The sequence below is a fragment of the Poecile atricapillus genome, chromosome 5, assembly GCF_030490865.1.
Source record: "Poecile atricapillus isolate bPoeAtr1 chromosome 5, bPoeAtr1.hap1, whole genome shotgun sequence".
Classification (NCBI taxonomy): Eukaryota; Metazoa; Chordata; class Aves; order Passeriformes; family Paridae; genus Poecile; species Poecile atricapillus.
In genome coordinates, this window is record NC_081253.1 from 30,818,636 (window position 1) to 31,106,993 (window position 288,358).

At 38.3% G+C, this 288,358-nt stretch overlaps 2 protein-coding genes across 2 annotated transcripts; one reads left to right on the forward strand and one right to left on the reverse strand.

The window, feature by feature from the left end:
• Positions 1-48,780: 48,780 nt before the first annotated feature.
• COL5A2 (collagen type V alpha 2 chain) lies at positions 48,781-144,004 on the forward strand. The gene is made up of 54 exons (XM_058840024.1): positions 48,781-49,363; positions 97,297-97,521; positions 98,971-98,984; positions 100,276-100,308; positions 100,928-100,960; positions 101,622-101,675; positions 105,147-105,257; positions 106,609-106,686; positions 108,617-108,661; positions 109,170-109,223; positions 109,830-109,883; positions 111,325-111,378; positions 112,145-112,198; positions 112,920-112,973; positions 113,970-114,014; positions 114,959-115,012; positions 115,892-115,936; positions 118,229-118,282; positions 120,012-120,110; positions 120,580-120,624; positions 120,728-120,826; positions 121,232-121,285; positions 121,808-121,915; positions 122,400-122,453; positions 123,167-123,265; positions 123,912-123,965; positions 124,455-124,553; positions 124,647-124,700; positions 124,799-124,852; positions 125,344-125,397; positions 125,951-126,004; positions 126,335-126,379; positions 126,809-126,907; positions 127,664-127,771; positions 127,896-127,949; positions 129,422-129,475; positions 129,597-129,650; positions 130,678-130,731; positions 131,489-131,596; positions 131,704-131,757; positions 131,958-132,011; positions 132,852-133,013; positions 133,114-133,221; positions 134,130-134,237; positions 134,380-134,433; positions 134,745-134,852; positions 134,959-135,012; positions 136,257-136,364; positions 137,199-137,252; positions 137,974-138,081; positions 139,973-140,264; positions 140,432-140,619; positions 141,350-141,574; positions 142,394-144,004. The coding sequence occupies exons 1-54, from the start codon at positions 49,261-49,263 to the stop codon at positions 142,538-142,540; spliced, it is 4,491 nt and encodes a 1,496-aa protein (XP_058696007.1). The 5' UTR covers positions 48,781-49,260; the 3' UTR covers positions 142,541-144,004.
• Positions 144,005-152,138: 8,134 nt separating this feature from the next.
• Positions 152,139-201,135, reverse strand: COL3A1 (collagen type III alpha 1 chain). Its single transcript, XM_058839831.1, has 51 exons — positions 200,920-201,135; positions 183,154-183,359; positions 181,516-181,554; positions 180,847-180,963; positions 179,184-179,255; positions 175,952-176,017; positions 175,320-175,373; positions 175,054-175,107; positions 174,263-174,316; positions 174,051-174,104; positions 173,655-173,708; positions 173,144-173,188; positions 172,909-172,962; positions 172,272-172,316; positions 171,506-171,559; positions 171,110-171,208; positions 170,955-170,999; positions 170,736-170,834; positions 169,921-169,974; positions 169,679-169,786; positions 168,466-168,519; positions 168,244-168,342; positions 167,055-167,108; positions 166,605-166,703; positions 166,398-166,451; positions 166,231-166,284; positions 165,641-165,694; positions 165,226-165,279; positions 164,983-165,027; positions 164,796-164,894; positions 164,601-164,708; positions 164,028-164,081; positions 163,015-163,068; positions 162,862-162,915; positions 162,216-162,269; positions 161,893-162,000; positions 161,671-161,724; positions 161,109-161,162; positions 160,328-160,489; positions 160,095-160,202; positions 159,172-159,279; positions 158,740-158,793; positions 158,458-158,565; positions 157,762-157,815; positions 157,544-157,651; positions 156,335-156,388; positions 155,974-156,081; positions 155,071-155,353; positions 154,393-154,580; positions 153,996-154,238; positions 152,139-153,323 (listed from the first exon to the last, which is right to left on the reverse strand). The coding sequence occupies exons 1-51, from the start codon at positions 200,996-200,998 to the stop codon at positions 153,177-153,179; spliced, it is 4,383 nt and encodes a 1,460-aa protein (XP_058695814.1). The 5' UTR covers positions 200,999-201,135; the 3' UTR covers positions 152,139-153,176.
• Positions 201,136-288,358: the final 87,223 nt, after the last annotated feature.

Here is a 288,358-nt window from a genome sequence, read left to right on the forward strand (position 1 = left end):
AAAGATAGCTTTTCACATCTATCAAGATTTTCCTTCAAATGCATTTAATCTTTTATGCTGGATTCCTAAGGGGGGAATTAATAATAGGAACAGGGGAATGACAAAGGACCTCCTCAAGGAGAGAGGAAAATTTTAAAAATTAGTTTTTTGTCTTTGTGTGACTTTGAAAGCTAGAGGACAGCTGAGCTTTCCAGCAGAAAAAGAAGCAGGAGGCATGTTTAAAAAATACAGGAGGCAGCACAGGAGAGTCAAGACAAAGATGCAAGGTAGTGTGAAAATAGAAATATAAAGTATTTCTTTTAACAATATTGAAAAGGCTGTAAGTGAACAGAACATATATTAAGTGAGGGGACAAATCTCAGTGTGATGTTACAGCTTTCTGACTTGTTAAGCACATCAGGAATTCTTAGAAAAGAAGGAAAGACAATGTTCAAAGCTGAATGTTGTGAACTATAATTTTTCTGAAAAGGCAAGTCCCCATGTTGAAACTTTTAGACTTAGCAAAGAGGAGTGTCTTTCCCTTTGTGCCCCATATGAAAGGATCTGAGAAGACTTAGATCAAGAGGCAGAAGAGATATTTATGGAATGTCAACAGCACACCAAGAAGCAGTTTGTACTTGCGGTGGAGGACCAGCAGAAGTAGAAAGAACTTAGAAGGGCATGAAACTGAATTACTTTAATTTGACCTTTTTCTGTGGGTGTTCACTAGCCCAGAGTTTTGGAAATGTGGGGAGCCAGTTGAAGAGATGCTATATTACTGACTGCGTGGGTGAAGTCAGGGATTCTGGTTTTCACCATTCTCTCCTACTTCATTAGCCATAAAGCTACATATAGTCTCAAAGTAGAGAACTTTTAAACAGTGAAAACTTCCAGCCTGATCTTCCACAAAATAACAACATGAACCTATCTGTGGCAGCAAAAGGAGAGGCCTTATTTTTTATCAGGGGCTTTGTATACCTCCCAAAGGTTTTTCACTAGCAATCTTAGTACAGTACCAAGTACGAACATCTAACTTTTCAGTTTGCACTGAATAATTACAGAATTGTGTGCAATCACATGGACAAATTACTTAAGTACTTAAGGTCTGTTTACCTTGAGTAGGAGAACAGAAGGACATTTATAGAGGTTTATTTCTGAGTAGGAGAACAGAAGGACATTTATAGAGGTTTATTTCTATATTCCTTTTGGATGATGCAATGTGCATAGAGTGAAGTGAGCTTACCTGAGGGGGGCTTGGTGAAAATCTTTTTTTAGGACTTGCAACATCATGCAGTCTGGAGGAAACCAGCTCTTTTGGTTTGAGGATAATTTGAAAAGCATCTGTTTTCAAATGTTTCATTAGGTCATTCCATTAGAAATGGAAGTGCTGGAAATATTTTTGATAGGAATTAGGCAATGGAAAAAGAATGCAGTTGTATTTTATCTCTAAAATGTCTTTCTATTTCAAAGAAGTTTACAAATGTCTTGGTTTGAAAGACAGGTGTCTGCTGAGGAAGGCAGGAGCCTCCTTTGAAATGGAAAATGTAAACCCCTCCCTCCAAATTATTATAATTTTGAAATTAAGGGGCTCTCAAGCAAAGATATGGGAAAAGGAATAACAGTTATTTATGAGCGAAATTAAATAAAAATGCAATTAAAAAAAAAAAACACTGACAGAGTCAGAATACATCGTGACACCCTGTTGGTCAGAGTATTGATAGCACTCCAATTAAATGGTGGCTGCAGTGCTCCTGGAGTGACAGATGTGGTTCTGTTGAAGCAATGATCCTGTAGCAGGGTGGAGTTTTCCTCTGAAGGTCCAGTGGTGTAGATGGGTCCAGCCTTCCTCTGGGAATCCAGTGGAGAAAGGCCCCTGTGATGTTCCAAATCTCAGATTCTATCCAGGTGGGAATGCATATGGAGTGCTAGAGCAGAGAATCTGAGCGGGTTAGATTCCGGTTTAATTGCTCTGTTACTGTCAAGAGTGTGCGACCCCTTGGCAGCTGCCCTGTGTTCTGGCAGCAGGCAGAGGGACAAGGAGGCAGAGGAACAATCTGATCAGTTTTTCCACTGAGCTAACTCCTGAGCACCTAATGTTACACACTGGTGTTTAATAAATCAGCTCTCAGAACATGAATGGGGAGAAGTTATCATTTATCTACAGCAACAGGATGTATGTTTAAATGTACACTGTGTAGATAGCTGCTCAATAAATAGTCACCTTAGCAGGTGCTAAAGGACATTCCTGTTTTTGAGCTTTGGGGAGAGTACATCTGTGACATACATTAGGGAGTCTGTACCAGCATACTGCTCCATGGTGTTTATTAGTTCATCTTCATCTACTTACACTTTCAAAATCCCTTTCTCTGCTTTCTTTGTGCCAGCTCCTGCTTTTGGATTTAGGGATCAGCCCTGATTGAATGAGTTTGCATGAAGTCAGCTCCTAAGTCATCCTACCCACACTGTGAGAGGTGCTTTGGAATAGAAAACAGGAGTGGCTGGAGCCTAATGATTCATACCCAGCTGTTAAGTAAGATTCATATTGATCATAATTAAAAGTTAATTGAAAACAATTTACTTACAATTAACAAAATAGTGTCATTTTTGTTCTGAATGCACTGCACTCAAAAGTGACTCAAAGTCCTCTACTTCCCTTTCGTAAGTGTCCTTCAACTATTTCCTGGCTGTGTTTTTTAGTCCCAGGAGACCTCACCATAAGTAAAGAGAAGGTTGGAAATATCTTGTCCTTTGCTTGAAAGCTTCATTTTGCTTTTTAGTCTATTCCCTGTCAGAGGATCTTTCCAGAATGTGACTCATAATTTTTAAAGAAAATAAACTATTAATTACCAGCTGCAAATGCAAATTGCTGAAATATTCGGGAGAGTCTTCTATAAAATTTAAGTGAATTCCTTTTAGTTCTCTCTACATTAAGAGCAGCCTGAATCATGTGTTTCCATTTGGCCTTTGGGAGTACAGCTGAGACTTGAAAAGATACACTTTAAGAAAAATGTTTTGTCTTGGAGAAGTAATCACTTGTTCTGAACGGAGACCTGAGTTGCAAAATGTGTATGGTGCATAGTCAGAAGGGCAAAGCTTGAATGTCACCTTAAACAAACCAGCTCCTTCTAGGTGTGTGTAGGAAAAAGATTAATTTGTTCTAGGGTGAAAGGTACAGCACTGTTAAAAGGAAAGGCATTCAGCAGTAAGGAGTTCTCTAGCAGTGAATTAGTTGTGGTCCTTTTGTTGGTTTGTGAATGATAATGAGCTATTTGTGGATTGAAAAGAAGCACCATTTTGCTACATCTACTTTGCAGGTAAAATTTTGACATGAACAAAACACTGTGAATCTTGAGCTACACTTATACAGGTTAATGTATATAGTTATCAACATGTATTCTGTCAAGGAGTTTCTTACCTACATCTGTCATTATATATCCCACATTCTCCTCCTGGTGAAACCTCTCACTTACCAGTACTCTACACATAGATTACTTGAGCTTATAAATTGTTCTTTAATATTTTCAGTTTAGTTGTTTTTGGGCATCAAAACAGACAGATTTTCTTTCCAGTGTTTACTTAGCACTGACCCTCCCAGAGAGTAAAAGAAGTATCAAGCCCATGTTATTTTTAAGGTGTTGCCTAAACCCATTCCAAAGCCAGTTCTTCAGAGGAAAGCAGAGACATAATTCATTTGCTGAAAAGGAATAACTTTTTTCTAGTTATAGCGGAAAAAGCATTCCCTCATTTTGTTAGACAGCCAAGCAAATCCCTGACAAGTAATTAATCAAAATAATATATCAACTTTTAGTAAGAAAATGAGAAGACATATTCCTGCTCAAGGAGGTGTCCTAATGTTTTAGCTATACTACAAAATATGTATTTGTATTAGTGACTATAGCAGTAGGGAGAGAATTTGATTATTGTATGTTTATTTCTGTGGGCCTATTTGAAAATCAGGGTAAAATTTTTCCTTTGGAATAATTCAGACACCTACAGAATACCTTCCTACACTGAACAGGTCAGAGCCAGCATCTTCCAAGGACTTAATGTAATGCCATATCAAGTGATATGTAAGATATCTTAATGTAAGATAAATTAGGTTGGCATGTTTCAAAACACTTGAGAAAACTTCTGTTAGGAAGTAGACTTACAGATAGGTTGATTTGTTTATACAATACACATCAGCCATAAATATTTTGAATTTTTGTTAACAAAACCAAAGATGAGTTGTTTTTTCCAAGATCTCGATCTCTATTTCTTTTGATTGTTCATTAGAATGCCTTGTTCAATACACTTAGCAGTCTGCCTTGAAGTTGTGTCCATGGTCTGCTTGACCTGTTAGCTGTCTGTGTCCAGGTGACTGCTGCATTTTTCTTTAACCTGTCACTTGCTTTCACTCGACCTGATGTACTTTACATTTTGAGAAAAACTAGACAGTTGAACTGTGGAGGCCCAAAGGCCTATGGCCAGAATCCCTATAACCCAATCATGGAAAGGAGGCAGCAAGTAGTGTCTCCCTAGGCTGGGGTGAGGGAAGGCCTCTTCCCCATAGGTCTTTGCAGGTTTATGTTAATGTTTGTTCCCCTATTGATCTATCTAGTTGATGTCACCCGGTTTAGCCCCCCATTCACCTTATTGTACATACCCTAGACTGTTCTCCCTTCCCTGTTTTCCCATTTGCCCCAGTTTGGTGCAGTGCTCTGCCCCTGTTCTCCTAGTGGTTCTCCTGTTTTATTTCCCCTCCTCTGCACCACTTTTCCCTGTTCCCATTGGCCCTTGACCCTCAGATCCTCCCCTATTTCCCAGTATATAATCCCAGACTCTCCCTTGCCACTTCTTTTTGTCCCTGGACCACTTTGGTGCATGGATGCAATAAACCCATTGGAATCTCATACAAAGACCCTTCCTACTTCCATTTGTCTGACAAAGCCATCCGGTGTGTGTGTAGACTGAGTGACTGTTGTGTGCCTGCCCAAACTCCTTCTTGTGGAAACGCTTTTGGAAGGTAACAGCATTCACCACCACCCAGCTCTGCTGATTTTACTGCTATTTACAGCTACATTGATTAGCTACCATCCCCTGAATCCAAAGCACAGTTGTCTAGGCTTTTGTATGTCTGGGCAAGATATTGACAGAAATAATGCTAATGAATGTTTATTCTAGAATTCCTAGCAACTGCTTTTGATGACAGTTTTATTACCACGTATATAATCTCCTTTTCTGGAAATTCTGATGGCTCTGTGATTGATAAATCTAAAGTAAAGCTCTTCTGCATTTAACTGTTCTCTGGCCTTGCTGGGGCAAAGTGCAAGCCCTCATGTATATGGCATGGTTTTAAGTTAAGGGGGAGGGAAGCATATTCATTAAGCATTTGTCAAAACATGCCTTTGAATAATTTCGGTTCAGCTCTTCTCAAATATGTATGTGCTATAAAATGTGTGTTTTGTGCATGAAAATGGTCAATTGGCAACTTGTCTTCTGATCAGTATTGTCAAAGACACTTTTTAAAAGCTTTCATCCCCTTGGTGCAGCATTCCACAAGAGATTCCATTTTGAAGGAACAGAATTTTCTCCTGTATTTCAGTTCCAGTTTGTCTTAATTCAGCTTTCTTTTTTTTCAAGCAATGGCCTTCTCACTTTTTAATCCAGTGTTACAGTGAATTCAAACTGAGCAGACATTTTTTCTCATGCAGTTCTATTTTTTTCTGCAGTTTAAATGCTCTTAAACAGTGCATGCTTTAGAATCTACAACATTTCTCAGTAAAACAGATGCCATACACCAAAATCCATTTATAAGGCAGTGTAGCTTGCCTCTGCAATGACAGGTTTCTGGTTTGGGTAGCAGCTTAAGTTCTAGATGTGTATGTTTTTTATTTTTAATGGGTCTGCTGGAGTGGCAGCCATGACATCAGTCCAAAACAGAATTACACAGTCACTGGAAAATGCGCACTTTCATTAGCCAGCAGTGAAAGAAAGAGTGTTTTAGACTGTCAGAGTTTATACTGTGGAACAGATAAAAGGCCAAGTGTAGCAACTGCCAGTTAAATAATTTCTAAAATAAGCCAGTGGATTTTTTTTCAATTGAAAGATCAGTTTTTCCATAACTCCTCTAATCTTCTAGTTACAGGTACTGCTTTAGAAACACTACTGCAAAGCAGAGGCAGAAATACACAATCCCAGTCTTTTCTTGTAAATGTAGATTTTATTTATGTATTTATACAAATTATATATATATATATAATTTATTTTTTAATATCACTCTCAATGCAGGATGATGCACTGTTTATTGTCAGTCTGCCTGAGTCTTTGAAATAAGTCCTGGTGAATTTCTTTTTTTAAAATTTTTAAAAGAGATTTGGGAAATCTGTGGCATCTCAGGTGATGCTATCAGGTAATGAATATGGGAGTGAGGGTCTTGGAGCTGGTAACAACTTCCAAACATTGAAGACTTGGCTTCCAGCATATTTGAAAGTACTGATGTAGGACAACTTGCAACCTCTCCCCCTCTTTCTCAGTCTGGAGCTATCTAAACCCTTTTTCAGGAATTCTTGAATTTTTTTTCTTCAGTTCTGAAATTTAAATTATTTTACAGGAAAATTATCAAACAGCATCTTAGTTCTGTGTGTGATCTGTCCTACTGTGATCTGTTCTTGTTGCTTTACCTTCAAAGACTTGAGACTAAAAGTGACCAAGGCATTCAACAGAACCCCTTTGCATTTCAGTTTGGAGTTGAAGTTTACTTATATCTGAATCAGCTGTGACTTGCTCACATTTTTGTCTGTGCTTACAAAGCTTAGTCCAAGCAGGATAAAAAACCAAAACCAACATTTTTCATCTCACCAGCCTTTGGAACATTCTGTGCTATTTATTACAGCTCTTTCCATCCACAGTGTATTCAGTGGCAAAAGATGCATTACAGCTAAAAACCTACTTCTGGTTTTGTTATCCCACTTCTGGTTCCAACAAAACTCTCAATACAAATGTGAATCCAAACTTTTTCACAGGTTTGTAAAAGACCAGGCACATGAAAATTAGGTTAATTTAGTAATTGAGATATTTGTTCATTTAGAAACAGCCTTCAAAGATCTCTTTCAAGTCAGACTTGGGAGCAATGTTTTAAGTCATAGCCTGCTTTCTTGGGAAGTGTAGGATTATAGGGTCCAGGATACATTTTGTGTTTTGTCTTCCTTAGTGTGTTTTTGCTAGTTAAAGAATGAGCCTATGTACAAGTGTTTCTGGCTTTCATTCTTTTCTTACTACTTTTTTTCCTCTCCCAAAATACAACTAATTGTGCTCATGTGAAAAAGATGTTTAGAGCCTGATGGACTCTGGAGTTTCCAAGCTTTCAACAGTTTAAGTATTCATACACTGTAGATTTAACTTTATCAGCTTTGCATACATACAGGCAAAACTTGATTGGATATGTACCAGCAACTTTCCAAGACAGTAAAATGAAACAAACTTCTGAACCTCTTTAATGGGCTGTTATAGAGTAATTTTTCTTTCTATTCTATTACCCAGTTTCTGGCTCTGTAAAGGATTAATTTTCAAACTAGAGTTGCTTTACTGTACTGATAAGACAGTTTCTCTCTGTTTCAGGGTTGCTTCACAAATCATTTGGGTAGATTTAAGGTACAGCCAGACAAAATTTGGAAAAGCTTTGTTGCAAGGGAATAAAAAATGAGAGTTTTTTCCCATTTAATAGAAGGTATAAAACTGCAGAAGAAGGATAGACCTGGACAAACTGTAGTAGATATTCCAGAGATTCTGCCCAACTGGTTTTGATGCCACAAATAGAAATTCAGGAGCCATCTTAAATTCTTGCCAGTCAAACAAAAATATCCTGAAACTAACCTTTGAGCTTCATTGATATTCCTTGGAACTGTATTGACCAAGTATATGGCACAGCAGCTGCCACTGCTTTATAAATCAGCAAGAACTTTGTTTACCCATTGATCTCAAGCATATAAGAAATTTCCTTTTTGGATCAGTGGAAAGCATGTTCACGGGCTTATGTCTGTCCTCCTATAAATCTATCTTTAATATGCCAGCACTAGCCTATGCTTTGCAGACATGCTTGTTTTTCTTTACATATCACCTTCTCTGGTGTCTCCCGTTGCTGTGTTATGACTCGAATTCAGAGACTGAGGATTTACTAAGCAGCTTTATTGCATGCTTGATGTTAACTATTCTACCCTTGCTTATGATGAATCTGCAACTGAGCTCAGAGCTGCTGGCACATTACACAAGTGTATCAGAGGACCATTTCCTCACAAAAATAGATTTACCACCAGAATTGCTGGGGAACTGAATGCTAAATTGCCACCACAAAAAAAGCTTTAAGAGAAAGGAAAATAATAAGAGACACTTAGTACATCTTTCCATCTGGCTATGCTTATGGCCCTTTCTGACTATGAAATAACACGTAGCGCTGTCATGATAGAATTTTCCATGACAAAACCTACTGGCAAAGCCTTTGTTCCTGCTTTTGGAAATTATTTCTAATAAGTGGGCCTTTTCAGACAGTTAAATTATTCATGTTATTGAAATGTTAATTGTACTAAGAAATCATCTCTGGAGAAGTTGTGAAGCTTTGAAATGTAGTAGGAGTTCAGTTTTGTGAAGTCTAGTCCATGGAGATCAGTAATTACTAGGACTTAGGCCTGTGACAGGGCCAAATAGAAAAATGAACACATGTGAATCCTATCAAGAAGTATTTTCTGAACAACGAATAATATTTTTTTAACTGCATATATGCATTGTTGATTTCTCTATCCAGCTAATTCCCTGGAAATTATGGAGAGAAGATCAAGTCCTGTTGTATGAAACAGCAGAAATTCCCTGGCTATAAAAGGTTATCAAAATGTGTGTGTACCTGTGTTGCACATTGGATTTGAGAGTCCTTACAGAAAGACACAATACCGTACAGATTCCCTCAAAACGCACATTTGTGGTTACTGCTGTTGTAATAGGCAGAGCTTTCTAATATCTGATGGTCACAAAAATGTAATCCAATTCTCAAACATCTTTCCTTTTATATTTGTAAATCAAAGCCATTTTTAACAACAATAGCTTCTAAGGAGAACCTCTGAATTATTTCTCCACTCTTAACTATTTTATCCTACATCAGAGGAACCACATAGATCTGCTAATACCCAGCTGACCAATTTTTAGTCTGAAGTCTCTTTCAAACTCTGCAGGATTTGAATAAAGAACCTCAAATATGAATCTAATAAAAAATTCTATCATGGCCAAAGGAAATGTCTTTTATCTGTGTTCAAATATTCTGTTCTGACCCACTTTCGTAGACATCCATTAATTGCAGTATTTTTACAGGTGTTAAAGGGTATGACTTTATTTCAGTTTTTTGCAAGCTCTAAATTGCAAACAAAGAAATAATCAACAGGCTGGTAATTAATGTGGAAATAGAAGTGGAACAGAACACTTAGGAATGTTTAATGTGCTCAAAAAAATCATCAGCTGAACTTGTCTGGCCTTCTCTTGAAATAGTCCATTTTCTGTTGTCCTTTGTGGCCCCTCTGTGTGCACATCAATGCCAGGTAGCTTTGTGCTTCCATATAATTTATAAAATACCCTTCAAGTTGGTTTTAAAGATGTTTCCTTGAATTCATGATATTATATTATTCTCTCATAAAACACACACATATAACTCCTTAAAAGTAGAGGATGCTACATCTATGTAAGTAGAAAAATACCATCTGTGGTAGATCACAGAATAGAACACACATGGTTCAAATAAGGAAAAAATCCATTGTTTACTAGAATTTTATAATCTGCAACAAATACCACATGAAACTTGGGCAGTTTTTTTCAGGCTGCTGTATAAAATGTCAGGGAGTAAAGTAGGAAGAATGCATGAATTGTGGCAGAAAATCTAGTGTTACATGTCTTATTTCTTGAAGTATGCCAGAAATTTGTTTGTTTTCAGAAAGGGCAGCTGTAAAGCAGGAAGGAAGGACAGAAATGCTTTCTCTAACTGTCTAGGAAGTCAAGCTTAGGACAGCCCTAGGTATTCTGTGCATGTCACTATGTTCACATGGATGTAATAAAGCTTCTCAGGCATGGATATGCCCCAGACTTTCATCCTCACTATGGAGCTTACTGCTCAGTGCACCTCCTGTGCAGCAGATGAGTTTTCCATTGCTATCAGCAATGTGGTGATGTGCACATGGCCACCATCACCACACCTATTTAATGGAAAGTAGCAAGAAAAGACTTCATGCTCTTACATTTCCCAAACTACTTGAAGCAGCTGTGAGGATTTTTTTTTTATTCGATTTTAAGTAGGAAAACCTTTTATTGTAAACATAGAGCTGCTGTTAAAAAAAAATAAAAATTTACATTGTCAGTCATGCTGTGTGTTTGACTTCAGGGTGAGAAGCTTCCAAGGGCAGCAGATTTGATTTTTGCCTTGCTAATTCTGTAGATTTACATGCACTTGTAACAAATTACCCTTGAGCATGTGTGTGTTAGGGAATGCGTGGTCTATTGAGAGAAGGTTTTAGAGGTAGATATGTGAGTTTTTAGGATTTGTTTTGGGTAAGTAGCAAAAAATTGCTGCTATTACATGGTGGCTAAAGAATCAGCAGAAATCTAGAAAAAACTGTTGAGAATGTAATTTACAAGTAGTGCTGAGCAAGGTGGTGGTACAGGTAGGTAGTGGAAGTGCAAGAACGATTTCTCTGCATACAGGCAGCTTCTGAAGGCAGTGTGGCTGGGTTGGAGTTTGGCTGTTCTTTATGATCCTCACATAGGGTTATTTGAGGGTCATATTCCACAATTGGCTGAGGCTCCTGGGTGCCCAGAGCACAAACTCCAGGCAGAGTCGTAATCCAGCTTGAGGCTCCTGTGAACACATACCAGGTTGGTTTGAAAGCAGACTCCAATCACTCCTTGATGTCTAAGAGCTGGCTTTCTGTATGTACAGTTGGAGCTATCTTGCTGTAAAACCTATCCAGAATTCTGAGAAATTAATGTGTGTGTGTGTGTTTTTACACACATGAATGTGTGGAACAGTTCATACCGAGTGCTACATCTCAGCACCAACTTAAAATCATTCCCAGTGAAAGCAATAGACTAATGATTTAATTGTTTATATATCTATATATCTATATATCTGCATATCTATATATCTATACATATATATCTCTATATCTATATATATCTATATCTATATATCTCAGGCTTGACTGAAATTGGTAAAACTGCTAAAAAATAAGCACAGCAGACTGAAGTTGGTCTCGGTAAGATTATTATTTTTCCTAGAAACCTTTTTAGATACTACATGTGTGTCATGTTTAATAACTTCTTAGTAAGAAGTCAGCTGTCCCACTGTAGAGACTGCAGAGGGAGCAGCAATCCCTGTCTTGCTTTCACAGTGCCTGTTGAAAGGGTTCTGGTTGGCAGTAGTGGAAACTCAAACCTTTCCTTGGCGAGGCCTTCATGCCAGTGGCTGCTGGGAAGGGCAAACTTTGCACTTTGGCGTTGTGCCTTTTCATAGGAGCAAACCCGTCCTGGGGCAGACTGCAGCTCCTGGGGCCATCCCATGGCTGTCACCTTTCCTGGAGCTGCTGGGGAGGTGTTTGCTGCACCCGGGAGTGCAGCCAATGCAGGGGGATCAGAGACTGCCAGCTTGGTGTTCCAAGCTATGCTGGATAGGAAAGGTCACACAAAAGCAAAAATTTCGTGCAAATTTCTGTTGGTAAGAGGGAAAGCTCTTGTTTTGTTGCAGACTAAGGAGGAGATACAAGACAAGTGAAGAAATGTTTATTCTGGTAGTTGAATATGTGTTACAGTTACTGTGATCAGAAGGGCTGGGAGGAGAAATAAGCTTGGACTGCTTCTGTGAATGGCAATTCTTCAGAGAGAGACACTTGCTGATATTGTACACAGGAATCAATTTAGTATTCATTAAATTCGTAGCTCTTGTTGTAGAAACCATTCTTTTTTTCCAGTGGGTTTATTTGAAATCTGAAAGCTGTGTAGTATTAGGCCCCAACTGAGGATGTTTTGGAAGTGTCTGTGGGAGAATGCCAACCCCTCTCTAGTCCTTACAGTTGTTTTCTAGAGACTGCCTTTCTAAGGGCATGTCAGAAAATTCTTTGTTCTAACTATGGAAAGGGTGGGAAAAGGAGAAAGAGGAGCATGACTGAGGGCTTAAAGAAGTCAGAAATAACTACATTGAAGTTTTACAGTCAGACAGGGAACTGTTTACTACAGAGAGATTGCTGAAATTGAAAATTCTATAATGATAGGTCCTGAATTTTCACACGTACTGGCAGAAGAAAAATATAAATGTTATATTGCAAGAATATGAAAAAAAATGTGAATTTGTAGTTCAATGCATTATTACTGTCATGCAATAATGTCGAGTTTTGAAATTGTAGGGAGGCTTGGTTTCACTATGTTTGTAGGTTGTGTCACAGGGAACCTGGTTTCACCTTGGCCATATTTAGTGGGAGATGTAAAGATACAGAGGTTAATTAGCAGTTAGTAAGGGCATAATTCAAAAAGATGATTTTTCTTTTGGCACTGAGCGTGCAGCTGCAATATTCTGTAGTTAGCCAACTAGTAAAGCAGCCGCACCAAACTGCTGTTGGTACTGCAGGCCAGTAAATAGGAAAACAATCCATTCTGGTTGAATAAGCTGTTAGTCTGATGATGAAAATCTGAAAGTGAGACAGAAAATAAACCAAAAAGGACAGTCTTTACTGCAAATTGTAAACTGTATGGTGAGCTTTTGCAGTAGCTGTGGGAACTTTATTTACCATTGTTTCTTGCCCAACTGTCTGCTACTGTGCTTGAATTGCTTTAATTCCCCTCCCACAGTGAATTCCTTCTGTCTTATCTAGAGGAGAGTTTCACCTTGTTTTTCACATTCTTTGGTTTATAGTTATTTTTCAAAAGTAATACACACTCCTAATGTAGGGCTTAGAGACCATCCATAATTTAAGTGAAATTCTTGTGGTGGCAAAAGCAGTCAGTAAAATAAGGTGCTATAAACCATGTGCATTCTATACTTGCTCATATTTCCGTATAGCAGAAGCTGCTGCTTGTTGGGGATTAGAGAACTGAAATGTCCTGGCATCTCCTGCAAGCAGGAAAATCACAAACCTTGGCCACGCACCTGCTGAAATAGCTGTGGTACTTAAATAAAGCTCTTGAAACCTTAATTAAGATGGTGAAATTAAGAGCTGAAAACCAATCAACAGCGCTTGGCACTTATCAGGAAAACCATACTTCATTTTGTCATGCTATTGCACCTCCTTGCCTGCACATGCACTCAAAATCCTCAATATTGTTTTTCCCTATGAAATATAGTTCCCTATATGGTTCTGGGATTTTAGTATTTCTGGCTGTCTCAATTATAAAATTAAAAAAAACCAAAAACAAAATAAAAAATAAAACCAAAGGAAAAACATGAGCACAACTCTATGTTCCAAAACCTCAAAACTTTACTAACTAGTGCTTTTCCATTCATGCAACTTGCAGAGCTTATTGCTGTTTCCATGTTTTTTAGAGATGTGGGGTTACAAAAGTTATTCAAAGTGTTCTCTTTGGATGGAGGCTTGGTGTGTTTCTCTCAATCAGGCTTTACTTGTGTAATCATGAATTTTTGAGGGAGCGTTAAACTGGATTTCTTAAGGTAACAGAAACCTCTTTGTCTAAAATCTTCAATTCTAGAAATACCAAAGTGCAGTTTAGAAAAAAAGAAATAAGAAACATCTGTTAAGTCAGGATGCCGTCTGCACTGGCACAAAGATGAAGTAATAAAAAGACATTTTTTTCCAAGTCTGTACTTGCAAATAACATTATTACAAGAGTTTGCTGGCTGCAGAGTGCCTTATGGGAACAAGGACATGTTGCAAAGTATTTTGCTGTATGGAACAACTACATTTTGGAAATAATTCTCTGCTGGCTACTTGCATGAGAGAATAGTGAGGTTGGCTTATATTTGGGGCAGGTTTTTGCATCTCTCTCAGATGTATTCAAACTAGCAGCTGGTAGCAGAACTAAGGGCAGTGTAGAAGTTTACTTTCTTAGAAGGTAAGACAGTCATACTCTGTTGTAATTGGCTCTTCACAGTCTTGAAAAAAGTCTTAAATATCTTTTGGATCATCTTCTCTGGTGTCTCAGCCTGTCTTTGATATTCATGGTAGTGAAAGGCTGTGGCCTACAAGGAAGTGGACATTACGTGTGCATATAAAGATTGCACCCCACACCCTATCTGTGCTAGGCTCATTGATACAGATTGGGCTCAATGCTCCATTGCCTAGGGACAGTTTTTTCTGGGCAAGTAGCCAAAAAGTGCTGGCACAGAGGAATTCTCCTACCCACAAAATAGGGCACATAGTGACTGTAGCCATTCAAGCAAGGTAAACTCATGGCAGCCACAGTCTAAGCCCTTGACTTCAGAATGAAACAATACTTGTGCTTTTTCTAGTGTGCAAGTTCTGCTCATCCTGGCACAGATTATCTTGATACTGTTCTCACTAAAATGGGAATCTGTATTTAAGCAGCAGCTGGAATTGTCTTGTGACATGACAGCCAATAGCACCAATTTGGAAAAAGTGCATTACAGAAAAAATAATATTAATGTTCTCTTGCTTTCTTCTGTTTTAAGTATGTCCCTGGAATTTTTCCTGTTTCATTTCCTTTCTCTATAGTCAGACTCTGCTGTGCTTTGGTGCTGAATAGGAGATGCTGATTTATCTTAGTGTCAAACTTGCAACTCTTCAGTGAGGAGTCGAGACCTTTGTGCCCGTGTAAAATGGCTCTGCTGGCACCAGATGTCAGTGTTGGTCTGTACTAACCAGCCATGGGGCCGGACATGTCTGTGTGTCCCCTCTGCCCCAGGGGCTGCAAGTGCCTCAACAGGCTGGATGGTGAGAGCCTGCTTCTGAGGAGTCATTGTCTGCAACTGAATTAGAGATGAGAGCTGCTTTTTATTAAGGGATTTTTTAAAAATTAAAATAATTGCTTAAAAATGATTTGATAAATTGTATCAACAAAACAACAGCCATTTTGCTCAGTTAATATGAACTGTTATATAGCCAGTTCTATTGTATTTTACCTCCAGCTGCTGTAACTATACTGAAAGTGCAACCTGTGGAAATCTTCACAGATTTTGCATTTATGTTGTGCTAATTGTTTACAGGCAAATTATTTTTACTAGACATTGATTACAAAGATGAATGTATTATTGATTACAACATAAATGTATTAGCTTTACCAAGGTGCTTCATAACTTAAAGAAATAAATGGTCATTATTTTAAGTGAATAATAGTCCGTGATGTAATGAATGACACAAATGATGCCAACTCAACCCATTGAAGTGTGTGTATGTGAGAAAAGGAGTATGGATAAACTAGCAAGGCAGATATTTTGAGGCCAGTGATTGAATCTGATTTCTGGGTCAGGTTCTGTGTTTCACCTTTGGGAGGATTGTAGAGAATTTTTTTTTTTGTTTGTTGTGATCTATGGGCTGAAAGAACTTTTGAAATAACTTTGCCAGGGAAAAGTTACTCTATGTAATGGAAGCAGATGCTGGCTTTGTTTTTCATGGCCACATTGATGTGATATATATTATATATATATATATATATATATATAATTTAAGTGCTTAAGATCTAATGTGATTGATATCTTGTTGCTTAAGCCATCTTGATAATTTTTTCTACTATTGCCATTATAAAATTGATATTTTCTACTATCAACTAATACAATTGCATTTTGCCTTAGGTCCTCAGAGGAGGGAGAAGGTGAAGAAAAGCAAACCAGTAACTTCAGCTTAGTAATACTGAAAAAAAGAAATCTCTTTGGTAAGAGAGAATACCGACTGTGAGAGAATTGGAACGTTGCTGTAATTGAAAGGAATGCTGAACTAATGTTTGTATTAGAATAAATTACTGGAAAAAAACAAGAGAAAGTATGAAAACATATCTAGACCACAGAGTTGAAATAGATTAAATTTGAAGAGAACATAGGAATGAACTGGAAATTTCCTGTTATTCTCCTAAGTTAGATTTGTAATAGAAATAAGAAAGGGGTCTTAGCTAGAAATGTATTTCATTCTTATCTCTCTTTTTTCATATTACCTTGAAAAAACAGGATAATGACAATCAAAAATAAGAACTCTATATGCCCTAGCATACATGCTTTGCTGATTTATACTTTTCTTGGAAAAATTCTAATTCATATTTCTGATATAAATTAGGGTATGAATGATATGAAAAAAAACCCTTTTTCCCTAATTGAGAATATAGGGTACTCCCCACCCTGCCATACCCCAGGATCTGAATGCAGAGCAAAAGCACATGAAGGAATGGGAACACTGGAACTTTAGAAAATATTGAAGTATTAGCAGGTGCTCTTTGATACTGACATCCTCTAAAAGGAGATAGTGACTAACAGTCGACTTTGACCTTTTATGTGAATTTATGTGAATATTTGTATCAGATCTTTTATCTTTGATTTTTAGAAGTGACAATTCCTACAAGCTTGGGTTTTTTGGCAAATATCAAGATTTCTGTCCTTTTTTGTGTGTGTTGGGAAGACCAAGGGAAGACCAAGCTCAACAAACAAACATGCAAAGAAGAATAAGTCTATATCATGTTATGGGTGTTGTTACATACCTTTTGCAAACTCACCTCAATGACAGCTCCATTTGTATTGCATTCAAAAGCCTGGTTTTTTGCAAGGAAAGTACAAAGTGTTTTATCAGTTATAGAGGCTGCTTCTAGGATGTTTGCCTCCAAATTAATCCTACTTGTACTCCATTTCATAGTACTAATTTAATTCAGTTCTAATCAGTAAAGATATTTTCTCCGACACTCCCTTTTTCAAATGAGTTTCTAGGTTGGAATAAGCAGCTATGAGTAAGAGAGGATCTGGATGTTAGTATTGTCCATTTAAAAGGGGTATTTCATACACTGTTTCCTAAACTATCCTGACAAGAAGAAACCCCTCACCCCTGCCCCAAACCCCAACCCCTACCTGGGGCCATCTTTATAATTCCTGTCAACCTGGAGGTACCTCAAATACTCAATAATATTTAGCCAGGAGATTATTTCTAGTTTTATATTGCTTAATTATCCTATCTTCTTATTACTTTGTAGTTCTGTCTGTGATTTGAAATCCCACCTGTTACACTCACTTCTCTGTTGCTCTTTCCTGTTCTCACCATAATGCTGTTATGACATAAACTTTGCCTGGTATTTCTAAGGCCTTCCACAAAATAAAATGAAGTCATCAGTTGTTTGATTATACTCTGACAGGAGAAATTTAAAATATAATAAGCTGTAATAACTTGGTTAATAAATGGAAATACTGGTCTATTTTAGAAATATGTAGAAGCCAAAAAGTAGCCACAGCATACACTATAGCTTATAATTCTTGAAGAATTACAGCCTGTCAGTGTATTTCTAGCTGTATAGTAAGACTGCAAATTAAATACTCTATTTACTTGAATTTTCCTGCTTGGTGGTAGTAAGACCAACTGATGTTACAGAAATGGTATGTTAATAATGCTTTGAGAAATGAAGTAATATCTTCAGTACTAAAAAGGATTGTCTTTCTTTAAGGACTTTTGTCTTGATCTACTGAAGAACTGAAGAGATTTCATTTGTGTGTATTTTATGTGTTTTATCCAGGGGAAAAAAGTTGTCATCTTCTATTTCAGTGACACATCCAAATCCTATCGAAGTTTAAGAACTTTTTACTGTTTCTGTAGGTTTTTGCATCAAGTTAGAAAAGAATATCCTTTTGACTTTCATGCAAAGTGATCTACTTGTGTCTCAGATCATAAATCTAACGAGCAGTGGAAGTCAGACAGAAGAATGCCTCTTTGTAGGCACTGAGCCATTGTCTAGGATTTTTACACGCACTCTTTCTCTTCTTGTGTGCAAGTAATGACTGAGCAGGACTCAGCTTTCCAGAGGTGAGGGCAGATGAATCTCTTCTTCCCCATTTTTTCCTCAGGGGGCAAACCGATCCTCTCCTTCCCCAGGCTTGCCCAGCATGGTGTCCTCCTAAGAAGGCAAGAATAAGAAGAATGTTTTCTCACATTTCTTCATTTAATAAGTTCCGTGCTTTATTTTTCTTGTACTGGATTTACTCCAAATTTTTCATCATGAGCTCAGAGTTTTACTTAAATCATACATCTGTTAAATTAATCTATTTGTGTGTGGCAGACTGCTACAATGATTAATATTTCCCATCTTGGTGTAGACAGTTGATGCAAAGCACAGGATAATATTTTTTAAACTGCACATTTCTAACTAGAATCCTATTAGTCATCTTTTCTAGACAAAAATGAAGGGTCATGTCTATACTTAAAGTGAGGTTAGTTTAAAAAGCAGACAGAAAATATTGTGTAAAAGCTCACAGCATTTTCAGACCATGCATTGATATATGTAGCTTTAAAAAATTCCATGGTGTGAGTTTTTTCATTTCTGGAAGAAAATACAGATGTTCAAACTCCAGCATTACCCACAGCACTAGTCAAGTTTTCCAGGTTGGCTTCCTAGATGGACTGTGGCTTCCAGTCTTATATCTCTGGGATTCCTCTTCAACTACATCAATATCTGGCACAGTGATTATAAAATCAGTTTTGTTATTACTTTCCCTATTTAAAATACATACACCATGAAAAATATTATAGGATGGTGACATATGTTATCATACAATGGGAAAAGGTTGTGCCTGCAAAACATCACCTCCACCTCTGTTTTAATGGTTAAACATGAAGATTGAAGTCATGGCAGGATAGAGACCCTGGTCATAACTTTGATTTATTTTTCTTACCTCTGAATAAGAACCCTCATCAAACAATAATCAGTGATAACCTAGGCATCTGAGTCAAGCAGAGAGAGCAGTCTGTGGAGCAATGGAGACACCAAGGAAGTTCTCAATCACGGCTTGATGACCTTTAGTGTGGCTGCTGTGGTCCAGCCCTCCCTTTAGCAACACTGGAAAAATGCTACTGAGAACAGAAGGTTTCAAAGAAGGGAAAATCAATCATGGTTCCTGTTCGTTCTACTTAAAGATGATAAAGCAGGTAAATAACTCATGTATTGATGCACAAAATTGAGTTTTGAGAGTGAAAATAATGCCCAAGGTGAATATGGGCCAGACAGGAGTGTGACAAAATCAACTGATAAAAGGTGACTTCATAGAATTACAGACTTGATCACTTTGGATCTCTTCTATAAGTCTTCAGTTTGTAGTACCCAAATTGCAGGGTTCTGTCTTCAGCCTTAAATCGCTCATAAATCAAAAAACTGACATGCCGTATTTCCATCTCAATTCCTCATTTAAAACTTTATACATTTAATTTTATATGGGGCCTGTGCTTTATGATGTCATGTAAGGTAATTTCTACTATTTCTGCCCAGTTTCTGTCAGTGTTTCTTTAACGTGTAGTTCCATCTGCTGCAGATACAATTAGAGCTGCCAGAGCTGTGTCTCCCTGTTAGTAATGTGGCTGAGCTGCACATAAAGTCATCTTGCTGGGGCTCAAAGACCAGGGGGTTTGCATGACTTACTCAGAGTCAGCTTGAATTTGGTGGCTTCTCGGGATACAAGTAAATAAAATGTCTCTGCCAGGCAGTTTAAGTGTTTCAATTTTAGATTATGGAAGAGGAAAGTAGTAGCTAGCCAAAGTACTGTGTTTTATTTAATTGCAATGTAATTAAATGAAATCATCTAATGCCTTAGAGGTAGATTTCAGAAATTGATTTAAAATAAATAATAAAGAGAATTATTAATTCTTACATTTAACCTAGTTCAAACTGTTCCATAACCCCATGCAGAAAGGATGGCTTATATCAAATTTCATCTTCTAAATTTTTCATTTCATCAAGTAGTCCTACGTGTCTGTCTTCTTCTCTAGTCTGAAAGCGGTAATTGGAATTCACCACTTCTGTGGAATGAAGGTAGGGAGCTGAATTCTGAGTACAGTAGTAAATGTAACTACCTATATTCCTTCTTAACAAGGAATACCCACTGGCCTGTAATTCAGAGAGGGATGTCCAAACACTTAGTCATAAAATAGGAGTCCCAAATACCAAACCTTGATCTTTCCTAAGAATACATGTTAATAAATACTTTCAAGCTCTCCTAGCACTTAGGCCATTGAATTGTTTTCCTGCTCTGTGCTTGGATTCTCAGAACTTTCAGAGTCCAGCTTTGACTTCCTACTGTAGCCTCTCAAGTTTGGCAGAATTTCTCTGTAGCTGCAATCATGGCAAAGTTTCTTGTCTTGTGCTCCCCTGAGAGTGCCTCTTATTGGGACTCTTGGAAAATAAATCAGTGACTGTTTCAGCCCACATTCTAGAAAGTAGCCGACCTCTGTATCCCTTTGGATAGCTCTGTAGTGACTCACAAGTCTTGTCCAATCCTGGCTTTCTTAGCATTTTTCCATTCACTTCAGTTGCAGAACAGTGTTTTTTCTTCACTTCAGCTCTAAGAACAAAAGGGAATTCTATTTAGCATACATTAAAGTAGCTGACTAAATCTGTGCCTCCTTCTAGGTTCTTCATGTGGCAGATCATTTCTTTTCTCTGCCATGAGCTTCTGAGGTTGGGTGCTGAGCAAGCCAGGCGGGCATCTCCTGGCTGGCCCTTGGCTCTCTGTGCCAGCAATGTGACCTTCCTCTGGCACTCCACAGATTGCTGCCATGCTCAGCTTGATTTAATTTACCCATTTGCACAGATTTACTTTTGGAAAAGAAATCTGGCCATGCTGATATGTGGAACAATGCGTTGACAAAATCTCTGTGTTACACGGTGGGAAGTTATTGATCTGTGTGCAAAAATGGACAACCCAATTAAAGTATGCAGCCAGGACATAAGATTTTTAAAGGTACAAAAACATACCAGGAATATGGCAGACATTAGACTGAGACTTAGCTCTCATAGAACATTTCTAGTAATAACCCTTAATTGAAATCCAGTTACAGAAAATAATGTCCCATTACATGTACTCCCTCAGCACAGACAATGAGACCTTGGGGACTGTGGGTTCACTACAGCCAGGTTTCTGTAACTAGGAAACCATGGCATCAGTATTGGCTCCCCATATTTTGGGGTTGTAATGGATTTCAGCAATCTGCTTCTATAAGACAGCTTTGTCCAGTCCATCAGTAGAATTTTTTTCAGAGCTTCCATAAACTCTGTCTCAGTTTACAATATCTTGTGATTTACTCTATCAAAGAGCATGATTTTTATAAGAAGTAAAACTGAATGCTGTGATATTTCATAAACTATGGAAATATATAATTTTCTTTGTATTTTTCTAGATTTGGAAATTCTGTCTGTTTATTAAGGGTTTTGTTTTCACAGTGGGTTAAAGTGTGAACAGACTATTTCCCTGAACTTCCTTGGAAAAGTGAAATTTAATATATATTTCAGAGTGTATTTTTGTGGTGAAAAAGTTTTATAAATACTCCATGCCTGTAGAACAAGAATACTGCAAAATTAGAAAGGTGGAGAGGGGAATGCAGTGGGGAGCACAATGCCAAATCTCAAAGAAGCAGTGCTTCCCCTGCGCCCCTTCTTGGCAGAACTGTTGTCACCTTGAGGTGCTTATCACTTCCTGGGTGACACTTGCTGTCAACTAACTTTACAGTCATCAGAAGAAAAATTTTTAAAAGGCGCTGGTAAATTACTCTAGTTCCCTTCTTATATAAAATATATTAGTAATCTAACTCTCAGAGTTAAATTGGGAATTAAGTGTCTTTGATGTAATGCACTGAAAACCTATATGGGCAGTGGTCTCAGGGTTTTCTGATGCCTGGCACTTTGCCCTGGCTCATGTTTCCACAGATACTCTAGAGATGAGTAAAAGGACACTTTTCCTTCAGTCTGTAAAAGCTGATGGAGCATTGCTTTGGTATGAAAGACAAAGACCTGACTATGAATTATGCAGTGGAAACTACATGGGAGAAATTAATACTGTAGGTATGGCTCTCCTTCTGCTGGGTCTTGGCAGTAGTTCCAGGTTATTCCTGTGCAGAAGTGCTGCGTGTTACTGACGGAGGGGAAACTTCAAGGCCCCATGCAGGTCTGGAATATTGCTTTAGGAAAATTCAGTCATGTCAGACCAAGTAAAACAGTAATGCAGGAACTGTAACAGGAACAGCAAAAATATTTGCACTATCTGCCTGCCTGGTCCTCTCTTGCTGCTCTTCCCTTTTGCTCATGAGCACCTGATAGCAGTCAGTATTTCTTGGTTTTGTTTGTGCAACTGTTGCTCACGTTCTGATTAACTTACCGAGGAAAAAAAGGAAAAACAAAAACCTCCAGAAATTAAGATGAACAATTCCCACAGACAGCAGGAGTGGAATTTAAAAGTGAGGACTGGAAAGGACTTTGACAATTCCCATCCTGACCTCCTTAATGCTTTATCTGAACTTCTATCTGAGTTTTTGTTCAGCAGTTTGGGTGAAGATTGATTTATGACACATGTAATTTTCATCTAAATCTGTACTCAAGTCATGAATGGGTAGGATAGGATTTGCTTTTGTGGTGGCATTATAAAAATAGCACTGTCTGGAAGCAATTTGAAGAGTCCCTGCAACAAGAACAGCACACTAGAAAGGCTTTCTGATTTATAAAATATTTTCTACGCCATCAGACTTAACTCTTCAGTGACTGTAGATGTGTAGCAGTTGACAAAATATATACAGTGATGTGATCTAGTGGGAGACAAGACACAAAGGACATAAAGATATAAAGTCAGAGATATGGGTATTCCAAGGATGTGAGGATAAATTATTCATCTAAGTAGCATACTGCAGAGAAAATGTCCTAAATATTTTTGGGGTTTTACTAAATATTATATAAATGTCATATTTACGTATATGCATAAATAGAAATACATGTGTATTTCGTGCTGTAGATACATTCTTCATTAATATTAACTGGGTTTGCAGTCCAGAAAATATTTGGACTTAAACTGTTAACAAACACTGTTCCAAGGGCACTTTCTTTAGAGAGAGCTTTTATGTAAGTTGGAAATGCCTTGCTGTTTATATATAAGTACATACACAATATGGACATTACAGGTAGGTGTTTAAAACATTATCTGCAAGCAGCTTGTGGCCTGCTCAAGCTGCAAACTTCTATCTGTGCCCAGGGATGTCACTTCTCGAAACAACACTGAAAGGACTTTGCTCTAAAACTTTGGTTTCTCAATTACATTTTTAATATAAGATGTGTCTTTCCTGGAAGTAGCTGATAAGATTATTATTCTTAGCTTCGTGTTGTCTGAGCTGCTCCTGAATTGAAGATCACTGCAATTTCCCTCGTAGCTCTTGAAGAAAAGTGAACTGTTGGTTTATGTTTCCTTAAAATTCTGTGTGAACTGTGCCAGCTGAGGAGATGATTGCTGAATATTCCAGTTGCCCCAGGCAGCTGAGGCCACTGCCTCAGCAGTTATCCCAAGCCAAGACATTTGTCTTTGTGATCAGTGAGCTATGGCTTATTTCTCTTTTCTAGTGTATTTTGGACTTTTATGTACAGCTTTTTCTATTCCTTTTTCCTTAAAGAATCATGAATTGCAGTGTTACTGTGTTAAGAAAAAAAATGGCTGGTATCCCAGTAAAGGCCAAGCGGCTGAGGCAGGCAGGGCCAGTGTGACGGAGGGGAGCTGCCACAATCCAAGTGCTGCAGGCAGCATAGCGCAGAGAGGGCTTGGATGAAGAGAAGTTTACTGCATGTCTTCATAATGCACATTGAGGAGGACATCTTTCTCCATTGAGATGTTGTTTTCCTAGGTGATTGTATGGGTTGTCTTCTCTGGCTGAAAAGCAGAAGGCAGAAAAATGCAGTGTATTAGAGCAAGCCAGAGGTTTTGGGTTCTCCGAGCAGTGAAACACATTTCTGGAGGAGCATATCTTACTGCTTAACTTCTGCTTAGCAGCTAAAGGAGAAAGCAAGCACTTTCTCCAGGCTAACACCCACTCACGACATGCCTTTTTCTCCAATCTGAGAAACTCACGAAATAACCATTTACTTTGTACAAGTTTTCCATGTGAGCTGAAAGAATAGCTCAGCTTTATGATTGCAGCTATTACTTTCATCCAGTGTCAAAGCTGAGTTCCAAAAAGGTCTGTGTTTAGTCTCCAACGAATGAAAAAAAAGTTCCCTGCTCCTACTAAAAACTCTCTCATCTTTTCCAAATAGTTTCTGTGTGAAACAGAAGATGTGTCTGAACAGTAGAGGTGGCAGCAGTTATGCTATGCTTTGGCTACAACGGGAGTTTGCAGAGAAGTTCTCTCTGTCTGGAATCCAGGCTGAACATCCCTTCACTTGAGTAACATGCCCATGAAAAGGCAGGATAACAGAAGGAAACCATGTCCCCTGTGTCTGTGCTCCCTGCTTAGGGATGCACACGAACAAAGCCCTAAAGGAACAAAGCCTGAGTGAACTTCAAAGTGCTTTCCTTTTGTGAAATGTTTCCTGCTTTATGTACTAGCTACTCCTCTTTATTTATATACCACTTGGAGGATGTTTAATTAAATAAAAAAAATATTGCACCTTCAATTTTGATTTTTATTTTAAATTAGTTTCTAAGATTAGAAGTGCAGGCGTTTTAGAATTATGATTCTTTGGAGTTTAAAAGAAATATTAATTCAGTGGGATTTTTGTTATCTGAAAGTATGGTTATGACAAGATACTTAGGTTATTCCAATCTAAAAACCGGAATCAAGACTGCGTTGTGTCCTTACTGTTCTTCATACTTGTACAGAAGCAGTTTATGATGCTGCTGTCTTAGAGAAGTGGGAGTTTTACATAGACCTCCATCAGGTGCAAATAGGTCTGCAAAGAACAAAGCAGGGGAAATCAGTCTCTGGTTGCTCAGTGCTCTTTAACAGCTTTAGCGTATGACATTCAAGTTGTCCGTCTGCGTTTCAGAAGAGAGGAGTTGCAGCAGTGCCCTGGCCAGATTCCAGCAGGGAACTCCAGAGCTCCATCTGCCAACTCCCTCCCGCAGTTACAGACTGGTAACTTGCCTAAATAAAGCATCCACCCACTGCAGAGTCTCTCCTGTGCACAAGTATATGCAGTATGCACAGTTTAAGTGTCTTCATGCCTATGTCGAAATAATCTTCTTGTTGTGATAACACAGCAGCTTCTCCTTGTGTGTTACATGGCATGGATGTTTGACCCCCCCCCCAAATTTTCTAAAATGCTTAATTATTTTCTTTCTTTTCCTCATCTTTAAGCATATTTGGGCTTTATAGAATTTTTTTACTCTCTATCAAGTTCAATACTGAAGAGGAAATTGGCAGAAATTTCTTTTGTAACAATGTCTAGAATTATCAAGTGCAAAATATAGCAATATTATATAGGAGCTGGCAATCTCTGTGAAGGAAAGTGGAGGAGGCCTGGCATCTCTTAGCCTGAGGATACTGGAAGGAGGAAAATGTCTCTCTCCATCCAAGAGTAGGATTTAGGTTTTTCAGCAGACTTGAACTTTTGAAGACACGCCTCAAATAAGCCGTCATTGTAGTTTTACCTACAGGAACTCTATATTGCTTCTCATGCACAAACCAAGATGTGTGTCTTTAGCAGGATGTGACTGAGCATCTTTTCCAGCCCTGGATCTTGTCTTTGCTTATTCTCAACTGGCTCTTTTGAACAAGAGAGTAAGAAAGAAACTGTGCAACACCCTCCCAAGTTTAGTGAGAAGAGAAAAAGAGATGCAGTTCAACAGCGGCTCCTGATTTGAGACTTTTGCAGACAGTGGCACAAGGCAGTGTTAGTCTGACATGATGAATATCCTGGCCAACAGTTGCATTGCCTTTTCATTTTGCTGTCTACAAACCAGAGAATTTAAGCCAATTTACCCTGACCATTAGTGTTATATATATGGTATATCATACTGATTTCTGACTCCAAAATAAGTAGCAAACATCTTTATTTGATGCTGAAAGTATATTTAAGATTATATTTAAGATTTATTTCTAGTGTTACAGAAAAATAACAGTTATAGAACCATTGCCATGCTGCTGCTTCTACAGTCTTTGTAGTTGAATATAAGTGAGGGAAAATGAAGTTCCTTATCTCTGGTTTTCAATAGATTTTGTTTTCCCATTTCCCCAAGGTTTAAGAAAGCAATTGCTCTTTGGCAGTCAAATTTGCAAACAGATTTCTTTGGCATATGTGCTTCTGGCATAGCTGTATGTTGATAACCAATTTTGCAACAGAATGAAAATAAGAACTAGGTGATAGTAATTTAATATTTCCTTGATAATAAAAGGGTTATTCTAGTATGCATTTTTTTCTCTACCCCCATATTTATGTTAATAGTTGGTAGACTCCTGCAGAATTCAATTATTTATCAACTCTTGTCAGTGTCAGAAAAATGGACAGTAGTTAAAAATCTGGGCATATCAGATGCAAGTAGGACTTTCACAGTGATAGGATTTCACCCTTGGATTATGCTGAGAGTTCTCACTCAAGAGTTGCCTGAAAGCTTAAGCAGTTTTGTTTTTTTTTTTTTCCTACTGGGAAATAAGGAGTTGTTTCAGGCTTATGTCAGAATCTATCCAAGTGGGTATAGAAGCAGGCAAGTTCCAAAATCACTTTAAATTAAAAATCAGGCCAATGATAGTTTGCGTTCCCTGCAAGCAAAAATTTCTCAGTATCCAAATATAGCTTTAAAATACATGGCCCCAAGGAAGGATTAGTACCATCTTATGATAAATATGATTAAATAGAAGAGTCTATTTGAAGTTCCTCTGGAATTTGCCACTCCTATATTTGTACACCTTTAGCTACTCCTGGAGGAAAGTGAGTGAAAGGAATTTTCCTGGGATTTGTATTTGCAAACTTCTTCTCTAAGAGCCAAGGAGTCTTAAATTACTCTAAAATTTATGTGGAATATGAGAATGTGAGTCTATGCTCTTTTTTGTATTTTATCATATTGCTGATAAAATATTATGACATTTCAACAACAAACCCAGAGAAGCTGTCAGTCATGTAATGCAGTAGGTTTGGTGAACTATTGAGTGAATGGTTTCTATTCTGAATGCTTAGTAAAATGAGTGTGAAGAATACACAGATGGAATTTACATTCTGAAATGGAATTTTGTGGTGAAGAGAAGGAAAAAACATACAAGGGCTATCCTCTAAGCAGCAACAAGAGTAAAAGTATGAAAAAAACTACAATTCTAAAATGTATCAGTTTAATCTTCAGTTTTTTTGAGATGTAGCAGGCTGTGGATCAGGGTCTTGGCAGAAAATCAATGCATTCCAAACTTAATGTGAAAATACGGGAGGACATGACACAGGCCGTGAATGTTCAGGGAATTGTGCATTGTGGTGTTTTGGTAGATGATGGCACTGTGTGGCTCAATAGATCTTCTCCCTCCTTCATTTGGGTGATTCCTTATATCCCCAGGACTTTTGTCTGAACAATTATTGTTCAGACAAAAAATCACCAGATAAAGAATTCTGTGAATGATTGGTACCACAGTGTTGGTCTTTGGTACAGAGGTGGAATTTTTGTGACTGCTAAAGCTGTTGTAGCCATAGGCACACTTAGGGGATCAGGAGGTTCCAAGCGTTTCCTTGTTAGATGCTGCCCTCATACTTCACTCTGTTTGTATGGATTCTATATGTGTGTATAAATATGTGTTAGTAGAGTGTATATATTTGTGTAGAGTGAGTAAATTTTCTGAATGGAAAATTCTAATTTGGCAGCATATTAGGTAAATTGATTTGGAATTAAGGAGATTCTGTCAGAGCAGTAAGGCTTCAAATTTTTTTTTTTTTTTAAATTTACCCAGACATAATACTTGTGAGATATGTCACATTGATAATACTAAACCCCAAAATTTATCTTTTATGAGAGCAGACTCAGTTTGAACAGGTATAGATCAAGCTGTTAAATTACTTACCCTAATTCAGAGAGACAACTTTAAAGCATGTTTCAGCCTCCAGGGTATCTTTTGATGGATAGTTTTGACAGTTTATGTACTAATAACATTTGTTCACTAGAAAATAATTTTGAAACCACAGATCGCCTATGTAGTCATCCCACAATTTAACTTGCAGTCATTGCTGCAGTCAACTACATTTTAGTCACAAGCCTACCAGTAAAAATATTTTTTGATATAAAATATAAATATATTTATAAAATATAAATCTAAATATATTTTTTATATGTTTCTTTACAGACCCTCTGCATCCCCTTGTCTCCCCAGAATTACTTTATTTAGGCACCTAAATAAGCTGATGTTTAACACAGTTAGGGTAAATGATATTGGTAACTTAGAAAGTCAAAGTAATCTTGGGCAGGGTTATGGGAGGTGAAAGGTCAAGCTGGTGTGTACAAGGTGGGTGGCTTTTACAAAATAGAGCAAATTCACTTAATAGCATACCTTGAAAAATTAATGACCTTAAAAATTCATTCAGGTTGCTGGTGTCTCCTTTGCAGTGTAGGTAAATAGGCTGCCTTTGACAGCTGCAGACACCATGATAGCATATAGGCCTCATGTTTACTATGAAAAGATTGAATAAAATTTGCAATTCTTTGTCACTTCTCCTACTGTTAACACTATCATAAGTGCTTCTCCCCTCTTGACTGGCTACAGTGTTTATTTTTCACAGTAAAAAACCTTGGCTGATGGTGAATCATCAGACCAGCAGCTACTGGCCTTGTCTGTAATGATGTAACTTGTAGTCAGCTGCATGTGAAAGGCAGCCATTATCTGAAGCAATGCTAAAATTACAATATTCTTGACAAAAAATATCAGATGCCACAGTAAAAAGGTTGCATTGTGAGCAGGATTCTTAGGTTACTCAGGATACGCTGAAGATGGGTAATTTCCTGTTTGAAGCAGACAGGGTTGTTCATATGTAAGTCTCCTGAGGAACTTCTGAGGAACTGTAGACATGATGTGTCATATTTGCCCTATAATTTTACTATAATGTGCTATATTGCTGTGTACTTGACTTTTAAGTTGCAGTTTTTGATGTGTTCCTGATGTGTTAAGTTTAGAGTGATCTATATTTAGCAAGTTCAATGGTCTTCAGAATAGCATTGATCAAATGTTTTTTGGCATACTACTCTGTCAAAATACAGGGCTTGAAACAGGTTTGTGCAGAATTCAGAGTTTTGTTAATGGAAGTTCATTCTTAGCACTCTAAAAAGGCAGCAGGTCCCTAAGCACTGAAGATTTACAGCCTATATATTTTTAAACAATGGAGAACACTTTAAATGGACCACATTTAAACATCTTACTGTCAGGGAGGTACTATTAATACCTTAATTAAGATCTGTTCTTAGTCTGATCCTTAAATGCTTTTTAGGCTCAACTAGAAACACAAAGTGCTTCCATGCACTGTTAAATGACTTATGCTTTATGTTGAGTCACATCCTGCCCCTTTCTTAAAGGAAATGAACATTGGACACATTAGATTTTATGCCAGCAATGTTTAATGTGAAACACTTGGCCCTAGCAGACCTCATTTTCTTGCTCATGCTGATTTTGCAGATTGGTAACTGCACTTATTTCAGTGGTGCTAGTGAGATTTCATCTTGGAGAGCAAAGCTGTGTTCACAAAGGGTAAAATGCAATCTTCAAAATGCACTAACAATCGCTTTGGGTAAAGCAAGAATTTTTCATTTTCTACTCTACATGAAGATATCCATAATTTCTATACTAAGCTCCTTATGCTAGCTGGGAAATGCAGTATGAATTCATTAATGCCAGAATGGAGGAGGTTGTTCTCAAAAGAGAGCTTGAAACAAATAATTGTAGTGTAATTTTATTTTATTTGCATTGGTAATTAGGCACAACAGTTGCTGTGAAGTTCTGTAGGTGTTTCAGAGACAAAAATCATAAAAATTATAAAAATATATAAAATTATATTTTATTCAGAAAATTAAATTATATATTTTCTGCATCTCTGCAAATTATTCTACAGAGATCTGTTTTTTTAATGAGACAGAACTAACAATTTTTCTATCATTAACCAGACCACAATGTCACTTTGCAAGATGACTTGTAGTTAAACTCCTGAATGGTTTCATGTCTGCCTTGAGATTTCAATTAACTTTTTTATTACATGTGGTACAATATTATTAATAGCCAAGAGAACAATGAGCTAACATTGTAACACAAATGTCTTGCTCAAATGAAGAATTAAAAATGGGAAATGTTAATCCTGCAGTGGTCTGTGAAGCGAGTTGTTTATGGTTGATCTGTGCTGATAAAAGTAGTCATCCAAAAAAAAATAAGTTGGGAGAGGGAGGTGCAGTTTTAGGGAATTTGATGATAGATGCCTTGAAGGTGGAGAGATGCTCCCTTTTCTTGGAGGAATTGTTGTAAGCACCCAGAAAAGTCTGCTCCAGAAGCAGCATAGGAGAAGCATCAGAGTGTGTCCAGTTGGTGGCAGCTGATAGGCAGGCGGTGACTCTGCTTTGCTTCCTTCTTGCAGCAGGACAAGGCTCTCCAGCTCCTCCAGAGAAAGGGGCTGTGCCCAGAAGTTTGTTCCAAACTTTTCATTCTGGTCATAGTGCAGTATTTCCCTTCAGGTTCAGGTATCAAACTCTTGAATTATTTTTTTAACAGTGTTGAGACTTTGGACACAGAATTTAGATTATCCCAATTTGCTTTTTAAAGATGTGTATGAGGTTGAGCTCTTGCCCATGTTTGCTCAGCAAAGGTGTTTGATTACTTGGTATATGAAATATGACTGCCACACATAGTTTAAAATTTTGTAGGTACTTTTAAAGTCAAAAGGCATGCAAAAAAGAACCTATTCCAAATTCTTCTTTTCACAGAATCATAGAATGATTTGGGTTGGATGGGACCTTAGATGTCATCTTGTTCCAACTCCTCTGCCATGGGCAGGGACACCTTCCAGGTTGTTCCAAGCTCCATCCAATCTGGCCTTGAACACTTTCAGGGATGGAGCATCCACAACTTCTTTGGCACAACCTGTGCCAGGGCCTCACCACCCTCAAGTAAATTTCTTCCCAATATCTATGCTAAACCTGCCCTCTTTCAGTTTGAATCCATCTCCCATTGTCCTGTAACTAAATGCCTTGGTTTTCCTATATTAAGGTGTAAACATATTTATAAATCTTAGAAATTTACATTTCTAAACCAGCAGATTTGAGAAAGTACCATCTGCAGTGTTTCTTGAAAACATATTAAAAAAGTTAAAAAAAGTGAACTTTTCTTTAAAGAATAAAGGATATTTTAGAATGTTTGGGGCTGCATATATTCAAAATAAAGTTGTTCCTTCCTCATATTTTTCTTCTTCATTTCCTTCATTTGAACATAGTTGTGGAGAAGCTTAACCACTCTGGAATACCAGACTACTTTGGTAGGAACATAAATGATGACAGATGCAGCTATTTTGGGAACTGAAAACTGCTAATCCATGTAATTGTAAAAACATGTGAAACTTCATAATGGCTTTTTTGTACACTGAAATGAAGATGTCCACTTGCAGTTGTCTTTGAGCTTAATCTTAGGAACTCAGGGCAATCAGACTTGCCAAGAAACTGCGGTACCTCAAAAATAGAGCACTTAAATCTGAATTGTGGAGTTAATTTCATCATGTCTTTCTTAAGTAGGGTTACGATTAGAAAAAAATGTTTACTGAGGTGGAAAAAGGAACCTTTAAGACCCAAATGAACTAGCTTGTTCTGTTTTTCTGAAATGCAAACAAATCAGCATCTTTACATGATTTGCAGCTATTCAACAATGTTTGATTGTACACCAGAGGAAGTACCTTGGTTAAATGGAAAACCTGGGCATATAAAGTGGTTGTTCTGGTTACTGTTTCCCTGTTGCTATGCAGAACTACTGTTTTGTTAAAAAATGAATATTGAGATGTTTGTGGATTAATGTGAATTTCCATAGGACTTGTCTCAGATTCTGCTCTTGGCACAAGGTAGTTTCTAGCTGCCTTTTCTTTTTTCCTCTCAGCTTCCAATCCTCATTTGATATTACTTCAGGACTGGTTGAAACAGAGAATGTTTGTTATTAGACTACAGGTGTATAGTGGAATTTTCAAAATCCCTTTTTGATTTTTTTTAATGAGTTAAAAGGCACACTTGTAAAATTACTTGAAAGTTAAATAAAGGGAAAACCAGTTTCATCATCTCCATTCATATTTGCTTTTCAGAACTTAGAGGGACAGTAAGAGTGTAAGGTCTAATACCTAAATAGGACTATTGCTTGCAAATCTGGTTTTGCACATGTATGACAGTGGCATCTTGGATATTGGGAGATATTTAAGCAGTAGGGGAGAAATGTCATTGAACTGGCCTTGGATTGGTTATTTATACTTAAGACCAGCAAAACCCACTAAAACCCCATACCCTTCCAAATAGCCTTTTCATGTAGAAAGCTCAGTGGTTAAATTCATCATTCTCGTGTTTTCCTTGGATGATTTTTGCATGTCTTTAAACACAGTTAATAGCTTTGGGTAACATCATAGGATGGTTTGCAGTCAGCTCTGTGAGTTTTTCATGCTCAGAACTTCCCAGCTCCTTTGCAATCTGTATACATTTGATTGTTTGCTGTTTGGTGGCAGCCCCACACACCCACTGTTAGTTTCAAACCCTTGCAGCTGGATTGTAAATATTTATTAACATTAGCAATGGCTAGTGCTCTCAATTTAGATGCAATTAAAATGTATTTTTTATATGCATTTCCTCACTCTATCTGTAAGGATGAGGATTTCTTTGAACTATTCTATCATAGAACCACCTATAATTTATGCTGCTGCTGTCTGAGGTCTCTGGACATGGGCAGCCTGAGCGTCCCTGGCAGAGGCTATCAGTGACTCAGGTAACTTCAGCAATTACAGAAACGTGTACAGAGATTTAATTTGTATCATTGATCTTCTGTAAAATGAAAGGGGTTTGTTTTGTATAGAATCTGGAAAAATCAAATTTTTACTTTTCTTGAGTAGAAGTAATTTCAATTTCTGCCTAGAAATTTACAGCAGTGAAGGACATTTTCTCTTAGATTTATTGTTGCAGCCTATGCTGAAACTATATGGTCTTTTTCAAGTAGTTTTATGCCTGAGCTGGAAACATAGTTAACTACTATGGCAGAGCAGCTATCTCCAGGTTAAAAGAAGCACTTAAATACGACAGGGTGAGATTGATCAATTCAGATTTGTGGCTTGGAAGCAACTGAGTTCATGAAGAAGAGTAAAAATTAACTGGAAAACTCTTTTGTCTGCAGGGTGTTAGCATGAAAGGTGTGGCTCTGAGCATTTTATTTCAGACAGAAATCAATGCTTGATTCTCATTCTTATTGTGGAATTTGAACTCCACCCTTCTCAGTGTCCCAATGTGATGTGAGATACTCATATTTAATTAAGCTAGTATGGCCATTCCTAGGTCTGTGGGAACAGTCATACAGTTGTACCACCGTCCCTCTCTGTCCCCTAGTAAAATGAAGTAAATCCTAATATCTGCACTGCTGAAAGTCAAAGAATTTTTAAAACACTTCACAAGAAGCAAGAAAGATGAGTTAGTCATGATTCATTTAATTGTTTGGTCCTCCTTAGTCATGTAGTATTTCACATCTCACTAATTCTACAGTCAAAATTTTGGCAACTCATCTAGCAGTAAATGGAATAGGCAGTTTGTGCTTTCCCTGAAGTGAAAATCCAGCTGTGATCCCTGAGGATGTCAGTAGGCAGGTTTGCATTGGCCCCAAGCTAGCTCTTAAATGACATCGTTTAAGATCCACTGCTGCTTCTTGAGTGCATCACTGCAGTCAGAGGCTCAACCTACTACTGTCTGCTCTGAAATGCCAAAATTTGATCATTTAGAATCTCCTGTTAGATGGCACACAGCTGTTCCCTTTTATTATGTGTGACTGCACATGTGAAAAGGCATCTCTTCTATAAGCATAGGCTGGAAAAAATCCCATCAGAGAATCAAACTTGTCCAACCTGTGTAACTTGGACAAAGTTTTCCTTGGAAGCACAGATTCTTGACAAAATCAGTCAATGATGGATACAAATAAAATTCATTTGAAGGTCAGGTCTGTAGAAAAGCCAATTGGCTTCCAGGTTCAAAATAAGGTTGATTGAAATGACAGTTTAACAACAGTTAATAATAACTGGGGAACAAGATGATCCACTGAAAAACATATGTAAAAATACAAATAATATAAAAGTAAATATAAGTACTATGTGTTATTCACATTACACAGATTTTCAAGAAAGAGAAATTACCTCTTTTTTACAGAATTATTGCATGTAGCAAACAAGAGGACAGTGAAATGTTGGTGTAGAAAACAGCATTGCACAATTGCTACATTTTTTTAGAAATTTTTAGAAATTGCATTTCTCTGCATGGAAATACCTTTTATAATTACTGTTCCTGTTTGTGCCACTCAGGTGACACATGTAGAAAAGGGACAAATATAAAAAGGAAGTGTCCATATGGAAATTCTGCACAGAAGTTGGGCATGCTGACTGAAGAGCAGCCCACATTACACCCTGTTATATGATGGTGGCAGGGCTGGATTGTTCATCACTGGTTTTAAAAGGAAAGAGTATCATTAAATTGCATTTCTCCTTACACACTAGGATACCATGAGGTAAAACTGAGAGTTGCCTGAAAGAGTTTTGTTTACTATCAGTTAGACTTGCAATGATTGAAAATTATTAAAATAGCAGGTAACTGAATGGAGAGACTTCCAAACTAAAAACCCTTGTTTTATACAGTTTCTCTACCTGTGTGTTCCCTGCTCACTCAAGAGCATCCACAGATGCTTGGCAATGCAGGAAATGATGCATAAATCATTACTACAAGGTCAGCAAATTCACTACTGGAAGTTAAAAGTTATTTGTGTTCAGAGAGAAGCAGTAAAACCTTTTAAGTAGAGGTTGTAGAATTCAAATAAAATGTGAACAAATAGACAAATATTCTAATCTGATATATGTATCTCTGCTTTAATAATGGCTAATTTAAACTTTTGCATTTAAGCAAAACTGTATCTTTGGCTCTTTGGTCGTTTCTGGAAATGAGAAGTATCACCATTAATGTGGAAACCACTTTTTTATGTTTTATGGTAAGCTTTTACTCTCTGAATTTCTACAGGGTGATACTTCAGGTAAAGCTGTGACATTCTGTGTCTGAAACTTGACTGCTCTCCTACTCTTCTGCCAGCAGCCCACACGCTCCTGGCATTGTAGCTGCTCTCTGACTCTTAACCCCTTCTTTTCTGGCTGGATCTGGTATGTAGGCTCTTGGAGTGGGAAAGGAGCAATAGCAGCACAGAGGGCTCAGTGTCTCTGTACCCCCTGCTTACATCCCTGTAGGACACCTATGGTTGCCCATTCCTGTGGGAGTTGCCAGCAGTTCCTGTCAGGCTGGACAGGTGTTTCACCATCAGGTATTCCCAGTGCATTGGTTAAATGCATTGAGGCCAAATAAGTTTGTTCAAGGAGATGATGGCATCCTTTCATAAGACTTATTATTTCTGCAAATTACAAAGGTTACCATTATTTCCTCAGAGCTTTCTTAGAGTCAGGAATACTTTAGCCATTGAGTCAGAACCTCTTCACATTACGCCTTTTAATAATTATCCAGTTGCAATGGTTGTCTATCTAAACCCTACATATGCAAAAAAAAATTTTCTAATTAAGTCAAAACAGACTGAAATATGACTCTTCTTGCTTGTCAGGGATTGATTTTCAGATGTAATTTTACTTTCTATAGCCAAAACCTGAGAATATTTATAACTAGTCCAACATGATAATATATTTCTGTTCAACTAAATTAAATCTCAATACGCTTAAAAAAAGTCTCAATAAGAATTATTTTCTTTCAGCCCTCCTATTATTAAGTAAATTTGAGCCCTCTCCAAATCAGTCCTGCACTTCTGCATGTCTCACTGGAATTTAACAATCCAGCTGAGAATTTTTTGAATAAAATAGCAGCTTTTATAGTCCAGTAAGAGGGATTCCTGGTGGATGACTGCACAGCTGTAGTAACCTCATTATTCAGGGGAAAGTGAGGTATTCCTTAGCCTAATGCTGAATTTCTAATCTCCCTGTGTATTTTCTGGGGAACTTTGTTCAGAGACCAAAAAAACCCCAATTTTTAACATTGCTACAGAAATACACGGGAAGTTATTTTTTGATACTTTATAAATTCTGTGGTTCCAAAATGCTTTAGCTCACAATCTCTTTGCTTGTTTTATTATTTTATTATCCTGGCTGAGAAGAAAGACTTCTAAGTTCTTGTGTGGGAGGAGGAGGGAGGAGCAGATAGATTAACATCTGAGAGAGAATTACAAAGCTGGGAAATAAAATAGCTTTTGGAATGGCACTGCAAAGTGAGTCAGACTTTTGGTCAGGGTCTCAGATGAAGCCGGGCTATGTAAAGGAGAGATCCAGCTGCTGAGGATGGCCTGATGGGAGGATGCTTGGCCATCTGATGGAAAGGGGAAATCTCAGGCACATCTGATGCTTGAAGAAATTGATTTTAAAGTCAGATGATTTATTTCATGTTTCTCAGCTGTCTTAATCTGGCCAGAATTGTGTTTCTTGGAATTTTCAGATCTTTGAATCTCCTCAGCTGGACACTTGCATGAAGCTTGCAGAGAACTGTCTTTGAAGCAGATTTTGGTTCTGGGCTTTTAAGCTGGTTTGAAACAGTTTTGGTCCTCTCCTTGGCTCTGCCCTAGTCCTGACCTGCTTTTAAAGCCCTAGTAGCTTTCATAGCAATGTAAAGGGATGTATTTGAAACCCTAGTGAGAGGTGGAAATGGGTCCTGAGGAAACAGGACCCTGCCAAACAAGGGATCAGTTGTGTCCAATCCCCAGAGATGCTGCGTGAGCCCTTCGGGAATTTCATCACTATGTGCAGACACCGGCAGCTCTCCTCATGCCCAGGTCTCTTTGTGAGGAGTGGGAAAGCTCGGAGAGCAGGAGGCTGAGTCACATGGATGTGCCCTCCTTTGAACTGGCATGTGTTGGGCTGCCAGGCTGAGTCCCTCGCTCTTCCCTGGTGGGGACAATGGGAGGAGCTGAGCCCTTGGGAGCCACAGGCCGCTCCAGGTCCAGTACCCAGAGTTAAGACTAAACCTAACACAAATCCAAAGGCAAAAGAGTCGATTACTCTGTTGAAATATACTATGCTTTTTGCAATTTTAAATTATAATCTGGCCTACAGTCATAAAAAGCCATGAAAATGAGCAGACATTCAAGAAGATCTGCAGGTGTAGGAGAGTGTTTTGCCCTCAACAAATGTATAAAATGTCAGTTAAGTTTAATGAGAGTTACACAGGTGCAGTGATAACCTTGGAATTTCAAAGTATTTCATTTTTTGTTTAAGTACTAGGGACTGAATTTTCCTGCCTGGCATGCAGCTGGCTTTCTTACAAAAATATTTATCTCCAATGAGCCATTTAAACCCTTCCTCATTTCCACAATAGGAAAAGAGGATTGCACAGATGAAGGACTGGGCTGGTTTCACCTGATTTCTCCAAACAAGTTCTCTATTTACTCAATAAGTTTGAGTATACACATAATTATAAAACTGAATGTGACATTACACCCTTAGGGAGGTCATTTCACAGAAAATCTGCATTCATCAGTTCAAATGTGAAAAAGTAATATTTACATGCATAGTTTACTAACTCTTTACTTTAGAAGTACCTTTGCTTTTAAAGGGATACTGTGTCACTCTTAAAGGAATGGAAAAAGTATTGACTGGGAACATTTTCCTAGATTGTTAAATGACATTCTACTGAAGTGACTTAGACATAAATTTTCTTTCAGAGGTGGAGGAAATAGATGAATTTGTAGAATTCCTGGACCAAGAGAGAGAACTTGGAGAAGGTTCATAGGCCTGGTGTAGATCAAGCATGTTTGCTAACGAAGCAGATCAAACTTCAGTTTTGTCTATCCTCAATAATATGGATAGATTCATTTTCGAATAAAAACAGGAAAAACAGAACACACTTGTCAAGTATTGTAGACAAGCCAAGCTATAGGATTAAAGCCTTCCAATAGCTGCTGTGTAAATGTGAGTGAACAAAAGACAGAACTACTTTTGGTATGTCCTTCTTATTGATAGTGGAGAATGATTTCCATGAAGGCTGGTAAATATCAGAGACTTAAGTTTCAATAGCACTTATAATAATTGTTTCTGCAGTTTCTTTGAGTAGTTTTTCACTGTCATTAGAAAAATAGCATTTGATTTTGAGTTTTCTGACTTTGGCTGTGACCTCTGTTCAGAGCACTTAGAGCTGACTTGAGTCTGACTGTGTAAATGTGACACTAAATAAAGCTTGAAAATAAACAACTGAAAACAGCCTTTAGATGAATTGAAGGATTTTCTGAAGCATCCACTTAGTTGTAGAAACTAATGGTTCTTTTGGTACAACATACAGACCTTCAAAACCTTACAATAGCACTGAAGCAGTACACTGTTGGAAAGGATCCATATTCATGAAAATAAGGAATCATTCTATGATTATTTAGCTGTTCTTTTCTTTCCTATATAACTTTAGGTAGTGACTTTTTTTTTGGAGTTTGAATACTTTAGTTCCTGTAAAAAGTACATGATTTGACTGTGTTTCTGTTTATAGAGACTCATTCTCTGCCAAAGAAAATATTTGTCTGTGTGCCACTCTAACTAAGTACTTCCTCTAGTCTATGTGTGTGTTAGGTTCAGCTTGGCCTTCTGATGGTCTGTTGGAGCCTATATAGAAGATAGTGGGCTTTTAAAATTCCTTGTTATAGGTCTAGCAGCAAACATTCAAATAGCCACTGCAAGACTGTCATAACAACATTGGATTGTGGTCTGATATCCTCAATCAGTCTGGGGTTATGGAGAATGTAAAAGGCTCCATCTGCCTTGTTGGTTTTTCTACCAGAATCTGTATTTTGTTATTTTGCTGGTGACAGGCAGGTCACTCTCCTTTGCAGTAGTGGAAATCCTATTCCAGGCCACCCTTTAGCTGGTTAGTGGGCTGAGTTTCTTCTCATACTGATCATGAAGCTGTAGTGCAATGAACTCTTAATGGTCTGTTGGTCCCCCCTTCATTGTAAATGGCTTTATTCTGCAATTTGACTGATTTTTCAGGAGCCCAAAAATTCTTCTTCATGTGGATAAATAGTATTTTTAAACATCTGTGGCACTGAGGATAGGTAAGGAGTAACTTTTCCCCACTCCCTACTCCTTTTATTTTCTACACATTAGAAACCTCACAAGATTATTCAGAAGGGCTGGTGTACAAGCCTCAATTTAAGATTTAGAAAAAACCAAAAAAAAGAACATATATTAAATAAACTTGGTCCTGGAGAATGTCTAAGCCCCTAGGGATATTTGATTATATGTTGGTGACTTCTTAAAAGTTTGTTATATCCTTGAGTTAACATCTGCATGGAACACTGTGACTTCAGTGAGGCTTGTGAAGCTTTTGACAATTCCTAAGGGAATCTTAAAGGTAAGGCTGGGATCAATGTCAAGTTCCTGACAGGACTTTACCTCCGATAAGTGTTTGCTTTCTTTATGCAAATAAATTAGGTCAAAATTTTATATCAAAACCTTTCCTGTATTCTCAGAAGAGTAGGGCTAGAATTTCACACCAGTCTCTTATTTTTAGGTGTAATTCTACAAATAGTTCCAAGAAACAGATAAAAATACCTGAAAATTCTTCCAGCTTCATTAAAATTGTATATGAATTGACATTTTCTGTTGCAACCTTTTAAGTAACAATAAAAAATAGTATATGAAATTAATAATAGCAGATGGTTAGAACTTGCATTCTAGTTGCAAAGGATAAGTTTTTTAACACTAAGCAAAAGCACATTTTGTCCTGCTTGAAATCATCCTTCATGCAATTTAAACTTTGCTCTCCATAGGTGAATTAGTGCATTGTTGAATGTTGGAAGTATACAGAAGAAATTGAATGAGCATTTTCATCTATGTTTTCCATCCAGTGCATGAGATATTTAAATATAGGGTTAAAAATCGCCAATTATAATCAAATTTTTAATTCCCAGTGTCCTAAAATCTGTGGAATATCAAGTATTTACTATTCAGGTCTCTTTCCTTCATAAAGATATGATTGTGAGTGTATTTACGAGAAAATATAATGGTAATATTAAATAAACAAAGCTGAGAAATCCTTCTGAAAGTACCCAGAATGATTGGGAGGAATATTATGATCAAAATAATAACACAATATGAGATATCAATAACCAATTGCAAGCCTGATTACAAGATATACAAGTTGCAATTAACTCATACCTATACTTGTTTTTTGTGGATGTGTTTGTGATTGGATTAAGTGAAAAAAGGCTTAGTCCAATAAAGTTTGAATATGTGTGACAATTAGAAATATAAAATAGTGGACATGGAACGAGGTGGACAGCGAATATTAAAAATCTGTCTTCCTACTGCCCATGTGCAGAGTGTCCTGTAGTGCCAGGGCTGTCTCTGAGCAGTGGGAGGCTCAGTGGGTGGGGGCTGCACTGCATGGGTACTTTTCTGCATGGGTAACTTTCCACAAGACTGGATTTGGTTAGAGGATTCACATGGAAAGCACCTTAACTGATGGAAATAAGCATGGTGAGAGAGATCTCTGGGGTTTGCCCACATTTTGTGTAGGGTTTTTTTCCCTCATGGCTCAGCTTGTGTGGGCTTTGCTCTGTGGCAGTGGTCAGACTTGATTTGCCTGCTGAGGTAATGTGGGTGTAATTTAATGTCCCAGCAGGTTTGAGGGAGAGTATATGTGACATGGTCTGGTACTTTTAAAGTACCTGAATATAAATCATCTATGCAAACCTTGTTTTCTAACAAGAACTCTCAATCTTTCCCAGACAGCAAGCAGCCATTAACTGAGGGGGAAAGGGGCAGTCCAGTTACCTGCTGTGGATGTTACTGATCTCTAGGTACATTTCACACCACCCCATCACTGGATCCAGGGTTACAAGGTGAGGTTGTGCTCATGTGCTGCAGTGCCACCAGGTTTAAGCTATTTCAGCTGCTGTCAGAAATGACATAACAAGAAATATAAGAAATTTTTGCCTGCCATGGGGATCTTGGGGTAGGGGGATTTTTGAGAAGCAAATGTTATGCTATTGTGGAAATGTACAACCATCTTTAAGCTTTCATAACTATTTTATAAAATGACAGAGGCTTATCTAAGCTATCAATCTTTAAAAAGATTAAGAGGCTGATTTCCTGAACTACATCATCAAAGCAATCAGTTCAGGCAAAATAAATCATATCAGTGAGTATGGAGTATGAGTATCTCTTTCACAACCTGCTTCAACCCATTAACCAGATGAAAATCCACTTGGTGATGGGTCATAACTTTGAAAATAAGCCTGCCTCATAAGGAGTTCTGCATTGAAATAAAAATTTCAAAAAGTTTTTTAAAATGGCTCAGTTTGCATATTTTTTCAAAATTAAATGATGATGAATTCTTTCTGAGCAAACCTATGTTTTCAATTAGCACTTAATGTTTAAAGACAGACTAAAATGTGCTCCACACATGCATTCACAGAATCTTAGTGCAATAAGGCTCATAAAAGCCATAAAATATTGAAAAGAAGACAGCATGAAAAGGAAATGGAAAAGTAAAGCAGGCAGAATAAACCTCCTTTGCATTCTCTATTTGAACTTAGACACAACTGTACTGGCATTTATTTAATGTACTGGGTTTTAGTTCTAGTAGTGACACCAAGACCCCCCGTGCTAGAATTATAGCTAGAATTATAACTGTACCAGAAATTTTTCTTCATTTCAGCTTTGTGTGAATGTGATGCATAAAGACAAGTTTTATATCCCTGACTTACACAAATTCTGATTCCTTTTTTCCTCCTTTTTCTCTGTTATTTCTTTCTACTATTGTTGCTATTCCTCCCTTTTTTTATTGATTATCCACAATTTTGTCCATGTTGGCAGTTTTTCCCTGGCTGCTTGAAAGAAAGGAATAGGGAATGTCCATGTCAACACAGAAAATACTAAAAAAAAAATGACAAGTTTTCTTCTTTCACTATTTTAAAAATTGTTTTTAAATTGGGTTTTATGAATACCCTGGTTTTCTATTTATCAGATCTTACCACCTGATAGAGGTAGATCCTATTTTCTAGAAGAGGACTCACTTTTAAGAGAGAACATAGCCCTTATATAAATCACATTTTCTAGATAGAAGAAAAGTACTGCTGAAGAGAATCTAAAAGGATCATTTCGACTCTTCCAATCCTTTAAAGCAGATTAAAGTTTATGTATTAATAGAGTGATGAAAAGATGGGTAAAAAGGGGATGGAACCTTCAATCGTAATACATTAATTCAGCAGCTGAAATATTGCTGCTAACTTCAACAGGGGCAATCCTTCACCCTGTGTCTACTGCTTTGAGTTGGTGTCAAAAATGCCTGCCTTGAAATTATTAAATCGGTTTCTTCTTATTAATTAAAGATACTGAATAATGTAATTTAAGAAGGTTACCTTATAGAAAGCTGAGCAATTCCAGTAAGATGCTGAGCAAGCCAAGTTCTTTTTGTCAGTGGAGCTGAGGCCTTTCCCAATTTTAAATGGTAAGTAAGTGGAATCAAAGGCACCTCAACTATCCAGGACAAAACCCACTATGTTTAAAAATGGGCTTTTTCTGGAGAATATAAATTTAATATAAGGCTTTATGTCATAGAATATGCTGAGTTGGAAGGGACCCATCAATATCATTGAGTCCAACTCATAGCCAAGAACAGGACACCCCAAGAATCCCATAACATGCCTGAGAATGTTGTCCAAATGTGTCTATAGATACTGAACATTCACTAAACATCTGCTAAGGTTTTTGTTTTTTTTTTTTACATGGGAAGCAATATCCTATGTAAATGGATCCCTTCAGTCCTACTTTATAGTGTGTGTAAAGTCACAGGCACTTTGTTTCATATGGATGTAATAATAAATATGGGGGTTTAGGGGGAAAAATATATTCCTTATTTTAGTGGCCCTTTCCCTGTGAGGGAAGACACTCCTTGGACATGTCTCCACTTTTGGCTTGCACAGTGCCCCATCTGCTCAAGACACTCCCTTCTGCAGGCCACCCAGTGTGGTTCCCCCATAGCTCCCTGCAGGCAGCAGGCTCAGGCCCAGAGCAACAGCTGACAAAGTCTCATTTTGAGCTCAGACACATTCCAGTACATTTGCTTACTTTGGGGTTTTACTTGGAAACTTAGTCTGTAGAACTTGATCAGTAGCTAACTTTCCTGGGAGCATTATGTATATACTTTTCTCTAAGATTAATTTTAACATATGTATTCTGTGATTCTGAAGTCCCTCCTGGAGCTGCTTTAGCCATTCTCCAGTCACATCTGTAGGCCAGCTCTCTTAATTGGCATGTACCATGTACAGGCTTTTAAGCATTTTTATTTTGCTAGGAAATCAGATGTAACTTGGGAGCAATGTGGTTTGTAGGACTGCATTCTGAACTTCTTGCTCATGTTATGGTTGGTAAGAATGTTGCTACAAACTTAAATGTTTTATTCCCCAGGTTTCAAGTAGATGACTCCATCAGCTTTGGATGTGATACAAATTCAGTTATAAGGCTGAAAATCAATGCTTTAAAAATAACAGTGTAATGATAGGGAAAACAATTTGCTGGGGTATTTACTGTACTTTGGTCACAGCCTGATAGTGGCCAATGGGATGTTAGTACATGAGACCAAAATGGAAACCATGAGCTCTTTTCTTACCCAAAGTGAAACGATTTTCCAGACAGGAGCGCTGGACACAGGCCCAGGCAGCATGCTGTGCTAATATTCTGGTAGTTGAGCACACACGCTCTTAGGTCCATACCTTGCACATAAATACTGGTGACTGTAGGGTTCCATCTGCATGGGGCTTTAGATAAGAGCATAGGCAATAAGAGTTTAATTGGGCTCCACTTCATCTTCCTGTCCTTTCAGTGGGGTCATTGATGCTTCTTACATTTCTGAGAATAAATCCTGTAATAGTTCTGAATATATGAAACCTGCACCAATTACATCATTATACATTACATAAATAAACAGCAATGGCAACAAAACTTCCAACAACCATGAATGAAATCAATACATAAGTTTTTAATCATGTCCTTAGTTTACACAATATAAACTCTAGAAGACAGATACAGCATTTTGTTTCTTGAAGACATGGTATGTTATGCTAGGACATGATGACAAGTTACCAAAGTGTTCATATTGTGCTTGGGGCTGCACTGAGCATATTAAAGCACAGTTCAGTGGTCTGAAATGTGTTAAGACAAAATAGTTCTACATAGTCTTGGACATGAATTTTAAAATAAGGGAATGACAATAAAATAATACTATTTTAAAACTGTGGATAAAATTCAGTGGTGGTGATTAAGTAATCCTGAGCCTCAACACATCTTATAACAAGCCTATTTCCACAAGAGAATAGGGTTAAAAATAAACTTTCAGCCAAATTCTTTCTTTACAGTCCCATTGGTTTAAGTGATTCCCTAGGTCAGAAAAATTATTGGAGTTATGAATATGCTTATTGGATAGAACTTTAACTCCTTTTGCAGAGACTTTCAGTCAATGAAAAAGAACAAAGTAAGCTATCTTGGGGTCCTAAGGTAAATTAATTAAATATTAGGAAAAAAAAATCCTGTGAAGGCCATCAGTTGGGACCTATTTGAATTACAGATTAGCATTTGCCCTTGCCACTTAAGTGGGTAGCTTGCTGTGATCCTTTTATGTTCTCACTTAATCAGTTTAAATTCTTAGGCAAACAAAAGCCAGCTTGACAATGAATTTGTAATAAAGAATAAAATAATGATGCTGGCTTTCCTGTTCTAAGTAAAGAATAAGTATGATTTTCAGGAGACTTCATGCAAGACTTTCCTTAATTATGTCCCTAATTAATTCCTTGACTTTTTTTACGTAGACTAATGTTGAGTTTAATTTAATTGAGACATTCTAAATGAAAGGCTGCCAGTGCCAATAACTTATAGAATTTACTGGGTTTGGAGTTCCTCATAGTAAAAGCCCATTTATGGTGACTGACATAATCCAAGACTCCTTACTTGCAGTTTTAAAGCAAAGTATCATCTTATGTCCTGAAATTAAAAATAAACTGAAACAACATTGCAAAGGTTGAATGCAACCAAGAAAGATAACTTTGCTCTATTAGGATTTAAATTCATTTATTAAACCTTCCTACACAAAGGTTGATGGGAATATTTTCCTGTATCTGGGCAGCTGTGTTACTGATGTAGCATTGTTTAAATCTCTAGCTGATACTAGTTTTATAGGTGGATTTCTCTGCAGGAAGATTATGATTTTGAGTCTGTGTGGTTTGGAATCTAGTCCATTTAAAATATGATTGAAAAGTAGTATAATATTCCTCTGTTTCATTCTTGCCTTTTTCTGTAGTTTCCTATTTTTCCTACCTTTTTCTGTAGTTTCCTATTACATTTTCTCATTTTAAATAGCAGAATTTTTCTTTTGCTAGAAGGACCTGTATAAAATGGGAAAACCGATTCCTTATGCAGTAATGGTCTTAAAAGTGCAACATGAACACACTTCAAAGGTAGAACTATTTTCCTCTCATATATTATTTCAGTCATGTTCATTTTAATGGTTAATTCCAAGAAAGGGCAAGCATTTTCTGTGGACTATATTTTTGAGAGTTAAATATATGGTCTGGCAATTTGCTGCTTTTTTTTTTAAGCTAAGTGTGTGATCGAAGAAGTTATACAAGGTGGAAATTTCAAACAGCACTTACCATGGATTTAACTGCCTACATAAAACTTGATGGCAACTCTCACATTGGTGTGAGCTCCCTTTGGTGAAACCGCACGGCTTTTGAAAAATCTTGCTTGTCTTTGAACAGTTACCTTTTGAATTCAGCTAGAGTTTATTTCCAGTTTCCATGAATCCACTGATTTCATATTGATCTAAAACACTGGCACAGGTTCTCATATGTAGCAGATAGCTTGCTCATTTGTATGAAGATACTTTTTATCAGCTTGGTACAGATTAGTTTAGAACAGGAGCACTGTCACACTGTATGTAACACTGTGAAAGGTGTGAGAGGCCCTTAAACTCCAGTGGAGAGACCCTCATGGAGACTGGATTTTAATTGTTCATATGTATGCATGCTCACATGCATTTGAAGTTGCTAATTGGGTTTTTCTGGCTTGACTTTGAGATTTTGAAAGGTTTAAGTGTGGGAATTATATTTTAATATATTTCTGAGTCCTCAAAATTACCTAAGAGTATTCCCTAGCCTCATCTATCACTCATAATATGCTTTGACTTTTGAGTAATTTTGAATTTTACATGTGACTTTTAGGTCAGATAACTTACAGTACTGACTTACTGGCTAAAAGTAGCATTGTCATAATATCAGCAAACAGGATCTTCAGGAATATTTAGTTATATATTTATTTCAGAGTATTCTATCTTGACATTTCTAGGAGTGTCCTAGCTTTGGAGAGAATTCTCATTTCACCAAGACTTTTTAGAGCTTGTCATTGAGCACACACTGCTTTTGTGTAAAGATTTTGCTATTGTGTTGTCGTTTCATTTCATATTGTATATTCCTAAAACGTGAAGGTTGCTCTAATGTGAAGCACAAAACACCTCTCCTGTGAAAACAGGCTGGAGAAATTTGGATTGTTCAAACTGGAGAAAGCTCAAGGGATATCTTATAGTATCCTGCCAGTACCTGAAAGGGGTCTGCCAGAAAGATGGGGACACACATTTTGGCAGGGCCTGTTGTAATTAGACAAGGGGTAAAATTCTTTAAACTAAAAGAATGTAGATTCAGTCTAGCTATAAAGAAGAATTTTATGATGTGAGTGATGAAACACTGAAAAAGGACTCCCAGAGAGGTGGTGGATGCCCCATGCCTAGAAACCCTCAAGGTCAGGCTGGACAGAGCTCTGAGAAGCCTGATCTATTTGAAGATGTCCCTCCTAGTTGCAGGGGACTTGAACTAGATGACCTATAAAGGTCCCTTACAACCTTAAGTATTCTGTGATTCTATTAGAAAGTGATTATTTAATCATGTCATATCACTTTTTCATCTTCTGTGTGTAATCAACCACAAATTGGTAGTTGAGGCAATCCTGAATTCAAAGTGTCTCCTGCTGGTGGAAAGAGCCTGGGTTTGTTTCCTGCTTTTCCACATTTATTGCTCTACTGAGATGAACTAGATAAAGAGGATTCACTCCTACCACTATTGCAGTGTCTCTGTCTACTAAATTTGGTGTGGTTACATACTGTAAGATGGATGTATAACAATGAAGGTGGATTGGAGAATCTGTTCCATGAGTTGAGGCCCAGGATTCTCCTCCCAAGGAATTTTCTTCTTGTGTAAGTTTTCCTTGGCACAGAAGAAAAATGAGCTCAAAAAAAGGCTTTACTAGTGAATCCATGATCTTGTGCTAATTTGCAAAATTCCACACTCCTCTGTTCTTACAGAATCCTACAATCTATGGAAAAAAAGTGAAAAAAAAAATGGAGAGAAAGTTGTTGCATAAATATACAATATTATTCTATGCAATGATGGCTTCTCCCCTACTGAAACCATCTTTAAGTGCAGGACCATGATAAAGGCAAGTATTTATAAGAGGGCATAAAGGGATGAATTCAGTTAATAACCTTTTCAATTCTATTGTTCATCTGTTTTAGTTATGAGCTGTAATTTGTTGGTGAGACCAAAACAGAATTAGATATGAAGGGCAGCTTTTAGATATCACTGTAGGAATCTCTCCTAGGAGTGAAATTGCAGAAGATACCTTTGAATACCTCAGAAATAAAATACTGTGAAGACAGCTTGGTGCAAGAGACTAGGGAACTTTGATGTTGCTCCCCTTCAGAGTATTTTTGCATTAATCTCTGGTTTTGCTGTTAGAGTAGGCTTGTATGTACCATTTTCTGGGTTACCTTTCTTCTTCTGGGCATTCTCGTCCTTTGAAGAAACAGAGGAAAACTTCACAGGCTTTAGGATTCTGCATCACTGAGAAGTGCTAAATCATGCTGTGATTACCCAGGGAGTTTCCAATGTGTATGAATCCGGGTGAAGATGTTTACTTCAAATGGGATTGTTCTCCAGCTGAAATAGCTGAACACAGAAAACCTTACAGCAGATGAATCTCCATTTCCCTGCAGCAGGTATAGATGACCCCATTCTTAGCTAATGAGGGGATTAGTGACTGAGCTTTCTTTCAGCAGACCATAAACACTGTGGGAAGAAAGAAATTTAACATTGTTCTCCCAGTTGCAAGTGATCCACAAAAGAGAGATTTGCTTAGTACTCACGCTAGAATGCTAATTAAGGCACATTGTTAAGGGCCAAATACTAGGCTGGGGCTTAGGTAGGTTTGTCAGGGAACAGGGGCAGAGAACCTTGAAGGAAAGCAGGTAATTAGATGGTTTGAACGGGCATTCTGGTGTTAAAAGTGTAGAGCATCTTCCGGCGATTTCCTACAGTCTTCCCAACTGGTAGGACAGTAAGTGTAGAGCACGTAGGCATTTGAGGCAAGATTATTCAGCGAAAGAATTAACTGGAGAATGTTTATTTCCCTTTGGGCGAAGGGGGCTTATTTACAAGTTCCTGAAGCAAGCTGCCTTATTTTAGCTGTGTGAGCCCCTCTCAAGGGACTGGAGTCCCGTTTGATAACACGGCGAGGCAGGGGGCTCTTAGCAGGGGAGAAGAGGAAAGCCTCCTCCGGCTTGGCAGGGACCGAGCTCCTAATAAGGGAATGGGCTCCAAATGGGGCTATACCCTCCATTTCCAGGAAGCGTGCGCTGGCTGTGGTAAAACAGAGCTTTCTCTTCCTGACAGCTGCTTAAAACTCTGCTTTTACTTGCTTATTAAACGGTCCTGAAGAAGCACCCGCACTGCACGGCAGCAGGAAAATATCCTGCAAGTGTGCTCGTAAAGAGAAAAGTTCAAGGAAGAATGAAGCCAGCTCTGATTCGGTTATTTACCATCAATCAGACTGTTGCTTGGCAGGGAGTGGATGATTAGGAGCCTGAACGAGCTGAAAAGGGGCAGGAAGAAAGTGGAGGCAGCATTCTTCCTATTTAAAGCTGCATCCCCTGAAAGGAGTGTTTGCAGACTGCGCTGGAGCTGGTGCTGAAAAGAGGGCTGGCAGACTTTGTCCTGGAACTGATGCGGAAAGGCAGAACGACTCCTCAGCTGGCTTCATGGTGCTAAAATAACCTTACGATTCTGCACTTCTTGCTGCCCGGGGGGGATACATGTCTGATATCTAGGCATGATGGCAGTCTTGGTACAAACGAGAACTTTTTTCATCCTCGCTGCTTTATTAGGCCGATTTGTAACCATAAAAGCGCAAGAAGTGGAAGAATATGAAGGTGGTGAGTTTCTCTCTACTTCTAAAACAATTACCGTAACTCCCCCTCTGCATGCAGTGTGTGTATTGTGTGATTTAGCTAATAAGCGGAGTGGAAAACCTCTGGGGTACGAGAGTAAAACTTTTCCTTTCACATATTGAGAAGGGGGCAGAGAGGGGTTCGCGCTTTGGGTTTTTGAGCGGAAGAGCGAGGTTTGCGGCGCTCGCTGCGGGCGCAGAGCGGGAGGGGCGGTCAAAGGCCAAGTTCTGCCGCGGGGCGCTCGGGCTGAGCCCCCCGTCCCGTCCCGGCGGGGCTGCGGCTGCTGCAAGTTCCCAACAAAAGAAAGAGCTTGGGACGCGGCTGGAGGACAGCTGGGCAAGGGAGCCGGGAGAGTAAACACCGAAGCCTCGCAGGGTGGAGTCGTTTGCGCTGAACTACATCTGCTTTCTCACATTCTTTGTTTTAGAGAAATGCAGAAACGTGGATTCTCCCTTTTTTTCACCCCTCCCCCCCCTCCTCCTTTTAATTTTCCTTTCTTTCCTCCTCCGGCTCGTTTTCCCCCAGGCTCCTACGGAGGGGCTGCCGAGGATGGCACAGAGCCTCCCCTCCGGCCGGGGGTGGCGGAGCGGGGCAAGCTCCGTGCGGGCAGGAGCGCTGGCCAACTGCGAGCCTCACCCGCCCAGCCTGCGCTGTCTGCGGCTGCTTGGTGGCCCTTCGAGTTTAGTATCATTTCAGTGCCTGCGAGAGAGACACTGACGGTCAGGAGTAGTGACTGTGCTCTTTCATCGGTCGGGATGGATGTCGTGATCTGTGTTGATTTCCTGAAATGTGAGCAGGCTGATATGGGACAGTCTGGAGCTATTGTACTCCTGAACGTACTTCCTGGGCTTCTTATATGCAACACTGGCTTCTTTTCCAAATTATGCCCTACAAAAGGACTTTGTAGGGCATTCCAGCACATTGTAGGATGTAGCCTACGCTGCAGCTTACACTTAATTTATCGTGTGTTTTTAAGCGTGTAATGTTCTTGTAACTGAATTTCTCTAGTAATATGCTGGATTGCATAAGTGAGGAGGAGTCAAAGCCTGATGAATAAACCAGTGCAATATTTCTGAAACCTTAGTTCTACGAAGCAAAATGAGACTGTCCTGCCCGTGCACAGCTGTGTAAGAAGTCCCATAGAGGGGGCACTTTATATAAACGTATGAATGTAATTCATATACTTGCCATAAAGGGAGGCATATATTATGCATTTTTCAGTTACATGTAATACCAAACAAAACACTTGTGAAAATACTGACCTCATTTTTGGTATCCATTTAATAAAAATTTTAGCTTTTTGCCTGTTTAAAAAAAATGCAAAACTTATATATGAGTTCTGTGTGGGGTTATTACATCTCATTTACTAGACTGTTGGAATTATGGAAATTTTGGGATAAGCAGTAATGTAGCAACACCTTTTGGGATGCATTTCCCATGTGTTGATGGTTGAGGCAACTGAGAGGTACGTGGTAAGTCAGAGAGCAAAATGTTGTAGTAAATTAGTAACATCTGTTTACACTTACATCACTTACTCATCTTCCTGTTAGAGAATTAATAGCTTTTGTCTACTATCCATACTTTCTCCAATGTTCATTATAGTAAAAGGAAACCAAACTCAAACCTATTTTAATGTGATGTGAGGGTTGGTGCAGTAAAGATAGAGGTCCATTCTATACATTGGTCTGGTTTAATTGCATAAGAAAGGGATTTCACCTTTCATTTAGTTCCTGATTGAAGCCTACAAATGCTGATGAGTGAACAGGTTTTATCCTTAGTTTGTCTTGGGTTTGGTATTTGTGCAGAAGTCGAACATCAGTCAACATTGTATTTTGCTGCAGGTGACTTTGTAGAGCTGCTTCATTTCTCATTCATTTATGTACTACTTGAATATAGGTACTACCAAATAAACAAATATTAGAGGTATATGGGAATGCAAGGAAGGCACTTCAGGAAGTGTAGATTACAGAAAGCTATCTAACTTTCAGAAAGGATATAAACCAGTGTTGTACCAGTCATTTTTCATGACAATCCTAGAAAAAATAAGGGTTGAATACTGCTTGTCAACCTCAGACACAGTGGCAGAAAGAAATAGCTTTTGTGGTAGTGTGTTGCGGAATTTATCATCAAGGGGGATTGATACTGATAGATAAGTTGAATATAATAAAACAGGTAATATGGTTAAAAATCTTTAATGAAAGAACTGTAATACATCTTCAAACCAAACATCCTGCTTAATTTTTTTGGCACTTACCATTGCTGTGCTTTTAAGTAATGCCAGTTTCTTTATTATTTTTTTTTTTCTCTTGATACCATTGCAGATTGGTCTATTCTGCTCAAGAGCACTTGGCTTATAGTGCTACATGATTCACATGCTTAAAATGCATGTAAAAATGTGAAAACCAGACACTTCCAAACCTAGTACAGAAAAACTGGTCATTTTGAGACTGACTGTTTAAATGTGCCCATTGAAAAGTTATTTATCAATAAGGTCAGTGCTGCAAAATCCTAGAAGGACTGAAAGATCATGGTTTTAATTTCTTTGTAGAGACCTGATCTAGTTCAGAAATGCAGTGGGATCAAAAAGTGCCCAGGAGGTGACTGAAATTTTGTGCTGTTTAAATGCTGAATACCTGAAAGCTCTGAACTTTTGGTACAGGGTTTTCCACATAACTCTACAATCCTTCCTCTTTCCCTAGGGCTTGGGAAACTACTAGCAGAAACAGGGCATGCTTCTGGGATCCTTTCCCATCCCCTTGGGAGTGTAAAAGTGTTTTTCAAAATAAATCAGAAACACAGCTTTAGTGGAACATCAGTACACTTCAGTCAGATTTGAAATTGTGGGAATCAACTTGTTCAATAAGATTTGTGTGCAAATTGCATGTAGGCATGGCAGTGGTGGTTTATTGCCACCATGTCCCATATTTCCCTTCAATCCTATACTTGCCTTTGGTTTTCACCAGTTTTTGTAACGTACCTCTGTCTGAATTATGTTTTCCTGTCCACCTCTTGTGGTGTCAACCGTCCTATAGCTGAGATCAGTGTGCGCCCTGGTCTTGATTTAAAAGTTTGACAGTGTGAACAAGGAAGAAAAAGAAATGGTCATTGTTCTGTTTAGATCAATGATCCTCTTTGCCTTTTTTTGAATTCTCAAGGTCTTTCATTTTGTCTGGAAACCATGTAAGGGAGACAGGAGAGTGGACTGACTTCGGAGACACAAACAGCTCAGCTGGTGGAATGGGAGCTATTAACTGTGTCCATTATCTTCTCACTGATACTATCTTTAGGGAGATAAGATGCTGTTACATTGCACAGTCCTCATAGCAGAGCAAGTGTTGGGAATAAGATGACAAGTGAAAGTCCTGTGTAGCTATGAGAAAGTAAGAGAATTATTATTTGTGCCAAATGCTTCTTTAGATTTGATGGGTCCTTCATCTATGTAAAGAGTCCTCACAGTTCCTAAGGAGAATGATATTGTATGATTCTATATGAAAGCATGTAAGCACCCCTGTTTTTACAATTGTTATAATTTTAGTGAGGATCTGATAATGCTTAGAATTTCAGAATTATTGTTTAGGTTGGAAAAGACCCTTAAAATCATTTAATCCAACTGTTTGCACAGCACTGCTTCAGCAGATTGATGCTGCAGCTCAGCTTGGTGTTGGCTGTGAACTTGCTGTTATCCCCTCATGCAGATCATTGGCAAAGATACTGAACGGAACTGGGCCCAGTACTGAGCCCTGGGGAACGCCACTGGTGACCAGATGCAAACTGGATTTAGCTCCATTCAACACCAGTCTTAGGGCTTGGCCATCCAGACAGTTTTTTATCCAGTGGACAGTGCACCCACCCAAGCCATGAGCAGCCAATTTCTCCAGGAAAATGCCATGGGAAATGGTGACCAAAGCTTTGCTAAGTTCCAGGTAGACAACATCCCAGCTGTTTCCTCATCCCATGGTAGGTCACCTTGTCATAAAAGAAGATCAGGTTGGTCAAGCAAGACCTGCTTTTCGTAAAGCCATTCTGTCTAGGTCTGATCCCCTGGTTATGCTGTCCTGATTAATTTTTTCCCCCCAAAGTTCCAGATCCCCAGATTGTTCTTTTATGTCTGTACCTCTGTTTTCTTCATGAGAAAATCCACATATGTGTGTGTGTGCACATAGGTGTAGATGTTTGGGGGTTTAAGCATGGCAAATAACTAAAAAACAGAAATTAATATAGCTCTAAACAAGCAGCAAATGGGAATCTAGTATCTATTAGACAAAGTCATAATTCTGTGGGGACTAATTCATTGACTTAGAATGTTTGAGGTTGACTTTCCTGACCATAAGAGTCTGGGAAGGATACTCTACAAAGAAATTTCTACAAGATTCCTTGAGAGGATTCCTTCTCTTCAGCCTGAGCAAAACTTTGCTCAAAATTATGGAATACAGAAAATTGAGGGTCATATTAAGCTATCCACATGTCATGTTAAGCTTGTAGATTTTTTGGAAAATACTTTGTGATTGAGGAGTAATTGCATGCTGTGTTTGTTAGTGAAGGCGTTTTTTCCCCATGATGTTTACAAATATGGATTATTGCCATAGAAACCAAATGGTCATTTCATGACTCATGTTTTGACATGCTCAGTCTTAATTTCTTGGTGAGATCTTTTCATCCTTGCAATTTGTTTTATTGTAATAACATTCTATCAGCTTGGATTTTTCATGCAAGACATGCAGGATTGGTCCTGTTTAACAATAGTTTAAATGTAAGGTAGTTAAAAAGAAGTATTTTTAAACTTGCTAATGCTTTAGAAGTTTTCAGAAAAAAAGAATTACCTACCAAATCCCTTGACTGATGATAAATGCTTCTAGGAAACACTGCTTAGGAACAACTCTTGGTGTTGAAGTTGTGTTTACTATCTGGGTAAACTGTAAGTTATGATTTTTCTGTGGTAAGAATTAAAAGTGGTCAACTTGCCACATAAGTTGCTTTTTGGTGTTTTTTGAGAAAAGAAACACAGATTCTTGTGTGTATGTGTAGGGAAGCAGAAACTGCAAAGGCAGATCTTCATGCAACAATATAATCCTTTAAAAAAACTGAGCAGATGTTCATGGCCTGTATACAACTATTTTTCCATATACAGAGGAAGGCAACAAACTCAGTGCCAAGAAATAACAAAGTAATAAAAAATAGTCGAAATTCCAGCTGGAGGCATGTGACCTATCCTTATATGTGCACTGTTTCACTTATGTTTGTCATTCTGACCCCACGCATTTTTGCGTGTAAACTCCTGATGATACGATTTTCTCAGAAATTATCTTTAGAAAGAATAAATCAAAGTGCTAATCCAGTGGATTCTCAGTTGGGTCAGGGAAGAGGGACTGGACTTGCACTTCAGTTTATTGTGTACAAAAACCCCTGTTCTTAACATAACCAACAAGGCAAACCCTAGTATCCTTTAATGTCAAATGAATAAATTAATCAGATTAACTTGGAATTTCAGTTTTTGACAAAGGCTTCTTGGAGTTTGAACTTTCAGAGCACGAGGAAGGATTGTTGCGCCGCCTGAAATCTCAAACTGTAACAGACCCACCTTGTTCGACCGTCTTTGAATGCCCTGGTGAGACTGTCATGTGCAGAGGGTCAGGTATGATTTGAACTGGGATGTAGGATGCATTAATTCCAAGTTTAATAAAGAAAAGGTATTTCTTTCTGTGGTATAAAATGAGAAACCAGTTACTTTGAAGCTGGAGAAAAATGGCTCATAAGTCATGTAACACTTACAGGAACAGAGGTACCCCAGGGGGTGGCATCATGTATTGTTTATGTCTTTTATATAATCAGTGCACTGTGTGTGTACAAATAATACTGTTTCTCTAGATACTTTTTTTTTGGTCATGGATTGTTCTGTGACTCTGTGCTTTTCCTAACTTAAATTGAGAGAAATTTGAAGAGTTAGTGCTGTTCCTGAACTACCAGAAAGGATAAACCAGTGGTACTGACTATAGGAAGTAATACAATTATTTTCATATAAATGGGTATTTTATAATTTGATCTATAATTATGGAAACAGTAATGTGCTGGAAGCTTTGGATGATGATAAAGCCATGATGCTGTGGTAATTAAAATATCCAAACCGTTGCTTATAATTATCTCTCCTTAGTAAGCAACATACATTTTTCATAGCCTGCTGTGCTGTCTTTCATTCTTGCAGTGAGAAACAATTCCATTATTCCACTATCCCACCCGCATTTGCTGCAGAAAGGTCATGTGTTATATAAGCATGAAGACTAAGAATGGTTGTCAGAGGGCCAGTGGTGGGATGCTCTCTGTTCAGGGAGCTCCTATTCATGCAGACCCTCAGGATTCTGTTTGTATCTGCTGCTGAAGATAGGTCTTGTCTTTGGAGAGCTGTCCTAAGGTTGTTCCTCGGCCATGCTCCTGCCAGCAGAAACTTGATTGGAGCTTTGGAGGATTTGCATTTTTCTGCTGCTTTGTGTGAGCAGTATAGTTGGGAGAGTGATATAATGAAGTTGCTTATATACTGAAAAGCTTTCATGGTGTTTTGTGTCTTCACTACTTTTCATTTATAGCCTTTGGACTATGCAGCAGTAGCATGGGAGGACTAAAGAATTAATTTGAATCTTTGTACCCTTGTTCTTTGGATAATGTGGCTGAATAGAAACACAAACAGTGACTCTGATACTGCTGGCAGGAATTCAGAGCTTTGGACATGAACTCATTTAGGGTAAGAACAGAAGAGTAAGCTGTCTCCCTGAGGCCTGCTCCCTGCTGAGCAGTAGATGTCTGGCAGAGAAGGTCCATACAGTATCTTCTCCAAGTATTCTTTGGTGATTAAGTGCTTGCCAGCATCCTTTAGCAAGCTGGCCATGTGAAGTGCAGGATTATGGGCATGATGGCAGCATAGTGTAGGAAGAGATTGAGGGAGATAGAAGAGTCCTCACAGAATCACAGATCTATTCGGTTTGGAAGGGGCCTTAAAAGCCATCCTGTTTCACCCCCTGCCATGGGCAGGGACACAATCCACTAGACCAGCTTGCTTTTAGCCCTGTCCAACCTGGCCTCGAACACTTCGATGGATGGGGCAGCCACGGCTTCTCTGGGCATCCTGTGCCAGTGCTTCATCCAACTAACAGGAGAGAATTTCTTTCTAATCTGTAGTCTAAACCTGCCTTCTGCCAATTTGTGAGTTTGTCCTGGCCCAGTTGCTCCAAGATTATTGCTTCACATTAAAATGATAGTGAAAATACAGTTAAAAGCCAGAAGGAAACTGTTCCTTGTTTGAGAACTGTCTTGGGCCAGCTGTATTATCATAGGTAACCTCAATGTTATTAGCAAAATGCTGAGGGAGCATTTTGTTTAAACAGTTCACTCTCTCTCAGAAAATCACAGACAAGCTTGATTGATATTAAATCATTTTCTAGTCTGAAATCTCATGTCTCCTGTCAGGATAAACATCCCAGTAGATAAAGAAAAAATATTTAAGGAAAATACTAAAGCAGAAACAGCAAATATAAACTGTTTTACACTCAGCTTTTCACAAATTCTTCTTTTACAGGGTTCTATCAAATCTGATCTAATAAAAATGTGCTGAATTACCATAGTGATTTCTATCCTATGACAGTTATTTATGACTTGTTTTCTGGCTACTTTAAAGTAGGAGGTTTTTTCCCCCTCAACTGGAGTGCCTCATTTTCCAAATAATGAGGATCATTTGGTCATCTTTAAGCCATCTATGCTTTTTCAGAACAATGAAGTTACCCTGAATTTAGTTGATCCAAATTATGAATTGTAATTATAGTTAGCAAGGAGTATAATCAATAAACTAATCAACTTTTTTTTTTTTTTTAAAACCAAATAGGATCTATTTTTGGCTTTCTTGCTTACTTCAGTGATGAACCTCTTGGTGGGAAAGATACCATTGAGTAGCTGGGTTATCTCACTTCTTAAAGGCTCCTGGAGGCTTCCTGAAATTCTTCTGAATAATCCTCAATGTGTCCAAAGCTCTGAGAATAGAAGAGAAAAGGAAGCAAGAGGCAGGAACTTCCAGAGAGGGATTGGGAGTGTGATGGGACTTGGACTTCTCGAGGAGCTCTTAGCTCCTTACAACCAAGAGGTCATTGTCCTGTTGTGACTTTAGGCTCTGGAAAAGGGGTGGAAATAGTCTACATTTTCCACTCCTTCAGAGGCACAGGCAAAAAGTGTTCTTTTCTTCTGTATTAATTTTCCATTGGAGTGACTTCTTTTGTCCTTAAAATTCCCAAACTGGCACACATAACATATGCATTGAAAACCTGTTGGTTCCTAATATTAAAAAGATTACACCTGCAAGGAAAAGAGCACAGTTCTAAGAGTAAATATCTGTACTTGAGAACTCTCTCAAGTCAGGAGTGTTCTGGTCTGTAAAGCTCCCCAGAATATATGCTTATATCTTTAAAGAAAGTAACATGTGTTTGTAACTTACTGCATGCTAAAGATGAAAGTGGTTTAATGTATAGTGTGTTAAATATATGTAGTGCATTTTACATATATATATATATGAGTGTGATGTCTTCCCACTGTATGGGAACTACAGTGCAAGGCAGATGCACCTCACTGGTGAAAGTAATGGAGGATGGTTTCCAGATGTTTAATGCTTGCTTTGGCAAGAGGCAGAAAGTACTGGAACACACATTGGCGGCAACAAAGGAAGGGAAGAACCTGATGTCAGAGGCATTGAGCCTGGTGACAAGCAGAGCAGAACATGAAAAATGAAGCCATGTGGGGAAGGAAGAGCCAATATGACAGTATGGCTGCTGTCACAGCATTGAATCTTGGAATTATAACTGACTGGCAGTGCTGAGAGCCTACTTCAAAAATTAGAACTGAGGTTAGACAAGTTGTCCTTTTAAAATTTTTTCTATTGAAGTATTATTATCATTATTAATATTATGATTTTATTTTAAATTTTTTTTCCTTCCATGATAGAAAATTTCATCTAAACCTGGACACTGAACTTGAGTAACTTTGGCGTGCTTTGATTTTATATTTTCACTGTAAAATGCAGGGTCTTCCTATGAATTTGTGAAGTGCAAAGCACAAAGCATCCTTGATATCAAATGAAGCCTTAGGGTACTACTGTAATATACATACTGAGTCATTGTGCTAATAATACATTTCTGGAATGGCATAGATTTTCATGTTGAATAGCTGGCTGGTTTCAGAAGTGGAATCTGGCTCCTCAGCAAAGAAATCTCTGGCTAGTGAATCACCTGCTTGCTTTAAGGTTTCAGTAGGCACCTCTCAGGGGCTGGCCATCCTGTTTGGTGTGCATGCCAACACTCAGCAGCTTTATCATGTTTTAGCAAAACACTCACATTTTGTGGTTTGGTTTGTTGCTGTTTTATGGAGAGCAAGGTGAGATGATGGGGAGAGAAGAGCTAAATCTTGATCTCTTTAGGCTGTGCATGTTTGCCCTTATGAAGAGTGCCAGGGCCAGCCAGCGTGAAAGGCACTGCTTTAATGTTTGTGAGGGATATAATTCTAGTGGGTTTTAAAATGAGGTATGGAGCACTTAGTTTTTGGAGTCGGCTTCGTTTTTTTTGCTCCAGCTGTTCTCTGTTTCTTTGAGCCTTTCCTGGTTTCCTAGGAAACCCCTGCAGTATGGAATTTATCTATTTTACAGGCAGCTTATTTTGTTTGTGCTTGAATGTAATGAACATGGAAAGTAAATATTTGGTAATTTAAATCTCGCATTCAGGAGGGTACTTTAGAACCTAACTTGAGGCAGATGAATAGTCTTATTTATTGTAATGAGACAAATGATACCTTTATTTTCTTCTTAATGAATGAGAAATTTAATTACTTCAGTTTTTGTTTTAAAAGAGGACAACAAACTTCAGGATCTTTTAATCTGAAGTAAGATTTGATTAGGTGAAATGATGCAGCAGTGAGTTATATTAAATAGAATAGTTATCTTAAATAACTCTTATCAGTTCTACTGGCATTTTTGCACAAATGCACGTGATTTGGCTTCCTGTCATCAGTAAACATCAGTACAGAAACACAGCCCAGTTTCTGGTTTCACAGGAAACCAAAGGAGTCTCGGTGGTTTTGGTTTGAGTTTGCTTTATGCTGAAATCTGACAGAGTAAAGGTTCTTGCATCATCTCACATCTGCATGTACAGAAGAACGTGCAAGTAAAGGCTCTTGGGGATCTCAAGATGATCTATGTGCCTAGTAATGCTTAATATAATAGATGAACTTCTGGTAAATTTTACATGAAGCTACAAGAGATTCAGTAAAGGCATAAGTTTGAGACAGACTTCAGCATGCCTTAGTCTGGAGAGTGACTTGGCATTTGGTGCTTCTAAAATCCTAATCTGTAGCTCTGTCTGGAAAAATGCTTTGGGACCCCTAGGCTGGAGTGATGATAGCAGAAGGGAATGTGACTGCCTGCAAAGGGGATGCTCCTATGGCTCTGTTTTCTAACAGGATACAGCTGTGGCTTAGTCTGAGTCCTGTGAATGTCAGTAAGTGGTGACTCAATGCCATGAGAAGAAACTTTCTGGTGTGACAGTACCCTGCCTTTCTTTTACTGGGACTGGAATTACACCTGAGCAATTCCTGTCATGCATGCAATTTCAAGTTGCCATGGAAGAGAGCGTGACCCTGCTGCTCTTCATGACTGCATCCATATCCCTGCATTCAAAGCCCAAATTACATCGTTGGTACTACCTGCCAAGTAGAGTTCTCCTGAGAAAAGGAGTAAGACATTCTGCTTGTGCTGCTTTTTTTTTCTTGTAAGTCTACTTACCCCATTGCTTAAATGTTTAAACTTCTGAAAAGAAGTCTGCAAATATAACTGAAATACAGCACTGCTTTTGAGCTAAAGCTGGTCTGTAGGCTGTAATACGAGTTGGAGTGAAAGTATGTACTCTTAAATAATATTGTTATCCAGACTTATTATGCACCAACACTCTAATTAGCTGGGAGGGTCTTAGGATGCAGGAGTATAGCTCCTGGAAATGTACAGCTTCATCAAATAATGGGAGACACTGTGCAACACTTACTGTAGGGTATTACAGTAGAGGTATAGGCTGTGCTGAGCCCCTGTTTAAAGATCTGTACCCAGTTTGTCCTTTTGTTTCCACCCTCACACAAGAAAAAAAAGACTTAATGGATGCCTGTTCTTTCCCAGTGTAATCAAATAAATCTGAGTCTGGTTAGAATTAATGGAGTGGTTCATCTTCTGACTTCCAGTTGTTTACTATGAAAGCATAGATCTGGGCCTGCTTTAGCAAAAGGATATGCTTCTAGTAAAGTTAGTTTTTAGTTTGTCAGAACTGCCACCTTATACTTCTGGTTGCCAAAACCAAAAAATCAGAATTATTTTTTTTTACCCCAATGTGGATTTTACTGCTTCATGAGATGGCTAAATAAGTCTTATTCTTGTGTGCATGTACTTTCTCTCTCTCTCTTTATATATTTTTTTTTTTCCCTTTAAATCTCCTCCCTTCCAGAGGCTGAAAGACTGAAATTCCTCCTTGAATTTTGTAAGACTTAGAAAATTCTAAGTAACTTGTTTATACAATGGAATGCAGCTCACAATGAGATGTAAATACCAGCACTCTGATCCTCTGGCTTTTGCTTTTGTCTTGAATTATAACAATTTATTGAAGTGGCAGAGTGAGCTTTAGGACATTTTATCACAATCAGGCAAGACAAATAGCTAATTATTATGACCCCTTTTGATATTTAATAAACTGTGACATTTGAGGCTAGATCTTGCTTATTCCTGGTTCTTTTAGTATTTGTCTCAGGAGGCAAGATTTATTCACAGGGATGGGGGTGGTATAAGTTTGCTAGATTTTTGAGGGGGATGGGCCCAGGGTTCTTTCTTTTCTCCTTCTTCCTGGAGTTATTTAGCACAAGGAAGAAAAAGATTTGACAAGGGATTTTAGAGGCAATGCAGAAGCAGCTTCTCTTGCCCTTTGTGTGTCCTGTTAAAACAATGCTTCTTGTACTGCTTGCCTTGCTCTGAGAAGACATCAAAAAATGGTATGGACAAGCCTGGTTAAGACAAGTTTAATAAAAGAAATTGCAGGTAGCTCTGGCTGACAGTAGCATTTGTCACACTGAAAAACTTATCTTCAGTTTGATTAGGAATAGAATGACAATGTTTCAGGAACACAGATATGAAAAAGAAAAAACATCTGCTGTGGAACTTGTAGGTTATTACAGAGGCAGTTACAGCAATTATATTTTTGTACAATGCGGCACAATATCTTCAGGCATCTAAAATGTTTCTTTCAAGTCTTAATGAACTAAACATAGCTCCTGTCCCTGAGGGTGATGTAGGCTTGTGCCATTCTCTGCTATAAATTTTTGTAGCCCAGCAGGAGATTTAAGGCTGTGAGAAATTGCAGGTCTAACTATTATCCCTAATGACAGATGTACTACTAAAGAACACAAAGTATTTCCTCAAAATACCTTTTTTTTTTTTTCTGTTCTAGCTTACACTACTGTTCTTGTTGTTGGTTGTTTTGTTTTGTTTTTTTTTAATTCCCATCCTGTGGGAAACTTGTAGGAGCCTGCAACCAGACAGTTCTGGTTTTGGAAATGAGATTGCCTTCATGCAAAGTGCCCGAAGGGTAATGTTCTCCTTTTAGTCCAACTAAATGCATAATGAGTTTTCCAGAACCTGTGTTAGCACACTCACAGCCCTATGAGGAAGAGTCTGACATGCTTGCAAAATTCAGGTTTTTGTAGCCTGTGAAATTTCTGGCATGTCATATGTGACTAAAGCCTATGGCATGTGTTGCACCAGAGCTTTAGACCATGTTTACTCAGAGAAACTTTCTGCAGAGAGAAATGAGAGTAGTATGGACCCTAATGTGGACTTTTTGGTCAGGGCATGAATATTCCTTTTCTAGTAAAAAGGAAAAATTTGGTGATGCCTTGAACAGTTTGGTCTATATGTCATGCAGTCTGCATAAGAGTACAAAAACAGAACAGAGAGCAGGAAAAACAAAACATATTGCAGCTCTTTTTGATCCAAACCAACTTTGCCTTTCTGATTAAGGAATATTCTCTGAGTCACTGGGTGTTTGATTTCTCTGTTTTCCTAACATGTGAATAGTTCAGCCATTACCTGAAATTAATCAGTTGTTATGTAGGAAAGTTTCCCACTTGGTTCAAGGTATTACCTATGTCCATAAGAAGTTAATATTAGAGAAGATGGTACCAGGACATCAGGTGCTTGAGGCCTGATTGAAAGGGAGTGCGTTTGTAAAGCCAGTTCTGGAGCCTGTGTGAAGCATAGCCTGGCTCCTGTGTAGTGCACTTCTGAGGCAGGATTGTCTCTCCGTCCTGACTCTAAAATGGCAGGAATATTCAGTTGTGTAGCTCAGTTGCAGGAGGATGTTTTGCAAAGGACTGTTAGACATTTTTGTATGCTGTCCTGTTTGAAAGAAAATTCTTTTATAACTAGTTGGATGATTGACATCAATGCTATTCTCTGTATTGAGTGTTTATTACCAGGTGTGCATCTGGGATTTGATTTATTGCCCTTGAGAGATTCTCAAGGGTAATTATGTTCTGAATAAAGCAGTCACAGCTTTTGTACCTTACCAGTTGGCTCTTCTGTTTCTATGCCTTTATCACTGGGCTCCTCAGAGTGTATTCTTTTTGGAGACAGCTTGCCAGTGGTGAATGAGGCCCTTTTCCATATTGACCTCAAACTGTTCATAGATCCAGCCAGCCACAGCAATGAGGTGTGCACAGAAAATTTACTTCATGGAGGGACTTTATAGAGCTTACAGTGCAGTTAAGTTGAAATTACATGGCAGTTATAGGAAATGCATGGTTAGTTATGCCCTATGCTGGGCTTTCCCTCAATTCTGTGCCATGAAAGAACTACATCATCTGTATCATTCACTCCAAATTTATTTTTGTTGTAGATGAATTAATTTGAGGGTAAAAAGGGAGAACTAGTTTCTTTTATATGTACTGATTCCCATTAGTGAAACAAACAGAAAACCAGTGCTTGATTGCTGATCCTAATTATGATTCTGAGCTGATTCCTACACTGGAAAAACAGAATCAACATGTACACTTTTATTGTTTGCCTTTATAGATCAGCATGAAAGTAAGAAAAGTGTAATTCAAGTTAATGTTCTGAACAGTGAAATTTTATTTTCACAACCAAGGTGATTGTGAAGTGGAAATTTGATTCTGATATGCTTGGCACTGAGCTACCAACCTTAGACATTTTACATGTAATGGAAGTACTATTTACTGAAATAGTTCGAAGGAGAGCTGCCTGTATTTACAGGGGTTTTTTTTGTTGTTGTTTTTTTTTGGTTTTTTTACCATGCAGCTCCTAGGACCTTCATATGTTTTATTTGTTTTTCCTCTGGTCTGCAGTATATAGTGTAAATTCAGTGCTCGGTAACCAGTGCTCTTTGGAAAATTGCTTGGAAATTTCTCCCTGTCACCAGAAGAGGTTGGGCCTGATGTCAATGCTGAGACCCAGGAGCAGTTACTGATCCTGAGGTGACACCCAGGCTGCCACTGTGTGTAACGAGCCTGCTCCCTTCTTTCAGGCTGGTACCTTTAAATGCCAAGCCAATCTGTGTAATTCCTGAATTTGACACAGAACCAGTGAAATAAGGGCAAGCCACCATATATTTACTTCAGCTTTCATGAAGGAGGTCTGTCCCAGGCTCTAGGCAACCTGCCATCAATTATCCATACAATTCATGGCAAAAAAGGCAAAAAACCACTAGCTGCCAACTGCCTTAGCTTGGGGGTAGTGAAATCATCCAGCTCCTTGCATTCCCTTAGCCCTGAAACTGCCCCTATCAAACATTTGTTCCAGGGACAAGCTAGGTCTCTGTTGGGGTTAAAAATGTACATGTTAATATATTCCAACAGATCATGAAATTTCCTAGTTTAGAAGGCTGGCTGTGCCAAGCTCCTCTTCTATAGACTATAATTTCCTTTCTGAAGAGAGAAGGAGCATCTGGACCTACTCAGTCCCCAGCACAGAGCTCGTCCACGTCAGCAAACTGGAGCTTCAATGTGGCTGCCCAGGGTCAGCTGTGGACTGCCTGGAATCTCCTTATTAAACAAGCCCAGAGTTTTGGATCTGGACCAAACCCCTAGAACTGAACATGCTGGGACATTTGAAAAGTCCTGTTTCTATACCAGAACTCGCTTGCAAAAGGTCATTGATGCATGCTGCAGACATTTCCCTGTATGCTCCAAATCTCAGATTTCGAGTGTAAAATCTTATCCGAGCATAACTATGATTAAAATCCAATTAATGGAGGGGTCTGCTTTTATTCATTTCTCCAGGGGACAAGGGAATAGACTGTGTTTAGCTTTCATGATCTTAAACTGTCAGTTTCAGATTGTCTTGGTTTCTTTAGAAAAAATTGTTTACAACTTATATTCTTAGCCACTGTCGCTTGATAGACATTTTCCAGCAATTAAACTTCTGTCAAAGGCCATACTTGAATTATGGTAATATAAAGTTATAATTTGGCATGAGTGGTAGATTATTAATTTTGGGGAGAGGCTGGTGTGATATCTAATTTCAGTCCTGGTTCTGTCTCCATGGTTCTTTCTAGATGACTGTTCTGACTTTGCTAAGAGACAGTACAGTTACATTATTCTTGGCACCGAAACCAAGGATTGTTGGCTGCTGCCATGCTTGGGTAGAGGGAGACATACGAATGGGATCCTCAGTACACATTAATCAGGGAGATTGGAACGAGATGCTTCCACTGGACAGCAGTTGTCTCCTGACCTGATAGCCTCAAAAACTCCCAATCCCAAACTCCACACTAAAAACCCAACCCCCTTATCCCCCAAGGAAAACTCAGCTCCAGTCTGGGTTTTCTGGTTTTCAAGGTGCTGTGTTGGCAGCCAAGTTCCCCCCAGGATGTTTCTGGAAAGCTTGGTGGAGCAGGGCTGAACCAAGGTCCCATCTGCAGGGGATTCTCAGGGGTTGGTTTTCAACACCAAATAATTTTGCAGTATATTTTTCATTTAATTGCAGTTTCATACTTATGTTACTAATGCATGAAAAAATGTACTGTCAAGTCAGATCATTTGGCTTTCCTGACATTTCTGTTTGGAAGAGGCAGATCTTGGAATAGGTCTTCATCTGGTGTAAATTACAGTGCTACCATTACTTCAGTGGAATAATTTATGCAAGCTAAACATCTCAAGATTATTCAGAGACCAGGTGTGTTACATGTTCTGTGTTTTACCCCATTGTCTATAAAATTTTAATGCATTAATGACTGATGAGTTCCTATTGTGGTGTGTATATCTAATGCTAATCATAGTTAGCAGTAACACAATGAAATTCTTATCTTTACGAAGCTTACCTTGCATGTAAAGGACATGCATGAATTTGGAAATATTTCCTAACCTCCAGGCTCTAATGTGGGATTAGGAGACTTCCACAACGCACACACACTTCTAAACTGGAAAAACAACTGAAATGCAACAAACTGTTTGCTATTTTTGGGTTCTTATCCAACACAGCCCTGAAAAGCCTCAATTAAGGCTTAGATTAAGGTCTCATTCAGTTGTGATGTTGTTACTGAGATTTGCAGTTCTTTGTCTGAATTGGAGAGCATGAAAAATAACTTTGCTTCCCTCCTGGGTGAGAAGCTGGGCACCGTTATATCCTCATATTGAGTGGTCAGTGCATGCATTTCAGGTATCGTGTGAGGTTGCACAGGAAGACAGCTGAATTTAGAGCCCTGTGAAGTTTGCATCAGCAATGAAGACTGAGGAATGAAACAGATGGGTTTCAGTGTGTTAATTCCCATTCAGAAGCAGATAACTTAGTATTTTCACTGATACCACTGTGAATGTCTTGAGAGGGGAGCAGATCTTTCTGCCTGGTCCCTCAGGAGTTGGGTAAATCCTCCTTATGACTGCAAGTGTTGCCTTAGATTTTGTGGTATTAGTACAACTGCTAATAGTACTACCTAAACAAACCCGTAGGAGGCTTGTTTGTCTCCTCCTGACTGAAATGTTTTGTTTAAATAAAGCTTCGGGATATCATCAAGCTTGTGGTCCACTGAAATGAATAAAATTAGGAAAATTATGTCCATGTTGTTCTTTTCTGTATGTTAAGACAGCAAGAAAAACAATTTCTGATACGATTAATATCCAGATAAGTGAACATTTCTTGAGATCATGTAATCTCCTGGAAGCATAGAAATTTCTTGATTGCTACACAGCTCTTCTTAATAGACTGTGGCAAATACTGAAGTGTGTGTAAACAAATCTCTGTATGCATTTATGGGGCAAAAGTTGGAAAAACATTTACTATGTTGATGAATGAATATTAGAGTTATTAATCACAAGACATTGTGAATATTGGCACAGTGAGATGCTATTTCTTCCCTCCCCCCTCAATTTTTATGGAAATGTTTAGGAATAACTTATGCTTTAAAATTTCTTTCTCTTCTGGTCAAATTGTATTTCCACAAAAGAGGCAGAAAATCATATAAAACTAATTTAACTTGTTTTGAAAAACTAAGTTTTTTATGTCAGCAAATTGAATTGCTAGACAAAAATGTACTTATAAGTCAGGCTTTTTACCATAGGAGAATTTCTTAGCTGATGTCCCTGTATAAGTAATCCTCAATACAATGAGATAAGCACCCCCCAGCCCTCCCACAGCATCTCTAACTTCTGTCCCTGGAGCAAGGAAGATCTTTGTCCTTGCTAAAGCAGTACCATGGATGGTTCCAGTATTGCTGACTTGATTCAAAAAATATGTAAACAAGAAAAATGGACATTGAGAAAGAATTCACAAGCTGTGAAACTCAAGTGGGGGAAGAGTTGAGTCCCATGTTGAGAGGAGACGTTGTTTCATTGATTCCTTTCTTTGCAGCATCATACATCAGCACTGGATTGTTGGGGAGAACTGGGGGAAAAAGAGGGGAAAAGGAAAGTATTTCTTTCAGCCTTGTGCTAAATCAGCACAGATTTCAATTAAAACTTAGTGATTTTCTTTTTTTAACAATATTCTAATTTCTGTGCTGCTTAGTATTCTCTGGCATTGTCCCAGAAATTAGTAAGCAAAATGGTTGAATGTACGTTATTGTTTAACATTGTGTATTGGTTAATAATATGCCTTGTGATCCAGAACAAAAATAATCAAGAAAACATGCATTAAAAAAAAGAATTTATGGCATGACTTGCTTTTGTATTTAATGAATAATTATAATGGGATGAGATCTGTTTCTTTGTTTCTCTAAATAATTCTCTTCCCTCTTTTCCCCCCCCTAGTTGATAAGCATAGTTTGGGAAAATGGAAATATGAAATATGATACTGACATCAGCTTTCTAAAATTCCATTCTGACAAGCATTTTCTGTATTTCCATTAGATCCTGACAGAAGTATAATCAAAATATTTTGTAGCCAGTGCAGAAAGGCAGGAAGCACTGTTAATCTTTGTGGGCTGGGGTGTTTATTTTTATAGCTATGGATTAAAGTGCTCTCCTATAGTTGGCAGGAGAAGACCCTTATTTGATAATGCTCAGTAACTTGGCATCGCATTGGTTTCCATAATTGCCTTTCCATGTATTACACTGCAGCTGTTTCTTTTCCAGTGATCCAGGTATCGTACTCTGAGTTACCTGAGATGAAACCCTTGTACTGTGGGTGTAATGGTGGTGACGCCCCTTAAAGAAGAATGATTTTCTGTATGTTTATAAATGAATTAAAAGTGTAGCTCTTCATTTGGAAACATTTCTCACTGTAAGTATGCTTGTCACACCAGTGTAGTGAAAAAACACTGCAGGTTCTGGCGTGTAATTCTGGAGAGTAAACATACATGCTTAATTAAAACAACAACAAGAAGTTGTATTATCCTAGTGTGAGGGCTCTTTGGTTATGAAGAAAATAATGTAAGTAACTGTGTAGCAGCTGATCCTCTTTCCATGTGACAAAGGTTTAATGTGGAGAAAACATTTCTCCTAGCTATGGAGGGGACTAATGATAAAGTTTATAGAGTAGAAGAAATAAGCAAAAGTTACTGTGTAGTGTTCGAGAGTAAAATCTGTTCCAAAAGTGCACCTAGAAAGTTTGGAACTCCCCACCTGGGGAGTGTGTGTGCATGAAAATGGGGGTTTCCACCTGGAGTCAACTTCAGCACCTTTGAGGCAGCCAGAACCAATTTTGTCCATTGCAACAACCATGCCAGAGGATGGAATGTCCTTGCAAAAGAATTCCTGTGAGGAAAGCTACCAAAACCTTTGTGTTTAATAATTGCTTGTGAGATGAAATCAGACTGAAGTAGTACCTTTGCTTGGCTGTTGTCTTCTGTCAGGATCAAGCTGTAGTTTGTTCAGGGTGACAAAAGTAGGACATGCAGTGTATTGTTCTGGCTGTGAAGAGTTGATCACTTTCTATTAAAACTAGAAAAAAAAACCAAACCCACATACTTGTGGAGCATCTCAGAAAAAAACCAGTTTTTTCTTTATTTTCCAGTGGATGAAAGGTAGGTGGTTGAATGTGTCCTTTCAATACCAGTGTTATTAATGTTGCATGTGATGTAGCTGTATTTCTAAGTAAGAGATACTTCATTTAAAGAAAATCTCTAAAATACCTTAAAAAAAATAGCAAAATATACTCAGCAAATTTAACTTCTTGTCCTTCAAAATCAGGTGAAATTAAGTGCAGTCCTCTTGAATACTTTCAAGACATGACCAGAGAGGCAGATAAAACAGTATCGTTTCTGTAAAGTTCTGGGAACAGATTTCTTTCCAGGAAACAGAAGTGCATGTCTTCTCACAGTGTATGGTTAGGCAAGCAATGGTGAAATGATTACAGACTCATAGAATATCTTGTGTTAGATGGGACCTGCCAGAAGTGTGGAGTCCTACTTCCATCATAACATTAACACCAAAATAATCATTATTGTTACTATGGAGAAGCAAGTAAACTGAGCAAAGTAATAGTTCTCAGTTTGATATTGAAAATGCTTTCAAATTTTATAAAAGCTATTAATTTACACAAATCAGGTGTCAAATAGAATCTAGCTAAAAAGAAAGTTGAATTTATCTTTCCAACTTAGTGCAGACTAAGGTCAAATTTCTGCAAAGTGACCTCTAGTTGGCCTGCCAAAAAAAAAAAGGAGCAAGGAATGTACTTGATGAGTAGCTGTCCTCACAGTATCTCAGGGTGAATGGGCCTACTATTTTGGAGAGGTAAAGATTTCAGTGTTCTAAATTGGGAGACATGTAGGCCTGAATTTTTGAAAGAAGCAATTTATTTGCCCTTTTTACTTCAGGTCGAGTGGTGGTTGTACATCATTTCATTAGAAAACAACAATAAAAGAAGTCTTTCCAGCTGAACAGCCACAAACAAGGGACAAATACTTTCAAATACTACACATTCCTCAACTGTAATATAGGAACAAAGTAATATTATATAACCTAGGGTTGTGGGTTTTTTTTAAACTTAAAAGCATTTAATATCCTTTGATGAATTTAATTACATTTCAAAATTTTTTATGTAAATTAAATGTAATTTTCAAATTGCTGTTTCATGGTACAATGGAAAAATATCCTTATATTATAAATTTATTAAATAATTATCTTGAATATTAATCATAACTAAAAAGATAGCATGCTCAAATTGTATCTGTACATTTGAAGTACTTTAGAATGTATACATATATGCATAGTACAGAATTTATTCAATACAAGTTAAGGATCCTGATCTTAAGAGGAGATGGTGCAGGAAACATCACAAAGTCTGTCTTTTCTGAATTAATTCAATGAACAGAAAAAGAAATCATCAGGAAAAAATAAACGTCAAAAGAGTTATCTGAGAGTAATTAGCATTAGTAGTTTTTAGGCAGGATGTGTAGAAATTGTGTCCCTGATTCCATTATCTGTCATGCTGCATCAAATGTTTTAATGACTTCAGAATTAGTCAACATACTGTCTTTTCTCTGGAAGGCACTACATGCCAGCAAAGTATTTCCAACTTCATTAAAATTTATAGCAAATAGTTCATGTTAATTACTCAAAATAAGCATCTGGTAAATGATTTTCATGTTCGTAATACAAGAAAAAACAAATTATGGTTTAAGGCTCTAAATAATTTTGCAACTGGAAGATTATCTAATGATTGTGTTTGAATTCAAGCATCAGGTTTTTGCAAAGCCAGACATGTGCAAGCTGAAACTGGAGTTGAGTCAAACCAAAACACAGGTTATGCTGCAAATATTAAAAACCTCCCAGCCCTGTGTGTAGGTTATTCAAAAGTAGCATGAAGCTTGCAAACCAGTGCCAGTTACAATCCTGAGCACAGCAGCATGACCCAACCTGCTGGTGAAGCCATGTGACTGCTGGATGCACACATACTTTTGCACACCTTAGCAAGGTAGTATTTTTTATCTACTAGGCCTACACAGAGGTTGTCCACACCTTGGTATCCAAAATACCACCAGAAGACTTACATTTAAGCAACTGAATCAAGTCAAATATATTGATGAATGTCTGCCTGTGGAATTTTCTTTTGCACTGTTTAAATAGGTCTTTGTGGCTATTTTGCACTTGAAATAATATTCAGACATTATTTTTGTCAAGTGCAAACCTGCAGTCATTTTTTGGAGGATAGTTGACAGCCACATTTAAATCACTAATTCATGTGATGTAATATTTTGAATCTTATAAAATGCCAATAATTTTTTTGACTGAAAACTTATTTTACCTGTTCTTTTGATTTGAGTGTAAAATTGGATAACTAATAATGATGATGTGATTACAGAGTAAAACCAGCAAGCATGTTAACGGTCACTAAGTCTGTATTGGGATGGTAATGATGAACCAATTGAAAGTTGCATTGTGTCATGAGAAACGCATCCCAGAGCAAGGTTCTCACTGACAAACAGACAGACATTGAGGGAAGTCAAGGATTTATCAGGAGAACTTAGTAAGGGAATCCAGAGCAGGAGCAGGAATGAGGGCTCAGCAGTCCTGAGCTCATCTGTGTGAAGATGTATGTCAAGCAGAAAGTAAACCCAAGAGCTTTCCCTTATATAAACAGCATAAATAGATACGTGATATGTCAGGATTTCAGTTTGAGGAGGATTGATTGTGAGTAGTGCGGACCTGCCAGAACCTGACACTAAACACGCAAACGGCAGCAGGCCAGGACTCATCATTAAGCATTTTATGTTCTTATGACCTGGGAAGGATTTTACAGCAAAATACCTGAGCTCCATTTTATTTATAATTGAGTTGTTTTATAGAAGTTGGGAAGGTAAACTGAGTTCAAATGCTTGATAATACAGAAAACCAGAGCTCCCTTCAGTGTTTTTGGATCAATGTATATGATGAATGCCTGATGCTCTGATAGTGAATGGGAATTTATTAGCTGTGGGTTGCTTTACATTGTTTTGTGTGACTCTGCAGATGGTTTGTGGGAGGAAGATGTAGGAGCAAAGGTACGAGCTGGAGAATTATTAGATGCATCTGATACATATGTTGCAGATGTTAGGCTTTTCTTGAAAACTGGGGAAATGCATGCACAATTAATTAAAACTTGGTTACTAATAAAGCATTTTGAAATGGAAAATTGGAATTAGACAAAAAGAAGGAACATTCTGATGCTGATAATAGTAGATGAGGTTAATGTCATGAAACTGAAATACAGATAATGCTGTGTTGCTCGTTAAGATCTTTAATTCTATGAAAAGTTAGCTGCTAGAAGTCTAAACCATGACTGAACAGTACATTTGTTGCCAGATATGACTTTATTGAGCCTGTATTTTTTGTGTAACAGAAACAATAGATTAAATGCAGCCAAAATGGGAGATTGTTTTCTGTTTATGTGCAGGGGAGATGAGCAGACAGATGTGTGCAGTTCTTGCACTGACTGCTCTGTATGAAATCTGTGTTTGAGTGTGACAGCAGCAGAGCAGGTCAGTGTGTCTGGTGTTCCATGGGGCTTGTTCACACGTGCAGTCAGGTAACTGCAGTGTTCTGTGTAAGGGCTGGGGACTGTGTGGCTCTAACCACCATGAGCAGGTATGGAAGGGATTGTTTACACTTTGCTTCATGCATTTTTTTCTTGCACAAAATGTGTCAGTGGGTAGGTCTGCAGCTGTGGGAACATAACAAAGATCTCTTTTTTAGAAGGTCGTGACAAATAAACCGAAGAAGAGCCTTCCTGAGTGTTAGGAATTACAGAGTTAAGGGTACAGATTTGACAAGGGACATCTTATAATTCAGAAATTTTTTAATGTCACCTTAGCAGAACCTGTCTATAATTTTGCTTGCTGTTTGTAAAATTGAAATGACCTTTTTCTGGAATTCAGCTTTGGGTGGGACCCCACTGGATTTAAGGTAAAAGGTGAAAACATATGCGTATCTGGGAAGAATTCACCTTCTATTTTTACTTAATTTATTAATTTGTAAATTGATATTTTTTCTCTGATTCTGTGTGTCTAAAACAGAAAAATCAGGAGTAAACCTGTGTGGTAGTGAGGCTGATTTTATAGATGTCTTCTGTCCATTTAGCTTCAGGTGCTTAACACTGCAGTGCTTTAAAGGTTATCGGGTACATTGATAATTAAATAATTAAACATCATGTGTATTTATAGCAAACACCAAAAGTGCTTCATATCAGCCACCAAAATGAGAGTTTGTGCATTCTAAATGAATCTGTGAACTGTTTCAATACTATCAGATGGAATACATTTGAAAACTGATTTTGTGCCAAAGTGAATAAAAAGATAGCTTTGTCCTCAGTGCCAAGAAGATGTGTTTTCACCACTAGATAATTAATGTGCATTTACTCATGCCAGTGTGGAAAACCAGCCTGGATTTTGCTGTAAAGTAACTGTGTGAGATAGAGTTACTCCAGTGATGGTTGACCTTGTCTCCATTGGGATTTTACGGTGCACTTTCTAATGCTAGTTCTTCCACTGTGGAAAAAAAAAAAGTCCAACAAAGGAAAAACTAAAACAGCTATTTTGCTCTCATTCTAGGAAACCAAATTTGTATTTATAAAGACTTTTTTCATAGTAATAATTATCTTAGTCTATATTTATTCTTTTCCAACCAACTGCAATCATACCAGGTAAAGAAAACAAATTGGGCAGGATGGGTTTGTTAAACCGGAAGCCCAGATAGAGAGGGAGAGAGTGCCAGGACTTGGGGTAGTTCTTTCCTTTCTGAAAGGACAATAGAGAATTTTAGGGGATGGTGAAGGAATATTTTAGGGAATGAATGGAACTGAAATTCAAGGGACAGAACATGCTGTCATCTGGTAAGAAAGGGATATGCAGTCCTGACTAAAGGAATTGCTGGAACAAAAATGTGTCTGTATTTCTAAAGCATAATATTATGAAATCACGAGTCATATTAAAAAAAAAAAATTAAAATAGGTTTAGCTTTTTAGTTGTCTTCTCCACTTGTTTAGGTTTTTAGGTGTCCCTCCATGCTTTTTTCTTTTTTTTAAGTTTGTGTTTTAAATATTTCCTTTGCACACCTGGGGCTAAAATTCTCTTTCTTTTTGCGAACAAGTAAATCCTCCTATATAATATGACCCAGAACCTAGAGCTTTAAGAAAAACACCATGCATCTTCAATCTCATCGTCAAATCATGAGAGGAGACAATGTATCCACTATATCTTTCTCCTTGGTACTGACAGATGTGATTATGTTTGGATGATATGTAGGTTGGAAATGGGTAGAATTCACATTAAAATGCCTTTTAATAATGGAATAATAACTATGTTTATAATAATTTTTGTTATTGCTATTATGATAAATATGTTCTACTCATAACGGGCAGAGAAATAGATACCTTCTAATGTTATGGTGACTAGTTATGACTGTTATGGTAGACTAGTCAGTGTATATAATTTATTGTCTCTCTGTAAATCAAACTTTATTTAAAATAAATTTTTTAAAACTTTTGCCTTTTGTTTTAAATGTACACACCTTATTTGTTGTTTTGAATTATGCAGATATATATATATATATTTACTCAAAATAGGATGAAATTAGAACATATAATGCAAATATTTGATATACCTGGAAATATCTAACCAAGCTAAAACTTGCTGTTACACCATAGAACGTGGTGTAAAGTTTCTAAATGTTTTTTTGTACTATTGTGCTTAGAAATTTCCAAAGCTGTTTTCTTACTATCTCTAAGATGATACTGACCTGATTTCAGAGTTAAATGAAAGCTAAGAAATAGGGTTCAAGAGTTTAAAAATAACCAGGCTGAAACACTCTCTGAAAAAAAGCTAGTTTGGACTGCAGCATACCTTAATTTTTGTGTATATGAGAAAGAAAGAGATGCTCCAAAGGATTTTTGTCTAACTAAATTCTAGGAAGTCATTCTCAGGTGTGAGGCTCCTGTGAGTAAGCATTGGAACAATGATTTCTGAGGGTTATTAATAAAACCTGTCATCATTTATGTAACAATTAAAGCCACAGATCTGTAGGGGTTTGATACTGATTTGTCTCAAAGGGCTTGGAAGTTTTCAACTCAAGGGCTGAATTCTGTGGTTGGTGATGTTTGGCTTTTTGAATGCTCTTCTGATTAATTAATGTGAGATAATATTTCATCAGAGGAGAAACTGTGCAGTGCTCTCAAAACCAGTATAAAGAGACACAATTATTTGAACTGTGTGCATCCATCCCCTTTTGTTATCATTGCTGCCAATATATTGATTTGTGCCTTAGTGCAAGCTATGGATAAATTCTACATTGGTTTTATATATATATGAAATACATTTTGTTGTTGTAAGCTGAAAAAATGGGAGGGAACTGATGTGATTTTCAGCTGTGCTATTTCATCATCTCTAGTGGGAAGAATTGTGTAGAGAAATGCTCTTCATAAACACCTAGTGTGTTTGCAAGAGACCTTTTGTGGGAATTTTTCCACCACGGACCCAATGTTGTAAGTAGGCTCTGTGGATAATAACGTGTATGATTCTGCCATTGAGTGTCAAAAATGCAGGCATTTTACATATGAAGAACATATTTAAAAATGGAAAACCTGAAGCAGTAGAAATTAAGCAGGCAGGAAACTGGAGGAGCTCTGCTTTACTGAAAGGAAAATGCTCCGTGAGTGCCTGCTTTGCATTTCCCAATCATGCTGTGTGGTGGAAATGCAGTCACTGCACTGAGCAAACACTGTATGTACTCCATTAAAGGCTTGCTGCAGCTGCTGGGGTGTTCATACTCTAGCATGGGTTCCTACAGCTCTTTGGAATTTCTGTGCATTTACTATGGTGTTTTATTTGCTTTATAAAGTAGATGTTGGCTAATACCATGCTATGAAAATGGTGTCCTCCCACCGCCCACTTGGTAGTGCCTGTTGGCCACGAACTACATTGCCCATAAACTCCCCTTTGGTGATGTGTTTGAGAGTAAAACAAAAAATCAGTGCCAAGCAAGCAGCTGACTTAGGGCTTAGTTTAGTGGTTCATTTCTGCTGGATTATACTTTTCTCTTGCCATGACTGTCACCATTTCAGGTGCCATTGCCTAAACCAGACTTTTTTCTTTATTTTGAGTAAGTCTGCGTGATAACGTGAAGCAGAGAGGAAAAAATGCAGAAGCAGTGATTTGTTGAGTATAAATGGGAAGAGAAATAAACTCTGGCCAAGGGCTGAAAATGAATCTCATCAGACTAACCTGGGCCTTCAGACTGATTTGTATTCCACATTTTCTGGATTTAATCTGCCATGGGATTTGGGAGATATTTTTAAAGAAATGGAATAGTTTTCTGAACTCTGGAAGACTGAAGCTATTTCCGTTTGAAATGGCCTTCCTGGCTATATCTCAGTTTCCCATATGTACTAAAATACTGGAAAATGTACTTTAGTTCTTTTGTAGTATGGTGGGATGGGATCAGTCATAAAGATGAAATGTACATTTTTTTCCCCCCCCATGCTTGGATAGTAATTAGCACTGTCTGGAATTTTCCTTTATCACTCTTTCATATTTATCTAGTTCTCTGAGTACAAAATTTATGGGAACTGCAGGGGGCAGGGGTGCAGTGACTCAGGAAAGGAAGCCCACAGATATTTGCTAAGAGCAGCCAATTCCTGGGATAATGGCTTTTCAGCAGTTTTTAATATGTGGGCCCTGGAAAATGTTGAGAGTGCAGTGTACTGCAGAGTATTTTAAATCTGCAAACAACACACTGCCTTTTCCTCTGGTTTTCTGTAAAGCAAGGGGCTGAGGTGCATCTCCTGAGTACATCTCAGTTCTGTGTTGGAAAAAGAGGACACTTCCACAATCCTGGCTGGTTTGTTTGCTTTTATGCCCTGGGTTTTCTTGGGAAGAAGTGTCAGGGGATGACTTGGAAGTGGGCTCTGATATCATCTGGTCAGGGCCCAGGTTTGGAGTGACAGGACACTTGGATTCAGCCAGGACACACAGCTGCATTTGCATTTTATGCACTTCATACACAGCTGTAGCTCTCTTAGGGGACCTCTGTACATTAGTATTGGATACATGAAATGCATTTGGAAATATATTTAAATAATTTGGGTTTAAATATTTTTTTACTTTTTTATATATAATATATTGTGTATATTGAATATGCTGTGAGTTTAATAAGCAAACATTTATATTCACTTGTAGCTTATGGAGCTATGTGGATGATTTCGTGACTTTAAGTTTGGTAGGCCCATTTATAAGACTGTAAAAGTTAAAATGGAAAAGTGAATGGAAAGATATTTGCTTGATTATATTAAGAAATGTATTTGGATTGAGTGTTGCTAGAAATTGGTGGCCATGAGAGCAACACCATCCAAACACAGGAAAAAAGAAGTCTTTTCCACGAATCCCCCCAAATCCACTTTGTCTTTCCTGTAGGGAAGTTTGCTGTCTTTGGTGCCTTTTTGTATTGCTACACTCAGATAAATAAAAAAATAGATAGGATAAAATAATTATTTACAATAATGATATGTTCCTAATACAAATATATTGATGCCTTCTCTCAAATTAGTTTTAATTTTTTTAAAATACAGACCAGCCATCCTGACCTACTATGTTATTATAGTGTCCCTTTTTCTAACTGGTCAGAACATGCACTAAATGTCTGTTAAATACGTAAGTTGAACCTGGTACATTTCCAGCCTGGCTTTTTGAAAGACAGAAGGAAATTTCATGCATATAAATCCATAAAAAATTCTGAATGAATTAAATCCCAGAGTGATCATGTCTGTTTTCCATTTATTATATATGCTATCCTGCACATAGCAGGATATTATAAAATAATGTAATGCATAAGTCATGAACAAAAATTTTGTGAGGGATCTTAATTCATGGAAAGAAAAACGAAAACTCTGGCTCACAGTTCTTGAAGTCTCAATGTCCTGAACCTCCTTTAGGTGGGGACACAAATGTACATTGTAACCTTGTTGTAAGGTGCTACTTCGAGTGAAGAAGTTTGTAGAAGAGATTCTGGACCCTTTTTATACCCTGCCATGTGTGTATCTTTTGGTAAACAGTTAAATAATTACATGTCAGTAATTTAGATTTGTCTTTCCAACAGAAGCTATGACTTTGGATTTTTAAAAAATTCTGGTTTAGGCTCAAATCCATATTTTAAGAATTTCTTTATAAATGTGAGATAATGCTTGGTTTAGTTTAAAATAGGAAGAGAAGAGGAAATCTTGTGTTACTTAATGCTGTTTACCACTATTGACAGATGTCTGAAAGTGCTTTTTAAAAGCCGTTGAGGCCATTTCCTAACAGATAAAATAGATCCTGAACAATGTGCTTGTTAAGTGCAGGGGTGTGTCTGATTCAGCTGTTTCAGGTTTCCAGACCATCCAGCAATGGAAAGGGCTGCAATAGGGTCAGGTCTCCTCTTCCCTGAAGTAGGATTGACTGGGGTCCTAGGGATGAGATACCAGAATCACAGCCTGGCTGTGATTAGCAGCCAGTGCCAGAAGATAAGTAAATAGCAGCAGGATGTATTTCTCCTCACCATATGAGACAGAACACTTAAAAGACAGATCTGCTAGTATGCTCTAAATAGAAGAGTCTGGAAAATAAATTCCTGCAGCATCGTTTTGATTTTCACTACATGTCTCAGAGCTTTGAAGTTGTTCTGGCAAGTGATGATTGGTTTGTTGTTGTTGGACATCTCAGCATGTATTCATTATGCTTACAACAGACATGAAGATTGCAAATAAATTGAGTAAACCATTTAAAATATGCTATATGCTGTAGACAGAGGAAATTTGAGGAATGTGTTTAAATTTTAAGCCCTCACCACCTGTTTGCAGCACAAAAAAAAAAAGCTGATAGGTGCTGACTCCTTTTTGACCCTAAGTTATGGGTAACTTCTGTGGAGGGATTCCTGTAACATAAAAGTTGCTTATGTCTTGAGGTAAGTGTTTTTCAAAGTGGTATTTCAAGCTCTTTTACACGCACACACACACACACACACACACACACACAGTAGTTGTTGTTTGCTGTAGTCAACTTCTTAAATTTTGCTCTAAATAGTTTGTTAATGGTGGTAGAATTTTTCTAGATATATTTCATACACTTTATGGAGAGGCAACTGAAGCAATCTAAACTTACAGAGAGAGCAAGGAAAAATGAATAAAAATGGTGTTAATAGTTCAGTTTCCTATCTGTCCTCTCCTGGCAATATGCCACTAAAAGGAATTATCTTTTTTTTTACAGAGAAAATCAAAGACTGAGCATCAGTAATGGCCTGCAGAGGGCAACTTTCATGTGTGTTAAGGTGAACAGCCCATGCAGAAGATGGATTATGTACTAGAACTTTAGGTTACAAAGCTTTGATCAATGGATTTTTTAGGTAAAGTTCTTTGATCAGTGTTAAACCAGAGTTCCTCCTCTGGGTATTTTGAAGTGTTCACTATGAGAAGCTACAGTATGAGTGGGTGGATCTGGCAGGAAGCTACCACTTTCAGCCTAGAAACCTTATCTCCTGTGGCATAAAAATAGATATAAAATGTGGCACAGAAGCTCTTTTGTCTCGAGTCTGGCAAGCTTTCTGTGAGAATAGAAATTCATGTGAAAGTCCTTACTGAAGGTATTGATCAGAGGTTTATCAGTCATCCAGTGAAGGAAAATGAAAGAATCCCTGTAGAGATGGCTTTTGGACCGCTTGGGATTTGAGAGCCAGGAAATACATCTGCAATAATTGACTAGAAGTCCAAAGGTGTTAATTGAGTTAATCTTACCTTAAACATAATTATGTTAATTTACACTGGTTTAAGTCTAGTTACTTTTCAGAAAGGCTTTGTTAGAAGATTCGGTTTTAAAGCTTCTAGAAGAGATCTTCATGAAGAATGAGAGAATCATTGAAGGATAATTAAGGCAGATTTTAGGGTTTGTTTTGGAAATGGACTTGTCTGTTATTGCAGCATGGGCAACAGCGCATCCATTTCAGAGGACAATATGCTTTGCTTGGTATTGAAGAAGTCATTAGTTACCTCTCATTCTTGTCAAGTTGCTTTTGGACTGTTTTATGAGATCTGACTTTCCCAATGGGTCTTTGTAGCCACAGGTCAATATTTTGGTTCCTGCATTTTATGAAAGTAGGTGTCAGTGTTTGTTTTATTGACTCATGCTGTTGAGATGAAGGCATCCTGCAGAGCATATGCTAACAATCTAAAAAATGTCAGTTTTGTTGAAAATAACCAGTTTACACGTATGAAGGCTTTTACATACCAAAGTGGCAATAAGCATTTCCAGTAAGGAAAAAAGTAATCAGTCTGATTTAGTAATTAAAGACTAGTTATTTCAAAAGACTTAGTATGCTGACTCTCCAAACTGTTGCATTGGTGTGGGCATCCAGGAAGTTCCCAGAGGAGCTGCTGGCTTGCTGCAGTCTGGGGCTCAGCATCCTGCTGGCTCTGTGCCATTCCAGCCTTGTTCTGGGATCTGTGCTGGAACTGCCCCAGGCTCGAGCTCACCTTACGAGCAGAGTGCAGGTGTGTTTGGAGATGGTCATGGAGAAACAGCATCTGCCTAGGCAGGCAGAATCTCCTTCACAGTTCTTAAATACCCTCCTGCTGCTCTCTAATTGACTCAGCAGGAGATGGAATTTATCACTTAGAGCTGCTGTGCTAGGCACTGGAAATAAGGCTCAGGTTGGGTATCTCATGCTGCCCGATGTGCTAAGAAATTTGTAGAAATCACTAGTTACGAAAATGCTCAGGAGTGGCCTTTTTTAACATCCCCATTATCCATTACCTGGATTTCAGATCCCAGACCATGTATTCTCACAGGCCATTGTGATTTAGTGAGGAAGATTTGCTTCCCTCTTTTAATGTCTGAGGTGGCATCTTTGGCATTGAACTAAAATATTTTCCTATTTGTGGAGATGGGAAAGTTCCCACCAGTTGAAAGGAAGCCTTGGAGTCTCAGAGATGCAGACTGAAGGTTATTGTCTGGTATCCACAATTATTTCCTAAAAGGACAGAATCTTTATTATTCTTTAGGGCCTCAACATTAAAGCTCAGCAGTGATTTTTGTTACTTAGTTTGAAATTTTTACATTATATCAATATTCATATTGACTAGAATTCTTGTCCTAGGATTGTTTGGGGGTTTTTTGAAGGCTGACTACAATGTTGTTATTCCCTAACAGTGGCCAGGGATCATGGATCCAATTAAAACAATAGAGATTGCACTGCCTCTTACACTGAGATTTAGCGGATGGGTTTCAGTGATATTTACCTGGGTCTGTGGAAAGGCCTCAGAGATCAGCTGTAGTGCAAATAACTTCTTTTGCAGTTGTAAGAGTCCTGGAACTGCTGCTAAACCAAGTGCAATGAGGCACAAGTCTCAAATAAATTACACTATGGATAATAAAAAAAAATGCTAAGAAATGATACAGAATTGAAATTATTTTTGAGAGAAATAATTTAATATGTTTAGAATCCAATCAGTATGCTGAGCTGTAATTGAATGTCTAATATTATTTCTTTAAAAATGAACAGTGACTGTCCTACTAACATAATAGTTAAGAAAAGAATAGATTAGCAGTATAAATTGAAATATTGTTTGAATCAGACCTTGAAATGTAATTACCAAGTGCTGTATAGTCTTTATGGAGAATGAGGTTTCTGCAGATGTACCTGATAGTGTACAGACGTGATCTATACCAAACCAAAGCTTTCAATTTATTTGACAGGTTAAATAATAGACTCAGTAAATGCTGGTGCCTAACAATTATTTTTATGGTGTAATAATTTCAGTTTGATCATTTGCAACCATTACTATCAAATGATATCTTGTTTTATATTTAGAGATTGTATATCTGCTGATAAATACATAAAATTTTGCTGGTTGAATAGAAACTATCAAGTACAGGTATTTCTGGGTTTTGTATTCAAACCTAAGGAATACTATGACTTCTAGCCTGTTTAAATGGCCAAATACTCAGCAGCTATGCAAGGTTATTTTTTACAATAGACTTATTTATGATTAGTCCTTTATTAATGCCACAGCTGTATCTCACTCAGCAGTCACCTCTCTGATTTGTTGGCAAGATTCTATGAAGTACAACAAGCAGCCTGTGAGCTATGTGCTTTTGCAAGTTGTATTTGATTTATAGACTGTATGGAGTGTAAACTGCGCTGCTCTGCTTCATATCAAGAGTATAAGGGGCCCTGAAACAACAAGGCTGTTTATATTCTTCAAGTGTTGATATCCAAGGAATGCCTCAGAGTGAGGATTGCTTTCAAACACAATATATTTATAACTTTCTGTTTGTTAAAATGGCACGGCCAAACGTGGGACTTGGGACTATGTAACTCATATTGTTCTTCTAGTACACTGAAAGGATATTTTGCATCCCTTGTTGATGCAGCTCTCTTGAGTAAGTATCTTCTAAAATATGATGGAATAATTTACAAAATTGAAAAGAACAGTCTGTTTTGGCATAAAAAATTTCAAGAACTAAGTCAGACTGACTTCTGGTATTTGTCCCTGGTAGGAAAAGAAAAAAAAAAAAAATCAGAAACCAAACAAATTACTCTATTATGATTTTAAATTACTTTATTTCTAATTGGTAAGTATTATATTAAAACCAAATCAGAGTGATTTCAGTGTAATATAGCAGTTTATCACGTGTGCACAGTGTGGGGTGCTTATCTTGAAAGTAAGCTTCTCCCTGTCTGTCCTACAGTACATCAACAGGGAAGATTCTCCATGCACCTAAACAGAAATTTATATCAATTTCTTGTGTTTGTACTTAGAGGTTCAGAATTGCAGAGGAGGCTACACCCCTGCTGAAATGTCACAGAGCTCAATATTCAGATAAATTGGTCATTCACTCAAAATTCTTTCCAAAAAACCCCCCGCCAAACTCAAAAAACAACAGTCTTCAGTCTTCAATGCCTCTTGGGGGAATTTCTCCAGTAAAAACCCTATGTATGTAATCTACATAATATATATTATCTAGCTTTAGGTGGGTGCAACCTTTGTTGCACTTTGTACATTTTTATTGTATATATATGACAGTAACTGCAATAGCTCATGGCATCTGATACAAATTTAATCTGTCATGTTGACAGTGCTTATGATTAATTTTCACTGTCTTCTACAGCAGTAAGAAAACCAAAACAGCTCACCAACTGCAAAAGTTCTCCTGTCAAGCAGTGAGAAAATGACTTGTTAAGAAAGGATTTGTGATCCAAATATAGGAGGAAATTCAAATACCCCAAAGTTTCTAGCAGAATAGAGAGTCAATGTGAATTGTAAATGTAAAAGGGGAGCCTGATCCAAATTCAATGAGGTTAAAAACATTTTTATAATTGTTAAATTAAGGGCATCTTAACTAGAATATGAAATTCTGGGCTGGATCTAGAACGCAGTAAGAGGAACATCGTTATATTTATTTTTCACATAGGTCTTCAAAATCATTGATTTTCAATAGATTAAGTTAGTGAAAATACATTAAATTATCCCAGGTAATCACCAGTTCTAGATGAAAGAAGTCAATGCTTTTGGGAAGGACAAAGCTGAATTAATGTTTCCCAAAATGTATCTGAGTGTAATTTTTTAACTTGGGGTTTGTTTCAGCAATAATGAAATCTGTGCTGGCTCATCCATTAGACAGAGATTTTTACTGGGATTTTTTTAGGACTAACCAAAATAGCTGTCTTATCTGTATTATTTTTGGTTTCTAACAGGTCTTATCCTTGGTTGAGGACTGTTCTTAAAAATGTATATTGTATCTGGATCTCTGTGCATGGATGGCACAGTGTTTGTGCATCTTGGACAGGACAGGGATGCCAGGGTTGGGGCGCTGTGTCCGTGAGGTCACTGCAGCAGTGCCTGAGCAGCCGTGGGAGCCAGCTGAGGTACAACCGCACACAGCCCCTCCTTTCTGTCAGGAATCTGCTGGGATACCATCACCACCCAGGCTGCCCCCCAAAACACCTCCCCTCTTTCTTTTCCAATGCTAGCTCAAGAATTACTGTCCCCCCAGTTTTTCCAGGTTACTCCTGTGATTTTATCTTGCTAGTTGGGGTAGAAATGTTGCCTGCCAGCTGGAAACTGCTGGAAACAGGGAGGCCTTTTATGGAAATGCTGACACAACTTTATCTATAGCATAGCAGTGTGAACCATCTGTTTCCAATAAGGTGGTTATTATCTTTTCTTGTCAAACTTATCACTACAAAAATATTTTGCTCTCTTCAATACAAAGGGGTACAGTTATGGACATGATAAGAATGAACTTTATGAAGGATGGTTTTCCCTTTTGACACTGATTTATGCATGTTTATTTCATTGCCAGAGGCAAAAAGCCATATTCCTTTTATGTTCTCCCAGTTCATCTGTTTTGGTAGCTCTTTAGGGCTATAACACAGAGGACCACACTTAAACATATATCTTAGTCTGTGGCTTTTAAAATTGCTACAATTTATTGTTTAAAAACTGATGCACAGGTGACTGTGCTGAAGGGCAGTGGTAAGCAGTGGGAGAGTCTGGCAGCGAGGATGCTGGTCCATTAACCTCATTAACTTAGTGCAACTCTAACTCTTCACACAAATTCTATTTAGTCTTTGAGAATTTGTCTGGTTTTCTCTTTTACTCACTTGATGCAGTTCTGTCCATTGTTTTATCATGTGTAAAAGGAGGATTCATGACAACAGGTAGAGGTTAGGAGAGCACAGGTTAGGCCTTGAAGGATTTTACTTTGAACGTTGAATAAGGCCCTGTGAATAGAAGTAGAGAAGAATTAATTCACATGGTGTTATCAATTCAGTGCTGAAGGCCTGCTTCTTGTGGGTGGTCTAGGAGTATCAATTTGTTTTATTACATGCATCTAGTAACTGTTGCAACATTACTGAAAGCCTGAACTCACATGAAGTTTTGAAAGAAGCCAGACAGAAAGTCCCCCTCCCTAGGAGATGTTCGCTGGTGTGTCAGCAGTTGACTTTTGGATCACTGCTCTCTTTAAGTCAGGAGTTACTTTGTACTTCCAGGCTGGTGAAAAGCTGTTTTGGAGTGCTGGCTGTTGATGGAGTGTTTGGGAGGTCTGGGTGCAGCACAGGGGTGAGGCAGTTCTGCCTGGGATGAGATAGAGAGCTCAGGCTCACTGCATGTATGATACAATCTGGCTCGTCACTCGGATCTTGCCTCAGTGTTCGTGCAGATCAGTTGTGTCTCTCTCATATCTTGTAGTTCCACTGTGGGACTCTCCTCCCTCAGAGTCCTCTGTCCTGAGCGCTGGTGTGCATCTTCAGTGGGCTGAAATTGTCACTTCTTCCATGCTGCAGTGTATTTTATTTGAGAAAATTTGTTTGATTATAACAACCCTTTAATGAATTTGGTTCCAAGTTTACCAATCTGGTCGGATTAGTGATAATATAAAATAATATAGTGATGACATATTTAGCCTTGCTTACAGAAAAGATTGTTGGCAGTAACTGCATGGGGCCATTAGCCCAGACCACCAGGGGAGAAGAAGTTAGTGAGGTGGGGCATTGGCAATATTGCACTTCTTCACTAGTGTGAATAAATCTACCAATAGGACACAGCATTCTGGAAATTGTCACAAACCTCTGGTGTGCTTTTTTGATAGATGCCAGCTATTTCTAATCCTTTGGGAATTGTCCAGTAGGTAGATATCTGTGTGAAAAACAGTTCCTGATCAAGGGAGTGAAAGTCAAAATCTTTGGCTGGCATTAACTGGAGAAGGCTCAATCTTGTGACAACTACAAATTTCTCAGAGCTGACTCTTCAAATCAGCTATGAATGCAACATCATATTTCCAGCCTTTTTCGTCAAGAAAAATTAGTAGCTTTGGTGGTACCCGTGGTGACTGTAAAGTTCTGAAGGAGCTAAAAGATCAGATTTGGTTCAAAAGCTCTGTTAAGTGTGAATTATAACATCTTTAACTGATTAATTGAATTGCAGTACCAAGTAGAAGAAAACACATTAATTTGCAGAGATGTTCCAGTCTTGCTTGACACAAAAATGCAAGTAGTGACCCAGGCAATAAAGTCACTTCTTAAAGGACTTGAACAAAAATATCTTACAGGCTTTGAAGAACCAAGATAATGATCTCACTTCTGTCCTTTGATGATAACAAGCATTGGTCTTTACTGTTACCTAGAGTGTATTCCAACATGTTCTATATTTTGCTGAGCTGGATTAATATTTCTGAATTCACAGTAAAATACAGTCAAACAATTGTGTATTTAAGGTTTTGTGAAATACTTCTTGCTACAGAATTACCAATACTTAAAAAGTCTTGTCGAGCAGTTCTTGAGTGGGGAATTGTAATGTTAAGGTGTCTTCTTGGTGTAACTCTCAGATGTGTGAGGTGGTGAAGTAAAGCAAATATTTGGTTTTTCCTTAGGGAAAAGGTTTCAAACAAAGAATTTGGGGCTTGAATGGAAAAGTTGAAGTGGAAGGGTTTTGTGGTTCAGAAAATGAAAGTATGTAGGAACCTAAAAAGATAGGAAATGAGGGTACTTTTTGAGGAAAAATAAGACCTTTGAAGACTCTGGTCATGTGATAAGCTGGAGTTTATTGGAACCAAACAAAACATTGAGCTTCCCTCTTGAGTGATTAAAAAAATACTGCAGAGATTTGGTCAATGGACTTGCATTATGTTTTTATGCCAAACTGCTGTTTCAGACACATTGCATTGTTTTAATGCAAAGCCAGCATTCCCTGTTGAACATTCCCTGTTCAAATAGAGCCCACAGGGCCCTAAAGTGGACCTCTATCTCATTTATGAAAGTCCTGAACTGTAAGGTTGAAACAAGTGATTGGACTGTTTCTTGTTTGTATTGCAGTCTTACATGTGTGTGAAAGATGCAATTTGAGATGCATTTCTTGTACCACAGCTAATTACTTCTAATGATCCACTGCATTAGAGAGAAAAAAAACCCAAACTATGGTGAAAAGTGTTTGTAAGGAGTTGACGTGATGCATCAAGAAATTTCAGTGCCTCTAAATGTAATACAGAAATGCTTTATATGGGATTAAAGCCCACTGACATTAATAAGTGTCATTTTAATGCCACTGACTCTGTCCCCAAAGGTTTATCATTTAATGGCACTGAAGACTAAAGTAAAAAAAAGAAAAAGTTGTTTTTCAGTTGGGTTTGTGCCAGTTTCTCTTTGAAACCTTTTCTCTAAGGAAAAAAAAAACTTATTTGTTTTATTTATTATCATGTAAGTCTGGAGATAGCTAAACTAAGACACTTTCACTGTTAAACTGAGTCAAAGGTATTGTGCAGGATTCCTGGCTTCCAGCTGGTGATTTCCACTTCAGAGCCCAAAGTTTGGTGATGTTAGAGACCAGTTTTATGTCAGGGTTCCCTGTATTGTTCATGCTGGTTACTGAGTGAAGTGAATGCCAAGTTTTGATACCAGCAATGGGGTATAGTCATGCTGAAGTGCCCACATACCCTGGATTTTTCCCTAGAATTGATCTTGAGCCTAATGTTTGAGTTACATCCCTTAGACAAGGATGCTTCTCTCAGCCACACATAGGTTTCCATTCTTTTTTAGAAATGCTTTATTTTATCTTTTGTGTTTTATGCATTTACACAAACCTAATTTCAGCTCCTAGCTCTGCTTTCGGAGTTAAGTGGTGCAACAAGATGTCAGTGTTCAGAGTCTTTGATTTGGAAAAAAATGTTATTATAACTTGGATGCTACCTCCTTGGGCTTTTAAAGGCTCATATCAAAGAAACAATAGTAGGGTAAAATTAAAAAGATCTGAAAAATAATGAAGTAGTTTTGAAAGGAGGAAGTAAGGGAAATACTAAGTAGATTATGTTCAAAGCAAACAGTAGCTGGAGGTGATGAGGGCTGGTTTGTTTTAAACTAGGCATCCCTACTTGAATTTTAATTAATTCCAAACTTTTTAGTATGGATTATTTGCCTGACAAAGTTCATAATGCTTCCTCCCTGAAGTATGGAATGATATCCAATGATTAGGAGCAGAATAGCCTGCAGAAAAGCCTTTCATTTCCTCTGTCCCAGAAACCATAATCCTGCAGCAGAGCAAAGTAATGGCTGGTATGTATCCATTTATCACTGCTATGCATCTAAATGACAGGGTGAATAGTATGTCTTCTTTGCTGACGTTTTTCTTTTCTTTTTTCTTTTTTTATTTTCTTTTTTCTATTTTTAAACATTTGCATGGACCAAGAATTGGGACAATGCCAAAGACAAGTTAAAAATTAAATGGAAATAAAAATACGTAACTTTATTCCAGTGTATCATACAGTACTCAGAGTCTTCAGGTGGCAAAGATACCTGCAGTTCTTCTTTCATGGCTTTTTTCTTATGAAGTTAATGTTGCCATTTTCCACTGTTGCATCAAGGCAAAATAAGAAAGTGGGTTTTGCTTAAAATTCCTTCCTAAATATAATGAAGTTATGCAGCATTCTGAAAATGGAGTGAGGAGTTTCTTCACCTGACCTATCTCTGTTCTTCTTCCAGTGGGATTTAAAGTACGTTGGTCTGCAAATATGAGTCGACTCAAAGTCATCCTTGTTGCATTCTATAATCACCAGCCTGTGCTAGAGGGGAAGCTGCTCTTAAATAACTGAGTTTTCCCTTGCCAGCCTGGATGAGTTGGGGCAACCTTGAAAAGGTCTCATGACTCAGAAATGATGAAAAAGATGGAATTGGGTCAGGTTAATGAAAACATTTTTATGCAGCTTGACTTGGATTTTTTTACAAGATTTTTATTGGTGTGAGGTTCCCACTAGCAAATCCCAGTGGGTTTTTTTTGACTGAAATAGGTGATTTGAAACATCCTGAGAATGAAAGAAAAGGTTTTCAAGTTATGTAGGTAATAAAATGACTGTCCTTGGTATTTCAGTAATGAAATGCATTCCAACAAAAAAACCAAAAAAAAAGCCCACTCAAAAACCCCACAATCCACATTGTATAAGAATTCCTGAGCAATGCTAATTGTCTTGCTTTTATATTCAGTCTTAAGGATTTTTTTCATCCTAAACCTTTATTGAAATAAGCTGAGCCCTACTCACTTGTTACTTACTAATGTTGTTCCTTTCATGTGGTGAAAGGAGAAAACTGCTTATTGCTCCTCTGTCTGAATATCCCTATATCTTGGGCATGAGACATATCTAAATCCCTGTGTCTTCCTCATGTACATCTGTGTGATTATCTTCAGGATTACACTTGAAAACTAGGCTGCTCCTTTAGAACCTTCCTCCCTGATGCTGTGCAGAAAGCAGCCAGGGTGCCCTGAGGGCTGCCAAAGTCTGTTCCATGTCAGCTTGGAACCAGAAGTTGCTGACTGGGCTGTCTGAACTGTGGTAAAGGTAATGGTGGCAAAAAAGAAACAAGAGGCTTTGTTCCTGAAATTTTTGCAGTTTTTTTGCTTACCATTCTTCTTTTTTAATTTCTTAGAGGCCCAGAATTTCAGCAAATGAATGGCTTTGCTGTACAGCAAAACCAGCATATTATGAGTACAGCTTTCCAGCAATACCTTCCTACTCCACCCAAACACTGGGTAGTTTTCACTTCAATTTGAAATGCTGAGCCTCTTGGAATGCAAGGATTTTTGATTGTGGAATTGAATTTTCTTGCTAATTACAAATCTTTATTTTTAGTTGAAAAACAGGGTGATACTAGCTAGCAAGGATGCATTTAGGGGATTACAGGAGTCCACTTTGTAAACCACAATGCAGAATAGCTTTGTGGAAAAGGCAATGCGTAATGATAGGTTTCTACAGAACTTTGATGTGTATGGCTTCAAAGAATGAGGGTGTTTGGGCAGCAGCAAGTGTGTCTCTTAGATATAATAAGAAAAGACATCCATATGCATTTTTTGTGACTTCAAAAGAGCTAAATTCAGCAAAACAAGGAAGACAAACCAGTTATTTTGCAGTGCGTTGCTCTTTCACCACTTAGACGCTGAGTATTAGATCATATGTTAAACTGGAGCAGTTGAAGTTTTAAGATTTGGAATAGATGGGTACAGAGAAGAGCAGACAGAGCTGGGGGCTGTGTATTTAATGTGTTTTCCCTTTCCCATTGAATTGGTTAAATCTCATTGCCTTCTGTGAGATGACTGGCTTGGTGTGCAAGTGAAGCCACTGTTTACTTTTGGCTCAGCAATGCTTTTGACACCATCTCCCGTAGCATCCATAGACAAATTTGGGAAGTATTCAGTATGGGACTGAACAGGTGGATAACAAAGTGAATGAAGACCTTGTGGGACTATTGAGTTCACAGAGTAATGGTTGGCAATTCTGAGTCCAGCTGGTGGCTAGATCGTGGTGATGTTCCTCAGGGATCAGTGCTGGGAACATCAAGAGATGGTTATTTTGGAACCTGGCTGACACAGTGTGGCCTTACCCTGCATGGTTTGTTCCTTGGGCCATAGGTTTCTGACTGACTGGACAGCCAGCATGGTTTCTTGTGAATTGTCCCTAGATTTACTACAGGATTCCAAATTGGCTGTGAGTGAAAATTGTGTCTCACTTATAATGACACAGGAAGTAACTGAGAGAATTTTCTTCACAGCCAAAATGCATTATTTTTACTAATTCACAGCAGTCCAAATCTGGCTTTTGGAAAGACCAAAATCAAACATTTATGGATTCCATAAAGGGAGCCAAAATAGACCATAGAATAATATTACATTTTTACTGTAATCTTGCGATTTTAGACTTAAGTTTAGAAATATGTGCAGTTCATTATGACTTGATCACATTTGCTTTAATTTCCAGGAGCAGCAAGTTGGGCAGAATTTCCACTGTTGGGTTATGTTTGCTTTCAGAAGGTTTCAACTTCTTATATTTTAGGAAATGTGCTAATTACAGGTTTAGTTTTGTTTTAATTTTAAAGACAATGCCTGCATTGCTGAACTTGTGTGTGTTCAGCAGTACCAAGCCCAAGTCCTGCCTCCACTGCCTGAAACGTGTTTGCTGTGTGTTCTCTTTGTGAGTTTCCCACCAAAAGAATCTGATCTTTCTCTGGGACCAGCTTGTCTTCATGCAAATGAAGTGATTCCTCTGAAAAATGTCATCCCTTAGTCAAGAATGTGCTCCAACATTTTGCTTATAAAACTGAATGATCTCTGTTGTCCCAAGCCGCTTTTGACATAATAAAACATAATAATTGCCCATGATAAGCACTTTGTTTAGGCTTTTTCTGCACTGAGTCAGCAGTAGCTGAACTGGCTTGAACTACCTTGCATGACAAAGTCCAAGCAGAGCATTTGTGGCCATGTGGGCTCCAGCACAGACCAGGGCCCCTGCTACTGACTTCAGCCTTTGACTGATTTGCTCCAACTGCTGAAATCTGCAATAGTGTTTTCTCAGGCATGCCCTGAATGCCTCCCCACAACAGTCTCTGTGCAGCCTTGGAAATTTGGAAGTAATTTTATTTACTGATACATGCTGGAGGCTTGAATGAAGTAATCTGAGAGTATTTGTATAAGCACTGCTGGCATATTCAACTCTCTCCTTCACCCTATCCTCCTGCAGGCACCCAGCAATGTGTCCACAGCCCACTTGTGAACTGAAGTAAAAACAGAGAAAAGGAAAGTTAAACATGTTTACATCTAACCTTGTTCTTGGGATAACTCTAATGAGTTAGTTTAACTGAGTGCTTTTGAAATGGACATGTCCAAGACTGGGATAATCAAAAGGAAAGGATGAGTGTGACTAAAATTTGAGCAAGGTTGCTTCTGCAGAATTTCCTGCCTTGTCTGGGATGTATACAAGGGTTGAGTCTTGTTCAGCACTCAGGACCAGTGAGGCTAAGATGCAGCTACAACACCATGATTTGTTTTTAGGGAATTGAATAGTATGATAAACATTGAATAGTGCTGTGGGACCAGTGAGAGAAAGCCTTTTTACTGGAAGGGATCCCAGTATATTCTGCCTTTGTATTCAGCATATGTTGGATCTTGGAATAAAAACATTGTTCTTGATTGTTCTGTGCTGGAAATGAAACTTATCCATAAAAAGGCAAGCAAAACTTCTGTTTGCCCTGATGTAGATAGAAATTCATGATCCTGTGGGAAAAAGAGGAAATAGGGGCCACCAAGCCAATTGTAGGGTAGCATTGATTCCATCCAAGTAAATGTAGAAGCAGTTGCATACTTCAGATATTGATTTACAATTAATTTGGAGGTTTTTAGCTGTATCCTAAGCATAGTTTTTCTTATGCTTTTCCCCCCATTCAGTCAAAAGTGAAATCACAATGCTGAGTGGAAAACAGATTTGTTTATTTATTTATTTATTCATAATTTTCTGGAAGAAACAAACCCCAGGTACCAGGTCACACTAAGAGAGTCCTTTACCTGAGAGATTATTTCTTCTCTCCAGTCAGGATATATTGTTCTGCTGTTGCTTTCTGCTTCTGGATTGTTGTTTGGAGCTTGGAGGCTGGGTTTTCTTGGTTGGTGAATCTCAGAGGGTGATCTCCTTCCCTGTAGTGCCAGCCAGAAGCAGCTGGCCAGATGCAGTGTATGGCTTTAAGGATGGTCACAGTAATTTCAACAAATAATTCTCTTCTTGGGAGCTGACTTGCACCTCGATGCTTCATGGTATTTATTCATACTTAATGGCATTTGTGGCCTCCACAGGAAAAGCAGTTGAGCCTGTAATTTTCCAGCTGAAAATACATGTTTTGAAATTATCTACTTTATTTAAGAGAATACCCTGAAACTTTTCTACTTCTGAAGGCTTGTAGCTCCTTGTCTTGTCCTTGTTGACCTCCTCAATTGAAACTCACTTACTTTAAAGCATTCAACATATTTTATTCTGTAGAATGCTGTTAAAAAGGCTTTTTAATTGTCAACTTTGCAAATTATCCCCTAGGATTTTTTTTAAGCAGGAACTCTGGAGGATGGCTTAACCCTCCCCTGCCTCTTTTCCTAAGAAAAAGTTCTGATGAAATCTGGTTTCCTACAGGTTTGTGTTTTAAGCTTTGTGCCTGTGTACATTCCCATAAGTATAATGCAAGGGATTTGCTCTTACCCACTTTTTTACAAGGAAGATTGGACAGTAACTTGGAACTCCATTCTTGGCAGTCTGTACGCATGCACAAGAGTACATCTGCAGAATGGTTGTTAGCACATATCATCTTTCACTTTGATTTGCTTCTGCACCTCTGCTTTGTGAGTCAGCAGGATTAACTTTTGTAGTTCATATCTCAAAACTCAGCTTTTCATTTTCTAGCTTTTTAAACTTTAGAACCTCTGTATCTGTGTAATCTTATATTTCCCTATGCTTTTCACAAACTAGCATGACGATGACAAAGAGAGGATAAGAAGACCCCTGTGCAAGCTGTTTTATTTCCAACCCTTTTTTATTAAATAACTATTCCCCTTCTGTTCCAGTCTTTTTATGTTAAGCAATGCAAAAGAATTGAGATTTGGTTACACTATGCATCAAGAAGCCCCTCCTGGCAGAAGAAAGCCTAAAACTGACTGCTTTCACTACCACTCATCATCTTTTTTGATTTTGTTAGACTGTGTTCTCTACCACTGTTGGTCTGTCAGCTTCTAGACTTTTTTAATTAGCACATTTGGTAGGACTAGTAAAAATGTGATGAAAGGGAGCTGCTTTGATGCCAAATCCTTTTCTTTCCCTTGTCATGTCTGCAGAAAACACTCATATATGCAGGCTGTGCTTGTGCCATTTATTTTCTTCAAGTAGGTCATTGAAAGATGTATTCCTGTCCTTCATATACCTGCTATCACCTCATCTGAGGCAGTGGTGGTTCACTGCTTCTACTTTTTATGGTGCACATTTTTGTGGTGTCATTTTCCCTTTCTTTCTATTTGGTCTGCCTTACTTTGTCCAGCCTTACTTTTCTTTTTCCATGTGCAAGATGCGAACCAGGAATCAGTGAAAGCAATATGAGCACAATAATGTGAAGCAAGTAACTTTAAACGGCAACTGAAGCAGCAGTAAATTTCCAGGTGTTGCTTTCAAAATCACGTGGTGAAAAATTGAAATTATTTAATATGCTGTCTTTTAAAACACCTGTCCTGCTGTTGGCTTGAGAATTAACCTTGAGATGTACTTGAAATGAAAGCAAGCTCAGCACAAGCACCCCAAAGCAGAGGAGGCCTTACACACCTGGTCTGTGCATGAACTTTGACACTTGCTCGTGATGCCTGATGGACATTGACAGCCATCTAGTGGCTGGGATGACATGTGGGATCCCCTGTCCCCTTCCTCCCTTCCCAGTAATAAGTACAGCTTCAGTGGTGACATCAGACTGGGCCTGGGCATGTCAGTGCCATTACTTCCAAGCTGCTGATGTGTAATCTCTGTGTCTGAGGATCCAGTAAATTAGCTGTAACTGATGGTTTGACTGCTGATAAATTAGTTCTTTAAAGTAAAATTTTAACTCCAACACATCAATATATAGCAGAAATAAATTGCATTTTACTTACTGTACTTCGCACAGTACGTAATCCTCTTTCTGAAGGTTGGTTGTTGTGTGAGCTCATGGATGAATGAGTCCTTAAATGATTCATTGGGTATTTCTCCTACCTTGCCTTTTATATTTGCAGACTGCTTTGAAACTCGGTGGGTTTGAATCCTGTCAGTTCTTTAGTCAGGCCCAATACCAACTAGAGTTGTACTTTTTTGTTGGTAAAAAAGTTGGTTAATGGCCTAGCAGATCCTTTTGCCTCATTAAAAATTTCCAAAGCTGCTTCTCAAGCCACTCAACACCTTATGTTACAAATGTAGATGTAGAAAGAACATGTGATATATAAAGAGTTTGTAACTTGGTCTCTGTGATTAAAACAAGCCTGCAAACTTCCAAGCCAGAGGGGAAATGGTAGAATGATTTGCTTTGCTGCCTTTGCCTCTCTGGGTGTAGCTGGATAACATGACTGCAGTTCAGGTCTGGGAATAGAATGTCAAAATGTTCTTGTGAAATGAGCTGGCTTTGAAACAGCTGCCCTTTCCAGGTTACTCTTTCAGTGTAATGCAGTCACAAGAGAAAGAAAAACTAGGAGCACCAAATGTAATCAAGAGATGTACCTTTGTGTTCTCTGACGATATTAAGAGGTGGTATGTTTTTGGTTTTGGTTATTTTAATTACCATTAAATCTGCAATCTGATAGGGAAGCAGACTTCTTAGTAGCTTTCAGAAGCTGGTATGTGCTTTCTCCCCTGCCTCTTTCCCAGCTGCTGAGCAGGACCCAGGCAGAAGCTAGTCACCATCTGGCTCAGCTCTGATTTGCCAAAGCAGTTGCTATGTGGTTTATTTGAAGTTATGACAGAATGCTGACTTTGGGCTCAATAACTTAGAAATTTCATTTATGCAAGCTGATGCTCTTTTGAACAGCACAAAGAGTTCTGTGGGTGATACGTTAAAGAAGACATAGACCATATGCCAGACATCTGGGGGGAAAAGGCTAAATATGTCAGACAGTGCATTATGTCATGCTCACAAGGGAGAAGTGAGAAGAGTGGTTTCCAAAATACGATCTGCAGTTTGGAAAATGATTCTCACAGTGTCATAAATGGACTGTACAGCACACTTGGTTGATGTCTTTACTTCACACTGAAAACATTTCCTCCCAAGCTCCTGCAGCACCTCTTCGAGTCATTTTGTCTGTTGCTGTGAGTAAGTGATTGAAGAGGAGCTGACCTGGTGAAAATTTCAATTTGAGTTTGTGTTAGAAAGCTGTTAGTGATGGCAGGCAACAGTTAATGGCACATCTGCTCCCTTTCTTCAGGCTTTGACATTCATGGAGTAACTGGGCTTGAGATGAGGCACGAAGCTGAAATTCCAAATCTGCTCATACTTATTACTTAGTAATTTTCTGTTTACATCTGGTTTAAATTAGGACAGAAATGTATAGAACAGTGAAATTGTCTTTGTGCTTAGAGCTGTTAATTTTTACACTAGTCACAGGTTTGCTTAGACAAACAATGGTTATGATCTTTGATTAGGAGGATGTGTCCTGTATATATAATTGACCATACTCCCAGTCTTGTATCAATTAGAAATTAGACCTGTTTGGGAATTTTCAGTAGTGGTTTTAACTGGATTGTCCAGTTTCAAAGATATTTTTGATAGCAGGGATTTCTGTAGTCAGATGGAGCTCCCACCCACGTAAGATGAGTCTTCTCTGCAACATCTCAGGGGTCAGGAGAATAATTTTTGGACTGTGAGTGACAGCTTTGCCGTGTGTGACTCAGACACTCTCTTGGCACTGGGATTCTTGGTTTGCAAGTTGTGACACATGGTCTAGGGACAGCCTGGGGACGATTCCTTGGTTTTACAGCTGCTTGTTCCTTTAGAGGATGAAATATTCATTAGGACAAAATGAAAAAAATATTTTCTTGCTGCTAGGGCATTCTGTGAAATGTTGGATACACAAGCAAAACTTCTACTTTACTTGTTTTTTGTGCTCTTTCTCAGACACATTTTAACTTTAGAGGAAGATACTGAGTTTTACTCACCTCATGACTAAAAAAAAAAAATCCAAACATATCCAGGATGTTTGGCTACAAAGTAGGAAGAAAACAAGGGGGAAAGACTTACATATGGGTAAAATAAGACAAATGTAAGTGCAATTGTGTGAATAACATAGAAAGGATGCATGCATAAAAGTCAGCCCATACAGGTCCTCTATAAATACTGACTAAAGATGGTCTTTCATATGTGCTTAAAATATCTAAGGGGTATTTTGTATGTAGTCAAGATATATCCATGACAGTATCATGTGTGTGCTGGGTTGATTATGTTGGGCCACGACCAGCTGGATTATAAAAACTGAACATAAATGATGTGAGGAGCCTCTTGTTACTCAGCTGGTGACACTGCTGCAAATACCACTGCAGTGGGTGCTGCTGTTGCCACTGGACAGCAGGCTGGCTCTCCTGTTCAGATTTGATTCTCTGTGTTGGTATTTCCATACACCAATAAATAAACCTCACCCAGTAAATGTGACGGTCTTTTTTCTTTCTCCTAGCTGCTGCCCTATCTGTTGAACCCTGTCCCATCTGGCTGTGTAAGCCAGCAGGGAGCAGGCAGCATGTGCTGTTCCAGAGAGAAGTGTCCCTGGTCTGACCTCTCCAATGCCCTGTGCTCAGCTCTTACACAGAGCAGGGAGTTGGCAGGAGTTCCTCAGGGTGGAGGTGACACCCCACTGAGCAGAATGACATCCAGAGACTCAGGAGACAAAGTTCCTTTGATACTGTGGGGGAATTGGTGACTATTTTACTTCTCTCTGATCAAGAAATAAGGTGGTAATATAAAAAAGACACATATCTTAAAAGTCCTTACCATCAGCTTCAGCTTTGCTGGTGCAATTTTCTCTGTGTATGTGATGCTAGTTCTCATCTCCAGATGTGCTCTTTTCTTGTCCAGTCCCATTCCTTCAATTTCATAGTTGGACAATGTCTTGTGTGTTCTCTCCTCTGTTCCAGGAGAAGATGGTGAAGAAATAGCCTGCACTCAGAATGGACAGATGTACCTGAACAGGGATATTTGGAAGCCCTCACCATGCCAAATCTGTGTCTGTGACAATGGAGCTATTCTTTGCGATGAAATCCAGTGTCAAGATATGCTGGAGTGTGAGAACCCCCAGGTGCCCCCGGGAGAGTGCTGTCCTGTGTGTCCCCATACGTCACGGGATTTTGACCCCACCATTGGTAAGAACCTTTTCTAGTTTGAAAGGAGAGACAGCCCAAAGAACTAGGAAGCTGGTGATATTGGAGTTGCTAATGCTATTTTTATGGTGAAAGTTTAAGTCTGAAAATAGTAGATACTTGGCAGTTATCATCCCTCCTGGGCTGCCCCACAGCTGACTCAAAACAGTTTGCTTTAGGCTATGAGGCTGATATAAGCCCAAATGCCTTTACAGCTAAAAGATTCTTCTGAAATCTGTCTTGATATTTTGAGGGGATTGAATTCTGGCTTCTTTTTGTGGTTCATCTGATACTGAAAGATAAGTATATATATATAATAAACATATAAAGATAAGTATATATTGAATACATTACTGTATATAATAAGTGCATTCTTTCAGATGCCCAATTCAGTGATCCTCTAATAAATGTAAACTGAGTAAATCTAAAATGTTTCCCCAAAGTGAAAACATGGATCTTTTTGTGAGATATAAAAGAAGAGTGAAGTATTATGAACTCCCTATTAGCATCTTTTCTGTTATATACCTTATATATTATGTCTTTTCCAGTCCAGTTCTTCTTCCTGGAGAGACTTGGGTAAAGGAATACCCCCTCAATTTTCCTAAAAGAAATTTTTTTACCTTGCAATTAAAGCTAAATAATAGTGTATATTGAATTATTAGAGTTACATTCAATGTATAATAATTAATTTCTTCAGGAGATATAATTGCTGTTGATCAGCTTAATATTGAACAAAGTAGTGATAAGGACCAAAGTAGGGACTTGTGTAATTGAGCAGTGCAGCAAGATGTGGTGAGCACTAATAGATAGATGGTGCATCCTGCTCTGTTATGGGAGGCATTGGGCCAACACCAGCAGGGTACACCCAGCAAATTTAAAAGCAGTATGGATACATCCCCAAATTCCTTGCTGTTATTTGAAGTATTAATAAAATATTTTTCTGCAGGTTTTTTGTGGGCATGAGTATGGCTATATGGCCCTAAATGCATCCCCATGCATACAGGTACTACCTAAAGAAAAGGTCTAAAATCCCTCTATGAGCTCTGTCTAATGAAAAATACTCTGTAATATGTTGTGGATCCATCAATAGTTATTGTTGGAGTCAGTAACAAAGCTTCCCTTGACTACCTGTCAGTCATTAGGCCAGTGTCTGACAATTCCTCACAAGATACTCTGCTTTCCCAAAGTTTGTTTTGTTATTCTGTACAATGAGGAAAAAGGCTGAGAATCAAAGTATGTTTTTGCACAGTGTTGTGATTCCTCAGACCTGAACCAGAGAGTATGTGTGTCCCTGGAAACTCCCCCAGCTCCCTGTAGGCAATGCACCATCCCCTCTGCATCCAGGATCAGGGATGGCTCTAGCTGTAGCACCTGCACTCAACTCTTACTGTATTCTGTCTCTGAGTACAATCACTAATTTCTACTCTTTTCTTCTTTTGTCCTTTCTCATAGGTAGAGGAAGAAAGGTAAGATTTCCTTTACTTTTTGTAATGTATTACTATTGTTAAAAGGGAGTTAAAAGGCTCCCGTGCATCTCCTTGAAGTGTATCACAAAAGATATACATAATCTCTGTTAAAAATATGTAGTTCTTTCTCTTGGCCTTTCTTGGTGGCTAGGGAGATTGCAGTCCACATGAAAAAAACGCTGGGATGCGGGCGGAAATCCTGATCTAAATATAGAAAATCCCCTGGCTGAAAATCCTTGCTGTCTACATCAAAGAAATTCCAGTTGGAGTAGTTTGGTTGTATCACCTGTAGCAGTGCCACAGGCTGAGGGAAGGGACCATTCTGTCAGTAGATGCTGAACTGTTAAAGCTTGCAGCTGGTTTTTGTGCTGAGGCTGAGCTGCCCAGGGGGCAGGAGGTAGCAGTGGAATCATGTGTCCTTGCCCAGAGCCATGGTTCTGTGGGCAGCTTCTCTCATTGTGTGCAATTAAACAAAGGGAAGACCTGTTCTTACAGAAGAAATTAAAAGGCATTCCCATAAATAGGTTTCCAAGATAGTAAGCAACTGCAAGAAATAATTGAAATAACTTTTAGATGATCAAGTACATGCACTCACCAAAACTGAGTGCCCTGTATGCAGAGGTAGTTTATGGAAATAAATGGACTGTACCCACCTTGTTATTAATTACTTGATAAGCAAGGCAGAAAATTAATCTTTGCCAAGTCCTCTTTTTTTCCTTAAAAAAACACAGATAGGTCTCAGCCCAGTTATTTGATGTAACATGTAATCATTGTTAACACATTCAGCTCAAAGAAAAGAAGTCAATTGTCAGTTGCTGTTGTCCTTCACTCTGAAGCTATGCAATATCATTGTCTTCTGTCCCTAGGCTGCAGATGGATTTCTATATCCATTTGATGATACATATTTTAACTCAGTATCTTGAAGAAATGGAATCTAAATACTGCTCTAGGCCCTGTATTTCACATGAATCAAATAATCCAACAACAGAACTCCAAAGTATTTTCTAGCACTTTCTAGCAGTTCTAACAGAAAAATTTGTATTTTTTTAGTTTAATTCTTCTTTCAGACAGTATGTTATACAGCTAGAGGATAATGTTAATTTATGGCCTTCATTTAATCAGTGTCCACAGTCATCAAAATAATATGGATTATTTGTCACAGTTACTTTAATTTAGTCTTGTATTTTTAAAGAAGCATTACTCACAGGGATAGTATTGGTGAAACTGGTACTGTGAAGTGTACTTTCACTTCTTTTCTGGCATCTGATGTTTTGGTATCTTTTTCCTACAGGGACAAAAAGGAGAACCTGGAATAGTGCCACCTGTAAGTTAATATTTTCTTCATCCATCAGCACATCCTAGAAGTGCAGATATTAATGCTTTAAAGTAGAATTGCAGCAATGAAGTAAATATAACAAAACCATACAGCCTAGGAATGAAAGGAGTGGAATTAAGTATGCTGCTTCCTATTTGTTACATTGGAAATTCCTGTTAGTTCTTCCGTCATAATCTTTATTTTTATGGTTAGATTTTTGTAGATGTACAAGTGTACAATGGTAAATTAGTATCTAGAAAGGGGTGAAATAAAATTTCATTATCTATTTATTCCTTTCTAATGTGAAGAGAAACAGATTTAAGTAATGAATAAGTTGAGCCTAAATTATTGTAATTCACTTATTTATTAAATCGTTTTTAGAGGAGCAGTGGTACTTCTAAGATTTTGCTCACATTGCTAATAAAAAGACTCCAAACTGGAAAAACATAACCAGTGGAAATTATATTTACTACTTCTTTTTCCCCTTCCCCCAAAGTCTTTTTACTTGCTTGATACTTCATTGTCCTGCCTTGCTATTTATTTGTTTCTCAGTAACTGATTTTCTGTAAGGCAGTGATGACAAATGCACCCATGACACGTGGTGACTAATTTATATTCCCTGCTCTAGGTTTCAGGCATACGAGGCCGCCCGGGACCAGCCGTGAGTACTTTTTGACCTCTCTTGAGGCATCTGCCACTTTGTGCCATGTCTGGTTTGTGTTGTGAGGGTGATGTGAAGGAGGATTCTTCCGTGTCTCAGTGGGTATTATCTGCAGAGCCATAATGCTTTTGAGGGGGTGAGAAGACGATGGGATGTTTCTACCAGTGCCAGGTCAGCCCATGCCCAGAGTGAGTGGATGTGTGCTTGTAGCACATGGACATCTGAGGCTATTAGTGCCAGGTGGATGCTGGGGAATGCCTCTCCAGCAGGGCCCAAGCAGGAGCAGGAGGAGCTGCAGGATGCTCCATGCTGTGGCTGAGCACAGGGCAGTCCTCGACTAGCAGGGAGGGTGTCTCAAACCTGTTCATCTCCACATGAAGAGTGTCCAGCATTCAGGAAACCTTTGCTGAGTTAACCTGTGGAGCACATGAGAGATGAGACCATTTTGTAGATCTCTGCATCATGGTTCTACTCCCTTCAGGCAATGTACAGTTGAGAAGAAATATTGAATACTCGTTGATTATAGCTATTTTCTTCATGGTGATGTAGAAAAAAACCCACAAATTATTTTTCAAACAAGCTATTGGATTTTGTATTTTCAGAGCTTTATTAATCATTAGTCACTTTACAAGAGACTTAATATTTTTGGTCTTTCTTTTAGGGACCTCCAGGCTCACAAGGTCCACGAGGAGAACGAGGACCAAAGGGAAGACCTGTAAGTTATTTAATATCTCAGAAATAAAGTACCTGAAGCAACCTCAAAAGATTAAATGGCTTTAAACTGTTGCTATGTCTTCTAGAATTACCAAAACTGTCCTCGTATTTTCCAGGAATCAGGTAACAAACAGGAAAACATTTCTATTTCATCGTTGTTTGGGTAGATTGAAACCTGAATATTTTGAGAATATTCAGAGGTTTAGTAGTGATTCCACCAAAGCCATACTTTCTCAACATTCTCAGACAGAACTGGAACATTACATTCCCTTGATAAAACTTGATTGCTGTTTGCTGGTGACTGCTGTGCAGCAGAAGCAGTGTGAGCTGTGTGGCTCAGAGCACTGCAGGAAAGACAAACCTCAGAAGTTAGCAGGAGTTAACATTTGACTACATTTATTGGTATGCTGGTGAATAATGTAACCAGGATTGCTCAGTGGAAATAAAGACTTCATAGGAGAATTTCGGTGTCTGCATGCGGAGAACCACAGAAAGGCCAAAAAAGAGTGCTTGAAAATACCCCAGATGACATGTTCCTGTTGAAAAAGCTAGGTCAAAGAGCAGAAGCTTCTAAAAGCACATTTGGGAGTCGAATCTTTGTAATTTCAGTGTGGATATTTTCCCTTCCCTCAGGCGAGAGCAAGCCAATACTGAGGTTAGGCATAAGCCTAAAGCAGTCCCCCTTGCCCTGTTGCCAGTGTGTGCCTGTTGCCTGTAGATGGTAATGACGTTGTTAAAGCAGTGCTGGAAGTTTGTAGTCTCTTTGAGATGCTTGCCAAGCCACTGCTGCTCTTCAGATCTCCTGAAGACATCTGTGAGAAGAACGAGTATCAAAATGCTTAACAGAACTTTGGGAGTAGTTGTGCAGTTTTGGGATGCACACAGAAAACTTGACTTATGTTTTCTGAATGAGGCTGTCTGAAGTGCTTTCCTAATCTGCAGTATTGTCATTGAGATGCTAAATAAATCCTCATTTTCTGCCATACATCCCTTGTGTCTCTACAGAGTGGTGGCCACAAGCACCTCAAATCCCAAAAGGCTGTAAATAGCTTTGAGTCCTTTTGACACAGGTTATTATTCTGCTTTCAAGGGATAACGAAAGATTGAGAAGCAGTCGGTTCCTTTGCAAATGTTCCATCAGAGGTTCTGAGGAGCTGTGTGTATGCCAGAGTGTGGGTCTGAGACCAAGAGCACTGCTCTCAGAGACACGGTGACTGCCAGTGCAGGGGGGGTTATTTTCACTTGAGGAAAAGAGATGTGCAGTTTATGTTATGGAAAAAAAAACCCTCATGGAGCAGATAACCATGTACAGACTGCCTTTGTAAAATTAATCTGGTTAAATACGTTACTGACTGGGGATGTTACTAATGCACTAAGCACATTTCCAAGCTGTTTGTTTATTTCTTCAGACTGTTTTTTGTTGTTCTTTAAAGTCAGGCTCCTCCTGACTAGTGAGCAGAAAGAACCCAACCTTGCTGTGGATGGCCACCTTTTACAAAAGCAGGACCCTTGGATGTAGAATGAATTCAGGAATATTAGTGTATTTTTTACACCAGATTCTTTGTTAGTGTAACAGTGAGAGACAGCTAGGGGGTAGCATGGCTGCATGTTCAGAATGCAGCTAGGGAGGGGGAGTTTTGGAGCATGATGACATTTTAGTTGTTAACAAATGGTCTTTTGAAGACAGAAAATAAACTTGGACATCCTCAGAACCATTCATATGTTTTTCTTTCCATGTGGATTTACACTCAATTTTACTTGCAGTAGCAGTTTAAGTAGGTAGAAGTTTGGGAGTATCCTACCATGAGCTGCTTTTTCCTTTGATTTTATTACAGCAAAACCTTTAATTGTTTCCTGACCATCAGCAGCGGTGGACCAGAATGAGAAAATTGTGCGTTTAAATGGTGCCACCTCGTGGCATTTGTGAGAAAGTTTTTCCTTTTTCCTCTTAGTTTTTCTTTTTCTTTTTTTTTTTTTTTTTTTTTTTAACCTTACTGACCTTGCACCGGTGAGAGAAAATGGAAGGGCTTTTTTTCTCTACGTATAAACGTATAGATACTGTAAAATAAATAAAATGATAATCAATATTTTATTAAAAACCCACCAAACTGGATATATACCACTTGTTACCTACAAACATGCATTTTGATGACTTTTTTGGTTTTGAGATATGCAGTTCTGTTTTTGCTCTTGAAGCAACTTGAGTTTTGGTGACTAAAAAGTATGTCCTTTTCTAAAAATAAATTAAAAAAGGCTTTTTCTCTATTAGATTTTGTTAAGGTATCTCATGTGGGTATTGAAAATTGGCAATCCTACAGAGACCTGCTAAATTCTTTATAGGCAGCTGTGGTTTTGTGTTTTGTTTTTTTTTTTTCTCTAATGCTTCACTTGTTTTCTTTTTGTGTTGTGAGCAAACAAATAAGATATCTCATTCTTTTCCTCCTTGGGACAGTCATCCAACATGCACAGACCTTCTCATTTGTTCAGAATGCCTTCTATTCATAGCACTTTCTGTGAACCATACTGGTTCAAACCATACCACTTCAGACATAAATTCCACTGAAATGTGTTGCAGACACAGTCTTCACCTCACAGAAACCCTGGCAGTCTGTCTGATTGTTAATTGCATTTGAAAAGATGACTCAGTGAGCCAGGCTTCTAAAATTTTATGTTTAAGGATCCTTAAAACAGAAAATCTCATTACACAGTCTAAAACTTTTCCTTGCCTTGGTCAAGCATTTTATTCTAATGAAAAAAAGTAGTAACAAGCACTTTAAAGTCTGTATTTATGATTGAAGCATGTCTGTATTGGCCCCATTACTACTAATGTTTTATTAGCTGCCTCCATATTTAATTTTAGTTCTTATATGAGTTGAGTGCAGTTTAGGAATTAAAAGTGGGAGCCACATTAAAATGAGAGCCACAGGATGGATTCTAACCTTTTCTGTAAATACTAGCTAGAGGTGACTTCAACACCAGGTAACTTTGCCCACATTTCTGGCATTATAACTGTGTTGAGAATTCAGCAGTGGTATGAACTGGCTAAACCATTCATGATGTCAAGTAGGCTGTAAAAATCCAGCATTACTCTGGAGTTTCCTAAACCTCTGTGTATGTTTACACTTATCTGAACTGTAAATGTTTTAGAAGTGAATTAACTTCGTTCTATATGGTGTGCAAAGCCAAAGAGATTTTGAGGAATAGTATACTCTAGTATGGAATGATAGGAAGCCTGATTTTCTGAAAGAAACCTGTGATAGAAATTGCTGCAGTTTACTTAGGTGTTGGATTCATGATTAATTTCAGTCAGTGCTTCTGATCTGAAGGTAGAAACAGAGCTTTAGGGATGTTGTTTGTTTGAAGGTCTTTCTGTGGAAATACAGATTTATCCCAAAGAGGCAGGTGGTTGCCAGTTACAATGATTTCAGTGAATACCTTTGCACATTGCTGGCATTCCTGATTTTCTTTTTAGGGTCCTCGTGGTCCTCAAGGGATTGATGGGGAACCTGGTATTCCTGGCCAGCCTGGTGACCCTGGTCCTCCAGGGCATCCCACTCACCCAGGACCAGATGGAATAAGCAGGGTAAGTTTTACATTTGCTCTAGCTGGAAGTGGAGTGTTGGACCAGATCCACGTGATATAAAAGGGACTTTGCCTTTGGTTCCATGACCATGGAATGCTGTGCCCACACATCCTGTCTTCCAGTCATGAGGGGCAGCAGCTAGAGGCACTGCAAATTCTGCTAAAAATAGGGACAAGTTCAATATGAGAAATCTGGGAAAGGATGTGCCTTTCACAGCAGATTTTACCATCTAGGAAAGCCAAGCTGCTCTAATCTAGAACAACCACAAGGGTTCTTTTACTTCCACCACCCAAGGGGTCTGAGCAATAGTACAGAGGAAATGAGTGCACCAAATTAGGAATACAGAAAAGTGAGAATTAAGATAGATGCATTATAAATAACTAATGAGAGCAACTAAAATGTGGTTGGTTATACTTCTTGCTGTAATTATTCAGACCAACACTGAGAAGATTAAGTAAGAAATTTTGTGAAATCAAAGCTAACCAACCATAGATACAGATAAGGTATTCTGCAAAACTTCTTTTTTCTCCTTCGCCTTCTATTGGACACTAATTGTGGTTGATAATTAAATACATATTTGAATTTGTCAGGTGTATTCAGTTACACATTTACTGCTGTTTTGACACCTGTTTTGATTTCTCATTCCATTGTTCCTGAGATGTTACTGAAAACAATAGTTATAGTGACAAAAATCTGCAATATCCATGTTAGGCCAATAGCCTGCAACTTCAGGCAGCATTTCTTGACTTAACCACATTTCCCAACACTTCTGGATCCAGCAGCCTCAGCCCAAGTAAATATCTTCAACACACAGGAATCTCTTAGAATCACCGAGGCACCATAATGGAGGCACCCTTATCTTACATAGAATTCCACAGAAAATATGGAAGGAAGGCGTGGCTGGAAATTGAAAACACTTTTTGTTTGTATTCCTGTCTCTGACCTCAGGGAATCTCCAGCCTTTAGAAAATGTGTTTGGGTACCAATCTACGGAGGAACTACCTGTAAATGTTGGGAGATTTGAATCAATGTTTGAGTTTTTGCTTGTTTTCAGCTCCTGTAAGCTCTGGCCTGCCAATGAGGCTCTGGCTCTGAATGAAGCAAAATAAAACTGTTGATTTCAACTATTTGCTTGCATAAGGAGGAGGGCACTGGAGTTTCTTCCTTCTCTAGCTTATTGGTCTCTGTGAATTGATAGGAACAGCAGTGGCTTTCACTGCTGAATTTCAGCTTTGCTGAATAAGGGCAAGATGCTTAAAAATTTTAATTTGTCATCATAAAATTAACTATGTTTCCATTTGTAATAGCTCACAATGACTCACAGCTAAAATCACCCATCTTATTTTTCCAGCCCTTTTCAGCTCAGATGGCAGGGCTGGATGAGAAGTCTGGACTTGGTAGTCAGATGGGACTGATGCCTGGTGCAGTGGTAAGATCACATTAGCCCTGTACTGTAAGAGATGATTTGCATGGCCAAAAACCCAAAAGGGAATTCATTCTCTACAACTTCCTGTGCCTCTAGAACTTGGATGTACAGGATATTCTAGTAGAGTTTTGCACACTACCTGGGGAAAAAAGTGTTTTTCTGTTGAATGACAGCTACTTCTCCCACCTCTGTCTCTCCTTCTGAAATATAGCAGCTATTAACAGTAAGGTACAGGAGGAAAAACCGGCTCCTCTTTTGTCACTGTACAGTGACTGGAAGTTGTCAGGTACAACACAAAGCAAAATAAACAAATATTTAACTTCCTTTCACATGTAACATCAAGTCAGGGATTTTTTGGTAGTAATTTGAAAAAATTACTTCCAAAACCAACTCTTAACTCAAATCTATACTTTGTTATTTCAAGGCAGACTTCCTGTTTCTCCAGGGGGTCCAGTTTTTTACTGGCATCCCTCACTGTTTAGATATGCCCTTTACTTTGAGTGCACTGAGGACATAATGGTAACATTGAAATTTTCAAGTGTCTCTGACAGCTGTTTCACCAACATAAGTTTTCTCTTTTGGAACTCCTGGGGTTGTTTCTTAATAATACCTCTCTTCACATTTGATATCTTGAAAATACTGTTACTATCTTTGCTGATATTTTTAACATCCATTCTGAAGAAAATCATCCTTTAGTGATTGTACTGTCCATGAGTTTGCCGACCTGAATCTTATCCATGTCCCCACCAGTAGCCTTCAAAATCAGTTCAAATACCATATGAAAGGTTCTAAAGGTAATTTGATACTTTTCCTTAGGACTAACTTTTGCAGTGATTTCTTCAGAGAACTTTTTGATGAATGTCTCTCTTCAGTGAGTTTGCTTTCTGAACATAAAATGATTTCTTCCACAAGTCTGTCCTACTTTGTTCCTTTCATTGTTTCGCTTAATCCTTTCACTCAGGTTTTTTTTCAAGGTGTTGCATCTTTTGTACCCCCTCTTCTCTTATTATTCTCAAATATGATTACATTTAATGTTACTATATCTATGGCCTTACACAATGTCTGCTAAAGTCAGTTGGCACTCTCTGTCTTTGGATTGATTCATCATGTCATGTGACATTCTTTTTCCCTTGTCTTGTAAGCTGGGTAACTGACAGCTGAAAAACTGTTTTGTTTCTAAAGTTCATTACCTTTTTTTTTTTTTCGCTAACTCTTCCACATTTGCTTTGTAAAAATTAGTAAAAAAATATTGTCTTGAAATTCTGTCAAAGTGAATGGTTGTGTTGTAGATATTTTTGTATTCCCAGAACCAAGATAATTACTTTCAAACAATATAATGTTTATTTCGTGTTACAAGTTACAATTAGGTTTGAGATTGTTCCTAAAATTTCCACGACACTTTCTAAAGGACCATCTGAGTTTTGTGTAACTAACCAAAATGATTTGCAAAGCTCTTTTGGTGGTTTGTATGATACATTTAAACATGTCCTTTCATTACTGCTTTTCAGCTCATGACTGAGAACAAGAAGATTAATTTATTTTGTCATTGATTCCATTATGAAATTCATCTGAGTAATGACATTCCTTTCAAGCGAGGACTATTCCCCCCAACTCTTACTTCATTACTACATTTTTTCATGGAGCTAGGCTGAAAGTTTGGTTATTGTGATTCTGGAGACTGTGAGGTTGCATGAAGCAGCCAAGTCCATATTTTCAGCTGCTAATGAAATTACACTCCTGTGGCTTTTGGGCTTTGAAGATTTCATTCAACATGTGTTTGTGTTTCATAATGCCAGTTTTCTGAGTAAAAACCTTTCAGATTGTAGAAATGCTCTGTAGAAATGGTCACTATCAGGCCATTTTGCCCTTTGTAGGGTGAATCTTAGTTGGGAAAGGTTGTTTTCCAGTGTGTAACAAGTTGTGTGTTCAACAGGGTCCAGTGGGTCCAAGAGGTCCTCAGGGTCTCCAAGGAAAACAAGTGAGTGCTTCACCTCAGGGGATTTAATTGGCCAGAGCTGAAGGAAGAGCTCATCATGAGCGGGGTTTGTGATCTCTGGGGCAGTGTCCATCCTCAGTGACTTGTGGCTGAATGCACCTTCATCCAGAAGGGATTTTAAGCAAGGGCTCTGCTCCAGATGGACTCTATACACAGCAACTGGCTCCAAAAGAACTGTTTATTAGATCTTTAACAGGGTTTTAACCCAACATGTTTTTTAATGAGTGAGCAGTAATGAAAATGGAGACTGTTCTGGTTTTGGTATTGGCATGGTGTAAAGTTTCCAGTGGGGTTTATGTATGGTACAGGATTTATCTACAGCCTGAGGGGTTTCAGTATCCAACTTTCACTCATATGGAAATGTGAACTGGTTCTGAATTAGTATCCAGACTCTCCCATAGGCTGTGATTTTCCTAGTCATGGATTTTAAATTAAATTCTTATAGTTGCTTTTGCATTTTGTAACTGTACTAATTTTTGGTTAATTTTAGGGTGGTGCTGGCCCCACAGGCCCACCTGGCGAACCTGGGGATCCAGGCCCTATGGTAAGAACAATAAATAAAAACATTTCTACAACAGAATTGCAAATTTGCTGTACTTTTTCATTTCAGAACAGATTTTTTTGGTGTTGTTTCAGCTGAAACTATTAAGTAACTTCAGTGAAGAGTTGTAGTGTTCAAAGCAGGTTGTTCTGGACCAGTGAATTTGAGTTGTTTTGAATATGAATAGCAATGATTATATTAGAAACGTTCTCACTTTTCCAGCACAGGCCTGAGGATGGCTAGGCACTGGTATAACCATACCTGATGGTGTAATTTACACAAAGGATGATGAGAATATTTTTTTTTGAGGCAGCAAAATGGTTCAAAAGTACAAGCAAGAGCCAGAGATTTGAAGCAACAGCAACTGTGATTTTTAATGTTTTGGGGTTTTTTCCCTAAAGAATCCATCCTGTATTTTCATATAATATAATGCAGGTTTTCTATTGTCAGGATGGTTAGAAAGAGTACCACAAAACTGAGCAAATGTGCTTAGGCATAAAATCTTCCTTTTTCTACATTAGCTTTTGTAAAACCAGACTTAGAAATGGAGTAAATAGATATTTAAGTGATGGCTAAACTGACTTCTCAACAAATAAATTTGTTTCGTAGGGGCCAGTTGGTTCTCGTGGACCAGAGGGACCTCCAGGCAAACCTGGTGAAGATGTAAGTTTGTTATTCTTTGTATCTTGTTTTATTTTTAATAAAACAAACATTGGCATCTGTGGGACAGTGACTAACCAGCAGATGTGCCTGTTCTAACTACTATTGTCTGCTTTCCTTTGTAATTGTGCTCATTAAATCCAGCATCACAACTGTGAATCTTGGCAACCATCTTCCAACCCCTCCTTTCTTTCCTTACGTGTCATCATCATACCTAATGTCTAAGCACCATCTCGATTTCTTGGTCAGTAAGTTTTTAGCTGAGGTAATTGTTCATGAAATCAAACATAATAATAAATCACAGGGGGTCAATTGGAGGCATGTCCTCTCTTTTGTGATTGCATATTGGGTTAGAAGAGCTCTAATGGCAGCATATACTTGGTTCTGGACAAGATTTTAGTATTTAATTTCTTAAAAAAATTGATTATGTTCCTAATGGATTTTTTCTTTATCCATATATGCACAAATATTTATGTGAAATGTATGTTTTATATCCATATGAGTGTATATGTATACTGCTCAACAGTAGCCTTAGACCTTACTGGTAGGTGTATATTATTTGTTTGCAAATCACACTAAATCCATCTGAACTGTAATTTATAACTTGGAAATTAGTTAGAAAATTTCAGATGCCATTTTAGTATAGAAATTAATTGTGTAACAGCTACCTTCCCATTAAACTGTACAAGGGTTTTTAAGAATCCTTGGCAACAGTTAACTCTCAGTGCAGGGAGGTCAAATCTTGGCCCTGCTCTAAGAATTCCCCCCATTTCCATTGTTTGGGTGTCTTTAATTGCATTTGTGAAGCACTTTGCCTTCTCTCTGACCTGAAACTATTTTCCTGAAGCCTCTCATATTCCTGCATCCTGGTGTCCTGGGTGTATTTGAACTGATTGATGCACATAAAGGAATATTTGGCTGTGACTATGGAGGGCTTTGATTAATCTTCAAAATATACTTGTTTGGTTTCACCACATTGTTTTTCCTATTGCAATACACAGAAATAATCACTGTCCCAGGATGAAATTATACACATATTAAAACATTTAAACAGAAGGAGAGTCACAAGCTACAATGCAGGTAGTTTTAAATTGCTGTTCCAGTGGGAAGGAACAGCAATTTGATGCTTTGTGTGAAGATGATAGAAGGTTGCCTCATTAATTCCCAGGAAAACCATCTCCTGATGACTGGGATACATTGTGGGCTCAGCCTTCAGTTTTCCCCCTTCTTGGTTAAAAACCCTTTGTGAGTTAATGTGTCTAATGCTCATTTGCTAGGCACATATACAGTTGATTTATGTCACTGACATTGTTACAGAAAAGAGAGGTTGCATAATACTGATGTGAGTGTCCTTATTTGTTTGAATTAGAAGAATGATACAAAAAGTCAGTTTTTCAAATCTCCTGTTTTAATGTGTTCCTTTTTATTTTTTTTCTCTCCTTAGGGTGAACCTGGTAGACCAGGGCAATCCGGTGAGCCTGGATTCCCAGGATCTCCAGTAAGAGCACAATTTTGTAAATTTTAGCAAAATAATCATATGTCATCATATGATGGTTCCTTATTGCTTCATCCTGATGTGACTCATCAGTATTGCTTTTAATTATGAATGCAGAGTTCTGCCATTCAGTATCTGAAGGCCTTGTCTTACCTTACTGCTGGGCTCCAGATTAGTGTTTGCTTTGTTGCTGAAAGGACAAATGTTGTTATCTGAGATTTCTGTTCTAGGTTCATATCACCAATATTCTGACAGAAGGCACTTATCTCCCTTCTGTTAGCCCTTCCAGAGAAACTTGGTAGGAAGCTAAGTGCGAGAGAGTTTTGGTTGAATTGCTAAATGTGTTTTGGTAGCAGTTGTTTATCATGTTTCTGGACTGACATATTCTGAAAGAACGAGGCAGTTTGCAGGTCTGAGTTTCATTTTAAGTGATTGCTCTGAATTTTGATCTCAGCTTAATTAATGTTTGTCCATATTAACTGTCAAAACTTGGCCTGCCACTTCATTACTTTTGTTGAAATTTGAAGCTTGATCACACAACAATGTAAATGATAAAGCTGTTAATGTCAATGAAAATATGTATAATGCTGAGAATAACTTCAAGGCTGTATCATCTGTGAGCTGCTCAAATGCTGTTCCTCACTATGATGAAGGTGAAGGAGTGTTAAAAATATTAGTATTGCTGCTGCCCTCATTCCTGTTAGTACCATTATTGCTGGCTTTATCTGCAGAATCAGGATTGTATTTGTTTTTTTCTCTTCCTTCCTAGGGCCCTCGAGGCTTTCCCGGTGCTCCTGGTCTGCCAGGTCTCAAGGGTCACCGGGTAAGAGACACGGTTTTCCCTCTGATAGAGATGATATTTCCTGGCAGTTTCAGAATGAAGATTTTTTTTTTGTATCCGCAGAATTTGCCTACATTACAGACAAGGCAGCTGTAGCAGAATTACTGGCATTGAGAGAAAGAGGGCCTTGCAGAAAATCAGTGCTATTCCCCTTTAAGCTGACCTCTGTATTACATGCTCCAGTATTTTCTTCACTCTATTTTCAAATGTTCTGGGAATCTGGAAGGAGCTTGCATGAGCCCTGCCAAGCTTCAGGAGGCGCAAACCTGACAGTTCTCTCACTTTGTTGGCAAGTCTTGCATTAGGGTGGGGAACTTGAGAGGTGGATATGTTTGCAACATGGAGTGATTACAAATTACCAAGTTTTCTGGCCAGAATTTTACTTCAGGGAGGAATAAATTGGTTTCCTATGGCTCAGTGCCTCCTCCTTGTTGTTTCAGGATTTTTTTAAAAAACTTTCTTGTTTGAAAAAGGAAACCAAATCCAAGGAAATGTACCTTGTACAAATGGTTTCCATTTAGGAAATGTTTAAAACTTCATTCCATCTGTTTTTTTTTGGTTTTTTTTCTTTTTCTTTTCTTACTCTTACCACCTTAGATCCATTCTTAGTACTTTAATATCAAGTTACTTTACAATAATAGTAGGAGTGCTCTCTGTGTGTACATATATGAATACAATTCCTTTGTATTTTCATAACTTACAGGGATTGAAAGGACTTGACGGTCCAAAAGGTGAAATTGGAGCAGCTGGAGCAAAGGTATTTTTATGGCCCAAGCAGCTAAATGATTAAGCATGTTTTGTGTAATACCAAAATCCTGTAGGGCAGGAGATCTTTTGAACACAGCTTTGTACCCTCTCTGACCTTTATATGGGGGATAGAATTCCGTAGTAAGGGGTCACTGGGTGAGCTGAGTGCTCCATTTGTGACACACGTACTGAAGACAGCAGAGTCTGTTAACAAAGGGCCCATGCACATTTTGCACTTGGACATTCATGGTTCTTGTTAGCTCTATGTGACCAAGTTGAACATTTTTTAATATAATCAAATAAAGCAGTGCATAACTAAAACCTGACTCTTCTCTTTCAAATTATGATAGATTGGCTTAAAAGAAACAGGCATTGGAGAGGAGAGGGGGATATATTTTAAGCAAACTGGCTATTTTATTAGTTTAGGCTCTTAGAATTTTTGATCCCCATTGGCATTGCACCACTCTTACCACTTCAGATCAAAGCAGTGGTAACACAGGATAGTCATCTGGAGTGAGTTCTTTCAAGATAGGTGTTAAAAGATGTTTTAAAAGAGCATAGTACGCTTATTTCAGGATTTTCCACTTTCGTAACTGCTGATGCTGAAATATTTTTGGCCTGGCATAAGTGATAATTGAATGTGGGAGAGAACTATTCCTTTAGATTAAAAACATAGTAAATGAAGTGAATTTTCCAAAATCTAAATTTAAATGTGAGATTAGTACTTAAAAGACAGTTTGTGTAAGAAAAGATTTCTTTCTCAAGGTTGCCTACCACTTTCTGTGGAGGCAACAACAGCAGCAGTCTTGGCAGAGAACACAAACACTGAGAACCCATAAACGTGATGTTTCTATCAGTGTGGGGAACAGTGCCATGTGTGATGCACACAAGTACCTGTGCAAATCTGCCCCTGAGGTCCAACATAAGCACAGAGGATGGGGTAAAATGGGACTCAATTTTCTTTTCACCCATTTCTCTAATTCTGTCATTTCATTTCCTTTTCTAGGGAGAGTCTGGACCAACTGGAGCCATGGGTCCAACAGGTCCTCTAGTGAGTGTCACATGCATTGGGTATTGCAGAACTGATTGTAAATACTATTGCTAGTGGGAATTTCAGGAGTTTGATATCTGTATTTGAGCTCATGGAGCTGAACTTTCCCTTCATGATGGCTTCGTTTTTTATTACTCTGACAGTGAATTTGGTCCACTGTAAGCTGTTCTTCCCCTGCATTCACACACATAGGTAATAATGTTAAATCAGAAGGCTCAGCAGAGATTTGGCTGTAGGTGTGGTGATGGTTTCCCAACTCATGTAAGTGTGGGGGGATAGCTTTTTCTTTTTTACATGTTGATGCCTCATATGGAGTGAATTCAACATGAGAAAAACTGGCTCTGAGGTAGAACTGGAGTAATTTAGATCAGAGATAAACTAGCTAAGAAAACCATAGACAGAGGATTTTGGAGGTTACAGTGAGGATAAGTATGCATGACCTGGAAGTGAAATGGAGAAATTTTTTTAGAATAATTTTCATTCATGTGTAGTTTTGGACAACTGAATATGCCTGAGTAGTGTTACATGACAAAAATTGACTCTCAGCAGTGCTTCTGGAAGTAAAGCCTCTTTCTAATATCAGATAATGGCATCTCTCTGTGAAGCACTATGTTGTGTGTACAATGTAGTATCCCTGAAGCGGAATCTAATTTGGAATGAGATTTAGTGAAAGAAGTTGCATTATTGTCACTGGTGAGTAAATACAGAATTTATTCTAATGTGTTTAACACTGGAAATACTGTTGGAATGGAAAAACAGAAATCACAGTGTATTAAATTTCTACTGGGCAAGCCTATGAGGCTGTAGGGATTTTTATGAGTTGCTACTTCTTTTCTGCTATAGGACAAGATTAGTTATTCCTGCAGGAGTGAAAAAAACCAACCCTTTTTAGTACTCTAATGTGATGACCTCCTAAATAATGCACTTTTTGTTCTTTCTTCAAGGGACCTAGGGGGATGCCAGGAGAAAGAGGACGAATTGGACCACAAGGTGCCCCTGTAAGCAGAATATTCCTTCTCTCTTGTACTACTGCTCTTGTTCACTTAAATTTAAATCCCTGAGCCTGAAAGTGTTTGTTCATGTGACTCGCTTGTCACTTGTGTTGTGAGTTCTGCTATGCCTTAGAAAAGGTTGGGGCTGAGCAGTTTTGTTGCGTGAGATCTTTACTATAAATTTGAGAATTTAAAAACAGTTTTAAAATGAGAGTGGTAACTATATGGTAGATTCTCATAGCAGAGCTGCTCATGAGTCCAAATACCATCACTGCATGATTTTCTGGGATATAAAAATGTCTTCTCTGTTTCTGTGAGATTTCTTGTGAGAGGTTCTTTTCAGCAAAAATTACTGAACAGGAAATAATACGTTTCAATTTTTTCTGGAAAAAGGTTTAAAATAAATGTTTAGATGAAGTCTTTCAATTTGGATTTCAATTTAGATGAAATCTAAACATTTAATTCCAGATGATAAGGCTATCTTCTTAAAAATATTTTGATATTCAGCAAAAAGGGGGATTATCCTTGATGTGAGGTTATATTTGAGTTAGAACTTTTATCCTGCTGCTTTTACATCCAGTGTCAAATATTGTTTTTCTGGCATTTCTCCCCTTGAGTTTTATATGATCCATTTGTGTCATGTGCCCCCTACAATGACATTCTCAAAATATTGTCCTTTCTGAAAATACAGAAATCCATTAACTCAAATGGGAGCATAATTTCTTCCAGAAGTTTTCTATGACAATGTTTGGAGGAATGTGCAATCCAGCATTTCTTCAATCACTTCAGTAAATATAGTTTTATCACAAATGCGGACAACAAATAATTAAAAAAAAAAAGGTAGAATTCTCACAAATACTCTGTATTTTCTATTTTTGTGTCTAGGGTGGACGTGGCCAGCATGGTATGCCTGGGAAGCCAGGCCCAATGGTAAGTGATTGGTTTTCAATCACCCACTTTCCCACTCTATATTTCCACTTGCCTTTTCTCACTCCCAGAAAAAAAAAAAAAAAGCTGGCAGTTGCTGATATAATTTAAATGCATCTGGAATTAATTATCTGGGAATGATTCCTATTTCTATCAATTTTAGTTTTAGTGCTGTCCTCTGCAAAATTGTCCTCTGTAGTTTACTTCATCTAAAGGTTTTAATTTGCAGGAGTCAGCCATAGCATCTCCTGGGGAGGTGATGCTCTGCTGCTCTTATGGAGTTCATATGGCAGGGAAGGAAGTGTCTCAAGTGCATGCACTGCAATCTAAAGCAGTTCATTGCATGCTAGCCTCCTTCACATGCAAAGATGGCAAATGAGGCTTGTTGTCAGCAAGAAAAAAGGCACTCACTAATAGCACAACTTGGTCCCTGCAATTATTCCATTACCAAATGTGTAAAAGGGCCTTTTAATTAAGAACAGTGACTTTTTGAACTGAAGGACAGATGTCTGTGTCTGAATGTCTGCCAAGCTGAGAGAGCCTGGCTTGCACAGCTGCTGAAGTTCTCCCACCATGGCAGCAGGGCTGCAGAGGAAGACATGGCTGTTTACACTCAGAGTGTCAGAGTAGCACAGGATGTTGGTTATGATCTTACAGTCCCATCTCACACTGCGTTTGCAAAATGCATTTGTGTGAATTCACATGAGTCACGGATTATTCCCACACATACAGTTAATTTTTTGTTGCTTTTGCATGTGGAAACTGGTGATGGTTTTGTACTATTCGTGCAAGGCCAATTTCCACTTCAAAAATGTGGTATTTAGGTTTGCTTTTTTTGAAAGTGTCACTTGTAGGATATGGGTAACAGCTCCTACCCACTAATGTAGTCAGCCTTTATAATTTTGTGATGGTCAGCTTAGAAGAAAACAAAAACAAAGCACAAAACCCAACAACCAAAAGCACTGCACCAAAAAACCCCTCAAAAGCCTCAACCATGCCTGCCTGCAGTTAGAATTTAATTCTGTGCATACTGTTTATTTACTTGAGACAAGGTTCTGAGAAAAATTAATTTACCTGTATCATCTTAATAAACAGACTGTTTTATTAAACACTTCATTAAGAAATAATTAACAGTAATAGAAGCTCAAAAAATGAATGTAAGTGCCTAAAAGCTACAAAACTAAATTATTTAGAATAACATGAATGAAAGGTAAGTTGTTAGAAGAAACTTTCAAACAAAAAATATCTTTTTTCAGTATTTAAAACAAATTATAAAGTTAAAAGAAGCTGGGTGGCAAGCTATGAGGTTTTACATTAAACTTGTAATTTTTCTTGGGCATAAAATGCAAGGTCAGCTTCACTGGACATGATAAGTTGTTTGGAAAATCCCATGAAGTATCACAAGGGAGATACTCGTCCTTAATTCACATGTTTCCCACTGGAAAAAGCGTTAATGAAATGTGTTGGTAATTGGGTCAGTGCAGTGGTACAACCTAATCCTGGAAGTCTTCCTGCAACAAGAGAGAGATTTGGCAGACGTTATCTGTGATCCAGTAAACTGGGACATAGGTTTTCAAAAATGTGTTTGGTGAGCTGTTGCATCAGTTCTGTAGAAATCCAGTGTAAGGTCACAGCAGAAAAGTTGTCTGTAATTAATGCTTGGTGGGACAGATTGTTTTGATTAAGTTTGTCAGGAGAGTTTATTACATCAAACATTTTTTCTCAGCATGAATCATATTTTACAAAAAGACAGAAAATGAGGAAAAGATAAAGAGGAATTATCTGGGAACAGTGTTGCAGTGAGTATTAATAACCACTGCGTGCCGCAATCCCAAGACTTTAGAGTACAGTGGAAAATTCTCTTGAATGTCTTGCTCAGGACAAGAGACATTATGGAAATGGAAATATCTTTGTCTCTCTAGCCCTAAAATTTTGATACAAGATCTATGTTTTACAAATTGAAAATTAATTCCCCTCTGAATTTAGGAATCTTAATTCCCATAATTGTTCATTGCGAATTGTGTACATTGCAATTCAGGCACTGGTAGCTGAATCAAGAGCTGTAGCTTTGCTGAAGCCAGAAAACACATTAGTGAAGACCTACACCACAATTCCATAAAGTGTATATGTACTGCTTAAAAAACTGATATTTATAGTTATTTTAGTTTTGTTATAAAAAATGTTTTATGGCTAAAAAATACATGTAATTCTAGACCCACATTTACTGAGTGATGAGATACTAATTTGTGTGATCTAAACAGCTGAATTACAGCTTTGTGTGTCTGTCTTTTATAGGGCCCACTTGGCATAACTGGATCTCCAGGTTTTCCTGGTATTCCTGGTATGAAGGTAAGAAATAAAATGAAAGTGTCTTTTAAAAATGTCTAACAACACACAACTAAAAATGTGTACTAAACTACACAGAGCTCACACTGACGTGAGTACAGATCTCCAGGAGCGGCTGTGAAATCAGTCAAGACCTTCAGGCAGAAGATAAAACCCAAAGCCAATTGAAGCAATTGCAATTCACCACTGTTAAGATACTTTGCTTTCCCCTTTGCTCATGTCAAAGGGTGATTATAAGCTGACTGCCATGCTGTGCTTCAGGAATCTTGTCAAGAATATTGAAAGAATAGCAAGATACATTGCTACAAGTGAGCTTGTGAGGTCAAGTCGAAGACAGTATGGAGGCAGGACCTTCTAGTTTTGGCCAAGAACACTTTTTGAAATGATCCAATCTGGTAAGGGACATAAACCTGTACAGAGATGTGTGGTTCATCACAGTAGAGGAAATTACAGTTACTACATTTTACTGCTTTGAGTGACTGGGCTGTGAAATGAAAAACTTTCATTTGCTGCAGCACTGTCTTTGTGGCACTTCCCTCTCTTGCTTTTTCAAGAAAGTGCTCTTTTTTTATTTTATTTTATTTTTATTTTATTTTTAATTTTTGCTTCTTAGCCTTGAGCCAGTGTCTTCAGAGATAGGACAATATATAGCTTCCTTATAGTTATTTTTCATGCACTGCTTCCTGCTGCTCCTCTTTGTCCCTTTACACTCCTAAAATATGATAAGAAAATGTTATACAAGAAGAAACTCTCAATTGGTCAGGTCGCCAAGATCAGCAGATGTTTTGTGTTGTTGTGAAGCTGGCAACATTCATGACACTGTTTGGAAACAAGTCTTAATAACAGTATCAACTTAATCACAGAGTTATAGAATAGCAGGCTGGAAGGGGACCTCTAGGATCATCTGCTCCAACCTTTCTTGGAAAAAGCACAGTCTAGACTGTGAGAGTGTAGAGGAGTGTACAGTAAAATGGTAGCCCTGGAAGTGCATGTAAAATGTTTTAGTATGGCTCAGCATGGTTTTTCCTAAGCTAATGTTTAAAAAAGCTGTCACATGATGAATCATTTAGAGCTTTTGAAAAGGAGATGCTACTTTCAAGTTTGATTATCAGATCATGTAAAATTGGAATAGTTGCTTTGAACTCATAAAAGCTCAGCAGATTATACAATGAAGATGTGATATTAACAGCCATCTGTTCCAAAAGGCGTATTTCCTATATAAAATTAAAATTCAAAGAAGATGCTGTGAGGAATTTATCGTCCAGTCTAATCTTACAGGGATTTGATATTTAATATAGCTCTGTAACAGTGAGCTCATCTGTGCTGTGCAAAAAAAACCCCAAATCAACCAAGCCCAGATGTTTTACCATCTAAATCTTAAGCCTTGCTGTTAATGAAGGTTAGGAAAAAAACCTTGTAAAATTACAGGCACATAGTAGGATTTTAGAGAGACAGGTCTGTTCTTGATCTTATTTGGACTCCTGGATAGTTCAGTTTTTCTGCAGAGTTTCCTTGTGTTGAGGAAAAAATCTAACTATACTTTTAATATTCTCATTCACCTAGAAGTAACAGAAGCAAAATTAAGTAAGCAAAATTGTATTTTAAGGATAATAAACTGTTTCAAACATGAATTGTTTTTCTGTTATAAGCTCAGTATTCATCCTGAGTTACTTTATAGCATTTCTTTTTAGACCAAACTAATCTCCAGTTGTTTTCTCATGTGGAATCCTAGGGTGAAGCAGGTCCAACAGGTCCTCGAGGTCCTGAAGGTCCTCAAGGACAAAGAGGTGAAACAGGTCCTCAAGGCCCAGCTGGGTCACAAGGTCTTCCTGTAAGTACATTGAATTGAGTTCCTCAGTGCTCAGCTTGTGCATGCTCACCTGTTTATGGGGGTTTTTAGTGCCCGAACTGGAACTGTGTTTTATTCAAATTACCTTTTCTCCCAAGGAAAAGAGGTCTCATTCCTTGGTTTTTTTTTTTTTTTTTTTTGTTGCTAATTGTATTGATTATAACTATTTGTTATTTTATTTCAAGTTGCAAAACTGAAAGTTACACAGCTTGATACAGTCTCAATCATAAAAGTACTTTAAAACTTAAGTTTATACATAAGAGCTTCAATATTAAAATCTCATTAATTTGCCTGCTTTATTGCCCATTTTACCATTTGCATATGTTGCTGCATTTATTTAATAGCCTTAATTTTCTGTTTTTTTAAAGTGGATAAAATAACTATCTTCTGCTTTTGTGATTGATGCCCATCTCATTAAAATGATTTTTAATGATTGATACCTTATCTTTAGGGTGCTGAAGGGACAGATGGCTCCCCTGGTGCAAAGGGCCCTACTGTAAGTAATCATATTTCTTCTTGAAGAAACTGTGTAAGTGAATTTCTTTTATATCCTTGTTTTGACTGTGTTTGCTTACTGTGCTTGCTGTTTGTATTTGTAGGGCTCTCCAGGCACTGGAGGCCCCCCTGGATTAACAGGCCCCCCTGGCTCCCCAGGACCACAGGGCAGCACCGGCCCCCCCGGGATTCGAGGCCAGCCGGTAACGGGGTCTTTGTCCCTTTGGGAAATGTAGGGTCTGGCACATGTGTCACTCCATGGGACTGAGGCAGGGATTAGCAATGGGCTTCCTTTAAATACACCAGTAGCATGCCAAGGAGAGTGCTAAGACTAGATCCTGTGAATCAGCATACCAAAATGCCACTACTTCTTTGAAATAGAAGTTTGTAATGTAAACCTGGGAAAAGAGATTTCTTTAAGTTTTTGTATTGATAGCATAATAATAAGCATAATAAGGGTAAACACAAACCATTATAAGCATCATATTATACTGCCTACAATTAGTGGCTAAAGTAGGAAATGTTTGTTTCATGGCATAGTACAAAAAGATGAAATGGTTTATGCAGACTTTTAACTTTACTGGTGATATTCATGTGTTTTTTTTCAGGGAGACCCTGGTGTCCCAGGTTTCAAGGGAGAAGCAGGACCCAAAGGTGAACCTGTAAGTCTCTATATGCTTTTTAAGATGAAGAGGAAACACAGAGGCTTATAGCCATGTAACTTTTGGGGCAAAACTGACTCTGCAGGTTTTGAGTTGGTTTATCAACCAATCTTCAGCTTTTCTTTCTCACCAATTAAATAATCATGTAGTAACTGTAATAACAAAAATGTAGAAGTGAAGTAATGTTTTCTTTACCACTGTCTTGTCCTTTGAAAATTTCTATTAGAGTCTCACTGAATTTTGACTCCTTTTCAGCTTAACCAAATACAAACTATTGTGAGTGATTATAAGAAGCAGTGTATAGCCCAACTGCAGAATTACAGTTCATTAGCTTATGAACATTGTAAAAGAGAAAAGCAGATGCTGAAAAGCTGTGATTTTTAACTGATCCAAAACCTAACTATTTTTTTCTCCTTTATTTGGAAAAAATGTTTATAGTGTCCAGAAGACAGTCTGTTTCAATAAGCCTGAAAAATTGTGAGCTTAACAATGCTTATTAAAATACCATTTTATTCTCACTAGGGCCCACAAGGTCCCCAGGGTCCCATTGGCCCCATAGGTGAAGAAGGGAAAAGAGGTCCTCGAGGTGATCCAGGGTCAGTAGGTCCACCAGGTCCTGTTGGAGAGAGGGTAAGAAATCTAGAGGAAAAGTATGACTTAAGAGATGCACTGCTAAGCTGAAAAACCTTTTGACCTACCCTTGGATGTTCTTACAGCTTGACTGGATGTAGTTAAACCTTGCTTTCCTAGCAGTAGTTACTACTGTGTGTTATTTTTTTACACTGGATACTTTTATGTGGAGTTTCAGTGCCCAGGATAGTATGGCGGGAGAAAGGATGGAGATAGCACAAGCCCCTCTGCAGACTTTTTCTTACACCTGTACAACTGGTCATATTTGCTTTCAATGAGGCTGTTCACACAGAGAGAGCTGTCCAGCACACATGAATGAGACACTGATATATTTGCCACTCTAAGCCATAACCCTCCCCAAGCTTAAGTACCTAAGTATGAAAATTGTAAGGAAATGAACTGAATCTTCAATCCATAATTCTGGTCCTTTATTTGTAGTAAGCTATTTAGAAATTAAGATAATTATATCTACTGCTTTTCCTAGGGTGCTCCTGGTAACCGTGGTTTTCCAGGTTCTGATGGCTTGCCTGGACCAAAGGTAAATTAAATTAGTGTTCATCTTTATTGTGTAGCTTGTTAAATCTTCATATATCCAGATACAAAGAAAAAGAAAGTCTTCCATTAAAAATGTCTGCTTCTGGGCTAAAAGGCAGATCCAATTTGCAAATGCCAAAAGAGGGGGTCTGAATGTTTTGAGACAAAAATTTTTGGGAAAAGTCACATTAAGTTCCCACGGTGTTCAGCTTTGCTTGCTTGGCCCTGGCTTAATGCTCCCTCATTTTGAAATGTGCACAGATAAGGGATTGACCTGTTCTACTGCTATATTGCTTTATCTATTGCTGTGTAGGAGGGGGCTCTGCGAAAAATTGCCCATTCTTTGTGTCTTGTGTGATTTTCTGGACTTGTCCCTTAAAAAAAGATGAATTTATCTGGCTTTCCTAACTGCTCTAACACTTCCAGGGAAGTGACTCACACAGGCATTTGTCTAGTACTTCTGTAAGTTCCTAACTTGGTAAAAATACAGGGATTCTAAAATGCTTATATAAACTTGCTTTAAGGAAGAGACAACTTTTAAGTAATAATTTTGGGGAGAAAAGATAATAATTAGGAAACCAATAACAGTAAATGCATTAATGATTTATAAACTTATCTGCAGAAATAGGTCCTTAATAGAAGATACAGTTTTTATTGAACCTTCTCCTTCTGTCACTGTTCTAGCTATTGACTAGTAGCTCACTGGTGTCTTTCTAGGGAGCCCAAGGAGAGCGTGGTCCAGCGGGATCTTCTGGACCTAAAGGAGGTCAGGGAGATCCTGGACGTCCTGGTGAGCCTGGCCTTCCAGGTGCAAGGGTAAGGGACTGACAGCAGTACCCTATAAACTGTGTACCTTTCCTTTTTGAAAGGCAGCAGTGAATGTTTGGGGATTCAGATGTTATACATGGGCAGACTGGTTTCAGTGGGGCTAAAGGCCAAAAGACCTGTCTTTGTTTCCTGTGATGTTGGGAAGCACAGGTTTTGTCTTCGAAAAAGGAGAAATAGCCCTGATTGAGAACAGCTGATGCAAATGAAAGTGTGTTTGTAAAGCGCAGTTGCCACAGGTAACATGGATTGAAGGCCAACCCTGATTAAATTGGTGACTGAGAACATAGACAGTTGAGTGGTACATACCACCTAGAGATTTTTTTTCAGGAAAATGATTTGAGGACAATTCGAAATATCAGAGAAAGGAATAAAGGGAGCAGTAAAATGTGATATAGAGTATGGCAGAAGTGAGGCTTGTGAGAAACTCAAAAGGTGTAAAGCAAGAAAAGAGAGAATAAGAAGGAAGATCAAAGATAGTGAGGGATGAAGCCTTAAAGTAACGTATGAAGACCTTTGATGTAGAGAAATCTGTGCTGTGGTAGTAACTGAGCATTTCTTTGGGATTTATTTATGTTTCTTTCTTGTTACAGAATTATTGACCTAACCCTAACACCAATACTATTCCTGTTTTTAGGGTTTGACGGGAAATCCAGGTGTTCAGGGCCCTGAAGGAAAACTTGGCCCCTTGGTAAGTGACAAAAATTAGTCTTTTCAGTTAATGTCACAGTAATTCAAAGGTCCCACCTCATTGAAATTGCTTTTATTAACATGAGTTTTCTTTATTTGTTAAGGCTCATCTTCTCTTTTGAAAGTTCATTTTGCATTCCTAACTTCAAAATTAGTACCAATAACATTTGTTTAGTTTTGTCTCTGTAGCAGTGTCTCCTGCTTAAGAGCTGCTCATCACTGTTAAATGTTTGAACTAAATATTTTTCTAGTTGTCACTTGAGCGACACAATAAATGATTCATGATTCACTTCTAATTGCATAACATTTGGTTAAATCCAGAAGTATGGCTATTGCTATATCTGCTCAAAAGGCATTTTGACTGATAAGTGAAGCCCCAAACCAGGTTAATGTCATTTTCTCTACGTATACAAACATTGTCTTCATATTAATAAGTTCATATGAGTAAATAGATTTAGAATTTAATGTGGAAAATGCTTTATCTCTGCAGGGTGGTCCTGGGGAAGATGGACGCCCAGGTCCAGCAGGTTCCATAGGAATCAGAGGTCAGCCAGGCAGCATGGGCCTTCCTGGGCCAAAGGGTAGTAGTGTGAGTATATCCCTGTTTGACTTGAACCATTCCTGTATATTTTAATGGATGAAAAAATATCTAAACCTGATCATTTTTATTTCTGCAATTTAGGGTGATCCTGGAAAACCTGGAGAAGCAGGCAATGCAGGAGTCCCAGGACAGAGAGTGAGTGTGGCTGTTATTTGCAGTGATTATGGAAAATGGTGCTTTTCTGTTATGTGTGTTCACTATGCAAGATTTCTTCCCCTGTCATTTCAATGTAGGGAGCCCCTGGTAAAGATGGTGAAGTTGGCCCTTCTGGTCCTGTTGGCCCACCAGTAAGTCATCTTTTACCTCTCCCTGCCTGGCACTCCATCTACTCACTCCTCTTTTGGCTTCTCTTCTTATCAACCTTCATTCCAGTTATTGATCCCAAGCAAAAAATTCCAAGAACATTTAAAGAAAAAATTGTCCTAGAAAAATCGCTAGCTTTGTATTAAAATATATATGTATTAGCAGTCTAATACCTTTTACTAAGCATTATAAAAAATAGTGCAGGGAGCAAAAATTATCTTAGTTAATTTTCCCGTCTTTCTTGGTTTCAATGGAACTGAGTGTTTCCCTGCTGCCAGAGAATCCTTAGGGGAAGAATTTTAAAGAAATTATACACATCTTATTACATCTTTTAGCTAGGCCATCTTGTCCTGGGATAAGGAAAAATGTATAATAAATAAATACCGAATAGAAAGTATGCATATTCAGAGAAAAGAAAAATTGTAGACCCTGCCTATATTCCTCTTCTGTTTACTTACTACTTCCTTTTGTGTAGGGTCTGGCAGGAGAAAGAGGAGAACAAGGCCCTCCAGGTCCTACAGGGTTTCAGGTATGTGTATACATTTTTATTTTTTTTAAATTGAAAAATAAGCAGCCATGTCTTTATCAACTTAAACTGGAGAAATTCAATCAAGTGATGTATAATATAACACAGTTTCAGAACTAAAGCAGGGATGTTCAAAATAATGACTTTCATATCAGCTGTGCACTAAACCAAACTGGCAAAGGCTTAATTACCAGCTCTGTATCCCTTGGGAAAACCTTTGATGTTAATCAGTTTTAATTTGAAGATTTTCCAAAAAAGTTCCAAATATGTAGCAAAATAATTGTCTTGATAATGAAGTAATAATTAAATCGATATCTCTTTATAGAGAACTTTACTTTCAGGGCTGAGATGTCTTGCAAATGTTAAGGAAGGGTTGCCATCTATTTCAGAGAGAGGGAAACACTTTGGTGCAATATTCATATAACTCTCCCTTGGGGATCTCTGAGGGTGTGCTCTTGTATTGAGTGTACTGCAACATTTATGATCTTGGTGTCCTAGTTAAGTCTGGATTTACATAACTTTCATGTTAGTGACCATTTTATTTACTTTTTTTCAGGGCTTGCCTGGGCCACCAGGTCCTCCAGGTGAGGGAGGAAAGCCAGGTGACCAGGTAATGTATATGTAACATAACATTAAAAAGAATGCAATTTATAAAGTAGTTTTATATTTTCTTCTCTTTCTAATTGAATTTCCCACTCTGTTTCAAAATACTTAATTGATGTATTCTGCAAGCTGTCCAATAACTGCTCTGGCATAAAATAATTATGAGAATCTGTGTTCTTGGACTGAACTGGGCTATCACCTCTTGTTATTGACAGATAGGATTTAGAGCTGGCCATCTACATTCACAGTACTCTGTAAATAAAAATGTTTGTCTCTAATTTCCATAACTATAAAGTTATGAATAATGATTTCATTCTAATGTGAATTTTGTCCTTAGGGTGTGCCTGGAGATCCTGGAGCTGTTGGTCCATTGGGCCCCAGGGTAAGTGTTTTCTTTCAGAGTTTGAATACTCATGACCGTTCTCTGACATTGAAAGTAGATACGTAATATGGACTTTAAGAGTTTAAAGTCAGTATTTGACCTTTTTCCCCATCAACAAAATGGTTGTAAATATGGACATGTTTTAAGATAGTTTCCGTAAAATCTACCACCTTTAATGATTTTGTAGCTCCTGAAGTGATGTTAAATACTAGCTGCTAAATGATTTGGTTTATGCTGTGAAATGAGAGTTTTTAGTTTGCTGAGTAACATATTTCCCCCACCTCTAACAAGGAAAACCATAAAGTTTTAATTTAATCAGTTCTTGTAGAATTTGTTCACAGGCTCTACTGTACTTATGGTGTATTTAGGATTTTGACTACCAGAATTCTACCCTGCCTTGTAAATAAATGATTATCTTCCATTTTGTAGGGAGAACGTGGCAATCCAGGGGAAAGGGGAGAACCAGGTGCCTCAGGACTCCCGGGTGAGAAGGGTATGGCTGGAGGCCATGGTCCCGATGGCCCGAAGGTAAACTGAGTAGAGATTTGCATTGCTACAGTGATGTGATCTATAATTCTGCTCATTTATATGATAGTAAGAAAGAGATTTGTTTTATTATAAACATGAAAGGCATCTCTGTTGTTAAGGAAGGACACACAATGCCAATTGTAACAAAATTAGTAACTTGAAACATATTTAAATGCTGAGAATTCACAGTAGAAGTGGGCAACACAATTTCTGAAGTGCAGAAAGTCTTCTAGCAATGTTGTAAGAGCCATACCAGTTTACACAAAGACACTTGGCAAGGCTAAGCAATTAAAAGAAAATGCTGAAAGCTTGATGCCTGCATGAATGTACCTGCTATGGATGTGATTAGACCAGCAAAGTCAGGTCAAGCATGGAGTGCCTCTATTTATGTGAGACCTGTAATAGATATGAGCATCTCTGCTCCTGGCAACTTCTACCTGTACCTAGTTTCTATACTAAACCTATGTGACATCAAGGAAGAAAGATTCCCAAGCTTCTTTTTTTGTCTGTTGTCATCTCGAGTATGCACTGATTAAATACTAATAGTTTTGGAAGAACTATGGTATTACAGTTCAACTTCCTGAGTAACACAGTGGGAAAAGAAAAGTATTTGGTTGTGAATAAAGTCCAAATTTCAGATAAAATTATTATTTAAAACTGTACCCCAGAGACTTCAACACAGGCACAACATGTTCTGCAGCCTAGAGACAAAGATGTTTCTCAGATGAATAGGCAACCACTTGTTTTTTGTTCCAGGGAAGCCCAGGCCCTAGTGGGACACCTGGTGATCCAGGCCCACCGGGCCTTCAGGGCATGCCTGGAGAGAGAGGGATTGCTGGAACACCTGGCCCTAAGGGTGACAGAGTAAGTCTGTTTATTGCTGTCCTCCTGAGTAGAATGACCTGTCTCTTAACGCTGCAGTTATTCCAGGGTGTGACCTAGTCAGCATTCAGTGCCATAACTGGGACTTTCTGGGTGTTTTCCATAGGGCGGCGTAGGTGAGAAAGGTGCTGAAGGTACAGCTGGCAACGATGGGGCAAGAGTAAGTAAATCTGTCTCTCTCTTTAGACCCACTCTTCACACAGGGGTTTGTTTACTGTGCTAGGGGACTAAGCTTGTAGAGATAAACACTGTGCAGTGTACTATCATGGTATGTCATGGGTTTACTCATTACCTCACCCTCCAAATTTTCACATTTTTCAAGACTGCTGTGCACAACGTTTTGGGGTGCCTGTGTGCCCTATTTGGTATCATCAATAATGCCAGTGAAGAGCTCAGTTGGAAGGATTCACAGTTGATTTGGGATTTGTCTAAGTTGGCTATAGTAAAAAATGTGAAAAAATGAACAGGCAGAGATGAATATGCAAAAAGCAAACCTTCCAGCTCTCAGTCTTGGACTAAGGCAGATGCCTCCTTATTGTCTGCATTGAGTTGCCCACAATCTGTCCTGAATTTCACAGGTTTAAATTCATGTAAATGTACTAAGCTCCACATATGCAGTAAGTTGTTGGTACTTCTGGAAAGTTTTGAGTCTCCGTTGCATTAATAAGGTTTCTAGTTTGCTCAAGATGTGTTCAAGACACATTGCGCACACTCTGTTGCACAGACCAACTGTCCAATTATCCCAGTTGCACTGGGTTTTCTTTGTATGCACTGACCATTTTTCCTTCCCAGATGTTATTTTAGTTACTTTTTACATGAATTGAGAATATATCTGAGATTCTTGGGTTGTGCAAACCAGTTGGAGTACTAGCTGCTAAGCATTTGGAAATCTGAGGTACAGTCAAAATACAAGGATCCTGTCTGAACTAAATTTATTGTTAAAGAGCAAGAAATTTTTTGAGAAACCCTACTATACAGAAGCTCTAATAGGATTATTATCTGTGAGCTGGAATTGCTTATCTAAATCATCCAAATTATCCAAAGATACAGAGCAGTTCTTAGTTATTGTAAGAGATGTTTAGGGTTTACAGTAGTTAATGAAAATGTGAAATAATTATGTGGAGTTGGTGAGTTTGGGTGGAGAGTTTGCAACTTATTTGCCTGCCTTATGAAGAGATAAAGGACATTTTTGAGTAGTTTGTAAGATATAAATGAATCTTCAGAAAAAATGATGGATACTTTAAAATTAATAAAAATAGTTGAATACTAACAGTAAAGAAAGAGAGCTCTTTGCAAGTAGGAAAAAAAGACTTGGTTTCTTTTTGAGAGAGCAAAGTAAAGCTGGGGCTTTTTTTTTACATCATTTGCCTTATTTATGAATATTGCATAAAGCAGATGATGGACTTAGAGAAGAGAGAGAGAATGAAGGAAAGCAGATATTTTGTGGGGAGTTTGGTCATTGGAAGAAGAAATGCAAGTCAATTTTAGATATAGAATACAAAAGAAGTTTCCAGAGATGAAGTAGAAGAATTCAAAGGAATGAAAAAGGGAATGATAATATATGAGAAGTTTTAAACTGTCTTTTTTGAGCATTACTTTTCTAACTTCTTTTCATCTTAATTTGTTCAAAAGGGTCTCCCTGGTCCAATAGGCCCAATGGGTCCAGCAGGTCCCACTGGTGAAAAGGTAAACAGATTTTTATTCCATTCCCTACTGAAGTTTCTTAATATTATCAGACTTCATTAGTGTTTCAATGACAAAACAAGTAAGTTACTTGGGAAATAAAATCCTTTCATTTTATTTTAAGGGTGAACCAGGTCCTCGAGGTCTAGTTGGTCCTCCTGGTTCTCGTGGAAACCCTGTGAGTAAATATGCTTTGTTTTTTTCTGGAATAAGTTAACAATATGTAACGCTGATCCAAACTCCAGGCATTTTTCTTATTTGCTGATGTATTTTCCCTTTTTCTTTCTCCTTTTCTTTCCCTTTTTCTGTAGCCAAATGTGAAGTTCTGACTTGTTGCTGTGCACTTGCAAAAGTATTACCAGATTTTCTTCCTGTGACCTATACTTGTTTTAGGGCAAACTTTACAGAGTTGCCCTCACTTACCTCACTCCTGAAACTATGTTTCCACTTGTAATTGTGTCAGTGTTTTAAAAAGCGTGGCCCTAGCAGATACCACTGTACATAAACAAATATTTAATGGGCAAAGCGTAGAGGTAATCCTTAGTTCACCCAGTTATGTAACTTGTCATTTTCCATCTATTAGTGACTTGGAGTATTTTAAGGGTTGACTTCAATTAGGGAATTAGAGGCTCAGCCCTTCTAGATCCTTCATACTGTTTGAAATTGATTATGTCCCTGTCATAAATCAGAACACTCTTATTTCCAGTATAACTTGGAGCAGCTTCCACTCTTTTAGAGAGTGCTGGAGTTGGCAGCCTTCAGCTCCTTCTTTTCCAAGCAAATGTTGTATGGAAAGCTCAGTCGAAGCCTGTTGTGACCTTATAGAAGGGTACATCTTTGAACTACTGGTTTTTTCCCCAGAGTGATTGGAGTGGTAGGTTGAATAAAGTGTGTGCTCTTTTGCCATCCCTGGAAGGGGTAGGTTGTGACCAGATTTTCTCCTAGTGCTGTTTTAATGCTTGCCTGTGTCTTCCATCTCTGAATTCTGAAAGCTCAATACAGTCTTGAACACATAGCAGCTTTTAACATCATAGATTACATCCTTTATTTTAGGGTTAAAAGATCATTTGATTCTGCTTAATAGAGCAAAAGTATAATGGCATGAGAGTGAATAGTTAACATCTCTTCTGATATATTGAACTGTAACTGATACTGTCTGTAGAAAGATGGTTGTTAAACAAAGTTATTTCAATTTGTCTGACCAGGGTTCCCGAGGAGAAAATGGCCCAACTGGTGCTGTTGGTTTTGCTGGACCCCCGGTATGTGTTTTGGAACACTAATGAGTTTCCTGTACTCATGCTTTGACACACTTAATTTCCTTCATTATGAATAATTGCTATGTTCTGGATCTGGAGTCACATTTTTGCTGCAAAAATAGCTGTTTCTTTCTCCCATCAGTATATCAAGTGAAGGAAAGGGCCAATAAACACCCTAGACAGTTGAAAAGTGGTTTTCTTGTTAAGATTATGTAATTGCTCACAAGATTTCATATTTTCATTAGTATGTTATGTTGTTCCTTTGAGATTAAAATGAGGGAAGTTAAAAAGTATCTACTGAAGGTAGCAAAGATTTGCACCGTGAATAGTGAAGTCTGGAATGAGGTGATGGACCAGATGCACTGGAATAAGCTTTCCCACAGACTAAATATCCTGTTTCAGGATCCCTTTCACAGTCTTGCACCTGCTTCCCTTGGTGGGAAAAAAAGCCTAGAAAAGACAATGTTTGTTTTGTCGCTGCTGAGGAAAATAGAAAATCTATAGAGAAGAAAAATGTTAGCTCGATAAGTAAAATATTTAAAATGGAAATACTGGTTTCACAGAATGTTTAGAAATTGTTATGTGTGATCTTCTAAAGACCATACTGAATTGTTAAACAAATGCAGTGTTTCCTGGACTGATTTGTACCCCTGGTATATATTTTTTTTACCCTTTAGAATAATTCTATAGAGAATTATTTTGTTAAGAAATATTTGGTGTTGCCTGCCCTGATGTTTCTTCTAAGTATTATTTCTTATAGGGACCTGATGGTCAGCCTGGTGTGAAAGGTGAACCTGGAGAACCTGGACAGAAAGGAGATGCTGGATCTCCAGGACCACAGGGTCTTGCTGGGTCTCATGGTCCCCCAGTAAGTATGAATAAAATAATCACAGAACCAGTGACATAGGCTGATCTTGTTCATTAAAAAAGTTCTGGGTGTTCACTATCATCCCTCTCTTTCTCCTTTCCTTGTAGGGCCCTCCAGGTGTTCCTGGTCTGAAAGGTGGTAGAGGAACTCAGGGTCCACCTGTAAGTACATATTATGTGTTGAGACCTGGCTGCTGAAATCTCTTACCGAAATTTTATGTGATGTGTGTACTATTCCTTATCTCAGCTTGATTTTTCAGTATGTAAATATAATTTGCTCACTAATTCAGCCAAGAACATTTGAGGTAATTAGTGCTGTGTTTCATTTGATAAAGATGGCATTAAAAAGGGGCTTTTTTTAGGGTGCTACTGGATTCCCAGGATCTGCTGGAAGAGTTGGGCCTCCAGGACCTACTGTAAGTTAATTATCATTTTCCTAGTAGCTATGTTTTATAAAATGGTTACCAAGAATCTGAAGGTTGAATAAAGCAATAAAGGTGAAGCAGTGTTTATGGCCTGATTCTATTGAAGAAAACAGTTTGTCAGCACTGACTTCTGAGACTGTTTGCATCATTAAGTAAAGCTCATTAGTCTTCAGCTTGGTCTAATGCCTGATATTGGTGCAAGGCTTTCCACTGGGTTAAGTAGGCCTTCAAATTGCTCCAATGACTTATTTGCTTAGAGGAATAAAAACCCCAACTTATATTTTCCTCTGTATTTTACTTTTTTATCCTTTTAGTGGTGACTGAAATTAGGACAGTTTTTGAAAAGAAAGAGGCTCTACTGGGCTCTCTCATTGGTGGAGTTACTCATAAGTCCCATTAAAATAAAAACAAACCAACAAACACAAAATCTCTTCTGCTCAAACATTCTCAGAAACACTATAAAAAAATACTAGCAGTGGATCAAGTTGAGGGCTGAACTCCACACAGAGAACTGTGTTATGCTTCATATGCCTTTTAATGTTATGATGAAAAAAACAACTCACAGTCATTGTAAGGTTAGCAGATGTGAAGTTTATAAAAAACTTAATAGACACATGAAGTCTTTTAAAAGTATTTGAGAAATGAACAAAGGTCTATTGAAATACTAATTTGTTCCATGGAAATGAAAAGTTTGGATAGGGACTTTAGCTTGATGATATTAGAAAGAATCGGCAAAGTTGAGTTTTCTAGCAGTGGTTATATACTTGTTAGAATTTTCTTGTCCTGGTCAGAAAAGGGTCCAATGTAATGACGTGTTTTCATTTATTTTAGGGAGCCCCAGGACCTGCTGGGCCTATTGGTGAACCAGGAAAAGAAGGTCCCCCAGGTCTTCGTGGTGATCCTGGTTCTCATGGCCGCGTGGGAGACCGAGGGCCAACCGGGCCTCCTGGTGGCCCTGGAGACAAGGGTGACCCAGGGGATGACGGGCAGCCGGTACGTCCCTTGATTGTCCCTCCTCCAGCTCCAGGCTTGCTCTCATTGTTCATTGCTGCTGACATGACAGTGACATTGCTTTCTCCTCTGTGGATTTCAGGGCCCAGATGGCCCCCCTGGTCCAGCAGGAACTACTGGTCAAAGAGGAATTGTTGGAATGCCAGGACAGCGAGGGGAGAGAGGCATGCCTGGGCTGCCAGGGCCTGCAGTAAGTAGTGACCAGGCCATGTGCCACCGGACTGGGAATTTCTGTGTGGGGTTTGAAGTGTGCTCCTTAGCATGAGAAGAAAGCTGGAAAACTCCAGTTGCAGGGGTGGAGAGAGAGAGAATAGTAAAGAACTTAATCCCATGGAAATGCATGAGGTAGAAGGTTTACTTCCTTTCTGTTTCTGCCATAATGGAAAGTCTGAACATGAATTAAGAGTTAGTGAGTAATAGCATTAAGGCTTCTGTCTAAAATGTTCCTATTTAACTTAAAACTTGATCCCTGAAAAAAAACAACCCCACACTCTCATTTAGGTACCCAAAGGACGCTTGAGTGACCTGTTAATGTGGGTACATACTCTGTCAAAACTCTTTCATAAATTGTGAACTACAGCCTTCTAAATTGCCACTACTGCTCTCTTTGCTTTCATGTAGGATTTATTGATATTTGTTGGATAGCGTAATTATCCAGTAGATCAAGCAATTAAATAGACCATTAGTAAAAGGGTTGGTATGGAGGATCTGTCATTACCACTGGATCCATTAAGCCATTTATAGCTGAAGTTGGCCAGAAGTTTTTCCAGGCTAACAAAGTTTGTTGGTGTTGAGACAGAAAGATCATGTTGATTATTTCAAGCTGAATTATATTTTTCTGAAATCTAAAACACCATACCTATTGCAGATAATTATATCAGACTGATTTATCAGTAACTTCTTAAAAATGCAAAGTATATTAAATACATATTAAAATTCCGTAAGAACCATTTCTTTTAATATCAGGGATTTTTTTCATTTACAAATGCAGATGGTATTTCAGTCTGGATTCATGAGTAGTTTGGCAGGCAGCAGGTTTTTAGCACTTTCTTTGTTTTGTGATTAAAATTTTAATATGATATTTGTCATCTTTTTTAGGGTACTCCAGGAAAGCAAGGTCCCACGGGGCCACCTGGTGACAAAGGTCCCCCAGGACCTATTGGCCAGTCAGGTGCCACTGGGCCTGTAGGTGAAGCTGGTCCAGAAGTGAGTATTACAGCATCATAGCATGCAAGAAAGGGCAAGGTTGTTCTCCTTGACTTAGAGTTGGAGAACAACTTTCTAGTTCTTCCAGAAATGCAGAATTTTGGAGCTAATCAATAGTTCTATTTTTGTTCTGTAACTCCAGGGACCTGCTGGTAATGATGGTACTCCTGGACGAGATGGAGCTGTTGGAGAACGTGTAAGAATATATTCTTAATTTTCTTCAAATCCCCATTTTGTTATTGACTTACTTTAGATTTTCTTTTCATTCAGTTAACCTGGATGATGAGCTTGTTCTGAAAGTGTATCCCAGCTTTGAATATAGTACCTCTCAAAGCTGAGGATGCCTGGCTAAGAACACCTGCCTCCACAAACTCAGATTTGAGTTCTTGCAGCAGGAATATCTTTGTAGGCTGCAATTGCTCAAAAATAGACTGGCAGTGCTACAGTTTTGTTGCTTTGGTCTAGACCAGTCCTCTTTAGATAAACAGTTGAAATTCTGCTTTACAGGGTGATCGTGGTGAACCTGGCCCTGCAGGATTACCAGGTTCTCCAGGAGGTCCAGGAACTCCAGGTCCTGTTGGCCCTCCAGGAGATGCAGGTCAAAGAGGTGAAACTGTAAGTGAGGCTTTTTGAGAAAACACTTTGTTTATTGAAAACTATTGTGTATATGCACATTTTTTCGTGCATTGCCTCACATTTTTTCTGTGTGCAATCTTTGTAGGGCTCTCGAGGTCCGATGGGTCCCCCAGGTCGTGCAGGAAAAAGAGGTTTGCCTGTAAGTTGCCCATGGTCACTGTGCTTTTGTCTGAGATGCCACTGAGGAACATGTGTGAGGAATCCAGCCCAAATGAGAATGCCAAGCAGGGCTTCACCTTGTGTTCTGACTGCAAGTGGGTGCAGGTAGTTCTGAGCTGCAAAGCTGCACAGAATTGGATATTTGTATTTGGATAATCCAGTAATGCTTTGGAAGCATCTTTATTTGGAGCATGTTGCTGTCTGGATAACGGTAGGACCTGAGTTAGCAAATGGCTGGAGTCTGGTCTAAATAAGGGGTAAAGAACTTAATGCTGAACAAAAAGAGATGTTTTCAGATAAAAATGGCAGAAATTAAAAAAGTCACCTGTTCCCATTAAAAGGCCTTAATTCAACTCATGAACTTCCGACTTCAGGATGAAAAGGAAAATAAACAAAACTCTTCTTTTTTATGTTACATAAGTTTTTTACAATCCAAGCCTGGACCGGAAAATTAATTGCAAACTTGGGAAATTCAAAACAACACTGTCCTGTCCCTAAGCAAATGTCATTTGAGAGGCAGTAAAGTTTATTGAGTAGTTGGTGATAATGATGCCATTGATAAACTATTTGGAATCTGGAATTGAGAAATTTTGCATGCGACTTGGGCTGAGAAATACAGAATTGAGAACAGCAGCCACATTTTCCAATGATTCTTGAATTAGTGTAAGAAGTTTGCAATTATCAAAACTAACAACAATGAAATTGTGACAGTAATAGGAGCAAGGTATTTGTGCTGCCTGGATATTGTTGTATTTAGGGAATGTAACTTCAGTTGTACTTTAATCATAATAAAAGTGAAATAAGCTGTGAGAAGTAAAGTTGCAGCCTGGATGATTTCATACTGAAAATACGCTTTATCATAATGAGTCTGTGAGAGAGCCTTAATATTTCAATCTCATCAACAAAAGTAATTTGCCAAATACAGTAAGGTGAAGAAATATATGAATATTAAAAAAATAATTTTGTATATTATTTATTATCATTAGTACAGGTTCATGGATTTTTTACTGTATTATGTAGCTAAGTAGAACAAATTTGCTACAACTGTATTTAAGCACAGCTCAGTTTTTTGTAAAGATTCTTGTAACTGCCTCAATGTCATCATCCTTCTGGCTTTAAAAGGGAGGGACATCTGAGCGCAGTATCAAAAAGCAAATGAGGGGGTTTTGAGGTTGGAGGCTTTTCCCAGCTCAGAATTTTACATTTCATCATTGATCTTTACAGGGTCCCCAAGGACCTCGTGGTGACAAAGGTGACAATGGAGATAGGGGTGATAGGGGCCAGAAAGGACACAGGGGTTTCACTGGACTTCAAGGCCTTCCTGGCCCTCCTGTAAGTTGTTCTGCTTTTACTATAATTTTATTTGCTTGGTGCTTAAATAGTGTATCAGGAACATAGTTATTTCAAGTGGAAAAAGCCCCCAAATGTTATTTTTCTCCACAAGGTATTTGAGTGGCCTGGTGTCTGTACTTGCTAATATTTTTAATGCAATTTAAAAATACTGTTGCATGATGAGGTAAACCTGTTGCTGTTGTTGTGTGTTCTCCTATTCTTGTTCCCTTTGCAAGGCCAATCCCTGACAGTCAATGACCTGTCAGCACCAGGTGGTTACAAAAGCTGCCAGTTTCAGATAAGCAATTTAGAGTGTGAAATGCTTTTTGGCAGTGTTTGAATTCATTAGAGTCAAGGAATTCAGTGTAAAATCCCAAAAGGACTGTGAGAGCGTCTCTAGCTAATATTTTCAAGAACTTTGTGATTTAATTGTCAATTGAATGGAAATATCATGGAAAACATACTATTTTTTTAACATTTATTCACTGGTGCTGTGCAAACTCTGGAAGTTTCCACTTGCAGGGACAGCAGCAACGAAAAGACCCTGACAGCCAAATTACCTTTTCACTTGGTGATAGTGCTGTTGTTTACTCTCTTGTAAGCCACTCTGATTATAAACACCTCAAAACCAGGGCTTTTCTAGAGAAACAGCTTTACAGGCAAGCACCAGTAAATTTTATTAAGTTACTAAGGGATTAAGGTAGAGGTACCACCCATTGTTTATGTACATTTTAATCCTATTCATACCAAATTGTGTATATCACACACTAATGCCTTAAAACTAAAGTACTATGCTCCAAATGGCACAATGATATGATAATTTCTTCTCTTTAGGGTCCAATTGGTGAACAGGGCAGTCCTGGCATTCCAGGTCCGTTTGGTCCTCGGGTGAGTAAAACCTATAAGGTTTTTCTTGCATGGGGTTTGTTTTTTATTCTCACTTAGATTCTATTCCTGCATCACTTTTATTTCAATGACTTTTATTGACTTTGGTATTGTATGGTGATTTCCCTAGTATCTTTTGCTGAGGCATCACCTTAGTTGATACAGTAAAGCTTTTTCATGAGTATAGTTTCCAGGTAAATAAAAATGTTGGCTGGGGATGACTACAGGGCTGCAGTCTCCTTTTATAGACACTTTTGCTGCAGCTGATCCAAAGCCATTTATGTGGCAGCTCTGCTAATTCCTACTCTGCCTCTCATCCTCCATGTATGGCATTTGCTCAAAAATCAAGGAGAAATACTGTCCCTTGGGAACATCCAAGGGAGGCATCTACATCTACCTCTGAGCCTGTATCTGAGGGTGTACAGAAGCTACTCCAGTCTGCACAGCATCTGGAAACTGGAACTGATCCCACTTAAATGGTTAAGGAAGGAGATATACAGCTGAGCCAAGTTATATTATCTGAGGTGATTCACTTGAGAAGAACAGCTTTTAAACTACCTTCTTTACCTTTAAAGAAGAAGAAAAAAGGTGATTTTTAAAAATATGGTAATAGGCACAAGTAATCAGATTGCTTCCTGACCAGACATTGCTTATAACAGGCTGTTTTTTAAGACTTTGTTATCAAATGCTAAAATACATTCCATCTGTCTCCTATATTTTCTAGGGTCCTCCAGGTCCAGTTGGTCCTTCTGGAAAAGATGGAAGTCCTGGTCCACTTGGGCCAATTGGGCCACCTGGTGTTAGAGGGACTGTGGGAGAAGCTGGACCTGAGGTAAATTAATGGGAATATGAGGGGAAAGGTTATCTTCAAATAATGAGGTTCTTTTCTACAGTCCATCACATTATTTTCTTGAACATCTCTGACCTCAAGACAAATTATAAAATGTGATAGTTTCTCCAACAAACATCCAGGGTAACTGTTATTGAAAGGATTCATTTCTTACTCCTTTTCATCTTCTGAACCTGGGACGATCCCAGCCTCATCTACCTGTGCTCTCCTGAGGCTGAGCTGGATCTACTCGGCAGCTGGCTGGGTCCTGCTGGATATGTGTTCAACATGCCTGGCAAGTTGGGTCCTAAATCCTCAGGCCCAAACACAGGCCAGCAGTACCTCAAAGCTGGCAGTCCCACAGAGGTGGCACTGAGTGAGCACAGCCACCTTCCTGACTGCCAGCACCTTCCTCCACTGTGCCATGTGTTAGAGAGATCCTTCACTCCAAATAAACAGCCCAAATTCTAACACTGAGCCCAGCTGACCTGAGGTTTACAGACACCAACCACGAGCTGATTCACTACTGATGAAAACTGGTTTGACCAGTTTGGACAGAGTCTTAAACCTTGCTGGATGCCCCAGGCATATTCCACATGTACCAATTCAAAATACTCAAAAAAGGGTAGTTAAACTATTTGAAAGAAGATACATTAGAGGAATTTGAGAAAAGAATGATCTGTGTGGTGATGTGGAAAATTAAAAAATTGATATTGCTTATTTTGTGGAAGAGGTAGAACAAAATAATGGGCAAGAAAAGGAAGGCAGTTTTTGCTGACCTTTTGCCTAGTAAGACACAGTGTTTCCTGTATTTATCATGTGCTAATATTCTGCTTATTTTATTTGAAATTCTGCTAATTCTCAGTATCTCCACTTCTGCCCAGACACCAAGACCTGTATGAAAAGTCTCTGGCAGAGCATAAGAATATCATATGTATCTATCATCTGTGTAATGAAACCACACAAGAAATATCACATTCCAATATTTATAGTTTTGCTTTCCATGGGGGCTTGCAAGCAGGTTTAAGTTGGAACCAAAAAGCAAGAAATAAAACTTGAGGTTTCACTTTTTGGAGACCGTGTGTGTTAGTTTGGATGTGTGCTCTGTATGTGCATTTGGAGCCCTAGTTGTGAGTTCTGAATTAATGAGTCTCAAAGACAAGGCCAGTTCTCATCCACCACCCAGTGCACCAGAGCATCAAAATTCACCTGGAGGTACATTACAGATTTTGTGCTGCCAGAGAAGGGCTGGCAGGGTGAGATATGTTTATTAGCAGATATCTTCTCATGTGTCCTGGTTCATGGTAACAGAAGGACCTCACAACCCACCATTTGGGAAAATTTACCAAACCAAATTTTACCAGGAAAACACCTGCTCTTCTAAGGATGATGTAGATTCTGTTCCACAGAAAGACCAGAGGCCTGTGGCCAGAGAGCTCAGTGCTGTGCTGAATAAAGATGTTTCTAGTGCCAAATTTTCCATCCAGGAAAATGATCCCGAGGCAACTTAGGGGAAGCAGGAATTTTAAGAAATAAAGTTGTTAGACAGGAATCTGAACAAAGAGAGACAGATGGTTTAACAAAGGGAATGAGGGCATTCCTTGGTGACTTTTTCCAGCTGTTAAATTTAAAATCAGGAGTAAGAAAAAGTTCATCATTAAGGCAATCAGAGAGGAGATGAAGCAGAGTGAATACATATCTCACATGCAGTTCTAATCTCTTATCCCTGTTCTTTGAATGGGGAATTTTTTATATTGGAATTATTCTCTGTGCTTTAGAGTAACTGGCCCCAAAGTTTTGCGTGGGGGGGGTGGGTTTGGTGGCAGTCATTGCTGTCATTTGGCATAGTATTTACTCTACTGGACCTCTGTTGCCTTGTTGTTTTGAATCTTAGGGCCCACCAGGTGAGCCTGGTCCTCCTGGCCCTCCAGGGCCTCCAGGCCACCTCACTGCTGCCATTGGTGACATCATGGGACACTATGACGATGCCATGGCGGATCCACTACCGGAGTTCACTGAAGATGAAGCAGCCCCTGATGACCATAACAAAACAGACCCAGGAGTCCACGCCACGCTGAAGTCCCTGAGCAGCCAGATCGAGACCATGCGCAGCCCCGATGGCTCCAAGAAACACCCAGCACGGACCTGTGATGACCTGAAGCTGTGCCACCCCTCCAAGAGGAGCGGTGCGTGTTCTCACCTCTGCTGTGTGCTCTGTGAGGCTGCCTCGTGTCCAGCAGGGGCTTGCTCACTGGTCTGCTTTGCACTGCTGCCATGTATTTCTGCTTATGTCTTCCCAGTCATTTCAAAAATCTTTGTAATATGACAGAGTCACATTTTATATTCTTTGTAGGTGAATATTGGATTGATCCTAACCAAGGATGTGTTGAAGACGCTATAAAGGTTTACTGCAACATGGAAACTGGGGAGACCTGCATTTCTGCCAACCCATCTACTGTGCCCCGCAAAACGTGGTGGGCCAGCAAGTCCTCTGACTTAAAGCCTGTTTGGTATGGCCTTGATATGAACAGGGGATCACAGGTAAATAAATGTCCGTTTATTATGCATTTATTAGTTCACTCTTAAGAACTGGTTTCTGAGAAGTTTGTTGCCTTGTGATTTGGAACTTCCTCTGCTGCTCTGAGCAGATTCTGCTATGGTAAGAACATTATACTTGTTGACTGACTGGCTTATAGTCAGTTTGATTGTTAGTACCATAAAATGAAGATAGGAAATAGCTGGGAAAAAACAATGCAAGTGCTTCTAATGCAGGATTGGCTAAAGCAAACCACTGCTGGACAAAAACAACAGCTTCTCCCTGAGTCTTTTACTAAGTCTCTACCTTGTCCTTAAACAACTGTACTTTCTACCCTGGTATATAGTCCAGATCCCTGCTATTTTAATTGAATGTTAATATTCCTTTCAGAAAACTCCATAGTGCTAAAAATTATGAAACTTACTTTAGAAATTTGTTTTTGAATTAAAGTATGATTGTTATCACATGTGTCAGGTTAATCCATGATGAATCCATCAGTCTCTAGGCAGAAAAAATTTCACTCACCTTCTGGGTTTTTCCTCTATGGTAACTTCTAAAACTGATGATCCTAACAAATAACAGGCAGCAAATTACAAAAGAATCCACCTTTAGATTTTATGTAATAGGGCTCCTACTAGTTATGTCTTAAAGATGACAATGATGGCACATGTTTCTAAATTCACTGACTCTTAATTTCAGTGTCCTGTAAGCTGACCTATTTCTTTCTCTCCAAAGTTCGTGTACGGTGACACAGCTGTCACTCAGATGACATTCCTGCGCCTCCTGTCCAAGGAAGCTTCCCAGAACATCACCTACCTTTGTAAAAACAGTGTTGGGTACATGGATGACCAGATGAAGAACCTGAAAAAAGCTGTGATTCTGAAAGGGGCCAATGACCTGGAGATCAAGGCAGAGGGAAACAGCCGCTTCAGATACACTGTTCTGCACGACAGCTGTTCTGTAAGTTTGGGGCATTTGCTGGAAAGGAAAAAGACTTTTGTATCTTTTCAATTCTTTCTTGAATCAGAAAAAAAACAAACAACCCACACAAGGAAGTAATTAAAATGCTGCAGGATTTTATATCAAATCGTAGAAGTAACTGATCAAACAGGGATTTTGCTATAATTCTAGCTTCATGTAATAGAAGCCTGCACTATTTAGAGGCTATTTGCAAATTCCTTCTTATTGACCATACTGAGATACATATCTTGGCATTTTGCATTTCCCAGTACTTGTTTAACTCTGAGTGGAATCACACAAACTGGTAAGATAACCGCAAACTTTTTTCTGCCAGATGGGCAAGATTATTGCAGCAGTGGAGGAAACTCACTACTATGACTGAGCAGGAAAGGAAAACTCTCCCTAAAATTTCTTGGTGGGCACAGAAACCAGCAAGTAGTAGATTTTTCATGTTCAAAAGCAGTTTCAGTCAAGATCAACATACTGGCAAATATTCCTAAATCTAGTCTTGCACCTGAAATAAGTTCTCTCTGTGCTTTCAAGTAAGCCCACAACTATGGGTGAAGGCACATGCTATTAACACATAGAGAAGAATTTCATAGCATAAGAGAAGAATCAGCTCTGATGTGTCTGTCTGGCAGATCTTCTCATTAGAGACATGTCAAAATAACCCAGGTGCAGTGCAGACAGTGTTACTCAGCAAAGGTGCAGTGACACCCTCCTGAACAAGCAGACAACTGACTCACTGGTTACACTTCTGGCTGGTTTGTCATGAGCTCTGGCCTAATTTAATTTATTTTTTTCTTCTTTTCCCTCTAGAAACGTAATGGGAATGTGGGCAAGACTGTTTTTGAGTACAGAACGCAGAATGTGGCACGCTTACCGATCATCGATATTGCACCGGTGGACATTGGCAGTACCGACCAGGAATTTGGAATTGAAATTGGGCCAGTTTGCTTTGTGTAAGAGCAAGGGGGGAATATAACACACTACCCAGCAACAGCAGCAATTAAACATGAACTTAGACTGATTGAAGTTAATCCTGAGACTCTTGAAGTAATGGCTGATATTGGATCAGCACTGTATATACATCTCTTTCTAAATGCCCGGCCTCCTTTTGAATATTTATTTTACTTACAAACCTTCCGTTTTCAATGATTGAAACCAACATTTTAGCTCAATTTTAAGAAGATTGATGACCACCTTCTAAAAATAATATGAATCCTTTTCCTTGGTTTTGTTTCAAATTATCTTGACATTTCCAGGTATTCAAAATAGATAGATTTAATGTGGAACTATGTAAAGCTCTAATGATTATTTCTTTTGCTTTAATGTGTACTGAATAACAGAAAAGTAGAGCACTTTTGTGAACCGTTGGCTATATGTCAACATACCTACTCCCCCTACCCCAGTTTGTGTTCCTGTGGTTGCCATTCACAGAAGTCTGTGTCTTTTGTAGAAGAAAATCTCTTCAGACAAGACCATCTTAATTTGGCATTGTTTTCCTTGCACTTTTCTATGTAAGTCTGCTCAGAAGAGTGATCCATAGCCATGGTTAATTTATGAAGTAAAAACATTACTGGGGTAAATACGAGTCTTCAGTAGGGGTGTCCTATATCTTAACTTTTAAGTCTAGATCTCACTTCTCACAATGTATATGTGTAATTCCATTAAATTATCCTTAATCTCCAAAATATGTCTTAAATCCAATACTTGTTGATTTTCCAATATTTGCCCATCTAAGAAGCCATTACGTATCAAATTATACAGATGTCTTATATATGGTACCAATTTCTGTATGTTGCAGACCATTCACATGTATACCAGACCAATTGCTAATAAAGAAAGTTTAGAAATTCCTTGGTTTTAGCTGACATCCAGACATGCATCACCAGTAATTTGACTTAGTGGCCTTGAGTTGTCAAGGCAGGAAAGTTCCATCATTTCTTAGCATGAGCTACCTCATCTCTGGAAGTTGGGATGCGATTAATATTCCTGGTTTTATTTTAGATACTAAAAGGTGCTATGCTTCTGTTGTTATTTCAAGATAGGAGATAGGCAGGGCAAAAAATAAAGCAACAAAGTGATGGTGCTAAATGACTCTCTAGAAGGCTGATGAAATAAAGATGCCTACTGTCAATGTCATGTTCAGAGCTTAGCTGTTTGAGAGAACAATGTTACAGTGCATTTATTTGTTGGTCATTCAGTATATAGAATGTTTTGTACCTCCAACATGCTTTATTTTGTAAAGTATGTGGGTACAAACTTACTTAGGTTTTTTGTTTCTTTACTGCATCTGTGCTCTCCACGTTTTTTTGTTTGTTCCTTAAAAAAAATAAACAGCTGGGGCTCTCCCTAAAGAAAGTCATGCACATAGCTTTCTTTCATGTATCTTTGCAAAGCATTTAATTAAATACATGCTTCTCGCTATGTAAGTGGTTTCCTTTTTGTAAAACTCCTTCCAGTGTGTTCATTCCATAACCGTTCATTCCCAGGAAATTAAAAATAGAGGTATTTAATTGTTGTTTGGTTGCTGTTTACATAAACCATTTGTAAGGCATTGTGAAATATTTTTATAACAGGAGTATAGGAGTATTTGTAAAGTACCTTCTGTGTCAGTTTTTACAGGTAGGTATCACTTACACGAAGGAAATCAGCAGGCCTAGGAAAGCTGACTCAATAATATTGTTTGAGACTCCAGAGAGAATTTCTGTTCAAGAATGTAATGTGATTTGGCCAATTCCTATTGGCAATGGGAGGTAACACTGATAGGAGACAGTTTTCTTTCTTACTGGCATGAAATAACTTCTATAAATATGTGACTTGGGGCTTAATTTACCAAACTGGCTCCTGGAGAAGTTTTAGATAACATTAATTTCAAGCTGCAGTGTAAAGGCTTGCTGCAGTATGTCCAAGCTAAGGTGGTTGTGGTCATACCTCTACAGCACTTTTATACAGATGCACAAAATAAATAACATTTGGAAGATAGGGTTATGTTTGGAATTTAGTTTTAATCTCTAATTTTAATCAACAGAGTATTATAATCCATGTTTGGTATAAATGGTTTGTAAGGTTGTTGAAGAAGAAGAGTATTTGATGATGAAAAATAGCTTTTCTTTTCAAGTCTCTCTTTGCATCCCTGTCTCCATATGAAGTGTGCAGTATTTCCTCAGCCAGGCACCTTGAGCACTGAAAAAGAGCTGTAACTAGAGAGCCACCTAAGGTAATACTCTGTAAAAACCAGGGCTGGAGAAGCACTAAAGGAAAGTCTGCTTTGAAGTGCAAGCTCTCACGTAGTTAACTGAGGAGTCTGTAAGGCAAATGGTTGGACAAGCTTTTCTCTTCTTTTGACTGTGTTTAGAGCATGCAGAGATATTGCACCTCTTTTCCTGTTTATGTATTCCTCTAAGTATTGTAGAATCATATTAGGAAGGAAAAAATAAAAAAGTGTGTGTGGGAACATTTTCTTATCCAGACAACATGTCATAGCCTAATGTAAAGCCTCAGCTTTAATTTAGTGAACCTAGAATCAATAAGCTAATGATTTGTAATTTATGATATAGCATTGAGTAAATGTCAGCTATAACATTTAGTGAAGTTCTGTCTTAGTGACAAATACCTTCAAAAATGGTAGAAAAAAGGCACTTCATAGTGATTAAAATAATACAGTGTGATTACAATAATACAGTATCAAACAATGCATTTAAATTAGAGTTACAAGAGTTGGTTCTGTTTTCTAAAACTGACCTACCTGTCCTCAGGGAGAAGCAAAGCCCAGGACTGCCAGCATGAACAGAAACCTTCTCCTGGTTTCTCAAAGCAGTAGTGCAATATTTGTTTGCCAACCATTCATTAAAAGCTCATCTAGAAATTAAATTCCCAAACTCCTTCCTTGCCTTCTGCTAGCTTCCTTGTAGCTATGATAAATAACCAGCTCTAAATTTTCAGCACTAAAAAGGTTCTGTAGAGCACCAGCAGTACCACATGCAGTAGAAGAATGTACCAAGCACACAGAAATCTAACAAAGAAAATGCCAAGGTGTTACAGCTAAAGACAACACAGCCAAAGCCCAGAAAACAGCAAGAAAATGGAAGATTTTTCTTCTCTGTAAAGGCAAGTAGAGTCTAAAAACAGTTTAAGAGAAAAAAACACTATTTTTCTTATTGTTGTAGGATAAGAGCCCCTATGGCTTTTTTTTTATCTCCTATAACTGCCTGAGATTGAGCATAGTAATTGAGCTGGTAAACACTCACATAATCTATGGATACTTTAATTACTTTTTCAGGAAATGCAGGCTATACTGAAGGTTTAATACTCACTGGGCAGGTTTTTTCTCACTGAGAGAGGATTCCAGAAAGAGTAAAACAATTGCAAAAGGAAAAGCAAACCTAAATGGAAATGTAGAAATGCTAATCAAGGAAAAAAGGATTCCCTGAAAATATAATAAAGAAAACAAGGTAAAAATTAGAGCATTAGATGATTTCAAAAATCATGACAAAACGTAAAACTAAATCAGCAGTTCAATAGCTGAAATAGAAGTGCCTTAGAAGCTGTGAACCCATAGACAAATTATGTTGTGAATTTTCTGCTCGTTCCTGTGAGGCAATTATTGGACAATATCTTCAGTAGCAGTAAAAGAGAAAAAACAGTTTATGCTTTTTCTAAAAGCCAGAGGAGAAAGGGCACAATATGAGAGCCAATGGCCTGTGCAGAGCTCAGGAGAACCTGGGCAGAGTGGTGCAAATATTAAAACTGAAAAGTTTTATGGTATTGCAGTACACCAGAGAGCTTGACTGCTGATCTGTCTACTGTACTCTTGACATTACATGTTTTATCCTTTGCTGGGAGAAGGTCTGGAAAAGTGCAAAGGTATCAGGCAACACTAGTTTCAGCAGGATGCTAAAGAGTCCATTTTTTAATTCCCTTCCCCATGTTTATTTTGTGCATATTCTCATTTCCTTGCTGGTAGAGTTAGAAGCCATCTTTCTATAAGATCTGGCTTAAATTTTGTTATGCTCTCAATATCAGAGGGTGGTGTACTATCAAATGTTTCTGTTGCAAAGGTAGTAATTAGTTCCTTGATTGAGATATTTTCCTTCAGAAAAGGCTGCAGCCTTATTTAGGGATGTTTGTGCAGAGAAAAAGGAAAAAAAGAACAAAACAGCCAAGCAAGTTCACATCTGCCAAAGCATCACAGAACTGCTTTTTGGCCTCAGTCAACTGAGTGAAAAAAAATCTTATACAAACTCAACAAAAACCCAACAAAAGAACATAACTACCATTCTAGAAAATCAGTGAAATATTTTTGCTTGTTTGGTATGGTACGATCTTCCCTGCCACAAAGAAACATGACAATGACAGAAGATGGTGATGGCTGCAGAAGCCACCTCTGCCCTCTGAGGAACAACACCAAAATCAGAGAAAGTTTGAGCATTTCCTTCTGCCACTTTGCTGGGGTTTAACCCAGCCCCTAAATGGCAGATAGACACTTGCCTACTCCTCATCACCCTCAGTGGGGCAGGGAGGAGAATTGAGGGGTTAAAAAATAGAAGATTAATTGGATGACAGAAAAGAAAGACAAAATAATAACGAAAGAATTCAAATATACAAAACAGTTGTGTAGAGTGCAGTAGCTCAGCACCCACTGACCTGTACCCAGCCAGTTCCTGAGCAGTGGCCCCTGGCCAGCTTCCACCATAGATTTATGTGCTGAGGATGACTCCATATGGTCTGGAATGTCCCTTGGATCAGCTGAGATCAGCTGTCCTGGCTGTGTCACCTCCTTGTGCTCCCCCAACTTCCTCGCTGTCAGGACAACATAAAAAGCTGACAAGGCCTTAATGTAAGCACTGCTCAGCAACAGCATCAGTCTGTTAGCAGGAAGATTTTAATCCCAAATCCAAAGACAGTACTAGGAAGAAAATTAACTTTGTGGCAGCTGACACATATCAGGTCAGCCATTTCCTGCTAGAAATTTTGATCCCTGCTTTATAGATGCACCCAAGCTGAAAAGAGGAGTGAGCAGACTTTTCCAGGTACCTTGGAGATGTTATAGCACATAGAGTGAAGCTGAAATGCAAGTTACAATAGGAATATTCCCAAAAGCCCACAGAAAGCACATCTCCAGTGCCTCCAGGAGTGACCTTCCAAAGACTGCCTTTGCAATGGATGTGGATTCAACAACACAACTTTAAACTTTAATCCAGAGATGTCCATGGCTAAGGAGTAAGCTAAAGGAGAGAAAGTTTGGCTAAGCATAGCTTTGCCAGATACAACTTCAGGATTAAAAATAAAAAAAGATGATCAGTGGCTTTCTCAGAAGGAGTCATCACAAGCAAGAGGGGCTGATGTGATGGGAAAGCAGCAGTGTGGGTTTCAGTCAGTCTTTCAAGACAACACTCCAAGGTGAAGCTATTGCAGGATGAAGAGCAGCTGGAGAGACGAGACCCACCAGGAATTGGTTCTGGTGGACTTCATCCATCCTGGAAGAATTCCTAGCAGCTGCTTAAATCCAGAAATCATCATGAGCCCACTGGCTAATTACTGCTGGGAGAGGGGACTTGGGGGAGGGGAGGGGGGGTGTTTAAAGCAGCATCCAGCCATGCTGGCCATGGAGAAGCCTTGCCTGGCTCCCAGGGGAAGCTGAGGGTGTAACCCACTCACTTACAGGTGTTTGCAATTTGTTTGTAACAAGGGCCTAATCAGGTAGCAAAGTTCTACTCTTAGACAAAGGCTGGCTGGGTTGTTGTCATGCTCTAGGGTTTTATACACATAATTTTTGTAAAGAACAAAGAAGTGGTATGTTACAGTAGTCCCTGTGCTACAGACAGTAGGATGTCCACATTCACTGGAAGAAAGGCTCTGGTGTCCTGCAAAAGAGCTCCACCCCCAGATGACAACTTGCAGACAACTGGAAAGGCAAAGTTCCAAGGTAATATTAAAGCTTAAATTAGTGATATTTTAAAGTCATTGATATGCCCTGAAAAACTCCTTGAGGAAGGGCTTTTTCTTGTTTCTTTTCTTGTCTCAGAAGTCCATGAGACTATGGTGCTGTGAAGCAAATGAGATCAGCTGGTGTAACAAGATGAGAAGCTGTAGATCAGAGTTAGAGATTTCTTCTCTCAGTCTCATTACTGTGTGGGCAACTTCTTTCCTTGTTTTTTCCTGCTTCTCATTCAGCTTCATGCCTCTCTTTCAACTATGTGGACTACAATATCTATATACAAGACAGCTTGACATTTAAATGCTTGAAAGCAGGTGTTGGTGTTTTTATCTACACCAATTTATACTGAGCACTTCTGGAGGCTTAAAATGTAAGGAAGGCAAACAGGGAATTCATGGTTCAGCCCTCTCTGGGTTAGAGGCTTTGTTCAACCCACAGTTCTGGATTTATGTGCCTCAGTTTTAGACTGACTGTGAAGAGAAGTTTACATTTTTATGTGTTTTTCCCTCTATGGAGGCAAATAAAAAGTCTAAAGATGGATTAAGAGAATAAAAAAATATGATTTTTTTTTTCTCCTGCTGTAGGGTGAGGGCCCCTAGGTTTCTTTGCTCCCCTGTAGCACCTGAGACTGAGCATAGTGGCTATTACTCATAATCTATGGATATTTAAATTAATTTTTCAGGAAACTGAGGCTATACTGGAGGATTAATACTCATAAGGCAGATAGTCTTGCTGAGAGAGGGTTCCCAGAAGACAGAGAGTAAAACAGGTGCAAAAGGAAAAGTTAAACTGTAGAAAAAAGTTAAAATGTAGAAATGCTAATGAAGGAAAAAAGATTCCCTGCAAGTATGCAAATATCATAGAAAAAAAAAGGTAAAAATGATAGTTAGACAATGTTGGTATTATAGTGTAAAAAAATCACAACAAAAGGTAACAATCAGAGGTTCAATGGCTGAAATAGAAAATGCCAGAGAAACTGGGAATCCATAGGTGGTGTTGTCCAGTGTGTTTATGCTAGAAAGAAACACATAACCTTGGAGTATTGTGTCCAGTGCATCACTGTTGCTTGTTGGGAGTTTAAAGATTTTTGTTGAAGGGTGTGATTTCAGTCAGATCCTGCAGAGTTCTGAATATCCACAAGGAGCCTGTTTGGGCAGAATTTCTACCTGATTCCCAGAAAATTTAGACTGTTTTTAGCCTGCCTGTTTTACCTGCTGTCATGCTATTTAGAAGTTCAGCCTGTGTTAAAATCATAGGTAATGTTTCTTAATGTATGAAATAAATATGAAAGAAACATGAATACTGTAATGAATTACAGCTGATAATCACCTGTGTTAAACCCTGCCCAAGGGAGAATTTGTGTGCACAACGGGAACACCTCGAACAGCAGACCAGCTTTCTTGTGAAACTGTTGTCATTCCTGTGAAGAATTGGACAATACCTCTGAGAACAGTAAAAGAAATCTGCTTTTCCCATAAGCCAAACAAGAGGACACTGGGTGAGGAATGAGTCACAGGTGTTTAGAATTTGTTTACAAGTAGGGTCTAATTAAATAGCAAAGCCCTTCTGTTGGAGAAGGGTTTGCTGGATTTCTATTGTGTTTTGGAGTGTTTTAAACGTAATCTCAATTAAAAAAGGTGTAGAAAGGAGATGTTGAAATAGTCCCCATGCCAAGGACTCCAACAAAAGAAAAAGCTCTGGTGTTCTGCAAATGAGTGGCGCCTTAAGGTGATGGCCTGTAAGTAATTGGAAAAGTGAAGTTTCAAGGCAATACTGAAACCTAAATCAGTGACACTTTGCACTCTTGGTATGATTCAGACAACATTTTGTGGCAGGGTTTAGTTTGTTTACATGTTTGGGGGGTTTTTTGGTAGGCTGTTTTTTTTTTGTTGGGTTTTTTGGGGTTTTTTTTTTTGAGAGGCATTTTTTTTTGGTTCTGTTGGGAGTTTTGGTTTTGCATTTTGTGGCTGTTATTGTTGTTTTTTTTTCTTATTTTGCCCAAACAGTAACGTGGTGATATAAAAGTACAGATATATGACAGCCATGATAGCCTAATTAGTAGCTCTCTGAAAAGGTGAAGGATTTATATCAAGTAATTATTTCATGGTGATCTTGTTTATTTTTTTATGTTTTCTACAAATGTTCCAGAAAATCAGCTTTCATTAGTAGACATTATTAATGGAGGACTTGATGAGTGTGTGTGCTTTAGAAAGCAGCCCCCAAAGCTTGAGTTTTAAGGTTGAGTCATTGTTCCCAGCCATCCATGCAGCCCCAGTAGCACTGGAGATTGCAAAGGCTATTTTCTTCTGCCATGGGCATTAAGAACAAGTCTTTCCAATGCATTTTTCCACCAGCCAGCATTTTTACCAGCTGCTTTTATAAAACTCCCATCAAAGGCTTCCTGCCATGTAATTTATGTCAGATGAATAATATTATGCACATGTAACCTGCATTTTCCATATGAGAAGTTTATTTTCATCATCAAGTGAGATTTCCTGCAAGAGACAGTTTTTCTTGTGCAGTGTTGGCACTGTTCTTGAATGTTGCATTAAGTACACAGTATTATATATTAAGTATACAGTCATGCCTGTGGTTTTACTGCATTTGTGCTATTAGGGTCTCCCCAGAGCCTCACTGTTTTCTGAGTGAGCATGTCCAAACTTGCAATGCCAAAGCAGTGCAGTATCTTGGCTCAGTCACAAATCTGGTGAGCTTTCTTTAAAATAGCATTTCTTTGCTCATTTTTCCTGCTTGGGCTAATCAGAAAATATTCTCTGAGGATCAATAATCCATATTGTCAATGAGAATTTTTAAGAATCTTTTTTTTTAATCCCTAATTTTTATTGTCTGATGTTGTAGAGTGCCTTTAATGATCCTGGTCTGTGGAGCAATGTGTGGCTGTGCCATAACGATGGCACAGGCTCTCTGCACCTTGCTCCATGGGAAAGGCTGAGTGGCATCTTTCAGCATTTAACTGTGGGAGAGATTTCCTGGCCCGGGGCTCCTTGGTGCTGTTTAGTCCTTTCTCCTTAGGCACTGCCAAGCTACTGTTGCTCCTTAAATGTTACTGTGGTCACTGTTGCTTCTTAAATATTTGCTAAGATCTGGAGATGACTGAGTTATACAGCTCCATTGGCCATAAAAAATTCCAAGGTTTTCAAACTAGTCAGCTTTGTCAAACTGCTGGTGCTTCTGGCCTGCCCTGTGGGAGCCTTAAACCCTTTATTTAAGCTGCTCCCTGAAAGGCTGGTAGCCTGTGTCTGCCTGATTGTTCAAGCTGAGGCAGGTTCCTCAGGAGAGGGAAGGTTAGATCTGTTTCCTCCAAGCTGACCTGTCTTGGTGTGTGGGCTCTGCTTTGGATGTTGCCGTCACATCTGAACCCCTGCAGACACAGAAGCTCACAATGCTTTCAAATGTGAGCCACTGGATGGAGGGGAGTAGAAAAAGCAAGAAAGAAAATTTCATACTAGTACACCATAAACTGCATCCCTTAGGATTACCAGGGCTTCCTTCAAACAGAGGAAGCGATCTTTGAAAAATCATAGTGGCACCAGAGTTGTGTCCTGCCTTGTTCATTTGTTTGAATGAAGGCACAAATAGTAAAATTAAAATAGAAGTCAGTTTTATGAAACAACAAGAAATTTTATTAAGATATTTTATTATGTGTCTCTGTAAGGAGTAGACCAACAACCATATAAAAGCTTACAAAGATGGTTAACCTTCAACACTATAAATGTGTTAACGTGACAGAAGAAATTCACAATTTTGCATCTTTATTGACTTTTACAGAGTGAAGGGAGAAATTTCTCAACTATGACATGCCAATGATGATCTTTGACAGGAGACATTTACAATTGCTTTAAATCCTTTACCTTTTTGGTTTTTTTAGCAAGTCAATAACCCTGACTTGCAGAGTTAGGAGTGAAAAATACATTAGCACCATCATATTAGTCTTTTACACTTCCCTAATTTTAGTGGTCTTGACCAGCAATGACAGGAAAGTAGAGAAGCACCTTTGACAACAGAATACAATCCAACAATAAAATTATGGTGACTACTGACAGTAAGGTGTTAAACTCTTAAGATAAACTGTACCTTTCACAGCTAATCAGTACAGAAATAGACAATTTTGTACCAAATGAATCCACGGAATTGACCACTGGGTCCAATGCATTTTGGATTGATCTGATTGATTTTTGGTTTGACTCATCAGACACATCCCAGTTTCTGTCCATGTTGAGGTAGTTGAAACAGGGAGGTCGTTCTAGCGTTGTGGACTGCATCTTGGAAAGAAGGGTAAACTTTGGTACTGGGAGCAATCAGTGCTTTGTAAATTGGCTAACATTCATCTGATAGAACACAGTGTTGTTTTATTAAGTGTTGAAGTTTTATCATAGCACCACGGAGACTTGTTTTGAAGATGGAATTTGGTAAAAAATTAGAGCAAAACAAAAGCATTTTTACTGTATTTTGTGTAATAGCAAAAAAAAAAAAAAAAAATAACCCTTGATATCAAATTGATAATTCCCCCAGAAATTTTGTTAATAAATAACTGGGATACAGATGGGCACCTGTACTAGCTGACAAGGCTGAAAAAAAGGAGCACAGTTGGAGTGTGAATCTGTTTGCTGGGGTTTCAGAAAAAGCAGAATCTTTGATTTATAAGAAGCAGACTGGGCCAATGTCCACACCAAATTCCTGATCAGGACCACCAATATCTAATGGTGCAATATCAACCACCGGCAACCTCATTGTCTTGCGCGTCCTGTATTCGAAAACTGTTTTACCCCACTCACCAGTGTGTTTCTGTGAAATAAAACAGAAAAGAAAAAAATGTTAGAGACATGAGTGCTGGCCTACATGGCAGTCATCCCACAGGTTATCAGATTGCAGATTTCCTACTTCTGTGATAACAAACCCTCTCAAGCTGTTGAAAACTGGTTGTAGTCTCTGTGGAAATGACCCTAGGAGGGAGAACTTGTGGAAAGTGTTAGTGTTGTGCATTTGTTACTGAAAAGGCTGCAGGTGCTGTCAGACCAGCACACTCAGGGGTGTTCCTGCTCCCCTCCAGTACTTTCTGCGGCACTGACAGGGTGCAGGGAAGAAATGCTGGATCTGCCAAATGACTGTGTTTGCCCCTTCCCATAACAACTGCCCATGGCTTCAACCAGCTAGCCTTGGTTTGCTATGGCTAGTTTGAGAGTTGATGGATCAAAACTTGGTGACTGTGACTTCCCTGACATTGACACTAAAGCGAGGAGATATCTGTAAAGCACAGATTTAAATGGAAGTGCACCTCATGGCCTACAGTTGCCATAGGAATGGCACTTCTGATGTACAGAATCTAGGTTTCCCCCACCACTACCTGTGGCTGTACCTTTACCCAGTCCATGCAAAGCTCTCTCTTCCTTTATTATGAGTCTAGTCCTCTAGAGGGAATTATTTATTAACTACAGTGCTGAATTCCTGTTTACTTACAGTGCAGCCATCTTCCAGAACAGCATATGTGAATTTGCTGTTTCCTTCAGCCTTGATCTCACTTTCTGTAGAGCTCATCAGTTTCAGAGCTTTTTTAACATTCCCACTGTCGTGGTCCATGTAGGCAATGCTGTTCTTGCAGTGGTAGGTGATGTTCTGGGAGGCACGGCTGGAGAGGATGCGCAGGAAGGCCAGCTGAACTTCGGAGACATCCTCTGGAAGCTCAGGATCTCCATAGCTGAACTGCAGAGTACAAACATAGGAAAGAGTGTTTGTTCAATCATGTCTAGAGTCAGTCCACATCATGATTTTTTTCACATACTAATTGTCTGATTCAGTTTAATTTCAGAATTATTTTTTAGTATGTTGTGATGCACAATCTGTGCTCATTTCTCACCTGGAAGCCTCCATTCATGGACTCTCCAAACCAAATGTGTTTCTTTCCACTGTTTGCACTGGTCCACCAGTTTTTCCTTGGGACAGTCCTGGGGTTAGCATTGAGGCAGGTCTCACCAGTTTCCATATTGCAGTAGACTTTAATAGCATCCATCTTGCAGCCTTGGTTAGGATCAATCCAGTACTCTCCTAGAGGTAAAGGGAAATGGTAAGGGGCGTAATATATTTGGAGAAGACTCTAACTGCATGATGGTAAAGCTTATTTCTATGCCAGTTTTCTGAGCCAAACCAGGAAACATATTAATTTTGACAGAAGAGATGTCACAGAAAATAAGATTATATAAAAAGATACTGAGTTCATGTGAATACTGTAAGGGGACTGCAATTTGGAATGAATATAGAACTTGTAATGTTTGGTTTTGTTCCCCTAAAATTATTTAAACAAATTTTCACTTCTGAGGATGCAATAAGTAGAGTTTAAGTCGAATGTATATTCTGTGTGATGGCATGGTTAATGAATGTTTAATATTATTTTCACGTTTATCTTCTTTTTCATGACAGTTGTTTGAAAAAAAGTCAAATTCTTATGGGAGATATCTGCATTTAAATACTCAAGTTAGAAAAACCAAAACAATCCCCAAGACCTATTGACATTGGTGAAAATAAAATCTAAACATACCACTCTTGAGCTCAGGATGGCAGAATTTCAGGTCTCGGCAGTTACGAGCTGGGTTCTTCCGGGACCCATCGGGACTAATGATGTTTTCAATCTGGTTGTTAATTGATTTCATTGAAGACATGATGTCACTCAGATTGATGTCGTTTTCCTTGGGCTCATCTCGGTATTCATACCCGTAGGAAACTGGGCCTTTCTCACCAGCACCCAGGGCAGCTACACCACCACCACAACATGGACCAGGAGGACCAGAAGGACCAGGAAGACCAGGCTGCCCTGGTGGACCCTAAAAAAATAGTACAGGTTAAAACTAAAAGTCTATGTGGTCCCTAGCCTTTAAAAAATGAGAATTCTTAGACAAATATTTAGTTTAGTTATTCATTAATTAAACAGATGTATAAACATCTGTTAGATTTTCCAGGCCTTTATTTTCTTAAAACTATTTTTTCCCCCTAATTTTGTCAAGTTTGACTGTCTTTATGCCTGGGCTTTGAGAAGGAACCCTTTCCACTAAAACCCAGAGAACGACCAGTTCTTGGCTTTAGGGGGTGACTGTGATAGTGACACCTTTGCAGCTCTGGCCTCTCTAGAGCAGTCTAGGAGCCCCATTCCATGGCTTCCCAGACCCAAAGGGAGCCTGTGCTCCTGAGAGGAGGAGATCCTGCTGTATGCAGAAAGTCCATGATCAGCTGAGACCAGCACAGCATCCAATTGTGTCAGTAGTTACACTAAACTACAAATGAGCTGCGTGCTTTAGGATTTAGCCTTGGTAGCCTGATACCTCCTCCCACAAATCTTGTCCATGAAATAGAGAGGTTCTGAGGGAGCTGTTTAAAGAGTTGGACATCGTAAGTTTCATGAATATTCCCAAAGATTTTCTGGTGTGAGTTTGCACCATTTACTTACGGCAGGGCCGCTTTCACCTCTGCTACCGCGGGGACCGGGGGGACCAATTGGACCTGGGTAGCCACTGGTACCATCTTTTCCAGGTGGCCCAGCTGGTCCTGGGGGGCCCTAGAACAATGAAGAACACAAACAATATGGTCAAAATAGTTTATCAGATAATTCAGAAATACTTTGTACTTCAAATACTTTGTATTTCAAATATTTCTGTATGATGTATCAGGTGTTTTTTCTTTCTTCAGCTGCTGTCTTAAGTTGGCCAAATTAAGATGGGAAATTAAAATTTATGTCTGTATCTATGTATATATTAACTAAGCAGACTAAATTTTCCTTGCAGTTAGGCTGAGTCAGGAGTTTTTCTTACCCTTGCACCTGAAGCTCCTGGACCTCCAATTGCACCTTGTGGACCCAGAGGACCCTATGAAAAAAAGGAAAAGTCAGTCATACACCTCCTGGTAGTATCTTGCAACTAGCTGGATGTGCCTTAAATAAAGACACTGAAAACATATTTAAGATTATATAAAACACATCCTTATAAAAAGGCTATGTCAGATATGAGAGAATGGTGGCCATTCTTTAATCAGAAAAAAATATTGAATGTTCTCTAATATGTTTTCATATAGAGACATGTTATCCAAAATGCAGGAAAGCCAAATGACACTGATGAGCTTTGGATGAACTCTTATATTCGTAAAGATAGGTAGCTATAGCCAAAATGCTTCAGTTTTAGTAATATTACCAGTAATGTTATTTAAATATTTGACAAACATCCATGATTTCAAATACGTTTACAATTTTCCTCTGTATGTGCACTGCAAAGAATGAAACCATTTGTTTAAAAGTTATCGATCATCAAATGAGAATTTATCAATTTTTTTTCCTTCTGTTATGTTAGACACCAGGTTCTATTGTGTTGTTGAATAGGTTGGTATTGGTGCCATCTTTGGTATGCTGATAGAGTGAGCTTTGGTTTCTTGATTCTCACTTGTATTATGAGGGGTATTTGTAGGTTTTTTCAGAATAAATCGCTTCTTAAACCTTTACTGGTCTTAAATATCCATGGCATGCCTGTCTATTCTTGCCCTTAAATTCTTTTAGCTATGTCCAAATGCTAATGAGTGTTTATAATTCAGTAATTTACAATTTCCTGCCTGTTTTGTCCCAGTATTACTTTCTATAAAAGATACATGGCAGAAGAGAGGTATTTGGATTCTAAGTAGCTTTAGTTGTCTGTCTAGGATAGATTTCTAGCAGACATAAACATTTCAGCCCCTACTCCTCTCTTTCCTAATTAGATCAGGAATAGCCTGGTTATATTATAAATGAATATATAAGAGGTTTTTATTGAAAGGGTTATAGTAAACTCATCTTTACTTCCTAACAGTATCTTCCAGTTCTTTAACTGGATGTTAAATGCTTATGTCATGCTGATTCAGGGAATCTGGATTTTGAAACATCTGAGAATCAAGTTTACATAGATTCCCATCAAATTAGCTAAGGTTAATTAGGTACCTGGGGCCTAAACACAGAAACAAAGATCAGCTATAATTCCAATCCAATGCAAAATACTCACAGGAGGACCAGGAAGACCGGGGGTACCAGGAAACCCTCTGTGACCCTTTATGCCAGTGCTGCCTCGTTCACCAGGTTCACCTTTATCACCACGAGGGCCTTGAGGACCCTGTAAGTGTAGGTTTGCAATAAAAGAAAGACAGGAGGAGATAAGAGGATTTCCCATAAAACAGGAAATAGTGACTGGATGACATCACAAATACATTAGCTGTGACTTACGGCAGGACCACGAGCACCAGCAGGACCAGTAGAGCCAGGAGGGCCAGGTGGACCCTGTGACATGGGAAGAATGAGAAGGTATGGATCACTTAGAACTGCCTAGCCCACTTCTTTATTTCCAGGTGAGCAGTATGTGTCCAGATAAGCAGGGATTGGGAAACATGGGGAAGCTCCTCACACACCAGAATCAGCAAGAATCCTGGCCAGGCCATTTTTGTACCAATGCCAGCCTTTCCCAGCTGCCTGCAGGCACTGATCTGTACACAGGCACCAAAGCCCTTCTTCCCTCTCTCAGTCAGGTGCTCAGTGCTCACTGAGCTGGTGTCAGCACCCCTGAGAAATAACTTGAGGGCTTCCAAAGTTACTCCCTCAGTTTAAATAAATAACACATTACTTGTGCTGCATGAGCACCAGATGGGATGGAAATTAGGACAGGGCCTGGTGGGATGATGTGCTTTTTGGCATCCTACAGAGTACGTGAATTTTGAGCTTAGTTTATATAAGTTGTCTTTTCTAAGACAACATAAACTCTGAGATGTCTTTCCTCTGAGTATTCTTCTAGAACAGGTCCTTGATGTCAAGAAAATCTGACAGCAACAAATGTATGACTCTTGAAAAGTTCCTCTCTATTCCCACATGGAATGGACTTTAGGAAGGGTATGTAAGTAAGAGGTAACCTATTTACTTTGGTCTTACCTGAAATCCTCTTTCACCAGATTTTCCAGGTGCACCAGCATTACCTGCAGGTCCAGGGTGGCCAGGGGGTCCTGGAGGGCCAGGAGAGCCACTTTCACCACGGTCACCCTGCAGATAGTAAGGGATAATAAATACCATGTTTTATAGAACTCTGTATATGGAGTACATTGAGTAGAGCACAGGAAGTTCAAGGAACAAATTGCATAGAGTATACATGAATATATTGCCATGTAATTCACGTCTCATTTATTGGGCAGTCTAAGGATATAGGTAATTTCTTACTTTGCCTCCTGGGGATCCATCACGTCCAGGCAAGCCGTCAGAGCCAGGGTTACCCTGCAAAACAGAGTGGCACACTTTGTTCATAGGCTGCATGACCAGTAGACAGCTTGTTTCCAGTAAGTTTGAACAATGCTCATCAAAGCAAGAGTTTTCAAGAAGGAAGAGTTCCTGGAGGTGGAGTGGCTCCTAAAAGACCTGTAAGACCTGCATAATTTTGCAGGCAGCGCAGTCTCCTGTTCCAAGAGAGGGAGATGATGTCCTCAGGCAGTGAAGGGGATGGCAGGGACAGGAGGCTACACCTGTCAGGAGGGCAGAATGTGCCCAGGCCCCAGTGCATCAGGCTTTTGAGGGCTTGTGAACCTTAAAGCATATTTGCTCCCGGAGTTGCCCACCTGTAACTCACAAGCTAGCAGGGAAATCCCATCCACTCACATCTCTGCCGGGCTCTCCAGGTAAACCTCTTTGTCCAATAGGGCCTTGGGGACCAGGAGCACCGCGTTCTCCTGGGATACCGTTGGTGCCTGGCTTTCCATCTTCACCCTGAACAAAAAGAGAAAGGATCCCATTGCAGATAATGATCTTAGGAGATACATAAGACAGTAAGAATGTATTTTACATCTTTTTAACTATGCAGGGATTTTGAAGGAGACCTAATGAAGCGAGGGGCCAATGTGGCTTTGCTGGTTGTGAATATGAAAAACAAGAGATAAAATCTTGATCAAACTGGTTTCTTTTCATTACTGGTAACATTCATGCAAGCCCATCAAATGTTTCTCATCAACTGACAACTAAGAAATAATAAATATGTCTCTTCTTATGTGCCCAAAACAGTGGCCAAAGCAGTTGCTGGTCTATCACTGTATTAGTGATAAAATACAAACCAAGCCTCACCCCACCTTTTCTGAGGGGAAGGTGAGGATACTTTTCTGTTTGGGTCATAATACTTAAGCAAGAAACATACTGAGAATTAAGCAAGGGTAAACAGCCAGTAGTAGGTGATACTGTGACTTGATCTTGTACCCAGGAGAGGTTACAGTCTCTTCCTCATGACCCTCCAAAGTGTGTGAAGTGGGTACTATACTCCTAGATATATAATATATATATATAATATAATCTGAAAGACAACCTTGCATCCCACAGCAGTTGGATACCAGACATTTTAAGCCTGATCTTATGCATGTAAACACAAATAACTGCAAATTCTCCCATCTCTGGACTAAAATACATTAAACCTCCCAACATTACAAATACATTCATTACTTTTGTGTCTCTATTTTTAGCACTTTTTGCATCTCTAGGCTATTTTTAGCAGCTGGGTTAAGGTTGGGGCTGTAGTTGCAGTGAAGGGCTCTCACCTTGGCTCCTGCCATCCCGGGTGGGCCGCTGGGGCCACGCAGGCCTGGCAGACCCGTGTTTCCCCGGCCGCCAACGATGCCTTGAGGACCTGGCTCACCTGGTGCCCCCTGTTTGAGAAAAGGTCACTTCAGTCACTGGGAGCATCTTTACCATTCCATAGGTGGCTGCTTGTTCTGGACACGCACAATCCACATCTCCTGGTGGAACAGTCCCTGGCTGAAGGGACACTTACCCTTTCTCCTCGTGCTCCTGGGGGCCCTTTTTCTCCTGGTGTGCCGGGCTCACCTCTGATTCCAGCAGGTCCTGGACCTCCAGGAGCACCAGAACTACCAGGGGGTCCAGGAGGCCCATCCTTGCCTGCAGGCCCTGCGTTACCAGGAGGACCTGGGCTACCCTAAAAAAAGTTTCAAGAAGGAAAGTGTGAGCTGCACACATGTACTGGCATTGGTCTCATGAAAGCTAGCCAGACCTGAGTCATTGCCTGAGGGCAGATTTAGGGTCCAGCCCCATCCACCCAAATCTGTTCTGGTGTTGTAAGAGAATCCTTTCATGGATCACTTTCACAACTGGTGTTTTTTTATCCCTGCTGTCAGGACATACACCTGCACATTTTGGATGCCCAGTGCCTGTAATGCATCCAACACAGGGCACACATTCCTTACTCATGGCTGTACCACAGAAATTGGAAATAGGAGCAGGCCCTTCTGCTTTCTTGACTCTCTCCTGCCATATGCCTTTAATATGGTGTCTCAGGCATGTGCAGGGTGAAATGTCTTTCATTACAATCTTAGCTGAGCCAATGAATGGAAAGAATTGCACTGACTTTAATGGTACCTTAATTAAAATCCTTCTTTCTATTCCATACCAGAAGGAGGGTAAATGCATTTTTGCAGATTTTTTTCCTGAAATACAACCATCATATTGTTTTTGCATAATATATTTTAATATATTAATATGTGTCTAAATCTATCCACAAAGTGAGACTGAAAGAAAAGGGGGATAAACCAACTTACATTGTTACCAGGGGGACCAGGTAGACCACGGGCACCAGGGAAACCAGCAGCACCCTAGAGGAGATCAATACTTTAAGTTTTCATTTTCTGAAGACTGGAAAAACAGGATCAAATTGATTTTTACACACCTGATGAGTTTAAATTATAGTCATATTTTGTTTGAAACCTGAATTAAATGTCGTGAGGCACAACAAAAAGTTGCTATTTTTTTTTTTTTTTTTTTGCAAGGGGAGGTCACATATTCTCCTCAAACTTGAGCTAATGGGTTTTGAGAAGTTAGCAAAGATGGCAAGTAAATATAGTAACTGTTGAAATAAGCCATTGTAGAGTTTTGAGTCATTGTGTCAAAAGCTATTTTGTCACCTTACTTATATTAAAGTCAATAATTGTAATCCAGATCACTGAGTTAAACTTTAATTACTCCTTCTAGTGCACTTTAAATATTCTTGAACTGCCAATACTAAAGTCATTGAAGTTCTCATTTTTCATTTACATCACATTACAACATATTGTTGTAATAAATAGAAGCATTTAGCAGTGACTAAATTGAAGAGATACTCACAGGCCCACCAGGAGATCCACGGTCTCCTTTTATTCCTTGGGGACCAGGTGGACCCTACATGGAAGGAAGTAGATAAAGCAAATTATTTGATAAAGATGAAAGTGACAGGAAGTGTCAATAAGTTTCAGGCAGTTCATCTCTTTGCACTTGGGCCCAGCACCCTGAGGCTGAGGGAGGGCTGAAGAAACCTCTCTGTAGCAACAAGGAACAGCAAACACTTACTGGGGCACCAGGGCCGCCCTGTGGACCGGCTGCTCCAGGGGGTCCAGCCTCTCCTCTTAGACCAGGGGGGCCTCTTTCTCCTTTCCCACCAGGTTCCCCATTTTGGCCCTGTAGAAAAATTATATTGTTTTATTACCATTCAAAAAAGCAAATGATACTGTGGCAAGAAATACTATCCAGGTATTCTTCTGAAGGGAATTTAAATATTAAATTAAGTGTGAATGCAGTTGAACTCTAATGCCCTACCCAGTGCAGGAGTGGAAGGAAAAAAGCACGGCACCCTAGGTGTGCCTGAGTACAGGAAGGGTAGTGTAGACACTTACTGGGGCTCCAGGGAAGCCAGCAGGCCCAGGAAGACCTTGTTCTCCTCGTTCACCCTGTGGAAAACCACATCTCAGCAATGGAAGATATCAGAAAGATAAACTTCACTTTAAAAGTTAGAGAATACTACAAGTAAGGCTGCTGAAGTTTCTTTGTCTTACCAGCCTTTGGAGGAAAAACCCCAAACATCTGATCCAAAACAACTGTTGCTCCAAAGTGCTAAACAAAACTGTTCAGGAATTATATGATAATTATTTAAATGTGGTAAACTTAACTCAGCTACACCAGTATAAACCCTGAACACAATCCATGGTGTTCAACTGAGAGCCCAAAATGTTAAATATAAAAAAAAAAAAATAAATAAGAGTATTTCTAAAAGTTTACTTAACTTTAAGTCAAGATGGACATTACTGTTGCTCACACTCTTGCCTTGCCCTGCCTTCTGACCCCTTTGCAGTGTCAAAAGCCCTGATTTTCTGAAGCCTTTAGTCCTTATAAATCCCAAGCTCCCACAGGAGCTAAATGTGCTGAGTTTATTTACAACCCAAGCCCCATGCATTGCTGATAGGTTTGGTGCAGCACTGATGTCTACACCAGGCAAGAGGAACCACGGTGAAGTTATCCAGGAAGAAAAGTTCTGTCACTTACAGGACCTCCACGGGAGCCCATTGGGCCAGGGGCACCTGCTGGGCCAGTCTCTCCCTGCAAGGAACAAGGATGGTCACGGGGTGTTTGTTTTCCCCTGAGACAGCCCCCCCTGGGACTCTTTACACTTCAAACCCCATTATCAGGATGCTTTACCTTATCTCCAGGTGGGCCGGCAGGACCAGGAGGACCAATGGGACCTACATTGCCCTAAACAATTGGAAAATTATGTATTTTTTAGCAAAATATAATATTGTTAACTCCTCTGTTTTGATCAGTAGTGTCTATGTTTCAGTGTAAACAGACTGCCAAAGATACTTAAATGAAGCAAGCGTACAGTGCCAAACGCACTTGCACACCATGTTTTGGAGTGATGCTCTTAAATCACACCATTTTGCAGTGTGAGAGATCTTCAGCTGAATGATTCTTTTTTTTCCCCATCTTCCAAACTAATCCAAATCCACCTGAAATTAATAGGCCTACAATAAAATAGGTATACAATAAAAGTGACCTGTTGCCCTAATTTTCAGATAGATAATTGATCCACGTTTCTTCATCTCAAATTCAGCATCTCCTTACTAGCTCCCTGACTTATTTCTTCCTTGAAAATTTAATGTATACCTTATGGTCTGAAATAAATTTTTTATATTTCTTCCAACTCAACCAAGCTGCAATTGCATATTTGTCATCCCTCATTACTTTCACATATACACTGCCTGCCGTAGTGATTTGATAGATGTATCTATTTCAAGTGTCTGTTTTATGTGTATTTGCTATATAGGTGTATAAATATATCATATTTAGTAACCCATAAGAGTATTCTGTATGAGAATATTTACTATTGATGTCTTCTTGTGATTCATTATAACATCTGTCGGGTAGCTTTTCTCTCTCATATGATTTCTTTCTCTCTAAAACATTGTCCCAGTCAACTACAACCTTTCTCCAAAAAATTCCATTACATTTACCCAAAGAGTGGCAATCACAAAAACTAGTATTAATTAGGGTTAATTTAGTTTACAAACCCAGTTTTGCACTGCTGGAATGAAACACAATGAGATTACAGCTTTAGCTGTCCTAGATAGTATTATTCACTGTGAGTTTACTGATGTCCTAAGAGCTGGCTGTGTAAAGCTGATGGATAAACTGTGGAATGTTTAAATACTCACTCTCTCTCCTCTTGCACCAGGAAGGCCGTCAGCACCTTTACCACCAGGTTCTCCCTAGGAAGTTTAAGACATAAAAACCATGAGCAAAAAGAAATCATGAGATGAGCTGAAATGGGGGGGAAGGATCTCATACTGAGGGTCTGTCAATAGCCAGATTTCCTTAATGAAACTGGGGATATTTTGCCTAGTATTCAGCATCAGTTATTACATTCTTTAATGTGAAAGAAACCCCAAATTGATTCAAAATCAAGTCCAGGCTGAATTGTCTTCCCATGGTATGAACTATTCTCATCATTAATTAGATTCATTAGAACTGGTTTGATGTTCCCAAAACATCAAAGACAACATCCCCCAAGAGATCCAGTGCAGCAAAATCTCTAGCACGTATTGAACTGAGGGAAAACCTCCATATTTTTCAACATCTAGGATCCACATCCCATTGCTAAATCAAGAGTATTACTGCACAATCTGCACCTCTGAAATCAGGCCGAAGTGAGGGGGGGGACAAACCCAGCGCCTTGTGGGATGCTAACATTAAATTAGCATAAAATCAAAAGTGTGTGTGTGTATTACCCTCTCCCCTTTTGGTCCAGGGCTTCCAGAAGCTCCTCTTTCTCCTGGCATTCCCTGTAAGCCAGGCAGTCCTGTGCCTCCAGGGGGGCCAGGTGGGCCAGGAGGACCCTAAGGAGTAACAAAAAGTAATTAGAAAAAACAAACTTAACACAAATGGTAGCAGAATAACAGAAAAGGAAGAAATTCTGTGGGTACCTTGGCACCTTCTGTGCCAGCAGGACCCGGTCCACCTCTTGTTCCAGGAGGTCCTGGAGGACCTTGTGCTCCACGTTCTCCTGGGATACCATTTTCACCCTGTGATAAAAAATGTATTATTCTTTGTTTCCAGGCTCATATTTTGTTAATTCATTAATGTCATTACAAAATATGCTTTATTATTTACCTTTGGGCCTGGGAATCCAGGTCCTCCAATATCACCTTTCGGCCCCTGGTTACGAGAAAATAAATCTAAGTTATCCATGAACTTTACTTAGTACATCTGCATTGTGGTTGCCATCCCATTTCTCCCCAAATCAAACTTTGCTGCTCTGAGGAGAGCTGAGAGTTGTCTGAATTTGGAAATATAATTTAGGAAGAACTCCTCATTAATTTTTTGTTACTTAAAAAAAAAGAAATTACTACTTACTGGCTCTCCAGGCTTTCCATTCTCTCCAGCTGGTCCTGGTCCACCAGGCAATCCCTATATGAAGAAACAATATTACTCATGTTACACAGATAAGTTATGCATTTTCCATCTTCAGATTTTTGGTTTTGACATGAAGATGTGTGGCCAGCTCATTCCAGTCCTTCAGAAAGAAGATGGCAATTTGACAGCTACGGGGTTTAGGTGACACAATCTCAGCTAACCACCTGGTTTGCAATGATCTATGATGCAGTAATTTTTTCAAGTGGTTGATCTGTTATATTCCATGATATTCGAAATATGATGGTATCTGGCACTCCAATGTAAATGTTCAGATGCCTATATTTATTTTTTTTTTAATTTTGTGTATTTGTGTTAGTCTATTAGGAAGAATCAGAAAACAATAAACACACAGCACCTGGAGGCCAGGTGGGCCTGCTGCTCCTGGTTCTCCTCTCTCCCCAGAAGCACCCTAGAATCAAACAAATGAGGAAGAAAGTCCATGAACTTGCCTGAGAACACTCCCCACCATATAAACACTTCCACTTCACTTCTGATCTATGCCTCCTAATTGTGACCTGATGATGACATTAGGCAAGCTCAAAAACTAATGTATGTTGGTGTTGTGGTATTTTCTCTTTTCACTCCAACTCTTAGCTATGATCCAGCAGACACATTTTAACTTGATAGGAGCTTGAAATGCCACAAACATTAAAGGGAGCAACAATGCACTTCTGCTTGAAAAGACCAAGAGCTCTAAACTGACTATTCATTTCAATCTATACCAGGTATATCTGACTCAAGTTTCTCCCACCAAAGTCTTGAACATTTGTTCAACATTAAAATAATACTTTAAAAAAACAAAGAAGAGGTCTTTTTTTGTCTTCATAAAAGGAGGTTTCTTTATATCATTACAAATATTTCCCTTCCACTAAATATTCCCCTTCCAGGGCCTATCTGTAGCTACCAACCCCTAATCATTGCCTTGGATGGGCCCACCACACTTACAGTAGGTCCTGGAGGACCTGGAAGGCCAACATCACCATTCTTCCCAGCAAGACCCTATTCAAAGACAAAATTAGGGTATGGTTAGACAGTGATACCATTTTTGTTAAGACTCATCAAGTTATTTTTAATATTGTGCCATTATAAAACAAAGTATCAGCAAAACTTACAGGTGGTCCAGGTGGTCCACCAGGGCCTCTTTCTCCGTTCTTGCCTGGTGCCCCCTTACAAAAAAGAAAGAGTACATTTGAAATATTTGTTTCTGGTCAGTGGACAATTGTCTAAAGCAGCAGCATGAGATAGCCCCACTATGGAGCAATTTAGTTTAACATTTGACTTGTCAAGCATCAGCACAGAAGAGGAGAAATCCCACTCACCTCATTGCCCTTAGGACCAGGGAAACCCATCACACCTGGCTGGCCACGTGGGCCTGGAGGGCCAGGTGGGCCAGAGCGTCCAGATTCACCCTGGTTGCCCTGGGATAAGCGAAAAAGAAAGGAAGCATCTGTGGCATCTGTGAGATGAAATAAAGCAATCCCCAGGACTCATCAAACATTGAGTGGGGGGGAGACACTTCAAAACTCATTGTGGGTTTTGTATTGCAGCTTGTGCCCCATCTACTCTGTATCTCACACAGTACAGAATGACAGAGTTTGCAGGCTGCTGTTACAATGGTACAGCATAAAAAGGGCTCTGGTAGTTAAAGCAAACAGAGAGGAGACAATTAATCTGGCTGTGATAACAACCTGTCATGTGGATACTGTGGGATGAGGGTAGGGCTGGGTCAGCAGGAGGACTAGGATAAGGTATTTGCACAATGTACATACGGGAGGGCCAGGTTTCCCATCACTTCCAGGACTTCCTGGAATCCCGGGCAAGCCCTGCAAATTGAAGGAAATAAAAGAGTGTTATACTTCAGTTTAAGACATACATTATCAAGTTTCAATTCATAAATATAAATGTATAAAAACTACTTGCTTGTTATCATCCTCTTTATTAAAGATCAAAAGTCTTCCCATTTCCCTCATGCCATGAACGGGGAAAATTGGAGAAAGCAAACAAATCCTGTCATTATGGCTTTATTGTTTTTTCTGAGACTTGTATATAAACAGGACACCAGACATTAATCAACTAGCACAAAAATTTTCTTTCATTATGTGGGAAGAAAACTATATTAAAAAAAATAAATATAAAATTATATAAAAATATATATTAAAAAATAAAAGGAGCTAAACAATTATGACTACACACCTCTACCTGAAAGCAACACAATGTGCAACACTCTTTCATTAACTTGCTTAAAGTTCTAAGTATTATTTTTGTTGTATTTTAAATGGTTCATTTTCATTGCCAATAAAATCTTGTTTAGCTCCCAGAGGCCTGCAGTTGGGCTTTTGAATGTCAACAAATTTGTTGTTAGGAGTTGTTAATTCTTAGTACAGCTCCCAGAATGTTGTTCCATGTACACTTAGATGTTGTCACATTCTGTCAGTATTACACAATGAGCCATCTCTGAAATCTTACTGATATGTACTCTAAAAAACCTGACCAGCAGCTCATTTGCTTTAATTACAAATAAGCCAAAAATATAATACTTATGTATATAGAATTACTTAAATTAATGTCTAAATTAATTATTTAAACATTTAATTCTATTTACATAATAATTAAAATATAAACAAATTTAAATAAAACCCCTAAATACCTAATGTTAGAATTTGCTGAAATGTAAAAAGCTAATGCAGAAGCTCATCCAATGCTAACTCATATTAAGGACATTTCTCTTGGCAGGGCCTGGCATGCTCTGGGAGCCTCCCCAAAGCCTCCTGACTCCATTGTGGCAGTGTCCTGGGAGTGCTCTGTGCCTCTCCATGGTTGTCCCACCATGAATGGATGCTACTGCTGCCTAAAGGAGCTCACAGGAAGGATTTCTCGTAGGACTCCTCTATTGTATCAGCTCAGATGAGTAATCTCTAACAGAGTTTATCCCATTTTCTTGGGGATGTCCTGTCTTACTCTCATTCCAGGAAGACCTGGGCCTCCGTCTTGTCCACGCTCTCCTGCCGGTCCGCTGGGGCCAGGGGGACCTGGGCTGCCACGCTCTCCTGCAGGACCCTGGAGAGAGATGTGGAGATTCACAGCAAGGGAATCAGCATCACCTCGAATCTGAAATTGTCCATCCATATTCACATGGATTCTCCAAAAGTTTGGAGGACTTTTCTGGAGGAAGATTTATACCTTTTCACCTGGAAGTCCATTGCTACCGGGTAAGCCACGGAAGCCAGGGGAGCCCTGCCAGATAAAAGAACAAACTATGCATCATAGGCAGTATGACACAGGGAATAGCAACTGGGTTTCCTTCAAAACTATTCACCATTAGACTTATCATTATGAAAATAAATCGCAAAAAAAATAAATATTAGAGGCATTTCACTACTGTAGTAAGGACTGCAGAGCATTTTGTCTTTGATTGCAGTGATCCTGTTGAAATTATAGTGTCCTCCTTTATTTATGAGTTTTCTAAAATACTATAAAAAAACAAAAATCACATTCAATATTGAGAAATTATTTTCCTCTAATTCAATACTGAGAAGAGCTCTGCTGTATTGTTTTAATACTTATATTTACTACTGTCTTTATAAAAGAAATTTGAATTATAAATTTCATTTTGCAGCCCCCTTTATATGTTTAGTATGATTAATTAGTTCATTATGCATCTTTGGTTTCCTCATAGCTTCAGCAAATATTGCAATCAATTATTAAGTTAGGACTTACAAATAGATCAGCACAATTTCCTTCATTTCTGATGGGAACAGAAATCCAAAATTTGTAATGATGTTGCTATTTATTTTGTTCAATAAAAGAATTAATGGATTCCACTCTGAGAATTATTAAATTTTTTGAAAATTATTTAATATGCTAGCCAAAAAACCCATTTGCAGCTGAAATATTATAACATAGAAGACATCTTGACAATTTTGCTGTTACTGATATTGAAGATGTATTAACAAGAGATGTTGACATAAAGACATATCTTGAATACAGAAGAATTTGCATTAATTTCACTTCCCAGAGCAGAAATTCTTTTGTTTATTTTTGTTAACTGAGAAGTAATTTTGAAATTTTGATTATTTGTTCCCCTTGTAGCTCTCATAGTTTACACAGTTTTGCTTCTCAGCAAAAATCTTTTGGTAAAACTTCCAGATATATAAGACCACTGCTGCTCCTATATCAAAAACGGAAATAAATGAATTTATTTCCAACTCAGGTAGATCCAAGAGCTGCAATTCAGAGGAGAAGCTAGATAAGAATTCTCCCCAGTTTTGTAACCCAGTTCCTTATCTGGAATTTGCTGAGAAGATATATGGAGCCAAATTTCTCCTGGAAGTGTTTTGAACTGCGGAATTTTCTGTCTCTGTGTTAGCTCAAAAGGTTGTGTACCACAGCTCACCCTTTCTCCAGGGGTACCAGGTACTCCATTCTGCCCGGGTTCACCATTTGCACCTCTTTTCCCTTCCTCACCAGGAGGCCCAGGAGCACCTGGGGTACCATTTTCACCCTGGCAACAACAGAAACCAAGCCCATCAGTGGATTAGAAGTCTCCAAAAGAACCAAACAGATTTCATATGGGGAATGATTCAGGGTTCAGACTTCCTTGAAAGAAGTCTCTGGACACATTCTGAAATCACTTACACGTTCACCTTTTGGTCCTGGCTCTCCTTTTGCTCCATCCTTACCAGGGTCTCCCTAAAAGATAGAAAATCCCATTTAAATTATGGGCTGCTACTGGGTATCATTCTAGAGCTACTCTACATACTGAAATACTAGGAAGCAGACCTGATATTTCAAATTATTGACTCCTTTTTTTTAATTTAACATTCTTCAAAGGAATCAGCATGCACTGGCTGAACCTGTAAGTGGAAGTCACGGGACTCCTTAAAAATTCAGTAAAGGAAAGAAGTGATACAATCTTAAACACCATTGAGTAAAATTTTATGTCTGCTCCTGAGCTATTTCAGACATCATTGAGTCATTTACTTAAAGTTTCTGAATATTTTCTCTGACAAAGAGCTACATGTGATGCAAGGCTGTAAGAAAAGGGCTTGCTGGGGTAAGTGACAGTGTAAAACCATAAAACCTATGGGGTTTACTGGGCTGTGTACTCAGCCCTTGGGAATTAAAATAGGTGAAAATAGGATTGTAAAACAACAGATTTTGTCTGATGTAGCCAATTTAAACAAGCGGTATCTGAATGGGTAGATAATTTAGGAAAGCAATTAGGTGTTATTAACATATTGATGTATAATCTTTACATATAACAACACCTATATGTATGAAACAAAATATGTTATATCTTTATAAAAATAATTGCCTATTTTCATTATAAAATAATTTATTAGACCATTTCAAGTGAATAGGAGAAGATCAATGGGTTTTTTTAAATGGTTTTAGGCTTACTTCCACCACAGTTGTTTGTACAAGCAGTGTAAATACCATTAGTAACTCACCGGACTGCCTTTCGCCCCAGGATTTCCACTTGCACCTGGAGGACCTGGAAGACCACGGCCTCCTGGCAGCCCAGGAGCACCAGGAATACCAGATGGTCCCTGGAGAGAGAGAAAACAGACAGAGATAAAGAGAGAATGGCATTGATGGACTCCACTCAGTCCAAACCGTGACCCTCACCAACACAGCGCAGCAACGGCAGTGATGTGAAAAGTACTCACCATTTCACCCTTGTTGCCAGGGCTTCCAGCTCTTCCAGGAGGGCCCTGCAAAAATAAATATCTGAATAACCAACACTGCTACCCCAGGACCAGAACAAAGGACTCTTAGGGATCTGTGAAGAGGATCTCTCAGGCATCAAGTCTTGTTGATGTACCTGAGGCCCAGGTGGCCCAGCATGACCCTGAGGACCAGGTTCTCCTCTCTCTCCAGGACTACCACTAACACCAGCAGGACCAGGAGGACCAGCTTCACCCTATGGAAAAAAACAGTAAAAGGAGAAACTGAAGGCATTTTAGTCATCTCCAGGGCAATCAGCATTAAACTAATGGTTTCTACCACTTAGTGGTATTTTGTTGTGGGCATTCATGAAGATGATGAGGATCAGGTTTGTCTCATGCTGCATATGGCAGCACGTCTGTTCTAGGCTTGCAAACAGTGTAATAGCGGCCAGGAAAAGGAGAGCTCATAAAATAATGATGTAGAGTGACATAATGTGTGTAACTAGAGAAAGGACCAAATCCCATGCAGTTATGTGTCTTTAGCTGAGTACCTTAAAACCTGGAGAACCTGGAAATCCTGCGGTTCCAGGGGGACCTGGGGGACCCTGAAAAGTGGAAGAAGTACTATTAATGCAAAAAGTAAAAGCCATATGGAATTAATCTTAAGTTTAAAAAGAGAGTCTGATTATGGGATTTTTTTCTGAGTAAGGAAACACCTGGAAAATAGCAAATATAAATCATGCTGTAAAAGATGAAATTTGGCTAGTCCTAAAATATCACACCTACATCTTAGTTACCCTGACTTTTACATGTTTAGCTGAATTTCTGAGCTTTAAATTTAAAACCATGAAATCTATCATTAAGGAGATTAAGTTATAAAAAAACTTCTAAATTTTGTTCTAATTATAAAAAAAGAAGGAGAAAAGAAAGCCAATATAGCTGTTACACGCAAGTGGATGTGCTCAGGTTTCTAGGCAGATGGGAAAGAAAAGGGGTTGCCAGCTCCAGACAGCTAAACAATTTATTTCATAAGATCATTCAAAATTTGATCTTCATGAGGTGTAGCAATTCTATCCATCTATATGTTCTCTGAGAATAATTTGGGTTTGAATTTTTGCATTTCCTGATTTACAGTGTTAAAGCTCTCCTGTTGCACTGTGTCCTTTAAGTATATTAACCAACACAGTTATGAAATGAAATAAAATGCTCATTCTTGAACAAGTGCATCCCAATTTCAGGTTTGCTGGCACTGCAGAACATCAGCTAGAAGTAATCAGACTAAAGCAATACAAATACTGAAAGTCACAGTTGTCTTACAGGTGGGCCTGCTGCTCCTGGAGATCCGTCTTTGCCGTGGGCACCCTAGAGAAAGAAGAGAAGTGTTGGGTAAAGAGCACAACCCTGTACACAGAACCCACTTCCTTTCATGCCCATGACTCAGAGACCATATTTTTGTGTCTGTACTTTCCTACTTAGTTGACTAAGACCCAAGGATTCCTTAAAGAGGAAATTCCAAAGTAATAATTAATTAAATATTTTGTGAAGGAATATCCAACACTTTATGTGACTTGTGCTGAGATAGGAAGATATAAAAACACATTTTTATTAAATTTCTTAAGGAAACAACAGCTACAAAGCATTGTCTGTGTGAATAAGTAAGATCTTCCTCTCTGCTTCTCTTTGCCAAACCTGAGCTTATGCTGAAACACTGAACTCTTCCTCAATGTGTAATCATTTTAAAAAGTGAAAAAGGAAATAAGATGGTGAACATGTTGTGGGTTAGAAGTGTTGCATTTTTAGTTGGGGACTGAAAAGTTTTCATGTGAGATTTTTACTGATGTTATAGTTTTTTCTCCTTTGCATTACAACTGCTTTAAGGAAGTAGGGAATTCTCAATTTATTGAATCCAACTATGGGCTGCCTCTGGATGAGAACAACGTCTGCAATTACTTACAGGGCCACCAGGATTCCCAGGTCTTCCTCTTTCTCCAGCTGGACCTCTTGGTCCCTAGAAATCATGTCAAAAGGGATCTGTTAAATGGCTTCTAAAATAAAATGGCTGAGCAAAGAGACATTGCTCTTATTTGTGTAACTCACTATTGTCCACTGCATGTGGTGAAGTAATTACAGTTAAAGGAATGAGGAACAACTCAGCTAACATTCAAACACTCCAGGATGCACATATTTACCGGTTGGCCTGGTGCTCCATTTACTCCAGGAAGACCAGTTTCACCCTGTTACAGAGAGAAAACAAAATGAACTTTGGTGAGAACATTTTTTGGTTTAAAGTGGAAGACACACAGAGAAAGCCCAATTTGTTATCACTTCCTATGGGGTGCTGGGTGTCCTCAGCATGAACTGAGTTCTCAGAAGTTTAAACAAGTGTCAAATTAAAAATTAAACAGGAAATAAAAATAAGAAAGATGCTGTTTTTAAAATGCTATGCAAGGAAGTCAGATGACTGAGACATGTCCTTTCATTTTGGGGTCTCATATTTGTTATGGCTGGAAAATTGGGACATGATGTGGCTCAGAATGTCTAACTCCTTTGGAATGCTTCATATTCTTTTCATGGAGATATTAAATGGGTTTCTTTAATGCTTACTGTATTTTAATAATTGTTTAAGATGCAAAGCACAGCTATAGAACAAATAATCAGGGTCATTACTCTACCTAGAAAGATGACACTCTAAATTTTTACCTTTGGACCAGGAGCACCACTGTCACCTTTGGCACCATCTTTTCCATCAAAACCCTGTGGTAAAGTAAAACCATATCTGTGAATTGTATTCCTCCTGCATTCTGAAAAACTTGGTTCCTTTTGGCAAAATATTAACCCCCCCAAAGGGGCTTATTTTCAATATTGAGTGCTGTCAGCTGTTGGAAACTTTTTTGGCATTAAGGATGGAGCTCTACAACTGATGTAACCAGAATAAACTTGAATCTTTGTAATGGAAGTTCAGATTACATTGTGCAGAAATTAACTTTACTTCTATGATTCAGCCTTGGAAACGATGACTGAAAGATCACAACTGTGCAACACCATAATTCAAGGAGAGTAACAGACCCAGCTATGATCAATATACTCAATACTTACTCGCTGGCCTTTCATCCCAGGCATCCCAGGCATTCCAGGGTGTCCCTTGTGACCCTAAACACATAAATATAGAAAGATTAGTAAACCATGTACTTATTATATTAAGGGCACAAGCCAATGTTCACTGTGTGTCTTGTTCACTTGACTAACTTGATATGGGAAAACAAAACCTATGATTAGAAGACCATTATTATTGGGAGATTTTTCCATACCGGTAATCCAGGGATTCCACGGTCTCCATTCCTGCCTGGTCTTCCTGGTTCTCCCTGTTGAAAGAAAATAATTTTATTTTTAGTGTTTTGTTATTACTTGGCTTACTGGCAAAGCACCAGTTGTGGTAGAACAAGGTGAGCTGGAATAAGCAGGTGAAATTTCCACCAAAGATAGTGGTGCTTTTGCAAATCCTCTCAGGGTGACAGTTCACTCTGCCACTGCCTTCTGGAAAACAACTGCCAGAATTTATAAACTCAGCTTCTAACAAGGTTCTAGGTAATTTCTAAGTTACTTCAAGACAACCTTTAGCAAGAGATGATCCCAGAAAACTTATTTTTCTAAGTAAAACACTCAGAATGGAGAGAAGCTGTAGATGTTTGTGCCTTGCCTTGTACCCCACCTGTCCAGGACTCACAGCTGTGACACAGACAATGGTGTCAATGGCTGTAAGTCCCATAATCAGATCTAAAGGGAGCAGAAAGCTAACACTACTGTCTGATTTTCTTTATAACTGATTTATGTTGCACCAAATAAATAGTAGGATTCATGCTTATGTTGGTTGGGTTTTTTTAAATATCAAATTGCCTGCTAAAATTGGACTTTTTATGGAATAGACAGTTAGACCTAATGTAAGCCAAATTTACTTTGCTAAAGTCATGTCAAATGAAGAAATCAGGAGATGTTAAAAATTCTCAAATGCAATAGTATCAATGTGGTCTGTTGTCTTACAACTTAATGAACTTTTTTTCTTCCTATTTATTAATAACTGGATGAATAATAGTGAACTTACATCTTTTCCTGGTGGACCAACTGGGCCTATCATTCCAACAGGGCCTGGAGGTCCCTGTAGAAAAGTAATTAATATTAACTACAATAATAACAAATATTAAGTCTTTTTCAAACTAAGAATGCATCATAAATACTTGTACATTTGACATGCATCATAATAAACAACTAGGATAAACTGCAAATTTTCCATCCACTGCATCAGTGACAGAGATTCATGCTTTTAAGATCATGTCTTTAACATACTCAGTGATATTGAATGATACATACGGGAGGGCCAGGTTGTCCTGGTTCTCCAGGGGAGCCCTGGTATCCAGCAGAGCCCTGGAATGCAGCAAAAAACTCAGTTAAGATGTGAACAAGTACATGCACCATTTCATAGTGGTGCTATATTTTATAATCTCATAATTGTAAGGAAAATTGTAGTCAGATCAGTTAACAAATGACCAAAGGTGAAATTACCAGAACCAGGTAGAAAATGTCTCTATGAAAACAGAATTAAACTGCTCCTCTAAAAGGAGATGGATGCTGAAAAACTCAGACCCTTGGTATGTTCACTGAATGTGCATCCCACTTTCCTTTACCTCCTGTTAAAATTTTGTATGGATAGACATTTGGGAATGTCATTGATGTCAGGCAATGGTATGTCTTCAAATAATGTTAGCTGACACCCCATGGGCTTGCAGAGATCTCAAGGAGTACACAATGTTTTAAGCCAGCACAGTGTATTGATCTCAGCTCTTGAGTTTTGGTGATGCTACAGCTCAAGATGACATTTATGCATAAAATTCTTCATAGTATCCAGATTTATCTGTTGAAAAGGTACTTAATATTTATGACAGAGAAAAGGAGGAGCTCATAAAAGAATACAAGATGATTACAAGAAGATTACTGTTACTTACAGGGGGACCTGCATGACCAGGTGGGCCAGGGGGGCCACTGGGGCCAGGGGGTCCTGGAAAGCCACTCTATAGAGTAGATTAAAAAAAAAAAAAAGTAGTTACATTAATGTAATACAGCTATAAAGCTTAATAGAGTTGCAATAGTCATCAATAACTGTGAAATAAATTTTACATAATTAGTTCAGAGAAAAATCCTTGGTGACCTGCACTTGGTGCAGTAAAAAGGAAGCAGCAGTACATTGACACAGTGCTGAAGAAATACATTGTCTATTTGTCCCTTCAGAAAAAGCTTCACTGGGTTTCTCTTTGCAGGCTTGGCTAACCTAGTCCCAAGGTATTTTCAGAGCTGCAGCTTTTCATTTTTCTGTCACTATTGCCCTTCTCTAGATCCCAGAGGGATGCTCAGAACTCTGATTTTTAGCTGCCTGAAGGGGAAGAATAGAAAGCAGAACTGAATTTGTTAGACAGAATAAACAAGTGTCAGTTTCTCTGCCATGTAACTGAGCTTAATTAGCCCAACACTAGAGATTCCCAATGACCTAGAGATACACTGAATTAAGGCCATACTTTTGTTGTCAGTAAGACAAACATTTTCACCTGTGAAATCTTTTCTGAACTTTAACAGTGCTAAGCCATAAGAAAGAAATGGGGTCTAGACTAACCAAAACCTCAACATTTCTACTTGTTGTAGCAACAACCACACAAGCATTTGGTACTGCAAGACTGAAAACAATTGAAAGTTAGCACAGTGGTTTGCTGCAGCTGTAGGGGCTTCTTTAAAAAAAAGCTTTTGTTAAATTAAACTCTTCAGATGTTTCCTATAGCCAAAAGAATCACATATATGGATGGTATGAGGATCACTGTGTGCTGCAGTAGTGGCAGAATATTCCATAGTTGATGTTGCACATAATGTGTTTCATGGGAAATTGTCATATTGTGGCAGAAAAGGTCATGTATTACAATTTTATGAACCTAATTTTTATAATAGAGGATTATCAGTATTGCTGTAATATAGTGGCATATGTAGGACAGTACACCACTATACTACAAAAATAAGTAATATTAATTCACAGTTGCCTTTTGTCTAAAAAAGTGAGCCATTTTAATATTTGCTGTTTTCTAGGACGAGAAGTGCAGCAAGAGGCAGAGCTGTGAGTTTGGAAAATGGGGTTGCCTCTGATATGTGAATACAATGAGCAGTCCCTGTTAATTTTTAGAACTGATTTGGTATAAGGTACCTATAGATCCAACCAGAATTAAAGCCATCAACTCATCAGTAGCAATCAATCAATTAGACATATGGCTATAAACAAATGAGATATCATTTTTTTCAAGTTACATAAGTTTTTTTCAAGTTGAGGAGATAAACTGACAGTTAGGGGTGTGCTTGCTGCTAGAATCTCCAGACTTTGAACAGATGAACATCCTCCAGTTAGAGAATGTGCACTGGTGGAAAGAGACAAAGACAATATGTGGAGGTTACAAGGGCAAGTGAAGAGAAACTGTGATGTAAAGCACAAAATCAGTCTATAAGTGCTGTAAAGCCATGGGAATGCAGCAATGGAGAGAAGTGTGACTGAGGAAATAGCAGGCATGGTAACCACACATGGCCAATGTTGGTACCATATTTTATTGTTTTGTTAATACTGCAAATTATTTTGGATATTTATTCATTAGGAGTATTTATATTGAAAATTGATAAATTTATAAAATAATAAAGAAATTAGTCTATGTAATGCAAATTATAAATGTTATTTAGCTCTAGTGATTTCAGCCACATCTGCCTGTAACTGCTGGTACTTACTTTGAGGTCACATATGCTATGATGCAATATAAAAGCCCTTATGACCTGAAAATATACAGACAACCCTGAAGATGTTTTAGGGTGCTCAATAATGTATTTTGGTGGGGTTTTTTAACCTCAGTCCAGGAGTCAGAGCAGAAGAAATCATTAACCACTTCCAGGGAAAAAGCCAAAATAGAGGGTAGTTAACCATAGTTGTTAACTGAAGGTGTCTCAGTTTCTGCCTGGTTCAGCACATCCCATATTAAGACATCATGTAGCAGAATGGAGATGGTATGACAGCTGTAGGAGAAAACTGTGAGGAGTGAATACAGATAAATGAATAAAGAAGGAGAAAAATGGATAATTGAAGAAGACAAATGCATGTATGATCGTATCAGCAAATGAAGGAGGCAGAAATAAACAGATTAAAATAAAGGTGAGAAAATGATGACTATATTTCAGGAAAAAGAGCTGTTGTAATTAGCAAACCTTATTTCACAAGATGATCCTTCCTTCCTTCCTCCCTCCCAACTGCCTTGATAAGCTACAACATGTGATACCCAAACCATAGTATGCAGAATTGGGTTGAAAAGAATGATTATGCTTAATGAAGCACAGCCAATTTCCAGTAGCAGCAATTCACCACACCCTCTCTGTAGCAGATTGTCTGAATCAACAACACTTCGTGTTGAATGTCTCTAAATCCCAGGGCCTAAAAGGAGAATCATGAGGTGCAACATTCAGATTTATATTACACATGAAGCACAGCTCAAGTATAACTCTTTGAGGCAGTCCATGCTTTTTCTCACATAAAAATCTGAAAATCTTGGACCAGGTCTAGCAGGCAGATACAGCATCCTTAGCACACAGTCTGAGTAGCTGTGGGTAAAAAAATGGTAATGGTAATTATAAAAAGAAAAAGTGAAAACATTTTGAGTTTTGGCATGAATAAAGTTTATAAGAAGGGTTTATTCACTTATTATCAGGCAAGTTTGAATTGTGAAAAAATTAGCAAGTATGGAATATCATAGTAAAGGCAAATGATACTGAGTGGGTGAAGGACAAAGGCAGTGGGAGAGGTAAACATTATTGAAAGGAAGGGAAGAAATTAGTGGAAAAATATCAAGCACATGAGGAATGCACAAGAGACTGGGAAAAATGTTTAAGTAGTGTAAGAAAGTGAATCACAGACAGAGATCAGGAAAAGGAAGGTAAAAAACTGAAGAAAGGAAGTGAAAAATAAAAAATCTAGATGATCTATAGCTACTTTCTAGAATAGTATTGCTGAACAAACTGGTGCCTTACATCACATTCAACTTGCAGGCAATAATTAAATGAAAATTTAGATTAAAATCAGGATACATACACATCCAAGGTATAATCTACGAGTGGAAAATTTGTTCTTTAAAAAGAAGAAAGGACAGAAAAAAAGCTTTATCATCTTACAATGGCTTGTGGGTACCCGAGACCAGCTCCACCTGCCTTCACATCATAGGAGTCATACTGTGGGGAAAAACTCTGCAAAAGGAATAGAGAAAAAAAGAAAAAGAAAAAAAAAAAAAAAGGAAAAGAAAAGAAAAAAATGTGATTGCTACAAACCAAGTAATTATTTTCTTACAATGGTATGGCAAATGCATAGAACTAACTAACTCATTTGTATCTGCTGAGTAGTACTAGCTTGACATGTAGCTGCCATTTACATAAGAGAAGCTCAGCCAATGTCTTCTTTCTGAGCTCATGGTGACATTAGCTTCCAAGGCTGGGCACATCCATTTTTCTTCTTGACAGCTGGGCCTCAGCTGAACCATAATATTATCTTTCTCTCTCCTTTTACTTTGGTTTGACTCATTCTTAGCTTCTTTCCCCATTTTCTTTGTCTCTTTTCTGTTGGACTTAATTGTCACACAAGAAAGTTGATGAAATCTTTTCTGTTGCATTAAAGAACACAATTGTTTATTATTCTTATAATTTTCCCAATTTTTTGAGCCTAATGGATGACTCATTTCACATGAGCAGACAGTCAAATGATGTGGCATTATTGCAGTGATGCATTATTGGCCCACAGGTGGTTGAGCAGGAAGGGTTGAACACATGCAGTGCTCTGCCTGCTCTCCCAAACCATTGTGGATCCAGCTCCTGCACTGACCAGGTGCAAGACTCCTGTGCTCCTGATACCAGCCCTCCTGTCAGGATCCAATAGCACATCTTTGATACAGTGTTGGAATGGAGACTAATTCAGCCTGTTTTCTGTGTTTGCCTCTCCAAACCTCACTGGTCCTCACTGGGACTGGTTAACTGATCCAGAGCTCAGTCCTGCAGAGGCAATCCCTCTCAGAATTAAATAGAAACAAGACATCTTTACTCAGTTTCTGGCTTACCTAGGAGTGGGAAGCATATATGGAAGTTATAATCAGTGGCCTGTATTCAAAAGTAGCAATTGTTTTAACATAAAATTCTTATCAGCTTTGTGCTAAAGAAGTCCCATCTAGTAAATCTGTGCTTGGTGGCCTGCAGGGATGACAATGTCATCTCGTAACAAACCACTGCCTGGGGCTCAGTGCTAATAAAATTTAGCTACAATCAGCTCTCTTCCTGTCTGTGCCCAGCACTTCTGAAATGACTTCAGCATCCAGTGAGCCAGAAATGAAGAGGCACCTTGACAAATAGATACTTGCATGGCCCTTCCCTGCGAGCAGAGGAACAGTGCTTCAGTCTAGCCTCATTGGAATGTTCTGTTATTAAACATGAACTGATGGAATATAGGAAAGTAGGAGATTTCCCTAATCATTAAACTTAGGAGGAAATCCTCTATCACACTCTTTCTGATCAGATTATTTCTGAGTTACCTAAATCCTTCAGCAGATCTGGCCCCAAAAGTTTTAAAATTAAGGTAAGGCAGAGATTTAATTGCACTCCAGACATTTTATGGACAAACCCCCAAAACAACAGCAAAACCCCACCTACCATCCAGCTCTGTTTTCCAAAGGCACAAATGGGATGGATGCCACTGAAAGCAAAGCACTGGGAAGGTGCAAGGGACAGCTGCCTGCAGCATTGCTTTGCATGGCTCTGAGCAGCAAGGTAGAAGCTGAACATAACAATGACTTACACCTCCACTTATACTGGGACACGACTGGCAGATTCCAGGGGGCCCAGGAGCTCCAGGGCTCCCTGGCTGTCCTGGTGGGCCAGGGGGACCATTTCTGCCTGGAATTCCAGGAGAACCCTGCAAAGACACAAACAGAGCAGATATAGATGCTGTCACTTGCCTCCAGCTGCGAGGACATTTAGGGACAAAGCTCTCCATTCTTAACAGTCTGTGTGACTGTGGTGGAAAACGTCTCCTAAACAAAGTCATAACCAAACATTCAGGGAAGACAGACAAAATTCACATGTGGAAACACTTGGTTGCTGAAAACTTTTACATCTGATATCTAATCAAACACATCAGAAATATTTAGCAGTTCAGTTCCTGAATCTGAAATTATTACTGTTAGTGGAGTCTTAAAGATATTTTTCCTCCTTCTGTAAAGAAATAAAACATAACAAGTGTGATACAGTTGGACTAAACTGTGTTCTTGCAGTTTAAATTTTTGAGAGTGTTGTTGAAGCTAAAAGTTCTACTTCAAAATAACTATATGGTACAGTCCTGCTGCAGACAATTCAGACATCAATGAAAGCAGGATATCTTGGCAGCTTGAATGGGATATATAGCACTAGAGGAAGGGGGTCTTGATTTTGTTAGTTTCCTTGGGGGGGAAAAAAAAGCTGCACTTACAGGGTCTCCTTTGGGGCCTCGGCTGACTACTCCAGGAGTCTACAAAAAAAAAAAAAAAAAGAAAGGTAATTAAATTTAAAAAAGAGAATCAAAATAAAACACAAAAAATGCACACATAAACAAGAATTAAATGCTTAAACATTTGAATATAGTTTTTTCACATGTTCCATTAATGCTTATTCAGTATACTTAAAAGCAGTAGGATTTTTGGTCAGTCAATCTACCCTTGCTTGGATCATCCATAGAATTACACCTTCCCTGGAGGAAAAAACATGGCACTAATACAGTCAGTACAGCTTTGCTATTGAGTGCAATGGGGACAGAAGTCCAGTGTGGAACGCTATGACACTTTTCTTGTATCCTTCTCACTCCAGCATGTGAAGTCTGATGAGGTAATTTTAAATTCTCAGATCTACTGCTCCAATTTATATATTTTTCAATTAGTAATTCAGTTACATGTTGCTACCTGGATGCTCAATTTTTGTGTTCAGCTGCTACCAGTAGCCAAGAATATTCAGCTGAAATGATCTTGGATCTTTCAACATGGCATTTCCTTACACACCACCCAAGGTCATCAGAACAGCTTCCAATGGCCTGAGCAAACTCCTACATCAAAGAGAGAAGCTGGGGGAATATGTCACATGTTCTTCATTAACAGGAGCTCCAGAACTGAGGAGTCTCTAAACCCAAGAGGAGGTGCACTTAAATCTCTGGCATGCCTGTCTATACCACTCATTTCCACCTCTCAACATATTCAGTGAAATAGCTCAGGGGATCCTGGAAGCAGTGGAGTACTGCTAGTGAGGTGCAAATAAGGTGACATATCTGTGTGTGGCATTCCATGTGTAAACAGATGTGTTGTAGGGCTGCAGAAACACATCTTCTATCTCTTCCTCACATCTCTTTTGCTCTCTTATTTTCTAGGTAAGGATCTTCAATGTCTCTGTGGCAACCTAGGTGTTTTAACAGAAGCTCATGGATCTTTAACACTGGTGAAATGTTCAGATAGGCTGAAAGCTCAGTACAACGGGCTCACTCACTGAAACACTTAGGCAGGGGCCTTGGCATGTACTAACATTCTTGATTTTCCTGAGGCTAAGTTGCTGCAACTGGTTTATATAATGTTGGTGTCTATAAAAAGATGGAGATTAATTATGTATATACAGTATAATCACCTTTACTTTACAGGGCATTAAGTCAGCAATAAGCCTGCAAAAGGAAATTCACTCTGTGATGATGTAGAATTGAGTTAATAAGAAATACAGACTCAGAGATGCTAGGAAACTCCTCTAATTTTCTTTGAATCTGTGTTGGCATTATTTTCATGGATATAGACTGAGTGTGAAGTAAAAAGTAAGGTGTTTACATTATTCCTATGCTTTTCCATACAATGAAAAATGTAACAGCTAGTTGCTTCCCTCTCTCCATTTCTACTATTTTGATGCCTGTTCTCTACATAAAACTGAGCTGGAAGACTTAATATTGTCAGCTGCATTGTCCATCCTAAGTATTTGCCTAAATTCAGAAAGTGGCACTGAAAAGAAAAGCATTTAAGAACATCTAAGCCAAAGTGAACTGAGGTTGTCATGCATCCAGAAGGCAGCAACACTGAAGAAAGAGCAGTGAGAATAAACTTACTCTTGGAGGTGGCGTTGTTGTTTGTGGACAAACTGGACAGCACTCTCCAAAAGGAATCTCTGGGTTGGGGCAGTCCAGCTCCTGATCATCACAGATGATGTCATCGCAGAGAACAGATCCCGAGTCGCACACGCAGATTTGGCATGGCTCTGGTTTCCAAACATCCCTGTCAGCATAAACCTGCCCAAGATGGGTACATCCTGCGACTGGAAAGAGACAAAATTGTGTTGGATGTTATTTCAAATGTGTTTTCCAAATTACAAATGAGTAACGTGAAAACTGTTGGATAGTTTGTGTAGTTTTCTGGTTCATGTGTGCGAAGTAAAAGGCTAAATGCTGCTCTTCAGGCACTGGGGGGATCTGTTATATTAATTGCAGAGTCTGCTCTGGATCTATAAACAGACATCAGTGGAAACCTCCTGGAGCTGAGCCAAAGCTAATTAAATCTCTGATAATCTTCCATCCTGAGTAATTTTAGTGTCAGACTGAGTTACTGTCTAATTAGCAATCAAATTCTCTGCTGCAGCTAAAGAGTAAAGGTGACAAAGCTCTCCAGCAAGAGTGCCACTGGCCCCATGTGCCAGCACGAGCACTTGCACATGGATGTGGAATAAGCCATCTGTCCAGCATCAGCTCCTGTCTCCATCATCTTGCAGCATAGCTGCCACCAAGGGGCTTCAAAGAGTTTTTTGAAAGCCAGTGTATGTGACAGATCTGAAAGAACATTCACGTTAATTGCCCAAGTGGTTTGCAATTATTGTATCAGCTGGCCTGCTTAAATGTTACAAGTGTCTTTTTTTCAGAAAAAACATTGCTCATCTGTAATATTCATGTAATGTTCTTAAATGCCCTGGCTTTGTGAATTCCTTCCAACAGATGTTTTGCTGATCAAACTTGTTATAGACTATGAATATGAAAAGGCTGACAAAAACTGCCTTGACACATTAAATTTGGGGTTGGTATTTTCTTAGAAAAACATGATCAAAAAAGCCAGGGCATTTAAGAACGCAATATAAAATAACACTTAAGAGCATCTAATTTGAGTTTTACAAGCTCAATTTAAGTTCTGTTGATGTTATTAGAAGTCTTAGATTGCAAACATAAGTATCAGTGAATGTCATGAATAATATAATTAGATTTTCTTTCATAGATAATTAAAAATAATTCAGTTTATAAAAACAACATTCTGGAGAAAGAGCTATTTTTGTGCCTATGTCATTATTAAACTTAAATACAGGGGTAATTTACCTACTATACACCACCCTTCAAAAAGAAAAACAAAATGACAAAAGACGTAATCCAAATCTCTGACATTAAAATTGCCACTGGCTCCAGGCAGAAATTTCTGAATATCATCAAATTGTAATGGCCACAATTATCTAGTATGAGACTCAACCCAAATTTATTGCAGTTCCTTCTATGGATTATGCAGTCTCCTTGTTTTTGTCCCTGCATTTTTAATCTCTCTTTTTAATCTTTCCACCACTGCATCAGCACCCTGGTCTCTTTAGTTCCTTTTTCTTCCTGTCTGTATTTGTGGGTGGGTGTTCCCATTCCACACCAGAGCTCTTTGGCAATGTGCACACTTAGATGTGTTTCCTCTCTTCTCATGCTTCCTCTGCATTTCACCTTTCCCATAACATGTAACTTCCCTTTCCATCTTCAGCAAATCCTCTTTTATTTTGTACCTGAGCAGTTCCCCTCTATTGCCATGTGCTCAGCTGAGCTTAGTTTGCCTCTGCTCCCTTCCCACTTTCTCATTCAGCTGGTTTTTCTTGGTTGTATTAACCTGACGTTTTCCTCTATTTCACCCATGAAATTCATTACCTCCCATGAGCTCTGGAAGGGCAATGGGGAATTCAGTCATGGTTCCCTGAGGGGAGAGCTGGAGTGCACATCTTGGGGCACAGCACTCCATGGGACAGGAGGGTTTCTTTTCCCAGTTTCAATCCTGCTACATGCTGTCCATATCCATGCACACCATCTTAAGTTATTTTTGTACTTTAATTTTAAAAGAAGCAAACAAGAAAATGTTGATTTGTTAAGGCTGGCACTCCTTATGGCTAAGAGTTTTGACCACTATCTTGATTAGAGCAACAAAGCTTCAAAAACACTTTCCAGACATTTTCAAGCCAATATCTTTTTCTTTGTCTGATATCAAGCTGGAATCTAGTATTTTACCTTTCTTTGACAACAAAAAAATCTTAAAATTGAAAACCTTCCAATGGCATATGAAAACTCACTCTCCTCAGACGTTCTCTATCACTTAGAAGCTCAGATTTTCCTTTTCTGGCCCTTTTGGGCCTCTCTAGAACCTTCATATTCTGCACAAGAGAGATGGATAAGAACTGCTCATTTCCAGGACAGCCTCTTCCCCATACCCACATGTCACAGGGTTATGGCATCAGAGGATGCTGCTTCAAAGGACACTACCTAACAATGTGTGCCTTTGCAGAGGGTCTAGACATCCTTCCTTAATCTGCCAAGCTAGAACTAGTTTCTAAAACCGTTGCTTGGCTTCCCAGTTCTCACCCCACAGAACCATACCTATGGATCCCAGGTAAACAAGCTGATTCTCTGCTCATTTAGGTGCTGACTGTCTCTGCAAGGGAGAATTTTCCTCCTTTTCACAAACCAGGATCTCTCTCTGTGGGCACTCAGGGAAAAAACAGGCTGCCCAGTTTTGACAAGGCTAGTGACAAATGTTTCCTGACAAACAAGAAGGCTGAAACGTAGAAGTGAGGGATTATGAATGAAATCTTTATAGCCTCTGTAGTGACTCAGGAGAAATACCAAACCTTAGAGTGGCTCATTTCACATGTGAAGCCCTCGAAAGCTGTGTGCTGTGGGAGGCAGAACCTCAGCAGAGCTGCTGGGGAGGTTAGAGCTTGTAATCCATCCTGAAGGAATGGTTGGATGCACCCTGGAGAGCATGGATGGGCACAGATCCACATCACCCAGAGCAGTGAACTGCTCAGCTGTCACTCTGCTTGAGCACCTACCAGCTCCACAGGTTAAAATGCTCTTTTCATTTGTAAACATAATAAGGAAGGGGAGAAATTGCTTCTTTCTAGGGCAAGTCGTAATTGTTAAATAAAAATACCATTGTATGGACCTAAAAGAATTTAATATTGTTACTATTTGCACTTGGAATATGAATTGCATACACATATAAAGAGATGCATAGCATACCCACTTTTCTGTACCCAAAAGATGTGTTTGATTAGTTGTAATATTCTGACTTTCAGCTTCCAGTATCACTTTTTTAGCCTTTCAAAACCACATATTTTTTTAACTGTGTGTTTAACACAACAAGGTCCTTATTTACTAGGAAATTCATATCCAAGGATTTGAACCTTCATATGCCAATTTTTTCATCGTTCCTCTTTTTCACTGATTTGTTTTGTTGTCTGGTTATTTTCAGAGATGTGATCTCACTGCCTTACAGCAAAGAGGACAGCTCCAACGAGGACAGAAAAAGGCCATCTTTCCCCTGTTTTTGCACTGCTAGTTAGAAAATATTCTGTTTTCAAGACAGAAGCAGAGTCTTTCCTCAGTGCCCATTTTTTCATGCTGCGAATACTCAACTGCCATATAATATTCAACAATATCAATAAAAAATGTGGAAATTCAAAATATGTCAGACTGATAATTTTACATTAATAAGGAATTAAAGGAGATTTCTCTGCATTTTTCCAAGCTTGTCATTCAGTTATGCTACAGTAGATGGCATCATTTAACAGGAAGACAACAAAAATTTGAAGACACATGGATATATTGACTTTCATATTTGCTTCTAACTTTCTGGACATTGTTAAATGAATTAAGAAATAAGCTAGGAGAGCAGCAATGAAAACTGCTGTGGCCTTTGGCAGAAAGAAAGTACTAAATAGATTTCCAAAGGAAACTTACATCTGGGAAGACTTAGGGTGTTAAAGACACCCCGTCTGTGCTCAGATGTAGATCTGTATGTCAGCATGTTATGACATAATGTATTTTGCATTGCTCATAAAGATTAACTATTAGCTCCAAAATCCTTTGGAAAGCTGATTTGCGCTAAAGCACTGGCAAGTAACATATAGGAATAATGAGGTTATAAAAAAGCTGACTTGTCTGCTTCTAGACTTGTGCTATAACATACTTGCCTTAGCCAGCTTTTCTTATTGATTCCTAAACATACCCATTAGCCTGAGATTTAAGAAATATTAGAACCAAACAGTATTTGTCTATAGCAATGCACAATCTTATTCTTCCTCCCAAAGCCCTATATGATGGCTATATAGCACTTCACTTCTGTGAAGTGGCCCTTACTGCAATGCTTTGTTGGAAGCCACGTCAATCTCTTCCACTGCACTGTTAAAAAAGTTTAATACTCGAAAGCCTGAATTAATTTGAAATTATACTGTTTACTGAGCACCCATATTGTTATAGGTTTTGCTGTGTGTAGTGCTTCCCTTGGTCAGCCTAAATAGTGAATAAAAAAAGGCAAGACAATAATTGTTTTATGCTGGTTTTGAATTATTTCCCATTCTAGGAAGACTGGAAGCTGTCCATAAGCAGACCACTAGTGAAAGCTGAAAGGAAAATCACAATTTAGTTCCAAAGGACCTGGAAGTGGGGCACATAGAAGAGCCCAAATGTGTGCAAGGGAAAACAGAGGTGGCCAGGGTCATATGGCCTGAAAGATGACAGATGTCATATGAGACATAATCCCAATCCCAGTGAAGTGAAGAGGATCTGTTATCACATGAGAATCTGACCTGCTCTGTAGTTGATTTTGGCTTTGCATTTGTGCAAGCACCATGATTGTGACTTAACCACAATTTTATGGCAAAAGGAAAAAATTTCCTAATAGTATCCTCAAAAACCACAGGCTTTTCCACTTTGGACAAAGCCAATGTCCAGCTATTGCATTAGTAGCAGACTCACATATCCCATTTACAGAGATGTGACTAAAGGGTTAGAAATGAAAAAAACATCTTGAACTTGTCTGGTTCTGCTTCAGAGAGGGCAATAGTCCACACAGGGGTGACTCACGATCCTCCAGCAGCTGCCTGATGATGGCCTGGGAAGCAGAACGGAGGAGCTTTGGTCTGTGAGAATCTGATCACAAACACGATGAGTCAAACAAACAACTTCTGTTGTATCTAAAGTGGATCTGGTAAAGGCTAAAGCACTGAGATGAAGAAGGCCTTGCCTCTGACAGAATCCAAAGCCTGATGAAGTTAAGAATTTGTTTTACTTTTTTAAATGTAAAAAATCTGTGTATCCTCACCCTGACCTGGTTTTGGTCATTTGCTTTACAGGATGAGTACTTCAAAAATTGTTTTACATTTCTTATGTAGTAAATACATCTGTTGACTGCATATCCCAGCGCTGTCAGATACATTGTTTAAGCAAAGGATGAAGTAGAAGGGAGCTGTGCTATTTTCAATAGGAACGCTATCATTCTCCCCTACCAGAGTAGGTGGAGGAATCCACCCCAGCATGTGCAGCAATGCTGCTTTCCATTTCCTGAGCAGAAAAGAATGCCACAGAGTCTACCTCGAGGCAAATGGTTTGGCCTCCCTGTCTGGTATTATGATGATGTTTATAAGAAACCCAAACACACTCGTTCCATCCCATCATTAGTAATGGAAACAAGTGGACTCTCATAATGAATGAATTGGCTGGAGGAGCAGGGATGGCCTGGTTTGTTGGCATGTTGGGTCAGTGCTGAGTACACAGAAGGGCTCAAATCCTGTCTGGGTCACAGGAGTCAGGAAAAGAAGTGGGGAAAAAGGAAAAGAAATGGTTTAACACGTTGGGTTTTTTCCAACTGCAAGGCCTTCAAACATCCACTCAGCTGGAATTGTCTTAAACAGCTAATTAATTGAATCCATTTCACACAGTGCAGAAGGGCCAGTTTAGGTATCCATACCTATTAGGATATTTTCAGGTTTAATGGTACTGATGTAATATTTTGTAAAGCTTGTCCACATGTTATTGGAGACTGTGAAGAACCAGAGTGGGTCTACCTTAAAAATCCTTTTGTGCTCTGTGAACTGTAGAAGGAAGAACTGCTATCAGGTGGAATGGAAAAGGAGCATGAATGAATAGTTCACAGATTTCCAAAGTTTCACACCAGAAAGGACAGCTGTCCTGTGCTTTCAGAATGAAACTGAAGCTTTCTTACTTCTAGGGATGCTTGTCTGCCAAGAAAGTTGGAGTTTGAACAGCACTGTGCCAGTCCCAGTTTTCCCCTTTTCTCAGATGTAGAGTAAGAAACAGAAAGCTGCTTAAAAGAATTCTGGTTAAGCATAATACTGTACTTCTCTGCCAGAGGTGTTGCAGGATGGAGTCACGTGCTGTTTCATTGGCAATGCACAGAAGAGTCTGGATCCTCAGGTAAAGGACCCTTGTGTCACATAGCCAAACTGTCCTTGCTCCAAGACCCACCCAGTCTGTACTCCAGATTACAAAATAAATAAGAAAATAGCCTGCCTGCACTGGTACAAACAAGTGCTTGCATTTTAAACAACTCATTCCTTGTTCCCTTCATTCATCTTTATAAGCTACAAATGCCACAACCTTTCTGCAGCCTTTAAAAAGTTTTAGAAATATCAGGATTAGAACATATCCTAAGCATATTTGTTACCAAGTAAAACACAAAAGGCCTCTACTTCCCCTGCACATTCTTGGATTTTTTTATAATCTTTCAAAGTGTGATTTAAAACCTCTAGTTTTTCTGCTTTATCTTCAGAGGCCAGTTCTTCTCAAAAGGTGATGTGGTCTAAAGCAGCTGATTCTGTCATTCTGTGACTCAACACATGCTGACACCCTGGAATGGTGTTCTTCATACAGCTTCCAAAGCTCACCCTGCCACAGCAGTACAAGGAAATAGTGACCAGAGATATCTCATCAGAGATGTTGTTACACAACAGCCTCACTGCTTCAGCTGGTGTCTGGCATGAGAAACTGTGGCAAAAGAACTCGCTTGTTTCCAAACTGCTAATAAAGTAAACAAAGTGCAAGGAGATTTCTTTGCTGTTTTAGTTGGGGAGGGCTGGTTTTTGGCAGAACTGTCATTTCAAGCTGAGTCATACAAGAGGCAGGATAGAGCAGACTGCTCTGTATCTATCACCTTGCTTCTTTCTTGGGGCTGTCCAGAGAAATGTTGATTTTCTGTTCCTGAACTCATAAAAGTCATTTTGAGGAAAACTTCTGCTGGATTCAAGAGATAGTTATACCCCTTTTGTTTTTAACTATTCCTTGACAATATCATGGGCCAAATTGCTTTTTGCATGGGAGGAAGATATTGCTGAATGACCATCTGTATGGAGATGTTGCTCTGGGATTTCCTCTCCAGTGTCCCTCTCTCAACGTGCTGATTCTGTGACTCAATTATATTTATGCTTCTGTCTTTTTAGTAGAGATCAACTTCTTTTTGCCATAAGCTGCAGAATTCAGATAATTCCTCCCCGATTAAGAGTAATCACTGTCTGATCAGAACCTCCCTTTATTTTACTGGACTTCTAGTCAGACCTAAAAAATATTAGCTTCCAATCATTTTGGTGGTAATTGAAGCTCTTCAGTGCCTGACAGATCAAATCTTTTACTGAGGGTAACATTAGCATTAGAGCAGGATACAAAGTAAGAAGATGTTTCATCATAATCCAGTGCACACAATGCCATTTGGAGGGACCATTGCATCATACTTCAGCTAGTCTGCATTATTGGTAAAATGCCTATGAGATTTTTCCGTCCCCTCTGTTCTTACATTACAATATTTTTTGGCACACCACCTTTTGTGCCATGTGGTGTCATGCTAAAAATAAGCAACAGGCTGCAGGAACTTCATTTGTGGCTATTTAGTTGTAGTGCTGGCATAAATTCTAACACTACTCTGCAGTAATATGATTTTGATGTGCTTCTTATCTTTAGAGTGAGTGATACCAAATTCTTGCATAAAGACTTGTATCTTAAACTAATTAACAATGGACATAAATTCAAGTTCTACTATGATTTAATTGATTCATTAGTTTCTTTAAACATTCATCCTGCTCATTCCTTGGGCAGTCAATGAAGACTTCTAGAGTCAGAATCCAAGTGTCAAGGTAAAGTTTGCAACACTTGACCACTTCCAATTGTATTCCATAAGAAGCTGGCCTAACATATTTCTAAAGAACAGAAATAGTTCAAGCTTAACATTACTAGGATCAGTTAAGTAAAAATACTAAAATACCACACAGGAATTTGCCAAATGTTTAAAAAAAATATATAAAAAAATATCATCCCCAAGGTGTAGCTCAAGACATACTTCTGCATTCCTGATTTTAGCTACAACCAGGAAGAGTTTATAACACTTGAGGGTTCTTTGAGACATTTTTTGCAGTAGCTCTGTCCTGGGAAGAATAAATAAAAAACTGGAAAAGTAATTGTGCAGAGATTTCCCAGATTTTACAACGAGTCTGACGGATCCAAAACATCGTGAAAGAGAGGTTCAGCTTTTGATCTGATAAGAGAAAGGGAACAAATGGAAATTGATAATTGTTAAAGCTTGGTCCACGTAGAACCTCATTTAAAACATTGAGCTATAACTACTTAATTAATGATGCTTTGAGCTTCTGGCATGATAAAACCTAAACACTGTGTGGGGAAAAATGTATGACTTTTGTTTTGCATTGTCTAAATTTGTAATTAAAACAATTTTTGGCAGGTAATTAAAATTTCAAGTGGGACATGATCCTTTCTTTCCCTTCAGCTCTGTGAGAGGGCTAACAGATTTATGCAATGCTGTTTCTGCGGTTTGCCTTGGAAGAGATCAGCCTGATTCAATGCTTCTCTCCTGAGGCTGAAGCAGATGGGAAATGTTACAATGGCAGTATAATACTTGTGGTAATATCATTTATATTTTCAGATACCTTGGACAAAGTCACCCCAATATAACTCCACAGCCATAATGAATTTACATCTGAGATGAGTAAAGCAGCAGGGGGGCAAATTCTACACTGGCCTAAGTCCCTGCACAATTTTATTGGTTTCCCTGTAATTTCAGAAGTTGGAAGTAAATGAAGGATTTGGTTCTTGCATTTCATATTCCAGCGAAGGATTAAAGTGCTCTGGCATACTGTCTAAAGAAAAGAATCATATCTTTGACTGCCAATAAATTAAGGGTATTTGTAATTCAGAAGGTTGTGGTGGGGTTCTGAATGCATGGAGCATCATTAACCTAGTTTCATCTGCAAAACAGTTCGTATTCATTCATTCCTTATTCCAGTTTGTACTAATTCACCCCACATCCATTTTGGACAGTTTGTTGGATATGGATGGCAGTATTTGAAATTCTTCTTAATCTGCCTCATAGAGGATATTAAATGGCTATTTGTACACTGGATACAACACTCTTATTGTCAAACTCCTAGGGCTACTAAAGTAAGTATTGTGAGGGTTTTCTCAGGGTACCAAAGACAACTTAATTTTGGAGACACTTTTAAATATCAAGTTCTATGTCTGGCCATTTTTCAAGCACAAAAACCTATGGATCTTCCTAACTAATTCCCTTGTGAGGTGAAAATTCACACTTTTGGTGCAATGAAGAGCCTGGAAGCAGAGAGGTGGCTTTACACTAACATCAGAGGTCAGCAGCCTTGCTACTGAAGTGGCTGCCTGAGTCCTGGCACACATTTAGTTCTCCCTGCTCTGTGCAGCAACAACCCCAGCTGGCACAGGGTGAGAATAAACAGCACCACATAGCCCAGGAGGGCTGGAACATCTGCAGCAGACACAACCCCATCCAGCACAGTTTATCTGCTTCAGCCCTTAAAAGGTATGAGTGGAAGAGCTGGAGCCAGAGAACACCTGAAAAATGAAAAGGCCCTGTACAATTCACTTATTCACTTTTTTTTTTGTTCTTCACTGAAAGACATTTACAGAAATCTTTCTCTCTTCAGCTGCTCTGAAATAATCAGTAGGACTTGAAAACCTCTCTTCTTTCTCCCCCCCCCTCCATTTTTTGTTCATACAAAAAAAGAGGGAGCTACAAAGAGGACCACCCTGCCAACAGCTAAGCCACCAACAGCCTTAGAATATTGTGCAAAGAATCTTCAAAATGTCTGAGCAGATTTCAATTACTCTTTTCAAAGATTTTCAATTCCCACTACACAGCCCATTGTTTGCTTTCACTAGGACATTCTTCTCTTAAACAGCTGGCACGAAATGACTACTGCTCTGCAGGGAAACAAGCAAGCACCATACAGTAGATTTAAAGACAAAAAGAGAGAAGATGTAGGTGGTTGTTTTTTTTTTTTTAAAGAGGCTCTCATGAACATAAAAGTGTTTTCCAAGAAAATATGAATCGTATTTTTGCTGCTTATAGCTGAAGGAAAGCATGGGGGATGTAGTTTTTTCTCCTTTGATGCTCAGCATGGCTATTACAGTGAACATCAAAGGAACAATGAGCAATGCTTCCCATATTTCCCATTAACTGTTCAGAAGAGCAATTAGTTCTGTCTCGACTGTTTGAAAAGAAAGATGCAATTTTTTTCTTGCTTATTTTCCTGTAAGGAAATGGAAATAAGGAAAAGAGAAGCAGCAGCACAAAGGGAAAGAAGAGAGAGAAAAAGATGTTTGCTGCAGACAGTCTTCTAATGCACTGACTGGTGACTGGGTGTGAACTGCAGGGAGCTTCAGTGGGAACTGAATTTGTCCGGGAGTTTTCCAAGAACTGCCAGAGCTGAATTGCTGTGAGAAGTATTTTCCAGACACAGATCATCCTTTCATATCTACAGCTGCAAACTGTGCCTGGGATGCTCCTGTGATTCTGCTGCCCTTTGCAGAGCTGGAGTTGGGAATGAAGAGGTGCCTGAAGCTGCCCTGGCAGCCCACGAAAGGTTTGCACTCAGGAGGAAAGGTTTCACCTGATGAGAGAGCAGAGGTGCCTGTGCCTCCCTCCAGGGTGGGATGCACAGTGACTTGAAAGAAATCCAGCAGCAGACAGGGATGTGTCTCCAGTGGCTGTGGACAGCTTTGCATTTTGCTGAAGGCCAAACTCTGCTAAAATCTTAAAACTATAAGTCACATCCCTCATTTCTTGACTGTAATTAGTGTGCTCCTTTAGCTGTGGGAGAAGGCCTAGGCTTTCAAAACAAAAAAACACATTCAGCCTTGAAATATATACATTTTCATTACCCTCACATTCTTTCTGTTCAAAGTCCTGGGCATGCTTTCTCCTCCCTGGCAGACATATCTTCATGGAGTACTTGTGTGAATCAAAGCAAGACAAAAAGGTGCAGATATTGTTTAAGGAGGAACCATTTTCATTCTCATTCTGATAGTTCATGTTTAAATGAAGGGTTTGATGTAAATGGGGGGAAATGGAAGTAGTCTCTGAGCTAATCTGAAAGGAATCTCCTCTGCTAAACTAAACAAAGCCAGAAGTCCCAGAGCTGAAGTTTATCCAAACTAAAGCCAACAAACGGTTGTTGTTGGAGGGGGTTATATCATGTTTTCCATTGTCATGTTGACATGAAACAGGCAGAGGCTTCCACTTTGCAAATTCAGAGACAAGATTGCCCCTGAAGTGAAAATAAATAAAGAGAAGCAGTGGCTGGAAGTAGGTTAAGTTTCCTCAAATCAAAATTCAAAGAACCCTTCCTATGAAAGAGAAGATGAAAAAAAGTAATGACTACTCGAAACTATAAATGAAAAATATAATGTACTATATTGCTGTGTGAAAGATGAGCTACTCTGCAGCCAATAGTGGATCTCATTGCTCCTTGCACACTTCCAGCATTAAGACAGAGTCAGCAGACCTCTCCAGCTCTCTCTTGTACTTACAGAAGAGACTTTCTGATTCCTGTAATTCATAATTTTTTACTGCCTGTGGAGATTCCTTCTTGATTAACCATAGAAGCAATGCAAGGGTTAATATTTGAACTTTTTTTATACAGTCTCAAAGTCATGTGAGAAATATTAATAGCATGGTCACCATATATAAATACATAAATCTTATTTACCTGAAACAAAATCTGACAGTGCTGGATGGAGAAAATTCAGGAAATTCTGTGGAATTCCTTAGAGATTTTTCCAGTGACTAAACACCTCTTGTCAGGGAAGCCAAAGAGAGGACAGAAAGGAAAGCTTCTCAAACCCTGTGCATCAAAAGATTCAATGGAAGAAAAAAAAACCCCTAGAGAAGCAGCTGTCCTGCAGCAGTCACCAAGGCTGTGGGAAGCCACCAGCAGCAAGCCACTGCACAGGACCTCTGCCACAGGGACCCCACTGCCGTGACAAGCATGGCCCCAGAGAGCCAGCCCTCCAGGAGGAACCCACGGCATCCCCTGGGCTGCAGACAGGCAGCACACTGAGGTCAGGGGCTGCAGCATTCTCTGCACCCAGCCACGCTGCCCTCAGCAGCCTGACCTGAAGATACACAAGTAAAATAACACTTCTTGTACCCCTCCTGGAGCAGGAATCACATCTGTGCCCAGTTCCTCTTCTGTACAAGGTGTATTACTGTGGATATGTAGAAGGAGGGATAGGCTGGTAAATTATTGCAGCAGGTAAATGATGACACTAAAAGTTTTGTTCTGTTTAGGGTTGAAGGTTATTTATCATCTGCCAAAAACCCAAAATCAGAATTTCTCAAAATGAGAGACAATTGGCGGTAGATACTGAGCTCTAAACCATGTTAAAGTCATGTAATCTACAATTTTCCAGGCTACAACATGGAAAATGAGTTAACAGTAGTAATGTTGAATCAGAACAGATTTTATTATACCTTTCTATAGTCTGTTTTATTTTTTTGGGTGCTGACAAGAATAAATTGAACTATGCTCCATCATATCAAACTGCAATGATGTAGGACTCTAATCCAGTTACTTTAAGACCATAAGAACCCCTATTTGTTAACAACATATTAACATTTGTTAATATGTCTTTGCTATTGCCAACAATTTCCCTTTTCTTAACTGAGATCTTTTGCCCAATTTCTTAAACAAGCATGACTAAAGGACGGCATAATCTGGAGTATTAATGGTATGACCATTGCACTAATATCTAATTCTGTGAGCTTTGAGAAGTTATTACTCCAAACCAACAAATTAAATCTTGCAAGTCTTACAGCAGCTGTGGCTTGTGCTCTTCAGCAGACTAGGAAACTACCACAGAAACATCAAGAGCGATACGGTGCTCCAGGTGCCCGCTAGCCTGGGAAAGTGCACTTTGTCACTGTTTGCCCTTCATGGTAGGCTGAACCTTTCAACTCTGAAGAGGTTGCTTTTAACCCCAAATGCTAAATGCTGCTCTGCATTATTCCTGTTACCAGGCCTTTGCATGCTGTCCCTATTAGGGGTCAGGTATGTCCCATTTTCTGCAGATTTCTGTTTAAAACAAGGTGTGAACAACTTAGCACATAACTTGGACAATGACTAATGGAACAGTGTCAGTTTGGTTTCTCAGCAGCCTGTGGAACAAAAAAGGGATAGTAATTCCCTCCTTTCTTTTTCCTGAGTTGTATTAATTACAAGTCTCCCCCACCTGTTATGTAAGGCTGGCATCAGCAGAGTTTTCAAGTGACACCTGGCTGCCTATTTCAAACCTCAACACTTTGGCAGAAGCTGGAAGAGGAAATAGGATCCGCTTGTAATCTGCAGCACTAAGAGGAGAGCAAACGTAATGACTCTGACTGAGGCATCAACAGTGAGGTTTGTGCCAGCAACAACACCCTTCTACCTCTGCCTCTTTCCCCTGCAATAAGGCAGTGAATGTTTCCAACTCCAACTCTTCTTTCAGAAAAATCAGTCTATGTAGATTTGGTGATTTGGTCTCTAGTCAAAAACAAATCTGGAAAATAATGAAAATGTTATATAATAGTCTAATTTTCCTAAGGCTAATCTGTTCCAAGGATGTGTGATATAAAATGTGTTTATGAAATTTGTCATATTTCCAAGAACATATATATAATGCTTAGAGTGGGTGGATTCCCCAGGCTTTCATTTAGCATGATATTTCCAGACCAGAAAGGAATGTTTCAATTTTCCTAAGTATAACCATGTCTCCCGTGTGCTTGGTAAAAAATAGTTAGGAAAAATGGAAGGAGAGGAGTAGACCCCTGATATTTCATTACTTCACATAGTCCAGGTTACTCATGATAGTTAATTATCTCTTGGCACACAGACGTGCATCATCTGGTTTTACTGTCAGAACTCTGGAGGGGAACTTTTCTGTGTTACCAAAACCTTTAAGCAGAGATAGTTCTGACTGTTGTTAGCATTAGCCTTAAACTGGAAATTTATCAACAAAGAGCACATGTGTGCAGTGTTCCATACAGCTAACTGCTAAACATGACAGTCTGGCAGTCTCACAAATAAACTATATCTGTGCAGTATCTATCCACTTCACATGCTATCTAATCCTTCCCAGTTAATAAAAAAAGAAAGTAAAATGGCTAAATCAGCTGTTTACAAGTTTTCCTAAAATATCACTCTTTTCTCAGGGATCAGAAGTTGTTTCTTAGCAGGAAAAGTCATTTGTATGCTGCCTCTTGAAGCCTACATGTAATGGTTGTAGATAATTTTAAAACTGCAATTTGCAACTGAAAGTAATATGAAAGGTCAATAAGTCTTGTCAGAGAGACTTTAGCATTCAGCCATTACCTCAGAAATGAGTTTCCTGACCAAACATCCAAGATAATACTTGCATTACAAGGAAAATACTAAATTACCCTAGAGCAAAAAATTATTTGGAATAATAATGAAGGGTTTCTGGCATTGTTGTCACACTGCTTTCAGAGCAGTAGTTTTCCTAACGACTTCAGCAAAGTTCCTCAAGGACTGGGGTGTACCTACGAGTCCCGCTCTGGCTGACTGAGGTGTCCTTTAAACATCACAAATACAGCTGAGACAAGCACAAATCCACCTGACTTCCCTTTTGGCACTGATGTGAGGGTGCTATGGAAACTGCCAAACACCTCCAGTCTGTCTAGCTAACACTTATGCTGTCTTCTGGAAGTAGCTGTCATGACTGCCTCTACAAACTCAAGATAAAAGGGATGAATGCAGGCTGCAATGCTTAGCAAATGCTTTCACAGGTTGTGCTTGCTGGGTGGAGAATGGATTTCTTTCCTAAAGAAGCATTCTAGTATCTTACACTTCTGAGTAGTTTAATATGCAGGATGTAAAGGTGCCTCCGAAGGGGGGAACCGAAGATACATTGCTGGAATCTGAATCATTTGTCATGTCCAAAGTGCTGGCTTCGTGTCCTGTCAGCCATCAGGGGGCACCTTATCTTGGACATAGATAGGGCTTGAAAGCCCTGACACACATCAGAAAACCTGGATTGTGTCAAGGTGGTTTCGCCTCCAGGCTGAAAACTCCCTGGTGGGTTACAAGGACATACAGCTTTTGGTCATGGAACTCAGAATATTCCTTGTTGCACGGTATACAGATGCCAAACTCTAGAAGAGGTTTAGCCTGAGGCTGCAATGAAATCTCCATTCCAAGATATTACAGCAAGACAAAGAAACACATAGCCCAAGGGTACATCTGACTACCCTAAACTCCGTGTATACTGAGCAGTTTCCTTAATATCTTGCCAAGTCTTGTCTCCTGGCAGGCTTTCCCAAGGAAAATTTTATATTGACTTACATTTGATACTAACCATATAAACATTTTTCTTGACAAGAGAGAGCATTTCAGCATGTCTGGAAATTCTCTTTTCAGTTGTGGAAAATTTGGTTTCGCAGTCCATTCCCTGCCCTGCACATGAATTAGTGATACAAATAATCAACTCCTTCTATTACTGTTTTCTGTGAGAAAACCATATTCAAATATGTGGAAAGAAACATTCCAAGGCAAGGAGAGAATCCAATTTTTTAAGGGATAACTAGTGATTTATCAGTCTCTCTGTGTAACCTTATCCCTGTAAATAGTATGGAAGTTAGCCCAGTAAGGAAATGTTACAACACCATGAAACAGGAATGTGGCAAAGAAATGAGAATACTCACTCACACTTCATTTGTGTATTGTTCTTCTACCCAAAATTTACCATTTATTGAGTCAAATATATGTTGCACCTCAGAAATGTCCAAGGATATGACTAGAGTGAGGGAAGGAGACCTGGCACTCAGGAGGGGTTTGTTTATGGAGAGAAATAAAATTGATGTTCCTTCTCTTTATATTGGATGGTCTCTTAGTGCTTATACCTCTGATGGCAGACACAGGTATATAAAAGAACACTTACTGCATGTTAAATTTAAACAATATATATATTGTCTGCTGCTGTAAGCAGAGAAAACTCACAGCTCTCATTTGCTCAAATTTTATAATCACTGTGTTTTATAATATCTACTGAAGATTATTGGAGAGAGAGTTTGTATAGGGCAAAGCAGAAACAGAAAAGGATCAGTTCACAGTAAATTCTGTTTGCTCTCTACAGAATATCTTTGTATGCATTGGTTGGGGTTTTTTTTTGATAGACACTTAGGCTTAGGCTGGGTCTGTGCTAGGTGAGGGAAGCTGGTGCTGCAGAGCCTGTTGCCTGATTTGCTCATGCACAGATATTTCTGAGCTCCAAGTGCTCCAGTTCCAACAGGCTGCTCCTGGTGGACTCTCACTCACCCCTCGGCAGATGTGTCCAGGTATGGAGAGACAGATGGGTTTACCAGGGACTGGCTCAAGGAATCATTTTCATGATGTGTCATACAGAGTAGTGTAGGGTGTGATTTTTAAGGCATTTGGCTTTCCTTTACAGCACTACAGTTTCTTTGGCTGCTGCTTATCTAGTTAATTGTAAGGTTATTCCTTGCCTCTGTGTAGGAATAAAGAAATAATTTACTGATCTTTCACATTTACAGGAGAGAAAAGTGTTTTATCTTAAGGAAGGTCTGGTTTACAATGTCTGGCAAGCAGGAACTGAGCACATCCAAAAAAGGTCAGCTGTACTTGTGGAATGACATCTGTTTAACTTAAATACTCATACCACACTTATCTTCACTGTAGGCTGAATTTTTGTATACAAAGTACTTCTCTCCCGTTGAATTCCATGTTCACTTGGTTTTTGGTGTTCTTGCTCTCTGTAAACACGGACCCACACACTCGCATGGACTCCACATACCATCAACTGCTAATCAGTCTCGTGAGGGGCTGAAACAGCCTGCAGATTCCTGATTCAAACTATCACAGCTAAGGGAATTCATTTACCCTCCTGTTCTATGCCAAAGTAAAAATTCTGTAAGCTGACATATTTTCATATATCACTCTTAAAAACTCCTTCAACAAAACCGTTCAGAATTGTAAGGCTTTTTTTTTCTGCACACAAACTTCTGAAAGAAACCCCTACACTGCCAGTGTAAGACAAACAAATACAAAGGAGAATTCCAAATAAAACAGCTGGAAGCAAAGACTTATTCCTTATGACAAAGAGCTTCCAGGCAGCACGGAGCTAACAGTTAAAATGTTATTCCAAGAGTTAAAAGAAATAGCTTAGAACTTCTCCAGTGTCTGTAGCAGGAAAACAAGTAAGAACAAGAACAAATGCAGCCAAGGCAGACAGCACTGTACAGTCCTTCTAACTTTAAAGAAAGCAAAGCAAAGAGAAACCTTTGGGATGATACTGCAAATCCCTGCAGCTTTCAGCTTCACCATTAAATATCTAACTGCTGAATTAGTGAAGGAAAAGTGTTCTGGTGAGATTCGTGCATACACATTTCTTACAAGCTACTAAAATTATTGGTAAAAATAAAAATAAAATAAAAACATGAAATCATAAGAAGCTTGAATTACTCACCGACTTGTTGTGCCAAAATAACTGAGGGTTGAAACACGGCAAGAATGAGCAAAGTTACTTTTTGCACAAAGCTCATCATGTCTAAATATTAGACATGAGACTCTCTGTGCAAAAATAAAAATGGGGGGGGGAAGAAAAAAATCTATTCAAAATAGCAACATCGGTTGTTCCCTGCCCTTCCAGCACCGGGCCATGTACAGAACTCAGCCACAAGCATTCCCCAGCTTTGGCCTTAAATAGGAAAAAAATTGGCTTACTTTTCTTTTCCACCCCCTTTACTGAAACATGAGAAGAAGACCCATCCCCTAACAGTAAATGAATGATTAATATTTCTCTTGGCTTTACAGAAGACTAAAGTCAACTAAACAAGATACACAGCACATCTGGAACTTTTGTGTGCATACGAAATGCATGCTGACACTGTATATGAACAGTTAGTGCGAACTTCGTGTGACATAAATACATGTGGAAAAAAAAGCCCCATGCCAAAGCCCCTGGGGTAAAGCATTTTTTCATGTTAATTAGGAGTCAATGGGGAAAACCCAAAGAGGACTTTTAATTTGTAGTGCTCTCTAACAAAGATAAAAGGTAAGCAGTGATGTAGCTGCACAGACTGAAAGAATCCCAGAAGTGGAGGATCAAACCTGGGTATTTCTGCTGATGAGCAGAATTAATGAAAGGAAGGACTGATCACACTTCTGTTCCAGTGCTTTTCTCACCATTTCCACCTCAAAACATGATTTTCTGTTACCTGGGGAGAAAGCAAATATTAAAAAAAAATATGAAGAGAACAAGATTTCAAATCACAAGCATCAATCTCTTAAACTAAATCTTTTCATGTAATTCAGTTTGATGCTGTCATTACATTTGAAAGGAATGCAGAACATTTTTCATCTGTTTGCTCCTCAAACAAGAGGGTAGAGAGGACAAAAAAAATAAAAAGTAAAGAAGTCTTGAGACTACTAATGCCTTTTAAACCTAGTTATTTCTTTATTCCACACAAAACTTTACTGAGAATAAGATCAGAACACACAAACTTGTTTTCCAAATCAGATGATTTGAGCAGGTTTTGTTATGAATCTAGTTTTGCTGGGAATGTAGCCTCAAGAAACCCCAAAGTGAATGCAGAAAGCTGTCACAGTGGACATCTCTGCTAAAACAATGATCAAACCAATTGCTGCTCTCAGTCAATCAACCTGATCCAGGTCATGTCCTGCAGAAGTGCTCATTCATTTGTTCTCAAGCGTTGCTGAGATTACAGAGACCCAGGGAATCATCCCTCCTCTCAATAATTTGTGGGTGCTATGAACTGTCATCCAAAAAAGAGCCCAGTATCTTTGTATGCATCACAAAATAAGAACAACCTGAAGTTTAATCTAGTAGGTATTGGCTCTCATTTCAAAATCTATTTGACTGAAATAAATTCACACTTAAACTGAAACACTCTCTTCCTCTGGGGTCACCTGAGGTGGAGTAGGTTGAAGCAAGTATGAAGGGGACTTAAATAATTTGATGTCCGTTTAACATATCCTGAGCGCCTCTTCTGTGTCTTAAATATTTATAAGGTATGAATACCTTGATACATTCCAAAGAAATCACACACCACATTTTTCCCTGAATCTCTCAATATTCCATGCTATATCTATTTCATTGGCAGAGCTATTTCCTGCAGATCTGGGTTTTCATATCCAGGATCATATCACTTAACAGGTTAGGTTATTTGATTTATAGTGTTCAAATAGCTACAATCAACTGATAACCAGTTCCTGTTGAGCCATCCTAGAACATAAATCAACAAGCTTCAAAGTTTTATGCCAGGGCCTATAAGGTTTTCTCCTCTTCTGTAGTCATGCTCAAAACATAAGATAGAACAAGAAATAAATCCAAGAACCTGGATTTGTTTGTCTCTCTTCAATAGAAATGTACCAACAGAACAAACCCTGGACAAAATCCATTCTCAGCTATAGAAAGAGAATGATACTGCATTATCAAGATTGCATGCAGGTCGATTTTCTGTAATAATGCCTACATATTTATCAGAATAATGTTTTAATTTTTATGAAGCCTAATGACTTACTTGGTAAGTGCTCATATTTGAGGAAAAAAGAATAATTCTTTCAAGGTCTTTGAGTTAAAGACAATTTCACATTGAGTTCTACAAATTTTTAGCTTGTTTGACCACAATAAACATTTCTCTAAATTTCTTAAATCTAACCTTTAAAAAAATATAACACCCTTGCTGACTCTCTTATTTTCACTAATGTTCACTTTCAATTTTTACACTAAAACATTTGTCTGAGTAAAATTTATATTCTAACTCTTCTAGATTGCCCACCTTAGATATTATGCTATTCTACAGATAGATTATGAACCCAAATTTATCTATAACACCTACTATTTGCCATAGGCATGGGAGTATCAACATGTGTGCTTGAATTTGTACAGAAATGAATCCTATGCTTCTGTATAGAAGCATAAACCATATCTCTTGATGATTACATCCCATAACAACAATAACCCTTCCTTGGGTTCTGCAGTGAATTTGCTGTGGGTCAAGGAAAAACGCACAGCAATGCTCAGCTAAATTAAAATTCCTCATCACTGCTACCTTTGAATAATAGTGATTGTAGAATTGATTTTATAATTCTAGTGTAAAACTCTCTGGCAATTGCCACTTACTGTCACATGTCCATTCCTTTTGAGCAGCATTCACCATTTTACTTGCATGGTCTGAAGAGGCTGTGCAACATTCCTTGAAAATCCTCTGCACATTTTATATTCAAGGTCTGCCTTTTCACATCTTTGCCCCCCAAAAAATAGATTCTTGAGTCTTGCAGGCAATTTTGGATTATTTAGTAAATAGCTCTTGCTTAATATTCATCTTCCTAGGGATGCAATGTCTTGGCATCTGGACTAAACTGGAAAAGGTACTCATATCAAAATTGGTGCACCTTTGATGGAGGAACCTGAAACAATTGCATGTAAAATTATTGAATGAATTTGTGGTCTACAGTAGATACCATAAAAGACGTGTAGATCAAAACTGTTGACTACCTCTCCATCAGATGCTGGAATTTTAATTCAATCTGGGATTCCCTGTGCCTGTTTGATATTGTGGTTAGTGACATTCTGCCTAAGACAAATGACAGACTTGCTTTTACACACCTATCAGGGGACCTCTGGTCCACCCCACCAAAAACCCAGTCTTTAAGTAAGTACATTATATAAGTGTTGCCTTAAAAGTTCCCAAAGTTCTGGCCTGTAGAATCAGCTGGCAAATATTCCTTGTTTCTGAGAGCTTAATCTGAACTAAGAATCTTCAAATTTTGCTATTGCAATTACTTCTATGCCAGTAACAAGATAGTTCTTTTGTTCTGTGTGGATTTTAATGATAGTAAAAAATCCCCAAATTTTAAAAGGAGGGTACAGTTTCACAGAAATAAAGCACTGTGAATAGTGCAAATAGTGACAGAAAACACAGTGGGGGAAAGAACCTACAAGAAAAACTGAATCTGGAGCCACTAAACAAAGAAGACCCAAAACACAACCACGTACTTCTCAACCATTCCTGTTTGTGAGCTAGAAGCAATGCAAACTGTGACTGATGCCCCAACAGACAATTACAGGAATAAAGGCAGCCAAAGCAATGAAATGGTTTCATTCTTCTCCCATCTTTCAATTTTCACTGAAATTTTATCCTAAGACAATGGGAAATCAGGTTTTGAGACCCAGCCTCTTGTTCACATGTGCTCTTTTTTAAGCTTTGTACATTCTCAAGGTTTCCACAAACTAAAATTCTCTTTTTTTCCAAAGTCCTGTGCAGATTAAATAAAATCCTTCATCTGAGTCATGTTGTGAACTAACTGTGTTACAGCACAGCTGTGGAGGCTCTTAAGGCAGAGCCAACATTATGACTGCATACGAGTGAACCAGAGACAGCACCCACAGCATTTTCTCTTCCCAGCAGGAGGGACAGAAGCCAAACCAGTTTAATGACCTCTGGGTGTACTGAATGCTGGGGAATTTGACATCTATGACCAGGGTGGGGTTTCTCTGCACTGAACACGCACCTTCCCCTGTCGCCAGGGACAGAATCTGGTAATTCAGGACATTGGCTCCACGCCTTTGTGAGGATGCTCCTCCTTTTCACCGAGGTGTCAAAATTATTTTGAAAGGAATCCTTTTTTCTTGTCTTTAATCCAGATTTCCACTGGACAGCTGAAAAAAGCCCCAGATCTTCACTTCTTAAAGAAATAGCACAGTCCCATGCCCCTAAGGAAGTATTTAATGAAACAGCTATGAGATTTTCTGTCAGAAGAGTGTCTCGTAAAGGCTTTTGTGCTCTGCAACTTGTGGTTGTTGGACATCAAAATAATATAAGATGGCAGAAAATGTTTATAAATTTAAGAATAAGCTTAAGAATAAATTCAAAATCTGAATTTGTGTGTGTGCTTCATTTTATACAATCACAGAAGAAACAGTATTTTGATATATCTCCAAGTAATAAAAAATGTGTTAAATTCATCAGAAAAACACATTTTGTCCAAGAATAATTATCATAAAAAGCAGGATACCCTTTCCTACTTTGGGCTTGGTGTAGAAAGTGGGGGTACATCATGCAAATCACTCCCTCTTGTTGGCTCTGCTCAAGTCACCATTGCTCCAGAGAGCACATATGGGTCCCAGAAGTTCCCAGGTTTCTTGTGCTTCAGCTATTCTTTCCTATGGGACCCCACCATCAAAATGTTCCAGGCTTTAGGCTTCAGTAGTAGCAATCCAGCAGATTTTAGGAGCACTTTTTTTTTTTTGACATCTCTTTTAAATTAAAAAAAAAAAAAGAGAAAAATAACTGTAAGATATGGCCAATATATTTAAAAAATCATTTCACATTTTTCTGTTTGCTGATTTATTGTTTTTCTAATGAGAGAATAAATATTCTTGTTTGAATTTACTAAAGAATAACAAAAGGCCATCCGTACTATGACTCATCCATTAGAAAAAACAGAAACATTAGGAAACAGAAGAACACAGGATTAAATATTTTAAGTCTTGATCTGTTCAATATTAATGGGCTGGGAAGCAAAAGGAATTACCAAGGCATAAAAAGAAAAAAAAATTGAAATTTTGAAAAAACCCAATGTTTTCTAAGGCCACTGGAGATGTGCAAGAAGGTCAGAGACCATTGCAATATAAGAGTCTTCCATTAAAAATGAAATCCCAGTTTGAAAAAAAGAAAAGAAAAAGCAGTCTTTAAGAACAGAGACAGGCCAGTTTTGATGGTATGAGGCAGGTATGACGTTCTCTTCTGGACTGTAAGTGTTCCATGTGTCCCAAAGTGTGCACTGATTTCCTAGAAAGGAGAAACAGCATCCAGCTGCTTTTTAGGATAAAGGGGAAGTGTACCACGCTGGGACCAGCCCTGCTGCTGCTTGTACTGGTGGGTGGACAGCCTGGAGGGATGACTGCAAGGATTCTCTCAGCATGTATTTTATGGGATTTTTTCTGATCTGTTACTTCATCACATTATTTTCTCTGCTCTTAACTCCAGTATCCTTTCATAGAGCCTGCTATACCTCTGCTGTTGGAAAGTGGGGCCACTTGTGAATTCATGTCATGCATGGAGCAACAACTTGGGACCCTAATTTAGATATATGGGTTGATCTGTTCTGCTCTTCAAAGGCAGCTTTTAAAACAATTTTCCTTTCAAGATGAATCCTGTCCTCAGAACATTATATCACCACCTGGTATTTGAGAGCCTCAAAATCTATACCAACAACATCAAGTATAATGGCACATAAAGAAGATAATAAAGAGATATTAATAGGTATGTAGCTATGCTACTGAATTTAATTGATTTTATGGTTAAGCTCTATATGGTCTTGCAGGTTTTATCTTAATATTACAGAACACCAAACTCTACTTCAAACAGATTAACTGTATGTCAGTAGAACTGTCTGGGCTATGATAAGAAAGGGTGAGAAAATTTTCTTAGATACAGTGAGCAAAAGAAATACCACGACCCCACATCCACCCTTGTCCCCAAAGTAGAAACAATCAAGTTGTGGTAGGTTCTGGTGATGAAGTTCAATAGTTCGGAGAAACATCTGGAAACCAAATGAAAATACCACATATTCATCTATTTTCATCCCTGCAGACTCTGTGGCATGAACAGTGGTAATATAATTATTTTTAAATTTTTGCTTGAAACCCTTATGCAAATTTGATTCAAACTTTTCTGTGAATCAGAAAATTGTTATGCCTCATTCAAGATCCACTTGCTTTTTTTTTGACAAGGGATGCTTTCTATCTCCCTTCCTAAAAATTGTGTTTCATGGAAAATAGAAATAAATATAATAGGAGAAACATGATTTTAAATCGGAACAATATAACTTTTTTCCTAATAAACAGCTCTGAGGTGTGAAATCTTACTCCTTAATATAAAAATGCATTCCTCTCAGCACATCATTTTCTACACACATGGAAAATTCAGAAAAGTGCCTCCCCCAATTAATGAAATCCTTATTTGAATGGTATTAAACATCCTTTTCTTCACATAGCAGAACAGTGCATAGGCTGATCGGATTACAATGAAACACAACACTATTAGGGCAGCATTGTGATTACAGAAGAATATTGTAATCATGATTTTGAGAGCAAAGAGTTGAGAGTATGCCTTAAATAAAAACACATCCTATCCCACCTTCCCAGCCTAGCTGGACCCCTGTCCTCAAAGGGATGCTCCACCAAACTCTTGCTAGAGATCAGTCAAGCTCTGGGACCCACACCACTGAAGAAATCTTGAATGCAGAAAATTAAAAGAAACAGCAGTAGAAAGAATCTCTTGGTGAATGCCACTATGCCCAATTAGTATTTATTCCAAGGTTAGAGATCTGGTGTGGGTGATTATGTCCTGGTGTTTACAGCAGTGGCAGTGTTCAGCCAGTTCAGCTGGCATTAGAGAGAAAAACAGAGTCTTGATTGCAAAGAGGTCCCCTGATGGGAAGAGAGGACTACACAAATCCCCCCTCTCCAGGGCAACTCTGCACCCCACTGGCATGAAAAGAGTGCCCGTCCCCTGCCACCCACCTTGGATCTCCCACTGGCTTCTGCTGGTTCCCAGGGCCAGCAGGATACCCAGCTCTTGGAATGCATGAAACAATTGGACATGTACACAGGACTGAAATTCTGACCTGCTGTTACAGAAATCTTGGGTTCTTTGCACTACAGAGAATTAAGCCTGTTTCCATTCCCAGAACTTCTGGTGCTGGTTTTCATTTAGGAATTGCACTTCTTAATTTCTATAGGCCAGGAGGTCAGGGTTGCTACTGTACTATGTTTCCCATAAGCTGCCTTCCTGTGCATCTCCATGTTTTGCCATTTTGGACTAAAGCATTGCATACCATGAATTTTCCAGCTCCCAAGGTACCACCCATTTATTTAATTTATTTTAACTACTCAGAAAGGAAAGATTTTCCTTTGGAAAAACAATGAAATTGCAAAATAACTAACTACTTCACACATTTACCATCTACAGAGGTTTGAGAACTTTATCAAGTGCCACTCTTATGTTAATCAAACAGGAAAGTACAACATACGGATAAGAGAATATTTTCTAAAAATACAAAATAAATATGTGAGCAGAATAAGTATGAACAGTAGTCCTGATCCAGCACCACATTTAGTGAATTTCAGATTATGGAGATTGTCAGGTACTTCAGACTTGATCCTCACCAGCCAGATGACACTTACCATTATTCCTCAGAAATATAACTGGCATTCCCATCAAATTCTTGGTACATTTGGAAACAGAATTGTGCCATGAGGGAACGAAACAGTAAAACATTCTGGAGTATTACACTGCAAATTGATTAGTCTTCTGCCACTGCTCAGATAGTGCAGATCCCCAGATTCAGATCTTCTATACTTCTTGCTGAATTTCTGAAGGAAAAAAAGAAAAGCATTTCTTAAATACAGGTGCAGGGTAGAACAAATTTCTGAGAATGTATTTAATCAATATTATAATGGCTAACATTTCTAAGATCTTGAATGTACACAAGTGACAGAGAGCTACACTGCTGTTGAGGTTCATGTTCCAAGTTAAATTGGGAATTTCAGTACAAAATATAACACTGAATTTATCCATTTTACTAACTGATACAAAAAATATCAATACAAATGATAAATGACTTTCCACCCTTTGGCTTCTCAGTAAGTGCAATTCCTTCTGTTTTCGTGATTTGTAATGACTGCTCTAGGGAAACAACCAAAAAAAAACGACAAAACTTGCAGGATGCTTTCCATCAGTGTCCTAATGCTTTTTAGCCTGGAGCAATCTCAGGATAAAGTTTTACAGTAGCCTTCTCCAGGTGTGTGCATGCACGTGAGCCTGAACGTGATACAAACCAGGAGCTCTGTAGGTTATTGAGTATGAAAAACATACTGACAAGAGTATTTACTTGGTTCCACATTGCAAAAGAGAATAAAAGATCCTTGCCTTTAGAATAGCCCTGCAGCTTCCTCTTACAGACCTTTTGCATGCAGAGCCAAGCAGTGCCTGGCTCTGGGGGCTGCTGTGTCAGAGCAGGAATGCACAGCATTGAAACTTAATTGGGAAAAGGAGAAGCCAATTTGCCACACGTTGCAACAGGTTGTCACATGATATAGTTTGTAATATTTAATAGTCACCTCATGTTGTAAAATGGTGAAAAGCCTGTGTTTGATACGCCACTGTTAAAATTAAGGGCAAGGGCAGATCATGGGAAGGTTTATGAACTTCTAGTGTGACAGATCCTCACTATCCTCGAAGGCAGAGCTGCTTTCTGTGTTAGCAGCTGCTGTTGAAGCAGATACCCCTTCCTGCCACATCTGACTGCCACAGGTACTGTACTCTTCAACAAAGGCAACGGCACATATCCTCAAGAAACATCAAGAGAATGAAAACAGCACAATATACTTGAGAATTTGTAACACGGTGTATGAACTAAAAACTGCACTGTGTGAAGTTATCATCACAAAAGTTTTGAGTATCAGGAACTCCATTTGAAATAAAGCCTCACAAATTATGTCTTAGGAAAGCCTGAGTTTCCCTACAGCTCAGTGCAGATGATATTGTGATGCAAAGAAAACACTAGTAGAAGGTGTGTGCATGTTTAGGGCAAATTTATGGCACCACCATTTTAGTGTATTTGTGAATTTTACCTTCTAATAAAGATGGATGAACATAGGGCCTGTGAAATTTCAGCAAGGGATTTTGGCCATATTACGTTTTCATTAACTTGAGAATAAAATGTCATGTAGGTGAAAAAACAACATACATTTAGATCAAATATTTCCTATATGCAAACATGGGAGGAGGGGGACAATGGGTCATTTTTATTAATTATTTTATGAACCTTTTCAAAGTTGCAACTTTGAAAAGTGTCTTTTCAGAGATGGTCTTTAAACCCCTATTGAAACACTTTCTTTAAACAAATGACCGTCAGAAAAATTCACCTCATCATTATCTTTTAAAAGCTACAAAGCTGTCATCAGCAATACTTCAATATTCATAAGATGCTTTTGTAGCATGGTACTTGTGAAAGTACACAAGTAGGGTGGACTGCAATTTCTGCTAAGCCAAGAGTAAAAAATAATTCAAACCATAAGAATTCAGAGAATTTGACCCTGAATAACTTATAACAGTATCAAGCTAATGATGTGCACTACTTTTTCTTTGGACCCAGTGCTTTGCTATTTTGGAATACAATGAGCAAGGAATCTTTACTCTATTCATGCAGAGCTAATGACCCCTCCAAAGACAAAAAAACTATTAATCCTTCCCAGAAATTTCTGCATCTGGCCTCTTTCTGGAACTGATATTGAAGTATGTCATTCTGATATGCCTCAAGCAGAAAGGAAATTCTGAACATTTTGTTTAAAATAAATCAGAACTCCAAAACACACAGATGCTCACCATGAAAGTGTTAAAATAGATAGGAAACATTTATAGACAAACCAAGGTCTTTTTAATGAACTGAGTAGTGGAAAGAAAACATAAACAAGGAAGAATTTTTCTCTATTTTCTGTTTCTGTGAAAATGTCAGGCAAAGATGGTGCATGAAAGAACTTTATTAAGTTCTTTCTAAAGAACTTAAACTGTAAAGTTATTTCTATTACTTTAGCAATGGGTGTGGGAAACAATGTTAGTTATTAACATGTAAGTCAGACACTTGAATATGTTAAACACCATATGTACATCAGAATTTTATCATGGCAATACAAAGAACCTTCCCACACTCTTTATCATTGAAGTACTTTTGATTTCCCAAGAGTTACACTAACCACATCTGGGCTGGATTGATCTCCTTGGGAATCCAGGCTCAAATGCATCTGAATTGTGCCTTGATGAGCACAAAAAAAAAAAAAAAAATTAAAAAAAAATTACTCTCAATTTGTCTGGAGAGAGAAGCTACTATAAGGTAGAACCTCAGTACATATTGTCTTATTTACAAGAAGAGGGATCTGTGAGCACCTGTAGATCTCAAGGCTCCTGGATGGTGTATATACCTGCCATTTTTACTTTAAGCATTCTCTTTTTTAGAACTTCTGATCTAGTTCTCATTCCACCTACACATCATTTGGTTAACTAAGAGCACTGGGAATATCTGGAGACCAGTTGGACAAAAGGAAAAACCCCAGCAATAAGATTGAAGAGGAGCTATTCAGCCCTGTGGCAGCTGAAGAGCCTGCTCTCCAAAGCCCTCACCCCTGTCCCCAGAGAGCCATAAGGCAGCCCCAGAGCCAGCCAGCAAGGCACAAGCAGGACACTCTGCTTCCACAAGTCACTACTTGGCTGACCCTGCAGGCTCTCAGATATCTTCAGGGAATCAATAGCTAGAAGCTGCTTGAACTTTTAACATTTCCGTCATCACGCTAATGGTTTTTTTTTTGTAAACTCCTCAACACAATAAAAAATTAAGGACAGCTAAATCTTCTTTATGTGCTGCTATTTCACTGCAAGTAAGTTTGACTACTCAAGTAGCATGAACAGAAAACTTTGTCCCAAAGTGTTTACAGTATTTCTTTGTGTTTTGCTTTGACAATTAGGTCAAATTCGAATTAACTACTCAAGGTTCATGATTTTAGCATTAATTTCAGATGTAGGAAATGTTTGTGTTTTTACAGACTCCTCAATTTTTAAGCCAGATGTACTGTAAAATGGTCTTCACACATCTGAGATTGTAAAATAAGTGTTATAAATTGTTCCTTTGCACATTATTACAAATATTTGGAATGTTTTCACCAGTGATCTTTAGCCAGCTCTGTTTCTATGAAAGCTTGTTTTTCTGCCATGGGTTACCATCTAACCTCTGTTGAGTTTACTGGGCAGTTCTGGGTTCTGGTCTCCCTTCAAACAGAACTAATGTTAAACCACCAAAACAATCACCTGTCTAGACAGGTAACTAAAATCTTCTAGAGTGTCAGCTGTTCAAGGAGGGAACTCCCAAGGTGTGTAGAATGGGCATTACTGGAGTGACCAGGAAAAGGGATGCTAGGACTCTGAGAGACCTGGGTTTTGGGAGGAACCAGATCAAACAGTTTTGGAGGCAAGAAGTTGACATTTGAGGCACGGTCTCTGAATGGAGGAAACTGGAACATCAGATCACATGAGGACAGAGCAGGAATGCAGAAAGGCTGACACCTCAGCCCTGCCAGCCCTCCTGGAGCTTTCTGCTCCATCAGTGCCTCTGTGGGAGCGTTCTGGAGGAGCTCTGCTCCTGTCTGCTGCCTCCAAACTCATGAGGCAAAGCCAGCAACAACAGAACAGCATATTTTCTTTACACATGACAACCTCCACCCATCGAACTGGAGTCAAGACATTTTGGCACGTTAATAAACAAAATGTATTCTGTCTGAAATAAGTTAATATAAGGACTGATCCATCTGTGCTCTAGGAATGCATCCTGGAACGAGATAACCCTACAACAAAAACACTTCATGCACTTCACCTTTACCCTTTGCCACTTAGTGCATTCAGATGCTTAGGGATTTGTGAATTTTGAGCTTAAAAAAATACCTTAATCAAAGGACCTTGCAAATGATGAGTAGCTTTTAATTACATTGATTTTCAGAAGGACAAAATAACATATTTGGTTTTCAGACAAATCTTATTTTCTTTGTTCACCGGGAAATAACAGTTATACTTTTCTGCAGATCATGTGAGCCTTTTAACATAATTTTATGGTTTTGGCATATTCTCTTGTGCCAGAGGTTTTTGTTTTTTTAAGGTTTAATCTGCATCTACCTGAACCTATAATTCCTTATCTTAAAACAAAATCTCACTCTGTTTATTCTGATGACACAAATCATCCTCTTTTTAAAAGTACAACTTCTCTAAGGTGTAACTTACCTTTCTGCCTTTAAGAGTATTTTTATACTTAATACACTTGAAAGAAATATGGTTTTATGTAATTTCTTTTATTATAAACTGTCCTTGCTTTCTCAAGATTTGGCCCATTACATGAGATGACTACCTTGGAAAGCTTATTTGGATGTCCAAGTTATTTTCACAGTTGCTAGTTATCCTTTCCCCAATCTCTGTGTACTTTGGGAAGGACAGGGCCTGGACAGAGTCACAGTTATCTGGCTGAGAATTTGAAAAGCAAAAGAACCACCACAAAATGAGCAGCCACTTTAGAAGTTGCTGCAGCAGCAGCAGAGAGGTGTTGATCTGTCTGCCAACCTTTCACCAATCCAGCCTTGTAGCCAAATTTCTGGCATGTCTGCCATGTGATCTTCTTGAAGGACACATGTTTATTTAAAAGATGCTTTGATTTTTAAAAAAGAATTTATGGCAAATAAATTTGCTACATACAACCCAGGGATTCCTTTTCTAGGGTGAGAAGTTTTTTTCAGTATTTATTAATAAATTTATCAGGAACAGAAATAATGTGTACAAATTCAGGGATTATTCTAACTCACCTGGATAAAGTGGTATTTTTGGTGCTGCAGACATAGCCATATGCAGTGACATGGAGAAACCTTTATGTTCTACAATAAATGGGCACCTGTTTCCTTGAAAACCTAAAATTAATACATTGATTGATTAATCACTGAGCACTAAAATCAGGGTGAAAGCAGGTTAGGAATTTGCAATAGGTGGAAACATTTTTGACTCCTCAACTTTGAAAATCCCTCTGATTGGAGCACACAAAACTAAAGACTAATTATGTTGGGGAGTGTTTGCAAAAGATGTTACTCATTTCTCTGGAATGTTTGGATTGCAGATCCTTGGTCCTGGCCACATCTGTCTTTTCCGTTTTGGACTGAGTTTTACACCTCTACCCTATTCATCATCTTGCACTTTTATCATCTTTATTTCCACCTTCAGCAGTCCTGTTTTGCATTTTTTGTTCATATAACTCAAGGAGAAATGTAACAGATTTAAATATATATATATATATATATTATTATTAACACATCATTTGCTGCAGCCTTTTCAATAAAAATATTCCTTGTATATTCTAATTAGAAAATTTCAGACTATCACTGGCTGAACTTTCTGAGTGAATTAAAAAATCCAGATGACTAAATCCCTAGACTGCACCTGCAAAATTAGTTTATGTCTATGCTGGCAAATAGGAAATTCTTCTTTTTGTTTACTATGCTTAAAAAAAATATTTCTTTCCCTAAAACACCCATAGTAGTATCTGGACATAAAGTTACTCATAACTCCTCAGTTTTTGGTTTCACACTTCATCACTTTGGTCTTTGGTAATACTATAATCCTCAACTGGTCTAATATCTCTTTTCTTACAAAACATTCCACTGTCTTCCTCTTCAATGTAATTTATCAAATGCTCTTTTAGTACCTGCACCTAGCTCATTTAAAACCACTTTTCTGGCTTTTTTGTCCCCTAGCTTTTGTAAAATGAAAGAAAAGAGCAATGTTGAGACACAACTTTTTCCTGCATGTCTACAAAAATTCCCACTAACACTCCTCTGTTTTGTGGAAGTCTTAATGGCAGAGAAGTACAAAAATTTTACAAATATCATACAAAAATTAAGGCATTGGTCTTAAAGCATTTTTATTCTTTTTCTGGGAAAAGTGAAAAATATTTTCTTCCTGATCTCTCCACTAAATAATATTTTGTAATTGTACACAGCACCTCTCATTTTCTTTCCAAATTCCCATCTACAGAAAGTATGATCAAAGCCTCTGCATGGTAAGGAAAACTGTAGACTTCCTCAAAGAAAACAATGTAAAGTTTATAAAGTCCCATGAAAATTGATACATATGGAAAGTTTGCTGTAAATTAAGTTGGGAAGACTTATGTAGAGAAAAATTTGAATCTTCAGTGTTCTGTTTATCTGATACTGAGGCTTCAGTGTTTACTTTCCATCAGTCTGTGTTTACAGTGGGTTTGTGGACATTAGATTAGATAGCAATGAGATGTGTAAAAGCCTGGGAAAGAATGAACAGTTGACTTCTTAGTTCCAGAAAACATATAAACTGTCAGTAAATTTTGATATCATAATGACCAATAAGTACATGTTATTAAGTAAGCTTCTTATTTTTCAGCTTCAGAGTGAACCACTTTGGGTTTTTTGTGGTTGGGTTTTGGGTTTTTTTCAGTTATAGGGTATTCTTTTTAAGGCAATAATATCCAGAAGACCTCCTGGCCCTTTCCCCAGAACCAATAAAAAAATGACTAGAATTTTCAATTTGATGTTCTAAGATTATGTCCTTTCTCAAATATAAAAATAAGACATTTTTTATCATTGTAACAAATATTTAGCAGAGCAAAATTCAAAATTACTTCATTGATTCAGTGGAATGATTTGAACTAAGTCTCCTGATTTCTGGGTACATCTTTCAAGGTAAACAAGGTATTTTGAAAAAAAATACCTCTTGGTTCCTGTTGTCAAATCCATTTCATGCTTGCTCTCATGAAGACCTAAAAACCAAGGCAAGCTGGAACTTAATGTTAGGAGAGGTTGTAAGCAACTAAATTGACAATGTAACTTTTTGTGGAAATTCTGTGTTTATGTATGCTATAAACAATTGCTTCCTTGTACAAGGTATAATTCAGCATAAATATCTTAAGACATTAAATGTGTTTTCTAACCATGTGTAGAAACTATGTTCACTTCAGTAACTTCACACAATATTTCATTTATGCTGCTCTTTTTAATTTTTTTTTTTTTTAAGGCTTTTTCAGTAGTTAAAGAGACCTGAAACGAAATACTAAATTTTATTAGGACACAATATGTAGCCACGTGTTAGCAAATAGATTTGATGGATAAACAGCAAAACTTAGAGAAGTGTAAAGTGCAGTTTCTAAGGTCTTATACCCTCAGTCTTGAAACAAAAAGAAATTGTTCAGAATCTCTGAAGAGAACTGAACAATTAATTAGAGAACTATCAGCATTTTCTACATTTTGGAGCAGAACAGTTGCAGTTTCTTTGCAAGTGCCTTAAAGGAAGGAAAGATGAAAGAACAGGCCCTGCAAATCCAAAATATAAATAATAAACCAAACCATTTGTGTTTCCTCTACATTTTGTGAGCACAGCAGCAGAAACTTTGGGCCTACAATGTACATTGACCCATGAAGAGACATTTATCTTTGGTTATCCATAGACCTTATACCCAAAAAGGATTTTAAGTCACTTTTATGGTAACTCTGATCTTCTGAGGATGCTTAACTACCTTGTACCTTGCTACATTGATGAAAGGTGTTTTGGAACCTTCTTTTGAGGACTGAATCTCATGAAGATTCCAATGACAGGAACAAAGTAATTGTAAATCAGTTAAAATCCGAGAAGCATCAGGCCTTGTGCAGGGAAAGGGCTGAATCAGGAGTGAGATAGCATGGGAAATGGCTTATAGAGCCTCATCATAATAATGTTTGACTTCTGGAAGACAAGAAAAGATTTAGTTGGGGATGCTGTCAATAAAGACAGAGCTCTGCATAAAAAAAAAGAAAAAAACAAGAGAGACAATTTTGTGCTTCTGAACAATTCAAATTGTCAATTTTACCCTGTACTCTGTTCTCACACCTAGAACTATGCAAGTTCTTATGCAAACGAACCTGATAGACAATTGAAGAATGAGCTTCAAAAGTGGGTTTTTTTTCAGTTCCTATGTAATTTTAAGCCAAAATTGCTGGTTGTGGTCTCAGTCTAAAAGGAGAATATGCAAAATCTCCAAGTGTTTATGGTAGCTAAGGTGAACAAGACATGCAGAATCTGCAAATGAGAGCCTTTCTCCACTGGATTTTTTGACTGAATTGAGAAATCCTGCTTCCTTTTGTACATGGCACAAAAAGGCAGTAGACAGAGAATTAAAAACTGTGCTGCAGTGTACAATCACACACAGGCAGATGTGTAAACTGGATGACCTAAAAAATCCTTTCCACTTCTAGTGTCCAAGACTTTGTGAGCATCCTCAAGAGAGTATTTTTTTTATTAAAATGCCAACTGAAGATGAGTTTGTTTGGAAAATGAACAATTTTTGTAAAAGAGAGGAATAATTTTCCATGCAGGCTTGTGAGCTGTTGACACAGGGGCAGTAGGCAGCTTCTCTACAGGCAGGCCAGATCAGAGGGCTGTTGTGGCAACAGCTTTTAGAAAACTTAGTTAAGTATTTCCCCCTATATGCTAAAATGGGATTCTTAAAATCGGCTTCCACTATCTGCTGCTTATGTAGCTCTTGAAAAAAGAACTGAAAATAATGGTACTCCAAGGTAAAACACTCACAAGTCTGATTAGCCCTCAAAGACTGGGCAAGAAAAGACCTACAACTACTATGCTAGAGTTCATTCTGTACATAATTTCACTAAAAAAAGGGAGTGAATAAATTACTAGGCATTAACATTTACAGTTCCTTGTTGATAACTTTTTTCCTCAATATCGTAAAGCAAAAGTCTTCATGCTGCTGGAAAGAACAGCAGTCTTCACCAGAGACAATGAATGGTTTCCTTTTCCTTTTCTTTTTTTGTTTTGGAAGGTGCCTGTGTAAAGGCAGTGTTGTCAGATGGGGCTGCTGTGCAGCTGTGAGCAGCTACAGAGGATGTCAAGGCACAGTGTGCAGGTGCTCTCTATACAGACTGAGGGTGGGGCTTCCACACCCAATACCATGAAGGAAGCAGCTGAACAAAATAACTCAAAAGATTTCTAAAATATTTCAATCGAGAAATCAAGATTCAGAGTTGCAAAGTAATAGGATTACATTACAAACTCATGTATCCTACAAATACAAACAGTTGAATTAAGGCTGCTCTTGATGAATTTAAGGCAACATGATGTGGTCTTAAAGGATTGCAGGTCCTAGACCACATGTTTTCTTAGGGGATGTGGGATGCTGCCTAAGGGAAAACTTATTTCCTGACAGCGTGGGTAGCATTAGATTTTATACTGAACCTTTTGTAAAGTTCTGTGTTGTAGAAGCCAGGAAAAAAAATGACAACTCTACTTTGCTAGATAACTCCTTGAATTGTGTTAGTTTCTTTGAATAGTTCTTCATAAGGATTGTCAAGGAATTCTAGTAGGACTTTAGAAATTTAGATTTTACTAAATGTATGTTTTACACAAGAAGCAATCTCAGTGTTCATTTATGATCACTTAGCATGTAAGAGCTGTTCATAAAACCACACAGATACACTTTGTAGTCCAGGAATCAGGAATTAAAAGTAAATACACATTGCTACAAATCATTGCACGAGAACTTGTTTTCCAAGTCTCCATAATGGGATAAAAAGACATGAACTAATCCAATGGGTGATACTGTAAAGCATTAAACAGAGTATCAGAAGTAACAGAAAATGAAAGAAGATAACTTGTCTCACTTCTGAGCTTGACTGCATGCAGGATTACACTACATGTGGATATTAAGCAACACCAGTCCGGAGGTGAAGTTAAAAAGAAAACTTGACAATGGGAGAAAAGAATATATAACCCAAAGGAAGCATCAGACTTTGCAAAACCCATTGCCTTAAAAAACAGGTGTTGTCCCAACTTGGTACTAAATAGCCATAAGGTTTATCTAAAGATCAAAAAAAATGGACCTAATATTAAATGATATTAAAATGCAGACATGACTTACAAACAAACAAACAAATAAACAAATCCAATACAGCGCTTTTTCCAAAGGCAGATTAGAGAAAAGTTTTAAAACAACATGCAGTTAATTAAAAAATCAGTTAATTAGTAAAAAATAGTATAGGATTCTCAACTAACTCAGAAAACAAAGTGCAAAAGACCTATAAGCAGCTGACTACCAGCTCAACTACTTTTTGGGGCACAGTTATTCTACTGTGAAAATTGCAGCTTTCCGTATTCACAATGGCACACCATTTAACCAGAGAGTTTGTTAGAAACAAAGAAAGCAAATAAGGCAAAGCATCATTAGCTTTTTAGCCTTGTACAGAAAGAAAAGGGGTATGAAATGGGTCTATTCAGTAAATTGAAAGAACAGGATGAAAATCCTTTCTGAATTACAGACTTTGGAATGAATAAAAATAACATACTGCACATATTTATGTGGTCTGTGTCCCACTCTCTCTCTGTTTCCATTACAGATTTCATCTGCTGTTGGCTCCTCTGCAGGAAAACTACTTCTTGATCTGCACTGAAGACAAATTCATCATTAAAAATCACTCTTCTCTTCTCTCTGAAGAGAAAGCACTTCAATTTTATTCTGTTTTTCTACATATTTTGATTTCTGCAAATTCCTATAATTGTGAAAGACTATACTGTATGCTATTCCTATCTAAGGGCACAGGTGACAGCAACATTTTAAATACTCTGGCCTTGCCCTTGTCACCATTAACATGATGGACTCAAAGCCCTAGAAAACCTATGAACTCAGTGCATATTTTATTCTTGCAATCATAGATACATGCTGACTACATTGTATACTTACTTACATGTGCTATACAGCATATAAATAATTTCCTTTATTCCCTCCTTATTTCCCTCCCAGAATTCCCTGAAATAATCTACTGCCATGAGACTTTGATTTGAACTGCAAGAACTCGATAATGAGAGGGACTGTTTGACTGTGCTTCAGACAGATGTCCAAAATATTGACTGTTTTATGTTATAATAACTTTTCATTATTTATTTGAATTTTCATGTAGTTCTAGAGTTGGCCAGTGAGATTTTTAACACTTGTAAATTTAAATGAGCCATCAACAGTGGATGCCTGGATATTTATAAGGGAAAACACTTGATTCATAAATATTAATAGTTTTTTAGGAATAACACACAGATCAGCATTCTGAGTGTGGCCTTATTTCATGAAGAAACAAAGGAATCTAAGTCATAGATAGGAAAATTATCCCTCTTCTATGCAAAATATCTTTGTAAATATGGGTGTGCTATGTCCAGCTCATAGGAACACAATTGCATTATGTTAAGAGAAGGTTCCACAGAAGTATCAGGCAGTTGCTATTTAGCACAGTATTAATTAGTCTGGCTGCTGGGTCACTGCTCCTTACCCCATGTTTTTTCCTTCATTGAAGGTGTTATATGGTCAGAAACATAATTTACTTCACTTAACACTGTCCTTTTACTGATGAACCTCTATACATCAGGGAGTTTGCTGCAAAATGTGGTATGCATCACTTACTTAGAAGATTTTTTCCCCTATACTTGATCAGACTAAAGGCCCTTCTAGACTGAAATTCCAGTTTGACCAGTGACCAATGATTCCTCAGGAGGAGTGTTAGAGCAGGACAATTACAAACCGATACTCTCCCAGAGTAAAATTGCTTCTAGCAATTTACAGCTAAGGGATTTCCTAAGCAACAAGCAGTGCTCTGTTTTAATGTCTTCCAAATGTGATTTTGCATTTTTTTTTGGTTTATTTTCCTTGCAAGTTCTCTGGGAAAATTCTGAACCTATATAAACAGCATTCAGAGCATCCCATGGCAAGGCCCATGGCCTTGGCAGTTTGAATTTCATTGTATCGTGTGAAGAAATAATCCTTTTGTGTAGTTTGATATTGGCACTTGCTAGTTTCATTCAATGCCCTCTAGCTCAAGGCAGCACAGAACCATTCCTTATTTATCTCTTTTATTGTTCTTGTTACTTCATAAAACATTCAAAGTCTTTCTCCAGGATTTGCCTTTGAGGCTGGGGAGCATTGGTCAAATTGTTGTTCTCTAAGCAAATTGTGATCTCAAAACCTCCTCTGCCAGCTGAGACACAAGCATGGAATTGCTCTGAGCTCAGACACATGGACCTGGAGAGAAACAGAATGTGTCCCTTGCCATCTCTCCTCCAAAAGAGTTCAGCTTGTCACATGTATGGTCACTGTTTTGTGGACAGAAGATTGATCATTGAGCTAGGAACATTACCCTCTGACTTTTAAGATAAACTTAGAACTTACTGGAAGTAACAGTGAGTGATAGGCAAGAAATAAGCAGAGAAGTACCAGAATATTTCATTCAAAGTAAACCTGAACTTGTTAATTTCAGAATTGTGGAATTTTTTTCTGTTGTTCTTTGTGGGTTGTTTTAGTAAGGATAGGTTTTTTATTAATTGTGGGATATGGGGTTATAATTGTCAAGGTTTTTAAATCTTCTGTTTACCAGAAAGCCCTGTAAGAAGTTGGGGGGTGAGAGATAGTTATGACTTGTGGACAACAGCACTGCAGCTGAGCCAGCCAATGGGTGCTCTTATTCTGTTAAATTTGGATTTTCTCTGGTTGAGATTAAAGGTATAACTTTTATTAAAGGGGATTAAAGGGGGTAACTTCTACAATAATGTGATTTCCTTCACATGCACAAGAGAGTCCATGTCTTTGTTCTCTACTGCTACAATTAATCTTTAAAATTTATAATACGAGACTGTATGACTTTAAAAATCACATGACTGCTCGAATACGTTGCATAAACAGAATGAATTTGGAAAATATCACTAGAATATCCAGAATATTTTATTTTGCAAAGTTTACTGTTTTGGTTTTGGTTGTTGGGAACAACTGGGCTGAAAAGGAATCAGCTGATACATTCAGCAGACTATACCAAAACACAAACAAAAATTTTCTGAGAAGAAAACCTAACAAAAAACAAAACTGTTGCAGGCTATATATTTCAACATTATATAACCAATTCTTTCACTCTGTTCATTCAAAATACTTCCTCACTTTTCATTTCTTGCTCAACATTTACATTTAAGTGTAATCATCAGTTAAGCTTCAGAAAATTTCATTCATACTGGACAAAGCTGGCATATCATCCCTCCTGTCTGTGCACTGCCTCAGCTGTAGTACAACCTTTAAAAAATGTTCATAAATGGATATGGACATTTCAAATCCAAACCTTATCTCTTTTAATTCAGTTCTCCCTTTCAGACTCTGCTGCATAAGGTGGCTGTTTTCTGAGAGGTTTCAACACCAAAATGATACTTAATGCCAAAAAATTGGACAGTTTGAATTGAGTAGAGTATCCGAGGCTCTAAAAGATGCTTTATCACAAACAAGTCAGGCATCACCACCTTACCTCCATTTTTTCTACATTTGGCCAATTACAAATTAGTATACAGAGAAAGAAAAAGAATTTCAAAATGCTGAATGAATGAATGAAGCTTAGATATCTGTCAGCACATGGATTTGCTTAATTGCAACTTAAACACTGAGAGGTGTGTAGCTGTAGAATTGCTTGTTCTCCCAAGGTTGTCAAAAGTGCTAATGTGTTTACATAAACCAATGCTCCTGCATTTTTTTTTAAGTGAGATTGCCTACAGTAAATGCTTATTTTCCTCAAAATTGGAAAATGAGATAAGAATTTTTGAATGGCTGAAATAAGGAAAAGATGTTATGAGAGTCTAATGGATTACAGAAGATGTGATCCTTGCTATCTGAAATTGTAAATAAAAGATTGTGTTACTACAAAAATATTGCAAGAAAGAAAATATACAGAAGTTCCATGCAGGAAAGGAGTCATAACAGCAACCTTATAGTTTCAAGTGTCTTAAACAGGAATTTTGTTCGCAAAAGGAAAGCTTCAAAATTATCATCTATTATATGAAAATTAAGAGCCCATTTCAACAGGATGGCTGCCTTAATTGCAATGTCAAAATCATTAAAATAATAAACTCTATCTTTATTCTATATGAGCTACAGGAGTATAATGTTAACAAGAAACAAAAAACGTTTCTGTCTTAATTTTATTCAAAATTTTTCTGTGTAATCTTTCAAGGGAAACATTTTTACTTACATTGACCTTGAATTCAGTTTCTCAGGTCTTGCATCTGATTTTGTTTCTCTTCTCTGTCTTCAGATTAACATACCAGGGAAGCTGCATTTATCTTGTTTAACTTTCCTGTATTTCCCCCTAATTCTGTAAAAGCAAGAACGATATTATTTTACAGGAGGTCTTAACCCAGCAAAGCTTTTGCACTTAATATTGAATGATCCCAGTTAAGTCAAAACAATATTTCATAGAAGTGCTACATATGGTCTAAAGCTGTACCTTCTGGATTTTCATGCAATGTGTTTTGGCTAAATCTAACATAACATATTAGGTTAAAATAATATTCTAAATTAAGTACTCTAAATTGAATGTTTATTAGGATACGAACATCTCCATGCAAAGAAAAAAATGTGTACTGAAAGAATGGGACTCATAGTCATACCATGATGTGCTTTCACTAAATATTTTGTTAGATGTACCAGTGACAAAACCTGCAGGAAGAATCAATCTACAGGAATACTCTGCTTTTTATGTGCAGAGAGCAGCAATGCTGGAATACAACACAGATTATCAAGAGAGTCATCCCTTTGAGTTCTGGCAGATATTGTTCTCTGGGTATGACACAATCAGCAGCAAAATACCAGCACCACAATCTAACCAGTAAATGGTGTCATTTCCTATTATTATTATTGTTCACTGTGTATCCCAAAGACACTTAAAAGGGAGGCTAAGGAAAGAACTGCAATGACTATCACAGAATCATGGAATATCCTGAGTCAGAAGAGATCCACGAGGATCATTGAAGTCCAATTCCTGTCCCTGCACAGGACACTCCCAAGAATCTATCCATATTGTAATTGATAAATTCTTAACTGTCTATGTTATTATTTAGAAATATGCACAACAGGTAGCATGGTCTAAGAGTTGAGGATTTCCCCTGGTGTTCTAGTCTGGTAAGCATTTGAAAGAAGAAAAATGCTGTGGCAAAAATGAAGTAAAACTCTATGGATTTCTGAATAGTAAATTCAGAAGGGAATTTACCTGGAGGGTAAAGTTTTCATACAGCAGACAAAATGTTTTTCCTTTCCATTTAGTCCAAGGTTTTTGGGAAATGTGTCTTGTGAAGGCCAAAGTGCTATTGGCAGAGACTAGAAGGAATGAACAGAAAGGTCAGTCATGTGCAGCAGCAAGAGTTTCTTCCGAGAGCCTCCTGTTTTGGAGGACTCATTACTTCGCTCTCTCCCACTACAGTCTTTTAAATCAAACTATGTCAGCTGCATGGCTGCCATCCATACATTCTGGCTTCAGAGGAACACGGATTGCTGACTTGCCAGAGACGTGAGCTGAAGTGTGGGAAGGTTTGTGTCTTATAAAATAATTCAGCTGTGCCAGGGAAAAGTAATAGCCAAAAAATCAGAGGAGTCAGTATTTCTTTAAATGAATAAAGCAGAAATATACCTACTGGAGAGGCTAAGAGCCCCTGCTAGCCTCATTCATGCAAAACTGCAAGGCTGTGGTATGGGAAGCTCTAGCCACAACACTGGTGCTCCAAGAAATACTGAGCTATTATCCTCATTTTCTGGGGAATGCCTCTTACCTGATTATTACGCAATCCAGATAACAGCTTAAATCAGTCAACTCAGAAGTATAATTTAATAATGAATTGGACACTTGGCAGCATCACTAGCCTTCTGACTTAGAAGCCAAAGTGGGAAGGCTGGAACTGCCATCATGATCTTACACCAACTTTCAGTGTGCCTTCACAGTAGTATCTCAAAGCAGATACATTAATAATTCTTACTGTAGTATTTCAAAGCATATGCATTGATAATTCTTCCAAATATCTGTGTTAGAACTGGAAGAATGGAAGAACCAGGTTTTAAATGGGACAATTGTGCTAACCAAAATGTCAGGCAGAACAACAGCCATAGATGCTACAGCTTCCTCTCAGTCACGTACTTTGTTCCTAGCAAACTCTACATTGAAAACCATAAAATTAGGATGGATTAATTAGTCCATGGAACTCAATAAATACAAATGAAACAAGCCAAATTTAAGGCAGTGTTTTGTTTAATTTGGTCCATCAAAAGTTAGTCTAAACTATCTAAGGTTTCTGAGAGAAAAAGCTTTCAAAACAGTATTCTGAGCACAGAGAGAAAAAGATGACTTTAAGGAAAAAAGGGGTCTAAAGAAAGAAAACAGAAGAAAAGATAGAGGGAAGGAAAAGATACTAGGAAGTTTGGACCATTCAGAAGACTTCTCTTTTTTCTGCTGAAGGCTTCAGCAAGGCAGTCTTCTACATTTGTAATCGATGAGACATCTGTTACTTTTTGGCCAAGCATATATGACATCAGGACAGGAGAAAGCAAGTAGAGACAGTAAGAGGAAACAGAACTAGAAATACTTACAAAATATGTATCTAAGTTTGGAATAGCAACATTGTGGAATAAATAAATAAAACACATTTCTTCTGTATTTCATTAAGTGATGACTGGATTATAGAGAAGTAGGAGTAGAAGATGACTTTAACATTTATAAGCTGGCATAAAGAATTTATTTCTGAATGGAATTTTGTCATGAAAGTATAAAAACTACAGCATCATTGTTTTGATTTAGTTGCATAATAGTCAACTGTCCCATGAAACTCTCTTAGAAGTCAAATTTCACCTTTTTTTTATGTATCCTCACACATGACCAACCCAGGGCAAAACTGAATAAGCTTTGTTGTGTGGCATCAAATAGGAGATAACAATAGGATTAAAAAAAAAAAAATCTTATTTCCACTCACACCCTTATCCAAGATATGGAGCTAACTTCCCAGAGGTAAAGGATGAATGCAACATCCATCTCAGCCTGACAGCCAGCAATTCTTAGTGGCTTGAACTGAATCATGGTCTACTGGAAAAGTATGGAATGGCAGCAAGAATCTGTCTCACTTTACAGAGAAATGGAATACCTGAACAGCTTCCCTAACCTGAGCAGAGCCAAACATCTGCCCACAAATCCTTCTCCCTGCACGGATTTCCACTGACATCACTGGACCATGGAGGTAATCGTCTGTGCAATCAGATTTATCTGCAGGTTATGGGCCAGAGTTCATGTCTGCTGGGCTGTCTGGTTTGCTGTATTCATCTGGGAGACCTTTCAGTTTTGGAATGAAACTTCATTGCCCAGCCCCCAGAAATTTTCCCTTCTCATTCTTCTCCAACTGAATTTTTGGATGGAAAATGCCAAAGAGAACAAGATTTTCTCAAAGTCATACTTTGTGAGGCAAGACTTTGGTCTTATCTGATTCCTGCTGAGATGTTGCTATGTATAGAAAAAGACAGTTCCATGAACAAAAAGATCTAAATTCAGATTTAAACTTTTAAAAAAATATTGAAGAGAGATGATAAAAGCAACAAATACTCTTTCAATACCTAGGCTTCACCACTCTTGTTAAAAGGCATCCCTGAAAGAAATTCTAGTCCTATTGTTCCTTCCTGTGTTTCCAGCAAAGCAGTAAATCAGAATGTGCTACTTGAAAAGTTAGTTAGAGAAGTCCAAGATATTTGATAGCATTTGCAGAGATCTGGCTCATACTTGAATTATATACTGTATTTAAGTATTTAAGAAAGAGATGCATGCCATAATACACAATAACTTCAAGTAGTATAAAGAGAGAGAAAGTATTTTAAGAAAATAATTCATTATGATTGGCATAAATTTGGAAAACAGTTTCTTAAATGACAAAATAATTCTTCAAGGAACCTTGTCTTTCCTTTCTCCTTAAAACCTCCGCAACCAAAAAAAACTTCTTAAAAGCCACTCTTCAGGGTTGCAGAGTGTCTACTCTTCTACTGCAGACAGTGTCCTAATGAGAGAAAAGATAATAAAAATGTTTGCCTTTGAAGATCTGACCAGTGTTACATTCCTGAGCATCTCACTTATGATTTTAGAGTGCAGAAGGCTTCCACAGGATTTTCTTTGGGCACTTCATTTCTCCTGCAGTGGAATATCACCAAGGAGCGTTTCTGTTTCCTTATTATGAATCTGATAATTTTAAGTAAGAAATAAGTGAGCAATAAAAAGTATGGCTGTATTTTTAGAGACAAAATAAAATTGCCAAGAGAAAATCAGGATCTCGTACAGTGCATGACTTCTGTAGCACGGATCCCTTTAAAAAACACCTGGGTCAATCCAGATGCTTGCCTGAATGCTATGAATTCTAGCATTCATTGATACCCTGTTTGACTCTTCTCCATCTCTCAGGAATTGTGCTGTGCAGACCTCTTGGAAGCAGGAAGGACTACTGAAGTTTACCTCTTGTTGATTGAGCAAACAGTACTTACATTTCTTCTGGCTCTGGACCACATCCAGAGCGCTCTGGGTGTGTAACTTTGAGGGTTCATGCCCTAGTAGCTCTCTCCTTCTGGCACAGGCCTGGGTGACTGCTGTTCTGCAAGTGCTGCTCTTCCTGTCTCACTCCCATCTGGCCAACAAGTTACAGAGACTCAGATTGCCAGATTACAACTGTGTGTTGTAAAAGTGTGGTTTTTACATTTAGGTTGCTTGGCCAAACGTGTCTGTCATTCTCCAGTCACAATAACTGTGAAAGGTTGAAAAAAACAGAGAATAGAGGTAATGGTTATACTTGGCTGATGTAAGAGCTTTCCTGTACTTCTGCAATGGTCACTTTTAATAGAAAAAAGGCAATAAAAGTTGCAGTGATTGGGAAATCACATACAGAGGTAGACATTAGCCACAAGATTCACACTTGTGTTATATTTCAGTTCCTTACCATACACATTTGAGAATGTCCAGCTCTGTGACTCAGTTCATGGTGAAGCAGAGGAGAAGCAAGTCCATGTGAAGATGAAGAAGAACAAGGGGCCAATCTCTTCTCCTTTGCAGTAAAGAGACATGATGAAAATTGCAGTGGTGCTGAGCAGGAGGCCATTGTGAAGGCTGAAATCTGTCTGTTCCACTTTGTTCCCACTCACATGGAAGAGCAACACTGCCTCATGACATCAGATCTGACATAACTATGTTGTCATGAGGCAGCACATCAAAGCAGCAGCTGTAGCTTCAGCCTGGTTTCCCCTCATGCTTGCTTCTGGTGTACCCTGGCGGGTGGTGGGGGTAACCGAATGCAGAAAAATATTAAATGCTAAGAGAAATTTGTGATATTTATTTAGGATATTCTAAATGACGGAACCCTGGACTTCTTTTCTTGCTACAGATGCCTATTTTCACTCAAATATTTTAATATTAGTTTTGTCTTTATCATCTCCCATCTTGCTTCAGAGGAATTTCATAGGGCTTGCCTAGACCCAACATAAATCTTGAAGCTTCATTTCAAAGTGTCATTGTAACACCTAGCAAGGCTGACTACTGAAAGTAAGTACAGTTATTAGTGTATATTATAAAAAACCTAACCAAACATGATAGATTCTTTGAGAAAATTTTAAATTGGGTTTGAATGGAGATAAGCTCAGAGTTCTTAGAATGTTATCCAATCAAATTCGGCCACCCAAGTAAGACTGAAATACTGAAAGGATGTGAACCAAAGTCCTTTTATTCCTTTCTCAACTAATTATCAAGAAAAGATAGGCTAATACAGAACAGATGCATGCATCTGTTCAAGTGCTAGAAGCAATGGCTTGTACGGCACATTTGAGAAGCTAAGTAAGAGAGAAGCTTGATCTCTGTCCAAATACATATCCATACATGCCAAAAATCCAAAATGTTGAACAAAATTTTTGAGACAAACAATTTAATTGTAAACATCATATTGTGTAAATAGATGAGAGAAAGAAGAAATGAAGAAAAGTGCAGAGGAGAGAAGGAAACTGTGATACTTAGAAACACCAAGAATGTAGCCAATGGCCTCAATTAAATGGTAGCTTTGCTTGTTTTACATCTGACATTTTAAATCTATATGTAATATTGAATTTAATCTAGTAAAATCAACTTTTGTTCCAAGTAGAAAGTGAAGGAATACTGAAATATGAACAAATTAGAAATAATTCTGATTTATTAAAAGAATGACTCCTGGTGTCTCACACGGCAGCTTAGAAACGTGTACTTTCCACAGAGAGACCTCATTTCAAGGAGAATAAATGACGGACCAACCTAAACAGATTTAAAGCAGTATTAGTTCCAGAAACAGAAACAAGAAATTTTTTATTGTGCCCTTGAAGACATTTTTTCCAAGCTAATGCATAAAAATAAGTGTTTAGTTTTTTTTTCCTTTTCTCACAACTTGACTTGCCTAACAGACTTTAGAACAAAAAAATATTCAGGTAAAACCCAAAAACCTAAAACAACCCAACAACAAACAAACCCCAAACCCACAACCCCCCCCTAGAAATAGAAAATGCATTGCTTGAGGGAAATGAATTGATGCTGGAACTATGAAGTAACATGAGCTACAAAGGAACCAAGAAGTCACTTCTCTCACCCTCTGTGAAATTGTTTGTATCTTGCAGTAGAGAACTAAGTAATAGAAATTTTGAATCTTGTTTTAACATAAATTTTGCTTCAAAAAGTCATAAAATATTTCACTGGATTTTATTAGTGTCCATTGAAAGCATGAGGCCAATTTTGGACTAACAGCACAGTGTAAAAACAAAATTCAGCTAAGAGCTTTAGAGCTGCAGCAAAGAAAGTGGAACTCAGTTTGGATGGCAGTATCACTCCAAAAATATTTTTTTTTTAATATATATGGATTACATCAATATTTATTTTAAAGCAAGCAAATGTTTTGAAACCCAAATTTAGTTGTAAAGCTCTATATTTATTAGGACTGATTTGGGCTATTGCCATTTTAAATGCCAGATGGGTGGATCTGAACAATTTTAGTGCCTTTTTCTTACATAATGATTTATAGAACTTAAGACAACATTGCACCGACTTAATGTTTTCTATAAATGTTTGATATACACATTAATTTTTCATATCTACTATGCAGAGAGTACTACAAATAAAAAACCATTTTATTCAAATGAACATTATTCTCTCAGCAAAGGTGTCTTCCTGCTTGCACAAATGGCAAAGCTGTGGAGACTCCAGAGGGATTAAACCAAGAGCCTTTGGTGTATAGAGAAAAGCACTGAAGAGGCCCAAGGCAGCCAATGGTGGAAGTGTCTCCCTGGGGAAACAAAGGCATGAGTCCTTTCAGGCTGATAAAGAAATGGAAAGCTTATCTGCAACACTCTACCAAACACTTGGAGCAGAACCTTCCTTAGAGCTTTTAAAAATAAACCTGTATTAACAAAAATCACAAGTGCTCTCCAACAGAACACACCTGCAGCCCTGCATGCATATTCCACACAGTGGCAGGCAACTCTCCTGGCCTTATTTAAACTACCACAACTATTACAACTTTAAAGTTCTCAGCTTCCCAAGAACACTGTTTATGTGTCCCTAGAGCACACATTGAGCACCAAGAGAAGGAGCAGCAGTTTGAATTCCTGGCACTGTTTCTGTTCTGCTGATATGGTGAAGGTTTGGTCTCCTGTGGTCCTGCCATCCAGCAGAATTCAGTACCCCAAAGTCTTCCAGCCTCCTCCTGACAGCAGCAGGCTAGGTACTGAGCAGCTCTTCCTAATGAATAAGTATTTCCTTTCTATTTCAAACAAAACTCTTATCTTTTAACCGGGAATTACTGGAAAAGTAATTGCATCTCCATCTGTTACAGGGTTGTACAGGTTTACAACATTTTGGCATGCTTTAAAAAAATGTTTTCTAATCTGTTCTTGCAGTTTTAAAACTAGTATTTGATATATGGGCATACGTAATACACAGCCAAAAGGGACAGAGCAGCTTACATTTATAAGATTAAATTTTAGAAATTTTAATGTGCTATTATCATATTACTCTGAAAGAAATCTTGTACATACTCAAGTAGTTTTATGCAACTGAACAGGCTAAAGTCCATTGTTGTGCTTAAAGTTTTTCATACTCAGAGCTGTCCTTGCAGTGAAATTAAAAATCGGAAAGATTTAGAGAGGTTTGAACAGCCCTCATATAAACCACACAAACCTCTCAAACTCCGTAACAGGCATTGCTTGCTCAGGAAGCTAAAGTGTTTATTTAAAGCTGCATGTACATACATGAAAAATTCAGACCATATTAAATACCCCATTTCATATCCTACTTTGCTAATCAGTTATCAATCTTGGATGGAAATAGCTGTTGATTTACTTGTTGAACTTTGCTTAAGACATTCCAGACTGAAGCTAATATCACAAATAATAAAAAATATGAAAGACAAAAAAAGCAGACCTGACAAAATAAAAGCGCTCAGGACTTTGCATTTGCTTCTCAAAATTAGTCACACAGAAAGTGGTCTGATTCTCAAATCATGTTTTTCCTACACTTAGCCAAATCAACAATTTGCATTATTCCTAGTGTTCAGCATGTGAAGCAGAACACACAGATGTATGCCTGTCAGATTTTCCAGTGCAACACACAAATATTTTCCTTCCACAGAACTAGGTCCTTGACTCAGTGTCTTAGCAAGCAGACGTTATTCATTATAACACAACACAGATGTAATTCAGATTTCATTTACATTACTGTCGTTCAGTGAGTCAAGCTGCACATTGAGATGAACAGAATTCCACATACATAATATGTTTTATGGAAAAGAATGGAAAATTACTAAGGTTTTTTAAGGGTTACAGAGAAGGCTTTTGCAGCATGCCTAACCTAACTGCACCTCATTTATAGACCCTAATAATAATAATAATATATGTATTTCTAACACTACTGTGACATATTGATCATAATGTTGGAGAAAAAAATGTTACCCCACGCAGCCTTTGCTATCATTGTGCAAGCAACAACGTTGTTTCCTTTCCCTTGCCTCAAGACCATGGAATACTCTGGGTGGAAAGCTATTTTGGTTTTGCTTCTTTTGCCAAAGTCTTATAATAATGATGGATGAAATAAAAACAAGAGGAGAAGTAGTAGTGAAACCATGAAGTATAAAAAGATAAATCAAATTTTGTTTGTTAGGTAAAATTCCTTATATCCAGCAGAAGACTGCATGTACTAATGTTTGTATTACCCCTTGTAACTTTTACAGCATAACTATCATATAGTGGGTTTAAGGTATTTCCAGCCATGACTTTGAGTAAAACTGGAACTTTAGCTCTGTTAAAGTCAAAGTAAACCATCCTTTACCCTCTGCTGTTATTTGGGTTTGATTCAATCTGCCTTTAATCAAGGTCTCCTTGAACTAAAAGACTTTGAGCAAAGTAGGAAAATCTGAAATAATTTGTGAGGATTTGTGCCTAACATGACATCACTATGTAACAAAATAATTCACTTTCAGTGAATTTTATAACATTTCTGTGCTTCCACTTGCACGTGTGTGGGTCAACACTCCTACAATGAAAGATATAAAAGGAATAGGGTTTGAAAATGACACTCCAAAACAGTTCTGAGAAGACAGACTACAGAACCCAGCATCAACATTAAGATGTGCACAACTGGGAGCAACGTGAGGCACAGCTGTTCCAGAGGTCACAGAAAGACTCATCACGTCTTTGAACATTAACTAAAGCTCCCTGAGCCTCAAGCTCAAGGTACTGCATATCATCTGTAAAACAGAAACCACCACAGATGGTTAAGACTGTCTGAAAGGCTTTGTGGTGTGAGAGACTACCTCCAGCATGGAATTTGGAGGCAGCTTCAGCTGTGCTGCATCTCCCAAAAGCAGCTGCTTGCTCTGCACCTCCTGCCTCTACTGAAGGTGACAGATGTGACTCTAAGCTGCCCCAAAGTGTATTCCCACCCTCCAGCACATCAGGGATCCCACAGTGCACAGAGCTCCCTGTGAGATAGGTACAGTACCATGGGAAACTTCCCTGGGACTTAAGACAAATTGCAATTTTCATTCTATTTCATGCAATACAGATTCATGGAATTTCAGAAGGGGATGGAGGCCCAGAACAGTTCCATAAACACCACAGCACTAAATTTTACTGGTCTGAAGTCCAAAATATGGATTTTTTTTTTCTGGGTGAGGGCCAGGCAGTGTTAAGTGTTCTCCAGTACACCAGGCATCTCAGACTCAGTACTACCTTGTAGCTGCTATACTCAGGCCATAGGAATTGCAACCCTGAGGTCAAGCATTTACACCTAAGTATCAAAGTTACTTCATTTAAACCAAGAGGAATGATTTTCAGTCTCCTTGATTGATATGCCAAGAACAATAGCTGAAAGCTAAAAAATTTGAGTGGTTCAAAATTGTTCTGAAGAGTGAAAACCTGCCACAGGTTATCACCTTCAGCTACCAACAAATGTGAGCAATGTGTACAATGCACCAGATGTTCCCCTTCAGGTGTTCCAGGTGGGGGAAAGACAGGATTTAACCAAGTGTTCTTTACACTTGAAGGCTGAAGATGTGAATCGTCTCAAGCATAGCATGTGCCACAACTGGGAATGATCAGCATTATTCCCAGGAGGGATTTGGGTCATCCTATCAGCAAGGATGTGGAAAGTGTGTAAGGAAATGGTAATACCACATTATCTGGGAGAAATAGTAACTCAGATGTGGGGAAGCACCTGATTTACAAATCCATATTTCATCATAACTATAGGCCAGTGAACAACATATGAAACTTCCTACTGAAACCCAGCTCATAAATGTAAGTGGATGGATAAAATAACCAAACCCACAACTAAAATTCCCCATGGTTCACAATAAAATAGGCCAATTAGTGAATTTATTACTACTATTAAAAGAAATCTTTAGAGAGATCTTATACCACTTTTCACTTAAAGGCACTCTATCCTACCTTCTCTATTTTAGCAGTGTTAATATTAAAAGTTCTGGTTACCTATGCAGAGATAGTCATCCATAAGATGCTAAAACTGTCGTAAGTAAGCAAAAGGAAATTAACTCGTCAAGTCATAGGAATTTTTACATTAAATTTCCATATTTGAAAAATGCTCAACACCACGACTCTCCAAGCTGCAGACAGTGTAATCCATTAAATTTGGTCACATATAGCTAGTTTAATGTATGAGAAACAAATCCTGCACATCAAAACCCTATGCTAATGCCCCTCAGGAGTTCAAATAGACTATCAAGCCCATCTCCACTTGTATCTTAAAATTCGTTTAAATACTCAGAAATTGAGAACTTAACAAAGGTCCATAACTGATAAGACCCACCTAAATCACCCCCGAGTCTCTGCATTAAATGGGTTATCTTTGAACTCATTAGAAAACTTAAGAGCTACATTTTCAGATGTACAGACTAAGGTGTAACCTCTCAACACTCAAGGTTATTTCCAGAGGAAAGATTTGATGTAATGTTATTCCTCAGTCTTCCCTGGCAGATATTTTATAATGTAAGCCTATAATCCAGCTTTATGGATTGGCAAGGGAACGTTAAGCAGGCTGTTACCTTTTGAGGTTTAACCTATAAGGCCTATAAGTAGAAGAAACTTTTTTTCTTCAGGACCATTTATCTTTCATCAGACAGCTTCTGCAAACATGAAAAAGTGATGGCAGAAGTTCCAAACCTAGATTGTGTTTACTTCTCCTTCTTTAACTAATCTCATCTAAGGATTAGTCATAAACTGAAGGGGATCCTCCGTCACTCCAGAAATCTGGATGTCCTGAAATGTCTTCAGAGATTTTTATTTATAAAAATTAACCAAGATTAAGATTTCAGAGTTTTTGCTTACTGAACTAATGTGGGCTAAGTGGTAGCCATCTGCCTTTTTGTGGGAGGTCGCCTTTTCATTTCATTCATGAAGATACATCTCCCTCCTGTTTTACTCTTACAGAACTGTGTATTTGGCCAGTGGATCACAGCTAAATACTATATTCAAGATACAAAAAAAAAAAACCCAACAAAAAAAAACACAACAGGCAAAAATAGGCTTCCACCATAAAATAAAAATTCTGTATCAGATCAGAACTCCAACTACTCTGACTTCCATCTCCCATACTTGCTGGTGTTGCTTGCTTCCAAGAAAAGCATAAAGAATTCTTGCAGAGCAGCTACAGAATAACAAACCATCAAATTAATCTCTCCTCTTGATTTGACATTGCCAAATCTTTGTTTGTATATGACTGCATATAATTCCTTCCAAACCTTGTTTCTTGTTGTGCTGTATTGTAAATGTTTTGATAGCTGTAATTTACTTCCAAGAGTAATTGGAAATATCTATTGGAAGTAGCTATCAATTAAAGTCTGTGAAAAGTTTGTCATCCTTCAGTATGTTTCTCCCTGATATTTTAAGAAGAACATTTTGGGAAGCAAATAAAAACACATAAATTCAGCATACTGAAAACTGTCTAGGACAAAACATCTTTATTAGACCTTCCTGCATGCCATGCATGTATAGGAATAGAATGGCAGTGGGTACTCCCACTTTGAGCACTGCCTATTACTACATCTAGCAGAATAATTAATTCACTAAGAGCCTACTTTCAGCATTTATATATAATCAGTCTTTACATGTGTTTCTGGAATTCTTAGAGCACTAACAATTTAACAGTAGAAAGGAGAAAAATATGAATATTTTTATTTTTGCAAATATATCAGATGATTATCTGTAATAATATAATATTAAACAACCTTCTAAAAGTCATAGGTATCCTTCTTTCAGCTGCTTCTCTTGTATTGCAACAAGCAGAGCAAACATGTTGGTTTGAACTCCACCATTATTCTCCACCTCAGTTATATTTCCACTGCCTTCAGTGGGCACTCTAAAGAGGGCTCTGTCCTGCCACTCACACGAAAGATGTTGGACTCTATGATGTCATTTTTGAACCTAGTAATAGGTAGAAATTTATATTTTATCAGTTGCAATATTCTTTTACATTGACTTTGTGGAGAAGAGTGAGTAAATTTGGTATAAAGGCATGTCAAACACCATGAAATTTGACAAAAGAAAATTAAATTCTTTCAAATTTTCATGCATAAAATACAGAATGAAATTTACATACCAAATGAAAGGATAAAAAAAATAATTAGTTGCTAAGTGCAATAGTGTATATCTACATTTCCATGTAAAAATGAAGCACACACTGACTCACCTAATGTGCTTTTTAGAATATCATCCAAAATAATTGATTAAAGCTATCAGAATTACACACCTGTGTCTTTCAAACAGACCCCTAACCTAAAAGTTGTACCATTAATTTTGTCAGAGAAATGTCTGAGCTAAGGACTCACAAAGCAGGCAGATAATTTGATACCTGAGAGAAAGGAAAGGGTGAAATATTCACAGCAGAATATCCTCACACAGAACTGCAGACCTGAAAGGGAAAGCACCTTGAGCTCCTGATATTCATCTCGGGTCTGATCTGAATGAGCCTCACTGCTTAAAAGTGTTAGAATCTGCAAAAACATATGGACAGACATATTAAAGAGACACTGCATACTAAGAGCTTGACATTTTTGTAGACTGTATTGCAAACTTTTACTATTTTAAGATAAAAACTAATTAAATTTCTGATGGGTTTTCCTTCATTCAGAAAGAAATCTGAACAATCTGAAGTAGTTAGAGATAGGTATGAAGTGAAGAGGGTGACTCACTGCAATGGCATAGTGGTTAACAACTGTCATTTTGGAGCTCCGAAGATCCTAGTGATAGGAATCTGAGTGCTACTTGTTTTTTCTTTCAACATAAACAGATGGGATACATTACAACATGTTTGGATTTACTCTTGTGAATTCAGTTTCTCTAGAAACCTTTTTCCACTGGATGACAGTCATCTTCCTTCTGTTCACATGTTTTGGATTTTCTTTTCTTAGGTTGGTCAATTGAATTTTTTTTTAGAACTAATTTATTTTCCATCAAATTCCACTTTCTCCCCTCATTTCCTAAAATGCTTTAAACCATCTCCAGATCTTCTAACCTGGACTCTACTTATTCCAACATTTTTTTTTTTTGTTGCCATGTTCCTTAGGTTAAAATGAAGTTTTAAGGAAAGAACTTAGAAAAGCAAGGAATGTACAAAGGAGTCCACAAGAAACAAAGAGTTTAATCCCAGTTTAATCATGGTACCCACAGAAACCAAGAGTATGCAACAGTAGAGACTGGAGAGGAGCAAGTTCCATTCCTTTCTCTCCCCTAGTGATTCTTAGAGGTTCTACATTTGAGATGTCCCTTCTCTTATTTTTAAGATTTAACATTCACACCCTCTTCTCAATCTCTCAAAGCACTCCCATTTCATATGAAACCATCGTGCACTCCCAATTTAAAATTGGTGCCAAAGCTTTCAACTGCAGCTTGTGTTGTTGCCCTTGTTTCCCTGTACTTCAGAGGAAAACATCTCCTTTTCACAAGCATGAACAGGACTTAGGTGGCCTGCCAGAAAAGTTCTAAGTGAAGTAGGTTTGGATCCACTAATAAAAAGGAAAAAACACTCATAATAGCTTGATGATTGTTTTCTCTTTTCTTTGGTGAACTTGTTCTCCTCCAAATCCAAAGAATACCTATTTATCTACATAATTTGCTATAAACTGTGATTGCTGCCACAGTAGATCATGAGAACTTTCATCTCTAAAAGGAAAGCAGATGAATTCTGAACACTGTTTCTGCTTTGCCATGTGACACAGAAATTGTTTCTCTCAATAATTCTAAGATATTTTTTCATGATTAAACAGAAAACCCTGCCCTTTTTTTTTATTAATTTTATTAAGCATTCTTGATAGCCTCAAAATTTACCTAACTAAAAACCGGGGTTCCTGATAGAAATTTGTAAACAAATTTCAGTTACATAAAATGACAAAGTTAAGCTCAAACATGAGGGTGGAATCAGTCACCCACACTGGCCAATGGGTCAATTTCATTGATCTTAGGGGAGCATGATACAATCTGTAAATTGTCATTTTAGGAAAAAAAAACTTAGCTTCTGAGAAGATTAATTAGATTTTAGAATAAAATGAATGCATAGAAGCAATAACTTCCTCTTCTAAAAAGGTAGATATTCTCCTTTACTTCTGAATGCTTCTTGGTGAAAGTGTTTAAATACATTTCTATTAATAAATTATGACTCCACTGAAGCAGTAGATTAGATATAAAAGAAAGAAAAAACTGAGTCCCTATGGACAGAAAAATGTGTATATTGTAGAAGAGCTGCATGGCTGGTACAAGAGTATTTCCTTATCAGGAATATTGCTAAATTGATGCTTCATTTTATATTTTTATTCCTTCCCATGTTCCCTCCTGTTTGGTTTTGTCTTTTCGAAACTCTAGGTACATTTCCCATTTTAAGATCATGTTAAATCACCCAAAACTGACAGGAATTAAGCATAACTATTCTGTATAACTACACCGTCAAAATAATTCCAAATATTTCTAATTTTACATATTTAAAATAGTGTCATTCCTCATAGCATTAGTGTTTTACAGAAGTATCTTTCAAGTGAAATAGATTTTCACAATTAACGTGAGTTAATAGGAACAATTATGCCCCCTAAACTCATTTGTGGAACAGCCCCTAGTGGAAAATAATAATTAGAATACATGACTGTATTAAACAAGAATTCCCATTTAGCCTTGTTTTGCTCCACCTATTTTAGGACTTATCTATTTTTATAGCTGTTTAAAAATAAACACCGCTTGTTTACTATAATAGAGAAAAATAGAGCAACCCAGAATAAAACAAGAATAATAAAAAAGGCTGGATAGTTTGTATTCAAAAGTGTAACTCTGGCATGCCAACATCAGTACAGTTGCTTTTTCAAGTTCCAACTGCCTATTCTGGAGAAGCTTATCAGTGTAGCATCTTACAGAGGATGACTCAGAGCCATGGAAATCACACCAGGTAGGACAGAAACAACCAAACATCCATTAGATATTTGCACTCTGGGTATCATATTCATATTTGTATAATCATATGCATCATCATATACATGGATATCCACATATATTGTATTATCTACTTAAATATCAACTTATGGTTGCTTTTTGCAGTAGTAGATATTTATGTCATCGAGCCTGCACAGCTGGGATTTATTTTTTCTTTTCCTTCCCTTAATTTCTAAGCATCACTGTCTTCATTCTCAATAAGCTTTTGCTAGGATTGGTCTCCAGTTTTACCAAAGTACTCAGACTTCTTTCTTTGCACATGTGTGGCTGTTTTGGCCCCTTCTTTCCATTCAAGGCTGTTATAGACCACTTGGACTCTAAAACATTATATTATAGCTTCCTGATGAGAAATTTAATGCTCTGTGATTATTTCTGCAATTTTATTTTACTAGTTATGCAATTTTACTTTTTTTTTGGTAGCAATTTGCAACTGTGAGTATGAGAAGATTTCTGCATATCCAAATGACTGCAGAAAATATAAGACTATATGAAGGAAGGAAGGCCTGAATTCCAACCACAACTACCACAGAAATAACATGGGAACAGAGGTTGTAAACATCTCGCTTTCCCTTGGTTCATGCCTGCACAGCACTTATGTACACTGCTAATGTGAACCATGCTAATGCATATGTGTTTGTAAGACCAGCCCTTTGGAAAAATGCAACATTCCTAAAGGTCTATTATCTGAAATGAGCTCACCACAAAAATACTTCAGCTGCTTTTGTCTTTGGGAGGAATGGCCAGAGCATGGCTTTGATAAGGTCCTTCTGAAAAGATGACTAATCATCACCAGCACCAATCTTTATTCTTAGTTGGATTAAATGGCTTGCTACCTGTTTCCACCCCCTCCTCGGTTCAAGAAGTCTTTTTTCACTGAAGTCTGGGACTTTCCACAGATATCACAGATCCATTACATTTTCATTATTCTTCCTTTCTTACATGCCAAATAAATGGAAATTTGGACTCATTTTTATATAATACCTCCCCCAGCTGTCATTTATGAATCTGTTTCAGAAGACCTGTGTATGTTTGTTTTAAAATCATTATTTTATCCTAAACTCTCATTAGGCTTTCCCTCAGGTCAACATATCATAATTTTCATTTTTGTCAAAGCTATGCCAGTTTGATCATGCTTTAGAAAATTCATGTTGCTGTAACTTCTTTGACCATTTTTTACAAACTTAGATAGTGGTAAATTTTTAAAACCTAACCCATTCCACCACTTTTGTATCCTGTCATTTGATGAATTTGCATATGATCTTTCTACAGATTGTATTTACCAGTGCTCCCATTTAGTCTAGTCATTCCAGTATTATTTACTTATTTTTATACCTGCTTTCCCTTCACTCTGAGTCCTCAGCACTGTCTGTATTCTACACCTGCAGAAAGGTTGTGAGGCCTGCCAAAGTCTAAATGAGAAGGCAATGACATTTGCCTTCTACATTTAAGTAACTTTCTTTGGGAAAGCTGAAAATTTTTGTTTATTTTAATCACAGCTGATTAATTCTGATGTAGGATTAAAGAGCTACACTGAGTGACGCAGACAGAGAAGGCATAAACCTGCAGGCACCTGTATCCATCTGACTGGCTGTCCTGATCATGGCTGCATGGTCCTGCTGTCTCTCAACTCTGCCGATCCTTGCTGACAAGGCGTGAGTCTTCCTTGACTTAGTTCAACATGCAACCAGCTTGTGGGAAATCTAAAGGAGGGATTTCTTGGAAATTGGGATGAGAGTAGAAGCACAGCAGCCAAGAGTCAGACTGACCTAGCTTTAAAAACCTTGCATTTTACATGTGAAGAGGCTGTGTGAGGTCAGCCCTGTGCTGTCTGTCAGCTGGAAGCAAAGCAACATCAATCCACAAAGTGAACAGATCTCATGGGTGCTCCATGTCTAGCTCTATATGAAACAAAAATGACTTTGTTTAAGTCACTCACAGTTTTTAATTTTTATTTCATAACCTAATATGGTCTGCATCCCATAAATCCTGCTCCTACCATTTATAATGTGTTGTAACAGATTTCTGCAAAATTTTAAGCAAGAGAAGATTTTGCTGCTTGTGGTATTTTGCAATCTCCACTAACTTTAATGTCATTGTGTTGTTCCTTAGCAGTGTTTGAGTTATGTAAAGAATGCATTTCTGCATTTTATGCTTCCTTTTTGGAAGCCATTACAAGCAGCCAGTGGATGCAAAAGGCATCATCTGTTTACCAGGGAACAAATTGTTATTGATGGACTACTGGAGGAAACCAAATTCAGAGATGGATTATTCTCAGCAGTACTTGAACCAGCTTTTTTTTTTTTTTTTTTTTCATTCTTTAAATATCTCAAACGACAAATCTTCCATTGCTTTCTGATGATTATTCCACCATCACTAAAAGAACGCAAAACAGTGCTCTAAAAGGCTAAAAAATCAGAAACTTTTGATTTCATTCTGAGATCAAATAATTGATTATGGATGCTCACAACACTTCCATAACACTCATCCTTTGAGCCATCACAAAAGAATTTTCAAATGGGGTTTGGGGTTTGGCTGACCTTGTGAAGTTTAAAAGTTGATCTCATTTCTCCTCTTGTCATCCTTTTGACAAACTGCTCTCCAAGAAGCATAGTAATGGTGTGATAACTCCAAGGAAGCAATCAAGAAAGCACTGTAGAATTTTTCCAAACAAGCACAAACCAACCTAATCTGGAAATGAAGCTAATAAAAATTAAAGAAATGTTTTTTCCACGCAGCTGTGTTACAGTAGAGGGTCACTTATTTTGTAAAAATACTCTTTGTGCATAAATACCAGCTTTGTCAAGCATCTCCAGTCTACAAGCACCATAAACATGCAAAATGAACATCAGACATGTGTATTTCATTTTCTTGACAGTTTTTTAAATTCTTTCTCCCTCCAGATCATCTCACAAAACATGCAAGCTTTTTAAAAACAAAAGCCTCTTTTGAATCTAATATTTTCTCTTCTATCAAGTTAAAACAAAACAACAAAAAACTCCCCATGTCCTCATCTAAAATTGGGTTTAAAGGCCAACTCAAAACACATTTCCCTCTGTGGTGCTCCTCACACTGATGTTTTAGTTTCTAAGGGCTGTCTGGAGCTATTTTCTCCTGTTTCAGATTATGTCTGTGTGGCATTTGCTTTGCATTTTGAAGAGAGGCCTGACTAAAGCCAAAGAAAAAAATCTGTCAGAACTGTTCCAGCAATGCACAGCATTACTGTGCTGCCCTTTGCCAACCTGAAGCCAGTCGTGCTGACCACTGGGGAGCATTTGCAGGCTGATCTCTGCTCTGGGGAAGTAACTGCACTCCTCCCACCTATGCCAGGACAAAATGCAGGAATGAGCAAGGGACTCACTGCAAACCCTCATCCAGTGTCACACAGGTCACAGCTCTGCCTGCTTTCCTTGCAGAGCTGAAGAGGAGGAAGTGGAGAGGTGGTCAAAGTTTACTGCCTGGAACTCTCCACAGTGTGATGTGAATGCACAGAAGTTTTATGGACCTTCCTTGGCAAGGGTTAGGCAGCTCTGCTCACATCCACTCCTTTCCTTAGTGAGGGCTTATTTTTATTTTTTCTGATGAGCTATAAGAGTGACTTACAATATCAGTTTTCAGCTTACAGTCAAAGTAGGATAATTCAACGAGCAGCTGCCAGCAGTTTTACTTCATACTGGTCCACACCTAATCACTCTGTCATACCAATCTTCAAGAAATGTTTCAGCCAAGAACTTCAGGCCCACACCTGTTGGCTTAAGCTACTACGAAGATGATTTACACTTGTTTTTACACAGCGGCTTCTGAAAAAAATTGTGCTTCCTAACATGATTGTTCTTTGAAAATATATTCCAGCCTGCATCACGTTTGTACTGAGTTTCAATGGATTGATTAATAGGTGGAGAGTGATGCATGGTCACAGCAGCCAATGGCTGTGCAGAGCTATGAGTTAAACTTGAAGGGTCTTGTTTAACAGTTTTAATCACTAGCCAACACTCTCAGAAGCTCTAATTTACATAAATTAAAATTATCCATATAACAGTGCACAGTTTCTTGAACACTCTTAACACCTTATATCAAGGATATTTTCCTGACGATGTAGCGGTGGGAAGCACAATTCATTTACAATGCTGATGCAAAAGTACAGTACTGCCATGAACACAGGCTCACGAACACACACACACACACCCCAGACCAGACCACTAACATCATCTTGATCACATTTGCACCAGGTGTGTCACCACACAGTTCCACTTTTGGAAGTTTGTACAGATCAAGCTGCTTAGGTAGAAATCATCTAAGACCGAATTCTCTCTCTCTCACACTAGTGGAAGCATAATAAGGAACAATCTTAGACAAAACACTTTCACTTCTGAAAATGAAGTGAAGGAGAGGAATAATACTTATTCTTTGAAAGTTTTTCACATCACCAAACTAAAGAGCAAAATATGGTAATTTGACAAGACATGGCCTAATGTATTTCACTTTTCTTCTGAAAACCCACCAAAGTTTGGTGAAGACAGAAACATTTCAAACACTGAGCCTGCACATGCTTATTAGGGTTTGTTTCATTGTCATTACTCCAGAGACTCCATCTGTCCTGGAATCTGTCCAAGGATTCAATAGGGATCCTCTGCAATCGGAGCTGCGGGTTGCACTGGTCTCTCATGGCATTGAAACAAAGATCTTTCACTGCCGTATTTTCAGTTATTCATATTAGTCATTGAACTACTATTCCAAATAATTTGTTATAATCCTTATTAAACAGTTATCAACACCTCTGCAAGCAATGTAGTGCTCAGCATGGCCTGACTGATCTTAATCTGTGCAAAGCCTGATGAAGGGGGTTCCTGTGTGCTTCAAAGTCCTTGTTGCAATAAGAAAACGTGAACTACTGAAAACATAAGTGTGGCCCTTAATTGTTCTGTACTCTCTTCTTCAGGAAAGTATGGGAGGATTTACAGAGACCATCTGGACCTAGTTTTGTTCTTATCAAGCAGCAGAGGCTTGTGGGGTTTTTTACTTACTTTCTTTCCAGTTCTCTCTGAGTGACTCATCCACAGATTTTTGTCCTTGCCAGAATGTGTTTCCATTGAGCAGTGCATGAATAGTGGGGGGGAGTGGGACAGAAGAACAGCTTAATTTCATCTCCAGCTTTGTATGGTTTCTGCAACAAATCACTGTTTTAATAATATATCAAAACACCTTCATTTAGCTTTTCTAAATTATATTTGAGAAGGTTTCCAGAGACATAGAGATCATTCAGGAAATAAGAAATGGGTCAAGACAGAATTGGGTTGAGCAAAGTTGCTTAAGTAAAAGGGACTTCAACTTACTGAGAATTTTTTTGGGGGATAATTCATTAGGAAAAAGGAACGAATAAATTTTTAAATTCCAACACCTTGATGAAGTCACACTTGATGAGAGTCAAAGGAAGAAAGTTTTCGATGAAAATGCACAGGAAGGGAAGAGGAATTAAACATTAAATAAAAAGCGACCAAGGTAAAGTTAAAAGACATTTACTAAGTAGAAAATACGAAATACTATATTGATGGAAAAAGTTTCTTATCCTCATACATAGGAAGTAAAAATGGTTTGTTATCTATGGATCATAAGATTTCAGTCACTTCTCAAAGCTGAAACATCTCCATAGTTAATAACTTTTGCAAAAAATAACAGTAAAGAGGTAGAAGATGGAAAAAAAAATTAAGGCAATTTATACTGTATCTCATATAGGACCTACATAAAAGGCTAGAAACATATTCTAACATACTCTAAATGGTTACTAAAAATTATAAATAACAGTTACTGATGTCAACTACCGCTATAAAGGACATTGCAAGGGAAGGAAAGTTTGAAGCACTTAATTTTCTTAGTGAGAGATAAAGAAATCACTCGTTCCAACAAGGCATCAGTTTGGTTTGTCCTGAAAATGGCGCCATTCATGCGCACAGACAGGATGTAGCATCCTCAGCACAGGTTTATACAAGGTAAATCCCCCAGCTACCTTCCCAGTATGCAGTGAGAGTCACAGATGGGTATGGATGCAATATTTGACTATATTGATAGAGCAGCAAACTACTCAGGGAGCACTGTAATTGCACACAGCTGAACTGTTGATCCTAAACCTGTATTATTTGCATTTAAAAAATTGTTAATAAAAAGCCAATCGGACATAAGATTTTTCTTGTCAAGCTTGACAGCAAACACAAGTCAATGCTACCTGGCCAAGATATTCCAAACTACCTCATTTTTCAGTTGCCAAAGTTGACGTGAATAAATGACATGATTTACAGGAGCTGCTGCTTACCAACCTCCTTAAGATCAAATTGTGTAAGACATGAACTTAATTTTCCTTTTTTCCTGTATTTTCACACACACACACAACACACCACAAAAAACCCAAAGCAACCAGCCAACCAAGAAATCCAACAACCAAAAAATCCAACAAAAAACATGCCTGAATGCTTTGCAGCAGTCATGGAACTGTTTTGGAGAAAATTGGAATTAAGTCAGCCATTTGATTCTGAAGTTTGAAAATTAACACCTTTCTGAACAATTCCCACTACTATTACCGTATGATTTGCATTGTGATACAAGATTGATATGTTATGAGAGAAAAATCACTCTGCAGGGTAAAGCAGAATTCTTTCAAGCCAGATATCCCTGTAGTTGGCTCTTTTGTGCTTCTAAAGGGAGTTTCCAACTAACAGATGGCAATGATTTAATAACAGGCATGTGACTGGGCAGATAAAAGGAACTGGCTGTATCTGCAAAGGATCCTATGAAGATACAACTTCTGTGCCTGGGAAGATCTCTGCCCAGCAGCAGCCATGCTTGCCTGACTGTCCCTGCTGCCAATCATTTTGTGTCATCACCAGGACTTCATTTAGCTTGGCATGTACTGGGGACATGCGTTGGAAACTCTTGCAGAGCTGTCTCTTCCTTTTGGCAAACTTTATGCTACCACTACCACTGAAATGTGAAACGCTCTGTCTAAATTATATACACACATACAAAATTGGTGGGACTAAACTGATCACTCTGCTGAGAGTAGGTCTGAGAGCACAGTTTTGGAGACAAGAACTTTACTGATGACCAAACCTCTGGGAACCGCAAAGCAGTCTGCACAGCAAAGTGCTATGCAGGAGAGGTGTTGCATTTTTTGAGATAATAAGGCCTCTTTAAATTAATTAGGATTTAACAGGGGTCACTGACACTGGAAGGGTTAGAACCCTGGCTTGGTGTAGCAGCTGCTCTAAGGAATGACTTGTTATTCTGTATCAGCTGTGTGATGAGTCTTCCCCGGGTCACAGCACACGTTTTTTAATCCAAAGACTCTGGCCTAGTACACTGCAGCTGGCTTGAGAACATTTCATCTTCTACCGCAATTGCTGAGAAGGAAAATTGTCCTCACTTTGGCTAATGACTGTAAAACGTTGGTTCCAGATAACTTCCCTTGCTTGGACAAAAAAATTGTTCTTTGCTTTTACAGCATTTATTTGGAAATGTACAAAATCTGTCAGGCAATACCAAAATGTCCTGCAGCCCTATTTTTACACAGCATCAAACTGAGGCCTCCTTCATTTTGGGACAAGGCTATAAAGTGGGCATGGACAGGCTGCATGAATATCCATAGGTACACAGAATTCACCTTGTGTATTTTCAAGAAATAAAACCTTAGTTACTGCAAATAGATAAGTATTGCTCAGCCACTGTGGTGGAAAAATGCACAGAGATGGTTGAATTGTTTTAGTTTCTCCCTGTTTCCATAATTCATCTTTTCTACTTCTGACATCTTCCTCCATATTTTTCTTGAGAGCTTTTTTTTTTAGTTACTATATATATTGTTGAGTAGAAAGATTATGATTAGTTTTGTCATTCTTACAAACTCATATATTTTAGTATAATTTTAAATGACCCATACTTATGTAGCCTTTTTAAAATTGTATGAGTAATATGCAAACTTTTTAAAAAAATTGTTTCCCTGCTTTTGGCAGCTTTGTAAGGAATATTTGTCTGTATTTCTGACATGAAGTGTTAGAGTAAAGCAACTTTTTCCTTTCAGAAAATGTTATTTTCAGGCAGGTTTTGATAATATTCTACAGATGAGGTTTATATAACTATACTATTCATTTTAGAGGTAGGTAAACAAGAATGTTGAAGCTCACTTTGTCTACCCATGCCAGATACAATTGTAAAATATTTTATATGTACATACAAGTGACATGTTTTTAACAAAATGGTTCTTCAAAGAAGGAGAATTTGCTTTGGCCTTTGAGCAAGACCTACACTAAGAGGTTACAGAGATTTTCTTTTCACTGATTGATTCATTAGAAAATCACCATTCCATCTGACTGACCAGCCAGTAGAAAGGAAGCTGTGTTTTTAAAAAATATAACATAACCTTTTCCATAAAACTCTACTAAATAATTTGAGTCCCAATAAATAACAATACTTTAGGTGCCTCTCTCTATATGTTCCTGATGAGAACCACTGCAAAGTCTCTGGCATCTGGAACACAAAATGCAGCTGCTTTCATTGCTGCGGCTGACTCACCATGGAATGGCTCCCAAGAGGAACAACTGTAATACAGGGAATCAGGAGTCAGCAGGGCAATCAGGAAAGGTCACTTTTGGGATGTGATTGCTGTACTCCGTGTACTCTCACATTAAAAGGAAGACAGTGTTTTACTAGCTGCAAGCACCTTGCCAACAGATCCTTTGTAACATTTTGTGGCACTTCTTTGGAACTGCTTGATTACAAAGCCTGTGCTTAATCCCACGGGCATAAATCCCAAGGCCTCAGGCAAGTATTTGCTGGTTTTGGCAAACTTGTAGTTTGAAGCAAGAAGTTCACAAAGCAGTCTTCTGAGATTCAGAATATGTTTAAAAATGCAACCAGCTGATTAATTGGTGAGTGTCCTCTCTGCACAGGCTATTCTTATGGATCAAAGTCAGCCACTGTACCAAATCCCACCCAAGGCATGTCCTGCAAAAGTGTTCCAACCTCCCACTGTGTTCTCAGGCATCACTTGGCCACCATCATTTTGTGTCTGCACAAAACAGTCAGAAAGGCTGCAGTTGCATCAGTCCTCAATGACCTCTCCATTATACAAGAATATTGTGAAGAAAAAGGTAAAGTTCTCCTGATTTTAAACATATTTGTAATGGTTATCAGTATGTCCCAGTTTAAATCTGCTCATTGTAGTCGGGTATAAGAAATCACACATAAGAAATTTCTGTGTCAATTTATGCTCATCATTCCCACAGCAATGAAATTCTGCAGATCTTCAATTATTGGGCAAGATCCAATTTAGGCAAATCATAACCAGCAGACTGTTATCACCAAAGATGGAACAATGACCTCTTCATGTTGTTACTCCATGCAGGGGGTGGAGCTTCAGGCTATTCTGGTGAATATAAACACCACATGTGGTCCAATACCCAGACCAGAGAAGAAACAGATGTAAAATCTATTTGTGCATTTAATGCAGGGATACAGATTTTTGTGACTTAGGAGGAGCAGAGATTTTTGGGGGGCTAAAGTTGCTTTATATTTGAATTTATATTTAATCCCTCAAGATTTTTAAAATTCAGAAAAACCTACCACTTGGTTCCAAAACCGGATGTTTAAAAATAGAAATAAAAATTAATTATGTCTTCATTTAGAAAGGAAATTCACAAATATACACGTTTTTCTTCTCTAACTTTTTCCATATTTAGGACTCAAGATCATTAGATTAGTTAGGACCACATTTCTGTGGCTTGAAAATGTACAAGTACAGGTCTTAGAAGAAGAAGGTGATGACATAGGAGACTGGATAATACTATATCATATTCTGAGAACTTTAAAGAAACAAAAACTTAAGTGCAGAACCCTACATGAGTACAAGTCGCTGCTGGCACAGACAGAACACAGGAGGTGAAATAACAATGCCATCCTGAAGAACTCACAACATGGATTCACATAACTGAGAATTCCAGTGTAAGCGAACAATATCAGTTTGGACAAAATACTGCAATGTCCATTCTGCACAAATCTGAGACACAAACAACTCAAATCTCCCCAAATATTTAAATTATATTTATTTCCTCTACTATCCTTCTGTTTTGTTTCTTGGAGAATGCTTCCTCTGCAGAAACTGCACGATCAGAAGGTGCATGCAAGAACTTTTCAAAAAATATTTTAATTCAGAAAAAAAAAGAAATAAAATGCAATTACCACATTGCAGACAACCCATTACATCAAAAGGGAAAGTCTGAAGCAAGAAGCTGAATTCCCTGAAGAGTTACTGGAAAACACACAAGCCAGTCATATTCCCATTTGGGATGTGAAAGGGTTTGCAGTCCTTTCACTGCCAGAAAGGGAGTATCTGACAGAATGAATGAGGTGTTCCCTAGCAAAGACAACCACAGTTAATCACTAGAATATTTTCCTGACTATGAAATAATAATGTGGTTTTAAAATATCCAACTGATAATGGTAATAACAGCTTTCTATTTGGAATATGCATGGTTTTCATGCGAACAAGCAGAATAACTCTTCATAGATCTTTAATTTTATAGCACAGATAAATATATATATGTATATGTGTGTGTGAGGATAAGCTTCAGAGAAATACATCAACAGTATTTGAATTTTTTGGAAAAATGATCCATATTTAAGACCCTGTAAGCTCACAAGAAGATGTTAAAAGATATCATGATGGGACAAAAATCTTTCTACATCATGGTTTGAGCAAACAGAAGGTGCTGCCTTCATACACAGAAGGCATAAGCTGCTAATAGTAATTTAGCCTTTTACACACTCGATACCATCCCAGTTGTATCTTGGTATTCCTCTTATTGGCATCCTTGCCATTTACCTGTTGTTCCAATCCTTTCCTGTCCCCAAAGTCTGACCTGGCCCTAATGGTTTTAGTGAGAGCTTTGCCACTGAATTTAGTAACCACCTGTTTTTTTCTCTTTAGAACCTTTAAGAACTTTAGCAATTTTAGTACTCCTGTTTCTAATAACTTTTACTGCCCATCTTACATTTCCTATTCCCAGGATCATTTCTGGTGGAATCAAGGAAACTCCCCCCTTTCTCTTTCCCTCAATACTGTACATATTTTTCAATCTTCATGAATTTCTCACTGTCTTCAATCTGTCAATCTCAGCGCATTTGTAGCCACCTTTCTCTCTGATTATAGAAAATTTCTCTCTGTCTTGCTGAAAAGCTTTGCAGAATGTCCAAGATGCAACTATTAACTTGTTTTTCTGTCTCACCATTGCTGATGTTTGTATTTGCCTAAATCCATCTCCTAATGTGTTTTAGATTCAGATAATCTCCTTCCACTTGTTTACAGAGCAGGTGGAACGTGCAGCTTTTTCATTACAGTATTTTTGAAATCCTTACATTAATCTAGCAGTTTACAATTTCAGGTTGTTTGCATTTCACATAAACCATCTTATTTCACTTTTTTTTCCAGACGTCTGTATTTTTTTTCCTTAATCTGGTCTTTATTTTCACAGCTCTTCTATAAAAACTCATTGCAAAGTACTGTGAAATTTTGTTTGGTTTTGACTGTGTCTCTACAGTTCAGCATCCCATCGGATACATTCATAGGAAATATTACAGCATTGCTGATGAACTTTATTCTCTTGAACATAACCCTCTTTACTGAAGTAACATTCTGTTCTTTTACCAAGCCTTAATATGCACCTTTTAGTCTTTATTTCTGACTGCTGAAAATTACCTGTCTGATAAATACTGGAAGCATACAGGAAAAAAGGTAACATGCAAGTCTTCTTGTTTCCTTCCCCCATGTTAATTCTGACATTCAGTCTCTTGGGGAATACTGCAGCTTCTTTCTATTTATGTTGTCATCTGCTGGGAACAATGGACAGTTATATTTGCTATTTAGAAAAGTCAATATATTTATGAAACTACAGTATTAAATCTCTATCCATTTTGCACATTATGGTTTCATCTCTTCAGGAAGCCCACAGGAATAGCTGGCGTATTTTTCCCAGTAAGACCCCTGGGCTTTGAAGTCTTGAACTTGGCTTTTATTTTAGGGCTGCAGAACATCATTTCACATTTATAAAAACAAATTCTAAAATGTTTACCATCTTGGCAGCCTTTCCTTCTTAACAGCTATTGCCAGAATGGGTGACTTAAATTTAGATGCATTAAAAATTAAAAAAAAAAAAAAAAAAGGTGAAGTTGCTCTCTCCCCAGTTCTTGACAATTTCTTGACCAAAACCATAGTTTGGTTGATGCTAAAGACAACACTTCTACGGAAAATTAAATTGAATATTTTCAACAAAATTTGAGCTAGGAAAATGACCCTTGGAATTCCTAAGAAACACAGGAAGAGGAGGAACCACATACTCAGTACTTGCAGCATGGAGCTGATCAACAAGCCAAACTACAACTTATTAAACCATCTCAAGCAAAAATTTGGTGCAAATCATCAGTGATGACATTTATAAAAATCCCTGTGTCCTACACTCATAAGGAATAGACTGCGCCACCAAGTTATTGACAAAAGAGATACAGACCACCTGCTCCCCTTAATTAGCAAATATTAGAAAAATACCTAATTCATGTAACAGCTTGATTTACACAACAGCCTTGATATTATCTGGCCTCATGCTGGAACAATTCTATATCAAAAACTTGCTTAAATTGCAATTGTTATCCCCATTTCCCAGCACTCTGGGGCTGTATGCAGAGCTGGTTTGGTTAGGGAATATCACAGAACAATCACGTTAACTTCATTAAGCAACAAGCTCCAATACAAAAGCCCATAATTGCATCAGCAGGACTCTGTATCTGACTGAAGACCACCTGGCAGCAGCATCACTTGGCAGCAGACAGCTTCTGGCCAAAGCCAGACTCTGACAGCCACTTCAAGTAAAGGCAAAAGGGTTCATGTCTGTATTTGCTGTGGCTGCCATCCCTGTGCCTGCCATAGCAAGCCTTAGAGATGCATTTTAAATCTTTGGACTACTGAGGTCTCATTTCTCTGTGCAGAGCTTTCCAAAAAGGCTCAGAATATGCAAAATGCTGTTTGAATGGGTACCTAAGTCCATGCTGGGTTGCATCTCACTAAAGAGACCTGAAGTGTTCTGCATACAACAGTGCCAGTGTTGATTTCAAGGTATGTCTATACCTAATCTGCTTTCTTCTGTTTGACTAGTTTTGTCTCTATCTTTGTCTGACCTCTGATGTATGATCAGCATTTAGAATCAGTGGGCAGCAAATTTGGGACCTATTCAATTTCAATTATACAACCAAAGTCATCTTTTATTCCCCAAAAACATACACCAAAGCTTTTATATAACTGATAATACTCAGTTACGCATTAACTTGATTAGTACTGCAAAGCAACAGGGGAAAAAAAGATAAAAGGAAATATTAAGAACAAAGATTTCACAAATGTATAGAGAGTGACACAAGTTGTTTGTTATTTGAAATAGCCTCATTTTTCCCTGGTCATTAAGACTGGTTAATGTGGGCATTGGATGACTGCAGCATAATAGTGTCAAACACGTCAAGAACTATAAAAAAAATTCTCAGGATCTTCTAAAAGAAATTTTCTCATGATCTTTTGAAATAACATCTGGATTTGCTTATGCAGAGATGTTCGGAAAAGACTCAATTAGCTATGTGAAGCTAATGAGCACAAATTAAAGCATAGTCAAAATCCAAATAGGATCATCTAAAAGGGGATTTAAGATGCTACAGCTCATGACCATTAATCCTCCACCAATCATTGAGTCATCTGTAGCTGTCCTAAATATTTTCACACAAAGCTAGCTACACTAAGAAGAATTCTGTATTCCTCCTCTGGATTCTACTGATTTTCACAAAACAAGACCCAAACTCTCATGAATTTCACTATTCAAACCACAGAATTTCACTTTTTACACTGGAAAGAATTACTCTTCCCTCCATTGTACATGAAAGATGACTCACCAAAAGTCTGCATAACACTATCCCAAAGTGGCAAGACCATGTTTATTGCACTAATACAGCTGGTCCTGATCCACATCAGAACCATTTCACATATTCTCCAGCAAAGCCAAACTTCCAAAACAGGGGTTGGAACAGCATTTACTTATATGAAACAACTGTTTAACAAAAGAAAAATACACATCCAAACCCACTCAAACACCAAGCTTTTTGGCCTGCATTTTATGGCTTTAAGACATTTTTGTTTTCTGTGTTTCTCAGCACAACAATCCCAACAAGCAGGGATCAACAGGCTCCACTGGAATATAACTTCCAATTTATTTTTGAAAAAAAATTCTTTTGTGTTATAGATATAAGCATGTTCCACAAAATGTGGACTAAATGCCAGTCCTAATGAAGAAAATGCCTCTCACAGGTGATAAACTTTTGTGTTCAGAAAAAAAAAAGGTGGCTTCAAGAACTCACTATCCACATAAAGTAAATAAAGAGAACTTTGACTGAGTTGTCAGTTTGCTTACATATTTTTCTATTGTATTCTGTTAGCCAATGTACCTCTTTTCCCTGCATTTAAACATCCCTTGCTTGTATTACTTTTATCAAAACTTGTGTCAAAACCAATGCTTTATATAAAAATGTTAAAGTATGAGAAAAGAAGGACAAATAAGCCACTGAACAACAGGCAGCATTAGGTGTCCATATAGAATGATATGGGGAGTACCAACAGACTGAATATTTGACATGAAAATTGACAAAGGTAATAAAATCCCCCATTCTTTTTTTCCAGGGCTGCTGCATGGCTTTTCCCAGCATGATGGCAATGCCACATCAAGCAAAAGATGGCTTTTTTTTTTTTTTCCAAGCAGCATTACTAAAGAATTTCAAAGTTTTGTACCAGACATAAACCAAAAATAAATTTCCAAACCTAGACTATTACTCTTACATATTGAAATGGAAAAGCAATTGCTCCAACAGACACCTACGGTCTTACTAGACTGACCTCAGCAGTATGTGAGATTCAGGACTCATTTGAGAGAATTTTTTAAAACACTTACTGGAAAATGTGGTAGAATGAAACAAAGACCTTACAAAGATATATGGCACCAGATGAAGTGGATATCTTTCATAAGAGAAATAGTAATCAAAAGCAAAGGAAATGAAATAAATGTACTCTTTCTAGATTCTACTTAAGTATTCAATATTGTGTCACTCCATGTACTGCTTGTTGTCCTGGGTTTCAGATATAAACAAGTCCTGAGAAGGGAAATGGGTAAATGGGAGGTAGCTACTGTCGCTGTTGAAGGGAAAATTTAGGACTCCCTAAATGGTTAGATATGAGGCAAATTTTTATAATGTTTACACCAATCAAACTATGGAGCTCAATGAGTTCAAGTGGGGAGTGTTTTCATCAAACATGCAGGAAAGTGACCTATCAAATCTGATATAGCAACAGGAGATACAAAAGAAATGGGACCAAGCTAAGTATAAGAGAATGTAGACCAATACACCTCAGGAATAAGAAGTACAATCTAATTAGTAAAATCATACAAGGAGTAAAACCTGGATGCAATAGGAATTACAGTAGGAAGATGAACTATCAATACCAGTTGATAGTGTTGGAAACTGCCTCTAATATTCTGAGCAAGTAGAGTGTGGCTTGTTCTTGTTTATGAAATGTAAGAAAAGATTCAAAGATTTTTAGAATTACAGAAAACCTCTACCTTACATGCTGAAACAAAATTTCAAGTGTTCAACGTGATTAAAAGCTACAACAGGTGTTGCCAGCTAGAAGTTTATCAAACAGATTAAATGGCATGAATAAAAGAGTAAAACCAGAGCTGTTTAAAGCAGAGTTTATAGCTATAACAGAGCAAATAAGTGCAAATTACCATGAACAACTTGAGAGTATGAATTACTGAAGGTTTATAATCATTGAGGAGGTAGGGTGGTGAAGGTTTCATCCATTCAGGAATTATTTATTCCACTTTATTCATAGTAGTTGAATGAAAACATCAAGACTGTAATCACTGACTGAGACCCTCTCCAGTCCTGTTCTACATGTAAACAGCTACATTTTAAAACAGACACATGAATTCTCAAACTGGGAATATGTCCCAGGTACATGAAAAAGGAAGATACAAAACTGAAAACTTATCTGCATAATCGGGAAAGGTCCTTCCATTCTTATTCCAGTGTTGGCAGACATTCAAGGCTTGTGACTCTCATGTTCCAGATCACTTTGCTAAAACATTTTGGCTACATCTACCAGCTAAATTTCCAAATAAAAAGGCTGAACACGTATCAGAACTCATGGTGATAGTCAGGATTAAGCTCTGAAAAACATCTTGGTGTTTACAGATTTTCAAACAATGAATGTCTTCTAGATTTGGATTGGGGAAATGCCAACATTGCACTGGTTGTTGTTTGTAGTTAAAGGTGAGCTTCTTAGTTTCTATATATGTTCATTGCTACTAGTTTCAGCTGAAAAAAAATTGTACTTCTATAACTAGTTGAATAATAAAAGATATTATTGCTGCTTCACAAAATGACGTAATTAACTTAGGGCAAGGTATATTGAAAAGCAAGTGTTTGATTTTATCTCAGAGTCTGAAGAAATTTTAGGTCATTATGCTGAATATTGTTTGCCAGATTCTGTGTTATTATATACTACCTTTGTTATGATGAAGTCAATAAACTCCTCTTTGCTTCTAACCAAAGAGTTAATCATCACACTATAATAAAAGAAAGATTAATAAATATAATTATAGAACATCAAGCTGCTTTTTCAGAGTAAACAATTCATATTTACTCTGTTCCTTACTCAAAAAATCTCTCCCCACTTTCTTTCTCATGATCTTAATTGCCCATCCTCCTTATTTTTAGCCTTTTATTATTTCCATCTATGTTTACATGGAAAATCTGAAGATTTTGTGTCTTGGATGATGAGTGAAAATCAAACACAAATTTCATTATGAGGCAGAATCCCGCAGTGCCATAAATGGAAATCAAAATGGCTAAACATATCCATTAACAAAACAGCAATTCCCCAAGCACTTAGTGTTGATTTAATTCTTCTCCCTTCTGAAATCACTGGAGGACAATGACTTCCCCAAAACCACAACCAGCTCATAGGAAGTGCTTCTATTATGAAACTTTACACTGAAAGACAACACACAGGTCTAACCTTTCTGTGTTTATCTTGTGACATTGGCACATTGTTTTCTGTCTGCTTACATGTTCTTTTACTCTTTAAGGCTAAGTTTTTAACAGTGACTATCATTCTAAACTTCAAGATTAGTTTTCATTACTTAGAACTCAGTAGGTAGCTGATATTATATTAGCTCTGTTACTGGTTCTTAAATATTTCAGAGAAACTCAGATTCTGTCTTAAGGGAAAAATAAAAATAAAGCAGTTGCTGTTCTGGTTCCATGACTTGTTCCAGTAACAATGGCATCAACTGCAGAGTTGCAGCCAGCTTTCAGTAAGAATTGCAGGTATCTCTCTTCACTGTCTGTCCTACAAACCTGAATTGTACATTTCTGACAAATACTGTGATGTCTCCCCCTTGTTTGAACTAAATCCAAGAATATCACAGCCAGAGGAGTTTTGTGCAATGATTAAAGAAGTGACAGTGCTCGCCCAACATAAAGATCTCCAGCACACTTTTCTTAACGTTAATCCATTCAGTTCATGCCTTAAAAACTCCCCTGATTTGTGAAAGTCATATAAATTTTGTGCAAGAGTCTCAAAACTGCATTGGTGGGTGAAAACACTAACTAGGAGTGGAAGATGAGCGTTTGTCATGACTGTCATTTGAAGGGGAAAAAAATGACAGCCAGGAAGCCATACCTTGATTTATGGTGACAGTCTTGCAGAGAATACAAGAAGGAACTTTAGACAGACCAGTCTTGGCTGGTCTCTCTTTGCTTCCATCAACACCAATAGTTTTGGTTCCTTAGAGTCATGGTAGCCCAGAGTCCAAGTTTTGGTGCACACAAAATTACTAAAGTGTAAAACATACCAGAAGAAGCAACTATAGAGGTTTTATGACAGCTGGAGTCTAGACTATGGTTTGTTCCAAAATTAGGGTTACAAGACTTGAAACAAACCAAATGTTTGATGTGGTGCAATGCAGCAAACTCAAAGTGATTGCACCATTCCTTATTTATTGGCTTTCTCTAAACTAATAATATGCAATTAGTTAATTCTATAAACAACCATAAAGAAAGTACTTCATGTGAGAACAGCATTCATGTATCATTTCTGTATTATTAAGCCATTAATGGAAAAGACAGCATTACTACTCTTGTGCAGCTGTTGCTGGATGCCACATCAGCAAATACATGACAGAGCATTAGAATATGTTTGCCTCAGAACAGGGAGAGGAGTGAGGCTGGAGAACTTCTCATCACAATTAGGTAAAAGACAGCTGTACACTGCTGTGTTGCTGGAGCAGCTATGTATGAGCTCAAGCATCATTTTCTGAGAGAAACTCTTGGGCTACTGATCCACAACCTTATTTTCATACTACACCTCATCTACAAGAGTAAGTCCCTTTATTATTTAGGTAATTGTCCATATTTCACAATCATTTGGGGCTTCCTGTAGGTATACCAGTAAGTGTTTCTTGAACATTGCCAATAGGATACAGAAGGATACTATTATGCAATTCAGAACAAAATGGTAGACTGGAGTATTAACATGGATAAACTGAAGCCTAAACAGGATTGACAGAGTTTATACATGTTGTATTTTTGGTAATACTACTCATGTGATCACAGCCAGCCATTAATCAGGGTGCTGGGTCTTCACTGACACAAAAGTTATGTTGCTTCATCAGAAGCAAGTTGCTTGTGTGGTTAACATCTGAAATTAAAAATCTAGCACTGAAATTAAACCATGAAATGCTAATACTTCTTAAACCAAGACTTCTTCTCAAGGCTTATTTGTCATTTTCACCATAAGAGCATACTCCAGTACTTGCAAGGGACAAAGAATACCTTGCCAATAACCATGTCAAAGACGAAGATAATACTTCCTACAATAAGATCTGAAATACCTCAGTGTACTGGGGTTCAATCCTTATACTACAGAGGATTACTCTTGGACATTATTAGAAAACTTTTTGATCAACTGATCACTGCAGCCTGTTGAAATTGAAATGTAATTTATAATAAGTCTTTTAAAAATAAATTATCTATGTGTAAGTATTCTATTGGCTTCCAGAGCAGTAGTATTAATGGCTGTCATTAAATAAACAGAAAATTTCTTCTAATCTCTTTTTTAAAGCAGATTGAGGCTGAGTTAAAGAAATCCAGTATTTTCGAAGAACATCACACCTTATGACCATATTTTCTTTAGATCTTCTGTATTTTTAAAACACCACTTCTCTTTATACAAAACATGCCAAGCAGTGTGAATTTACCCCCTGGATAAAATATTTTGCCCTGTATCTAACACCGTCAGCTTCTATGCTTGCACAAATTTGTCATTCCCATTCTTTGCATTAGATTTTTCTCAGCAGTTAAAACATACATATTTTATGCTGTGAGTAACTGCAGTGTAAGAATGATATCTATTTTCACAGATAGCTCACCTAAATAATTTCAGAGAAAAGCACACATAAGGGGAGCTCACATCACATCACATGTTCTAGCATGATAATACCCGGTCATTTATTCCTTATTACCCACATTGATAAATGCTGAATAAGATGGATTAATGCTGGTTATGCTCTTGTAGCATGTGCCTAGAATGAAGCCATCAAAATAAATTAGTTCCTTTTGTGATTTTCTAGATTAACTTGATGTTGTAATACCTTGAAATTCCTAGTAATTTCATATTTTTAAAGTCCACAAATTACCTGTTCCACCTACATGGTATTTGCATGGAAGTGAAAAGATACATTTCACATATCTGAACTATCAGAAAATTTATTTGAGAAAAAAAAAAGTTAACTGGGAGGGCTCTTTTCCCCAGTGTGAATACACTGTGACACTAAGTACTGTAAAAAAAAATAAAGGGATTTTCCTCCATGATTTTTGAGGCCAGTTTTGCTATTGAGATTTTTTTGTCAGCTGTAAAGTGTTAGAAGCCAGACAGCAAAACTCACAAGAACTGTGCTGAAGAAATCTTGAGTCAGTTTTGTAAACAAAGCCTTTAAACTAAGGAATTATTTATAATGTACAAATATCAAATAACTCAACAGTATTAAAACCCTTGGAAGAGTAAAGCTGAATTTTGAAATGATGTGGCTGATGTCTCTCCCTCCCCATCTGACCTGAGGAAGGGGGAAGGGCATCTCAGTGATGGGGTAGTGCAAATCAGAGCTGAAGACAATGACAGAAGGTGGCACAGAGCTGGAGTTGAATATGATGGAAGATTGGCACCTGGCAGCAAAATGACCCAAACCGACTATTTATATTTTGGAGTTACATTTGGAAACTGTCTCTTCAGTAAGAGAAATGCATCAGATCTTTATCAGGACTTCATTTTTTACTTCTGTGGGCCCAGCTGAGATATATTTATTCTGGATAAATAGCACTTGATGTCCCAAAGAATCTTTCCAAGAAATATTTGTAGCAGGACTTAGTACTATTCATCAAGAAAAGGGTGACCCTCCTACAAAAAAAAAAGAAAAAGGAGGAAGAAACAAAAAGTGACCTCGTGGAAGGTCCTTAATTCTCTGAGGTAAACATAACCACATAAATTTTTACAATGGGAAAAATAATATTTACACATGGCTGGTAGCTTTCTGAACAGACTTACTAGTTTCTCAGGCAGTTTTGAAGGCCATCTTGTGGCCATGGCATTTTGTTGTTTGGCCTTAAAACTATTTTGAGAGAGGGACAAATTTCTCAGTTCTATCAGTTAATACTAATGCCATGGAAGACATCAGCATGACCATGTTAAAGTGAGGTAAAGAGTCACACTTTATACCTCCACTCAAGATGCATAGTCATCCTGCTTATATTAAAATTTAAAAAATAGATTTATTATTTATTTTTTAATAGGGATTTCATTATGCATTAGTGGAAGGCTTAAAAGCAGGAAGGATTCATCAGGAGGCATTCCCCCAACAGCTGGTTCCTTTGCAAAGCTAGGTGCCAATTCCAGCACTTGAGCACACATTAAAGCAGCCCAGCACTGCTGGTTAATCGGGCAGCAAGATGCCCAGTGAGGAAGTTTTCAGTAAATATGGTGAAATACCTGATGAATCAGCCTTGTCATTTGGACTGCCTCAAGGAAGGCCTGGAAGGACTTTATTCAAATCCTCAGTCTGTCTTTTCTTGGGTTGCATACATTGCCCCACAGAAGCCAGCGGGAATTTGCTAAGGGAGGTGGTGGTGAGGGAAGGGACAGGCACTAAAAAAGCTGAGGCAACAGGGAGAAAGTACTGAAAGGAGTGACAGGATGTTGAGAAATGTGCACCTGAACACTCCTAAAACAACAACAACAGAGGGCAACCATCCTTATCCAGACTTCATACAAAAGATTTTGGAGGATTTTAGACATACACTGGGATAAACCTTCATCACAGAACCATCAAGATGTTTTTTTCAGTGCAGGCACACAAATGTGCATTTTAATCTAAGTACAATAATGTTTTTTACATACTGTGACAGACCTATTGTTTTCTTTCTAGATTCTTAGTTATAAATAACTTCAGAATATTAATTTAATCTGACTACATATTTTAAACATTTTTCCACATACTACATGAAACAATGCATTGTCAAAGGTCCACATTAAATCACCTGTAATGTCTCATTTTGTTCAATAAAAGCTGATCTTGACAAGAGAGAAATTTCAGCTTATTCAATGTAGTTTATTTACTTTTTGGAAACAACAGGTATTGTAACTTGTTTCTGCTTGTGAGCCTCCTACTAACAAATTATTTTTCTGGTGACTAAAGAAAGTGATACTATGAATCTTAAAAAAACCTTAATTTCTAAAAGAATAATTTATGACTATGAATCTAGTACAGCAGGACAGTGCCAATGGGGTCCCTGGTATTGCAATAGGACTAATATTGATAAACTACTGTCTGACTCTTTCAAATTTGAAACAAAAATAAATTTAGAAAACAATTAATTTTTATCATTTTAACAATACTAACATAGAAATAATATACTTTTAGTTTTGGGATTGCTGAAACAAATTTAATATTAAAGTCTGTCTTCCTCAGAGCTTAATGAAGCATGTGTTAACGGGGGGGGAACCTTATTTTGTAGTGACAACATGTGGACATGAAAAAGACACTTGCTACAAGCCCAGACTAAATCACTGGACAAAAGCACCTCTTCTTAGAAAGCTGGGTCTCACAGAAGCCTGGCAAATCTACTATGTCTGTACCCTCTTAGTGCCTCTCTCCTCTTGCCAGAAAATTCTGGCTGTGTTTTGTCTACATCCACAGCAGCTCTGAGCCTGGCTTCTGCCACATCCTAAGAAAGATTCTATTTGTGTCCTCAAAAGTGAACCACAATCTTTGGGAAGTAGCAGCATCTCCAGAGCGGAACATATGAGAGGCACCTCTGACAAAATCACATTGTAATACAGTTATAACTTCATTGGGATTGATTGAAAATAGATGTTGGGTAGCAGAAAAAAGGGAGAAAAAGTTCACCATCACCTGGAAGTGATTTACAAGACTGTGCCGCACTTGGTAACAAAATCAAGATTTCCCAAACATGTAAACATCTCTCTGGGAGCTGCTGAAGTCATAGGTTCCATTTTTCCATTTTCTTTGGGCAGACAGAAGAAAGCAAGCTGGTCATTGTTGAATCCCCACAGAATAGAAAGTACTTTGTCTTGGCCACTGACCTGCTGTGCAGGTAACCTACAAACTTTTGAACAGGAACTCTCCAGGGTGCACAATTCTTCACTCCACAGGCAATTTCCCATTATTCAAGTTACAGTGCTTTGCAAAACAGATTATCCTCCCTCTGAGGTACAGTTTTTAGCACACCTATATTTTAAGAAGCAAGAAATGGAAGATGGAACATGCCGAAGGCAGAATGTTGCTTGTTTATACCAACAAGAAATGTATTTCAGCATCAGAAAGAAAGGCAGAGCTGCATAATTCTGCCAGCAATATTTTTAGATTTTCCTCAGACTAACCCCTTCCATACACTGTGTGGAAGCAATTTTTTTGCAACTGCACTAAGAAATCACTTTCATGAATTTCAGCTGCTGTAATAGTGAAAAGATTTTAACAGCTGGTTTACAGCTGGTCCTTAATATAGAGAATAGTGTTAAATAGAAGAGAGCAGCTTTTTAGAAGCTGAAGGTGGTGTGATCATGACCACTGGAACACTCTCTGACTTCTCTCTAAATACCAGTGTGAGAAACAATGCCTTTTTATTTCTAATTTTGCTTGAAGTTTCAACTTTTTTTTTCCACTTTTTTCATAATCTTTTGTTGCAAGACTGTAAAAAAAGTAGCTATACTCTGGGTAAGATTGTTGAAACTCATATTAAAAGAGAGAAGTTTATTAGGCTTTGCAAATGCCTTTGGGGAATACTCAAGAGGAAACAGTTCTTCAACCCTTAATAAAGAAAAGCTGCAATTTCAGTGGAATTGATTGCTACAGTCTTCAAACCAGGATACAAAGGACCACGATTTGCAGCAATGTAGCTCTGGAATCGGGGGGAGGCATTAATTGTGAGACTATGTGAAAACAGTCCCTCTTCTTTCTCTAAAAGCAACAATGAAAAGCTTACCCTGGCTACTCAGTCTTTCATCTTTATTTGAGAACTGGAGCCTTGTGTGTGCAGGTTTACCTACCTGGTGTTAAACCTAAAAACCACCACCAAGTTCCACACAGCACAGACATTTTTGCTGTCTTGCTGTAGTGAGTGTGGCTGGGAGGGAATTAATTTTCTTCAGGGAAGTCCATAGGGTGATGGGTTTGACTTTTGTGACCAAGCCAGCGTTGACAGCACACCAGTGTTTCAGTTATAGCTGAAGAACCCTTGCACAGCTTTGCTGCGCCAGTGAGTAGGCTGAGGGTGAGCAAGAGTTTGGGAGGGGACACAACTGGGACCACTCAGCCCAAAGAGATTTTCCATCCCATATCACATCATGCTCAGCAATAACATCTTGGGGGGCAGGGAGGAAAGAGCCTTTCCAAAGTCACTGCTGCCATCAGCTGCTCGTGTGATGCTGTGGTGAATTCTTTGGACAGGCACATACTGTGGTCAGTGTCGTGTTCCACTACCTATTTCCATCTGACTTCAACTGCATCACATAAGCAGAGTCTCATTCACTTAAATACAAGAGTGACATGGAAAGGAAAAATCCAAACCTATAATTAATGTAGCTAGGCTGGCAAGGCACTTGAACACGCAGTAATTTCCATTTTCACAGAATTACTTGCCATGAGGGAAACCCACAGGAAATCTGTCATTGTAAACAAAATGCTTTTTCAATGTTGATGCCTTACTTTTCCTGGCTAAACGCATCCTGTCCTGCTATGATTGCTACATCTACACCCCCATGGAAGGCATTCTAACAGCTTTCATTCTGGTTGTCCACTCTCGCCTTAGAGCACCCCCACAAGCTCTTACAGAACTTAAATCACACCTAACTCTACTTAGATAAAATGCATTTTCTCCTTTGAGCTGCTAACCATGGCTGCTTTGCAAGAACAGGCATGGGGGGAAATAAAAGTGTAGATCTGTGAGTAGACAGCACACCATGCAGGTCCAGCTCTGCACATGGTTGGGCACAAGAGCCAGCAGCCACGACTCAAATTTACTGCTCTTAGGCAGCAAATGCCTTGCAAAGAGAGATTCCACTTCATGGCTTGCCCTTCTTCATTACCAAACAGGCTGATAAGATTTTCTTTGGAAAAGTTTTGGCTAAGGGCACTAACATGAGCCTGTTTTGATAATATTTTTATAGGCACTCTACCAGAGAAATTATACAGCTGAGAAAATCCCAATCAGTTTCACACAAACTCTGAACTTGAGCAGAAGAGCACATGGTCTACTTAGCTATTACAAATTCCTTCCTCCATCAAGATTAAGGGTTAGGGATTATGACAATAGAGGATAAGCTACCCTCATAGAGAAGTCCCCACAAAAAGGGAAACCTATTCAAGCCTTCTGTTAGGACCTGCAGGCCTGATTTAAGATAGAGCTTTCAGACAAACTAACTTTGGAAAAGGTCCTACAGAGATTTAACATGGCCTGTTATTACATGTGTGCTGCTCTAAAAGCTGCTGCTCATGGCTTTACTCAGTTTTATGCCATTTGAGCTGAAATAACCTGAGCCAGAAGAGATGCACCCCCAGGCTCTTTTCAACCCCAGGTTCACTTTGTGTTCTAGCTGCACTTCTCAACAACTTTGTACCGAGTCCACTGCTAATAAGACCCCAAAAATCATGTTTATACTATGAGTAAAAGTTGGTATGGACAAACTTAGTACTATTCAATGCATTCCAGAATTCACTTCACCTTACATTTCCACACTATAATTTAAAGGAAAAAAAAACAACCCAACATAATCTGCATAACTGTCCATCAAGCCACATGAAATATTTTTCTTTCATACCTAAAGTCTTGTCAATGAAATCAAGAGATCTGTTTGTCAGGTCACTTAAACACATAGCACCTGGATTAGAATTACATCCAGTCCTTAAGGGGTATTCACTGCTTTTTGTGCAGTATCTTTCATTTTCTTAATATTGAGCAACTTTAAAATCAGTGAACAAATACATGTAGTAAATATGATAGGAGAAAAGCTGAAGACACAAACAGGACTTAGTTTTTTTCAAGAATATTTTGAATGACTCTGTTACCAGAGCATTTAGTATCCTAGAAAGCAAGAAATAGGAAGTGGAAGATAATCCCTAGGAAGCTGAGTCTGTTTTCTCCCTGCTGTTTTGGGAGGTCCTAGGCACTAAAAGCATTCATTTTGTTTCAGCTCAACTATTTTTACTCAGGGTGCTAAATTTTATAGGCCAAAGTAGGAGCTTCTGAAAGCACTCTGAGTTTTTCAGTTATTTTAGCATTGCAAGATGTTTTTTGATACCTTTGAGAGAAAGAATGAAGTTAGAATGGCAGGGAGCCTTTATTAAAACTATATTTTTGTCCTCTTAATGTACTTTTTCTTTTCACCAAGTACTCATGTAAAATTTATGAGAACATGCATATTTTTTCCTTTGGCACAGCTGGAAGTTTTTTGAATCTTTTTATCGCTTTTTAAATCAAAATCAGAGACTATATAAAAATTTAGTTACAAAGAACTTTATGAAGGCTATTACCAAGTCAAGGAATTTTCACTGTGGGATATTGCAAACTTCTAATTTAGAAGGAGTATAGGCAATATCTTGAGTTATCCCAAAACACAGGCCATGTTACAATGAATTTTCAATCAGATGCAGCACTATAAGTCAAAACTAAACCTAAAGAACAGCAGTGAGGGCCCACAACAGACATACAAGTGCAGGTAAGGCAAATGCCCCTATTGGCCACATAAGTGATTTAATCAGGACTGTGAGCTAATAAATCATTCTTTTCCACCATAACTGTATTTTGCATAATCATAAAATACTGGTCATTTTTCTGGATAGTTCTAAGACACACACACAAGTGCAAGAATACACAGAAAGAAACCCCAAAATACAAGACTATCACAGGAAAGACACAAGCACAGGTGTGAAAAGTATTGCTAGTCAGCTTTAAAACAGAAGGAAATGGATGTATTTTACCAACTGAATCACTTAAGTGTCTGGAACATAAATAATTCTCCCCAAGATTTTTGAATAGGAAAGGGAACTGTAAACTGTAGGTAGATTGAAAATTCCTGGAAGAACTTAGCACTAATTTTATCCTGTACATTTTCCTGGAACTTGCCTCCTATAATTAAATCACTAGGGATCATCTTGAAAATTTGAGCACATGTCAATTGGCTTTTACTTTTTGGATATTCATTAGTTAAGCTGTTTTACCCTCAGAGAATTCCGTTTCAGAGGATGGGATAAGGAGAGAATGGTAAATGACAGGCAGTAACATGGAAAGCACTTGGTAAGAACCTCAGCTGAGTGTTTTCCCAGAGCATACGGGTATTCTATAGTAATCTAGGAAGTCTTGCTAGAAGAACAAAAATGATTGTTTTTTTTGCTTCAATTTTGGCAGAAGATTCAGAACTTCCCCTTTAAATTCAGTATACTGGACTATTCACAGTCAGAGGTGGGTAGAGGAGTTCATTCACTTGTGTATATTTTTTGAGTACATTATCTTTTGAGTGGTTTCTCACTTCTGTGAATGAAAATAAAGGCAGGTGCCAGCTCAGGTCACATCACTCAGTGCTCACTTGTCTGCTAATTCTGGAAGGACCTGTGGCTCAGCTTGCTCTAGAGGTCATTGAGTGAGGGTTTAGTTGAATATTCACCCACTCTGATGGGCTGCTTCTCTTGTAAGAACGCATTCTGCTGGCATTGTTTGGATTATTAATTTCCACATTTAAAATGTGTCATTTGAAAGTTAGCAAGAATTTCCTGTAGAAAAACAGTGATCTCTCTTTATTTCCAGATCTTTTAGAATGTACTGGCATGTGTCATTTGGCAGTGAAATCAGGCAACACGGGACAGGAGGGGAAAAGAGTTCATTTTTAGTAAACTTGCTGATTTTGACAGATTTTATTTTCTCCTTTCTTGGTCAGGAAATATTTAATGAAAGCAAGAAAAATGAGACTGAGGCATTTTCTATCTAGAAATAATATTTTTTGTCCTACCCTATCATCTTTGTGTACTTTGGATTGTTTTTTCTCACTGATTGGATTCAGTAAACAAGAAAATTCCATAAGCAAGAGAGGAGATGAGAGAATAACACAACTTCTCCTTCACTCTGAAACTTTTATTTTATTAAATTGATCTCTCTCTCACATCTGGTTCTCTATGATGGAAACATTTTTATTTTTGAGGGGTGGATGCAAGGCGAAAATCAATATTTGGGTTGATAAAACAGCCTTTCACACGTAAAGGATTCTGTGTTGTCATAAGGACAAAGAAATGATGACCCAGATGTTGGAAGACATTCAGCTTGAAATTGTGTGGGATGATGAGAGGCTAACCCCCCCAAATTTTGGGACAAGGGAATGGGGGAAGGGGCAGTGTTCCACTGATCACACACCTTGTTTCTCCTAGACTACAGTTATCTTATTCTATTAATGCATTACTGCAGCAGCTAAGGTGACACAGACAGCATTAGAACCAGAAACCAATGGAGAAGGCTCTGGCACCTGGAAATTGCTGCTACTGCAAATAGAAAAATTGAAATAAGGCCTAACTGCTTATGAGAGGTTTCACAGAACACCTGCAACTGTGTTGCAAGGTAAGGGCAGTGCAGCCACAGAAATACCAGTCTTTTCCTACCTATTCATTCATTCATTCCTTCCTTCCCACTAACTCATTTCCAGTTATTCATTGGCTCTAAATAGCAGAATCTGCTGAAGCATGAAGCTTCAAAAAATATTTGGTGTTGGTTTTCCCCTGCCCTGGAAAAATGCCATCCTCTTATCCAGCAAAGCAGACCAAAGTGTGAAAACTGTACTTTTTTCCATACCTAAATGCACTTGGATATTTTTCCTGCTGTGAAATAGCATCAGAAGAGCAATACAATATTTCATATCCTGCAAATATTCAATATTAGAGAGGATATGAAATGGATTTCTGGATTTGTATGAAGGAGGAGGAGGGATAACTGTGGAACATACCGCAGCATCAGTCAGAAAGATTTCAGTCTTCAGGGGATAATAAACTCACTGAAGTAGTGAAATAATCAAGTACTGGTTAAGTGGGAAATTAATGCACATAAACCCCCTTCCCCCATCATTGCCTTTAGTGAAAACATGAGACAGTTCAGCTGAAATATGTAGAAAATTAACTTCTGGTGGTGCAATGAAGCCCATCCACACCATGCTTATCCTGAAACCAAATTAACAAGAATATGCACAGTTCAATACCTATTAGCAAGCCAGTTAAAAATTGATTACTATGAGCTTGCTAAGAGTAAAATTATTAGGACTTCTCCTATCACGTTCCTTCTCTCCTTTATATACTGTAGAGAGCATTCACACCAATTCCTTAAGGTGCTGCAATATGTTCTATAAATATATATGTATATTTTTTACTATGGATTCAGTATTGCATTTTGGTCAGAACATACCCATGGCAAGACTGCTCTTCTGACCATCCCATAAATTTGTTTAGAAACGGTCAAATCTTTGTCAGGGCAAGACTTAGGTTTTCAGAAAAAGTTCAGTACTAAGACAGTACTTGTTAAAAGGAAGATTAAAAAAAAAGAAAAAAAATTGGCTCCAGAAAAATGTACCAAGACAAAGTTTCCTGAGCTGCTGATTCATCTTGGTGGAGCTCCATGCATGTGTTTTGAGTTCCAAAAACATCTTCCCTGTGTATACAAGCCCTGGCCAAAGGTATTACAGAATCCAAATTTCAGCTGACAGCATCCAGAAATGTTTTGCAAGCTTGAAACCCTGCACAAAAGAAACAGCACTGCAAACTTGACACAGTCTGTGTGCTGCGTCCACAATGCAAAGAGCAGTCTATGTTGTGGAAACATAAGAAGAACTTTGCACCACGCAGTTTTGTGCCACTTTGAGGCATCAAGACCACCTGCTCTAACAAGATTTTCCTGAAGCTGCCTCTGGAAAATTCTTGCAATACACCAGTGCTATGCCATAACCCCAGGGGCAAAGAAAGGCTTAGTATAGTGTGTTCAGACTGTCTGAAACTACCAGATGGATTTTGGAGAATGTTCCCTGTTATACACGCTAGAGCCAACCCAAAGCTGTATCAATGTATGTGAAAGTAAAAGCAGAGCTCAGCTAGGCCCAGCTCTAGGAACTGGCAGTGACTCCTTAAAGTTTCCTCTCCAATTTTCTCTGGAATAACCAGCTTTTTACTGCTGCCAAGATCTCAGCCCTGGTACCTCTTTTTCAGTTCTCTAAGTTGAGGAACAACCTCATTTGAATACATAATTCAAACCTGGAGCATATAAACCAAAAAACCCCTGCAACACTGACAATAAAGAGCACTTCTAAAGAAAAAGTTACACACTGGAATTTTTTCACTTAGGGACCTTAAACAACTTCACCTACATTGACTAATGCTACAGTAAGAAAACAAATTACATTTACATAACTGTGCCTTGGTGATGGAAAGAGCAACTTTAGAAATGTCAGATATAGAAAACCACCCATAGCACACCCAGTTATGTATTTTAGACACAGGCTAGGTCAGTGCAGTATTTAATGCTGTAAAAATCTCAAATTAACCATGCATTTAAATGACTGCATTAAGATGCCACATTTCTGCAGCAGAACAGTTTGGCTGTGATGAAAATGAACATAGCATAGGCCATTATCTATAGGCCTTTTATAAAATGTCACAGTTTTCAGTGACTTTTTACTTGATCAATAGATCTTTTGACTGTAAAAAAGGTTTGCAACTGGAAAACAAGCGTGTCTCATTCTTAGAAGCAAAAATCACTTATTCCATTATCTAGGCTACAGGCTGGGGCCAGACCCAGAAGATGTTTGCATTTGAATGACTGCACACATAAAAAGAGAATTGCCAACAAGTCTGTCTGCCCAGCTCTCTTCCACAGCTAAGCCATGCACTGAGAGCAGAGTTTTATAAAGGAAAACTAGGTACCAGCATTAAAAAGCAGCACTGCAAAAGAATGAAGTAAAGACCTTTTATTCCATTGCTTAATAATCCCAGCACCAGACTGTGGTTTTGGCATAGAGATGACTAAAGAGATGGAATATAAGAAGAGGGCAGGGGAGGCTGGCTTTAAGAAAATATTCTTTATAGTGATGGGGATTCAAGAGATACCTACTAAATATTTATATTCACATCTGATTCAATTGGAATCTAAGCATCTAATTATTTAATTAATTTTTAAAATGGTCAGTCTCTCTTTACATGCTACCTTCTTGTCTGTTAACAGTAATTGAATTCTTCAGAATGGTTCAGTCAAATTCAATGTCTGTTTCCACATTAAACCACATTCATGTGGTGAGTTCAGAACATTTTCATCTTAAAATCTAAGTGCCATATGCTAGCAGTCTGTCAGTTGAACCAAGAGCAGGGAAATGACTGCACTGCAGTGGAGATATGTTCTACTTTTCCCAATTTAAAAAGACAATTCAAAATAAAACCCCAAGCAACCAACTCCCCGTCCCCCAAAACAATGACAAGAAAGCTATGTGTATAAAAGTTGCATTTTTCCCTGGTTCCTGCATTTCACAAAAAACCCCAAACTAGTAAAATCCATACCCAACACAAGGCAAATCCTGGGGATTTACTGTTAAGAGTTCAGTAGTCTCCAGTTTGTTTTCCTTCAATCTTTTATCAATATCTTCCCAAGATACCATACCAGATACAAAAACTATTTTCCTTATATTCCAGTGAACTGATGTTTCAGGAGTAGGACAGCCCTACAGCACCTTCTTTAGCTTATAGAACAATTCTGACTTCTGTTTGGATACAAGTTTGACTTTCTGTGCATATTCTGTAACTCTCTGGAATACGGTCCTCCTGAAATAAGATATGCCATTCCTATTCATATTATAATACATGCATGATTAGATCTAAACCAACCATTTCATTTATCAGTCTAAAACAACACAGAAACTCAGAGTATAAAGAAAAAAAATATTGCAGTTTTAGTTTGCCATCAAGTTTTACCAGCAAGCAAAAATCAAACTTTTCTACTCTAAATGCCACCCTTTAACCAATTGAACTAAAGGGATAACCATAGATAAGTAATTTTTGAATCTTAAGTTTCAAAGATATCAAAACTGCAGGTGGCTATTTTGCCACAGATTAGTTTAAGTTTATAAATGACTTCAGGGATATAAAAACAAAACTGGCATTTTTTTAGTCTGTTTTTTCCAGGTGATATATGCAATCTATGACTTAGTTTTGGCATTCTCTTTTTCATGCAACTAATTCAGCCAGAATATTATGTGAACATAGTATTTTAAATTTAATTTTTCACAGCTAAAGAAACTACATCTTTTTTTGTGCAAGTTCTTTTTTTTTATTTTTATTTTCTTGGCTGCATTAGTCTCACTATACCTAAGAATACTTCATTACTTGGATTGCCCACATATAACCTTCTGTCCTTTGGCTATTTTCCTTGTTAGGAAATACCTTGCAAAGACATCTGTGCTTATGGCACATGCTTTAGACATCAGATCCATAAGAATAAATTCAGATTTTGCAACTTCTTACTGGATGATGGTAACAGTCTTCTCTTTCTTTGTTGCACTAGATAAAATTATTATTCTTTTAGTGTTGCAACCAACAGAAAAAAATGCAGCTCCTGCAAGATGTGAATTTAGAGTTGGTTTAAATGGAAAATAAGTTAACTTTTCACTCCTCTGTATTTTCTGTTACTGTATTTCTCCTGTGCAGAGACTGGAAATCTTTCTTTGTAAAGCAGAACAGAGTAACACTCATAACATTTACTATGCCAGCAAGACAGTTTTCAGTGTGATGTTTAACACATGCCTAAACACCAACAGACAAAGCCAGTTTTTTCAAGAGTTTACCATGAGCTGGATTTACCCTATACTCTTAAAGTGAGTTTTTCCTCAACTAAAGAAACACAGACAGGCAGGGTATTGCTACACAGAGCAACTTCTTTAGCAAAAATGTATTTCTGGAGTAAAACTTTGCTCCAAGTCACCCAAAAAACCCCCCAAACCACATTGCGTCACACTCCCATGCTTTAATTTTTTTTTAGTGTTCCAGGAAAAGAATGGAAATGTATAGAACATGCTTTTAATTAGTAGCGTTGCAATGCTGTTTCTCAAGCGACAAAAGGGTTTCACCAAAAGGTGAATAGCAAATGACATCTAGATGCTCCTGTGAAATAGGAAATAAGGAATTATGTAAAACAGACTTGGCATGATACAGAAGAAAAAGATGCATATTTATATATCACTGCTTATTGTATGCAATAGAGGGAGATTTTAATTAAAAATAGAGATTTCACTACTGCTGTCAAACAATTCACAGAAAATTGAAGTCTTATTAATTTGCTACTTTACTAAAAGAATATTGGAGGAAAATAAGTTCAGTGTCATCTACCAAAAACAAATGTCCCAAACTCCTAGAACATTTAATGCAAGGACAGATAATTCATGCATTTGGACCAGTTTATATATTAATCTAATCTCATCTGGCCTAGAAATTGAATGACCTCATTCCTTGGAGATCCACAGCATACTGGAGGTCAAGGACAGGCAGGGTTTTTGACCTGGCTTGTTGCAAGATTATGTAAAAAGACTGACATTAGGTTTAGACTCCACTGAAAAAGTGTATTTACCAACAAAGTCTTAAGTAAAGGAAGAAACCCTGAAATACAAAACTGCCCTCAGCAATGATCTTTAGAAACTGAAGATCACCTGAGAACTTAACAGTCCACTAAAATTTTCTCTTCAAAATACTGTTGCTTAAAATATTGGACATTAATTTTATTTAACATACTCTAACAGTGTTGGGAGCCAGCCTCACATTGGTTCATAACTGTGCTGCAAAACAAAGGCAAGACACATCAGTTGGCAAATACAGAAGCACCACTTGCACCCTGGCTTAATCAACTGTTTTACTTACAGGTAACAGCCACATTTCCTGCTGGTTTATATCACTGTTATTGAAGGAGGTGGGACATTGGGAAGAATTTCTTCACAGGAGTGAATAGACATTGGAATGGGCTGCTTGGGACTGCCTGTCCCTAAAGGTGTTTAAGGAAAGCTTGGATGTGGCACTGAGTGCCATGGTCAGGCTGAGAAGGTTATGACTGGTAAGAGGTTGGAATCAATGATCTCAAAGGTATTTTCCAGCCTAGTTGGTTCTGTGACGCAGTGGGAAAAGTGGAATTTCCTAGGAATTAATTAACAGGTAAAGATCCTCCAAACTGGAATAAGATTGTGTGACTTGGCTGATTTGCAGAAAGCCAGCCATAGGAATGTTGGGCCAGAGGATTTGGCTATGTAACTATTTGTCTTTTGAACTCCACATACAATTCCAAAAGACTATCTTTGAAAAACTTCTACCATAGGCTTCTCTTTTTCATATCAGGTTGGTTTTCTCTGGTATGCATTATATTTAAAACCTTGTCTTGGTTTGGAAAAAGCAGGTGTCTGTTAAGGAAGGCAGAAATGCCTCTTGAAAAAAATTAAAATGTATAGTATCCTCCCTCTCTTCAAAATATTATAATCTTGAAATTAAGGTGCTCTCAGGCAAAGATATGGGAATAGGAATAACAGTTATTCCAGGATATATAACAGGAAATTAAAATAGAGTAGTAAAAAAAAAGGAAAACAAAAAAAACCCCAAAACCAACCAAAAAGAAAACCACTAAAAAAACCAACTCACTGACACAGGGAGGATGGGTTGTGGAAGAGATAAAGAACACTGCTCCACCTGGTTTAACAGCTGCTAATAGAATACATACTTTGGTTACATCTTGCACTGCAACCCAAGACAAATCCAAACAAATAAAACTTCTGCTGTGTATTTGGGAGGGAGCTGCTGCAGAAAAGTGGCTTGTAGCTAAGAGAGCAATAAACACCACTGTGTGGCCAAACACTACTGTAATGAGGACACAAATAAACCCCGGATTCAAAGGCTTCTATAAGTGCATGCAATCTGCAGCATGTCCAGAGTGTGAACAAGTCAGCACTACAACAGATACAACAGATCTGAGTGGGAAGCATATTCCTCTGACAGGGAGGAATATGGTGGAAACTCCCATGAAAGGGCTGCTGACAGTCATCTGGTTTTATACAGGAGGTCTCCCTTGGAATCAGAGAGCAGAGAGCCCTGTGCAAAGAGCAAACTGCGTAACAAAGAAAATGGTGACTCAGATATGCCAGAACTAAATAATTTATGGTTTATAGATGAAAAATAAATTGAATTCCTCTTTTCAAATATAGCAGAGCATAGCACTCCCCCAAAGAATATATGACCAAATTACTTCTGAAAACTACTCCCATCAAAGATGCAAATGGGATTATTTCCAGCATACCACATGATCCCAAAGGCTGATGTGAGGAAAGAAAAATCCACTAGATAGGAATTTCTAGGAACACCCCATCTGTGTCTTCTCTGATTTACAGGATAATAACTTTTTAACCCTCAGCTATGTCAGTTTGTTTTCTCCAGGGGTTTCCAAAATGCAAATGCATTTTTCTGAATCTGTGCTTCAAAACATAATGATCGGTTGCCTTAATTTTTAAGTCAGTGTGAACAGACCAGGAGCAGGTAAGCTTTGGAGAAATACAGAAAAGCTTAAAGAAACATTTTCAAAGTCTTGAGACATAAATGTTAACATGAATATAGATTACATAGACAGTATTCCCATGAAAAAACGGTTCAGGCAAAGCTCCTCCAGTTTGGGCTCACAGATTAAAAGCAGGGTGTGAACCACTTCATGTTCCTCAACCTCCAAACTCCCTCCCTCCCCACAAGCCTTCCAAATTTATCTGGAAGGCAGATATTATTCAACAGTTAGGGTCCCATGAAAAAAAGGAATCTGAGGCTGGAGTAAATACATACACTGTAAAGAGATTTTGGCAATCTTCCTACTGTCTGGGTCTTGTTAAACTCCTACTGACAGTCATACTTACATTGTACAAAGGAACAGAAAAGGTCAGGTGCATTCTTAAACAAAAGCAATGCCAAGGTTTCTTTTAGATAAATTTATGGTCAACAGTTTATGCATATAATTCATTTGCTGAGCTTTTTCTCAGAATTGTTGAAATTAAATGTCAGTTATATAAATTGTGCAAAAACATTGTTTGTGTGTATACAGCAGAGGATTCAGACAAATAACGTTCAGTGCCACAAAGGCATTCCTCAGACTCACTATACTGAAGACTTTAAAGGACAAGATTGTCTATATTCTCAATTCTGTTTTTTTGACAGAAGGCACCTATAAAATGCAGGGTTTTTTTTTTTTTAGTGCAAAAATTACCAGGTTTTATGCTTAGGCTTCTAGTATCTTACTAGAAGGATAGTCCAAAGAGGTTTAACATCTTTCTTCTGTTTTTCAGATTAAAACAACTTTGATCACACAATCAGATAATCATTTAGGTTAGAAAAGACCTCCAGAATCATCGAGTCCAACTCAAAACTGCCAAATCCACCATAAAAACATGTCCCTTAGTGCCACAGCTACAGGTCTTCTAAATACCTCCAGGGATGGTAACCCCACCACTGCCTTGGGCAGCCTGTTCCAATGTTTGGCCACCCTTTTTGTGAAGGAGTCTCACTCCACATCCAATCTAAACCCACCCTGGCAAAACCTGAGGCTGTTTACTCTGGGCCTGTCGCTTGTTTCATGGGAGGAGAGACCAATCCCCACCTGCTACACTTTGCTTTCCACATGTTCTTGTGCCATCATCACCCAGGGAAAAGCGTCCTCTAACAAAAGGCTGGCAACTGCAGAGACCTTCTCACAGAATGCTTTGTGTTGGAAGGGAGCTTAAAGACCCAAATCCTTGCCATGGGCACAGACCCCTTATACTAAAAGAGGTGGCTCAGAGCCCTGTCCAGCCGTTCTTGAACACTTACAGAGATGGAGCACCCACAGCTTCCCTGGTCAACCTGTGTGGAACCCTCACGGGGAAGAATCTGTGTTCTCCATCTTCAGCTTCGTAGCTGAAACAAACCAAGGCCTTCTAGCTGCTCCCATCCCCACTGAACGCCCTGCCACCCTTCCCTGCATCGGCAGCATCTTTGTTTTATCTTTAAGGTTTTTAAAGGGTACCGAGGCACCGGAGTTCCAGGTCATTTTCAAAAGCGCTTGTGCTGCTCCGCCGAGCCCCGGCGGTCACCGGCTCCCTCACGGCGGGGCTGAGGGAGCTGTGCCTGACGCGCCCAGGGGGTGCTGCCGCTGCCGCTGCCGGGGGAAAGCGCAGCCTCCTCCTCCATTCCTGGCTTTTCCCCGGCTTCCCTCAGCTCCCCACACTCATCCGAGACAAGGATTCGCCTCTGCCTCGCCGAGGGGAGCCGCGCACGGCCCGCGGGGTCCCGAACCGGGGCTGTCCCGGGGGGCGCAGGCCCCGGGCAGCGCAGCGGGAAAATCGAGATGTGGGAAGTGTTTTCCGACCGAATTAATTGTGTGAAAACGGAGCTCCTGAGGCAGGAGCTGCGACGGGACCCCGGCACGGCCGCGGGGTGTGCCCAGAGAGAGGGACGCCTCCACTCCAGGGCTGAGAATTACCAGGAAAAGAGAGGGATCACTGGAATTGCACCTGCCTTCCCTGGGATGGGTGTGTCAGGCAGACTGGCACAGAGGCACGATCAGCTATGCACATAAATCCATGGGAATTCATCCCAGGGTAGAGAAAGAGCGGCCCGGCATCATTGTGGACCCTTCTGCATTATTGTCAGAAGTCTTGGGGTTCTGAAGAAGTCCCAATCGACTGGAAGCTGGCTAATGTTATCCTGGTTTTCAGTAAGGGTAAGAAGGATGACCCTGTAACTATAGGCCTGTCAGTCTTACTTCAGCCTGGGAAAAGTAGGGAGAAGGTTATTTTGGGAGTTACTGAAAAACACTTGTAAGTCATAGATCATAGCACAAGTTTATGAGGGGAAAAGCCCCGTTTAACCAACTTAATACCCTTTTATGATAAGCTCACCCATTTAGTTGGCTGAGGGAAACCAGAAGATGAGGCGAGTTTGGGATTTCAGCAAAGCTTTTGGTCCTGTCTCTCAACACCATCTGTTAACCCTTCCAGCTCACAGCTAGAGATGTCCATGGTGTGTTTGCTGAGCAGCTGGCTGACACAGGGGGTAGAAAAGGGTCATGTAATTAATGGGGTTATATCAGGATATAGATATAAAAGTTGGGCTCCCCAGGACTCCATCCCATGGCCAGTGCTTTTTAATTCTTTTATAAGTGATCCTGATGCAGGTATAAAACATGCATTAAGTGCATTTGCTGATGCTACCAAACTAGGAGGAGCTGTGAGTGTTCTTAGATGTAGAGAGGCCTTAGTGAGGGACCTGGATAGGCCAGAGAGCTGGGCAGCCAGTGGCCATGGGAAATTTACCAACAGAAATTTACCTGTCCACCTGGGACAGGTAGTGCCTGTTGTACCTACACACTGGGAACAAGATGCTGGAGAACAGTCCAGGGGTTTGGTAAAAACTGAGCTCTGAATCATGGCCCTGAGGTTTATATGCATTGTCCCAGCAGTTTAGTAGAAACAAAGTATATGTGTGAAATCTTTTTTTCACTTCATTTTAGTGGGAGTTCCATTGCTGAGTTCAGTTAATCCATAGATTGCACCTTTAAGGGTGTATTTTGTCTAAAAGCCTGCAGTGGATCACAAATTCCATAAAAACATTTGAAATTGTGGGCACTGCACCACAAAAACGATATGCTCTGGGTATTCCAAATCATCAGTCCCTGGTCTAGTACAATCAGCTCTTGTCTAAATAGGAGCATTTACAAGTTTCAAGTGAACTGACAAGTGTTCAAAGTTAAACAAGTGTGGCTTAAATCCATGCAGCTCCATTGTGGAGGCAGTTCTGAAGTTATGCAGCCTCTAGTCTCTGTTAGCTAAAGGATCATGGGTTAGAGCAAATTTAAGTCAGACTGTACTTTTGGTCATGGCCCCAGATGTTTAGAAGTAAAGAAAGGCAAAAAAAAACCCAACAAAACTTGTTAAAAAAAAATAAAAATTCAGTCTCTTGGGATATCTGCTTAGCCCTAATTCAAAACAGACTCTCGATTTAACAGATTACCCTGAACAACCTAGCAAGACATTTGTTTCTCAAAACTAAAAATATGTAAAATCTGTTTCTCTAAAGAACAACATTTAGCTTCTTTTTTTTACCAGAACAGAGGTGGCTTGAATCAACTGTTTTTAAAAACTGATATGTAAACAGAAAAATAAAAGGGGTTCTAGAGGACTTGATAGCTCTCCTTTTCCTATAACTAAAACCACAATAAAAAGCTAACTGGGATGGATAACTAAGATTACTAAATTTTGAATTTTAGCTTTTTGGTGTGACATTTCTGAAATTTCTCTACAAATTATATCTAAGGTGACTGTGAACAAAAAATTCTCCTTTAGTCTTAAGGTTTTCCTCCATTTGGAAAAACTGTTTAAGGCAGAATTTTGTTGATGTTCTGACTGTAAGGCCTAAAGCAGAATTAAGCAGGATTAAAACATTTTTTACTTCCCAAACTAATACAAACGTTAAAAAAAACCTCAAAAGTTTGAGTCTGTTTGTTCTCTGTGAATTAATGCCCACAATTTCAGTTCTTGGACAGAAGAGGATGTCACAGGGGGGTTTTGGACATCTCCCTGGTGGAAAGCCAAGGCCAAGAAGGGTTTTAAGGATTTAAGTTGCAGCAGAGGGATTTCATGTGAGCAAAAATGTGACAGTCACATCTTGCATCCTATGTAATTGCTGCCAGGAGATGTTTAAGAACAACATTCCCTGTTTTCCTACTTTACTGTTCTCCAAAGGAGGGAAGCTCACTACAGAGCCTGATGTAGCTCTGCTTTGTTGGATGTTTGTGTCTCTGATTCTTAATTTCAAGTACAGGGCTTATTCAGAGAAGAGGGGATGAGTGAAATGCAGTCTTTTCATATGCTACAGTACCAAGTGTACTTGTCCAAACATCCAGAAATTAAAGGGAATCTGACCTGAAATTTGAGGAGCAACTGTCTGCTCTGGAGCCAGGACTGCTCTGTATTCCAGTTAGTGACTTACATGAAAGAACTGAGACCAGATTTTTCAGGAGCTCTCTTGTAGAACAAGGTAGGAATTAAAAAACACTCTGAAAAATGGGAGATAAGGACTGGAAAAGCAGAATCCCATTAAACAGGAAGAAGAGCATGTACTGCATCTAGGAAGTCACACTTGTTGCAGACAGTCACATGTGAGCTCTGTTTTTTTGAAGAAGGATATTTGGGTGTTACTTTGCATCCCAATCAGAATATGAGTCACTGGTGTCATACTGCTAAGAAAACACAAGCATTAAACTTGCAGTGAAACAAAAGGCTAGGTTATAAATCACAGTGGAAGAATTATTTCACTTAAACCCAAGAGCATTTGAATTCTCAGAATTGTATTTCAAGAAATTTGTGGATCATTTGGAAAAAGTCAAAAGGGAAACAGCATAAGTTATATGAAATAAAATAAATTTTTAATCAATGACTTAAGAGAACAGGACAGGGATTTCATTTCATACTGTACTCCATAATTTAGAAAATTAAACTGAAAAAAATTAAGATGTTTAAAGGAAAGATTGATTTAAAGGGAAAAACATATAGAAATGGCCTTCAAATACATGAAGATAAATAGAATATATTCTCAATTCTCTATGGATAGAGCAAGAAATGGCAGGCTTGAAGTGGGAAAAGGTGTGGGGAGGAAGTGTGGACTAGACAATAGTTCCTAAAAACAAAGGTAGCAAAGTCATGAAACAGATGGCCTTGAAAGATGGTGTAGTGTTCAACAGCAGAAATCTTTTCAAAGAGACTAAGAAAAACAAAACCAAGCCCAGTTCTGTCCAGTATTACATGGATGTGCTTTGGCTCAGCTAGCTTAGGGGCCTTTCATTTCTTTTTCTGGGACTCTGAGCTAGGTGTGCTAGGAACTACCTAATTACACTTGATAAATTAGTTAAGCTGGATGAGGATGTAAACTTATAATGAAAAAAAAAGTACTTCAGAATAAAATTTAATTTTCCTATTGAATTTAATTAGCTACTAAGACAGAGCCAACCAAAATGTCACAACAATGACTGAACTTCAGTGTACTGAAAGCATATACACACCAACAAACCTGCAATGGCTTTCTTTTTCCCCTTTAGATATAATAAAACATATATCAAATGCTAACAAACTAAGGTTCTGAAAGCACAAGAGTAAATAAGGTACAATAAATTGAATTCACTCAACATACAGATAGACTTCTACTCTAACTACTTAGAGCTAGAGTCTTCCAAACAGAAATGGAGTAGTGCTGCAGGGAATCAAGAACTAAATATTTCCTGTAGTCTATTCAACTCTGTTTGGAACTAGCCCTGTTCTGGAAAAAGGCACTGGAAAAAAATCTGGTTTAGTGAGGACCAGGGAACCTCCTTCCTTCTCTTGGCCCTTCTAGCCAGTTTTCCTAAATTGTACTGAGAGCTAAAAATACCACACTGACAACATTGAATGGCAAAATGAAATGGGATGGTGAGATTTGGCTGCACTGAGAAAGAGAATTACTTGTCACCAAAGGAGTTTAAGTGGATTCCAGAAAAGCAGAGAAGTCTCATAGCACTCCAGCAAAACAGGCATTTAAAGTGTTTTAAAGTGTTGTGCAGCAAAAATACTGCTCTGGGATTAACAAAGGCTATAAACAATTCCATGTGTTTCTAAGAAAGAAATCTAGAATAAAAATCAGGTAGAATTTTAAATTTTAAAGTTATTAGGCCTTTTGAAAGTCATTAAATTATGGTTCCTAAACCAGCTATGGCGACTACTTAGCAATGGCCATTTTCATTGATAACAAGTGGTTTCTTTGGTCTATTTTTAGGCTCACTAATATTTATCAAGCTCCGTTCTATTATAAATATGGCAAGATGTAATTTTATTATAAATGGCAATTATAAGGAGGTAGGATTGCAAAAAAACCTGTGTCCAATAACTAGCAGGTCTGATATCAGTTTGGAGGTTCATGTCATAGGATTACTAAACTTGGAAAGGGCCTCCAAAGTCATTACTGTTAATTAACACTGCCTTGTTCACCACTAAACCATGTTCCCAAAGGCCACATCCACACTTTTTTTGACACTTCCAGGCATGGTGACTCTGCTACTTTCCTGTTCAGGCTGTTCCAAGGCCTGATCACCCTTTCAGTGGAGGAATTTTTCCTAATATCCAATTTAAATATGCCCTGGTGCCACCTGGGGCCATTCCCTTTTGTTCTGTTGCTTGTTATCTGGGAGAAGAGACCAACCCCCTCCTTGTTACAACCTTGAACAACATCATATGAACATTAGACATTGAGCTGCTGCTTTTCTCTTGAACAGAGATGCTCTTTGTCCAGGTTCCAGAAGAAAGTAGCAAAAAATTCGCTCCACACACAATTGGAAAAGTTAACATTTTGACCTAAAAATGTGGCTTTTTAAATGTAAATAGTGCAAAGTGTGTAGAAATATTTCTTGAAAGCCTGAGTCTGACAAAGCTAATTGTCTGTATTTCCCTTCCTTCTATTACAGCCTATCAATCATTTTTACCCTGATGACGGTGTTGAGAAAGAACCACTAGATTTTGCAACACGAGTTGTACAAGCAGCCCAGTACAGGTGCAATCTTGTGGGAGAGAGGTAAGGAAAGTCAATACTCCAAGACTGCAATTAATTTAAACCTCTGATGACTCAAATAGCATTCTGATATTTTATCTCCTTGTAGCAGAAAGTATTTAGCCTGTAATGTTAACCTCCCAGTGCTGCAACTGATCCAAGTTAATTGGAGAATCAAATCTTTAATCTGACATCACAGAAAAACAAAAAGGCTCAGGTTATTTTATTGTCAGCATTATGCAATGCTATTCTTTCATTATTCTGAAAGGGCAAAATAGTTGATTTAATATGCATTTCTAACTCCACTATGTGTGCTTTGGCTGCAGGAATAAACAAACTAAGAAATATTCAAATTTTTGTTGTCAAAAATTTCAGAACAAATAATTTATCTAATAGCAGATTGCCATGTCACAATTGTGAAAGAAAATACTACATTCCTCTTGTAGTTGACGTACCATGACATAAATGAAACTTTTTTCCCCCCCCATTTATTTTTCTACTGGTGAATTGTTATGTAGACTACTTCATCCATATCCCTATCTCCCCTGGAATCTAGTAAAGAATTTCCGTCTTAGTTCAAATTAAAGAATTTTCTCTTTTAATCATATGACTACACAAATGAAGTGTGGTTTTCGTCTTTGAGGAAATCCCTTTAGGTAAAAAGGCTGACTTCATTTGGGAACGTCCCAGATATGTAACAAAATATATCCCAGACTTGATTTGTCCTTCCCTCATATTTTGGTGTCTGATCCTCTATTGATAAGGAAATGTCAATTCACAGTTGACTGAGTAAATCCTAATACACACCAGGACGAGTTGGTGCCAGCTGCATCTTTTAAAGATGTTGTATTCTTGCACTTGATGGTTGCTACAAAATCAACATCATCTACAATTTTCACATATTCTCAAGTATTTGTGATAAATAAGTCTCTGACTCTAGACAAGGCATTAACATCTTCCTTACTGATTAATGAAGCAAATTTTCTTGCTGCCACCCATCCCCATCAGGTCTGTAAAGAAGCTGGGTTTGCAGTGTGGACTCAACCCTCTGTTTCCAGTCACAGGCATCAATTTGAGTGAATCTGTCAATCAGACACCACTGAGTACACAGAGAGAATGGGCTGGGATAAAAGCAGAAAATATTTCTTCCTCTGACATATAAAGTAATTAATTTTTAATTGACTGAGAAGTCCAATAACTTTTAAGCCCTTTTAAATTTTGTATGCTAGGGTCCTAGTCATTTTTTTTCTCATTTCATGAAAGGATCAAAGCTGTTAACAAGCAGTACAATAAGCATTGCGTTCACTGTTGCTGGCTTAAGCACTTATCTGACAATCTCAAGGAAAGAAAAAAGAAAAAACCCACAAAGCTGCTTCAGTAAGATAATTCAGAAAACTATTAGAAAATTAATAACCCAAGGGAAAGAGCCATTCATGATTGATCGTAGTGTATTCTTCTGAAGAAGCAGAAAGCTTGTTCCGTTCCAGAGCTCACAGCCCTAAGTGCAAAGTTCATCAGTTTGCTTTTGACTTCATTCCCTCCACACTGATTCTCACTAATGGCTGTCCCAGTGTTATGCTTGACAGATGAATAGTCATCCCTGTGCCAAAATATTCTACTGAGATTACCCTCATGCACACACACTCCCAGAATGTCTCCATCACACATGTAGTGCTCTGGTTCAAACCACATCCTTCTGAGCATCAACACAAATACAAAAACCTATAGAGACACAGAGGCTTTACAGGATTGCTGTATGGTCATAAGTAGGAAGAATAAATGCAATTTAACAGGTATAGTTATGCTTCTTCTGCATAGGAGGACATTGTGTAATCTCGTGCAAAGGTTTGTTCATAGGGAAAACTTCTTAATGTTGATTTTGATGGAAGACTGAGAAAGTTACAGGGTCCAGGCTATGTCAGAAACATGATATTAAAGATTTGTGCATACAGTTTGTATATTAAAAAAGTTCTAGGAAAGAATCTGAATTCCACCTCTATGAAGCAGCAATGCAACAGAAGCCGAAAGGGAGAAGCGCTGGAGGAAGAAATGGTTTGTGCCTTTTAATTACTGCGAAAGCTGTGATGCAGAATAGTGTCAGTTCATGGCAAAGGTGAAGATAATGTCTCATTTTATCTCACCTGAACATACCCTACTCCCCAACGGAAGACTCTTAATGCAGAATACATGAACATCAATTACGCTACCATGCATGAACAAATAAGATTTTTTTTCCACATGGAGATACTAAAAATGAAGGAAAATTATGAAAAATTGAATATTCTGTTACAAGAATCCAACTCATCCAAGAAGACTATAAATTCCACCTTATAATTATCCTGGTAAAGCAAATTTACAGCTACATTGGTACAAATATTTATACTGCTGTCAAAATGATGCCTCCATTTCATTGAACAAAATGACTTAAATTTTTTTCCTCTCAAGTTACAGAAAATAAAACTATTCAATAAAAAAAAGAAGGAAAAAAAAAGAAGGAAGAAAGAAGAAGGGAAAAAATATAGGAATGATAAAGACTCTGATAATAAAGTACAAAACATATGTTGCTTTGAATTACTTGTGAGGGGAATAAATTACATAAAGAGCAATTTATTGATTTTAATTTAGTTATCTTAGTTAAAGAGTACACTTGTACTAGCAGCTACTCAATATGTTTAAGCAAAGATAAAAGAAATATTAAAACTGCAAGATGTTTGGAGATGTTTCTTCAAAAGCAAACTTAACTCTTGACGAGGTAAAACCCAACAAATTTAAGAAATACAGTGCTTATCATTCAATGTTATCATGCTGTCAAGGTAGATGCCTTCAGTAAAATCACAGCAGAGTTGGATCTTTTGCTCTACAACACAACTTCTTAATTTTTTAGGAGGCAATTTCCACACTTTGAGCACTGATGAGTTTCATAAAGCAAATAAAGAAAACTCTTAATTTCAACTATTTATTAGAGCTATGACTCAGACCTCATTTAGCACCTTCAGCTTCTTGCAGCTGTGGAAGAGCCAAGATGAACAATAGCATTAAGGAGCCAGAACCCTTCCCAAGTACAGAAGATCCTGTACCCTGCTTTCTGGAGATTTGCCTACCTAAAACCCATCAAGTGCCAACACTGAACCCAAAGTCACACCCCTGGAGATGGCTGACACTGGTGTCTTACCCATTTGTAGCTTTCCATAACACATCCCAGCAAGGCTACCCTGAATCAGACTGAAGAAAGGAAAGAAAGATAACAAGTCCCAAACCAAACCAAGAACTTCTACTAGACAAATGAAGTCGCTTGCTTGCCTACAAGGGCAGGAAATCACCACCTTTTAGGAGCTTAATGACAGGAGAGGGAAGCTGCAGGGTTTAAAACCTACAGAATTCAAAGGAAAGCATTAGCATTCTGGTGCTCATCTTCACCAAGGGTAAAGTGGTGATGTTTCAAATATCTTGCAGACCAGACAGACATCCTTAAGCCCCAAATTTTGCTCAAACTGTCCAGCCTCCCACTGACATAGACCAGCACTCAGCCTAGCACAAGCCTGCACTCCATGTAACCTCATCCTGCTCAATGCAGACACTGCTTTGCATCACAGCTTCCCTTAGCAATTATCATCTCTGCTGTCACACAGGTAAATTTGAATCAAGACCACAGCAAAAGCACATAGAAATTTATAAAATTAATTACAAGAGAAACATTACCTCTAAGGATGATGAGCCTACTCAAAACCAGGGCCAAAAGCAACAGATTCAGCCTTACTTCATGCTTCCTGACCCCCAGCCCTCTCTTCCTGGGATCAAAGCCATTGTCATAGCCCCAGTTCCTTCTTTTCCCTTGGCAGTGGGCCCTAATAGCTTGATAGATCCCAGCTGCTTTGATCTCTTCTCTTAACTCCCTCCTCCCCAGTACTCCAGCACTAATGACACAGCTGGGGACTGTTGTTACTTGCACATGTGACAAACCTGGGCCCAAGTATCCTTTTAATAATCAGAGGATAAATAAACGTCATAGCAAAAGAATACAGGAAAACTTTCAGAACATTTTTGTGCAATTGGACCCCTCTAGGCTCTGAGATGACAACATCTCTGAGAAGCAGCATTTTGCATAAATGTGGATAGAGGGAGCACATATTGGCTTAATCCAGCAGCCAGAAGTTTCTAGAGCAGTTATTTTTCCCAGTCCTCCCGTTGGTGTTATTATTAATAACAGAAATGGCTTGTCTAGCGCTCTCCTTACTTCACTGTCCTTCCTCTGGCAGTTGTGAGAGACACAGACAGAGGCAAGAGGCAGGGGGAGGATTTTCTTGTTTCTGTTATCATGGCTTAATGGGTAGTTTGAGATTCCTAGCAACATAAACAGGCAGAAAACCAAGAACAAATTACACACGCAAACTAACTTAGGCTCTGGAATTAAGAGTTGCTCAGTACATGGCATGTGGAGGGGCAGAACACTTCCAGCTGACTTGCAGACACTTGTGGATCATCTTCCTAGGGATGAACAAGTCTAGATCACATTTCCTATTTACTCCAGAAGTATATGCTCTACTCTGCTACTGACTACAGTGGGGTTACACAGGGTTGAAAGACAGCAATTTGGGCACAAATGTGGTATTAATTGCACCAGCTTTTGGCAGCTCTGGTCCTGCTGCTGCCCAAGAAGGATGATTTCCACAAGCCTCTATTACATAAATCATGACTGGGTGCTTGGGGCTGCACAATCCATGCAGAAATACATGCTGGCTCCAGTTTTTCCTCTATGATACTTTTTCTTTTGGTATTTGGACGAATGGAAACTATTTTTGCAAATTCCTTTCCAAGTTAAAAGATTCAAGCATTCCATAATTTATTTTTTTTTTATCATGAAATTTAATTTTCTTCTTAAAACCTGGATTAAAAGTGATAAGTATACTGAACTCATGGAAATCATGCCCTATTGGAGAGATATTAAAAAACATATGTCACATTGCCTCTTAAATCCAGAATTCAAGTCATGGGAACCAGACACTCAGTAAGACTTGAAATGCACATGACATATGCAGGGCTCAGCAGTAACAAATATCTCCATAGTCTGCTATGGGACTGGTATTGCACTTGTGTCCTTCTGTGAGCTCTGAAATGGACTGTTCAGGACAATGAATTTATCAGACCTGCCTGTGCACAAAAGCTACAACATTTTTTCAAGTTTTCTTCAGTTATTTTGAGAGACCTTGGAATATCACAGTGTTTTTGAAAGGACTAGAGATCAGCTTAGAAGTACCCATAGGAATAGGTAAAAAGATGCAGTTTGTGAAAAATTAATGCACCCTGAGTTTAGCCATCAGTTCTGGCATAAGAAACAGTGAATTCCATAAACACTGATATTACCAGTCTGTATTTGCACAGAGGATCTTCAGTACCAGCAGAACTCTCAGTAGGACCAGAGACAATACAGCAGCACGTGCACTCCCACTTATTCCAAGTGTTTCTTCCTAGGGGCAGCTTCAGAGGGGTGGCTATTTCTGTGTAAATGATAGGTATCAGGAAACTGCGAGATTTTAAAGATGATAAATTTTGACCATGACATCTCAAAGATCAGGTGCTTAGCAGCATAGTTCTAATGTTCACTCAGTAGATGACACATCAGCGTTTGCACTTATGAAGAAGGAAGATTGGGTAGATCAATTCTGCCCTTTAATATAATAAAACATAGTAATGGACAGTTACTTTGCAGTAGGATGAGCTTAAAAATTCAACTGCCTACAACAAAACAATTAATTTCATTCTCTTGGGTTTCTACTGGCTTTCAGTTCTGGCTTTTTCCTTAGAATGTCCTGATGTTGTTATTATTATTGTAGAAGCTGGACTAAAAATATTATTTTTCCTCTTTCATTCTGATACCAATTTATACAGGCACATGGAATCAAAAGGTCTCATTTCACCCTAACCCAAGGCTAGCAGGGTAAGGGTAAAATGAGACCTTTTTATCAAATAGGGATTGCAAATATATTATTTGCCATCTTGGCCCACATACATGAGGGGCAATCAAGTTTCAATCTGATTTATTGGACCAGTTCTTACAACATGATATTATTGTGAACTTCTTGTTGACTTACTGCAGTAAGCCTTGGTGTCAGCTGAAAAGTGATGTCTGGAACTGTAAGGTTTCATTTGAAAGCAAGGAAATCTGCAAACAACAAATTTAGTTCAACTCTTCTCCACCCAAACTGAGTAAAGACTGATGCAAAAGCCTGACTTCCCTGCAGCAGAGGATCCTGCATACCTTGAGATTTACTCCTCCATTGCACAGTAAGTGTTACAGCATTCCAAAATAAAAACCAAGATTAACTAAGGCTTGTAAGAACAGGACTCGCATCAGCGTCCTGTGCATGGAGTTACTGAAAATCAACCACAGGAAATACTAAACAATTTAAATCCTACTCTCGTCAAAAGTTCCTCCTTCACTAAAGGTTCACAGATGAGTCCTGTTGAGGGTGAGATCTAACATGTATTCTTTACAAAATGCTTGGAGAACTAGTCTCTTGCTCAAATTTAATTGTACATTTCCTCCTTACTGAATTAAATACAAAGCAAATGACTCATAAATATATAATGTATTCCAGTAAATTATGGGACTGGCTGCTGCTGAGTCTTTTGGAGAAAATATTAAAATGGGTGGGGTGTTTTAAGGTCAAATCTGTTCTATATTTTTTGAAAAGCACAAAATTGACTTATATTTTCTTCTAAAACCTTAAGACTGACACAAGTATGAAATAATGTTATAGCAATGTAAATGTCTAAAAACACTATAATTACAATTGGGTTTTTCATAAACAATTATAAATTAAAAAATATAGTCACACTAGAGGTAATTTATAATTTACCATAAAACCACAAATGATAACTCCCAATGCAGAGTCTTCAGTCCACAAAGACTCTGGTGGATTATAGTTTATAGCTTAAACAAAGAAAAATTGCTAATTAATCCGATATATAAACAAGTATGACCACTTTTATGTGGACTAATCTGTACATTATTATAAAATTACTGGATATAACTTTGTAAGCCAAAAGAAACAATTACAGATAAGTCATAGAGTGCAGGGAGATCACTATTATAGTAACTTCTTTTATATAAGA

What these genes read in the sequence shown, in the direction of transcription:
- COL5A2 (XM_058840024.1), top strand. Translation starts at nt 49,261, where the DNA reads ATGATGGCAGTCTTGGTACAAACGAGAACTTTTTTCATCCTCGCTGCT. An exon ending in TTGGTCCATTGGGCCCCAGG is followed by an intron (nt 126,380 to 126,808) that starts GTAAGTGTTTTC and finishes TCCATTTTGTAG; the next exon opens with GGAGAACGTGGCAATCCAGG. An exon ending in ATGGTCCCGATGGCCCGAAG is followed by an intron (nt 126,908 to 127,663) that starts GTAAACTGAGTA and finishes TTTTTGTTCCAG; the next exon opens with GGAAGCCCAGGCCCTAGTGG.
- COL3A1 (XM_058839831.1), bottom strand. Translation starts at nt 200,998, where the DNA reads ATGATGAGCTTTGTGCAAAAAGTAACTTTGCTCATTCTTGCCGTGTTT. An exon ending in GTCCCAGTATAAGTGGAGGT is followed by an intron (nt 179,256 to 180,846) that starts GTAAGTCATTGT and finishes TTCCTTTTGCAG; the next exon opens with AGTTTTTCCCCACAGTATGA. An exon ending in ATGGATCCCCAGGAGGCAAA is followed by an intron (nt 158,566 to 158,739) that starts GTAAGAAATTAC and finishes TACTATCTGCAG; the next exon opens with GGTGACCGTGGTGAAAGTGG.